General features: G+C 33.2%; 1 protein-coding gene across 1 annotated transcript; it reads right to left on the bottom strand.

Annotated features, from left to right (window-relative positions):
• Window positions 1-28,950: 28,950 nt before the first annotated feature.
• On the bottom strand, window positions 28,951-225,630 carry Ptp69D (Protein tyrosine phosphatase 69D). Its single transcript, XM_075362423.1, has 27 exons — window positions 225,359-225,630; window positions 178,919-179,066; window positions 178,095-178,252; window positions 175,040-175,181; window positions 173,592-173,746; window positions 170,581-170,690; window positions 144,251-144,434; window positions 141,407-141,624; window positions 139,742-139,817; window positions 137,138-137,262; window positions 135,719-135,858; window positions 131,439-131,636; window positions 115,505-115,639; window positions 91,637-92,061; window positions 85,781-85,899; window positions 77,699-77,820; window positions 68,233-68,377; window positions 63,897-64,101; window positions 59,148-59,339; window positions 56,431-56,623; window positions 54,036-54,171; window positions 53,594-53,743; window positions 52,093-52,263; window positions 44,968-45,084; window positions 39,981-40,118; window positions 36,505-36,825; window positions 28,951-29,358 (listed from the first exon to the last, which is right to left on the bottom strand). The coding sequence occupies exons 1-27, from the start codon at window positions 225,441-225,443 to the stop codon at window positions 29,281-29,283; spliced, it is 4,386 nt and encodes a 1,461-aa protein (XP_075218538.1). The 5' UTR covers window positions 225,444-225,630; the 3' UTR covers window positions 28,951-29,280.
• Between the last annotated feature and the right edge of the window lie 23,582 nt (window positions 225,631-249,212).

Genomic DNA, 249,212 nt, shown 5'->3' with positions numbered 1-249,212 from the left:
ATCTCCATTTGGTCTTTGATATACTGCGTTTACTCCCTGGAACGAGCTGGGTAGAAACTTAAGCCAATCAGTGATCGTTAGTGGTCTATAGCAATTCTTAGTTTCATGTTTACCATTGTCGTCGATTTCTATTATCCATAATTGGTTCTTGTAAATAACGTAGAGTTTTCCATTGACTAGTAAGTAATGAATTTTATAATTCTCTTCTTTTATTGAACATACGTCAATGACGGTTGGAGTAGCAGAAGGTATAATTGATCTTGGAGTAGCAGAAGGCGTAAATGATCTTTGAGTTGGTCTGGTGGTGGTAGTCGTTTTACCAACACCGTAAAGCGACTGTACGGCTAGTATATCATCATCGCTTAAATTTGTACGTTTATTTAGGTAAGGATACATGAGCCCATCCTTATTGTAAGAGTGACGAATACCCAAGGCATGACCAATTTCATGCATCAACGTGGTTAACAGACTGATCTTATTTTTTTCCGCTTTACCTTCGGAATCAAAACTCCAATCCTCCTCTTCATCTAAGTGGATTTCTATGAGCGTGTTAGCAGCATTGGGGAAAACGCATGTCCTAAGATTCCTCCAGGTCCGTCGAATTTGTTTGAGCATTGAACTCTATCGTTTTTTGCACATGTATGGATACCGTATTTGTCAGATATAAGAATATCATATCCATAGTAATCATGTGTAAAATTTAGGGATGTGTGTTTTTCCCACTCAGTAAACGCTGCCCTCCATCTTCTCAGCCGTTGCCCGCTGGTAGTGCCATTTCAGTTCTGGTTTTCTCCATGCATTTCTTGAAATAGTGTACGGGAATATGTCTGGTACGCCGCATCGAGGCTCGCGCATGAAGGCTATAGTTTCACTGTCGAACTCCCCATTAACCGGAAGATGAAAAGATCTTTACTGCATCTTTTATTGCTTTTTCGTCCACCAAACTTGCATTATCTCCTTTGAGATACCCATAGTCTAGTAGAAATTTATTGGAATCAAATTCCTTTGCATTTAAAGAAACTGCCACAACAAAGAAAGTTGTAAAGTGTTCGATCTTCATCTTAATGTATGTAATAGAAGAATGATCGTCTTAAATAGAATACGTTATTTAAATACGCTTCAAAACCTAAGAGAGATGAATTAGTCTAGAAATGAAAACAAAATTTATTTTATCACTTTATTTTTTCTTTGAAACTAAAATTAATTACATATTTGTCTTACGCTAAATATAAATACAGTAATTTTAAGATATATTTAGTAAATAAAAGAAAAATGTTTAATCTTCACTCCAATCTTTTCCTTCTTCAAGAAACGAAGGTTGAATCTGGATTTCAGGATCTTGTTGCAAGTAGACAGGTAGATCTTCATATACTTTTGCGGGGATGAATCGGCCGTAATTATCAATGATGAATTTCTTAGGAAGGTAGCGAAGAATCTCTCGTCCGGGACTGTTTAAATAGCTTTCCCCACTTTTTCTAACATGTTGTAGAAACTCCTATGTTCCTTCCACCAAAGGTATAACCACATAGCTTTTTTCATAGCGCAATCATGATTTTCGCCAAAAGGACAAAATTTTTCCGTTTTACAGGTGAACATATTTATTGCAGGACAATCGAATCCATCAAGGTCTATCACTTTGTAACAATTTTCATTTAGAATATGTTTTAAAAAAGTCTTCCTGTCTTCACCTTTTACGTATATTGTGATATTAAGTCCTAAACTTTTGAGGATGTATGGTAACCTCGAATATGAAATGAATCCTGAATTCCAACTATGACCTATTTCTTTTTGCAAATGCTGTATTTTAGATTTAGTAGCTTGAGGTAATATGTCGTAGTAGTCGAAAGGCGGCTTAAACAGATAATGTTCAAGTGGATAGTTATCCAAAGAAATAATGGCTAATTCTTTGAGGTATACGTCATTATCGGAAATGCGAAAGCAAGTAAAGTCAACTACGAAAGAACCCATGTTGAGGCTGACAGATACGGTACTGAATTGATTAGGAAACGTTTCTTACTGTCCCTGTTAAAGGCGTGTATTGCTTAACACATTCGCTTATCATTAAACAATATGCAGTCGTGTTGGAGGGGATGGCAGTAGCGGTTTCTATCTCAATTTCTATATCTACCGCACCGCTTTTCAAATTGTCGTTCTGTTTTGAACAGTCTATAAAGATCAGCGGTATAGAAGGATATTTACTCGGAACGATTAATGCTCCCTCATACTTCTTGTTATATTAAGTTCGGTAAAAACTCTTAAACATTTCATAAATTACTATGTTTTTCCCTTGAATGTTTTCGTATGGATAGTATACCGAATTCAAATACAAGCGAATGTTTTGAATTGAAACGGAATCGAAATTGGAAGCGCTTTTTGTTGCTTCTACTTTTCTCGAGGTTTGAAATCCTACAATAATATAACGCGGTTTTTCCGCTTGCGTTGTTGTTTTTACCGTCCATATGGTATCTTTTCCATTAGGTAAAGATGGATACTCGTACAGGTTCCATCTGCGGAAAGCCATAGAAATAGGCTCGTCTCTGCCAACAAGTCTAAGAAGCGATAACCTCCTTTCATCTGATAAATTCACGTACAGTATTTTCGATATAATTTTTAAGATCCTCAAAACGAATGTTTTTCCGTCTGGTACGACTACCGCATTATTATCAGTTTATGCTCGAAGCAGAATGAGTTCCTGTTTTACATTCAGCAGTATTCTGTTATAGTCTTCGAAGAATCCTAAGAGCATCTTTAGGGGTAGTATGACGCTAAATTTGCCACATTCCCCAGAGATATAACCGCCACCGGATGGAGCGATATCGTCTACTCCGGTCGATGACCAGCCCGCCGAAAAAATATTATCTTTTTCCGAACTCCTGAGAGAAAGAGCATTTTCATAGTAGAAGTTATGCCAACGTTTCTCACTCTATCCACTTCTTGTCCTACAATTTCATATCGGATTTCGTCGAAAAGAAATCCACCAAAATTATTGCATAATTTTAACGTTTGGTCCGCCGCTCCGTTGGTACCGCCATACGTTCCGTAGGTGTGCAAATAACTTTCGCACGGAAGCGTATACACGTCTTGTTGCTGAACAGGAATTCTTATCTCATCGCTGTTATTGAAAGTTGTAGCCGCGTAAGGATAATGGGTATGATACTCTTTACTTGTAATAGTTTCATCAAATACCGCATTCGACGTGTCTACATTTATTATCTGCCCGCTCATCGTTGTAAAACTGTAAACCCTAAAGATTCCGTAACACGTACGTTCTCCCGTGTTAACCGTTTAAGCTTCGTTGACTGACTGTTCTGCGGTGTGGTTGCAAAAGGGGATTTATATTCTGAATTATCTATGAAAATCAACCCCATCGTTTCTTCGTCTTAAATGTAGCTTTACGGTTACTTCTTCGTCTCCGAAATTTAACAGTTCCAATTTTTGGTTACACACACACACGGTAATATTCCGTATAGACTTGGTGTTGACTGGAAGGTAAATGACACTTTGCGGTACTTCGAGTATCTTATATCCGCGTCCAACTTTAGGAAAGAATTCATGAATTATATGACCTTCTTCTCCACCCACGTACGAACCCCGGACAATGTTACAGGTTATGCGTATTGCATTTACCGATGAAATACTGACCGGCCTGCGAGATATGTGCCACATATTAGCCGGCAAGACCACCTTATCAAATCCTAAAAGAGTACGAATAGAATGGGGTTTAGTAAAATCTATTTGTTCGGAAAAAAAAAGCTGCGAATGCATCGTCGTAGGATCAATTACTATTTTTAATACACATTTTGGATGAGCAAGTTTACTAAACCTATGATTACTACGTATTCGCTGATTTTGTTTATTAACGGGCTCTAACTCGTCGTTTTCCTTCTCTTTGTTCTAATCATTCTCGCAATCTCCTATCGCATGTTTCAGTTTTAACATCAAGTCCTCGACTTCATACATCCCTGGGGTTAATTTTATTACTTTATCATTACCATAATAAAACATGTTATTTTTCCTTTTTTTCTACGTTTGGAATGTTGTTGTAAGTCATAAAATCGATGAGACCGATTTCCCACGCGGTGTCGCCGAGTTCTATCGGTGGAAAAAAATCTGCAGTCAGCATGGTTGATTTTCCCTTCAAGCAGAACATATTAAAAATTTCAAACACAGGTGTCCGCAAATGACTGAATTAAATTCCTGCCTACGGTCTAAATTATACCTAGTGTTAACTTTCTCCCCACCAGATCTAAGATATCGGATCAGTTCTTAAGGTGGGCGTAAATTTCCGTAACTGTCAAATAAACGACATTCACGCCTCGTTTTTTATAACAAACCCAATGCGTACCCGAATTGTTGACACTATCCAGATTCATTATTCCCGATTCCAATTTGTTTATTCTCAGTGGCAAAGGGTCACGCATGAAAACGCCCCTGAAGTATGGTATACTCACTTTGTGCGCAAACTGTAACAGCTCTACATTTGATAGGGGCGATCAGGAAGCTTGCGCAATAATTCTAGCGCTTTCTTGCACTTTGATAACGGCGACGACTGCGGCGATATTTTCGTTTGCGACCTGTGGACCGGCGTTTTTTTATGCCGCATCCAGTCTTCGAACGAAATGGTTCGAGGTAAACGCCTTTTCCTTTTTTCTTTATAGTTCTTTTTTGCGTGCCTCTTTTCTTCAGTCTTCCACCGAATTTGCTTTTCACTTTCATTGCGTTTGTTACGGCCCACGCAGCTGCCTTCTCTGTGTAGCTAGAATCGGGTGCGGTCACTCCCTATCAGCCTGTGCTCTTCGCTGAGAGTCGCTGTACGCAATATTGTGAGCTTTACAAGCGGGTTTATCCCCGGATCACCTCTTTGCAATCTTTTTTTAAGTTTGGTTCCGGGGCCACAGTACTGGTAGTCCGGTATATGAGCCTCGAAAGGAAGCAAGTCTACAGCCCGGTTAAGTACAGTACCTGCAACGTCACCTGCGATGCTTAATGCTTTGCCCGGAAGACTCGTAATCGAACCTAACAAGCCACGTCCTTCTTTCACACTAGGAAGACGTCTATTCGAATTCGTCATTTTATACTCAACTAAAATTCTTCAAATGAAGCATCTGTTTTTATATTTAAATCCTTTTCAATCGGGGTTTTCAAGTGATTTTCGCTCTCACTTTTCAATCGGTTATCAGTTTTGAATAACCGTTGGCGAACAGAAAGATCTTCAGCATCGTTACTTGAAGAAAGTGATTCTCCCTTATTCATAATCATACTTTCCACCCTAGCGATGACTTCGTCAAATTTCTGTTGAACAAGAAACCGTACAAAACTCATCGTTACCAGATCGTTTTCATCTTACGGAAGAGCCGCATTTTTAGCGCGAGTGTGTCATATTTATGAAAATGGGGAAGTTCCGTCAGACTTCAATAAGAGTGTTATAGTCATGATACCAAAGAAAACAGGAGCAGATAAATGTGAAGAATACAAAACAATTAGCTTAACTACTCATGCATCAAAATCTTAACTAGAATTCTGTACAGAAGAATTGAGAGGAGAGTGAAAGAAGTATTAGTATAAGACCAATTTGGTTTCAGGAAAAGTATAGGACAGGGGAAGCAATTTTAGCGCTCAGATTAGTAGTAGAAGGAAGATTAAAGAAAAACAAACCAATATGGCATTTATAGACCTAGAAAAGGCATTCGATAATGTAGACTGGAATAAAATGTTCAGCATTTTAAAAGGTTTAGGGTTCAAATACAGAGATAGAAGAACAACTGCTAACATGTACAGGAACCAAACAGCAACAGTAACAATTAAAGAACATAAGAAAGAAGCCGTAATAAGAAAGGGAGTCCGACAAGGATGTTCCCTATCTCCGTTACTTTTTAATCTTTACACGGAACTAGCAGTTAATGATGTTAAAGAACAATTTGGATCTGGAGTAAGAGTGCATGGTGAAAAGATGAAGCTACGATTTGCTGATGATATAATTCTAGCCAAGAGCAAAAAATATTTAGAAGAAACAATGAATGGCATGGATGAAGTCCTTCGCAAGAACTTCCACATGAGAATAAACAAGAAAAAAACGAAAGTAATGAAATGTAGTAGAAATAAAGATGGATCACTGAATACAAAAATAGGACGAGAAAAGACTATGGAGGTAGAAGAATTTTGTTATTTGGGAAGTAGAATTACTAAAGATGGACGAAGCAGGGGTGATATAAAATGCACAGGCAAAACGAGCTTTCAGTCAGAAATATAATTTTCTTCCATCAAAAATTAATTTAAACATCAGGAAAAGATTTTCACATTTTTGAAAGTATATGTTTGGAGCGTAGCTTTATATGGAAGTGAAACTTGGACAATCGGAGTATCTGAGAAGAAAAGATTTGAAGATTTTGAAATGTGGTGCTACAGGAGAATGTTAAAAATCAAATGGGTGGATAAAGTGACAAATGAAGAAGTGTTGCAGTGATTGATGATGATAGAAGCATTTGGAAAAATATAGTTAAAAGAAGAGACAGACTTATAACCGGTTGCACAAGCAACCAGTTTCACTGAATTGTTTATACCATGCACGAATTGAATTGTCACTTGGTGGCTCCTTATGAAATTTCAATTGAAACGGACGTTGCACAGAAATTACTGACTTTGACAAGTGAAATTCTAACACACAAAACGACTTCTCGCTTCCCCTGGCAACCATTTTCTCTACTGTCGACGCCTAGCGAGTAAATGCTTTACTAACTGCCTAGTATATGTGGAAAAAACTATTTGAAGTACTCTTTCGTACCGTACTTGTTTTATTCTTATGAGTGAAATAGTTTTTTGTTAATGAATTTTCGAAACTCCAAAGAACATTATGAAACGCCCTGTGTATATGTATATATATATATATATATATATATATATATATATATATATATATATATATATATATATATATATATGTTTATCGACAACAATATATTTTTTACTTCTCATGATTTTGTCTGAATCATCGATGTTTATACATTTAAAATAAAAAATATTTCCTAAATTTTTATTGATAAAATTCTTTATCTATCTGAAGCATCTTAACAAATCTAGTTATATTTTAATGTTACTCATCGATACTGCCTTCTGGCCATCATCCTATAGCTAGGTTATATTAAAAAACAATACATCCTGGCTTGATCCAGATACATAACAAACTACTGGTATTCTCTCTACACAAAGAAGAATGTCCTGAAGGTGCTTGCCTTCAGGGCAATGATTTACAACAAAATTGCACAAGATAACTGGAGATTTACAGAATATTTTAATCAATGAAGCCTTAAGATGAACACAAAACATTGTAACTGAAAACTTTTATTCAGCAACCTAATATGTCAAAAAATAACGTTGAAAGACTCAACATTAATAACTCAAAATCAACATTGAAAGAACTTTGAAATATTACATCAAAATATACAATTATCAGTTTTACTAAATTTTTAAAAATGCTCCAATTCACAGATCTAAATATGAACAAAAAGAAATGTGTCTGGTAACAAATTCTACTAATATTGAAAGTAATTCTCACCTTTATAAAAAATACACAGAATTCTAAAATGTTAATAATATTCTTAACTATAAAAACATGTTGGTGTGAGATAATACCAATACAAAATGTTTATAAATCTTAAAATGTTAAAATATTTATCAAGGGATATACATCATTATTTAAATAAATTTCATTAGTTGGTATAAATGTGTTATATAATATTATTTTTAGTAACTAATTTATCAGCTAATTCATTGATCGAGCCTTGGTGGCTAACAAATAATAAATTTATAACTGGTTTACATATATTCTCCAAATTGTATTTAAATAATTTATAAACTATTTTGAAGCTGGTAATAGTAGTATAGTAAATCTTTATTCAACTTAATCTGGCTGATATATAAAAATAAAACTTTTGATTTTGGGGGTTCCCTTACTCCAGGGGGAGTAATTAGGTAAAATGTTTAAAAAAAGTAGCAGCAAAGTGGTAATAATAAATTTTAAAAAATATTGAATATGTAAAATATAGAATGATAATTTTAACTAAATTCAAATGTGTTTTAGGAAGGGAGTAAAGATTTTTTTTAATAAATGAAATAAACATTTGGGGATAATGAAAATAAACACTTTAATATTTTAAATGTAATGGGTAATATACATTGAGTTTTAAACTTCAAAAAATTATTTTTTGGTGCCACACACTATAGGAATGGAATGTGGAAAAATTTTTATGGTCATTTAAAGGCCTGTCAATGTAGAAAGTATTCATGTAAAAATTCCCTATTAACTCCTTTTCTAAAGAATTAGCTAAGAAAGAAAAAATATAGTCATTTTTTAAGGGTGGGGAAGAATATAAAAAAAAGTTTGGGCAATTTGTTATCCTGATAAAAAGGGCTTCAACTTCTGTAAGAAAAACGTTAAAATTTTATTTTGGCTAACATAACCCCACCCCTTTTTTAAATTAAAAAAAATAATAATGTAATAAATCCCCCTGAAGACTATCTTCCTAAGAAAATTAGTTTATGGAGTTCAGAGTAAAGTTTCAAACAAGCCAATATACATACATATGTACATAAAAATTCACTTATAAGATGGTTATTTTAGGCTTAAGAGAAATTACAAATTTTTTTGCAATTGTAATATAAAAAAATAGGATCTTTTTTTATAATTTTTGAAATCGATTACTACACTTCCCTCTAGTAGCTATATTAAAATGTGTAAACACAACTAAAAAAACATATTGAAAAAGTAAAAAAAAAAAAACAACAAAATAAAATAAAGAAATAATCTTATTTTAAATTAAGTATTCATTTATTGTATTTATTATTTATATGATTACTTAAACTATTATTCATGTGAAATTTTTAATTGAATTAATGTTTAATTTTAATATTATAAAGGTTATTCAAGTATATAATTATATTATAATAAATTCTTCAACACTTTATATTATATTAATAAATATAAGTTAGTTAGAAATGTTCTTTTTCAATTTGTTTATACATTGTTTTTTTTTGTGTTTGATAACATGACTACCAGTGCAAGCTATTGTATATACTTTTTCTTCTCGCTCTGTATGATGCATAATTTTAAGAATTCCAATTAAAAGATGTGGTTATTCTTTCAGCGATAGAAAATACTTTTTAATAACGTAAAAAATTAAATGAAGAAACACTGTCAACTTGTTGTAGATGATTGGAGGCTGCTGCCAACCTGGAATTTTTTTGGCAATTCATAAAGTAAAGGAGACAAAAACTGGTTCAGTATAATATTTAATTGAACACTTCTACTTTTATCTTATGGTAGCAAAAAAAATTTACCTAGCTTAACTTAAATAATTTAATTTTAATAAAAAATAAACAAAAAATCTTTCCTTAAGAATTAAAATAACAAAGTAACCTACAGTTGCTTTAAAATTAAGAATAAAATAACTTTATGCTGCATAATTACATTTACAAATAATAAATATGCATAAGATAAAGAAATGAATTAGATATACATAAATACATATATATATATCAATTTTTTTACATAAACACAAAATTATATAGAGTAGACGAGACAAAATTCAGGGTAACTAATAAAACAATTCATGAAAAAGACTGACATAGCATTATTTTTTTACAAAATTATACGAAAAATTATATATTAAAAAAAAAGAAAGATTGTGATACAAAAAAATAAATAATCTTTAAGTTAAACAATTGCTTTATTATTAGATTAATGAATTCATAAAATAAAGTGATACATTATTACTTTGATAAAGCAGTTTGAAAAGATGGAAGATTAATACCTGAAACAGAAAACAGCTATGAAAATAAAATCTACATAAGCTGAGCAGTTACAAGTAGATGATTAAGGCAAGTGATGCACCAAACCTTATTTAAACAGATATATTGAAATACAATATTATTAAAAGTGTTCTAAAAGAGAATGAATAGATTAGTATTGGGGGAAGGAAAATATATTGTACAAGGTTCATAGATGACTATGCGTTTTTAGGAGATGAAACACAGAATATTCAACAAATGATACATAATTAGAAGGCATTATGAAAGAATAAGTTACAAAAATGAACGCTAAGAAAACAAAAATAATGAAAAGCAGATGACAATAAGTAAATCAATCAATGTCTATGTAAAAGAAATAAGAATCAAACAGGTAAAATAGTACAATACTTATAAGGCATACTAACAGAAGACTGCAGAAGTGAAAAGGAAATAAAAACCAGAATACCAATAGCTATAGAAGCATTTAATAGAAATTTATTATGCATTAAGATGGAGTTAAGAATTGGAAAAGGTGTCTTGTGAATAGTTATGTGAATTGTGGGCACAAAGAAAAAAAAGAAAGATTGAAAAAATTATGGAAAGAGTGAATCAGAATAGAAAAGCTAACTAGAAGGAACATATCATGAGAGAGAAGGGTTGTTTAAAACAGGACTAGAAGGGTCAGTAAAAAGTTCATAAAAGAGGAACAGAAAAAAGTAAAAATGATAAACAATGTGAAAGGGAATAGGTGTTTATCAGGAAGTTTACTGTTTAACTTGTTTTAGTTATGCTTGTTTTTAAAAAAGGTAATCCGCGTTTCGTTTAATCTACTTCATAAATAAATTACTTGGTTATTATTATTGTTACTCCCTATGGGAGTCACAGGTTTAACATCAGCAACTCCCAACACAGTTGGCTCATCAGATATGGTGGGCATCCAGGAAATAAAATACTTTTGTTGGAAGAAAACCAACAGCTGCTGCTTCGTGATTACAGCTGCCTATTCAAGGCTAAGGGAGAAAACCGAGTGATCTCTGGTCAACCTGACTTGTAGTTAATGTACAGCTAACAACTCTATCCTGTTGAACAATTATTGTAAATGCTACAAAATCACCTGAGACAGAACAAATTTTATAGAATGAAACCAGAGGTGGACTTTCAACATGGATCACGGATTATCTTAAAAAGAAGGTGGAGATGGAGCTTTAAAGAATGTTATGAGGATTGTAAAACTTTTCTTCAGGAAGTGGGTATAGTTCTACATAGATTGAAGTGATGTATGATAATGTATATATATATCACATGGACCTTAAATGAACAACTTTAGTATTTTAATTAATAGGATTCTGAGGGTTATCTATCGAAAGTTTAAGTCTGAAACCAAATTTTGTTGAAACCTTATCCTGGTTGGGTGAATGAATATCAATCAATTTTGAAAAAAACAAAATTCAAAACTTTAATTTTTAGCAAAAAAAATCAGATAATTTGGGTCTATTGATCTGGAACTATCAGCAAGGGTTACTCACTAATGGAGTTGCTTCATGACAATGATGACGATCATTACACCATAAACATTTATGGAAGGGTTTGGTTAGGAAAATCTTTATCATACCTTTACAGATATCTTATCGAAATATAGATATTATTTTTGTCAGCCTGTGAGTACTGGTATTCTTTATCTAGTAATAATTTTTTTTTGAAGTAAAGAAAAAAATTATTAATGAAAAGTAACTTAACTAGCAGAGAAAGCTGGAATGTATTATTTATAAAAAAAGCTTAATTACAGTTTTATAAAGCTTTACCTTAAAACAAGTCTTAAATATAAACCTTTATTATAAAATCAAATTAAAGCAAACAGTGGAAAATAAATAAATAAAGGAACGTAGAAAGTAGGTTAAAGCAATAAGATAATAGTTGTATTACCTTATTCAATTTATATTTTAACTACATTTATAGAACTTACTAAATAAATAATAAAGCAAAATAATATAGTATCAAAGTCAATAGTGCTTATGTTAAAATAAAGCTACAGTTCTGTTAATCTAATATAAAAATACATTCCTTCTAAAAAAAAATAATTTTTTTATTCAGCTATCAAACATTTACAGTTCTGTGGGCATGAAATTTCTACAACATACCTCATGAGTTTTTTAAGAGTAGTTATTTACTTCTTTATTCATAAATTAATTGCACTGTTTTATAAAATAGAAAACGCCAAGAAAAATGGCAAATAAAATTTATAGATACACTATAATTAAGTCATGAACACTTACGAGCAGGATGCTATTGTTATAGTCTAACTGTTAGTATCATCACTGGAATCATTTGTGATCTGACATATTCAAAAATGGCATGGATGTTGAAGATCTACAAGCATCACATGGCAGATATATATATATATGAGAAAAGTGAGAAACAAAATGGTTTCCTATGTTCTTATTCACTGATTTAAACATACACCAGTCGGCATACCTAGGTGACAGGTGACATTCATGTAGAACTGAACATCATCTACATCTCGTAGTTCACCAATTTCACTGAATAAAGATATTGTACATAAATCATACCTTTATTCTTTTCATGGCAGGGTTGACTATTTACTGAACAACACTTTACTTTTATAAAGCAACTCTGACTGGAGTCTGGAATCACAAACACTAAGAACAAATTTTTAGTATGAACAGTTCATTGCAGTACTTTGATGATCTTGCTAGTAACTGTAAAAAAACTAGATGAGAGCCTCTTTATCACTTTCCATACAGCAATAACTAAAGAAGTAATGGTTAATGTAATATGATATACTTTCTCCATTTATATCACTTAGGAGGCTGTTAGAATAACTGATCCTGGGGAAACTTGTCTCAAATGGTGGATTTAATGGGTGGCAAAGGCGGCATTTGCTGCCTAGGCTGTTTTGAAAAAGAAGGAAATCAGGCCGTCAGAGACCAGCTCCACAGGGGAAAAAATAAAATGGACTCAATAAAATTTTCAAACTATAACTGTGAGTGGTGTTTTTCAACCAAGTATTATATTGTGCAGTATACATCACTTTCATAGGTACAGTTTTACATGTACACAGGTATCTATGTAGTCATACACACTGCTGTGCATGTTCAGATGTGTGATGTTGCAGTAATAATAAATGAACATATAGTACAATAGCATAATACATTGGGAGGTTTCTTGATGACAGGAAACAAATCAATCTCTCATTGTGTCGTTCCTTGAATCCTTGCAGTCTTACACAATGCACAACATGTCATCATCTCCACTTTCATTCATTTGATAGTTTTTTTTGTTTTTGCCCCCAAAAAACGTGTCCAAATTTCACTCGGTAAGTCATTCTCGTTTCATATAGTGATATAGCTCTCTTACACTTGAACATGAATGCAAGTAAATAATGTAACCACAATGGATGTTTAATTGCTTATCCAATGTTTATGTGTTCTACATAGAACAAGTAAAATTTGTAGTGACTTGTGATTAGGAGGCTTGGAATATCCCTGCAAAAGTATCAGGTATGTAATGTTTCATAATATTTGTAAAAATCTGGCCAGAGGTGTGTTGCACACATGTAGGAAAATGGTAAGAAGAACATGAAGGTGTAAATGTGACAATAACTGAGTAAAAACCTTTGTTTAATATTGCATGTCTCATCATCACTGAAAGCAGGAAATTTGTTTTTACTTAGCAGTGATGATGGCTGGAAAGAAAGTGAAAGGTGGACAAGAGAAAAAGCGAATAGCAGATAAACAAAAGCTAGAAGAGGCAGGAAATGATCCCGGTCAGAAAAAATGAACAAATACATTCAAACAAAATCTACCTCCTGTATCAGTACATCTCTAGAAGTCAAACTCGAAAGTCAAAATGAATCTGCCTCATCAAGTTCAAATGAGTTGCCAGTAGAGGTATCAGTTTATGTTAGTGAATTTGCTACTTCTGACGAAACTGATGATACATCTAATCCTTATCTTTCTGAAAAATTGCTGCCAGTGTTTACTCAATCTCGTCAATTTGAAGACGAGAAAGGGATTCTTGAGTGTTATTCTTTCTTGAATAAAGATAAAATCAGAACTCTTGCACTGTAAGGTCCTTGTTAGCCAAAGAATCTGATATGCCCAAAGGAATATTTTCAATAATTAATAAACGTTGTTTCAAGTCTGTGTTTTATTACACGAACAACTCTCTTTCGACTGAAAGCATCAGTCCTCGAGTGTTCTATTCATCGACAAAACATTTCATGCATTTTCACTTTTGTTAGGTATTTGCAGCTGCAAATTGAATATTCATTCCAAGATTCAGTCAAGTACAATCGTGTACTTGAGGCACACTCTAAGTAAAGTCAACCTCCATAATGCACTTGATGTTGTACATTGTCTTCGAGATGAAGATATTCTTTATAAATTGGACAAATAATGTACAGAAGAAGCTAAGAAGTAGCATACTATTTTAAACATTCTTTTTGATAGTGTGAAAGCATTGTCACATTGCTTGGGCTTTGTGTTTGGGGCCACAGAGAAAATGTGATAATTACCCAGGCATATACTTCAGCACAATCAAGTTAATTTCCCATCATAATCCTACTTTATGAATTCACATCCAAACTGTAGGAAAAATTAAATACCCGAATAAAATAACCATGTACGAATATTGGATACATTATCTACTTATATCGGGAAATCTATTCTTGATGAGTAAGATGTACAATTTTTTACATTATTCGCTGATTTGACCACTGATGTTGCACATTTTGATCAGATGGCCATTTCATTATGATATGTTGTCATCAGCTCTCCTGAAGCTGAAGTGAAAATCAAACAGTATTATGACCTTTATTCAAATGAGTCAAGAAGATGCTGAATTTATCTGTGAGGATGTAACCAATTTATTATTTGAAGAATTTGTGCAGTCAAATATATGATGATGCAAATGAAATGTCAGGAGATAATGGTAGGTGACATGTCAAGATAAAAGAATATATCAATAAAAATAGGTTTGCCCCTTACACTCATTGTCACGCCAAATGGCTTTAGTTCTAGAGCATGCAGCTAAAAAAATCCGAGTCCTTTGTATTCTTCTCAGTCATTCAAGCAACTTTCAATAATGTTTCAAGATCTCACAGGTGGTGGGACGCTCTTTTAGAATCCAGTAAGAACCCATTATGAACCAAAGATTCTGAATCTAAAAAGTTTGGAGTTAAAATTCTGAAAGAATTGAAGCAAACAATCTTGACGTCCAATCACAGAGAGGATGATGAATTTAACATACGAATACTCCACATTAAAGGTTTAAGTGAAACATGTTGGTCTACTCACATAAAAGCTGTGGAAACAATCATTCAAAATTCTGACTGTATTATTGATTGCCTTGAGAATGAGAAAGAAAGAGAAGTGCCACAGGGGAAGATGTTTTAAATGACCAGTCATTGTCGTCATTGAATTGGTTGTTTTACTTAAATTTACTTTGGTGGCATTCTGTACAAGAAATAATTCATACTGTGGAAATACAGTTACAAAAAAAAAAAAAAATAAGACTTACTAGTTGCCCAAAACACCAAGTTAATTGCCTTGAAGTATATGAAACTTTCAAGTGAAAGTACCTGTAAAAATTATCATAAAAGCAAAAACTAACTGGAAAAAATGGGCTTGGAAAATGCTGAATTTCCATTTCAGAGAATATATCAAATCAAAAGAATGCTGGGTGAAGCTGCTGCAGAATGTCCTTTGGAATCATCAGATAAACGTCAAATTGGTTTTTATAAAGCAGTGGATGAAATTTGCAATGAATTAGAAGCACGTGTCTCTGGATTTTAAGAAATTAATGAAGTTTTTGGATTCTTAGCCCTGTAAATATGATATATGCAATTAAGTAATTTTGAAAGTTGCTTAACACTTTAATAAAAAAATATAGGAAACTGCTTATGACTGATCTGAATATGAACTCAAGAGCTTTGCTGAATTATACTTCTTTGTTGAAACCGTATTAACTGTAACGCAATTCAATATTTAAAATATACAACTGAAAATAACCTGATGGACAGTTTTCCAGAATATTCTATTTTGCTCCATTTATTTTTCACCCTCCTGGTCAGCACAGCCACTGCCGAACGCAAGGTGAGCTCTCTCAAGTTAATTAAGAATTATCAGAAAGCAAATTTAGAAGAAGAAAATTTGAACAATTACACAGGTTTGTATGTCGAAGGAGAAGTAGCCAGCGAGATAAGTTTGGAGGCGACAATAAAAATCTTCAAGGAACAGAAAGCAAGAAGAGGCATAAGATTACCTGATTAGAATAAGTCTTTATCTCAAAGGTTTTTTCAAATCTGATGTATTGCATTTGTATTCATAAAGATATTATGGACCTAAACATATACACAATAAAACAAGATTAGCTTATTAGCTTCAGCATAAGCGAAGCAAACTCTGTCTTTTTGCAATTGTGATTTTGGGCTGTTTTAGATTTTGCCAACTGGGCTGATTTCCTTTAGATCTGCTGCTGCCTGTCCCTTTTGATTTTTCAAGAACATGTTGATCTACAATAGTCACAAATATTTTGACTAAATATTATGTTATAATTATTAATATCATTATAATTTTGTTTATTTTTTTCTGCAGTGTTAACATTTGTAGTAACTTTACAAAACATGCAAAAATTATATCCATTTTTAAGTCTGTATCTCTTCATTATAAAGTAATACCTGACTAACAACTAATGAAATTTCTATTCTTCTAAAATAAAGTTTAATTAAAAAAATTACATAAGAGAGCTGACAGCTGGTCAAAATGTGTTGAAAATTATGGCACAGGGAATAATTATTTATGCAGTAGATAAAGTCACAAGGAAATATTAAACAAAGCATATAAATATAATAAATTACAGCTTACTGTAATTTTGTTACAGTAATTATCTGATAACCAAGCACATATTAATTACAATATCTTAAAAATTAAGCTATAAAAACAGGATATTTACTTAAGAATAGATTATAGATTTACAACAGTTTAGAAGGAATTGATTTTCATTAACAAATATTATACTGATATGCCGATACATAATTAAACAGATCTAAAACAAAAAACTAGCTCATGCAACAAAAATTACTTTTTTGTTAATTAAACTAAAAAAAATAACTACAAAATTTAAACAAATCATACATAAATAATATCAATAACTTACATTATAGTTTTCAATACATTTCATACATTTATCTGCCACTAAAATTATATAATAAAGATAATTTTACAAGAGATTTACATTTTTCAATGGAATGATGAAAAAAAAAAATTTTTTTTTTTAAAACTGTAATCAAGTAGTTCAAAATAACAAATTAAAAAAAGCTAGAAAATGAATTATCAAGAGTAAAGTGTTGAATTTTTTTTAAACATTTCAACTTAGAACCTCACCAACTCCAGAAATATTAATCTTTGTGTGTTATGTAATAAATATATAGTGGACTAAAATACAAGCTATTATTGTCTGTTGACAATAACATTTTAAAAAAGTTTAAATTAACACAACTTATAAGATAATCAAGCTATATGAATTAAATTAAGACCAAAGAGCATAAAACATAATGTTTTAACAATAAAACATAAACATATTATTTATTAACTTTCTTTCCTTCTTCAAATAAGACCTGAATCCCATTTTCCTTACCTTCAAAAAAAAAAAAAAAACATTAGTGGCTTCAACTTTTATACTTTTTTCTCATTTGATGAGACTTGTTTTTATTACTGATGACAAATATAACTAACTGCATAGTTTTCATCATAATTAATAGTTTGTGACATATTTCAGTTTTGAAATATTCTTATTAGTTAACTTTATGTATTTAAAAAATAAATAAGTAAATATTAGTCTACAAAGTAATGATTGAATATATTTTAACATATTCAAATAACAAAAATACATATTTGTACATATAAAATGTTTATTTATTTATATATTAACAAGTATTAATGTTATTAATTTGAAACACAGTTTTTGTGGCATCAAACTCCTAATAAGGACAAGTACTCTTTAGTAATAATTACTGAAATACCAAAAAAAATTTATTTTCAAATGAATAGCTTTTTCTTTTCCAACACCCATTGAAAAGATTAGGTACTCTTATATAGTGTTTACACAATAAAATTTAATACTTTCTATAATTATAATTACTTTATTTTCTATAGTTTTTTTAACACTACTGCTGCTAACTGTACATTTTTCAGATCGTCACAATAATACTACCCACAAATAAACTCATTTTACATAAAATATTTCAAGTATTCACACTTAGCCCCAACAAAATACTTGAATATTGTTGTAGCTCTTTTATGATAAATGACAACACACCAAATATTAATACCGATCTGATGGAGTTAAGCAGTTTGATGTGGATTCGATTCAAACATGCTGTCAAACACATTTTTGAAATGATGATGTTAAATGTACCCTTTTTGGAAATTACAGAATGAAGAGTATTGCTTTATACTTAAGAACTGAATAAGAAGAAAAGGCTGGCAAAATAGAATTTTTTCAGAAAAATATAACTGGTAAAAAACTAATTCCATTTTGAAAGTTTGAAAAGTCAAACAGGCCTCACAATTTTTCCTTTATACATTTTTTTCTTAATAAATTCAGCAATATTAATTCTTTGTAAAATCAGTAAAAAAAAGCAATCACAAATATCAATGTTTGGCGAAAACAAATTTATGGTGATGTCAATTTACAATTTAGTTTCACCATGCACTTATTCCCCTCCAGTGTTATTAATTAAAGTTATCCTCTAATCTTCTAAAATTTACATCGCTTTGTAAACTTCATGTAAATGAGTGGTCCTAACATCTCTTTATCCTAATCTAAAAAATTTCCTTAAAAAGCTCAAATAAGTTATTTGACAATAAAATTTATAATTCTTTATTTCTGTTATTTTATTCAGAGGTGGTCTTCTATTGTATTTATTAATTATAATATAAATATATACATTAACCTTAAGAGTGAAAACTGTTGATCAATAAATAGTACAAGAAGAAATTGTGACTAATCATCCAAAATTTTAGTTAAGCTGTAGCCGATTTGTGTATATTGATAACATGATAAATTCAAATCATGAGCATAATAAAAGTGTAAATTAATATAACAATCATGCAAAGATGTAAACAAATACTTTTCATAACTGAAAACCAAAATGAACTATCTACATACACTTTACATTTGATGCACAATTTAAAAGGTAAAGAGGAAAATAAACTGAATCAGTAGACGAATGGAATAATTTTGTTAGAGAAGTATGTACTGGGTATGTGGTGAAGTAAATAGTAGAGAAAAAGAGCAATGTTTTTATGGTAGATGTTAATGAATATCTTTTTCAAAATTATTTCAAAGCGGTCAAGTTTACTTCAAGCAGTAAGTCTTTTGCAGTGCTCGGCCAAATAAATAGATGCTTACTTACATAAGTACTTGACAGATATTTCCCTACTCTGATGCAAGCAACTGAAGAACAAGAAAGACTCGATTATTTATTCAGATTTTTGGAATCCTGATATTGATGCGACATTCATAATTTCAAGGTCATATCGTGTTATACACCTGATAATGAGCACTAGCATGTGACTAAATAGTTGTAGGATTAATGAAATAACAGAACAAAAAACATATGAAACATCACAACCTTTACTGCAGTCACCTTTTAGTGAATTCTGTGTCAGCTTATGCATAACCAGAACCTGTTGGAAGGAATTTCAAAGCTATAAAAATAGACTGGCCATTTAAAATCAATAAGCATCTACCAAATAGCAAATACAACAATTTAAAAATATTGATAATACTATTATTTCAGTCGGTTTCTAGAGATTAAAAGACAAAAAAATTTGTCTGATGTCAGACTTCTAGATAAATAGCCAATCATTTTATACAAATATCAGTATGATTGCTCTTTGATCTTATCAATTCATTTATAAAGCCTGTAAAGCATATTAATAGATCAAAAGTAATTTTTGATAAAATCATAATGTATAATTAATTCACAATAAGGCCTTGGTTTTTAAATCAATTACATTTTCTGTAAATGAGGAGATTCAATTTTATATTATTTAAAAGACATAAAAATGACTACTTTCATTATAGCATAATGTACTTTATTTCTCATTCATCTTATCTACTTTTAACGATTATTAAAGCTTATTTGTGATGATAAATTTACTATTTAAAAAAATTGTAACAAAATCCAGTCCTAAATAACAATGAAACTTAAAGATAATCTCTATTGCTTACACTTGCTTTACAATAACTGTTCAAAGATCTTCAGACTATAATTATAATATTTAGTAGTCTACTTTAAAATCACCATTTACTTTTTCTAAAATCTGATAAGTTTATAATATATGGCTTTTATTGGTTAATTAAAAACAAAACTACTCAATTCATAAAAAAAAGTTATCACATATTCTTGGAATGTTATATACAGAAAGCCATTAAAATAATAATTATGTTTTTTTTTCATATACCATCACGAGTGAATTTACCCCAGAGCATTCAATGAGTTAATATTTACATGAATGTTTTATTATGTGAGTAGCAACATCTAATAAATTTAAGATCCCCTTTAATTTAACGTATCAGAATTGTATCAACATTTTTACTGCCATCTACATATTCTAACATCAACCTCCTGCATCAAAACAAAAACAACTTTTAAACAAGTTTACAACAAATTTAAATGGGAGGACAGAAAGTCAGTATTTAGTAAATACAAAACATCCAGGAAAACTTCATCACAAGCATAATCTTGAGGCACAAGTTGTGTATGTCACAAAAAGTAAAAAAAAATTCTTTTTGATAAACTTCCATTTCCAACATGTTACAGTTTTCAAATAAACAACACTATTGAGCTATTACATGGTAATTTTTTCATTAAGACTGGGTATGTTCATGATCAATGTCCTTCACTTTCTTTAGTCACTTATATGTTCAATTTACATGTAGAAAGAGAATTTATTGAGAACTCATCTGTAAGAATAATTATTCTTTTTACTTAAACTTACATATTTGTAAGTTTGTAATTATTTTCCCTGTTGTACTACAAGTTTTTAAGTAATTTTTAAATTTCAAAATGATATTATTGAAAACATTATGATATTCCTGATGCTTACTTTTGATTTTTGAAGGCATACCTTGGTTATCCAAATCTTTGAATTGTTAATAAAAAATCAATATTATTGATGCACTTCATTTATGTATATTAGTTCTATAAAACATAAACTAGGATGTCAAAAGAAATAAAAACTTATGCTATTTAGTTATTTAGAAAGGATTACCGGATTTATATCATTAAATGCTATTGCATTTATAAGTCTGCAAATACAATAATCTGATAAAAACATGGTGCAGTTACACACCAATGGTATGGCTTATAGGTATAACTTATCCTGTCAAACGATAATGACAGTAAATGTGTTAATATACAATACTTTACATAAAACAAAAATTACATTAACTTTATCTTTATTGTCTTACTATGAACTTAATAAATCACATGGGCATTATTATAATTTTAAGAATAGATTTATCATAAAAACTATATTAAAAAATTATAATTAATCATATTTGGTTCAGAATTTTATACAACAATCATCATAATCAATTACTGTTAATTTCTGTCATGGAATGTAGAGCACATGACTGATAAAAATTTAAACGATATATTAATTAACATAATTAACTAATTAATAGCATTTTAAAACTTAGATGTTTAATAACTTTTTATACAAAACTTTAAGATAATATAACTACTAAAAAAATGAACTTCAAGTATTGATTACATTAAAAATAAACATAATAAAACATAAAAACTACATTGTGAAAAAATCTGCACGTACTCAGTTCTACATAATGGGCTTATTTTGATTCAAATTAAATAATTTAACCATCCAAATAAAAATGTACACATATCTTTAAAAGTCAACCTATAAATTTCATTCTTATATGAATGCTATCAGGAACTCCTTTTTCGAATATTAACAAAAAAAAAAATAGAATATAAGATGACTAATAATTACATTTTTTTAAAAAAAATTGCTCCCATTTACTACTTGCAAATATCACTGTATTTCAGATAGTATATCATCTAATGAAAATTTAGGTTATATTGTGATAATATAGGCTATAAAACCAATCATTTCTATAAATATGAGATTTTATGCTCAAGTTAAGGAAAAAATTCCCTGAAAACATATTTTGATTTTAAACTGGAAGTTATCACCAAAGGAATCCATCAAAAAATGTTTGATAAAGCAAAATAGAGACTTATATCAGATTATACAATTGCTTGCCTTGTACTGTCACCTAAAATAATTTCCATACATAATAAAAGCTTTATTATTTTACTGAAATTAATTTTTTTAGATTTACATTAAATTCTATTAAATAAACCACCTATTACAAAATATTGTGAAAGACATTTCTTACCTTAATTTTTCATGAAAGTACTTTCATGGGATCCTGCATCCTCAGTGATGATTGAAATAATCCCGCTGTTGCATAATAAAAATGTAGAAGTAAAAATATTAAAATAATGAAAATTGTGTATTAATTAATAAGAGTGCTGTTATCTGTTGCAATTTTTATAAGACTGTCTCCCTTAAATACTATCTGATGGTTTATCAAATTGAAATTTTGCTTATATTTATTGAAGTAATATTTTTGTAATATACTTAATTTTATTGTTTATTGGATGGTCTTAAAATAAAAAAAAAAAAACAAAAAAAAACAACAAGTAATTACAATGCAAAATTTTTACATTGATAGAATATCTATTAATATTGAATATATCTATCAATTATCTAATATGGCACACCATTAATAAACAATAAACATTCTATTTCTGATGTTAACACAAATTTATAAATATTAGAAATGAATAGACATAAAATTAAGTACATTAGAAAAATATTATATACATAAATACAAAGAGAATTTCAATTTGATAAACCATCAGACAGTGTCTGAAGGAGACAGTCTTATAAAAACTCCCAACAGAAACAGCACTCATATAAATTAAAACAACATTTTCATTAGTTTAGTATTTTTATTTTTACATTTTTATTTGCAACAATGGAATTATCTGAATCATGACTGAGGATGTGTAATCCCATACACGAACTTTCATGAAAAATTAAAATAAGATATGTCTTATCTCAATACTCTGTGCTAGGTGGATGATTTAATAAAATTTAAATAAAAGAGCTTTAATATATGCTCTCTTAAAAAATTAAAAATAGAATTAATTTTAGCGTTAACCAAGGTTTCTAACATCAATTCCACAAAAAAATGTTTCCATCAGTAACAACTTATAAATTTAATTTTTTAAACAGTAATCTTATTTTAAAACCAGATGATATAGGTAATCAATGTTTTATTGATTTTTTATTTAGGAACTCTTGTTCCTAAATACAGGTAAGTCTTTTCTACAATTTAATTGTATATTTCTTAATAAAAACATAACTTTTTCACAAGGTAGATTTTTAACTCATACAAAATGGATGAATGAGAAACTAAAAAATTTTAATTCTACAATGAAAAATGTCTTAAAACACCTGTTTTTTTTTTTGGTTATTTCTGTTCAATTTTTTACTTTATAATAAACAAGATGAATTGTGAGAGATGAATTAATACGAATGCAAGCTAAAAATAAACCCCAGGTCCTTCAGTATATCAATCAGTCATTTGATTTCTTTGTTCTTATAGATTGATTGATGGGATGAAACCCCTGAATATGAAACACTATATGCTACATGAAACACTAGCTAATAAATAATCTTCACAAAAAACAATCTAGGTCAATATAAATAAAAAAATTTTATAAAAGATGGGTTGTTAATTACTCGTAATTCTATCATAACTCTACTGAGCCAAAGTTTTAAAGGCTAATTCAAATCTAAATATTTCATATGCACATAATCCATTAGCACTAACCTGTAACAGAATTAAACTTACCTTTATATAGATCTCGTGGTTCAACCATAACCTACATGGTACAAGATTTATAGATTCAAGAAACATTGTTGGGAATAAAGTTTTCTTCCTCAATTTAAATTTGTTACATTACTGCATTTACAGATTTTATTACTACAATGACTTTTATACTATTTTAACTGTAAGGAACTTTGTGTAATAACTTAAGTCTAATAATATCTATCAGTTTATAAACTACGATGAAAAGTTTTGTTCTACTTACACTAAAATTTTATAAATTTATAGTACATTTGATCTCCTGCATTATTCAATAAAACGCTTGTAAAAAAACTTGTAATAAATAGATAATTAACAATATTTTCAAATAATATATTACTTATTAGGTTAATTACTTCTAGCTTTTTTTAAATGTCTTTGATTAATTGTAGATGATCTGTTTGTACAGAATTTTTAAAATTGAATAAATAAAAAAAAAATATTAAAATTTTATGATCATATAAGAAAGATACAAGAAATCCTTTCTGAATAAATGTTAACACTGATGGCTGATTCTGTGATGCTATAAGTGATCATTTGACATTTTTTAATGTCAAATGACATAGTGCACAAATGCATCAAGTATCCCTGTGACATACTATATAGTATGTAACTATTGGTTTTTTAATAACAAACTGAACCAAATTTAATAAATAAAAAAGTTTTCACATTTACTCATAATGTTTTTAGTAACTTTTATAGCCACCTTCAGCAACTGTTGTTGCTACCCTCCCCTTGTCATCAACTGATGTCATTGCTGGCAGCCTTTCTTTTGTTAGGAAGACATTTAAAATGTGAAAAAAATAAATCAACCAGACTTTTGTACATTCTGAATACTTGTCTTTCTAACAGAAAAAAAACCTGAAGCAAAAATACAAGGTCGAGAATAGTAGCGCTAGTCTCAAAGATGGCTGTAAAAGCAAGTTAAGTATTATGACGCAAATTTTATAAATATCCTATTTATTAAATGTGCTATCAAAAAAAGTAATATTTTTTCATAATTTCCATCACAGCCTACCTTGGACAATACAAAATACAAAACAGAAATAAGAAATGACATGTTTTATAGTAAACAGTTTAACTATTTGGGAAAATAATTGCAAATTTTAAATATAACATGTACATTAAAGTGTAATGGATGTGAAAAAATTATAATAAAAAAAAATAAACAGAAATTACTGAGTTTCTCAGTTGAGGAATGTTATCGAATAAATCCAAAACTTTTACAGAGAAAATTCTTCATAGAGAAGAATTTAACAGGTACACGATTCTGATGTTTATCACAATAAAAACTACTTATTGGAAACTATCCACAGGAAAATAAATTGAATTTTTCCAAAGAAAACTTGCATAATAGAATAAAGGAAACGTATTTTTATAAGTAAATCAAATGGAACCGTTCGAATTCTATAAAAAAAATTATTTCTTATTAGTGCCATTAAAATTTGTTTCATTTATATTTATAAGAGTATTAACATTTTATTAATGTCAGTCTAATAAATTAATAAATAATCTATTTGTATAACACTAAACAGTGAAACAATCACTTGCATGACACTGTTGTAGGTAGTGTTTTCACACTACTATGTGCATCTTCTGCTACAAATAATAATTTTCATAAATTACATAATAAAATAATAATAGCTATTAGAGTTCTGTTCATAGATTTAAAATAAAGTTTGTATAGAAAATATTTTAGAAAAAACAAAAATTCTATTTCCTTTTATTATCTCCACTTTCAAACAGTTCGTGATGTCAAATACAGGTTGATGGTTCATGAGATTGACATTGATTTTAAAAGCATATCTATTTCTTTCTAATTTTATCATGTCCTTTTTACTATTAATATATTCTAAACTGTCATATTGTCTCCTTTAAAATATATTATAGATTTAATTTCATTTTATCTTAAATAGTAGATTCTATTTGTAATACAAACCGGCATACTGATGGGATACCCTTTCAGCAATAATGTCATAGATAAACCTACAAAACTTTGAGGTTATAACAGTATAATTATATGCAAAAATATTATTACTGAAACATTATATAGGTAGTATAATGATCAACAAGATCGGTAATGAAACCAGAACAACATTAAATAATAAATTAATATTTACAAGAAAGGAAGAACTGAACGTTAAATTTTTGGACATAAGCATACATATAAAGGACAATAAAAATGAACATCATATTTACAGAAAAACCATTGATAACAGTTCTACAAATGAATGGCAGTATCATGCTCACAATTGATTCTAACCACCCTTGGTCATACAAAACAAGCAATTAAACTAATGGTCAATAAAAATGACATGTAAATAAATAAAGACTTAATTAAGTAAAGATATTGTAATTAACAATGAATATAATCATAAAATAACCAATACTCTTAATAAAAAAAAAACTAAAAATAAACAGAACACAGAAAGTAGAATACTGAAAATGACAACTTTAACAAAGAATTATAATAAAAATAACAATTACCAATAAATATAAGTACAAGATACTGTACAAACATATGACAAAATTTTACAACAAACACAAAATCAATAAATACAATATTAATAGAAAATATAAAATTAAATGTAATGATTATGATTATATATACATCGGTAGAACAAATGGAGTATATAAGTATAATTTAAAGAACATTTTAAAAATAAAGTGAGTTACCAAATGTAGCTGAATGTTTAATCAATATCAAACATGCAATAATTAATATGTAAAATATCAGTCTTATGAACTAACATACAGTATTTACCATTAACTATTTGAAACTGGAACCGCAGTGAAAGTGTATAAAATAGAATCGCTATCTATAATAGGAAGAATGTACTACGTTTTATATACACTTCATTTTAAAAGCAACCAGTTCTGTAAATTCTTCCTATTATATTATGTAATTTATAACATCTTAATTTTATTTGGCTAAAGATGGTGTAAAATTGAGAAGTGCTATCAACACTAGAATGCATGTTATTTTACTAATTTGGTGTTTGTACAAATAGATTATTTGTTAATATTAAAATCCCAAAATTATAATTTACGGTTATAAATACTAACAAAAGTAGAAGTGTAAATTTATGTGGTTTTACATAAAGAAATATTACAAGCATATGAAAATATGTTCAAAGCCCACCCACCGTTAATTAACTGTATTAGAATTGTTACCCGATATGGTACTTACAAGAATAACTACTTATTACAGAAATATGCTGTAAACATACGCTTCTGATGACATGGCTATTAGAGTACTAATGTAGTTAAAATAGCTTCCTACATAATTCAGTTTATTATTTTTCTTAAAATGCATCTTGGTAAGCTTATAATATTGTTTACAGCTTAAGAATGCTTATTTATGAATTAGACAGATTAATCAATGAATCTAAAAATAAAATAAATTAGTCACATGAAACTTGCCTTTACTTAACTGATTACAATGAAAGACTGAAGAGTGCAAGAGGATAGTAACAATTAGTTATTGTAACCAATTTTTTATAAATTTTACATTATCCCACATGCCTTGACCAGATCAGTATCTTTCAATTTCTAATTGAAGTGAAAAGCTAAAACTGCTCACTGCTATCATCAAGTAAATTAATCGATTTTGTGATACCATATTGTTATTAGCAGGCTTACAAAATTTGAGGGCTTTTGTCACAGTATACACATCATCAGATGAACATTCTGCATTTTACCTTCTTGGTATAGTAACTTGTGACATATCTTTTGTTAAAACTTTTGATAAAACATAGAAAATACTTTGTAAATATTATACGATATTAATATATTGTAATAGAGTAGAGTAATACTTTTTTCCTCTATACTGAGGAGTGTGATCAAAAAAATATTTGTTGATTTTCAATTAGTAGTTATTTTTCCTACATTTCTCTTGTAATTTATCTTTAACTGAGAATGATTTGGGTTTGGATATTTTCTAATTATATTTTTTCAGTAAATAATTCTTGGAGTACTGCAAGGAGATATATTTGATTTTTTTGGAGATAAATTTACAGATGGCACTATATCAATAAATTTCAATTTTTTCTTTGAAGTTTATTGCAGAAGTTCAGATTTTAGCCTTATTTATAAACTTCTGGAAGGAAGTGACAGAAACAAACATAGCTACTATTCCAACAGCCTGTTTACAACAGTCGGTAATGGCTTTTATTAGGCATACATCAAATTCTGATATCTTTAGAAAAACTTTTAAGTTTTATTTTACATTTTTCTTTTAATATAGAAATTATTACAAATGATAACAGATAACTCTTTTTACGGCATTCTATTTTCGGAAAATATTAAATAAAAATGTAAATTACAAATAGATCCCGACTCTGAATAAAAACTTTCACATTATTGAACGTGCTTTGACTGGAATTACACAGCAACAATAAAGACAATGTTTTACAAATGAGCTACTCCCAGATTAATATAAAATATTTAAATATTAATCATCTTACTCTAAATAATAAAAAAAGATACAATCTTTAATTATCACAATGTAAAAAAAATGAGGAAAGGTAGAAATATTTCATGCTAAGTTATTAAAATATTACCATTATTATTATTATTTTCATATCATCAGTAACAATATAAATAAATGCAACAATTTATAGCTATTTTCAGCAAAATAAGAATAAATGTATTTGTGTAAAAATCTTACTTTTATGACATACATTAATCCATAATGTAAATAAAAAAAAAAAAAACATTCACAAACACATCAATAATTCTTTCTCTCTTTATATATATATATATATATATATATATATCACTGAATATTAAAAAATGAATACATGGACAAAAATAATATTTTCAAATTTATATAAAAATATCTACAGAAATACAAATCAGACTAAATTTGTTGTTCCTCTACATAATTAAAAATGTACTACTTAATCAATATACCCACACTGTTCTCAACTATCAATTTAATTTTAGTTATCAAAATGTAAATCATTTACCCTTTAATACCTAATGTTAAAAAAAAATAATTTTATAGTATAAAAAAAAAGTTTACACATTTTCTTTTAATGTTATATACTTAGTACCAGGACATATACATTAATATATGTATATTATATATATATATATATATATATATATATATATATAAACATTGTGACTAATATAAATTTCAAGTCTGATAAAAAATAAAAAAGTAGACAATGTGTTAAAAATTGGTTATCACAATGGTACAATTAATTTACAGTACCTAACTTATATAATAGTTTTTTTTGTATATATTATTTATAAATATATATTTTTATAATATTTATATATTAAAATTTGTCTAATTAATCGATCATAATATAAAAATGCAGCTTTTAAAATTGGAAGAAACCACCACTGAAAAAGAGTATTTTAACAGAAAGAGGAAGCTGTTCAGATAGTTGTCATGTGTCATGTAGTGCAGAAGTGGCTTCAAGCTGTCATTAACTGTTTGGCAGTGGCAGTTATCTTGATGACAATGCTGTCATCTCAGCCTCCTTAATAAGACTAGGTAGTATCTTCATCACCTAAGTGATGTAAATCAGCATAATTCACAATGGCACGATGCAAGAATTCATACTGAGCCTGGAAAATAAAAAAAAACCATTATTTAATTAGTTCCTGATCTATTTTATTAATCAGTACCTATATGGTCTTATAACAATGGTAATACCCAGAATCAAAAGAAAATAACTAATCACATGATTCCCACTTTTACAATCAACCTAATTAGTTTGGAAACCATTAGACATTTATAAGCTGCCTTTCACTTACTATTGTTTTTTTTTTTAATAAAATGCTATTCGAGTGTAAAAAATGTAACAGCAACCATCTAAAAATATTACATATTAGACTTTACTATCTTTTCCTCTGCCCTTGCAGCTAAAATTCAAGACTTGCGGGTGTGGAAAGGTTGCACAAGGAGCGACCATCAGGCTCATTACGATGATTGACAATGGCAGACATCGTGTAATAGGGCAACCCCTGACTCGAGGATGGAGTGTGAAGGGAAAGGATCCCCAGTTATTCACGGAGGGCCTTGATTTGAGGAAGGTTAATGAGATTACAGTGGCAGAAGGAAAGGCTCAATTATCAGTGGATGAATTGATGAGGGCTTGTGATGGTCTCCTACCCTGAAGGTATTACAGGGCTGGTTGTCCACCTGTTTAATGGTGGAATGAGGAGATCTCAAGGAAACGCAGCCAATACCTAAGGGCCAGAAGGGAAATTCAGCTGACTTATTTCCACTCAGCTACGGAACATTGTAAGGTACTTTACAAACAGAGAAGGAGGGAGTTACAGAAGCTCATAAGGGAATCCAAGCAGGCTTGATGGCGCAAAATTATTGATCGAAAAGGATCCATGGGGGAGACCATACAAAATTACTGATAAGTATGCTGTGAGACCTAGAGAGGGTACCCACTGCTATGGATGTGGAAGCAGCCCAGCACATCACTGATAGATTATTTCCACATGGAGATGGGGTTCCAGCGACTATTTCAGGTGAGATAGTGGATCTACCAATGTTCACGAAGGAAGAATTGATCATGGTGATGGAGCGCATCCCTCGTGACAAGGCCCTTGTTCCTGATACGTTACCGAACCTTGTGATTAAGTTGGCAGTCTGAGCTAATATACATGTATTTCTCAACGTTCATAATACCTGTCTGGGAAAGGGGGTATTCCCCGAAGCGTGGAAGGCACAGCATCTTGTATTGTTGCTGAAACCTTGAAATGATCTGGCACTTCCATCATCTTATCGTCAACTGGCAATAGTTAATACATTGGAGAAAATCATGGAGTGTATGCTTCAGCAAAGGCTGGTTCGTGCAGTGGAGGATGCAGGAGGCTTCTTGGGAGAGACAATATGGTTTTCAAGCTGGCAGGTCTGCACTTGATGTGGTGGAGATGATAGGCACGGCTCAGACGTATCTTGCAGAGTGTAAAATGTGTGCATTGGTGGAGTTGGACATGAGAAATTCATTCAATTCCGTTTCTCACGTTGCCATTGCAAATGCTCTCCGGAATCTGCAGGTTCCTGCATATCTGTGAAAATTATTATTGTCATACTTAAGGGACAGGTGACTGACTTATACAGCAGAGAATGGCACAATTATAAGGACCATTGATTGGGGTGTGCCACAAGGTTCGGTCCTTAGACCAACCTTATGGAATACAGTATATGATGGAGTCCTTTGAATTTCACTTCCGGAAATTCATAGCAGACGTTGCTGTAGTCGGCTATGCAGATGACATAGTATTCGCAGTCGGGGTTACAACAAAGAGAGGGATTGTGGACAAAATTCAGGCTTTGTGTACTAGGATCAGCACTTGGATGGCTGGGGTTGGCCCCTGAAAAGACCGAGATAGTCCTTATCACCTCCAAGAAAAGATGTCAAACACTGTCATTAGAACTGGGAACCAGTCATTGAGCCATTTTCGTACATTTTCATAAAAAGTGAAGCGCTGTTCAGCAAGTGGGTGTCCCATCGATGCAAATAAATAGTAGTCAGACAGAGCCAAGTCTGGTGAGTAAGCCACATGTGAAAGTATTTCCCAACTGAACACCTCAATCTTTCCTTGATCGATTTTGCTGTGTGTGATGGTGCATTATCATGAAGCAAAATTATTTTATGTTGCCTTTTTTGATATTCTGGTTGTTTTTCACACAATGCTTGATTCAGATTGATTATTTGTTGTTGGTAGCATAGAGTATTAATGATTTCGCCAGGTTTTAGAGCTCATAATAGATCAAACCCTTCTGATCCCACCAAACACAGCATTGTCTTCTTTCCATAGCATTTGGCCTTGAAATCAATATCGATGGTTCACCTGGAGTTACCCATGATCTTTTACGCTTAGGATTCTCAAAATATATCTACTTTTCATCACCTGTCACAATTCGATGGAGAAATGACTTTCTTTTGTACCTGGCAAGTAGCATTCTGCAAGTGGTTTTTTGGTTTTCTTGCTGTCTTTCATTCAGTTCATGTGGAACCCATTTTCCTATCTTCTGGATCTTTCCCATGGCTTTCAAATGTATGAAGATGGCTTCTCATGTTACATTTAATTGATCTGCGAGTTGTTTTTTGTCTTTATCCAACAACGCTTGCAATTCGCTATCTTCAAACTTTTTTGGTGGTCTTCCACGTTCTTCATTTCTCACGTCACAATCACCGCTTTTGTATTTTTTTTTAAACCACTCAAAGCACTGTGATTTACCAACCAAGAGCATGCTCACCATAAGTTTCGACAAGCATTCAATGTGATTCTGAAGCAATCTTCTTTAAATGGTAACAGAAAATCAATGCTGTCCACAAATCATAGTTTGTAGGTATAAAACCTGACTTGTTCAATGCTAATTAAAACTATGCTGTTGTATGAAACTTGTGCCGTTGGAGTTGAAAATATTTATCAGCTGTCAAAGAAAGGAAATGGCGCCAATGATGCGGTTTGACAGTAACTACATTGATAGCTAGGGCCATCTATGGGCAAATTCCAGTTTCATATTTACACACCTGGTTGGTACCCATAGAAAAAACTATTAATATAATAAAAAAAAAATTAATACAAATCCTGAAGATCCTTATTTACTGAAAATATTATTACTATTATAAGAAATATAAATGAACAGGATTATTTTAAATTTGATGACAAATATTACACCCAGGAAAACATTCTGCCGATGGGTTTTCCTTTGTTATCCATTTGATCTGAGGATTATTTATAGGAATTTGAAAGTAAAGTTGTTTACAGGATAACTCATACGCATGATATTTTATTATGGATTAAATATGTTGATGATATTTTTGTGGTCTATAATCCAGTTATAAGTAATGAGCATTTAATAATTTTGAACAAATTAAACTCCTACTACAGTGGATTGAAATTTACCTTTGAAATTGATAACAAAAAAAAGAAAAAATATTTAGATGTTAATATTGAAATTAATAACAAAAATAATCAATCTATAACTTTAGTATAGAGGAAACTCACATCTAAGAAAACCACTATATATAAATGTTCAAATCACCCACGGTCACACAAAATCAGTACACACACATGATAAATAGAGCAATTAACTATACAAAGTACAATGAAAATAAAAATAAATTTAACAAAGAAATAGGTATTATAAAACAAATTGCCATATATAATGGTTATGATAATACTTTAGTAGATAATATATATAATAAACAAATGTCAAAAATTAAAAATAATACACATTTAATAACATTAAACAGCACACAAAAAGCTGACAATGTATACTTAAAATAGTTGAACATATTACAAAGGTTTATGATAATAATAATAAATTTAAACCCTTGTATCAGACAAATAATCACATAATAAAATACCTAATAAGTAATAAACATAATGATTCATCTGATTTATATTTTTTGAATGGTATTTATAAAATTGAATGTAATGATTGTGACCATAAATATACAGGAAATACCACTACATTCTTTAAGGCTAGATTCTTGGAACATTTTAGAAATTATAAAAAAAGGTAAACTGGGTTTCTCTAAAGTATCTGATCATTTGATCAAGATAAACATACAATATCTGATATTAGGATAAATTTAAAAATATTGAAAATTAAAAAATATAATACGAATACAAATAGTAAGGGAATAGACATTTTAGAAAGATACTTTATATATAAACATAAAAATAAATTTAATATGATCAACCTTCAGACAGAATATTAGGATAACAGTACTTTGAAAGCTGCAGTAGATGGCACCACCAGATGGTGGTGCATCTACATTTTGATAGTGATGTATAATTTAATATATTTCAATCAGTGTAGCAAAGTAAGTTCAGTTAAATAGACAACATACACAATTGCTTTAGTTAAATTATTTTAATCTGATTTTATGCCTGGACTTCATATATGTAAACATTTTTACAATTTAATTTTTAATGTTAATTTTAATTAATTTTTCAACATTTTAAATGTTTTAACTTTTAAATAAAATAAATAAATGTATGATAAGTTATTATACTTTATGAAGTTTGTAATGTAATTTGATATGAACATAATATGAATATGTAATGCAGCTGATGATGTGAGTAAATTGTGGAAGTGCTTCTGCATATATAGTGGAATAAGTAAGTCATCCTACTACTTTATTTATTCTGTACTTTGGTTGATCAAATAAAATAAAATATTTGTATATACTACATAGTATGATTCTTAAAAGAATTGATTTAAAAAAAATAAATATATATATATATTTTTTAACAAAAATAATAACAGCTGATCCAATACGGTAAGCATTAAAGTACAATGTACAAAAATTAAACTTTTTTATAAAAATATTTCATCATTTGATAAATTATTGGAACAAAAATTTGGAAGATAAATATTTTAGTAATGATTTTCTAAGCTTTACGATGAATTAAATGATCATCTAAACAAAACAAACATGGGATTATTCACGATAGAAAAGGGTTAAAACACAGAATGTTCACTAAAATTAACTCCAAAACTAGCAATTTTATTTAAGCATTTCATTGGGTCAATGAATAGTAACAGCCAAGACATACTTTATTTTAAACCAGCAAAAGCTGGTTTAAAATAAAAAAAACTCGTTTATAACAAAGGACAGTGTTTGGTAAGCTTTGTCTTTAACTGTAATAGTATAAAACCTATGATGTAATTTTCAATAACCACAATTTTAAAAGCTTATTTTTTATATTTTACTCCCATTTTTTGTGTTTTGCTGCCATAAAGTGCTACATTTAATAAAAATACTGTGAAGTTTACAGATTCAAAGACAATCAAAAAATTCAAAAATTGAAATGATTGGGCTTTAACATATGAAAAATCATAATCTAATTTGCAGTAATTTAGGAATATTAATTATTTATATGCTAAAATAGCTAGATAGGCAAGTAAAATAACATTCTAGTACTATGCAGAATACATTCAAGGTACTTAAGAAATAAATAATTAATAAAAAGTATACTGATACATCAGTCCATTCACAGATACATGCATCACTGACAAAAAAAATAAACCTGTAATGATCGAATGAAATCAAAATAAGCGAAGTCTGATATGTTCAAGAATATGATGTGTAGCTGGAATCCTTTGCATCTGATTCTTTAGTATATCATAAAAACTTTAAGTTACAAAGGCAAATTTACCTAACTGATGTACAATCTAGACAGTTGTAGTAAAACAGAATTAACACTTTCTTGTATCTCCCAGTATAACAAAAATAGCTCTTTGTATGTGAACAAAAAACATGTCAGATATTCAAATTTTGTTCATATTTGTGAATAAGCTTAATGACTAATTCCAAATAAGTAACAATCATATAAAATACAAAAAAAAAATCCTTAGAGATATCCCTTCACTGAAATGTTGTTCTACAATATTTTATGCAGGTTATTTTTACAATATTAAAAAAAAATATACTAAATTACAGGAAGATCTTTACGTAATTTTAAAGAGATCAAAAAGAAACATCAAATTAATAAAAGAAAAACCTAATTACTGAAGTTTGATTTATCTATTTCTGATTCTTAAATGTATCAGCATAACTTTCTTTCACAAAAAAAAATCACCTAGTTTGTATGTGTAATTTTTATGATTTCCTTAATTCACCCATCTTTTATCATTTTACAATCCAAATAACAAAATTCTATACCTTCTGGTACATTATGTCTGCGTACCTTAATGTAGATGAAGGGTCCTGAATACGACAATAAACTGCATTTTTGTGCAACTTAATGATTCTACAAAAACCTGTAACATCTCAGGAGGTAACATGTTAGAAATAAGAGAGCATTAAGTAATAATAAAACAGCTGAAGCCACTTAAAAAGAAAAAGTTATTTATACATTATGGACTACACAAATGTGCTGCTGTAACTGAAAGCACTATTTACACATGGTTTCAACATCTTTATTAAGGTTTTGAATAGACGAACCAAAAATATTATTTACCAACGAACTTCGACTGCAGAAGAATACTTTTCAAAGAGCAAACAAAATTATTTACACAAAGATACATATAGATAGATAAGATAAGATAGATATGTTAACAATTTGTGATACGGCTAATAATAAAATTTACATGGAGGCTATGATTGAGGAATTATATTGAATCAATCTGTCGGCCAATAACTAAAGAAGTAACTTATGAAATCTTAACTAATAATTTGAACATAACAAGCGAGTAAGAATAGTTTTCTCTGCATTTACAGAACAAAACACCTGTAAAAAGAGTTACTGATTTGGACAGAAATTCAAGTTTATAAAATGTTTATCACTCAGATTAGTCGATGCACGTATCTTCCTATCAGAGTCCCAGCTTTACTTGTTAGGCACTTCAGCCATATGCTTACTGTGCAGCCACTGAACAGGAAAAAACATCCTTAAGTCAGTTTACAGGCAGCTACCTGATGAGATACCAAGGACGCACTGGATGTGTTCAGGTCCTGACATCTTTGCCATACAGAACCTACCAGGGTTCTATATGCAAAGAACTTGTAATTTGTTTTAAGAGATCACATATAAAGAAAAGGAATTAAAAGAAAAGGATGATTTACCCATCAAGGTAGTCTACCGTCTTGTCCAGGATCTTAATTAACAACTTAGTAATGTATTATTACATCACTAATTAATCTAAAAACACAATGTTATGAAATGTAGCATTACAATCACAAACAATACTTAAATACCTACAGTACTTAATCTATTTAAAATACTAACATATGTCTGTATCATCCCTTGACGCTGTGATCTTAACTTTCGAACTGCAGTACATATATCGACTCTTCTTTCTATGCGTAACTGCTGAACGAGTATGCTGAGGGCAACAAACATGGATGAGCGATCAGAACCACAGTGACAATGAACAAGAACTGGAGCTGAACTAATATCACCAATCGGCTCATTCATACCATTCGAATTAGAATGACCCTGAGTTTGATCGACCAGCTCTAATAACCCACGTGTCACCTCGGGCACCTCACCTTCAACTGTCGGCCACCCATTGTACTGGTATTGAGTCACCACCATTTTATCTTCAGTCTGAAAAAAATCATGCAAAAAAGTTAATAAATCAACTTATGAGATCGCTAAAAATTAAATAACAAAATTTATAAAAATGTATCTAAGTGTTTAGATACAAATCATAAATTTACTACTTTTCTAATTTTTCTGTAGTTATATAAGGAAATTGTTGCTATTGATAAAAAATATAACCTATCCCTACATTTTTTTTCATTTCATATTTTTTCTTCATTGAAACCAAAACTATAGATACTGCTCACAAAATTCTGTATGCATGTAAGCATGTGTATATAAAAACATATACAGTTCAAAAATTATATGAGACAGATTTTATATTGACCAAGACCAAATGCCATTTAGTGGAACAAAATCTATAGGTCTATTTCTTAATTTACTATCTAGGTTCATGCTAAGCATCCAGGAAAGATGACACCATGTCACTTAGGTAGTGCGAAACTGTTATCGCATTTGCACTATGGGAAATGAGCAAATACAAAATTCTACAGATTTCTTTAAGTGTGCAAATTTCTTGGGAAAACTGCATGTAAGAACAAGTGTGTAGAGATATTCAGATAGTTCACATAGCTTGAAAGTGTGTGAAGACTAAAAAGTATGATTATCTCTGATAATGAAGACAGACTTGGAAGTCCAATTTTTGCTTGCAAAGTGGATTTCATTGTCAAAGCATGAGGAAAAATTCAAGATCACTGATAAGAATGACTGCAGATAGTTTTGGTGTTAACTGTTAGTTTGTTTAATCTTAATTAAAGGTCAATTCCATATTTGTGCTATTGTGAAATGACCACAGACGTAACCATATGCAATGTGCAAGAGATATATTTCTTGTGTGCTCATGAGAAGAATGCACCTCAAATAAGCCATTTGTAGAAATAAAAACTTATTGAATTTAGTTGTGGTATAAGATGAAACTAGACTTTTTTATAACCAAATATCAAAAGACTGATAGAAGTCATCAAAATCACCAAATAGAGCTCTGTGTAACTATCTTTCATAACGCAGTTTAGATTTTTTCTGAACTGTTCACAAGAAAATTCATCTTAAATACTTAAAAAAGTATAAAGCGGTGCTTCTACAACAGCAAAGGTGCTATTCACCCTGATTTTATCTGTGGAAACAAATTTAGCATTACACTGTGAAACACTTACGCAGGAGAACTCACCATATTCAGGGTGAATGTTGGAACCAAGCAATTACTTCCTTTTACAAGACAATACACTGGCTCACCATGGTGAAGTTACCCAAGAATGTCTACTCAAAAACAAGTGTGCGTCCTCATTTATCCACCTGATTCTCCAAATTTATTTCCCTGCAATTATTTCCTCTCTCCATAATTAAACTTACCATTGAAAGGGTCTTCTTTTAGAATCAGAAGACATAAAACAAAATAACATAATCTCATTGCCACACAAAACAAAGACTTTTTTTGAGGCCACTATAAAAACAAGACTTTTTCAAGTGGTTTTTCCACTTTGCTAGATTTTGTAACTTGTAGTTACAAAAAGGATGGACTTTGAATAAAATACTGGTAATATGCATCTACATTAATTCCATTATTTATTCACTGGAATGTGCATGTCCTACAACAGCCATATACTAAAAGCTGTGATAATTTTAATATTGTGTAACATGTCAAGAATAGTTTAGCTTATTAGCAAGAAGTTTACTATAATAGCTGATGTTGTATTAAGGGAGACAAACTGAATTAATAACACTTTTAAAAAATTGGATAAGGGATGTGATTTAATTAAAATGCTATTCATCTGTATAATTTTTTAATGAGATACAACTGGAAATTACATAAATGAAAAAATAAATAAATAAGCACTCCTAAAAATAAAATTTATATATATACATACATATATAGTTACTTTTTATGATTTTTTTTCTAAATGAAATATTACTAGGATGGAAATCTTTTAGTGTCAAGAAATAACTAGTTTTAAAGAGAGGATATCAATTTTTTTTTTTAATTTGTTTATTTTCAATTAACTGAGAATTTGAAAATTATGTTGGCAATGAAATGTGTTTTTTAAGCATTTTAATAAGAAATTATCACAGCTTTCTGTGAAGGACATCAAAAAAAAAAAAATCTAAAAAAATAAAAATGAAATCAGCTTGTATGGTTTAGTGTGTAGAATATTCAAAGAAACACTAATAAAAATATATTAAAAAAAAAAAAAAACTGCTTTCGAGATATACAATGTATATACAATTCAGTTAAAAAAAGTTATGAGATTTATGCTTTTTATGATGATGCATGCAGTACCATGTAGTTTTATTTACAATAATGGTAATATAATATATATGTAAACAATACTCTTTTACTGACCTATACTATAAACAATATATTATATACCATTTAAAATATATACTCAAACATTCATTATTACATATATTTATAAAGAGAAACTTACACCAGGTGTAATTACTGCACAGTGTACTTGAACAAAAAATTTTATACACTGGAGGCAGGATTGCACCAGACATAGGCGAGCAAAATTTTTTTCTCAACAATACATATTTGATTTTTTTTTCTACAAAGGAAGAGAATTTTAATGTGCATTAAAATTTATCAGAACTATAAAACAAATAAAAATTCAGTGCAAGATGGCATATGCTAACTAGTAATAGTGACAGTGTTCATTAAGATAAAATCAATAAACATTACAAAACTGTAATTAAAAAAAAATGAAGAAATTTAAAACAGAAATACATAAATTTATCTTAAATAGCATCTGTAAAATTTACAGGAAAACAATATTAAGAAAACTTATAACAACTTTTTATAGGACAAATATGAAAATTTATCGAAGTACTTTCAACAAATGCTACCATCAGGGACAATCAAAATGTCACTTAAAAATTAATTAGTTTATACTTAGCATAAACTAAAAATTAAATAGCAGGAATAGCAAATGTCATATATGCTTAGTTAAAAATTATGATCTGATTTTTTAACAGTTAGTTTTTTCTTGGTTTTTATTATTTCTAACTTCTTAATACTTTTTACATGAGTCTTACTTTTCTTTTTTAACTATAGTTATAAAATATTTCATTCTAAAAAAAAATAGAAATAGAATATTATTTTAAGTTTTCAAGTATGATGATAAATGTTTTAAATAGGTATAAGTAAGTACATAATGACGTCAAACCTTAATATTTGTTACACTCAGCTCTCTCCTGGTATAATAAGGGCAACTTTCACTCTGTATATATTTCACTCTAACATGATCATGCAACACTTCATCATCAGGCCAATACCGAGGACACTTCTTAACCCCTTCACCGAGCTGGAAAAATAAACATGTAATTCAATTAATTATAACAGACTAGTTATCATAATCTATTTCTAAGCAATACTTTCAGTGAAAAAGACAATATTACAAGCTACTTCTGTACCCAATTTTTCATATCATCAAATAGAAATTTTAATAAAGTTGAATAATGAATAACAAAAGTTTGGGAAACAGTATTCCAAATTTAAATAAATTTTTGAATGAAACCTAGGAACCATAAAATTTCTTATTTATTCTGACCAGACACAATGGTAAACTAATATGAAAAATAAACTGATGGGCAGTCCTTACTTTACATAAGCAAGAAGAGGGTGAGGGTTTACAAAACCTTTATGTGTGAGGTTGAAGGGTTTAAGTTTAAGCTAAGGGAAAGAAAAAAAAAATCAAGTTTTTTTCAAATTAATATTCACGAAGAAATTAATTACCCCTATAATTTTTATTTAAATGTACTTTACTGTTTACCAAAAGCATTTTAATAATTAATGAAGATAAAGTTGCATATAAGTATTACAGCTCAGAAGTCTCATGTAATTTGTTTATTAAAAGGAAAAGATTATCTGATGCACAATATAAAATAGCAATTTATGATTAGCCTAAGTGCCCTGTATTTCAAAGTGTGCATTGTGTGCTGGTAGCTAACTTGAAACTAAATGTTTTAGATTTGTTTTTTGCTCATTATTTACTTATTTAAAAGTCAAGTTGCCCCTCTCCAACAGATATACAGATACACACACACACAAACAACAAAGATGCCATCAGTTAACTGACTGAAACCAATATAAGGGATTTGCGTAACGGTGTTACAGTGTAATTACTGTTTGAAATCACACTGTCTGATTTAATGGATGTGTTTTAAAATCTTAAATGCATATTTTTCATAAAGATAAAAATATGTTCCTATAAAATGTATTTATTTTACCCTATAAGAACGACTTACAGTAGTGCCAAACTATCTGCGTGCATGGCCAGGCTGGCTGAGTGATGGACTGGCAGGAGAGAGGAGTCTCTCTTCCAAAAACATCATGTTGACTATCTGTCAGTAAGATACTTTCATAGTGTCTCATTCGAATTATATAAGCAATGACTCACCACAGTTAACGTATTATTATATCTATCATATTATTATTATTACATCATCGTATTTAGACTAATATTTATCTAAGGATTTGTGATGCGATGACTAATGTCAACACATAGTAGGGATGACCAAATACTGTTTGGTGACTAATGTTATAATTAATTTTTAAATAACCCTCCCCCAAATATCTCCTTATAAAACCACAAACAGATTGCATAAATTAACAGTCTTCAACCAAGCATTGCAAAGTTGTATACGATCATAAGATTTTTATAATCTTTCTGTAATAAATGAAATAAAATGTTGTTATGATAGTGACTTTACGTTCACAAAAAATTTTATGGTAGTTTCGTTGGTAGTAATTTAATACTTAAAAAGTTTGTTTGTACAAATTTAAAAAATGGACGACGGCGTTCAATCGAAATCGAAAGGACACATCATTCATAGTCAAGGCAGAGAAATTATTTCTAATATTAATGAAGGAAGAAGCAGATAACAAGGCTGTGACATTTCCTTTATCAAAAGCTCAAGGAAGAACTGCTGCAGCATGTGGTGTGTCGGACTGTGTGGTGACAACAATTAATAGTGAACTGAAAAAAATAACAGATAGTGGTGACAACAAAACAAAACATCTTTCAATGCCGAAAACATGACTGACCTTTAAAAGGCATTCTTACAGGACTGGATGACTTCAATAAATGTACGATAAGACAAACAGTTTATAATTTTCACCTGCATAAATATTGCCTTCCTATAGTGAAAATTCTATTACAAGAGCTATGAGAGAGTATTAACATTTAAGGGCAGAAAAGAAGTTTGAAATGCATTCTGAAGGATCTTTGCTTAAAATGGGGAAGGACCCAAAATAACAGAAAACCATTAATCCAGAAATGCCAGAAGTTCGAGAACAAAGAATTTTTATCTGAGGGCAATAAAGTGTTTCAGAAATCAAGTATGACCCATAATTTATCTTGATGAATCGTACATACTTAGCAGTCACCTTAAAAATCAATTGGGGTCAGACAATTCCAACAATGGTGTCCAACGTCCAATCTCTCAAGGGTACAATAACACTGATAAACAAAAAAAGATTTTTTTAATGTTTCTCTAAGTGTGATACCATTTCTTGAATTGCTTTTTTGCGTAAATTACAACTCTGTAAATATAATTTTTCTATCACCCTTAGTTTTAAATAAATTATGTTTTAAAAAAATTAAGGGAAAATATAGTTAAAATCTGTAAAATTTATAATTTTGCATATTTGAAAATGATTTCACTGATGCTTTTCTTTCATAAATAGCGTCAGGAACATCCCGAATTAATGTCCAAGAATAATCAGCTAGCATATTAGTATTCCATTCCCATTTATAGCAGCTTTCCATCACTGAAATTTCTTGGTAGAAACGCTCATCGTTTTCGTCACTTACGTCTCTGAGGTTGTTCGGGAAAAAATCCAGATGTGAGTGGAGGAAATGTATTTTCAAAGACATATTACATCCTACAGCTCTGTATGAAGTAAGAAGTTGATTAACAGTATCCTGGTAATTGCTGAATTTTTGTTTGCAGAGAAAAGTTTTGCAAACTTTTTTAAATGAAGCCCAAGCTGCACTTTCTACATTATTTAACATCAAATAAATCATCTCTGACCAACTCTCTTATTTGAGGACTAACAAATATTTCTTCTTTAATTTTTCCTTCACTTACATTCGGAAATCTCTGCCTGATGTACAAAAATCCAGGACTATCCTTTTTCATTGCTTTTACAAAATTTTTCATTAGTCCTAGCTTAATATGAGGGGGTAAAAGTATTTTTTTGGGTTCAATTAAGGGCTCATGAATAATATTTTTCCCATTTGGAGTTGTTTAGTTTCATCCACTCTTTGGTAACATAAGGTTTATCCCTGGCTCAGCTGTCCCATTCGCAAAGAAAACACATGTACATAGCCTAACTGCATGCCTACCAAAATAGCTATGACTTTCAAATCACCACACATGTTCTAACTATGTTTTTTATAATTTATTTTTTCAAGAACGTCTTTCATCACATTGTATGTCTCTTTCAAATTAATACCACAAAAGATTGGTATTGAAGGATATTTCTTACTGTTGTGTAGTAGAACCACTTTTAAACTATACTTGGACGAATCTATGAAAAGGCGCCAGTCCTCAGGATTATGAACTTGTCCTAAGTGCAACATAAGCTCATCAATATTTATGCAAGACACCAAATTATTTTCATCAAGTACTGAGAAAGTTCTTTTTGTCGGCTACAAAAGCCTGAAATTTTTGTATTTTTTTGAAGTAAATTCCAACTTTGCATTCTTATTCCTAACAGTTTAGCTTGACTTTTTTTATAAATTTAAATCCCTAACCAAGTCATTTAATTCACCTTGTGATATAAGATGTGGCATATTGGAAGATAATTCAAAATCAAAATCATTTTTGTCTTCTTTAGTACTGCCTGATTCTTCATCACTGCTTTTGAAACATACATTTACAGGTGGCTCAGGAACTGGAATAATTTCACTGTGAAGTACAAGCCTGATTGCAGATTGCAATGAGGGATATTTCACAGTATGTTTAAACTTTTTAGAAATTCCAGACACACTTGTTAAACAAAAGTAAAAATCAGTTACATGATCCTTTAGTTCATGTTAAACCATAGGTACACCAAATGGCAAAGCCTTCTGTGTACCTTTCAGCCATCCTCTTAAATATACAGAACAATTAGTGCACAGTATATGAGGAGCCCACATCTTATCCTGATCACCAATGTTTACACTGAAAGTACAAATGATATGCTTTTTTAATTAAAGGTGTAATTTTTTTCTGTTTGGTTCTATTATATACAAATTTGATTTTAAGCTATACTAACTGGTAAAATTGCACAAACTTAGATTTTACCACTATATCCTTGATGAAGTAGTTCAAGAGAAGAGTCATGATATCTTAAGACTGCTGCCATATCATTCAGACCTCAATCATCAGTCAGTATGCATCAAAAGCATATATAGTACACTGAATACCGTACAACAGTAATGTTTTAGTGATTTCAAAATGTATCAAATGATTGTTAAAAACAACCAATTGAATTCAATGATTGCAGACAGTTTGTTGCTCTGTTTATTAAAGTGTTTAAATTAGAAGCATTAAATTAATTTTTTCATGGATTCAATGATCTCTTTTTACAAATATCAATTACTTGCTCAATTACATTTCAGTAACAGTTTTAAATTCGTTTTCAAATAATATTTTTAATAAAATACTAAAACACCTTTTTATTGTTAAGGTTCACATTTAAAAAAATATATAATGTTTTCATTCATTTATATGTTTAATGATATTATACATCATAACCTTTTTTACTAAAGTGTAGGCATAACAGTAATAATAAAAGCTGGCTAGATAAGAAAATTACAAAATCTCATCAGAACACTGGTGACATATGTCAAGCAAAAATCATTCATTCATTCTTTAACTGAATATTAGTTTTATTATCACTTGCACATGTTTTCAGTAAGAAATTCACCCTGCTGTCTAAAATTAAATTCCACCAAATCAACAAGTTTAACTTTTAGTGCTACATAATCCATACGCTGATTAAATTATTCTTACTATAATGTTTACTATATTATACTATGTTTACTATATTTCTTACTATAATGTTTTAGGTTGTATAAAATAAAGCCATTAAAGAATTAAAATACCAATAAACGCAAGCATTTTTGCCTTTTTGTAAAAACTGATTTTTGCATTAAAACTTACATCAGAAAGCATGACAAGAATGACAATACTTTGTTCAGAGACCATTCTCCAAAAATCAGCGAAAGTATTTTCCATTGGATCTTGTGTAATTATGAATGACTCAGAGTTATCATATCCCTAGAACAAGTTAAAACATAGCATTATCATCAAAGTCATTTATTATAGTCATTTAAGAAGAAAATTAATGAACAAAGATTCTATCATGTATTCGTTTAATACACTGAAAATCTAATTTCAAATGATCCAAATCTTTGTTATAGATAAGAACTCAGTACATATATGTTGTAATGTATGCATGATAGATGTACTTTGCAACAATGTTCTCTCATAATCGGCAAGTACTGTTAAAAAGTAGACAACAAACAGTTTTAATTGTACGAACAATCATCTCATTTCTATTCATTCTAGGCAAAGAACCACATAGCAAAAATTAGGTTAAAACAACAGTAGTAATTGTTAGTACAGGGTGTCCTATATAAAATGCAACCCATCTATTTCAGTAGGTATATTTAAATAAAAAAGGCATTTGTAAGTTATTAGATTAAATATTTTATTTCCAAACTTTCCAATACCTTAGCTTCTAGAGTAAATGCTGGAAGTGGCCGCCATCTTCATGTATACAAGCTTTCACCCTTTTCACTGTGTTTCTTGCAACTGTTTTCAGAATTTTCAGGTTGATATTTAAAACAGCTTGTTGATGTTGACCTTCAGTTATTCAAGTGTTTGTGGTTTGTTGCTGTAGGCTTTTTCTTTGAGGTAACCCCAATATGGATCTCAAGTATAAAGGTGAGACCCATTCATTAATTTATTAGTTACAGTGAATAAACTTCTTTTAGAGATTTGATTAATATACTTACAAAGTGTATCAAACTTGTTTAACAACTGATACTAATAGGACAAACACAGCTATAAACAAAAGTAAAATGCCACTAAATGTGAACAGACTGTCAATCCAGTCTACATAGTCAAAAGGTTTAGTTAATCAGGTCAGTTTAGACCAGAATATACTTTTTTAAACAGATTTTGAAGAAAAAATAATAAACAAAAATATAAAATTTAACTCCTTTACAAGCAATATGTAGAAAATCAAATTATTATAAAAGTCCAGTGTTTCAGTATGTTGTAAAACCCATTAGCAAGTGAAGTTTTTAAAAATTACATATTTACTTCGATGTAAATATTTCACTGTTATAAAAGAAACCAGTTAAACAGTTATTTAATTAATTGTCAATAAATATATTCACTTATATTTATTTAGATAACTTCACAAATTTTTTTTTTTGTAATCAAAAATTAAGTATGAAATAGTAAAACCTAAAAATCACTTTAATCCATAGTTGATCGAATGGCTAAATTTCTCAGTAAAACTATGTGGTAGCTGTTCTGTAGCTACCGCATAGCTGTGAATCATACTTAATTTGGGTATAACGAAACATTTTTTAAACTTGAATTTAAAGTTTTTTTATTTATGAATTCCAACAGAAAAAAAGCTTTACCAATATCAGTGTAGGAAATCAGAAATATTTATAAAATATGTTAACAGTGTCTTTAAATATGTTATTCAGAAAAAAAAAACTAGGATTTTGGCAATATAGGGAAAAATGTGGCAGCTTCCCTGACTGACACACAGTCCCCTGTGGCCTTTACCTGATATTAATAATGCTATGATGGTCACTGGTAACAAACAGTATCAATCAAATCAGTTTTTTATAACCTTCTATAGGCACCATTGGTCAGTACTTAATTGTTTATTAATGGTAAGAAACAGGCATGGTTACCGCTCATATTTTACAATCCTTAAAAACACGTTTTCTCCTTTCACTAAGGGATATTGGACCTAAAAGTTAATTTATCATCTTTTTTTTTTTTTATTCAGTCTTACAAAATTATTATTTACAAGGAACAATATTTAAAAATGATTTTGTTAGCTACAACACACTTGCATGTCTATTACAATTACAACTACAACTATTTTTCCCTCATTCCTTGTCGATATAAAAAACTTCCATTCTGACTAGAAAAACTTACCTTACAGATAAACTATACTGATAATCAACAATGAAGTATGATAAAATACTCTATTTTACAGCCAATAATGAGCCGGAAACCAGTGACTGATATAGTTCATTTTTATTTATCTTTTATTAAAAAAATAATTAAAAAAAAGTCAGTTTTATTTAATTTGCAATGTATGTTTAATGACATAGGAAAAAAAAATTTTTCATGATGGATAACATTTTATATGGATAGTAGTATCTCTTCCACGTTTAACGATTCAAAAAAAGTTTTATGTTTCTGATTTTACGAAATTTGATACAGTTTATCCTACATACAAAATATTCAGTAAGTTGATCAATGTGCATACATCATGTATAAATGAATAAATTATTTTATACGAGTGAAAATTTTAATTAAATAGAATCCATTTAACAAAGAAACTAATAATGAAATATAATAGACATTTATTATAGTATAATAATAAATCCATTTTCCTTCTTTTTCCTTTTTTGTACATTAAGTACAGAGGTTGAGATAGCAGATGTGCATCACGGCAAATAAAAATTACTTATATTTGCATACAATATTGATATCCCAAAAGCATTTTTCAATTAATATACGGTACAGCAATAAAACTGGGTTTGTTGATATTTAAACTGACAACTGAAGATTAATTAAATCCACACAACACTTACGATATAAAAATTTTGGTTATGTACACGTTATTTAACAAGCACTCTCCTCATGCTATACTTCAACTTTTAAATGAAGGTATTATGTTAGTTATTCAACTTTTGTAAAAAGATAGTTATTATTTAGTATAATATTGATATTACAGAATATAGGTTGTTTGATTTTAAATTTATTATTCTTTAAAAAGCTTAATTAGTACTGGAGGCACTATTTTGAGGTTAACTGCTGTATTTATCTGCTGTGTTATTACTGTGTGAACAATATGTGATTTTCATTATAACTTATTATTGGAACAGTATAAATTGTTTAATAGTGGGCTGATTAATTTTTCACAGTAATTTTCAGAATTAAATTATTAAAAAAACCCTGCCAACATAGCTAACACATGTAGTGTAAGCAAAATTTCTACCAAGAAAACTTACACAACAGAATGTGTTAAATGTGAAGTATGGTTTCGTGTGAAGAACGCAAGAACTTAAATCATTTTGCAACTGAACTGAAGAAAGATGGTCATGTGAATACTGTGAAGATGAGGTTATTATAGAAGTTCCAATACCTGAAAATCAAAGCAAATTACTCTGAAAGACATTATGATCAAGCTTTTACAAATGCGTAAAGGTATGAGGAATTATTGCAGTCTATGGAAATCCAGTAAAAAATGAATACTCTCTTTAAAAAGTGAGGTTGAGAGTCTTCAAGAAACTGTGGAGAATCAAACTACAGTTAAAGATAAGCTACTTAATATTGTGGAAGGTTTCCAACAAAGAGAACAAAGAAAAACAAATCTCATCATCCTACGAAAAAAGGAAGAGGCTGATAATAGGATCGATGAAACAGAAGTTAGGAAAATCGTGATTGCAGTAGCTTCTCCTGAAATGACTCAAGAAACAAAACAGATTTATTGAATTGGAAGGCAAAATAAGACCTATTAAAATCATAATGTCAGATCCTACCTTTGCTAAACAAGTATTAAAAGGAAATAAAAAACAGAAGAAAAATGCCAACTTCAGAGGAATATGCATAAATTCAGACAAAACTCCAATTCAACTACAAGAATTTCATAGGATACAGGATGAACTGAAGGTTAGAATGGAAAAGGGTGAGTCCAGTCTTGCTATCAAATATTATAACAACATTCCTAAAATTATCAAAAAACATGTAGATATGAACCCTTTATTGCATGTGCTATATGTTAATATTAGAAGCCTCCAGAATAAAGTAGATGATTTGAAAACAGTAATATTCAACAAATCCCTTGATACAATTATTTTAACAGACACCTGGTTATACTTACATGAAGCGGATACTTACTGTCTTTTACACTACAATGGTTTTCTTTCATGCAGGGATCACACTCATAGTGGAAATGTATCTGTTTATGTGAGGGATTCAATTTTGGTCGAGCCTGTGCGTAACGAATCTTTAGCTAATAACAACTACCTTGCGATCAGACTGATGAGTGAGGATTTTTTTGTATACGGATTATATAGACAACCAAGCTCTTGTATGAACTCATTTTTTCTCAAAGCACATCTGCTTAATAAATATAAGTACAGTCTATTTATCGAGGATATTAACATTGATATGTGCAAAGATAACAGCTTAACATTGGACTATTGTGAGACACTTGGTAGTAATAGTTTCAGGATTTTGAATACTAATGATAAAACTGTCTGACCAAAATCAACCCCCAGAATATCAACCAGATCAGTCATGATCATGTTTTTTTCAGATATAATCAAGAGATTGTGATATTACACTTGACGATAATCAAATATCAGATCGCAAAATAATGTTTCTTAAATTATTGTGAGTGGCTGTAAGGTCTACTAAATGTAAACAAGAATACTGTAAAAGAAAAACCCATTTCATACTGTTTCACACTAAATTCATAGTTCTACAAAAAAAAAAATTAAAACAAAATAAGAATGAGCAAACAGCATCATATTCAGGTGCAATTTGATAACAGTGATGGATCAATCCACAAGCAATGAAGAATTACAAACAAAATAGTCATCCCGTCAAAAGAAAATATGCATATAATAAAAAATATCTATACAGATAGCAATAAGAAATTAACTGATAATAGGGATGTTGAAGTATACTTTAACTAGTGGCTTTATTAATAATTCAAAAAACTAAAATGAGTTCAAACTAATTTGAGCTCCACTCTTATAAAGTGCTGCTCAACACCTTTGTATCTGCTGAAAACAACACCCTGTGAAATTAATAAAACTATAAATAAATTAAAAAACAATAGTTCCCCTGGTGATGACGGAATTAAACTAAAAGTTACAAAGAAAATTAAAGACCTAGTTGTACCTATTACTTTAAATTTAATAAATAAATATTTCAAGGAAGGCACATTTCCAAATTGTTTAAGGAATGTCAAAGTCTTTGTCATTTACAAATCTTCATCAACCTTTCAAGCCAGTAACTATAGACCAATTTCAGTTCTATCAGTAATGTCTACGATATTCAAAACAGTTAAAGTCAAGATTACTTAGTTATTTGAGGGATACTCAGTTCAGCTCTCTTTAACATAAGACATAAGGTTTCTTTGACATAACATAAGGTTTCTTGAACAGGAGAAATACACAAACTGCAGTTGCTTCTCTTATGGAATTTATCTACACAGAGGTTGTGACAATAGAAACTTGGTTACTACCTGTTTTTTGGATCTTCAGAAAGCTTTCAATGTTGTTGATCATGGAATATTGGTTGAAAGACTGAGTGGTATTGGTAATGCTGGTATACCGCTAGATCTTTTTAAAGATTACCAAAATTGCAAAACTTAATCTGTGGCAGTAAATAAAACTACAAGTGGAACTGGAGTGACAATAATAATAATCAGTGGCATCCCACAGGGTAGTGTTCTGCGCCCTATTTTATTTTTAATATATATTAACAAACTAACAACAATGAGATTAATTGGAAATCTGACCCTTTTTGCTGATGACACTGCTTCTTTTATTCTGGATCTATTGATACTATCTACACAGATGCTCAACAAGATCTGTATATTATAGATGATTGGACTAAAGTTAGCAACATTACGCTCAAAGAAGATAAATGTAATTACATGATGATTTTTAACAAAAGTTCAACACAGCTCAAAGTTTGCATATTATCAACATTGCTATTAAAAAAGTCAATAATGCTAAATACATGGGACTAACACTGGATAGAGGCTTGCAATATGATAAACACATAGAAGCCATACACGCAGCAAAATTAACAAATTTATTCATCCCTTATATCATGCTTCACATCTACTGAACCAAATTCAAGATGTAGTATGCTTATATTCACTCCATGTTGAATTATCTTGCAGCTTTTTGGGGGCAAAGTTCTAAGAAGAACATTAATAATATGAAAGTGACACAGAAAATAATGCTAAAGGTGTTATGTTGTAAACTTTATGGGACTCGTGAATTTTACAGAGCTTAGATTACTACTGATCTGTGATATTGTTAAACTGGACAGTGTAAAGTTAATTCACTTATTGTGAATAATCTAATATATATTGATAATGCTTTGAAACAAAACTGTGACATCTGTGACATTCAAAATTACTATACAAGGACACATTCAAAACTTTTATATTTTGCCTAGTGCAAAGAACATGAACAGGAAAATAATTACTGTTGAATGGCTGTACAACGGTACAATGAACTCCCTGAAAACTTTAAATCATTAAATATTTATAATTTCAAAAAGTCTGTGACAAAACTCCTGTTGAAAAATGTAAAGTTGATTTGTTTCTACCATTTTGTGCACACACACACACACATTTTTTTCTTTTGTAACCTGTTGTAAACAAAATGTTTTTTTTTTTGGGTTTATTAAATAAGTAAAAAACTAATAAAGCTAAATTTTATGTGGTCTGCAAACTCAATGAACTTAGATAGTAAAAGTTACAAAGGATTGACTGAATAAGTCTGAAGACATCAAAATTTAAAAGGGCTTTTATTTGGAAAAGAAATCTACTTATTTGGAAAGTTTTATTTAGAAAACGAAAATAAATTCTTATAGAGTGTAGTATTTGTATCAGGTAAATATGGACTATACAAAAATCGGAAAGACATGAAATGAAATATTTAAAAAATGTGGTATAAGAAAACTTTGAAAGTTAGATGGGGTAATACAATACAAATATTCAATAAAAATTAGGGACAGTCTAATTTATACATGGTCGTGGTATCTGTAAATAACATAGTCAATCAGCCATGAATAATATGTTCAGGAAGGGCTAGTCGCTTTGACTCTAAGTGATTATATAAGGTAGAATGTAACCAAACTGATATCAGAATGAATAAAACAAATAACTCGGGGAAGTAGAAAGAACGTAGAAAATAAAAGAAAGGTTAGCAGAGAAAAGTAAAGAATGGAGAACAGAATCAATCTAATTAAAAAAAAAACCATTTATAGTACCTCAATGAAGGAAGCATTAATGTATGTGGAGTGATCTCTTGTTAACACTGGTGTGAGAATTACTCTGTTTCTATCGTAAGGAATAATTTGATCGCTTCTGTTTTTCTGGCAATTCTCCTCACCAATTCCAACATTTGTTGACTTTCTTTCTTCTATCACCTGATTCATTCTCTGTAATAAACAATTTATGATTTTAAGAGATTACAGTTATACCAAAACTCTCATACAAATTTGTATACCAAAAACAAAAGTAAAGTACAGTATGCATACTTTGGCTTACCCTAAGAGATCTTTTATTATCCTCTAGCTAGGCTAATGCAATATAGTACAATTAAATTCCACTTGGGTACAATAATAGAATTATGATTTCAATGCCTCAGTTAAATCATCTAATACACACATAAATCACATAGAAGAGACCTGCTGGTACACTAATTTTACTGTTAAGAATATGAATGTGTATTTTTATTTCTACAATACATATTATTAATTAAAAAATAAAACAGGGGACAAAAATTGTGATCCTTTTATTGCCTGGCATTCACTAATGGAAAATGTCAACTGGGAACAGGTTTCTCCTACCTTATATATTTGTGGATTACATCAGGTTGTAGTATTAACAAGAGGTTCAGTTTTATGCATTAGGAATCTCAGCTTCTACTCAGGATAGGAAACAGAGCCTGGAAACAAGCCCACAGAGAGAATCATGAAGAAAGCATCTGCTCCATCTTTGTAGGACTGCACAACCAATAGGTGGTCAAACCGATTTCCATGGTAATTCACCTACAGAGAAATAATCAAAGACAAGGAATGTTTAAGAAATATATTGTGTTTTAGTATTCAGAATAGTCCAAAACTATGTGCACATAGTATGAGCAGAGACATATATCTTGGGTAATATAAGTGGATTTATGATTAGAGTAACCCATAGATTACAATAATCACAACAAATTCACAAGAAATGTGTTTTTTAAATGTTGATGCGGTCATACCAGAATTTTTTTCCAGATATTTCAATTTTACAGACTTCTGTAGCAAAACTAAAGAAAATAATTCATAAACATTGAAAATGTCTGAGCCTAAATGTGTATGAAATAAAATACAACAAATATACCTAAGGCAAAAGGAAAAATGAAATTTGAATAAAAACCACCTAACGGTATACAAGGCTAATTTCAACCTTCTTTATTGTATTGTCTCTTTCTGTCTTTTATTTCCATAATTGTAATAATTTTAGGTGAACTAATACAAGAATGTACCTAATGTGACCTAATACAAGAACAGCATCATGAATGCTGTACAAAGCAAGCTGAATTCCTTTAAGTAAGAACCATGCATTAAGACATGGACAGAGGAAAATTCCTCCCATAATAGCTATTTTTGTATTAACAATGCTATTTTAAATGATTTTTAATATAATTTTTTAACTTTATAAAGATATCAGTTAAAAACAAATCTCTTTTTCAACCAAATTTATCTCAACATATTAAAATATAATTACCTCAAATTCTTCTTCTAATTTTGATTTTTCTCGTCCATTTTCAAGCTGTTTTAATTTTTCTACAGCTGACTTTAATTTTGATGCTTTCAGTTCTGTGTCACCAAACTGGGCGACTTCTAAAAGAGCTCGATAAACAAAAATATATTGCTTCTGGAAAGAAAAAAAAAAAATCATTCAAAATACTACATCAGACATTTTTCTAGTCCCTAATATTCTTAATATTTATTTGAATATTTCAATGTAAAATACTACTATTTTTATGGTTTTTTTTTTAATGACATGGATTGATATTGCATTCTGTAACAGATAAAAACATCTAACAATTTCCACAAATTTGAAATATTTTTTTTAGAATTCATAACAAAAATTTTAACTCAAAAACATAAACTATACTGCTTTGTAAGAAATAAAATTTTTATAGAAAAATTATAACATTAATTACCAAGGACTGGACTAGGAAATTTCGTTGATGTCTTAGATCACAGACGGTGTTGAAAATAGCTACTTGGCCTTCAGCTGCGAGTTGCTGAAGAAGAGAATCTAAAGCAACCAATGTTCCAGTACGACCAACACCAGCACTGCAAACAAATGTAAAATTCAGAACTATAATACATTATCCATAAAACACAAGTAGGTTTTTTATGGACGATTGGATAATTATATTCACTGAATGAGCAGACACAAATCTCACTACTTTTAACCGATAGTGTTTTTGAGGTGGGAGCAGGATTAAGCATTTACATCTGAATAATTTAATATTAATAAATATTCTGCAATAAATATAGTACATCCAGATAACAATACTAATGAAATCTGTTTATTCAATACATTTTCAAGTAGAGAATACACATTAAAATTCTACTTAATATATAAAAATATTGGTATAGGGTAGCTGTATGAACACAAATCAGAATTTTACAAATATCTAAAGATGCCTTAGTAAGAAAGCCAGCTGCAAATTAGTAAAAAATTTTGTTCCTCATTTTTTTCCGTCAATCCTAAATATAAAATAAATTTCAGGTTGATAACTTTTTCTGCAGATATCAAAAATATAATAAAAATGTTTATTGGAAAAAATGAATAGTAGAAATATTTAACTTTGAAAATTATCTAATGATCAAAATAGATACCTTTCAATCTATGAGTCTGTTCACATACAATATCAGGTGATTTATCTATTATTCTTAATATGACATTCATACAGTATAATGCAGTAGATTCTATATGTTTAAATTATTTAAAAAATAGAGTTCGGTTGAAGAATAGTAGAACTAAACTTTTTATGGTAATAGTACTACTATTACTGATATGTCCATTATCCACTTAACTAAAGTGTAACTAAGTACAAAAAACTTTCCATGAAAACTGAAACAAGAGTATTAGTGTAGTTAGTTGATATCAAGGAAGAACAATTTTCTCAATTCATATATTTTGCTATTTATAAAAGATCAGACTAGATAGGAAGGAAGAACAACTGTTCACAATAAAATTCTGTAGTTTGTTAGCTGGGAATGGTGGAAGTGGTAAAATAACCTTGTTTATTGCTCAAATATGTGTCAGTGGCACAAATGTTTTTGACAGGGAAGAAAATTGGTGAAAGACAACAAATGCAGTGGTCATTCAGATCAATAAGTGTTGTTTTAAATGACAAAAAAATATAATACCTACTGAAAACAGTAGCGTTACACATTTCTACAGAGATCTGAACAAATGAAAACTATCTGCATAGGTTCTGAAATCCATTTTGACAAGCAAAAGATGAGCTAGTCAGTATCATAAAGGATATAAACAAAAAAGAATAAGCTTCTTGACAAGATCATTACTGGCAATAAGAGTTAGTGAACATTATTTATGACCATAAAATTTGCATTTACAGAAATCAAGCGTTAAAGATGATGCTAAAAATGTATTTTCAATAGAAAAAGAGTTATGCATAAAAAGTTTTTTTTATAGTTAATGCACAATATTAGTGTGTTTTGGTCTGCCAATTTCATGCATTTGACATGTTTATCCTGCCCTGTTTTGCATTAGAGATTTTTTTACTACCAAATAACATCCCAGCTCATTTAGTAGCAATCAGTTCAGTTTTTGGCACAAAAAACAAGTCATTATTGAACTTCCCTTTATTCACTGAATTTACCATCTCCAGATTATCAATCCTTTTTTTTGGAAAAATGGAAATCTTGTTTCTAAAATGTAATTGCTACTGAAGAAGCCCTTGATGACATCCATGAAGCTGTAACTGAGTGTTTGAAGGAAATCCCTTTAAAGGGATTACGCAGAAATTATAAACTTTTGCCGAGTAGTGCAATGAGGTTAGAAAAATTATATTTTGAGTATATAAATTAAGATAAATTAATTCAACTTTTTTTTTTGAAAGTTAAAAGTACTTAATTTACTCCTGTACTTTATTTTTTTAAGTGTATGTTCTTAACATTTTTCCAATATTAACACCCTGGATCTTCATACTATTAGATTTAAATGACAATTTCTGAATTTCTATGTAAATATAAAATTTATAATTTTCAAAACATTACTGTTTACATGAAAACATTAGTAAACAGTACAACACAAATTTACAAACTTTATGCAATAGTTTTAACCGTAAATAAAAACAGAGTAAAAACCTTTGGCCAAAATTTAAAAAAAAGAAAGAAAACTTATTTTACCTTTTATCATTCTAAAAGGGTTAAAATTAATATAATCATGGTCCTATACTGCAAGTAATTAACGAGTTAATTTGTTGGATTTTTTATTTTGTAACATCTAAAAATTCTGTATAAATTACACAACAAAAGATTTAAGATTTACAAAATTAAAAAATTAATATGGCGTACCTGCAGTGCACCAAAATGGGGCCTTTTTCTAATGAATAAACTTCATTCATTCTCTTTATAAACTTAAGAATACCGGCTGGATGTTCCGGGGCCTGAAAATCTTTCCATACAAGGAAATGGTACTGTATAATACTTCTTTCCTCTCTAGACCCTCCAATAGTTCTGATCATTTTAAGTTCACGAATAATATAATCTGAAAAAAAAAACTATTTCTTGAACATGTAGCCAAAAAGAAACTAAATACATTTAATAATTTAATATAATTGTTTTACTCTATCAAACTATTACACTTGTTATTCCACAGGAAGTGACATCATCTCCTCCTTCATATGATAAAAGGAAGAATGAAATCAGTCTTGAACACAAATATAATTCAGATGAATAAAGTTAATTATAATTAAGTTTACTGTTTACAAGTCCGCAAAAGCAGAGTGCAGTGCAAATAAAAATTAAAAGTCTATAAAGTGTACTTAAAAACAGACAGCAGAAGAAACTTTACAATAATAAGAAACCAGACAAACTCATTTTTACTAATAACAGATATAATTTTACATTATTTTTTTTTTTTGCTATTATTTACACTTTGTATGTAAATAACAAATTTTATTTTTATTAACAAATATCATAAAAGCTAATCTCAAAAACTTACTTATCATAAATAAAATTTAAAAAATCATATTATTATTATTATTACTGAAATTTAATTTTTTACCTAAATGTAATCAAAAGGAGGAAATAATTAAAAATTCACAGGAAAATTCATCCCACAGAAAGAAATCTTCCAAAATAATATTATATTTAAGAATGAATAAATACATAGGAGGGGAAATCAAATATAAACAATAATTTTTTTTTTATAAATTTATAGATTAGTACTATACACAAGTCATACCTTTTTCATTTCTCTATATAGTCTCCTACACGATCTACACACTTTTACCAACAATTTGGAAGCTTGAATATTCCTTGTTCATAAAAAGTTTGAGGATGAGTCGTCAATCAACTGCACATGCACTCCTCAATGTCTTCATTGTTTTCGAATCGTTCCCCCTCCAAACGATTCTTTGAAGGGTGCAAATAAAAAACAGTCACAGAGGGACAAATCTGAATTACAGGGAGGGTGGTTGAGGATTTCCCAGTGCAATTTTTCCAATTTATCCCTGGTCAAAATTGCAGTGTGCAGCCTGGAGTTTTCATGGAGAAGGATGGCAGCTCTGATGGGCATACTCCGTATTTTATTTCAGTAGGTGGCTTTTTTTGACCGTAGCCACTGGCAATAGTAAGCCGCATTCACCGTTCATTGATTGTGGAGAAAATCATTGAGTAAAACTACCCTTGAGTCAAAAAAATCATTACAGGATTTTTTCTGGCTGACAGACAGGTTTTGGCCTTCAGTGGGCAGCCCTCATCCTTCATTCGCCACACCTTACTCGCCATTTGTGACTCCGGAGTGTAATGATGGACCCATGTCTCATCACATGTGATAATGCACCCCAAAAAATCATCCCCTTCTTGCTGAAATTGATTCAAAAGTCTCTCCCAAATCTCCAACCTGACCTGTTTCTGATTTTCAGTCAACAACCTTGGAACCCATCGAGCAGTAATTTTTCTAAAGCCAAGATGATCAGTGATAGTGGATTGAGCACTCCCATAGCTGATACCCACTTCTGATGCAACTTCTTCAATAGATCACCTTCGATAAGTTCTTGAACAGCAAGGATGTTGTCAGCTGTGAGGCTTGACCTTGGATGTCGATCTTAATTTTAGTTTTCTACACTTTCTTGCCTGCCCTTAAATTGTTTGACCCATGTATACACTTGGTTCTGGGACAGTGTAGCAACCCCAAACTGTACCTTTAAACGAGTTAAAATCTCTGCGGGTTTATCGCCTTCATTGGCTAAAAACTTCATGATTCTACGTTGTGCAATGGACGAAAAAACCTCTTGCTCATTCATGGCTGTACTGACAACAGCACACAGTGGAGGAGCTAACCAAGCTGGTTTCCCCTCTCATTCTCACCAAACATTAAACCCCCATCCGCCATTCAGGTCAGAACTGCTTGCTGCATAGAATAGCAAAATTACTGTTTAAATTTTATTCACCTTCATATATACACACATTAGTGTTCTATTGAAAAAATTAAATAAAATATAAATTTTAACTTGCGAACAATTTTAAATAATTGAGGAAACAACTCAAACAATACAAATATAGCAACTAAAACTTATAAATTATAGAAAAATGTATTAAAAAAATAAACAAAAACAAAAATAAACTGCATTAGTATATTTCAATAGATTCTGAGCACTATATTCTAACAACAAAGCCATCATAACTTGTTGGCTTCTACTACATTTAATGGGAACAAACCCACCTTAGACTGCATTGCTGTGATGCAGTTAATACATATTGAATGTCTTTGCAAGAATCACAAGTACACACTATTTTCTAATATGTTAAAATCTAATCTGGATTTTACTAGTATGAGGCATTAAATACCGTGTTTTAATTTCTAGAAGCGATCAAAATGTACAGGTACAAACAACTATTCAGTGAATAATAAGAAATTCAATAACTACAACAGAAAATGGCAGTCTTGAACACAGTATTAAATATTTCTAATCTTCAAATAATAATAATAATAATTTGAAATTGAGCTTTATAAATTAACAAAAAAAACTACCACAAAATGTACAGATATGTGAAGCTATGCAAACCTGAATAATGTTTTTCATTGACATGATGTATTGATATATCACCAAATATCTTTTCACCCTCTGACTTATCAGCCCAATACTTAGCGCATTTTGTCTTACTATATTCTTCTAAATTTGTTAACATTAATATAAGCTCCAAATGTTGTTCCCATATCATTCTCCAGAAATCACATACAGTATTATCCATCGGGCCTGAAAAGCCAAATAATTTATGAAAGAGAAAAGAACTGAAACTTTATTTTTTATGTATTATCATTTTAAATATAAAATCTCACTACAAAATGTATTTTCACTTGTAATGTTTTATGAAAATTTATATTTTAATCATTTCTGCAAGTTTTTACCACTTTCATAATGTTACAAATACATTACTCAATAGAAATTAAGTAGTTGTAGTTTTCTATCTAAGTTATGCTTTTGTTATCTGTAGCATATTAAACCGACACACTGCCAACATGATTAACAAATTGTGTAATTATAAACTGATCTGAATCAAATATTATTTTATAAACAGTGCATTACCAATTACTAAGTTTATTAGTAAACTATGATAAAAAATGAGGCATAAAGTACAAATAAAATTACATAATAAAATTGTCCTCTTAAAAATATTTTGCATTAACAAAACAAACATTTTTTTACCTTAATTTTTTTTTACATAAATTCCAAGACAAAACAGAATAAATATTAATTTTACTAAGAAATTTATCTAGTCTTAAATAATTGATTCTGTATAATTTTGTAGACTAACCAAACACATGTAGCATGTTAAAAAATATTTAATTTAATTACAGTGTTTAATCATATGCATATATTAAAAATAACTTAATTCTTTTATGACAATTCACTTTTATGGAGAAACACCCAAGTGAATACATCTTTATCAAAATTATCAGTAGCCGTAATAATACATAATGAACTTAATTGATAGTCAAATGTTCAAAATCTAACAATATTTTCCACAGACTTTAACATTAGAACAATCTGCCACAATATTGTTTTAAATAGCAATGAAAAAAATATTTTTAATAAATCTAGCCAAAATAATTATAAACCAGGTTTAAGAGTTATTTCAAACAATTTCTTCAGGATTTTAATTGAACATATACATCAACATAACACACTGAATATTTGATGAACTGAATAAACATAAATTTATTAGCTAACACTGCATAAATGCTATGAACAGTGTTGGACCGGTTGAGAATGTCTTGTCAATCACACAATGAAATAAAAATTTTCAGAATATAAACTTCTCATCTTGCATGATAGCACTGGTTTTATTTAATTTTTTTTAATCATTATTTTATAATACTTTGCATACTGTGTCAACTTTTGGAAATTTAAACCAGTTCTTAGCAACAACAAAATCTAAACTAAAAGGCAACACAGAATCATACAATGAAAAAAGAAACCTAGGTTGTTTTTCTATACATGTACTATAATTCAATTCTCCTCACAATCTCACTAATTGTGATGCAAATAATCTTCTTTTTTTATTTGAAATCAGTTAAAGTTTTACAAAAATATTTTAAAATATGAGAATTATAATAAAAATGTTTACATTGAAGTGTTAATAATACAGATTACCTTAAAAAGTGTCTAATTCCATACAACCTTGAATATGCTTTCATATATAGTTTATAGATACTATATTTCTTTAGTTTCACATCGACATCCATAGAAACTACAGAGGAATTATAATAACAAACAGAAATGTAATTTATATCCTGTCAATAGTATGCCATTTTCATATTTTTAAATTGTTCAAACTCAGGTGTAATCCACATCATTTAAGTAAATATAATATTTCTCCCTCTATGAATCATGAGACCTTGGTGGTGAGGGGGAGTCCGTTTCGTAATGAACAAGAAGATAGAGAAGAGAATAGAGTATATAAAAATGCATAGCAATAGAATCATTGAAATATGGATAAAATCAAAACCTAAACCAACGATAGTTAATGTCTATTTGCCTACAAGTGCACACGTTAATGATGAGGTAGTGTGTATATAAAGAAATTGATAAAGCAATTAAATAAATAAGAGGAATGAAAATTTAATAATAGTTGGAGATTGGAATGCAAGCATTGGAACAGGCAAGGAAGGAAATATTGTGGGTGAATATGGGCTGGGCAAAAGGAATGAAAGAGGGGACCGACTTACTGGGTTTTGCATGAAGTATAATTTAGTAATTACCAACACCCAGTTTAAAAATCATAGTAGAAGAATATACACATGGAAAGAGCCGGGTAATACTGCAAGGTATCAGATAGATTATATCATGGTTATGCAAAGATTTAGAAATCAACTTGTAGACTGAAAAGCATATACAGAAGCAGATATCAATAGCGACCACAATTTAGTGCTAATGAAATGTATATTGGGGTTTAAAAACCTAAAGAAAAGGTGTCAGATGAATGAGTGATTTACAGAAACTTGAGGAAAAGGAGGCAAAAAAGATTTTTGAGGAGGACAATGCAAGATATCTGAGTAAAAAAAGATACGGTAGGAAATATAGAAGAATGAGAGAATGTTAAAAAGGAAATTCTTAAATCAGCAGAAGCAATGTTAGGTGTAACAAAGAGAAATGGCAGAAAACCCTGGATATCAGAGGATATATTGCAGTTAATGAATAAACGTAGAAAGTATAAGAATGCTACTGATGAAGAAAGTAAAAGGAACAATCGACAATTAAGAAATACTATAAACAGGAAGTGCAAATAAGCGAATGAAGAGTGGATTAAAGAAAAGTGCTCATAAGCGGAAAGAAAAATGATCATTGGTAAAATAGACGGAGCATACAGGAAAGTTAAGAAGAATTTTGTGATACATAAGTTAAAATCTAATGATGTGTTAAATAAAGATGGTACCCTGATGTATAATATGAAAGAAAATGTTGATAGCTGGGTGGAATATATTGAAGAGTTATGCGGAGGAAATGAATTAGAAAATTGGTGTTATAGAGGAAGAAGAAGAAGTGGAAGAGGATGAAACAGGAGATCTGAATTTAATAAAGCATTAAAAGATTTGAATGGGAGAAAGGCTACTGGGATAGATGGGATACCTGCAGAATTAGTGCGCAGTGCTGGTGAGGAAGCGATAGATAGATTATACAAACTGGTGTGTAATATTTACGAAAAAGGGGAAGTTCCATCCAGACTTCAAAAAGAGTGTTATTGTCATTATACCAAAGAAAGAAGGAGCAGAAAAATGTGAAGAATACAGAAAAATTAGCTTAACTACTCATGCATCAGAAATCATACTAAAATTCTGTACAGAAAAATTGAGAAGGATGGAAGAAGTGTTAGGAGAAGACCAATTTGGTTTTAGGAAAAGTATAGGACAAGGGATACAATTTTAACACTCACATTCATAGTAGAAGGAAGATTAAAGAAAAACAAACCAATATACTTGGCATTTATAGACCTAGAGAAGGCATTCAATAACGTAGACTGGAATAAAATGTTCAGCATTTAAAAAAAATAAGGGTTCAAATACAGATAGAAAAACAATTGCTAACATTTACAGGAACCAAACAGCAATAGTAATGATTGAAGAACATAAGAAAGAAGCCGTAATAAAAAATGGAGTCTGACAAGGATGTTCTCTATCCCCGTTACTTTTTAATCTTTATATAGAACTACCGGTTAATGATGGTAAAGAACAATTTAGATCTGGAGTAACAGTACAAGATAAAAATATAAAGATGCTATGATTTGCTGATGATACAGTAATTCTAGCTGAGAGTAAAAAGATCTAAGAAAAAACAATAATGGCATGGATGAAGTCCTATGCAAGAACTACCTCATGAAAATAAACAAGAACAAAACTATAATAATGAAATGTAGTAGAAATAAAGGAGATGGACCACTGAATATAAAAATAGGACGAGAAAAGACTATGGAGGTAGAAGAATTTTTTTATTTGGAAAGTAGATTACTTAAGATGAATGAAGTAGGAACGATATAAAATGTTGAATAGCACAGGCGAAATGAGCTTTCAGTCAGAAATATAATAATTTTTGCTTACATCAAAAATTAATTTAAACATCAGGAAAGGATTTTTGGAAGTAAATGTTTGGAGCATAGCTTTATATGGTAATGAAACTTGGTCGATCAAAGTAACTGAGAAGAAAAGATTAGAAGTTTTTGAAATGTGGTGCTATAGGAGAATGTTAAAAATCAGGTGGGTGAATTGATGAAGAAAGAAGCATTTGGAAAAATATAGCTAAAAGAAGAGACAAGACTTATAGGCCACGTGTTAAGGCATCTGGAATGATATTGCGGACAGGTAGATGGGAAAAATTGTGCAGGCAGGCAACGTTTGGAATATGTAAAACAAATTGTTAGGGATATAGGATGTAGGCAGTATACTGAAATGAAATGACTGGCACTAGATAAGGAATCTTGGATAGCTGCATTAAACCAGTCAAATGACTGAAGACAAAAAAATATCTTTCAAATAATCAAAATAAATAAAAAAATTATACTTCTTATGCTCAACCTTAGCAGTGATAATCGTTGAATACATTAAAAATATTCAAGTGAACCAAAAGAAAGAAGAAAATGATTTAAAAAAAGCAGGTACAATATATATCTAAAATTCTTAATTAAACATAGTTCTAAAAATTAGACATTCAAAACAATTTTCAGTTGTTTAAATTCATTTTCTGTTTGTAAATAGTACATTGGCCATTTCCATTTCTCATGTTACTATATCAAAAGTAAAAAAATATATATATATTTACCTTGGGCACAGATGAATTTTTTGCGTTCTTTATAACCCATAACAAAATTAGCATTAATATAATCTGAACCCGCAATACTATCTATCTGAGATAATTTTACTCTTGTCTGATCATAGGCTTTAATATCAGGATATCGATTCTTATAAGCGCTTTCTCTAGCTTCAGATGCTCTAGTTGTTCTATCTGGAAATCCATCTGGCAGAAGCTATAAAACATAAATATCTCATCAATTATAGAATGTAATAAAATATTATAGCTATAATCCATTTAAAAAAAAAAGTTACAAATTCACCCGTAATACTTTACAAAAGCAAACAGAAAACCACGATTCACCAGTATTGAAATAGAAAATAAATAATAGACAGCAAAAGATAGCTTCAACTTCATCAAGTTTGAAAGGATTTTTGTTATCTTCACTAGCAAACATTGCATTTTATTGAAATTCTAAAAAACACTTTTAATTGTCTTATAAATTACCAATCAATTAAAAAAAAAAAGATTTTAAATCTTCATCAAGTTTTGTTTGTATAAAGAGGTAAGAGCAAAAAATATAAAATGAAAACACACAAACATAGTACGTTTACCATATGACCATAATGAACTTTGAAAACAAATACATTCCTGACAAGACAAATATAAAAGAGATGATGGATTTTGTTTCATCTGCTTCATATTTTTATTTACTTTGTTTATTTGGATGTTTTTATAATATATTATTTTGTTTAACGATTCCTGTAGCATAATTTTAATCTTCCAAAAAAGTGAATGTATCTCTATCAAATTTTTCTAATAAAGCTAATTTGAATTTTAAACAGGGCCGTTATAACAAGAGTTCACATGGTAAAAATTTATTGTTACAGAGAACTGTTATTACTAAACAAGTATAACTTATCTATTGCTTTAAAATACAGGGATCCCTTGATTTACGCGGTTAATTCATCCCTGAAAATTGTTGCATAAATTAAAACCACGTAAATTAAAACTGTTTCTCAAAAAAGGTACAGTACTGTACTACTGTGCAGTATAGTATCTGTATATGTACGTATTTGGTAGGCTAAATTCATAATTCGTTTTACAGGTATAAAATACAGAATTTTTAAAGAGTTTGGCTAAACATACTTTACTTAATGGAATATAAATCGAATCCAGTACAGTAAATATGATTACATACAGTACAGTGTTATAGAAACAAAGTAAAAAATATAAGAATAATAAAGTACAAAAGAAAAATCATAATATAGTACAGTATTATTAAAAAAATAGTTAACTTAAAATAAATCTATATAGGTCTAAATTCAAAAAAAAAACTTGTGATTTAGTTCAGCTTTGGTTTCTTAAAATAACTGTCCAGTTTACCTTGTTTTACTGATGGTGGCAACTAATTTAGCACCATCTTGTGGCATTTCGTATCACCTAACAGTCCATTTACAACTTTTGTACTTTGTTCTCAATCAGGATCATTTTTAGTTAGATAATCACAAAATCCTTTGATGCCTCCTGTAATCCTTTTACTATTAATTGTGGCTGAGAAATGGAGAATGAGTTTGAAGGTTCACCACTGTTGATTTTTGATAACTCTGATTTAAATGATGTGTTGCTGCTACTTGAATTCTCATCTAGCTGCTCATTTGGCGACTCGGCTAGGGCTAACAAGTCATCATTTTCTAAAAGTTGTTTATCTCCTTCCACAAGTTCATTTACATCGTCAGCATCAATTTCAAGCCCAACACTGCTGGCAAGTTGCACAACTTCATTTTTAATAGTACCTGTAATTTCTTGTCCATTACCATCAAATGCAGTCTGATCTTGATCATCATCTTGATATAGCTTGCACCATACTCCACATAGCATACTCTCTTTGATTTCTTTCCATGCTTCTCCAACATTGTATACAACATGAAGGATGTTATATTTTTTCCAGAACATTTGCAAATCACAGATCTCATTGCTTGAACGTGGCTATCAATCTTTGACCACATGACTGTATAAGTGATGTCATATTTGCAGGCATACAAATGACTTTTACATGTAAATTAACTGCTTCCAATTCCTCGGAACTTGGATTTCCAGGAGCGTTATCAAGCAGTAGAACAGCTTTGTGTGCAATATTTTCTTGTGCAAAACCTTTTGAGTTGCAGGCTAAAACAATTCTTAAACCAGTCAGAAAAAATGCACCTTGTTACCCATGCTTTTTGGTTGGATGTCCAATAATACATGGGAAGAGATTGTTTGTTAATTCCTTTAAAAGCATGGGGATCTTATGAGTTATATACCAGCAACGGTTTTAGTTTACAGTTCCCCTTTACATTTTCTCCAAGTAAAAGTGTGAATTGATCTTTAGATACTTTAAAACCAGGCATATGGCATTCTTCTTTTGTGATAAAAGTATGTTTAGGCATATTTTTCCAAAAAAAAAATCACTATTTTGTGAACATTAAATAGTTGCTATGACGAGTATCTCATGATAATTTGTCGATTTTTAAAAATTTTTCAGCTTCTTCATTTGCAATGGCTGCTTCACTTTGAATCAAAATGTTATGCAGGTTTGAACATTTCTTAAAATTTTCAAACCATCCTCTGCTTGCATTGAATAGGTTGATATCTTCAGCATGGTACTTAGGTCTTAATAGTTCATGCAAACTTAGCTCTTTCACGAATAATAATAAGATAACTGTGTAGCCTGTAGAGGAACAGCAATTTTTCCAGCAATCATAATTATATTCTTATTTTTAATTATCGAACGAACTGTTGATTCAACAAGGCCAAGACGATTTTAAAAATCAATGTTACTTAAACCATCATCATGATTTTTATCACATCCAACTTTGTCTCAAGAGTGATAGTTTTCCTTTTCTTTACCATATGCTTAAGATAAGACATAGTTAAAAACACAAAAATATAAAATAAAAACGTAATACGTAAATAATTCACAATAAAATCTTAAAATATCTCACACAATAAATTACAAATACTATATGTACTGCAGCCTTTGTATCACACCTTGAACACGACCTGATCAGAATTATTTAATGCACAGTAATATAACATAAGACAAAATAACAGAACACAATATATTCTCAGAACAGCTAATGTCTGGTTGACTGTGATCATTAAAATGTTTATAAACCAAAAACTTCAGTATTACCAACCTAACACACTTCAGTATGCCATTATTAAAAGGGAAAACCTCTTTCATTGTTTACTGCATTACATGTAGATATAAGTCCATGTGTATTGTTTACTGAAACAATAAGAATAGTAACAATATTTTTTAAGAATTCTTTCACGAATATTATTTTATACCTTATATAAAGTAATTCTGTCTGCGTTAATTCGAAACCAGACTCGCGTTAAGTCAAGGGACAGTGTTATAAAATCAACCGTACAAATTCAAAATACTGTATATCAAATCGCATTAAACCAAGGGATTACTGTAATACATATTGAAATGTAACAAAGTATTTCCTGAAGCTAGAACATCCTAATACTATTATGCTCACAATATGAAAGTATATAAAGATATGCAAATTTACGCGAGTATATCAGAGTACACTCTATGTACTAGGCTGTTGGTAATATAAAAGGAACTCCATAATAAAATAAACACAACTAGAGAACTTATTTCTACCAAATTGTACATGGCAAACTTAGCAATGGGAGGAGAGCATGATTAACATTTCACTTTGTAATTGGATAAAAAAACCCAAAAAAAATTCAAAACAATTTACATGTATGGTATATTTTAATATAAGAAATAAAAAACTATACACCAAATATAATTAATATATTTTACTTTTATTTTTTTCATATACAATTAATATATTTTACTTTTATTTTTTTCATATACAATTAATATATTTTACTTTTATTTTTCATCATAAGTTAGAAAAAATGTACTGGCCAAAACTATCAATGAACAATAGGACAAAGTTAAATGCAAAATAACCCATGCAAAAAAGGCAGAATATGTGGATCAATATCTATACATTTGCTTGACATTATCACAGGTAGTTCTACTACAGTCTACAAACGGACAATGTTTATTACATCACATGCACAGGAAAGACCAAGTTGTCTTATAAAGTCACACTGACATATCTTCTCTTCCCTAAATATTAATAATAACAATAACTGAAAAACAGTACTTTTTACATCACTTGTGAAACAATTACAAGAAGGCTTCCTTTTTTTAACAATTAAGTAATTATAGCAAGTATAGTTATCTAATTACTCTAGTAACACTTGAAAATCATCTCATTTAAAATTGTTATACACAAAACAGTTGTGATTATAAAGTAATGTTAATTAACAAAAAATAAAGCAAGCTGTATCCTACCTCAAACTCATGTTGGAATCCATAATCAGAATTCTTATGTCTCTCTTGAAATGCAGTAGGCAGGTCAGCAGCAAGGATGGGTGACATATCCGGTGGATGAGAAGAAACAGGCAAATGACTCCCACGCAGAGATCTGCACAAGTGCCTATCCACATCCATTTTATTCATACAAAACTTGATTAAATTTTCTAAGGTAAAATAATTTATCGAACTGGGTTTTTTTCATTTGTCACTCTTACATTTGAACTGTACCCATAACAAAAAGCTTCCACCTTATGAAGAGATCTAGAAGTGAGGAAAATATAGCAACCTCATTTCACAGACAACTAATTGAAAGCGAAGTAAGCTTTTGTACTTGACTACACTGAATTTTTCTGATCAGTCATGACAAGTGACTGAAAAGTTAGTGGAATAGCAAATTACAGTTTGATTTTATAATAAGATTATTTTGTTTAATTCAATACAAAATTAGGATCATGTATACTGTTAATTAAATTTACTATTGTAAGTGGATTTATAAAGGTAGTTTTTTAAATCTATGGGATTTTAGCTTTTCGTTATAAACTTTTAAAATTGAAAAGGTATGTAAATTATTAAGTATATAAATATATATAATAGGTATATAAATTTATTCGACACATCCCTCCTTTATTATAAATATTACTATCAATGGATTTACTTTTTTAAATAATTTTATATAATTATATATAATTCAAATATAATTTTTTTTCTTTAAACATTGTAATGTGTAATGTTTGTTTTTGAAAAGTTATACTAATGCTTATTCTGTTTTTGTATTAAATTTATCTTAAATTTATTATTTAACATTCCTTATGTTACAACTATTACTTATTGCTATGTACTACATATCTAGTCCTTTAGTTAAATTGTTTTTACTTTCTATGTAATTCAGTTTTTGTTGCACATTGTTACAAGTTTTTGTTTTTTTTTTCTTTATAGTAACAACAAATTTCTTTATAATTCACTATTATAATTGTATACAGTGAAACTTCTCTGAACGACACTTCCCAATAACCAACTAACCTTAATACCAGACACTTCGATATTCCCTGGCAGTTTTATAGTGGTATTAATGAATAAAATATGTCTCAATAATGGATGTGGGCATTGAATTTACCTATAAAAACTGTTCAATCAGTTCTGAAAAACAGACAGCAGGAATAAAAACTGTAATTTTCCTTGTTCTGTTTTATACTCAGTATAACTAATTTATTTGTTGTGAATTGTATCACTTCCCACTTAGACATTGATGTTATGATTTCAATCAATTCATTATCTAGCATGTTCATCATCAGTTGCTGAGCAAGTGTATATTGTATATGAACACTTGCAATATTTTTGTTATGATATAGTACTGTATTTTTTCTTGTAGTAAGTTTTCAATATGTACGTTCAAATTTTATGTATTTTATAAAAATTGAACTATTGTTACTGCAACTTAAAATATCTCAAAATTGGAAATACCTGACATTAAAAGAAAAAGTAGCAGTATTAAATGTCTACAAAAAAGAAAAACTCAGTGTGTGATATTGCAAAACGTTTTGATGCCAGAAAAACTCAGATAAGCAATAACTTAAAAAGTAAACTTGATATCCTAAAGTCTTGGACTGAAAATGACAATCAGTTAAGCAAAACTACATTTCCTGAAATGCCAATCCTAGCGGTTAACAATTTGATTGACGAGTGGTTTTGCAGGGCTCATGCTAATAATATTCTAGTCTCTTGAACTTTGATATGTGAGAAAGCCTTAGAAACTGCTAAAGAATTTGGTTACGATGAGTTTAAAGCATCAGGGAGTTGGTTAGATAAATACCAAATTAGATATAACATTTCATATAAAAATATCTGTGGTGATGCTGGTGCTGTAAATGAGAATTTGTTGTCTGAGCGGAAGGAAAAGTTAAATGAAATATGCACAAGTTATAATGAAAGAAAATTTTTAATTGTGATGAGACTGGTCTTTTTTTCCAGGCTTTGTCCAGTGAAACAATGTGTTTGGAAGATGAAAAATGTACAGGGGGAAGAAATAAAAAGAAAGATTGACTGTTATGTTCAATGTGAATATGTCAGGTGAATTTGAAAAACCACTAATAACTGACAAAGCTGCAAAGCCAAAATGTTTTAACAGCATGAACATAAATTCATTAGTGTACTTGTTAGTTATTGCACCATCACTTTTTTCGATGCAACTTCTTCAGATTTCATGAGAAAATGAATAATAATTTTATATTTTAGGTGCAAAAAGTACATTTTTTAATGAAAAAAAGAAATTACAAAACACTTTATGTTGACTCCATGTACTGACTGATGAATTGTATGAATATCAACATAACCAACCAAACATAACCTACACTTGCTTCACTTGCTAACCTTGTTTAATTAAATATACATATTATATGCTATTTAACGTTAATTAGATGAGATTAATCGGTGAAGAGAGTGTAGGTTATGTTTGGTTGGTTATGTTGATATACATACAATCTGACAGTATCTACACAAACAACCTACGCTCACTTCGCTTGCTAAAAGACATTTTCTGTTTAATATGTTGTTTTTTGACAAAATGCTGCCTCAAAAAAAAAAAATATGAAAAAAGTGGTGATGCGATAATAGAGAAGTATCATTAGAAATTGAATGGTATTCAAATAAAAAATTTTTTGGATGATTAGAGACATAATGATGACTGATATTTAAGTTCTGATTGTAGAATGCGGAAGGTAAAGTAGGATAGTCATACTATTCTTCTACAATGCAAAATCCCACCCTAACATTATCTTAGAAAATGTAAAATTTATATTTCTTCTTCCATCATTCAGAACTTTAAAATCCAGTACAGAAAATGGTGTTGCAGTACTTATTGTCAGCAATGAAAGTTACAGATGCTGATGAGCATTCTAAAAGCATTTGTATGGTGGATGCAGTTTTATGGATTCTTATGGCTATAAAGCAGGTTACTACTACAACAATGAGAAACTGTTTCGTAAAAGCCGGTACTAATCCTCCAAAAACTAACTTCAATTCCAACATTGAAAATCTTATTTAACCAAATGAAAATTCTGTGAAACAGAGTGAATTACAAGAACTTATTGAACCATTTGGAAACTACAAAGAGTACCCGAATATTGACAATGGCTCAACACAGATGACAAATTGACTGATATCCGTGATCTTGTTACTGCCTCAGACTTGACTACTTTCAAAACAAATGACAATGAATGAAGCTTTACTATCACGAATAAGGAAGCAAGAGAAGAGATTAGAAAATTAAAATAATATTTCTTACAAAAAGGATTACCAGAAGGCATTGCATTATTGAAATATAAGAAATGCAGTCACTTATTGAAAAAATATGAACCAGGACTTAGTTCAAACTAAAATAGACAGCTATTTTAAACTATCTACATATAAATTAATTGTACATATTGTATTTGGTTTTTTATTTTTATTTTTACATATTCGTATTTGGTTTTTTATTTTTACACTATTTTTTTTTGTACAAATATTTTGATTAATATAATATTCTTGTACACTGTAGCTTCTCTGATTAACATTTTTGTAGTTTACGTTGTTTTTATTCCATTTTAGTATAGTACAGTTATTTTATTGGTCGATTACTATACTTTTTATTCAAATATGAACATACAGGTCAGTGTTTTACTGTCAGAAAAACAACATAAAAAAACTTAAATTTTAAAAAGTCATTTTAATTAGCAACTAATTTTTTGTTTTAATTTTAATTTACAAGAAATAAATACAAAATACTGTTCTATTCAAATTGTTTTTTTTCTCTGTAAAATAACCAAAAAATAATACTGTATTCACATTTTTATAAATAGCAGACGCCTGTAAATAATGGAGAAATTATTGTTCTCAAGCCGTATCTGATATAGGCAAGTTTTAGTGTATATTGTTTTTCTTTAAATTTACTATTATCTTCTTTTTTTTCTTAATCCAGGAACTTTATTATTTTATACTTCTTGTACATATTTTATTTTTATAAAAACTACAGAGTTTATTTTATGTTTTTCATGTTCTGAATTAATTTACTTATTGTAAATTAAAAAGATGCTGTCAATGTAACTAATCCAAAGTTTTATTTTATGGGTATTCATGATATTATGACTATTACCTCTTTTGTATTCTGAAAAAAACATTTTTTAAATCATACTGTTAATTGGAAAATTCATTGTTAAGCCTTTTGGACATTGTTAAACTTTTGGATATGTTATAATAACAGCCATTCAATGTAAATAACAAATTTCTCTGTTATAAAGAATTTGATGTGCTGTACTTTCAATTAATGGAGGCTTTTGGGGGTAACATCCTACTGGGTTGATGAAATATCGACTCTGTTACCTGTTTATGTAATATGTTACAATGCCATGTTAATGAGAACAAAAATATTGAATACATTTCACCAGATGTAACTTCATTAAAATAAACCCCATAATAAATAATGCCTAGAAATTTACACCAAACATTTTCTTTTAGTTTATTTTTTATTTTATAAATAATTATGTGATCCAAGCATCTGTATACATGAAATACTAACTTCATTCAATGCATGGTCAAAATTTTCTATTAAGGTCAGGAGAAACATTTTTTCATTGTAACAGCAAGCAAACAAGTAAGAATTATATAGTAATTGACTACTTGACTACACCAAGCTGTTCTACAATGTCAGTAACTTTTTCACTGTTTGTCATTTTTTGTCTGTTAATAATTATATACCTTCAAATTTTTTTTTTTTGTAATTATTTTCAAGGCATCTTCTCTTGAATTACTGAAGGAGTTTTTATTTATTCATTTAATTTTTTCATATTTTGATTATTTTAAATTTCTTTTAATATAACTGCTTTATAATACTTTTTCAAATTTTTTTGAACACAACAAGGGGCGACCAGTAACTGGCTAGAAGACGTTGCCTTGGTTGCACCTGTATGTTATGGTGTAGAAGCGCCCCCTTGTTTTTGGATTCTTTTTTGTCCACCCATTCCTTCCATTACCTTCTGGATCATAAGAGCATCCTAATTGTCCCTTCTGAAATGCCGAAATGCCCCTCCCCAGGAGGGCTGCCCTTCTCAATCCTAACCTACTCAGGGTCTGGGTATACTCCCCACACATACATCAATAATATTTAATTTAACATGATCAGAAATAACTTAAATCAAGAGAGTGGGAGGTTAGGGCTAGATACAGTACAAATTAGTGAAGTAAGGTTGAAAGATGGAAATACTGTTGATCAAGGAATTATAAGATAATGTAAAATAAAAAATGGAAATGCAGAAATTGAAGTAATAATGAAAAAAAAAAATAGAGTAAAGAATGTATTGTAAGTGAGATAATTATTTTAGTCAGGATAAATTTAGACCTAAACCTACAAAAATAATACAAGTTTGTACATTTTATCAGCATATGAGTAAGTAGAAAGGGTTTACAAGAAATACATAACACTAGTCTACATGATATCAGGCGACTAATAATTACTATGTGTTTTTAAACTAATTTTCATGCTGATTTCAGATATGTTACCAACTTTTGTGTCAATCACGCATAGTTTTTTTTTCACAATTAGACTATATTCTTTTCTAAGGCAATGGGAGATAAGGGAAATTGTTAGAGGGATATTTTTCTGTAAACAGGTATGTTGGCACCACTTTTTCTCTTCTTATCATTTGTATACCACTTACAATGCTTGATATGATTTCAAAGTGTGTGTATTTTTGGAGTTATTTTTCGATCAGCCTATTTTGAGTGCAATAACAGACAGGCTGTTCTTCATTTTCACTAGTGTCTTTTATATTTTAAGTAATGTCTACACGTAAGTGGAAAAACAACCCCAATGTTTTTTGTTACATTTGTGGAAATTATGTGGTTCTTAAACAAAGAACAGAGATAAAAGACTTTGTGATAAAAACTTATTATGCTTATTTCAAAGTGAAACTTGGAAACCAGGACAAACCATGAGTTAGCACCAAAAAAGGTTTGCGGTATCTTATAGAAAGATTGAGGTTGTGGACTACAGGTAAGAAATCATGTATGCCATTTGCCACTCCTATGGTTTGGAGACAGCCTAAAGACCACCTTCAGGATTGTTATATTTGATGTTAAGGGCTCCACTTCAAAAAATAAAAAAAACAAATTGTGTATCCAAGCATTCCTTCAGCTATTAGGCCAATTACACATGGACTTACCTTACCTTCTTCCTCCAGCCGATTCAGAGGACAAAGTTGAAGATTATGTTGATAGCAAAATATCCCAAACCAAATCTGATGAATACAAACCTGCTGAAGATATTACCCCAAAACTATTTTCTCAAGCTGAACTTAACGATCTGGTACAAGATTTGAATTTACCTAAGATATCCACAGAATTACTACGGTCCTAACTTAAAAATAAGAATTTTTTAGCACCAGGTACACATTTTTCATGGTACAAACACAGAGAAAAAGAACTAATTCCTTTTTTCTCACATAACAGTTCCTTGGTTTACTGCAGTGACATAAACAAGTTAATGCTGTTTTATGGAACTGAACATGATCCTAGTTAATGGAGGTTTTTTGTTGACTCATCAAAAAGAAGTCTTAAAGGTATATTACTTCATAATGTAAACATATACACATCATTCCCTGTGGCTCAATCAGTTACAATGAAAGAAACATTCCAAAATATATGAAGATATCGTTAGAAAATATTCAATATGAGAAACACAATCAGTTAATCTGTGGTGACTTCAAAGTAATAGGAATACTATTAGGTCAACAAGATGGATACACAAAGATCCCTTGCTTTTTATGTGAGTGGGATAGTCGGACAAAGGAAAAACATTGAAGTGTGGGAGTTTGGCCAGAGAGAAAGCAATTAGTGCCTGGTAGCAAGAATATTTTGCAAGAACCACTTGCAGACTGCAACAAAGTGTTACTTACACCATTACACATAGAATTGGGCTTAATGAAGCAGTTTGTAACAGCTTTACAAGATAGGGCCTGTTTTCAATACCTATCAATGAAATTTCCTTTTGTCACACAAGAGAAATTGAAAGCTGAAATTTTTGTTGCAACTCAAATCTGCAAATTGATGAAGGGCACAGATTTTCATAATACAATGAATGGGAGAGAAAGATGCCTGGATTTCCTTTAGCTCTGTTACTGAGAATTTTCTGGGGGAATAAAAAAGATCCCAATTATAAGAAAATTGTTGACATGATGTTGGAAAATTTCAAGAAGCTTGGTTGTAGGATGAGTGTTAAAATAGATTTTCTGCACCCACACATAGACTACTTTTCCAGAAAATCTCAGGCATTTTTGTGCAGAGCCAGGTAAACGGTATCACCAAGATATAAGGGAGATGTAAAAGTGTTTCCAAGGAGATTGGAATGAAACATAATGGCCAATTATTGCTGGATGGTACAATGGGGCAATACAGAAAAAGCAGAAGGAAATCGCTTAAGAGAAAATTTGTGAATTAATGATCCTTTCTTTGTTTTACTGTTCTCAAAATATTACAAAAATTTTTAATAACATTTATCAATAACTTTTAGAAATAATATTTGTAAGAAAAATATCTCTATAAATAATGATGTTTAAACGTACTAATTATTTGATCAATAATTAAAGCAATCACAAAAATAATCCTCTTGTTAAACAAAATCCTGACGTGATAAGTAAATATGAATATTATTTTTGGTATCAGCATTAAAAATAGATGTAAGAACACCTGTTTTTAAAAAAAATCATGTGATAAAAAATTTCAAAAAGCAGACTGGTGTAATCTAATCAAGGAGACAATTTGAGAGTAATGGGAGATAGAAGTACAAGAAGGGAAAATTGAAAAATATTTCAAAATTAAATTTTGTAATCAAAGTTTTTTAAAATACAACTTAGTTATGAAAAAAATTTAAGCTGGAACTGAAGAAATTAAAAAACAAAAATACAATATACAGAGACAGAATAATGTGAAGTTAAAGTTTAATAAATAATACACACAGTACTAAAAAATGTACAAGAGAACATTCAGTTGAAAATGAAATGTTAAAATGTAAATGGAAATAATTAAGGCAAGAGAGGAGATTTTGGATAAAAACATAACTGTCGATAGAAAACCACAGATAACAAAATATGTATTCGAACTAATAGACAAGTATATAAAGCACAATAATTCCAAGATGATAAAGGCAGGCTCTTCATCATCTTCTCTGATGAAGTAGAAGCACTTTAGAAATAAAATTAATAGTAGGTACAAAACAACAAAGGAAATCAGTCTATGAAGAGATACGGTGAAGTAAAGTATGATTATTGGAATGTTAAATTCAGCATATAGAAAAAAAAGAAAATGTTAGGGTAAATGAAGCCAAAATGTAATAACAGTACCGTATGTGCAGATAATAAACTAATTTGAGAAACAAGAAATAGCAAACAGCAGGCAGGAATATGAAGAGGGACTATAAAGAGGGAATTAATTATCAAAAAAGGTCTAGGAAGAGAAAAAATTGACAATTGAGGGTTTTGAAATGAGTTTGATAGAGCTCTAAAACGCTTAGAAATAAGACAGCAGCAATAGATGTCATACCATCTAATTACTGCCTAATTTTAAAAAAGCAGGGTTGAACAGAATGTAAACTGTAAAAATGTATGAAGTTTATGAAATTGGAGAAGTAATTAAAAAATAATGTACTGTTACTGTACCAAAGGAAACTAGAAGAGATAAGTAAGAAAACTACTGCATTTTCAGTCTAACAGTCTGTCAGTCTATTCTGGCTCTCAGATTAACATTAGATGGCAGACTTAGAAAATAAGGTCATCTACATTGATCAGTAGATCTGGAGAATCATTTGATAATGTGGAGTGGAACAAACCATTTAAAATTTTTAGAAAATTCAGACTTGAAATATAGGAAAAGAAAATAAAAAATAAATAATACAGCGACTGAGAGAAAAATTTAAGTTTATAACTATCCAAGAAGAAAAAGTTAAAATGTTAAGAACTACTGAAGATATTGTCCTTTTGGCAGAATGTAGAAATGTGTAAAAATCCTGAATGGCAAGGATTTATTGGTAGGACATAAATTCAGTTTAAAAATAAATAAGACTTCACACTTTATTTCAAAGATTATGAACTGAAAGGATGATAATGTGGAGTTAAAAATTCAGATAGCAAATGGATGGATGATTCATCCATTCATTCGCCATCTGAAGTAATAAGGTAGACATCAAAAGCAAACTGAAAAGCAGAATGAAATACCATAGAGAATTAAAATAGAGTGAATGGATTAATAGGCTTAACGTACATAAGAGAAAAATAGCAACAGCAGTAAGAGATTATAATGGAATGATACTTAGACACACCATTTGGAATTAAACATTTTATAAGTTAATCGATTTAATATTACATTCCTAAATTACATACTCAACTTACTGTTTAAGATACAGAATAATCATAACACCTACCTAAATGAACTGCGTAGTGACATTTCAACACCCTGAGCTTCAGCTACTTGTTTAGTGTAATGTTGCAGTAAACACAGAACAAACAGCAGTAGAATTATGAGGAAAACCAGTACACATAAGATCTGAGAATAAAAAAAGTGTAATGTAATAAACACAAAATTAGAAAAAAGAGAACTAAGAAATTTATCAACAGAGTGAATGATTCATAGAAAATTAAATTATAATAACATAATAAAAATATTCACAATACAAAACTCTTCAATAAAAAAAATTCACTTGATTTTTAGCCTTTTTTTATTTTTATGACTTGATTTTATTTTTTGACTCGACTTTTATGTCTTGATTTTTTTAGTTTTAATGACACTGGAGATCACTGAAAAAAAACTGACCCTTTGTATATGGGTTGCAGGCTTACAGCCAAAACTCATCATCAGTGATTATAATCTTCAGAATATCAAGATCAACACGATCATTATTTATACTCATCCTTAAGTATAAGGACCATTACTAAAGACATCAGTATGGTTCGTGAACATTTCATAACGTTAAGAATAAAATATAATTCACCTGATCAAGAAAAAATGATTAAACTAATTTTTCATACAGAAATGTATAATATAGCATCTACAATTTATCTAACAACTGGAGTTATGGCAGCCAAATTTTTCACAGTTTGGATAATAATGATAAAAGAAAAGCAATTATTGGTTTATGAAGAGAATGTATACTTGCAGTTATAGAACTAAAATAAGATAAATATTACAATCAAATTTTCTACAGATACATGGATCTCCAGATACTTTTTTTACAGTAAGCAATGTAACCTGCACGATTAACACTACAGCACTAATCCTGCCATTTGACAGGATGGGTCAACTACTGAAAAATGCAGATCACATCATTTGACGGACTTTGTATTTTCACGTTATTAAATGTATATCATGTCAAAAGATGGGATCCGTTAAGATTGCATTTTTGTAATATCAATTTTCTTTTTATAGTTTCATTTTGAGTCATAACTGAGATCGATGTTACCATGTTTGTTTATGTTTTGTAAATTAGTGAGTTACTGTGTTTGTTTACATTTTGAAATAAAAGTTACAAAGGCTAATAGTGCTCATGATAATACAACTGATGTTTTTTATGATCTTCAAAGTGATGATGAAGATATTCCTTTTGATGATGAATGTGGATTTTGTAAATGAAGGCGGCAGTAATAGTACAGATAAGACAATTTTCATAAATAGCCTAAATTAATATTGTTTATCAGGTTGTTGTTAGTAAATTTTTATTTTACATATTATTTCCTTTTAATCTGAATTATTCTGTTTCCATTACATTTTTGTAACCAACATGTAAAAGCTTAGGCCCACCTGTAGAAAAAAGCAAAACTATGTACATATAAAAGAATAACCTACATCTGTTTTATTTGTTTTTCTGCTTGTTTTTGTAACTTTTCTGTTTAGTAACATGCCATACTCAGTATGTAGTAGTAAATAACCTATATTTATAAATGAATAGCCTGCATTTATTTGCACTTGGCTACATCTTATTTACTTATATTTTTTCAAGTTATGTTTTTAGTAAAACAACTTATAATTAACAAACAAATTATTAGCCATTCATCTGAATTGTTTTATTTTCATTCATAAAAATATTATTGTCTTATTTTTATATATTATTGCCGAAAAATAATATAGCCCTCATTCATAAAGTATTATTGCATTATGTCTATTTTTTTATTTTTTTCAAAGATTCTGAAGAAAGTGAAGCTGATCAGAACAGGACACAAGTTGTTGGAAGTGATGATGGTTGGACAACGCTATAGATAAGATACGTGATATTGATCATTTTTTGTAGCGATTATGGAATCACTGATGTTCCTGAGTTGGACAGTGAGAGTTCTGTTTTGGAAATTTTTCATTATTATACTGATAATGATTTGCTTCATCTTTTGAAGCAACAAACTAACCTCTATGCTCAGCAGAAAGTAAGGCAATTAAAAGCTGCAGAAAAATTATCACCTAGCTGTAGGATGAATAAATGGAAGACAGCCACTATAGCTGAAATGTATAAAATTTTATCTATAATATTACACAGGTCCATTGATAGAAAGCCACAGATATCTGACCACCAGTCCAAAAATCCTGTGGTATCATGCAATTACTGTCCTAATCTTTTGAGTACGAACAGATTTTTATTGATTATGGGTAATTTTCACATTAATAATAATACTTTTGTGCCTAAAGGTGAGTTGAGCCATGAATCTTTACATAAAGCGTGTCCATAACTTGATGTCTTACCAAAAAACTTTCAAAAAGGTTACCTTCCCAGAGAAAATTTAACCACAGATGAAGGGATGTGTAAATTTAACAGTAGGCTGTACTTTAAACAGTACATGCCCAAAAAGACAGCAAATATGACATCAAACTGTTTATGTTATCAGCGTCTACTAGTGGTTATATTAGGAATTTCAATGTGTATAGTGGACAAAGTAGTACAATAGTTGATTTGACTAAAACATTGCTAGGCTCTTTATTAAATAATGGATCACTTTTATACATGGATAGATATTACACTAGCCCAGCAATAGCTGCATTGCTAGAAAAGCTAAAAATTAGCTTTTCTAGCAAAATTAGCTAAAAATTATTAGTGGGCACAACAATAAAAACCGAAAAGGCACACCACCTACTATGAAATAAAACACTAGGGTGCAGCATGGACAAGTGTTTTGTAGGAAAGACAATATTCTTTTATTATGCTGGAAAGATAAGCGTGATGTGTTCATGATTTCTACGAAACAAAAGGGTAATATGATTATATACAAAGACAGGTTTGGAAGAGAGGTCACCAAACCTGCTTATGTAATTGGTTATAATAAAAATAAATTTGGGGTTAATTTATCAGACCAGAGGATGTCAAATGGGGTTTATGAACAAAGGTCCATCAAGTGGTGGCAGAAACTGGCCTTCCATATCATTCTATGTCTTTAATCAATTCTTGTATTTTGTATAACCATGTAACTAAGAAAAAACTTAGTACATAAAAAATTTGTGCTAGGAACTTGGTGAGTCCGAACAAGTACCAAGTCGGCCAAGCACATCTGGAACTCAGCTGAGTAGACTTGCTACAGGAAAACAATTTTTAGAAAACATTCCTGTACGTCCAGGAAAAAAAATATGTCAAAGAATGTGCAAAGTTTGTTCTGAGGGGACAAAGGATTATGGGAAGGCAACCAGAAGAGACACATCATATCATTGCTGTGAATGTAAAGTGGCGTTATGCAAAGAGTTTTGTTTCAAACTCTTTCATTCAAAAAAGAATTATCTGTAATTGTATTTTTGTTTTCCAAACTAAGTTAGTATATTTTAGTGATAGTGTAGTTTTAAAATAAAGAAATAAACATTAGTGTTAATGACAGTAAAAGTGTAAAGAAGGAAAAAAATGCAAAAATTTTCACATGCCTAAAAATTCTTTGTTCATTATAAAAACATGCTTCGGAAAATACATTATAACTTATTATTCATGGTATTACATCTGCATCTTATATACAACATCTAAAGCAAGAAGTTGTAAGGATTCCAGTCATGTAACTACCAATTATATATCTTTTTTTAGATTTAATTTGACAAAATTTCAAATACTGACAAAAACAGCTAGCATTCTATTAACGAGCTGCTTTTTTTCCCTAGCACTCTAAGTGTTAAACATTAAGTGTGTAAAAAATAAATAAAAATAATAAATTCTGTTAAATCTGTAAGGAGCTTTATTTTATTTTAATATTTGTAAAAACCTTATGCACTCAACGTAATGGAAAAAACATTTCTCAGTTTAAGTATAACAGATAAGTTACTTGCTTTTTTTGCAACTAGATACCTCAGTCTATATAAAAAAAATTATTATATAACAACATTTTTCTGATATTTTCACAATGTGTCACGATGTACAGTTCAAGCAGTAGTATTACAAGTTTTCTTTTTCACTATTATCCAATTATATTCATTAAGTCACAAGCCAAATTATTTTGAAAACATAGAAAGAGAATTCCCAGAAGTGACTAAATCAACTCTTACAGATTATTCCATGAGTTGAGTTAGCTATTCCATGGTGGACACGACTAAATATAAGTCTCAGTTGAACATAACAAAGCCTAAGATTCACGTTAAATGAATTTTATGTTTTCTACTTTAGAAGACAGTTTTATTTTCCATTCAATAAATAAGATCTTAATTTTTTTATTTTTATTTTGACATATATTCTAATTCTAACAAAAAAAATAAAAGCGGTTATGCTAAAACTGATCAATGACTTTATTATTACTTCTATCTTGTAATTTGGATTACTACAGTATGAATTACAAAAAAAGCTGGTCATTAAGCAGTTACATACCATATATAAAAACTTGTATTAATTTTCTGAATTAATGTTATTACTTGGAGTTAAGCTAGAAGAAAACTGGTAAAGGGATTATGGAAAATTATGCATTAAGAATACAAAACTTTTCCCCAGTTTTTCCTGATATTTTGATTTCAATTTTCAATACAATATTTAAGAAATTGTAAAAAAAATTATTGCTCTAATTACAGAAAAAGTTTCATCTGTCATTTAAGCATTTAACAAAATTTTCTGATTGTTGGCTTGAGTATTTTAAAAAAATACTATTTTGGCTTAAGAAAAGTAACCTCATATACGTGTATAATTCAGTGATAATTACGGTTTGTCTATATAAATGTTTCACTATGAAATAGCTGTGTTCTATCCAAAGGGAAAAATTGAAATTTACAGCAGTTTTAAGTTATCTTTCTTTCTTCACAACCATTCTTTTAGTCTGTTTTCAATTGATATTATGAAACTATGTATGTACCATAACAATGTTGTTAATACATGATTTGGTACAAACAAATTCCTATTTTTGCTGAGAGACAAATTAGTAATTAAAAAAAAAAAAAAAACAATAACAAAGGGTTGCCATTCTGAAACTGGCCATCTTGAAACTTGTTTTTAAACACTAAAATGACAAACTCTTGTTCTTAAATATTCTTATACACTGATTTTTAGATAATCACTTAATAAAGTTATACAACATTGAAATCACACTACCACAAAGACATGTGAAAAACAAGGTGTATTAACACATAATTTTCTGTAATTGTTATAAATGTTTCTTCTAATAAACTATAAAGCGTAATAATAATAATGTAGAAAAGAATAAATTACATACGATAAAAATCTAAATTTTTTCTATTCAGTGGTTTGTACAGTATAACTCTTCAAACACAAGCTTTTTATGATGCATACAAGAATAATCTACTCTAAAATTAAAGTGAAAGTCAGAAATAAATACTATTCAGGAGATACTACGAGAGATATCTTTAACGTAAAGACCACTGGGAAATTTCTCTCCTTATTGGCAAACCTGTGTCGTTCTTGGCCACACTAGTAATGTACACACTGCGTTGTTGTCTATACGTTGTTGCATTGTAGTATCTTTGATTACGTGTGAGCTATTATGTTATAAAATGAATAGGAAAATCAATTTTGCCGCCGACTGTGAAATACGTGGAGTCATAGTTTCTTAAACTATCAAAACATTAAGCTGGCGAAAATTCATAGGCAGTTGGTTGCTGTGTGTGGTGATAATGTAATGAAAGAAACATCTGAAAGTGGTGTCATTCTTAATCACCAACCAGACCAACAAAGGTCAAGCCACAGCCATTTGGACGCAAACTGATGGCCACAGTCGTTTGGGATTTGTTTGGCATACTGCTGATTGATTACATGCCACGTGGAACAATTATAAATGCAGAAGCCTACTGCAAAGCTCTACATAAGTTACGGCATGCCATTCAAAATTGGCAACTTGGGTGGCTGACCGATGGCGTCATCCTGCTGCATGATAATGCACACCCATATATTGCAGGTCCAACACGTGATTTACTGAAAACATTTGGATGGGAAATTTACGATCACTTACCACATAGTTCGGATTTACCTCCTTCTGATTACCATTTGTTTGGGAAATTAAAAGAATTTTTGAGTGGTAAGCAATTCGTGGGTGACGATCAAATTAAAAATGCTGTTAATCAGTGGCTAAATGGACTGGCCGCAGAAGAATATGACAAGGGTATATTGAAGCTAGTGTATTGCTAAAATAAATGTCTTAAATTGTGTGGCGATTACATAGAGAAGTAGTATAAAGTATGTAGGTTAAGAGAAATAAAAAAATATTTATAAAGTTTTCAGAATAAATTTTTTTACAATGAAATGGTCTTTACTTTAGAGATAACCTCTCGTAAATTCTAGGCAGATTTTACACAGACACTGCCTTTTAATCCAATAAAGTAAAAGTGGATTAAATAAAGATGGTAAACTGATTTATAATACGAAAGAAAAGGTTGATAAGTGGGTGGAATACACTGCAGAGTTGTATGGAGGAAATGAATTAGAAACTGGTGTTACAGAGGAAGAAGAAGAGGATGAAAAGGGATACAATATTGAGATCTGAATTTAATAGAGTATTAAAAGATTTTAATGGCAGAAAGACGGGATACCTGCAGAATTACTGTACAGTGCAGGTGAGGAAGCAATACATAGATTATATAAACTGATGTATAATATTTACGAAAAAGGGGAAGTTCCATCAGACTTCAAAAAGAGTGTTACTGTCATGATACCAAAGAAATCAGGAGTAAATAAATGTGAAGAATACAGAACAGTTAGTTTAACTACTCATACATAAAAAATCAGAATTCTGTACAGAATAATTGAGAGGAGAGTGGAAGAAGTGTTAGGAGAAGACCAATTTGGTTTCAGGAAAAGTATAGGAACAAGGAGAGCAATTTTAGGCCTCAGATTAATAGTAGAAGGAAGATTAAAGAAAAACAAACTGACATACTTGGCGTTTATAGACCTAGAAAAGGCATTCGATAACGTAGACTGGAATAAAATGTTCACCATTTTAAAAAAATTAGGGTTCAAATTCAGAGATAGAAGAACAACTGCTAACATGTACAGGAACCAAACAGCAACAGTAACAATTGAAGAACATAAGAAAGAAGCCGTAATAAGAAAGGGAGTCCGACAAGGATGTTCCCTATCTCCGTTACTTTTTAATCTTTACATGGAACTAGCAGTTAATGATGTTAAAGAACAATTTAAATTCGGAGTAACAGTACAAGCTGAAAAGATAAAGATGCTACGATTTGCTGATGATATAGTAATTCTAGCCGAGAGTAAAAAGGATTTAGAAGATACAATGAACGGCATAGATGAAGTCCTACACAAGAACTATCGCATGAAAATAAACGAGAACAAAACAAAAGCAATGAAATGTAGTAGAAATAACAAAGATGGACCACTGAATGTGAAAATAGGAGGAGAAAAGATTATGGAGGTAGAAGAATTTTGTTATTTGAGAAGTAGAATTACTAAAGATGGACGAAGCAGGAGTGATATAAAATGCACAGGCAAAACGAGCTTTCAGTCAGAAATATAATTTGTTTACATCAAAAATTAATTTAAGCATCACGAACGGATTTTTGAGAGTATATGTTTGGAGCACAGCTTTGTATGGAAGTGAAACTTGGAGAGTTGGAGTACCTGAGAAAAAAAGATTAGAAGCTTTTACAATGTGATGTTATAGGAGAGTGTTAAAAATTAGGTGGGTGGATAAAGTGATAAATGAAGAGGTACTGTGGCAAATTGATAAAAAAGAAGCATTTGGAAAAATATAGCTAAAAGAAGAGAAATACTTATAGGCCACATCTTAAGGCATCCTGGAATAGTTGCTTTGATATTGAAGGGACAGGTAGATGGGAAAAATTGTGCAGGCAGGCAACGTTTGGAATATGTAAAACAATTGTTGGGAATGGAGGATGTAGGGGGTATAGCGAAATGATATGACTCGCACTAGATAAAGAATCTTGGATAGCCGCATCAAACCATTCGAATGAAAAAGGGAAAAAAAAGTAAAAGTTGAACGATTTTTTTCAGAGTAGATGCTCCAACACACATTAAATAACCAATAGTGAATATTGTAGTTACATGCCATATATTGCTTTTAGAAATTAACTGTCATACTACCTGGACAACGATCGTAAGCAAATGAGAAGACTGTGCTGCTTTAAGGACTTGCGGTCCAGGATTAAGAGCTTCAAAGTAAGTGCTATAAGCCGGTAATAATGCTTGCTTTCCGACATACACTGCAACAATGCATAATAAAAATATTTTATAATATCAATAAAATAAACCTTAAAAATTAATAAACTCATTAATTTATTAGTTAAAAAAATTAATGATAATGCTTTTATTTTTAAAATTAATAATAACAAAGCTAAAAAAAGATTCTTACATAAACTTCTCTCTTAATATGATCCGATAAGTAATTAACAGACTAAGACTTACAAATACCATATAAAGTAATAATTACCAAATTATTTTAACCGTTTTCTGATTTAATTTTATAACAAATAAATTATAATTATTAAAGTATAAGAGGGCAAATAATTTTCCTTCTGTAACTGATTTAGTGATGATGTACTTCATTTACAAATAAACATAAAATCATTTCAGAATATATAAAAATACATACAATACTTTTACAGACCTCAAGCTGTTTTTATTTTTTATTTTTTTTTCATCTGCTACAAAGCACTCAAAGAATGCTGCAAATTTGAAGATGTGCGATTCCTTTCTCAAGAAATGCAGTACAGATAATGGATAAATTCAATGATTACTTTGAGTAGTAATCAAGACAGTATAATTTTCCTTTTATAGCATTTGAACTGGCATAATTTGTGAACTAATAATTAAGAATATTCTAGAAAAGCAAAGCAAAACAAAAGTTAATAAGAAATTTAATTTTATTCTTTTTAAGTTCAACAATAAGAAAAGTGTACATTCCACTTCTTTATTTGTGAATAATGTTTTCAATTTATTTCATCAATTAATATAACTAATCCACTCATTTCTTTCCAAAAAATAGAACAGGACTAATAGAAATTAAAAAAATGACACAAACAATGAGCAGAAAATACTTTTTTGGTTATTTGAATCTCATTTCTTTTAACTCTTATTCTATATTCATTATTCATATTTTATATCAGTATAATAAATACACAAGGAATAATTCTGATAGCACTGATAGGCCACTGTATAGGCTATGAACTATTTTAGGTGATAATTAATATTGGCTGTGTAATATTTTTCTGGGCTATATTGTAGATGACTATGTCACTGAGCCAATTCTATTGTACTTTAGCACTCATAATAACACTAAGCTACACATCTATATGTGTATAGAAACGTGACATAATCTTACATACAGTATTACCTAATAGTATGTTACGAAAAAACTACATTGTGAACTAAAAAGGTAGTAAAAAATTCACATTTAAAATATATAATATTTTTTTGTTATTCACAGCTTTTAAATAGCAAAAGTACTGTTATCAGTTAAAAAATGTCTTATCACAGAATTTTGTATTTCTTGATGTTTCCAAGCATCTTACATACTAGTCTTGGTGAAAAATTATTACATAAATGGATGGATATATCAAAAAATTTAACGATACACTTTTCTTCATATCTCAGAATGTTTAATCTACAACTAAGAAATTTAGTCTACAGTTAAGAATTAGGTTTGATTATATTAAATTTTTTAAATATAGAATAAGAAGCTAAGGAAATATTAAATGGTATCTACATCTCAAAAGCATTTAAACTTATATACATTTAACTTATTTGTTTTTAGTTCGTTAAAAACTAATACAGTGAAACCTGTATTTATGAATGAATGCTTCCTATTAACAGGCAAATCTGAACAACGGGTAAAAAAAAATATCAATAAAGATAATTTGTGTGATTAATTTCTGCATGTTATACAAATACTCCATATTGCAGTCTGATTTAATGTTTTGTTTATTGTTGTGTTCTTATAATTATGAAGACTAAATATCCATTCTTTAACTACAGAAGGTGGAAAATTATATAACTTCTCACATGTATCGCAGTTAATTTAACCGCATACTTAACATATACATACATATGCATACCTAACCTGCATACTTACAAGTGTTATGTGCACAGAATAAATGAAAATCTTTACTCATTTAAAATTATAATGTTCTCATAAGGCAGGTTTTCTTAAAAGTAAGCATGATTCTCATATAAACATGATACGTGGTAACAACAGCAGCTAGACGACCGAGTGCAGGCGGCTTTGTCAACCACAGAGGGCTGGATGAACATCAAAATTTAAAGATTTCTGTGCCCAAGACGAAGTTTATGCTTCTCAAGGGTGCAGGCAAATAATCATACAGTCATAACCTCTGTATTAAGTATAAATCTGTGTAATCAGCCAAGTTCAAGTTCATAAGTAACTAGGTGTTTTGTTTGATGAGAAGTTGCTGTTTAAAACCACATTGGGCAAGTATTGGTAGACGCCGTCTCTCTGAAGTGCAAGCTTAGGAGGATTGCTCGAAAGGATTATGGGCTTTCAGGCCTTCATTTTGGGGTGTCCATGAGGTGTCTGAAAGTATGACCTCTTATGCGTCGTCCATTTGTACGCATAGGTTAGAAAGAAATTGAGTACTTGTTCAAAATTTAAGGAGTGCCCAATGCAGAGCCTTAATTGTATGCACTGGTATTTTTAAAACAACCTCTTACGAGGCTACTACTATATTGGGAAAGGCTCTCCCAGTTGATTTAGCGGTGAAAGTTCAGGCGGCCATGTGCAAATTGCAAAGAGGCTAAGATATTTGGGATGCAATTTCAAGCCTCATGATGGAAGCTTGGCAGCAAGAATGGCACGCCACAACTAAGGGAAGGTCCTTGTACAGATTTATACAGGATCTGGAGGGATGGTAAGTCTCTCCTTAGTTTTTAAGGTCAACAGGAGCCCAAGTGCTCTCCAACCATGTAAATTTAAACCAATATTTTTCAGTTCTGCCTGGCAGCTGATGAGCTGTGTGTCTGCAGGGAGGTCCAGTCAAATGAACACATGATGTTCGACTGCCCAGCCTTTGTAAGGGCCAGTCTGGCCACCTTAGAACTTAGAAGTAAAGGGGAAAATTGGCCACTCACAAGCAGCGAGTCAATGTGGCGAGGGCCGCATTGTCGGACCGTGTGGGAGTTCCTTGATGCGGTTGCTTTGTTCAACCGACATCAGTAGCTTACCTAAGGGAAAAGATTCCTATCACACTGCTGTAGGAAGCTAACTGAGAGATATGGCTGACTACCAGCCAGATTAAGACAACAAGTGCTTTAATGGTGGACAGGTACTTGCTGGCATTCAGCAGCCTAGGCATGGCAGAAAATTGCTGTCTTTGACGAGATAAATTTAATTATTGATAGTCGTATATTTTTTAGTAATTGACGGGGTGCGCCTACCCATTTTAGTGACATATGACAAGTGGGCAGTGGGACACGCGAGCGAGTGGTGTATAGTAACACACTTATTCTGCTCACACTTTTAGGTTAGCTCTAGGAGCTAGTTAGGACACTGGTCGCTAAACTGTTTCGAATCTCAGTAGCCGTTTTTGGCATAGACATTCGGTCTTATGACTTAGGGCAACCAAATGGGGTGGTGGTGGGAGAAATGCCAAGCAAACCAATATAAACATGATAAATGACAACATTTGTTAACATTGGCAGAAATCTATATAAGACAAAGTTTTAAATTTTATACTCAGCATTTCACAAAAATGAAAATACTAATGATGGATAAGTAGATCAGGCTACCAAAACAGAAATCCACCAATGATGATACTGTTTACTGAATTAATCTGTCATAATCGTAAAAAGTTACTTAATTCAAGAACTTTTAGCATAGAGATGGCAAAATGTTCAATTTTTTATTTAAAAAAAAATAATCTGGTCTGATAAGAACTGCAGAATGAAAATTTCTATTATGTAAAATAAGTTAAAAGTATTAATTTTCTATTAAATTAGTTATTTTTATTTTCATTAACATGTTGAACAATTATAATGCAATTGTTATTCTTGTTATTTTAGTTGTGTTAAAGTGAAACAAATGATTGACTGAATAACAAATACAGTAAACATGTACTTTTAGACAAAGTGTTCTGTTACCATTGTAAAGTAAGAAAGAACAATTGGAGCTGAAATCCATACTGAACATCTAGATCTATAAAATATATAGATACTGACATGTATTAACTGATTCATCGCATTCAATTAGCTGTAGAATGCAGTGTAATTTAAAACAAATAGAGATCAGTTTGTACTAATTATAATTAATAAAAGGTCAGACAAACAATTTATATGTTTGAAATAAAACATTAATAAATTATTTTTCTCAGTTCTCTTACCTATGAACACCTCAGTGGACATACTTCTAGCTCCAACAATAAATACTAATGCTGTTTGAAGAATTTGCTATACCACCAGAAATAACACAAAAAACTTTTTGAAAAAACTTTTGAATCAATCCTCTAAAAACTTTTATACATTTTTTTAACTTTTTACTATTTTAATTTACAAAATTGCTCAATAATTTTTTTTTCAGGCGGTGGGGAATTGATCAAAAGTGTAACATGTGCTTACATCTTTTATCACATGATCTCGCATTAATACCTTGCAACTAATGGTTTTTTATTTACAGATTGTTAATGTTTTATGTAAGTTCAGCTTTATTTTTAGAGATAACTTAATGTAATTTTTTAAGGACCAATTTTGGAAGACCATATCTTACTTCAAAACAAACTTTAGATACGAATATGAAATTGATGGAAAAAATGTAATTGAAAAAAGACAAGAGGATAATTCTGAAACAGAAGACTGGAGAAAAAGACCCAGAGAATCTTTTTTATACTGACAAGGATGAAATGATGAATTTGCAAAAGGTTATTGTTACACAAATTATAAAAGTTTCATAAAATGAAACTTTTTAATTTTTATTCTTGATATTTATGTTCTATGTTTTTGAACTGTATAACAGATTAAACATACAACAAAAAAAACCCCACCAATAATGTACAATGTACATTAATGGTAAAGTACAAATAAACTGAAATAGGCACACACATATGCGACTACCTATTAATTTAATGCTGTGACCAGTTAAAGGTTAAACACAACATCTGTTGCTGGCAATTATTTATTTATGAGGATGATTCTCCGAAGCCATTCCAAGTGTCATGGAACTATTGTGTCTGTGTCATACGATTACTATCTTACTCAGGATCTACTTTAATATCCTGGACTATAATTCAATTATAAAATTATTTTTAAAATTTTAAATGTAATTTTAGCTCATTTTAAAAGAATTACACTGATTTAGTAAGTACTATTATACTGATTTGTCCTACACACTTAAGAAGATCAGTTGTCAACTCTATTCATTTTTTGGCTAGAGAAAGAGAATTAAAAAATTAATTAGTAGAAAAGTCACACAAAGTACGCTGATTTTCAATATAACTTCTAGTTTTTCCACTCTACTTGCAATTGATGATTATAAACATGTTTAATCCAACTGAATCAAACATCCTTTTTTCTTTATTCACTATACCTATTTATACTCTCTTTTGTTAATTTATATCACACGAAATAATTTCCTTCAAATGCCAAATAAACACATTAATACATATTGTAGTAATATTTAAGTTATGACTTAAATATTTCAAAATAATAAACAAACTGGAGATTTTTATATTAAAAACTTTACTTGTGTGGCTTACTGTTATTTTTAAGGACATAGACAAAGAAAATATTCTAAATTAACCCATAAACAGGACTCAATATAATACTATGAAAAGTGAATAGTAAAAAGTGCACTCAATATAAAAAGTGCATCAGCCACACATTTTGCATTACTAACATGAACCAAGAAGAAAAATTATGTTTAAATTTCCTCTGAATGTAAGTTGTATTTCAATACAGTTTATTCAATAAAAGTAAAAAGTAAAATTATACACTGACCAATCACTTCCACAAATCCAGTGTAGTTACTGTTTGTATCTAACTGTCCATCAAAAACAATGAGTGGATAAGGAGTTGTAGACACAGAAGTGAGAGATCTCCTAGAACGTGGTAATGCTGAAGCTGTACTTAGTGATGGAATAAATGCTAGCGGCCAACTGGTATTATTTGGTAGATTTGTAATGACAGAAGTTATTATAGTTGTGTTTAGTGGTGATACAGCCGCAATAGTAGAGGTAGTAGTAGAAACAGCAGCAGCAGCAATAGTAGTAGTAGTAGTAGTAGTAGTTACTGATGTGGTTGTTGAGGGAGCAGGAGTAGGAGGATGGGGCCTTAAACCAATACACTGGTGACACTGTGATTTATCATCATTAGAAGTCATTGTTTTTTCATCACCAAGAAAGATGTCATTATTAAAAGAATTGCTGAAAAAAGAACATTATTATTAAAAATATAAATAAAAAGGACAATGTAGAGAATAAAATTAGATATTATTTGAGTAGATAATTGTACATCAGAGCATGAATAAATGGAACTATTAAAGGTGATATGAAGAAATACTGATCACCAAAAGACTTATTGAGTCGTATAGATATTAATAAATATCACTTGACTTTTTATGAACTGCCACACCTTAATGAATTTATAAACAGTATCCTTCAATATGAGAGTGCAAAAAAGTAAATATCAAAAAATACATATAGATTTTGATATTTCATAACTTTTCATGGCGAAGTTGAAGATACCAGCAGCTACAGGACGTTATACAACCTTATTTAGAATTTTAATTTTCCTTATTTTTACCTCTGATGCAACAACGCATTGTGACACTGCCACTTGAATAAGTTTGCTATAGGAAAATTGAAACTTTATTAAGTACATTATTTTTATACTTGAATTTTTGAGCATAAATAAAATTTTGTACAAACTGTTAACAAAGTTATTACTTTCAAATAAAATTAAAAATATTACTTTCTTATTAAGCAAGTTCATATATTTGGTATGAGTTGTGGTGGTCATTTAATAAATCATATCAAGCATATACAGATAAAATAATTTATATATATATATATATATATATATATATATAGATATACTCTATTTATATAGAATATAAATGTTATATATATTAAGACTTTGCAAGGCTTAACAGGAAAAGTTGCCCTTTTAAACACCCCATAAAAAAAAGTCACTAAGTTTTAATTTTGGGCACAAAGGTGGCCAAAAAACCTCCATTGTGACAGCCCAGATAGCAATTTAAAATTAAGCAATTACCAAAAACTGAATTTAAAAAACCCACACATTAGCAGTGCAAGGGGTTGCACCCCTTGCATAAACCATTTTATGGGTAACTCAGTCACAAGCAGTTTGGGTAAAAAATCATTCCTTAATATATCCAAATAGCACTGAGAATTAATTGTATCATTGAAAAACATTGGCCCTATCAATCCATGACTACATAGAGCTGCCCATACAGTTACTTTAAGCCCATGTTGTTGTTTTTCATACACAATTTGCAGTGCTGCTGTTGCCCAAAAGCACATTTTCTTTGTTAATAGTCCCATAAAAACGGAGATAGGCCTCATTTGAAAACCAAGTCTTGAACAGAACATAATCTTTCCCTTCCGACCACTGTGCAAACTACAATCTTTTTTACTTGATAGGTTGTGTTAACTTATGTAGGGCAGTAATTTGTTTGGAATCAGCTTGAGGTCACTGTGTATCATTTTTTGTACTGTACAATGAGATATTCCCATTTCTTGAGAAGCTTGCTATGTAGACTTTCTCAGAGAATGAATGGGACCTGCTTTAGGTTGTTTCTCTTCTTTTATGTGCTGCCTTCTAATTCAAATTTACAGTATAAACAGAAAATGCTGTTTCTTGGTGGAGTCCATCGAGTGTTAAAAAGAGCTTGAAATTGTCACCGAGTCATTGTAACACTTTTTGATTGCATAAAGATGCACAACTTTAGCGTGCTGTGAATTAGACAAACATTTGTGAACAGCAATAACTCCAGCAACTAATGTGTTGCGGAATCAGAAGCAAATACAAAACCAGGCGACATCTACCAGTATTTCCAAGAAATAGGGATTACACAAGCACAATATGAAACAACAGATAAAAAACATTTATTTATAATTGACTATAAATGTATACCAACTTATCACACCCCACCTGTATTAATAAACCACCTAGTACAGAATATTGAGATAAGACATATCTCACCTTAATTTTACCATGAGAGTACTTCTGCAGGATCCTACATCCTTAGTCACAATTGAAATATTTAAACTATATGTTCATTGTTCATTACCTGGAATCCCTACGTGGCTAGGGACCTGGCAGAAACTTACTTCTGTGTTGCGATTATTTAACTCAGCGATTGTGTTGTAAATTTCGATGACGATAGGATGTCTAGAGTAAAAGTTTTCTAAGGTTTGGAGAGCACTACACGAGTCACTGCAAATAAGGATTTTTCTATACTTGGGGTTAATGATATTTAGAGCCTTATTTATAGCGTATAGTTCAATGGTAGACACACCCGTAATACCAGGAAGACCACACATATAAGTTCTATCATTGACAACAAACGTACAACCAACAGATTGTTCTGTTTCGATCCATCAGTGTATACCACCAGGTCTGGATTCATCTTGGGAGAGAACACACTGAAACATTTGTTGGAAGACAAATTGTTGGATGGTCCTCATACCTTCCTAAATTAGGATTTCTACGGACCGAGTCAAAAGCTGGGTGATTTGGCTGTCCTTTGAGATGAGCAAATTAAGATAATAAAAGCTGGTCTCGTCTATACCAAAGTGATGGCTCACCACATTCTACAAGTAAGCTAGCAACAGGGATTGATCTAAATGCACCTGTGGCAAGCTGAAAGAAAGCATGTTGTACTGCATCCAGCATTTTAAGCATGGTATGATGAGCTGGTGACACAACCATAATCTAAATGGGAATGAACAAATGAATAATAAAAAAGGTATCATACATGAACGTCCTTAGTAACACCAATTGGCTTCCCAATTGGTGTTACTAAGGACTCGCATCATATCTAAAAGTTTGGAATATTCTTTTTTTAATTATTTGATATGTTTGACCCAAGTAAGACGGCTACCAAAAAATAAACCTAAAAACTTGATGAAAGGAGAGATAACAATAAGCTCTTTGTTCAGAAAAACTTGCGGAATAGAAGGGTTTCATAGCCGAGAAAAGACTACACATTTTGTATTTTTGGATGAAAACGTGAAGCCAGTAACATTGGACCAAGCTTTAAGGTGATTTATAGTGTTCTGTAGAAGTCTCTCTGCTGTGGGTGATGAACGGCTCGCAATGTAAATAGCAAAATCGTCAGCAAATAGAGAACATGAGACAGGAGCCTGCAAACATTTGGTAATACTGTTTATGGTTACAGAAAATAAGGTAGCACTACACTACCATGAGGCATTCCTGAATAAAACCAATACCCAGAATAAAAGCAAGCATATTGCCCTTGATTCACCATTCTTTGAGGATTTTAAGAATACCACGTCGCCAGGCCGTATCGTACGCCTTTTTTATATCAAAGAAGATAGCGATGAGGTGCTGGCGGTTTAGGAAAGCGTTTTATATGGCTGTTTCCATTGACACTAAATGGTCAATGGAAGATCGTCCTTGTCGGAAACCACACTGTTCTGGGGATAGAAAGCCATGTCTCTCCAAGTACCATGTAAGCCTGCGGTTTACCATTCTCTCCATTACTTTGCACAAAACGTTCGTTAAAGAAATAGGGCGGTAGCTTGAGGGGTTGGATTTGTCTTTACAAGGTTTAAGTACTGGTATAATAAATGCTTCTGACCAGTCAGGTGGGTAGACTTGTTCAGAGAATAAACCATTGTAAATATTCAAAAGATGTGGTAATGCCGAATTAGGAGGGTGTGAAAGCATACTAAGGCGAATGTTGTCCGGCCCATGGGAAGTGTCTCATGAGTTTTTAAGTGCACGTGACAATTCCTTGAATACGAATGGGGCGTTTAATTCACCAATTGAATCACCAATGTTTAGCGATAATACCTCTATCTGTATTTTGTATCTTTGAAAATCGTTATTATATGACGAAGTGAGAGACACTGAGCGGAAAGATTTTACTAAAGTATTTGCCACAACTGAAAATGATGAAAGGAGTTCTCCTTCATCAATAAGACCGAGAATAGATTGTTTCGGTGATCCGAAAATTTCACAGATCTTTTTCCACACAGAAGCTGTGAGAGTAGTGCATGAAATAGTGTTCATATATTTCGTCCACGATTTCCTCTTAGCATCCAAGAACAATCGACGGCATACCGCTCTAGCCCTGCGGTATAAATTTAGATGTTCAGTTGTAGTGCCTGTCATCGATTACTAATAGCGTTTTGGCAATCATCATTCCACCATTGAACAGAAGGACGTCTAGGGTTACCCAATGTTTGTGGGATATATCTATTAGCATTCTCAAGTATCATGGACATAAAAGAGGAAAGTTGGTCAAGGATGTCTGCACCATCGTCATACTGTGATTGGAAGGCTTTATGGTATCCATTCCAATCCGCCTTTTCAACAATCCATCTCCGTGGCCTTCTTTTCACCTTGCGGTCAACACCTAAACCAATAATAATTGGTCTGTGATCACTGCTGTGAAAAACATCACAAACAGACCAATTAAGATAGGGAGTAAACTCAGTGAACATATGAAGAGATCGACATTAGATACACTACCAGATGATAAAGACATGAATATTTGTGATCCATCAATCAGTAGACAAAGGTCCAAGTATTGTCTCACTCTGTTTATCATATTTCCTCGAGTGGAACAGAACGTTGAGCCCCAGGAAATATGGTGGCCAATGAAGTCTCCTACTATTAACGATGGTGATGGTATTTGCATGAGGAGGTTTGAGATTTCTAGAGCATTGAACCTCACTAACTCCTACCACATCTACATTTAATCTATCCATTTCCTTCTTTAAATTTTCTAACATAGCAACCTTTTTTAGACTTGTAACACTCCACACTCTGACTCGAAAAATGCTATTTTTTAATTTTCTGGTAACTCCTTCCTTAGTAGTTCCCCACACGGAGATCCAAACGGAGGACTAGTTTACCTTCGGAATATTTTACCAAGGAAGGCGCCTCCATCTGTGTTATATGAAAATGCAGAGAGTTACATTTTCTTGGGGAAAAAAGCAGCTGTAGTTTTCCACTGCTTTCAGCTGCGCAGTTCTCAGAAGATTGAGTTATGATATGGCCGTTTAAGTCCTTCTGACCTACACCCTTAACACTACTGAAAGAGCTGCTGCCCCCTTTCAGGAATCATTCCTTTGGCTCTCAACAGGGACCTCTCCGATATCGTTGCACTTTCAGTCCAGTTACTCTGTATCACTGAGCACTCAAGTCCCCTCACCATCGGCAAGGTCTTATGATTCATAGAGGGAGATAAAAAATATAGCTTTAAAAAATGGCTACAATAAATCTTATATTGATAACATTTACAGGGGATATTTAAAGAAGAGATATAATAACAAAAACACTACCCTTATTCCAGTGAATGGTACTAAAACTTATGATAGAAAATATATTTTATACAATTATATAAACAAAAACACAAATAAAATAGTGAATGTTTATAACAAAGAAAAATATATAATTGCATAAAAACTGTAAATATTTTGAAAGGATTCTTTAATTATAAAACTAATTACATTTTTGACAAATTTAACTTAAGTAGCAGATATAAAATTAAATGCACAGACTGTGATGCAATATATACGAGGTGTGTGAGAAAAGTAATGAGATTGGTAACACTGCGAGCGATCTGGCAACACTGTGTCCTAGACCAGTTTGTTCATCCCTTCCACATGCTCAGTACGAGTTTCAACTCCGTTCAGCCAACACATTATTTTTGACAGCAGTATTATTTTTCCCATCAGTGAAGTTGTGTTTTTGTTGTGTGTTATGAAAATGAAGCATTGGAATTTAGAGCAAAGTTGTGCAATCAAGTTTTGTGTTAAACTTAGGGAATCCGCGAGTGTGACCATTGAAAAGTTGAAACAGGCCTATGGGGAACATGGCTTATCAAGAGCACATGTTTTCCACTGGCACAAATATTTTTTTGGGGGCCGAGAATATATTGAAGATCTACCTCGCTCAGGGAGACCTTCAACTTCAAAATCTGATGAAAACGTTGAACGTGTGAGGTTCTTGTGAGATCAGACCGTCATTTAACAATAAGGATGATGAGTGAACAGTTAAATTTAAACACTTTCACCGTACATCAAATTTTGACAGACAATTTGGACATGCAAAAGGTTTGTGCAAAATTGGTGCTGAAAACCTCATAATGGAACAGAAGGACAATTGAAGAAACGTGTACGTTGATCTTCTTGAGAGCATTGACAATGACCAAGAATTCTTCAATCGTGTGATCACAGGTGATGAATCCTGGATATTTGAATATGATCCTGAAACAAAGCGGCAAAGCGAAGAATGGCACACTCCATCATTTTCTCGACCGAAAAAATGTTGAATGAGCAAATCAAAGATCAAAACCATGCTGATTTGCTTTTTTGACAGTGAGGTATTGTGCATAAAGAATTTGTTCCTCCAGGACAAACTGTCAACCAAGTGTTTTACAAAGCTGCCCTTGAAAGGCTCAGGAAAAGTGATTCGCATGAGACCAGACACTGCAGACAAGTGGATGCTTCATCATGACAATGCCCCGTGTCACACGGTCATTTCCATCACAGAATTTTTGACCTCAAAACGCATTCCTACAGTTTCTCAACCACCCCCCCTATTCACCTGATTTGAGTCCTTCTGACTTTTTCCTTTTTCCAAAATTGAAACATGTCTTAAAAGGTCGTCATTTTAGAACTCTGGAGAACATTCAAAAGACTGTGACTGACCAGTTAAAAGGCCTACCAGTTGAAGTCTTCCCGCACTGCTACCAAGAGTGGGAACAACAACTCCGCTGGTGTATAGCTGCCCAAGGGAACTACTTTGAAAGGGATAATATTGTTGTTTGAAAAAAATAAAAACTTTGGTAAGTAAAAAGTCAGTCTCATTACTTTTCTCACACACCTTGTATATAGGTAAAACTGATAGGTCATATAAAGCTAGATTCTCAGAACATCTACGAGCTTTTAAAAATTAAAAATAATTTTTTTTTTTTTCAAATATGGCAGATCACTTGATTTCAAATGGACATAAAATTACACATTTAGTAATTAATCTTAAAATTAGGAATTTGTAATGTTAAAAACAAACTGGAGTATTTGGAGAAATATTATATTTATTAATATAAAAATTTCAATTTAATAAATCACCGGATAAGTTTTAAGCAGGATGATCTGTTTAAATTGGTAGGCCTGTATAACAGAATTTTAACTTCCGACTAATCATTTTAATCAGTCATAACTTAGTTAACGAAGTAGCTCAATGCTAATGATAGTTATAGTTTTTAATAATTGATGATGAATCTGTAGGATTTAAAATGGCCTTATTAGATTGAAAGTAAGATATCAATCTTGCTTTATATGTGTGTCTTGTGGTTTATAAATACTAGTTATAACCTCTTGCATATATATATATATATATATATACATATAATATTTTTCTACTACATTTAATTTTATGTCATCTTTATTAATTTCTAGTATTTCTAAGAAAAACAAATATAAAAACATTTCAATCTAAAACACTTATACAAATATGATTAATGGAGCAATCAAATACACACATAATAACAAAGAAAAGTTAAAAAAAAACATATAGCAGTTGAAAATGCATATAATATTACTTTAATTAAAAATATTTATAAAAAAAAAAAACTATCAAAACAGAATAATAACATATCTACCTTACAACAATACATAATAAGATAATAAAGAATGAAAAAATATACATAAAATATTTATTTATACACTAATAATATCATTACAAACATTACTAATACTTACAATAAAAAAATATTTAAATGAACATACGAACCTAATAAACCACATAATAAAATATTTAAAAAACAAAAATAATAATAATAATAATAAGATAAATAATCTGTATGGAATTTATAAAATTAAATATAATGATTTTGATGCTATTTATATAGTAAAAACAAATAGATCCCTTAAAACCAGATTTCTTGAACCTTATAGAAATTACAAGAATAATAAATTAGGTTATCTAATATGGCAACCATCTGTAATTTTGTTAAGCATAGCCTGTTGGTATAAGTATATAATTACAGTTAATATACGCAAAAAACCACTTACCAACAACTGAATTCAATGCGTTCAAGCGCTTTCGGAATTAAATTCCATCTTCAGGAACTCTCATATTCGTCCTATTTATAACATTAATTAAAACTTCACGTGTAAAATTATAAGAACATCGTGACATTTGCTTAAAACAAAACAGTTGGTCATCATATATTTTTAAATTATGGCAACGTAAACATCCTATCAATTTGGTAGTCTCAACTGTTGTGTTACAAGGGAGGTGGATCAGTTTGGCCAACATAAACTATTATTACTATTTAACATCTGCTTGTATAAAATGTCATCAAATTTTGTCTGTTTAATTTATTATTATTTAAATATATAAAGTATTTTTTTTTAAATATTAGTATTATATATGTTTTAGAGTAATCAAGTATGTTAATAAATTTGTCCAGGTTATAATTATGGTTATTATTTACAATATGTTTAGCAAAATTTGATTTATCTACATGACCTTTGTTTATATAATTTTGATGCTCTTTTATTCTTATTGTAAATGATTGATTGGTCATGCAGATGTATTTTGAATCCGCAATCTGAGCATTTCAAACTATATATTCTGTTTTTCTAAATTGACTTTGTTATTGTTTTTTATTGTTTTTGCAGGATAAACATTATTTATATATTTTGTTGAATTTTTATAACTTATGTTCGATTTTAGTGTAATTAATATCATTATTATTATTAGTTAATTTTATTTTATTTTTTATGTGTACTCATATTTTGTTTTATTTTATTATATAATTTATTTATTAATTTTTTATTATATCGTTGGTGGTGGTGATGTATTTAATATTTTATTCCTTCTTTAATTTTATATTATCGTTTTTTAAATATCTTAGTTCTCTATATATTAGAGCATTAAATTTAGCCATTTTTTGGTTCCAAGGATGAAACGAACTGCAATGGATTACTGTGTCTTGTTTGGTGGTTTTCCTAAAAATGTCAATATCTAACCTATTATTATCACAATCTATGTTAATTATTAAGTCCAAAAAATGTATGCTATTATTGTTTTCATGGGATAAAATAAATTTGATGTTGTTTATAGAATTCATTGCATTGAGTATATTGTTTTCCTCATCTTTGCATTGTTCATTATAAATAATCAATATGTCATCCACGTATCTTTTATACAATAATATATATGATGACCCTTAAAAATATTGTGTAAATTATTATTTTCTAAATCGTACATAAATATATTAGCTAATACTGCTGAAAGTGGTGAACCCATAGTAAGACTTTTCTTGTATAAATTTAGTAATTTTATTATTTCATTTATTATATTGCTAACTCTTTTTTATATTGTTAAAGTGTTTTTAATTATATCAATGGTTCTGTTGGTATTGATATTAGTGTACATATCTTTTATATCCAATGTTATGAGTTTTGTTGTGTTGTTTATGTTTATGTCATTAATTATATCTACTAATTCGTATCCATTTTTTAAATTATATTTATTATCGATTTCAATGTATATTCTTTAAGAGTATTGGCTTATAAATGTATTTAGTAAGTTGGTGAACTAATACAGTTTATTAAAGGTCTAATGGACATATCTGTTTTGTAAATTTTAGATAGTGGTTTTACAATAGGGGCCTTTGTATTAATTAATTTAAAATTTTGTTTAATATGTTCATGTTTAAAAATATATTTGCATTTTTTAATGTTGTAAATAATATCTTTTTAATTTTTTTTTTGTAGGATCCTTAATTTCTTAAAATTCATTTTTTTCTATAAAATTATTGGTTTTTTCGATATCAGGTAAGTAAATATGAAACTGGAATTTGCCAATAGATGGCCCTAGCTGTCAATGTAATACCGTCAAACCACATCATTGATGCCATTTTCTTTCTTTGACAGCTGACAAATATTTTCAGCTCATAACAATACAAGTTTCATACAACAGCATAGTTTTAATTGAACATGTCGAGTTTTGTACCTACAAACTATGATTTGCAGACAGCACTGAATTTCTGTTACCATTTAAAGAAAACTGCTGCAGAATCGCATCAAATGCTTGTCAAAGCTTACAGTGAGAATGTTGTTGGTAAATCACAGTGATTTGAGTGGTTTAAAAAAAAAAATACAAAAGTGGTGATTATGACGTGAGAAACGAAGAACGTGGAAGACCACCAAAACGTTTTGAAGACAGCGAATTGCAAGCATTGTTGGCTGAGGATGATGCTCAAACGCAACAACAACTTGTGGATCAATAAATGTAACACGAGAAGCCATCTCCATACTTTTGAAAGCCATGGGAAAGATCCAGAAGACGGGAAAATGGGTTCCTCATGAACTGAGTGAAAGACACTGAGAAAAGCAAAAAACCACTTGCAGAATGCTGCTCGCCAGGTAAAACAGAAAGTCATTTCTCCATCAAATTGCGACAGGTAATGAAAATGGAAATATTTCAAGAATCCTAAGGGTAAAAGATCATGGGTAACTCCAGGCAAACCATCGACATCAATTTCAAGGCCAAATCGCTATGGAAAGAAAACAATTCTCTGTGTTTAGTGGGATCAGAAGGATGTGATCTATTATGAGCGCTAAAACCTGATGAAATTATTAATACTGAACGCTACCGACAACAAATGATCGATTTGAATCAAGCATTGCATGAAAAACGACCAGAATATCAAAAAAGGCAATACAAAGTAATTTTGCTTCATGATAATGCACCATCACAGACAGCAAAACCAGTCAAGGAAACGATTGAGGCGTTCAGTTGGTAAATACTTCCGCATGCGACTAACTCACCAGACTTGGTTCCGTCTGACTACTATTTATTTACATCGATGGGATAAGCACTTGCTGAACAATGCTTCACTTCATTTACGAAAATGGCTCAATGACTGGTTTGCCTCAAAACAGCAACGGTTTTTTTGCGTGGCACTCATAAATTGTCACAGAGATGGGAAAAATGTATAGCTAGCGATGGACAATATTTTGAATAAAATATTTTTTATTATTTTAATACAATAAACGTGTATTTTCTATACAAAAGTTCTGGTTTCATATATACACACCTGGTATCTATATTTATATATATATACAGGGTGTCCCATATAAAACGCAACCCATCAATCACTCATCCATGAAATTTCAAAAGTCAAGTCAAAAAAAAAAAAACACCAACAACAATATACAACCCATTTTTATCTACTAATTTAAAACACATTAGCATATATAATACTTAAATCAGATATGTCCATTCTATTATTTATAGAATTTATATCCTTTTTAATGTGGATCTCCAATATATTTCTTTTACAAAATTAGGTTCCCTTTCTAAAATTTTTACTCTATCAAAATCAAATTTATGTTTTTTGGCTTTTTCATGCTTATTCAATGCAGTAATTACATTTTTCCTATATTTATGTAGCTCAATTCTTTTCTTAAATATCAGGATGTTTGTCCAATATAACATGCTGAACAACCACTACACGGTATATTGTACACAACATTAGACTGATTTTGCTTCCTTGTTGGCATCTTTAATTTTGGAAAAATGTTACCAATCGTACTGTACCTATGAGCCACCATCAGGCTATTTAAAAAAATTTTTTGAATATTTTCAGACAAATCAGGAACATATGGAAAAGTCAAATATTCTTTTTTATAAGACGTAAAACGTATTGTAACTTAATGTTATCATTGGAATGATGGTGGGTGGGAGTATCTATGAAATGATAACAATTTTAGTAGTGGGGTTTTGGTTTTTATTAGATTAGGTAATGGGGGGGGGGGGTTTATAAGTGTTTGCTGGTGTTGTTTTTTGTCATTTGTGGTTTGTCTTGATAAAGTCCTACATCTTGGACGAAATGTCGGGTTTTCTGCTTTTGTTTTTGTTTTTTTGGTTGTTGACCTAATGAATTGCATTAGAAAATTTTCTAACTTATTTAGTTTATATATATATAATATGTATAATATATATATATATATATATATATATATATATATATATATATAATATATGTATAATATATATAATATGATAATTATTATTTATTGTTTATATTGATAATCTATTTTGTTATTATTTTTAATATTATCAATAACATTTACAAACTGATATCTCAATTTATTTTGTTTATTTATGAAGTCAGTTTTTAATATATTATCTTCTACATCTATGATTATATTTTTGATAATTTTATTTTTATTTAAAGTTGGTAAATTAAACTTAAATGAGTGTTTAATTATATTTACTTCATTATCATTAAATACTAATTCATTAAATTAGTAGTCAACAACGTCTGCTCCAAATTTATGTCTCTGAACTATTGCATTATCATAAATTATATCATTATTCTGCCTTGTGTTATAGTCTATTAAATTATTGAGTTTCCTGTTCAAATTAATATATTTATTATTCATAATTCTATTAATTTTATAATTGAAAATGTCAAATATTTCATGAAAAATTATGTATCCCAATCCATAAATCAAATCTGAATGCATAATATATAACTGCGTATTCAAATTATTCTTTTTATTGTATAATATTTTTATTTAATTTTTTTAACCGTAATATTCCATATATCTTTTTAGTAATTTTAGTGGATTTGGTGTTATTTTTAATTTTTAATTTATGTATTTTGGTGTTATTTTATTAAGTAAACATTTTTTATTAAATTTTATATTAGCTATAGTTTTGTGAAAATTTAGTTTCAGGTTGAAAAATTTTAACACCATAGACTTTTGGTTATAATTTATAATAATTTTGTTAAGCATGGCCCGTTGGTATAAGTATATAATTATAGTTAATATATACAAAAAACCGCTTATCAACAATTGAATTTGATGCATTCAAGTGCAAAAATAGTTATAACTATATTTATAACAATAGTTTTGTTATAAATAGGACGAATATGAGAGTTCCTGAAGATGGAATTTAATTTTGAAAGCGCTTGAATGCATTGAATTCAATTGTTGGCAAGCGGTTTTTTGTGTATATTAACTATAATAATATTGTATTTCTGATATTAAACAATTTAATGATGTTAACAATGTTAACATCATGTAATGATGTTTTTCTGATGTTAACAATTTTAGAAGTATTAGAAATTAATAAAGATGACATACAATTAAATATATCAGAAAAATATTATATATAGAGATGTGGCTAAATAAAAAAAGGGACTAAACGATCTACAGACAAACAGCAGGCGCAAGAATGTCAAACGGCACATGGCTGAGTCACGTGACATCCCCTATCTTCATTCCTCTCACCAAGTCAACTGCAAACCCCTTAGTTGGGCTATTAAGTGTCTTACAAGTGCCACACGTTAATGTGAAATTTCTTGTAAAACTTGGAAAATCCACCACAGAAAATCATCCTTTGTTAAAAGAAGTATATGGTGGCTGATGAATGTTTATCACACATTCAGGTTTTTGAGTGGTTTAAACGGTTCACGGTAAGTGACAAGAAATTGAAGATGACCCGCGTCCAGGACAACCATGTTTTTCAACATCCATGGACTTGTCTATGCAAATTGGGTACCTGAAGATCAAACTGTGATTCAGCAATACTACCTTGAGGTCCATTACTCTCCATGAACGAATAAAAAGAAAGCAACCTGAGTTGTGAAAAAATAAGTCACAGATTCTTCATCAGTTCAACGCCCCGGCCCATACTGCATAATCTGTCAAGATGTTTTTGGCCAAGCATGGGATCCCTGTTTTGGAACATCCACCCTGTTTACCAAACCTTGCCCTGTGTGACTTTTTTTATTTCCCAAAGTGAAATCAGCACTGAAAGGAACAAGATTTGAGACAGTTGAAGCTGTGAAAGACAAAGTGACGGAGACCATGAACATGCTTTCTGAAAATTAGTTCCAACACTGCTTTGACCGATGGAAAATTCACATGGGAGCTGCTGTGTAGGGATTGTGGAGAGGAGTATATTGAAAGGAATAACGCTAAAATTGTGAAGATTAACAAATAAAGGTTTTTACAGCAATAATTTGTGGGTTTTTTTAGCCACACCTCATATAAATATAAACAGAATTTCAATTTGATAAACCATCAGCATTTGAAGGGCACAGTCATATAAAAACTGCAACAGATAGCAGCACTCATGAAAATTAATAGGCAATTCTCCTTATTTCTATTATACTGGGTGTGGAAGCATAATTTGTTGATTTGAATTAGGTGCCAGGAAGAAAGGTTTGGCCGTTAGAGGGTGCGCATGGTCTCATTCAAACAGGTGGGTCAGGAGGTTTTTTCTCCCTTCCACCTCAGTACCGAGAATGTGGTGGGCGAAAAGAACAGTGCACATTTGCTATAGAGGCTTACTTTTCTAATGGTTGCTCGATTGTCGCCATGTAGCGAGCATTCCGTACACACTTCAAGCTCGTGTTCCTAGTTGGCAATCGACTGTTATGTGGGTAAACACATTCAGAAGAACTGGCAATGTCGAAAAGAGAAGATCAAGGGAACGGTCCATGAGATCACCCCAAAATGAGGCGGTAAGGCAGTCTTTTTTGCGATCTCCTCAACACTCGGCACACAAGCATGCAGCTGCCCTTGGAATATCTGATCGTTCTGTGAGGAGAATTCTTCATGATGACCTCCACTTTCACTCTTACAAATTGGCTGTGGTGCAAGAACTCAATGAACGCGATTGTGCAGCTCATCAAAATGCACGTGAAGCATTCCTTCACGTGAATGTGCTTGCGCCTGACGATGTGCTTGTGTTCTTTAGTGACGAGGCTCATTTCCATCTTTCTGGATGCATAAACAAGCAGAACATGCATTACTGGAGTGAAAACAATCCCAGAGAACTTCATGAGGCCCTTCATTGTGAACGTCTAACTGTTTGGTGTGCACTGTCGAGAGTAGGGATTATTGGCCCTTACTTTTTTGAAGAGAATGACGTTGCAGTTAGAGTGAATTCTGATCGCTATGTGACAATGATCGAACATTTTTTTTGCCATGGCTTGATGAAATGGATGTTGTGGGATGTGTGGTTTCAGTAGGATGGAGTCATGGCACACACGGCATGAACGGCAATGTGTGTTTTGCAAGAAAACTTCCCTGGGCGCCTGATCTCTTTGAGAGGCAATCTTTAGTGGCCTGTGCACTCACTTGATTTAGCCTCTTGTAACTATTTTTTATGGGAGTATCTGAAATCCCTTGTGTACACCGATTGTCCAAAGACAAGGACCCTTGCTGAAGTGAAGGAGAATATTCACCAAGCAATAGCCAACATACCCCTTGTTATGCTGAAAAGAGTTGACCAACACTTCAGGATTTGGGTAAATCCGTGTATCGCCAATGGAGGGCACCATTTGCACGATACAATTTTCATAACAGGATAAAAGTAAATTTCCAGTGAAGTAGCATGTGGTGAAAACATAATTACAACGATATCTATAATCTTTGTTTTTATTGACCCTTCAATTCAGCATATTATGCTGCCACACTCTGTACAATAATGGAATTATTTCTATCATGACTGAGGATGAGGAATCCTCCAAAAGTACTTTCATCAAAAATTAATGTAAGATACATCTTCTCTCAATACTGTGTACTAGGCGATTTATTTAATAGAATTTAAATATAATTTAACAGTACAGGTGAATAATATGAATTTTAAAATAACATTTTAATAATAATTATATATATGTATGTATGTAAATATATATAAATTATGAAGAATGGACAAACACAAACTTAAAAAGCAGACTGGCACAAGCAAGTATGACTTTCATAAAAGAAAAGGATTGTTAGTACTAAACTTCATCTAATAATTAGAAATTCTACAAAATATTTGTTTAGAGCATAAAAATTTATGTTAATAAAACATAGATGTGAGGTAAAACAGAAAGGGAAAGAATAGGTCTCACTACAAAAGAATTTTGTATTCACAATACAAAATTGTGGAGTTATAGGAGGATGTTATAAATTAGGTGGGTTAATAAAATTCAAAATGATATATTAGTTAATTTAGTAGAATGATGTGAGAATTAAACCCTATAGAGGAAAAGATTCGAATAAATAAAACATTGAAATGATTGAGGATGAAGGATGTAGTGAGCTGAGTTTAAAAGATTAGAAAGAATAGAGAATATATAGATCAAAACAATATAAAGAACAGCAGCAAACCAGTCAACTGATGTCTCAAAAAAAAAGAAGTTAAATATACATTTAAGATAATGTAGCAATATAAATTTATACTTTTATCATAAATTCTACTGTGTTGTAAAATTATTTTCTGTATATCTTTTGTTTTCTATACAATTAATGTAGTTCTGTGAAACACGGTTTACTTAGCATCAATCAGTTATTTGTATAATTATGAAATTGATCCTACTTGTCCCTCCCCTCACGGAATGTAATAGTAATAATTTTTTGACTACTTTATGATCTAATTCTGTGCAATTCTGATCAGTTATAAAATATCCGTTACTCACAAAATATTTGAGCTACACTATTAAAAACTACTATAAATAATACTGTACTACCTGTGTAAAAAAACCATTATTTCTCAAAATTAAATAAATTGCAGTACTGATAATATTATTATTGTTGTTCTCTAAGTTGACCACTGCCTAATCTGATTGAGACCATCAAACATTCATTGAAGACGACCACTAATTAGTTGCTTCTTTTTGATATAAAACTAAGCATCGGTCAAAAATTTAACAGCAGATTAGGAGAAAATTTTAATTCTAGTACAAAAACATTTCAATCATTTACAAAAATAAATTTAATTAAAAAAAAAAAAGACAAGAAAATATAGATTTAAATCATGTACAGAAATACACTATTTATTCATTCATTTTTATAGTTACGTATGCCCAAAATGTTTATCATAGCCTACTTTATAGAACATTTCTAATGTTACATAGGCAAACAAAAACCATGTTATGTCAGCAGCAAACTTCAATTCTGATTTTGTCACTATTGCCTTCAATTGAGTTACACAATACATGTAACCGTACATCTCAGTTTAATGTTGGTGTTTTCATGCGATTTTTTAAAATAATTTTTGTCACTATAGGTTTTTTAAAATTTCATTAGTAAAATGTCAGGAAAAACAAAATCAAAATATTAAATTTAGAAATGCGATTTAAGTTATTGAAGATGCCGGCTGTGAACTGTCACAACGAAAATTAGCAGAAAAATACAATTGTGGTAAAACACAAACCCACAAAATGTTAAAAGAAAAAGAAAGTAAAATGGCCATCGTTAAAAGTAAAGTGGTTTTAAAATGCTGACAAAGTTAAAGAAAAGCAAACTTTTCAACCAAACAAAGAAGTGAATGATTTAACTTTGACTTGGTTTGAAGGCACCAGTGCACAAACACTGCCTATCAGCAGTAAACTTCTGCAAGAAAAAGTAGTAAGTTACACACAACAACTTCAAATTAAGACGTTTACAGGAAGCTGTGATCAACTGGAAAAATTCTGCCACTAAAACAATATTGTTTTAAAAGATGTGATGAAGTGAATCCATCAGTGAAAACATAGCAGCAGAATGGTTGTAACAGTCGCCATTATTAATAAAAGACATTTCAACGGCACTGACAAATGTCCATGATCTCAAGGATATTGACAAAACAGGACTTTTTAATTAAGCTTTATCAACTAAGTCATTATTGTTCAAAGGTACTAATGCGTACAGTACAAAAAAAAACTAAAAATTTTACTAAAAAAGTACATACTAAAACAAAACTAAAACAAGTATTGATATAGACAAGTATAAATATAAGACATTGTGTGTCAATGCTATAAGAGAAAAAGAACCTGCCATCAATCATATACAATTTGCTGCGACCAGGATATTTCAAAAATGTCAATATGTCCAAACTGAAAGCAAAACGTTATGCAAATCGTAATGCTTAAATGACGCGATAGATTTTCACAAACTGCATTGAAAAATTCAGACAAAATGAAAAAACAAGACAGAAAAGTACTGTTAATTTTGGACAATGCCCATGTCACCCATAATTGTCATTAAGTAACATTTATTTGTTTTTCTTGCTAACAAGTAAATCACAACCAATATAACTTGGAATAATTCAATCATTTAAACTTCATTATTACCATCGAATAATGACTTGTAACAGTTATCAACTTTGTTCAAAATGTAGATGACTTTATTCCAAAAATTTCTTTGATGGATATGATAGGGAATATGTACCGGAAATGTGGATTAGTGTGGATGAAAACACACTAAAAAAATGTTTTATGAAAGGTGGTATTGATTTTGGGTTACCTCAGGAAGAAAATATGAATAAAAAAAACTGTAAATGAATAGAACTAGGTCAGCAGATCAGATCGACTTTGATTTTAATGAAGTGAAAGAGAAAATGATTGGAAGAAAGAAATTCTCGAAAAAAATGCTAATGCTTCTACTTCAAAAGATGCGGAAAAGACTAGATGGAAAAAGATGATGAAATTTCAGTTGTTCCTTTAGATGATGCTTTAAATTGTGTCCACAAATTAAAATACTTAGGAAGTAATCTTGATAATAATCAAATTTTTGACTTTATGAAGTTAAAATAGTGGTAGAAAAGGAAGTACTTAAACAAAAGACAAAGTCAAGTACGCGGACTTTGCTGAATGAATAATTCAAATAGTAAGCGTTTTTAGAGGTTAATAAACAAAATTTGTGTAAATACTGTATTTGCTATTTACAGTATTTTTCAATGCACATTTCATTTGTTTAAATAAATTAATTACCCATTTGTTTACAGTATCTACTTTCATATTTAAAATTTATTTGTTTTACAAAAATTATTAACATGTTCTGAGAACCTGTTTCATTTTTTTATTAATGTTTTTATTTTCCTTTTCCATTATTGTGATCAACCAAATTATTCATGTTATTGCAGGAATATGTATGTCATTTGACTAAGTTAGTGTAATTTTAATGAAAGGAATTTATTCTGTACTTCCAATTACAGGTTTTTTTTATTAAAAACACTAATTCCTGTAAATCTTTAGCAAGAATTATTATGGCCACACCAGGAATAATGTTCTCTAAAGCGAGCACCTCTACAAAAGACCAAAGTTGTCTGGAATCAGGGGGACTGTACGTCTTAGGGAGATTTCACTGTATAACTAACTATAACAACTATAAATACAGATGCAAAATCTTAAATATATTTTTTAGTTTAATATTAACACTAAGATTAAATATAGAACACAATGAAACAAACTATTAATAAGTAAAAAATGTATTTTCATACTGTATCAATGTACTAATACAAACAATAAGGAAAATGAGTTGCATTAACAGACTATACGTATCAAGTATAACATTAGTGCTCTTTTTTTTTTTGTTTTGGGAGGGAGATGGAAATACATTTACGCATAAAGAGTTGCACTTATGCTGGTGGTCTAATCCAACCACCATCAAGAGACTACAGACTAAAACCAACCCCCTTTGGAGTAAACCTATGCACCTCTGGACCACCTGAAGGCATAACTTCTGGATGTGCCTGCCACCTTATGAACTCACTAGTTTTGGTTTGCTTGGCATTTCTCCTGCCACCACCCTAATCGGTCACCCTGAAGCATAAGACTGAATGTCTGTGCCTGAAACGACTACTGAGCTTCGAAACAGTTTAGCGACCAGTGTCCTAACTAGCTTCTAGAGCTAAAAAAAACGCATGAGCGGAATAAGCGTTGCACCATATACCACTCGCTTGTGTCCCACCAACCTCTTGTCATATATCACTAAAATGAGTAGGCACACCCCGTCAACTACTAAAACATATATGACTATCAATAATTAATTTTATCTCATCAAAAATAGGAATTCACTGCCACGCCAAGGCCGCTGAATGCCAGCAAGTACCTGTCTACCATTAAAGCGCTTGGAGCCTTAATCTGACTGGTAACCAGCCACATCTCTTGGTTAGCTTCCTACAGCAGTGTAGTAGGAGTCTTTTCCCTTCGGAATATTACTGATGTCGGTTGAACAAAGCAACCGCATCAAGGAACTTCCACACGGTCTAACAATGTGGCTCTCGCTACATTGACTCGCCGCTTGTGAGTGGCCAATTTTCCCCTTGACCTCTAAATTCCAGGTTGGCGTGAGTTCTGCCCCCCCCCCCACAACAACTGGACGGTTGAACATCATGTGTTCGTTTGACTGGACCTCCCCGCAGACGCACAGCTCATCAGCTACCAGGTGAAACCAAAACAAATACTGGTTTAAATTTACATGGTTGGAGAGCCCTCGGGCTCCTGTTTCCCTTAAAAACGAAGGAGAGGCATAAAGATTCTGTATAAATCTATACAATTACATTCCCTTAGTTGTGGCGTGCCATTCTTGCTACCCGAACTTTCACCACTAAATCGATTGGGAGAGCCTTTCCCAATACAGTGGTAGCCTCATAGGAGGTTGTTTTAAAAAATACCAGTGCATACAATTAAGGCTCTGCGCTGGGCACTCCTTAAATAATGAGTAAGTGCTCAATTTCTTTCCAACTTATGCGTCCAAATGGATGACGCATAAGAGATCATACTTTCAAAGACACGTCGATACACCATGTACAAATGAAGGCCTGACAGCCCGTAATCTTTTCGAGCAATCCTCCTAAGCTTGTACATCACAGAGACGGCATCCACCGCTACTTGGCTAATGTAGTTGCTAAACAACTTCTCATCAAGCAACACACCCAGGTACTTATGAACTCTGCTGATTACACACCCTTTATACTTAATACAGGGGTTACAACTGTATGATAATTTGTCTGTACCCTTGAGAAGCATAAACTTCATCTTGGGCACAGAAATCTTTAAATTTTGATGTCCATCCAGCCCTCTGTGGTTGAAAAAGCTGCCTGCACTCGGTCTTCTAGCTGCGGTCGTAAGTTACCACAAACTAACGGGACACAGTCATCGGCGAAAGCCTGGCCGTGACCCCTAATGGGAATGTCAGTCCCAAATATCTGTCGAATACTTGGTTCCACAGCAAGGGGCCGAGAACAGAGCCCTACGGGCTTCCCCTGGTGACGAACTTTTCCACACCTACATGTGCATCCTTAAACAGAACCATGTGATAAAGATAAGTGGTCACGTACTACGGCCTGCAGGGCTACGGGAACATTGCAGCGTTCCAACTCATAGAGGACAGAACTCCAATACAAGGAAGGTAATGCTGCCTCTATGTCTACAAAATCTGCCAAAACATATTTACAGTCAGCGCTTTCACACGCAATGTGCTCACTAGTACCAATAAAACATATAGAATGCTTAAGACCAACATAATACGGGCATAAACCTTTGCGAAACACAATGAAGGCAATAGACCAGCCAGCAAGGCATAAAACAATCTTACCATTAACCTAATCTTATTTAAAACACAGAACAAGGATAAAGCACGGAAATAAAAATGCAACACGAAAGGCGAGTAAGACATGAAAACATGCCAACAAGGCAAACACCATTCTTACAAGTTACACTTATTACCTCAAAGAAAGTAAAGCACGAGTCCTCACCCTTACAATATAAACCTAACACAAAAATGTATCTAATCTAACAATACTAATATACCTAGAAAGATAGGTCACATCCAATAACACAAAGCATTGATAAATTAACACAGAGCATGTAAGATCAAATGATCACAATATTAATCAAATAGAATCACTAACCTAACCTTTCATGTGTAATATAATAACACATGAAAGAATCGCAACTGAATAAGCTAATAATTTTATTTCTTTAAAAAAAATAAAACACTACCTGAAAACTCAAAAAACACAATGATTGTGCCAAGAGAAAAATGCCAACAAAGCAGTGACAATCTTAAATTAAGCTAATCCTATTTAATTTTCTAGGTCAACATTTAATAATCAGAAGTGAATTACAAAGATTGTATGGCAATTACACGATCGGTCTGCTCAATGGAAATTTACGATACAATAAGCAAAAATAAACAGTTCTGAGTTCCTTTGCTAACTTGTTTCAAATGTTCGTTACATGACTAAATTTGACAACAATCTACTTCAAAATTTTTAAGATCCTATCCCAGAAGATGGCTGTAAAGAAAATTTGATAAGGTATATAATACTGATCTAATAATATGAAAAATTGTATTAAAATTTTGAAGTATTCAAATTTATACTGGATTGTTCGGTAGACACCTAATAAATGGTCATTTCCACTCTGTATTGATTCATTTGCTTTCAAATTGTTAAGAAAAAGTTTAAAATGAACATAATGAGAGTAGCTATATGATTTTTTTTAAGTTAATTAATTAATTTTTTTACAAGTCTAATATACAGTAATTATTTTTACATATTGATATTACTTTACTAAATTATATATTTCATGATTATACAAATCAAATAATTAAAAGAATGTGCTATAAATTTAATAATCAGAAACAGCACTGAAAGTTAACAGATTCAAATAAGTAAAGAAATCGAACAGAAATTTCTGCATATCTCTGACCAGTAGTTAGTCATGTAGTTAATACTGTGGAAATAGTGCCAGTGATAATTAATTGAATTGTCAATATGATGTAAATAAATAAAATTCAACCTTTAAATAAAGTAACTCTGAGTTTAACTGATAGATGAGACAGCACAAGAAAATATGTAAAACTTTCGGTGAATGTAAAAATTTAAGATTACTCAAAATTACTACAACTTCAAATAATATAACTTTAATTAATCTGTATTTGATAATGCTAACAATACAAGTATACGATTTGTTGTTTGTAATTTTACAATCGGTAATGATAAACTTTTAAAAAAGTACAAAAATTAATGTTAGAAATTAAAAAAAAAATTATATTTTTGAATTTCTAATTGCATTTTAGCGATAAGCGTTATTAATATACATATAAAATAAAGTATGTTAATAATAAACCTTATCATATTAAACAACAAAAAACAACCTAATCAAAAAAAAAAAATAATTACTAAATAAATACCTTAATATATTCTTTTATGTGTATTAAAAAAAAAATCCTCAAATATAACACATCAGGAGTTTAAAAAATAATTTAAAGTTGCAGATCCTACACTATTAAACGAACTTAGGTGCCATTTCTGCACCTATTGTTGAATGCTGCATTTAGCTGGGAGGGATAATTAGGAAACACTTTACGAAATAACTCCTGTTTTTCCGTCAAACAACCAGTTTTTATGTACAACTTTACAATATTCACCCATTCTGGTATCGAATACATTACTAACACACACATAACACAATACACCCCACCTTCTTGATCCCACCAGACAACTGACAAACAGAGCATGGAAGGGAGTGGTGGGAGGGAAGATCATGTGACTCACGAAAGGGGAGTTCTTAGATAGGAATGTATGTCCCCTTCCTTTGGTTCAATTTTCCATGCCAATGTCCTGTGAGCAAATTTATAATGTTAATGTTCAATGCAATATTCTGTATTCTGATGGGGCTACTTTTTCGTGGTCCACTGCAGAATTAATGTTGCAAATTAATTCCCAACTTTTATTTGCAATATTTGCAGCATTACAATTCAACTGATTATCTACATACGTGATAAATATTTATGTAGGAACCACATGTTAAAAAGCCTATTTATTACCCATAGAAAGGTTGATAAACCATACCTATCAAACATATCAGCCAAATATGCGCCACCAGATTTTCCATGATGCACCTCTTGATAAGAAGTAACAGATGAATCTTGAGGTGGTGGTAAGTCAGCTATACTCTGTTGATCTTTTAGTTTCACCACAAATACTCTAAAATGACAAATAACACACAACATAACAAAAACCAATTGCCTAAAAACAAAACAAAACAATTTTTTTATGACAAAAATTAAATTATAAACATAATAATAATAATAATAATAATAATAATAATAATAATAATAATAATAAGCTGATCAAATTCAACCCCACATCCGCGCAGCATCTATACACACGTCCGGGGTGGGCAACGACATGGTACATCGGTACCTCTACTTATGCCGGCCAACGGGGAAATGGTCTTTCTCAGGAATTCTATTTAGAGTACAGGATTGGCTATCCGAGCTGGTTGCGGTTGTGCTTCTCAGTTCCACTGCTTGCAGCTGTGGTGGGAGGCATGACCGTGATCTGTTTGCCGACACTGAGCAGAGTGCGAATGGGGAGTGCCCATCCCTCTTCATGTTGTTGGGCCAGGTTGAGGGTGGGTTGCTGTGAACTTGCTCTACCAAAGTCCTGCGTTGTCCAGTGTGGGTCAGTCACTTCAGCCTTTGGCAAGGATTGTCCCATGGGTAAGGGTGTTGAAGCCCTTATTGCTACATGTGAGCCCTGGGATGTTGGTATTGTGGGTCAGGCAGTGCCTCACTTCCCAGCCCGGGTTAAATTTGTGGGAGGCGGCAGACTGGTTAAATTTGTCCAAGGCAGGATCATTGATTCAGGACACACCCAACAGTCACTCCGCTTGAACCTTGTGTCAATTTGACTGATGATACATGGGTTTATGGAAACAAGAGCTTCCACAACTTCTGTGGCAGAAAGTCCACGTAAAAACCCTCGTTCTGGAGATCCTCTTTCTTCGGCAGCAAAGAGGAATAGCGTTGAGTTTAGTGATAAGGAGGACCTTATTATACTAGAAAGGAAGGATCGAACCAAGCTTCAACCTAAGAGTGGAGGACCTATTCCTAGGTATCTAATAATATAGAAACAAAATGGTGATTTTTCTAAGATCAGCCCCTTTGTGATTGCTTGTGGCATCACTGAAGTAGCTAGAGGACTGGTGAGAGATACAAGAAAGACTGCGATGGGATTATTTGTCGAAATTATTAACGACTTACAGTCATTGTGATTATTAAAAACCAAAAAGACTGGACTTTTCGATGTTGAAGTATTACTACACAGTAAGCTAAATACCTCTAAGTTTTACCCTCCACGTAGCAGGTGTTAACATTTGTCAGACCTAAATGTCCGGAGAAAATAAAGGCAGGATTTCATAGGCTTGATGTGCGGCCATTCATCCCAACACCACTGCGGTGTTTCGGATGTCAAAAATTTGGACACACAGCTGCGAGATGCACGAGGAAGCAGATTTGCACGTGTGGTAATCCCTTGCACCCGGATGATCCATGCAGGGACCCACCGATCTGTGTAAATTATAATGGACAACATAGCGCATGATCAAGAAATTGTCCAAAATATAAGGAGGAAATTGCAATACAGGTAGTAAAGAACATACAAAAGGTCAGCTATTTCGAAGCTAAACAAATCGTGCATAGCAGAATGCCAAAGACCACGACCTATGCACAGGTTGCTGCTGCTCCTGCAGCCACAGTCAAACCTAACGACGTGGTAACAGAACTGGTGCCAGTCATAATAATGTTGCTAGAAAGAATCGTTAATCAGTAGTTAAGGAATCAAGCATTTACGGAAAACAGCACAAAGTCGTCTAAAACAAACACAGACCTGCCAAAGCAACAGTGTCTGACTTCTCCAAAAAATGAGCCTTCAACTAACTCAAAGGCAATGCAAAGTCCAAAGCAAATGAAGGAACCTGAAACCAAAGTTAGGTTGAACAATCCCAGCTCTGGGACCCACGAAAACGAACATATCTATCTTAGAGAAGGAAGATTTTAGGAAAGCTAAAATCGAGCCTCCGAAATCAATGAGGCCTTTAGCTGAGAGGCAATGAGACATTTGGCCGCCCCATGCACTCTCGCAGTGAGCACATCCAGTCTTGACAGATATCCTCTGTGTTTTCTACTGGAGGAACTGACGGATCGATGTCGGATGTATCAGATACAGCAGAATTCGGCATCGAGGCATTCACAAAAATGGAAAAGAGCAAGAAAAAAGGATGGCCTAAGGGAAAATCTAGGCGATAAAAGTTAACAGAGTAAGATCACACATCATAAATGAGATTTTGTAGAAATAAATATAATTTCAATTTAAAAAAAAAATTAAAATAGATATTTCAGATGGAATATAAGTGTTTTTTTGTGTGATATTAAATGACAAGGGCCCTTTACACCCTTGGCTTGTTTTCGTTCAACAGATTTTATTGATGTGTATTTCAATCTACATCACTGACAAGTTTTGTTTTTGAGAGTTATTGACTAAATTTCATAAGAAATAAATAGAAATATTTTAAAATGACAAGGGCCTTTACACCCTTATTATTTTGTATTTTTATTAACCATTGACAAGTCTTTTTTAAATGCTCTCTTTTATTTTGACAAGAATAGTCGATTACTATGTCACCAGTTTTTGTTTTTCGGGGGAGGAAAAGATATTTTGCATGTTGACTATGTCGCTAGAGTTTTTCGTATTGGGAGGGTAGAGAATATTTGTTTTCTATATTTTTTTTTTTTGTTGTGGAAAGGGCTAATGACCACAGTAGTCAATTCCCCTAAAACCACAAAAAAAATAATAAATAAATAATAATAATGCCCTGAGGTAGATGATCCCCACGTCCAGAACACAACATCTACGTTCCACGTCCAGGGTGGCAGCAGCTGTACATATGTACATTATGTATAGCTGGCTAGCGGGGCACCAAATATGTTTCTCGGAATGCGTTGTTTGACCTGTCTCTCACCTTCAGGTCACTGAGATGGATTGGAATTTTTGGCCACTTGCAGATCACGGATAAATAAATGATTTGGATATGGACTTATACTAGACTTGGAGCTGGCAATGTGGCGGGCAGTGTCGATATTACGATGTTGCAGGTGTTACAGAAACCCTTCCATTGTCCACATGCCCCCTGCAATAGCAAGCATGTAGCAAAGATGCCCATGTATGCCGGTGCATGGGAGCTCTGAAAGCTTCAGTGAGCAGGAGCCTGGAGTCGGTGTAGAGATTGTGCATCTGTTCTCTGCCAGGACATATGCCGATTTCACCGAAGTACCGAATTAGACCTCCAAGGTTGGTAGCCCTGGAGTGGGGGTGTACACCAGCAGCTAGCCTTACTACAGAAGGGATCAAAGTAAATGAAAACTCTTGAACAAACAAACATGGCAGAGGGTCACATAAACACCCGCAATTAGAAATATCTCATTCGCCAGAAACAAAGCGGAAATGAAACAAGGAAACCTACAAGATAAAGAAAGATACTGAACAAATTAGAAAAGATTTGCATAATGTTCTATTCAGCAACAGTGTACCCAAACCTAGGCATCTAGTGATAACGAGAGAGAATGGAAACTTCCAGAGTCACTCCATTCTTGATAGCCCAAGAAATCACAAATTGTGGTGGTGCTGTTAAGGAGATTTGCAAGACTTTTAATGGTTCGTATGACGCAACCGTAAATGATAGACAAAGCTTAAAGGTTCAAGCTATAAAGAAAATCGGTGAGTTCCCTGTGTCTGTCCAACCACACAGTACACTTAACTCGTCGAAAGGAGTCGTTGTTTGCAGTGACCATCTTAATTGCATGGAAGAAGAAATGGTGGAGGAGATGTCGACTCAGGGAGTGATTCATTGTCGCAGGTTAACCATAAGGAGAAATGATGAAGTTCTTTCTTCAGTGTCACAAGTGTTGACCTTCAATCGTCCTAATTTGCCTAAAAGAGTACGGGCTGGAATTCATCGTCTAGATATGTGTGCATTTATCCCGCAGCCTATGCAATGTTTCAAATGTCAGCATTTCAGACACACTGTAATCAGATGTACAGGACAATAAATCTGTGTGTGTGGAGTTGAAACTCATGAAGGCTATCCGTGCAAAGATCCTCCTATTTGCATTAACTGCAAAGGACATCATAACAGTCAGTCAAGAAGTTGCTGTGTATATAAATTGGAGACGGCAATACAGGAAGTCAAGATGCTGCAGAAAATAAGCTATCCTGAAGCATGGAAATTTGTTAGTAGTAGAGCTCCTTGTCCAACAACGACATACGCTGAAGCAGCTGCTTTCCACACTTGCACCAAGTCTTGCGACTGTGATAAAAACAAACATTGAAACAAAGATTGAATCTAGTTGGCAAAAAGAAATAATTTCTCCTGTGAAAACTTTGACACAGATGAATGTTATGATCGAATTCCCTCCACTGAAATAAGTAACAAAACCTGTGATCACGGGACCACCAACTGATGTGCATAAGGAAAGTGTAACATGTGAAAAGCAAAATTCATCACTCCTTTGACCAGCCATAGGGCGAGGGAGGGTGTGGCAAGGGCACAGAAAAAGCATGAAAGTAGTCTGATGGAAGTGCAAGTAACAATTGAGAAAGTACCAGACGTACAAGATATTGAACTGGCACCTACAGAACCTCCAAAAGCCCAGAGGGCATCAAAGGACAGTACTAGTGCTTAAGCTGAGCCAAGTATGTCACTAGAGATAGAGTCAAGTTTGGGGTAACATCCATGCTGGCCGCTCCGTCTAAATTGTCAACACCAGATGCCAGCCGTAGAACATCGTTGGTATCTGAAAGGGAAGATAATGCCATGTCCGATGCTTCAGACACATTATCATCTGAAGTAGAAGCTGTAAGGAGGATGGAGAAAAAACAAAAAAAAGGATGGCCGAAAGGAAAGCCTAGGAGATGAACTAGCTAACATCAATTAGTATTTTTTTAAATTAAGCTTTTTCATAATCATTTTCTTTATTTGTTAGTATAAACCAGAATTAAAGTAACAATGATAAGTTTTGTGCGGAATGTCTCATTTTAAGTTTTATTTTATTTTTTTTACGCCTTTATTTTTCTTTTTGATGTGGGAATGGGCTCATGAGCAAAGTATTCAATACCCTGGAAAATCTTAGGAAAAAAATAATGCCCTGGATAACTCCAACCCCACGACCGGGGCAGGCAATGACATGGTACTTCGGTACCTTTACTTATATCGACCAATGAGGAAATGGTCTTGCTCAGGAGCTCCTTTTGGAGTACATTATTGGCAGTCCCCAGCTATCTGAGATGGTTGCAGTTGTGCTTCTCAGTTCCGCTGCTTGCAGCAGTGGTGGGAGGCATGACCGTGATCTGTTTGGCGATGCTGGGAAGAGTGCAGACGGGGAGTGCTAATCCCTCCTCTCGGTTGTGGGGCCAGGTTGAGGGTGGGCTCCTGTGAGCTTGCTCTGCCAATGTCTTGTGCCGTCCAGTGTGAGCCAGTCACTTCAGTCTTTGGCAGGGATTGTCCAATGGGTAACAGTATCAGAGCCCTTCCTGCTATGTGCGAGCCCTGAGATGTCGGTAACATGGGTGAGGCAGTAACTGGTTTTTTGGCCCGGGTGAAATTTGTGAGAGGCAGCTGACTGGGGGAACCCAGACAGGATCAATGGTCCAGGGCATGCCCAACCCTCTCTCCACCCGCACTTTGTGACATAATGACTGACGTAATTTAGGTTTATGGAAAATTTATCATCCACACCTAATGTGGCAGAGGGTCCACGTAAAAGCCCTCATTCAGGAGAGCCTTTAGCTTCACAACTGAAGCGAAGGAAAAGTGTCGAATTCAGCAATAAGGAAGATATTATCGAATCAGAACAGGAAAAAGAGGGAAACGTATAAGTTTAGACCCAAGAATAATGGTTCAGTACCAAAATATTTGGTTATTAAGAAAAAAGACAGTGATTTTACGAAAACTAGTCCTTTTGTGATAGCTCGTGGCATCATGGAAGCTGCTGGAGGACTGGTGAAGGAAACGCGGAAAACTGCAGTGGGACTTTTCGTTGAAATGGTAAATTATGTTCAGTCATTACGACAATTAAAAGCAATGAAACTAGGAGTCATGGACATTGAGGTATCTCCTCATAGTACTTTGAACACCTCAGAAGGCGTTGTCGTGTGTAGAGATTTGTTGAACTGCACCGAAGAACAGATTGTAGATGAACTGAACAATCAAGGTGTTGCTGTGTGCCATCGCTTAAATATGCGTTGAAATGGGGAAGTTCAACCCTTCGCATCACACATGCTAACTTTCAATAAACCAAAGTGTCCTGAGAACATTAAGACTGGTTTTCACAAGCTGGATGTATGTCCATTTATTCCTACACCCCTGCGTTGCTTTGGGTGTCAGAGATTTGGGCAAACGGCCACACGTTGTATAAGAAAAGATATATGTGCGGTGAACCGTTACACCTGGATGACCAGTGCAGGGATCCCATTGTATGTGTCAACTGTCATGGACACCATTCTGCAAAGTCCAGGAACCGTCTTATATTCAAACAGGAAGTAGCTATCCAAGAAACTAAGATACCACAGAAAGTGAGCTACTTCGATGCAAGAAAAATTGTGCTTGCCAGGACACCTAAAGCAGCTACGTATACGCAAGTTGTGGCAGCTCTTGCGGCTTCTACTGCTTCTGTAAAATCAAAGGATATGCTTGCAGAACTGGCACCAGCCTTGGCTACAATGATCAAACGTATCATCGAGGACAAAATGATGTGTTGACCATCAAGAGGAATCAGTCCAAAGCCATTGCAGAAGAAAACAGAACGGATAAATCTGTCGAAAGCAGTAGCACCGTAAAAGTCAAAACTTGATCCAATAACCAAAACAGCAACTGTTAAGAACATTGAACTGATAAAAGGAAAAGTGCAGGAGGTAAAAATCCCCGCCGAGGGATCTGCAAAACCAGAAGTAATGATTCTGAAAAAGGAGGACTTTAAGAAGCCAAAAGTGGAATCTCTGAAAGTACAACAACCGTTAATGGAGAGGGAGACAATTGACCACCCCACAAACACCATCTGTAAGTGCATCCAGCATGGACTGCGATGTACTTTTATCTGCACAATCAGAGCCGGGGTCATCCGACGCTGGGTGCAGGAGATCCTCTGAGACTTTCGGCAGGGGAACAGACTCCTCCTTCTCGGAGGACTTGGACTTCATGGATTTCAACATCGAGGCCCTTCGCAGGATGGAGATAAAGTCTAGAAAAGGATTGCCAAAGGAAAAACGACAAGAGCCCTTTACACTCTTGTCATAATTTATATATAATTATATTTTGATGTTTATATATACTTCTGAATGATGATTATAAGGGAGCTTTTTACTAGATATAAAATTTGAACTGATTGACAACATTTTGAAAGAAATGGTTTCTTGTTTGTAAGTTGCAAGGACAATTTACACCCTTGAATTGTTGTATTCTTTTGGGTTTTATTTCTGAGTCGGTGTTTTAGATGATTTTTATTGACAAGTCTTTTGACTATGTCGCTTGTGTTTTGTTACTAGGAGGGAATAATACCTTTTTTTTTCTTTTTGTTGTGGATGGAGTTAATGACCCCACAGCAGTCGATGCCCCTAAAACTCCAAAAAAAAATTAATATTATTAAACCTCACCCCATGAGAGGTTTCCTGTCCTCCATCAAGCACATCCCCATTTGACAGATAGAGAATGCTCGGCCGATATGCCAGGTAAGGGCAAAATAAAATACTCCTGCGAACCAAAACAGAAACAAAATCCAGGCAGCATCTGTCTCAGAGTGAGCAGGTGTCTGGTCAGAGTCTGCAATCCACATCAGGATCAGCTGGTATCATTACCTGGCAGTAGGTAATGCAGTGCATAAAATGCACAGAAAACCCATGTAAATGGATAATAATAATGAAGCCTTGGATAATATGGATGAACAAGGATGTGGGCAGGCTGGTCCCCGTTCATTCTATATGCGACAGCCCCCCGTGGCCTCTGATGGAGTCAGTAGCATCGAGCCACATAGAGCAACTACTGCTGCATCACCTGAAGAAAACAGTGCCAAACATAATCATGCTGAGCCCACTGTTAGTGTTTCGCAGGCAATGCCTGTGACCACTGCTGCTGGAAAACCAAGACAGCGCTTAAAACTGACAGGCACATCATGCGCTGTTACTATATGATAACTAGATTGGAAAACGACATGACAGGGTAGTTCAGGGTACCCTTGCATTAACAGTTTATACATAAATTCCTGCAGTACTCAAACTGACAGAGCAACAAATTGCAGACCAAAAGAGGGCCATTGAGAAAAACAACCAGATCCCAATGCATACACTGGAGAAAATAAACAATGAAGTCAGAGAAATAGTGGACCAAAGAAGTGAGCAATATGAACCAAAAGTACAAGAACCGGGAATGCTAACACCAAATATTGTCGACAATAACACCAGCGATAATGAGAATGCAATAAGTAATCACGCCACAAATGCTAGTCAGGAGTCTCCACAGAATATAAGAAATATATATCAAAATGACTTGTTGGAAGAAGTAAGAGAAGAATTCCAAAGATCTCTAATAGAATACAGTGACCTGGCACCCCCTCAACAACCACGGTTGCCTAAATTGGTGTATCAAAAGAATACCTGAACACTAATACACATGGTAAATAAAGAAACTGAACATAAAATATCAGAAATAATAGAAGCAGCAGAAACTAATAGAATAGGTTTAGAAGAAATAAATGACAATCTACTGTGGGGCAGTAGCTGTTGTAAGAAACAACTTGCAAAAAATATTAACAACACCAAAGTTAGGGAACAAAAATGTTAACCAATCTTGGCAGCAAAGACTTGAAAATAAAACAGAAAAGGTACAGAAAGAAATCGGAAAATCAGAAACATACAGGCAAGGAACAGTCAGATTAAGGATAAAACAAGAGATGGAAAAAATTATTAGCAGGTACGAACTTAAAAGTGCGGATTATGCATTAGAAATGAAAAAGCAAAAGCTAGCTGCCCTCACAACACGATTGAGACGATATAAGAAGTCAAATAGAGGAAGAGAAGAAAATAAAAAGTTTGAACAAAATGAGAGATTATTTTACCGAAAATTGTCAGAGGAGAAAAACGGCAACTCTGAACTACCATCCCAAGAACAAGTGGAAGAATTTTGGAAGAACATCTAGTCGAGTAGCACGGAATATAATAAAAATGCCGCCTGAATAAAAGCAGAAGATCGAAAATGGAGAAACATCGAAACAATGAGTTACATTAAGATCACTCTCAATGATGTGAGGGAAGCAGTTAGGGACATTCAGAATTGGAAGTCGCCAGAATCGGATAAAGTGCATAACTTTTAGCTAAAAAAGTTTGATGTAGCGCACCCAATATTAGCAGAGGCAATGATATAATTGAACATCCAGAGAAAACACCTAAATGGTTAACAGAGGGGATAACATTCCTTTTGCCTAAAAGTAATAACACGACAGACCCAGCTCAATATAGATCCATAACATGCCTTCAGACAACATGAAAATTATTGACAGCAATTATTGCCAACACCTATTCTATATGGACGATTTAAAGATTTATGGAGGGACTGAACATCAGCTGCAGTAACTGCTCAAACTTATCGAAATGTTCAGTGAAGACATCAAAATGGAGCTAGGAATAAGTAAATGCAAGATAAATGCCATAGTGAAGGAAAAATTCCTCCAGGCGCAAAATTACGACCTGCAGACTCCAGGTAGCATAGAAGCAATGAAAGAAGAGGACATGTACAAGTACCTAGGATGTGATCAAATGTCAAATGATAAAATGCCAAAGCCATTAAGGAAAAACATAAGAAAGCATATGAAAAGAGATACAAATTAATTAAAAAATCGGAGCTTAATGGGGGAAATAAAGTGAAGGCAGTGCACATATGCAGTACCAGTACTCACATGTGCATTAGGTATAATAAAGTACAGTGAAACAGTTAGATGAGTTGAACAGTCTCACTAGAAAAATATTCTACCAAGAAAAGTCCCACCACATCCACTCATCAAAAGAAAGATTCACGCTCCCGAGAAAGGAAGATGAAAGAGGAGTACTCGATATTAAAAATCTATGTTACGGCCAGAATGAAAACTTAAGGGATTACTTCCATGCAAGCAACACCCCTTCTATCAAGCCATCGCGGCAGACCAAAACTATATGCGATTAAACCTTGCCAACAGGGCTTACAATGTAGAATACATGAAAGAGAGCGATACAGATAAAATTCTAGATTAGGGAAGGAAACAGCCGCATGGGAGATATAGGCACCGTCTAGACCAGGAAGGAGTCAACAAAGCAGCTTCATGTAATTGGTTTGTGCAAGGAAAGTTACATTCCAAGATGAAGGGGTTTATATGTAGCATACAGGATCAAGTAATAGCAACAAGAAATTTATTCTTAAAGAAAATATCAACAACAAATGTAGGCTATGTATGCAACACAATGAAACAATAGACCATATAATCACTGGCTGTACAATTCCAGTTCCGACGGAGTACACCAGGAGGCACAACGTAGCAAAAATTGTATACATTGAACTCTGCAATAGATACAAGTTAGAGTGTCAAAATAGGCCCTACTATACTTTTTGGAGAAGAACACAAAAATTTTCTGGAACCAAGTAATTGCAACAGCAAAATCCCTCAATTGTAATAAGCCAGATATAGCAGTACTTGACAAAATGGTAAAAGTAACATACATAATAGATGTAGCCATCACATCAAGTAACAAAATCAACACTAAACGCAATGAGAAGCTGCAGAAATATACAGATCTTGCTTTTGAAATTAAAGAAATGTAGAATCAAAAAAAGTTATATAATCCCAATAAGTTTGTATAATTAATAAGTTAATTATGGCAGATTAATAGTTTATAATAATCTTCAGAGGGAATAATACCATCTACTTTGCACAACAGTCTTGAAAAATTGAAGATCCAGTGGAAGACCCTCGCACTAATGCAAAGAAGCGTGATAATTGACCCCTGCCATGTTGCCCGGAAGGCACTTAGTCAACAATAGCAAGCCTAATCTCGTTAGTATAAATTACTCCAAGTTTAGGGAATGTGACCGGCAAAAGTAAAAGCTGTAAAAGTGTAGGATAATAATAATGATGCCTTGGATAAATCCAACCCCACGTCTGTGCAACAACATCTAGGGCGGGTAATGAAATGGTATTTTGATAACTTCACTTGTATCGGCCACCGGGGAAATGGGCTTGCTCAGAAACTCCTTTGGAGTATGGGAGTGGCGGTCCCGAGCTATCCAAGCTGGTTGGGGTTGTGCTTCTTGGGTTCACTGTTTGCAGCGGGGGTGGGAGCCATGACCGTGATCTGTTTGCCGACACTAGGCAGAGTGCAGACGGAGAGTGCCCATCCCTCCTCTCGGTTGTGGAGCCGGGTTGTGGGTGCGCTGCTGTGAGCTTGCTCTGTCCGGTGTGAGTCAGTCACTTTGGCCTTTAGCAGGGATTGTTCCATGGGTGAGGGTGTCGAAGCCCTTACTGCTACGTACAAGCCCTGGGATGTCGGTATCGGGGGGTCAGGCAGTACTCCTGTCTGTATCAACTGCCATGGACACCATTCTGCAAGATCTAGGAATTGTCCTACATACAAACAGGAAATAGCAATCCAAGAAATTAAGACAGCACAGAAAGTGAGCTACTTCGATGCAAGAAAAAGTGTGCTTGCCAGGGCACCAAAAACAGCTTCGTATGCGCAAGATGCGGCCGCTCCTGTGGCTCCTACAGCATCTATGAAATCACAGGATGTGCTTGCAGAATTGGCACCAGCCTCAGCTATGATGATCGAACTTATCATCAAAGACAAAATGAAGAGTCGTCCATCAAGAGAAAGGAGTCCGAAGCCTATGCAGAAGAAAGTTGATAAATTTGTCATTATTAGCACAGTAAAACCAAAATCTGTTTCTACAATTAAAGCAGTAAGTGAAAAGAAAACTGAGCCAACCAAAGTAAAGGTACAGGAAGTAAACCCCCCCCCCCCGTCCGGGGTCAGTGGAAATAGAAGTAACAATTTTGGAAAAGGAGGATTTTAAAAAACCGACAATTGAATCTCTGAAAACACACAGACCGTTAGCGGAAAGGGTGAGACAATCGACTGCCCCACAAACTGTGGCTATAAGTGCATCCAGTACGGACTGTGATGTAATTTTGTCTGCGTCAGTGGAGCCGGTGTCATCCAACACCAGGAGCAAGAGATCCTATGAGACTTATGGCGGGATAACTGATGACTCCATTTCAAAGGACTCTGACATAATAAATGTCAACATCAAGGTTCTTTGCAGGATGGAGAAAAGAACTAAAAATGGATGACTGAAAGGAAAACCGAGGGGATAAAATTAAAGGAAAATTTATGTTATATTCCTATTGATAATTTATAGATGTGTATTTTTTAAATAATTTGTAGATATGTCTATTTTAATGATATTATGTGACAAGAGCCCTTTAGACTCTTGTCATAGCTTATATATCGATGTTTTGGAATGATGATAATAATAGAGTTTTTTAACTAGATGTAAAGTTTGAATTAATTGACAATGTTTTGAAAGAAATGGTTTCTTGTTTTTAAGTGGCAATTTACACCCTTGCCGTTTTTGTGTTCTTTTGCGTTTTACCTCTGACGAGTCAGTGTTTTAGATGATTTTTTTGACAAGTCTTTTGACTCTGTCACTAGTGTTTTATTACTGGGAGGGAATAGCACTTTTTTTTTTCTTTTTTGTTGTGGAAGGGGCTAATGACCACAGTAGTCGATGCCCCTAAAACTTAAAAAAAAAAAAAAAATGTTTTCTTTCATGAGGAAAAGACTAAAACATTAAAAAAACTTTAAATGAAATTAATGGAATACAATAAACTGACATTTGTATATTTCAGCATCTGACAGAACTTACTATCAAACAGAAACCCCCAGAAGTAATAACTGGCCTGAAAGCAGGTAGAAAAAAATAACCTACAAAATTCACAATTGTTATCAAAGTTAGAAATTATGGAGTGTATTTAATTCTGGTTATACTCCATGTACAATCAGAATGATAGCAGAATCTACTCATATTTTCTTAAATTGAAGTGTTTCATAATAATCACAAAAATGTTGAACCCACTTACAGTAAAAGTGACTTTATATAATATGCTCCTGTATGTTACATTGCTACTGACAAAATAAAATTGGAAAAGTAGACTTAATAAATAGATTTTCATGTGGATTTTAAAACAGTAGAAAACATTTATCCAAACAAATCTTAATTCTCTAATCTATAAAATGCAATACACACCAGTACTGGAAATAAAAGGCAAAAACAATAAAAGTGTATCAAAGGTGATTTTATGATGAATATACTGCTTGAAATAAAACAAGAATTGTTGCCAGTTGTTTACAATCGTTGTCCTCAGTAGTGTAAGCTTACTTATCTGTATGTAATTGCTTGGACCATGGACTCCATCAAAATCACTTAACTTCATTTATTCAGCGCTGAGTACATTATTAGTTATACTACTGATTTTTATTTCTTTATAAACCCTGTTCATAAATTATTACGTATTACAAAATAATAATGAATTCAACAGAATATTTTATTTTATTACTTTATTTTTTAAAACTTTATGACCACTAGGAGACAATATCACATTTTTCATTTGTTCCTTGGTTAGACTTTTCTGTGTAATAAAAAAAAAAGTACAGAAAATGTAATATCATTAACATCAATATTCTGTGCTACATAAGATATATAAAATAACATTAGTTTTCATTACTAGCAGCATTCAGGCTGATAGGTTTATAGTCGGTTGAATATTTCAACAAAAAATTCTATGAATGGGTGAGGTAGTAATTATCAGTGGCGACTCACATATAGGCAGGCACTGTGGAACAGTAGCACCCCCTATTTCCACTTTATATTATCAATAAAATTTAATACAATGAATCCTTTTTTCTTTAATTCTTTCTTTATACCTGTACAATATTTAATCCTTAAGCTTAATGTCAGTAGCTGTCCCCCAGTTTATGAAAAAGATACAAATATCTTTGTATGGAACTGTGTGCTTCGCAGTTCTAGTAGTGTGGTGTTTGGCTGTTGTGTGCATGCACACATAGAAAGCTGCACGCAAGGCTGCAAGGGAGAGAGAGCACTCTCACTCCTGCAGTGCCGACCCTGGCATGCTGGTGGAAGGTATTTTTTTACTCTACATGTGTATGGAACATTCCTTGTTCATTCCTTTTTCTAGTTTAGTCAGTGAAAGGAAAATGAAAGTGGTTTAGTTGTTTTTTCAGTAGTGATCAGAAGATTTGGCTCTTTAATTGCCAAATTGTCTAAAAACACACTGGGAAGGGTGAAAGAAAAGGTAATTAGTAAAAACTAATTATATATTTGTTTCTGTGTACATAGAAATTTAAATTAAGCACTGTTGGACTACAGTGTTTTTAAGCGGACATTTTATTAAGTTATAATCTAATAATACTAAAAAATATTATCTGTATTGACATTTTATTATTTACTCGGTTAAACCGTGTACCATTCTTGAATGTAAAAAAGTGTAGAATTAGATTATCCTGCTTCCAACTATTTTATTTGATTCATTTTTTCCAGTTCTTTTATTTTACAGAAAACTTTAACCATGGCCTTGAAAAGGCACAGAAATAAATTTTCTGGGGCAGCACCTCCACTAAGTTTAGCTATGAGCTGCTACTGGTAATTATTGTAGAAGCTTTGTACCTATTCTCAGGTGATTCTTCAATTTATGCAGAAAAAATAATTTTTGTTACAGCATATTTTAAGTTGATAAGCAGAAAAAACTGTTGTACAGTAACGCACCTGGGGTCTTTAAAAGGATTATAAGCGAGTGCTGTCTAGGGAGGGCCTGAGCTATTCTCTGAGTATGATTGTTTGTCTTGTTCTGTGATTTTTCCATAGCTAGATCATCCTTTCTCCATTTGATACTTTCCCATATTGGCTTCTGTTTGTAGGTCAATAAGTCAAGTTGCTAAATTCCTTACTGGGAAAAGCAGGGCTTTCTTCTTTTCTTTTTTTACTATTTACAGGCATAGAAATGGAAACGTTTTTGAACAGGTTTTTAATAAACTCAAGATTAAATTATTACAAAATTTCAATATACAAAACTATGTTTTTAAAAAATTTGTTTACCTAATTCTTGTTTAAAATGCCTGAAATACCCAAACTGATGAACAATTTTTCAAACACAGTATATTTTTTTGGCAAGGAAACACATTTTGAGATGTGATAGCTTTCTTACTTAAGTTTGTTATCACTGGAATAACTGAACACAACATTACTTCCTACATTCATATATGTTTATTTGATTGTTTAATCAAATTGATAGCATATCATATTGATACCTTAAATCTTATTTTTGCATTTAATCAATCACCACATAAGAACATTGATTTTTATGGTACACATAGCAGATCTGAAACAACAATATACATATATTCTATCCACCAGCTATTTTGTAAAAAATTGAAATTTAGAGGCAGATAAAATAATAGTTATGCATAATCTAATTTATTTTTCTATTTTTTTTTTTTTTTAAATAAATAATATAAATTGTATTTAATAAAACTGGAATACATACTGGAACAGAGCTCAGCAATGTTCAAGTTCATAGCCGAGAACTTCTGCAAAGTCTATCATAAATCAGACTGTAAAAGACTGTAAATCAGACTGCCAAGGAAGCGCTCAACTTCATAATTAATATTTTACTTACAAATTCACCTTAAACAGTGGTATAATTATATTCTTTATGAAAAATAAAATTTTCTTCATGAGAAGAAAACTTAACTTCCAAGTTATACTGTGCACACTATAACACTACATAGCTATAAAGAACTGGCTATAATAAAAATGCATAAAAAGAAGCAATACTATATTTTAGATGAAAAATACCTGAAGCAACAAATGGGTCCATTTCTTTCTGAGACTCTAGGTTTTAAGAGCTTCAAAAGTGTTCGGCCTTTATCTTCCACTTTATCCCAGTTGAATCGTGTTAGTTTTTCTTTGTCTGGAACTGTTGGAGGCATACTGCATTGTGTAACAGCTTCTTTTCCTCCTCCCCTTGTTCGAGTGACTCCAGAAACTTTAACACTGAAATTAAATATAATTAACACAATTAACTACCATATTATGTATATACAACAAATGAAGGTTCAATCACATTAAAATTTTTGATCAAACAGAACCAAAAGTATTTATTTATTTCCAGGTTCAAAAAAAGATTAATTTATTGAATAAGATCGCACTACACAAAAGCCGGGATCCTACCATGATTAAATTTCCTATGCAGACCTACACACCACAAGGGTGCGAAGAAAACCAGCCACTGTAGATCACTCCTAACGAATCATCCAATTAATATGAAGATCCAAAAAGGAATGTATTCTCTCAAGTTCCCTAACAGCTCGTGAACGTTCGACCTCATATCAGGGACAGAGAGGACATGGTCTACTGTATTGTGTCCCACAATCTGGGAATTGACTCAAATCCACCAAACGAAACCTAGCCAAACTTGCCTGAAAGGCACCATGCCTGGAGAGAAACTGTGTGATATACCGATTGGGGGAAACCCATCTAATTACACCTAAATCAGACACTATCGGAAATGTACCATGCCTGTAGCGACCTGTGGGGGATTCGTACGTACCACTTCACCTGCCAAGACGCAAGGCCCCAATCTTCAATCTCCTGCTTTTGTTTTGACGTCAATAGATTATTTGGCTTGGAAATGTAGCATTCCTTACGCTCATTAGCAAAGATATCTATTGGTTTGACTCCGGCTATAACACAGACTGCCTCCTGTGAGACTGTTCTATAACTGCTTATAACAGCCAGCAAGAGGAGTCGCTGGGCCTGCAGCAAAATGTCTGCATAACACCTAAAAGCCAAGCGGTGAGCCCAGACAGGTGCAGCATATAGCATAATAGCCTCACCGACACCTTTGTAAAGAATATGCATGGTACAATAATTCAGCCCCGAATTGGGATGAATGACTCTACAGATTCCGTAAAAAGCATCAGTGGCCTTTTTTGGTACAAATTGTAGATGTTCCTTGAACCAAAAATTCTTTTCTAGGATGACACCCAGGTACTTTTGAGCCGTAACATACCGAATGGGAAGACCAGTCATCCGAACCCGGATTCGTCAGGAAGCAGTCAATCGCCCCTTAAGCAACATCATTGTGGTTTTCTCTGGGCTGAAAATCATTTTATGTTGGAGACTCCACAGCTGGAGTGTTTGATAAGCATGAGCAGCTCGGAACTCTACTTCATATGCGAATTCCCTTCAATCAGCAGCAGTGCGTCGTCAGCATAAGCGATGACAACCACGTGGAAACCTCAAACGCAACATGGAATCGAATTCTATAATCCAAAGGGGACTCAGAACACTGCCCTGAGAGCATCCTTTAGTTAGGGTCTTATGAACATCTGAGCCGCCATCACGCAGGGAAACAGTCTAGTGGCTAAAATAACTCGAGAGTATTTCTAATTCATTTCACGTACATTTATGCTTCTGCATCTGAAACAGGGCAGATGGCCACCATAAGTTATTAGATGCCCTGGATATGTCCAGAAAAATCCCTCATACACATTCACATGAACTAGAGGAAGCTATTTATCACCTTTAGCACGGCATCCTCAGTGCTCTTGCCTGGTCGGAAACCATACTAGTTGTCCATTAGCAAATGATCAGCAACCAATCTAACATTAATATGCAAATATAGGACCTTCTCAAAAACCTTACAAATCACAGGAAAGAGCATTAGTGGACAGAATGAACTAACAGTAGGATCTTTGTTGCCACCTTTGAACAACAATACCAAGTCTCCATGCTTCCAACACGTCAGAAAATGACCAGCAAAGAGCAACCTATTGTAAATTCTAGTTAGAAGACCAAGAAGTACTTGAAGCGCTCGGATGAGGAGCTCTACCATGATACAATCTTATTCAGAGGCCTTGTGTCTTGCCATACTGCAGATCACCTGACACACCTCTGCCTCAGTGATATCAAAAGATTGTAAGTCGGTCTCAAAAGCTATGACTTCCCGTCTGACACGCCGATGGTATGAAACCTCACCCACCACTGTGTTGTCCAGGAGTAAATCATTCAACAAAATATCAAGGACACGGTCCTTGTCAATTACCACACCTTTGTGGGTCGATAAAGCTGACAAGAGGACATCTTTCCTGCACTTATGCTTAAGGACCCTATACACAACACCCCAAGTATCTCTATTTCCTTGTTTCTGAACAAAGGAATACCAAGAATTACACTTGGAGGACCTAATACTACGGAAGTACCTAACCCTCCTTCTATGGTAATCCACGGTCAGGATCGCATGCCGATCAGGGTCACCCTCTCATGCAGCCCTTCTGAGTCGATTCACAGACTGCTGTCAGATTTCAAGACCACCAACCAGATATACGTTCCCGGCCAGTGCCTCTAGAAATGGCAGCTTCAGCCACAGCCACCACCGCAGAAGTAAAATTTTCTGCCAGGATATCTAATGGCAGGCCGTCAGGTCTCGAGAAAATAATATAAAGGCCATAAAATAATATAAGAATAATGATGCACTAGGCAATCAACTACCAACAACACTAAAGATTAATATGAGTATGTACACTTGGTCACAGCAACCAAGATAACATGAGTGAACAGCTGGCTGTGTTGTTTATTTTTCTTCTAAAGAAATAGAAGATCTAAAATTTGTATCCTTGCCACTTACTGATGATCTCAATGTATTTAACAAATCGTCAAATGATTTTATAGACATTCTTCTTAAAAAATTAATCTTCATATTGTCTTGCTTGAAATAAAATACTGTAAACATTTCCTTTTTTCGACATTCTTCCAATAAAGGATGCACCCAATACTTTCTTTTCTTTTTGCTTTTAATTTTCAAATATTTTTTAATAACTACAGGTACTTCCTTGACGTCCACTCTGCTTACTGGTTTATGCAATACTGACAAATTCTGAGTTGCCAATTTGGTCTCCTATTCTGGTCTCTCACTTCTGATCTCCTGTCAAATTGGTTGTTGGCAACTAATTGCCTAGTGCATTATAAGCCTAAGTGCACATCAATATTTAATTTTATTAACTGCAAAAAAATAAATAATAATAATAATAATTGGGTGTTATATTATTCTCTTCTTTAAGTTAGGTATAAATTTCATCATACTAGTAGTAAATGTAACTTATAATTAGATTAGTTCCTACATGCAAATCTTGAGTTTATAATAAATAAAAAAAATTTTGTAATAAATAGCTTGAAAAGGTGTACAGTATTCAATATAAAATAAAATAAAACAGTAGCTTTACAATATTACCAAAACTGTTATATTACAATAATACTATATTAGAGATAAAATATATATTCTATATACCAAAACAGTACATTCAGTACATATATTAAAATATTCTAGTAATCAAAGCCACTGAAGCACTAGTTCTTGTTAACTTCAAGTAAAGTAGCCGCCATATAACAGCAAGCTTGGATGATCAGCCTGTATGTCACTATTATACTATTGTTCTCTGAAACATTGGCAACCTTGATTAGTCATCTCTTAGTAGCATAAACATGATGCATGATACTTTGAGTAGTAATTGTCACCACTCCAAGCCCACTGTTACTTGGCAGCAACTGTAGTAATCTAAGATTAAAAAAATATATGAATAGTAAGCTCATTAGCAAACAAAATTAGCAAACAAAATATTAAACTGACTGCAATAAATTATCAAGATCAGAAGTAGTACCTCTGTGGTACTACCTCAATGAGGTAGTACCTCATTGTCCGGATCTCTTTCTTTTCCTTTATTCCTTTTCCTTGAATAAGTGCCATGGAGTCAGGTAAGTTGCCTTGATGCCCATCTGTAAAGTCATGCAGGAACCTTCTAGAAGTTGCCAGGACAACCAACTCTAATTAGATCATAGGTTGGATAGCAGTGACAAGTACAACAGTACTTATGTTTTATTAATTTTCTACCACTTTACATTCTGTTCATTTTCTACTATTCATATGCTGTGCATTTGGGTAACATAAATAAAAATATGTGCAAACTAAGCACAGAAAAATATCTTCAATAACTAAAGAGTAAATCCGTGCAAGATTTTCACAAGCAACTACTGGAAGAAAATATTAAAATTACTTTATGTTTAACAGAAAATACTACCTGTAATTTGTGTTTGGTGGAATGTTTTCAAAGCAAGCAATATGAGAACTTTCTTGTATGCTTTTAATTCTTGGCCCTAACGTTATATTTTCCCAATCTCCTTTCTCATTACGGTAGCTTGCTGAACCAGATAATACAACCTAAAAAAAACATTCATATAGTAAATTGAGTTCCCTTAAATTAAATAACAACATAATAAAAATAAAACAAACAAAAATCCAAATTACAAAACCTCATCATATATTACCAAATGAAAAAGAACATAATTTTTTTCCAAAAATAAAATTTCAATTACATCCACCACGTTTGTAACTGCAGTAAATAAAAATTAAGACTTCTTTAATATTTAGTTTCTATATTTCCAAGGTCAGAAAATTCACTTTCATAGCCAACTTAAATTCTTATTAAAAAAAATTCTTTTCCAGTGAATTCAGAAGTTCACAAAAATTGTCAAAGGAATATTAATTTTTTATCATAGTTGATTTAGCTTGATTATATTTATATACAAACTGAATAAATATAAAGCCAAGAAAATATATTTCCCTCATATATGACAAATTTGAATGACATGTCACATAATTTAAAAATTTTTTAAATGTTTTAAAAATAATATTAAAAAATATTAAAATTTTTAAAAAATTATTTTTCTATTTTAAATAATTAGATATAAAAACTAATTATCTTTGTACTTCTTATGTTCTAGGAGTTTTACTTATATTTTTTTAACATTATAAAATAAAATTATTATTTACAATTTTCAAAAAAAAATAAAAAATGCATTGTAACAAGAATGTGTAACAGTGATTCAAAAGACACAAATTACTTGTCACCGTTAAATTACTGAACTTAATTTTGATTACAGTAAACATAGTTAAGTAAGCATTTCCACGTACCTACAGGCTTTTAACAGACACAAACAACTTTTAAAGGGTTCCTATGACTTTATCTATTTTATATGTTGAAGGAATTAGTAAAGCAAAGCATTCTGCTAAAATGGTGTAATATCTTAAAGCAAAAAGTTTTCATTTGGAAAAGCAGATACTGGAAGCATTTAAAAATGGTCAGTCAAAACATAACTTTATGACAGTCAATAATTATGTGTTAACCAATTCTCCCAAATCAAATATATTCCTACTGAATATAATTAACCATAAATATTTTTGAACATTTACTCTCAATAAAGAGTAACCTGAGTGTTAACTCGTTTTCTCTATGATGGATTAAAAAAAAAGTTAAACTTGAGCAATTAAAACATCATCTGAAAATATATATATAAATAAAAACACGAAAGGCTAGAAATTTGTCAAAATATTTTAATTTGGATTAAAGAAAAGCTCAAAAGACAAATATATACAAGTAACTTTAACAGTAGTTTTCATACTGTTACAAATCATATTACAAGATAAATTAATAACTCACATTGTAATGAACAATTTTGCCATTAGGCTTCTCTGGCGGATCCCATGTAACTAAAACTGCTGCACTGTTCTTTTTAGCTTCATCAAACTTACAAGTTATATTTACATTCTGAGGAGGTCCTGATACTGAAATAAAATACATAAAATTTTGATAAATTAATTTAAAGCATACATTAAGCATTTCTGATTAGTAATAATTAAACAAAAGGAATTAAAATCAAGTGATTCCACTAAACGAGTATATTTTTCATCCACTCATATGTTACTGTAATGAGATTCATGCGACAGTTAATGGACAGCAATTTATTCCTAAATAAATAGTAAAATATAAACACAATAATTTGCATTTATTAGTACTGGTCAAACACAATTTTATCTTATTAGTATAACCAATCTCTAGGATCGATATAAAATTTAATCACTAACACATTAAAATACTTAATTCTTTTACTTTTAAATTTATTGTTACAATTATAATTTACTTTTGACTATCATAAATAGGTGTGTCTTACCTTCAGTTGCTTATTTATCTGTTACTGTTTGCAACCTATTGAAGTACATTTACATACTTGAGTATTGATAATTATACCAGACCAGTGGCTTCACAACTGTATATATGTAAGCATATACAGTAAATTTTTATTTCATATTACAGCAAGTAAATCGGTGAGCTTTAAATTTAAAGAGGTATGTTTTGTTTTGCTGTTAATACCTTGTCACACCTAGAAATATTTTTACGTTTTCTTTTTTCCTTCAGTGTAAATAAATGATCTAGCAAACACCCAACAACCTAGCAGCAGAATGGAATAATTTATAAAAATTAATTATTATTTACTTACTGCTTATTACAGATATTCTTTTTTTTATTAAAAGCTTATCACTGAATATGGTAAACATGCATACTCTGCATTTTAATTTTTTTAATATATTTTGATGAAGTACATATATTATCTCTGTTAAAGATCTTAACAAGGAGAATATTTATGCAATAACTAAATTATAATTAATTTTTACAAATAATCTTTTCCCTTCATCAGAGCTTGTGAAGAATCATTTTTTGATCTCTATACTTAATTTAACATTTATTTCAATAGTTCAAAATTTTATTCCTACTATAGCATTTATTTTCATATTTTTAAGTCGGTTTACAAAATTACTGATAAATAGTAAAATAAACCTGAATAACCCGAGATTTTGTAATTTGGATTTCTGTTTTTTTTATGTCACAAGACCTAATAAATTTTCCTTTGGATTGAGGGATTTTCTAACACAGTACATTTTTATACAAAAAATAAAAAATAAATAAAAGCATGTTCTAATAAAGCAATTTTGCAATAACACTTAACGTAGAATAAAGACAAAAATACCTTACTGCCTAACTAAAAAATAAAGCTTATCAAAAAATACTGCTATTTTTTTAATTGTACTATCCATATTTTTTAATTATATTACTAGATTCAATTTAATAATTATTTTCATAAGAAAAACTCTTTAAAAAGTTCTTACACACTATACTTTAATTATTCATTCTATACTTTATATCAGAAAAAAATTAAAATGAGATGTGAAAATTTTAAAATATTTTAATAAAAAATTTAGATATTTTTACTATGTATAATCTAGAAATGTAAATGATTTTAACATATATATACATATGTCAATGAAATTTGTATAAATCAATCTATAATTATAGAAAACAATTTGTTATTTCAATGTTCACTTCCTTCAGTAACACCAATTCTTTTCCTTCAATTATACCATTTTCAGCAAACACTATGGCATTAAAAACTATACAAAATAATCTGAATATTTTTTTTGCCAGAGAAAATTTTTCAAAATAATGTACAATGAATAATGGAGCATTAAAGGTTTTGATATTCACACAGTTAGTTTTTGTTGTAGCGCTAATTGTTGCCACGGTAACTGTTGTCATTCTCATTTTTATCTTAGTAATTTTGGTCAGAATCTCTTTCAGTCAAATGTAAAGTACATTTATACAGTCCATAATAATACTAAAAATTACTGCAGTTACTGTGATTGTAGTTGAAACAAGATAAATCATAAATGTTTTTTTGGCGATTGTCTTGTTGCTAATATCTGGTAATAAATAACAATGTATAAGTTAAAACCAGTCATTAAATAAATATATATAATGCAAAGGCAATTGAAATAAATTAATCAGTTTAAATTTGATGCTATTTCAGATAAATGGAACATTAAACAAACAAAACTTTTGCAGATATTTGATGTGCATTAAACGTAGATAATTTTTTGGATAATATTATTCACTTGATAAAAAACTGTGATGAAATGTTCCTTTCTGTTTCTTTGTTATCCTGGTCCCATTGTGTAACAGGAAAAATTAAAAATAATTTTTTAGTGAAATTTACATAACCAGGAAAATGTTGTTATAAATAGATAAAGCCACCTCTGCAATTTGCATTTTAGAAGTAATACTTTTTCCAAGCACACGTTCTTGGCTTTCTAGGTTTTCCTAATTACAAGCATTAGGATTACTCAGTGGATAAGCCTTAATGTTTTAACGAACTGCTCGCAATACAAAATTACAAAAGAAATAAAAAACATAGTTTGTTTGAGACATTACCTCCATCAAGAGTAGCACCGGATATTTCTTTTGACCAATTACCACACTGTTTAGTGTACTCATTGCAAGCTGCCACCTACAATCACCAAAAATTTACAGTCAGTTTTTAAATATATCAGTTTGTCAGAATATAAGACAACCGACCCACCTGTGTAACTAAAAAATTAAATTTATTAAAAAACTCTCTTATATTTTGAGTTGCACTGTACTTTTCATATTTTTTTTTAATGATGCTTTGACTATTAATTCAATCTGATTTATAACACGCTAAAAATTATTTTACTGATCCTTTACTATTCTTGAGTTGTACAAAAGCAATTATTACTTTTTGTTCCCAACCTTTGTCAGACATAATACAACTTTAACCTAATGTCATGAGTTTAATATACTTGTAGGATTTGAAGGTATCGTTTACCAATTCCAAGTCAGGAGCCACTGATCTCAACTATTTCAAACAGTAAAAAAATTTCAAAACTCCTCGTATCTGCATCAGCATTGTACAATATGCTTGTAGTTGCTAGAACTACAAAAAGATGTATTACTTTTGTGTTTTGTTACCGATCATTTTTTTATTTATAGCTTCTTTATTACATAATACATAATTATTTGTTTGAATTTTAAAAAAAAGTTTATTTATTTATTTTTAAATTGCATCAGTCATGGCAATAATCAAATTGTCAATATAGTTTAGATGATGTTGACTTAAATGGAAGCAATTGTTTTTTTGTTTATAATCCAAGGTATAATATAATTTTTCCCCTGATTTTGTTTTTATTATTTATTTATCTTTATCCCTTTATTATCTTACTTTACTGATGTTTTTAGTAATATATAAGAACTGCACACTGTGTGCTTGCAGTAACATTTGAACCAAATAAACAGGCAAAGGATTATAAGCCATTGCATCACCATATGTTACACTAAACTCCCTCTAAACAATTAATATTTATTTTATTTCATCTAAGAAATATATTATATAATTTAATGATTAAGATTAGAAAGAAAAAGATTGGAAAAAGTTTAATTTTTACTTATTCCACGTGTTAAATGGCAAGCACTACATAGTTATGTCTGGTTTAAAGCAATGATTATTTAAGCCATCATCTATCTGCGCCATTAGCTTTTTCCTGCATACATTTTCCCCATTTTACTCTCTATATAATAAAGATAGGGATAATATTTATCCTCATAGTCACATTTATGTATTGCTACATTTTTACTGAAGTATATTATATTTGTTTATTAACAATGGCAGTATTTCTAGTCCTGATTTGACTCAAGGCAGTAGTAATACATTAAAAAGTAGTAAAAAAATTTCTGAATGGGTATCTCTAAAATGAACTGAATAAATGATAATCAGGATGCACAAGTGTACTTTAAAATATAAAACATTACAGAATGAAATATTGAGTTTAGGTGGTCATAAACTTGAATTCCAAAAAGATTTTAAAATCTTAACTTTTTGTAAAAAGTGTAAATACTTTATGTGCTCACTAACGAGTATAACTATTAAAATTATCAATCTACAATTTTATAATGACAAAGAATATTATTTGTTAATATATTAGTCAAAACAAGAAATTAACTAAGTTACAAGTGTAAAAAAAAATTAAGGAAATGTACAGAATGGGTTAAATCAATTCAAACACTGCTATTCCTACTCACCTTGAAATAATAGGTAGTAGCAGATTCCAAATCTCCAAACATAAAAGTGTTAATGCTTTCAGCAGGATGAATAGCTTCTTTGGTGGTATAATTATTGTACAAAACCAGTTCATAATAATGAACATGATCTTTTACATCAAGAGGAGGTAATGACCAACCTATAGTGATCGCATTAGGAGTTGTTCCCTTTAATGAAATTTCAGGAACAAAATCTGGATCTGAAAAATACATTGCTATGATTAATAAAACAATAAATTTACAAGCAGTTTAGAATCAAATTATAAAATATCCAGAATCAGTAATTATCTGATAGGGTGATTTGGCTCTAGTCAAGTAGTAAATCAACCTTCCACATGTACTAATCATGACATACCTTAAAACTGGAAGACTGAGGCTTTTATCAAGTAATTAACAATGATGGCTAGACAACACAATTACATTCAGGAACTCTAGTGTACTTTGGCAATGCAACTGCAATGACAAAATTTCATCATTAATATAAGCCCGGTTTCCTTTGACCTTGTAGTATCAGGTTGATATGGTCTCAAAGCTTCCTCAGAACAGGATAATCAAACATCAAATTGATTAGATCACTCCAATCCACATGGAAGATTTATCAGATGATAGAGTAGAATTGTAAGTGTCTGATAGGGCAGTATGGTTCTTATATAAATCTTAGAAGTCCAAAAATTTGAAAAGTTTATGTATAAATCTTCCACTGCAAAATGTTCCAACTCATTTTGCCATGCTCAAAAGCAAAGACTTCTTTTCTTCAGAGCATAATAGGTTATGTTAATTTTAATTGGCTTTGGTATCAACAACACAGTTGCCACTGGTTCCTGACTGATCTCAAGTCATACATCTTCACAACCTCCACAAGGCACCTTCCACCTTCACCACTAAATTAATAGGGAAAGCCTTTCCCAGTACATTGAGTGTCTTGAATAAGCCATCTTTCCTGATTTAATCTGCAATTCTATAATATAGCCGAATAGGAAACCATTCTTTCAAAGATTACTTTATAGACTATCTTTAGGATTACAAAAGACAAGGATAAATCTCTGATGAGTTATTTGGCTCAATTTTTCTTTACCATGATCACTTCTGCCATTACTGGACTTTCATAGTTACAAACAGTAATTTATCATCAAGCACTTAACTACATGTGACAACTTTGTATTTGTTGTAGGGATTCCAATTAAAATTTAATTTCAATGGAACAAAAAACTTTTTAGAATATACTTCACTTTAAATAAGTATATATATTCACTTTTTTTTTTTTATAAGTATACATAAAAAAAAAAATATATATATATATATTTTTTTATATATTGGTTGTCATGCAGCCCTTCATGACAACCAATGTTTCCTATATTTTGCTAACTGTAATCATTACTTACTATGCACTTACAGAAGGCAGACAATTATGAAAGGTTGGTCAGTGACACCCTCTACAGTAATCTGTAAAGTACTGTAAATATTGCACGAGTGGGGAAAACTTTGAAATGAAGATAAATAGTATGAAGAAAGGAAGAAGGCAAGGTAAGTAAATAATTGGAAAGAATGATGCTATAGCAGAGGAGGTTATTTTATTAATGGGAACTCTGGCGAATAAATGGAAGAAGTAGGAAGACAATAACCATGTAAAAAGGAGACTGAAAAGGAAAATGAATTGTTGACACCCAGAAGGATTGCAACAGAATTAAAAGAGAGGTTTACCAAATTTTTTAAGCAATATGGTTCGTATACATCTGAAATATTCACAATAAAACAAGGAATACTTAGAGAGCTTTGACGCACAGTTGTGAGAAAGAAGGAGAAAGTGAAATGGATCAACAAAACAAGAAATAGAATTGCTGAAGAAGATGAAAAAAGAACCATAAGAAAATGACACATACAAAGAAACCTTATAATTTGAATCACATACTACTAGAATTATCCAGAGTGAAGGGTCATGAAAGTGAGAAAGGAAGAACAAAAGAATCAAAAAGGACGTTTGGAATGTAAATAATATCAAAGGAGGAATCTACAAACAAATGATGGAAAATACTCAGGAAAAAGAAAAGTGAAGAAGATCCAGTTGACATTTGTAATAAGAGATTCACACAGAAAGAATAATCAGTTCAGTTCCAAAATTTATCAGTAACCAACTCTTTCAAAGCAATATTCAACCCTAATCCATTATTGACATTGCAAATTCCTCCAGTAATAATATGTATTATTTCATTACAAATGAATCTTAGATTGTGCAGTCTTGTAATTTTTTGGAACTATTCACAGTAAATAGTGAAAAAGGGATGTTTTCTTAAAGGTGATTGCCTCTATCATTCGTCTGACAGCTGAAATTAGTAAATTAAAGTTTAATTTGAAAAAACACAGCTTGAAAATCAACAATTATTGGTTTTATGTGATTCTGAAAATATTTATGATCTAATGACTGCAAATTCAGATTCTGAATATAAATTAGATTTAAGCGAAAATAATGTAAGATTAGCTAACAGTATCATATAACTATAATGAACCACATATAGATTTATTTAAATTTTATGATTTATAAGGTCAATGAGTTTATTTTAAAAATATTTTTAAAAAATTAATAATTATTTTAAAATTATATTTTTAAAATTAAAATACATAGTATACAAAAATACATAACACTTTTGAAAAAAAAGAAAATTATTCCGTTTTTTAACCTATTTGAAAACAAGATATTTTTATTCCATTGCTGTACAGCACGAACAAACATAATATTTTTATCCAACAACCTATAACTGTGTGAATTTAAGTTCTTACAACTAATTAATTTTTAAATTAAAAATAAATAAAATACAATAATAAACCTACCTTTCTTTAGAGTCAGAACAAAATCAGTTGATGTATATGTATTTCCAGTGCCAACAGAATTTTCTGCAGTTAGTTTTAATTTATAAGCTTTATCTGGTTCTAAATTCTTAATAACATAGCTTGTATTACCACCTCCAATAGCCTCCTGAAGGTAAGTCCACTGTTGGCTACCATTTTTAAGAAACTGCAACAAAAGCAGAACAATACTCATCAATATTCAAAAACATGAGACAGATTGTTATAACCACGATACATGTTTACATTTTATACAAAAACAAAGTTCTTTATTTTATTAATTCCTATTATTCTGTTTAAGAGTTCTTAACATACATGCATGCATATATATATATATAAAACTTTCTGAAAATTCAAATAATTCAACATACTGACCAATGTGCCAATTAACCTCAAACAACAAATTAACCACCAAACACACTAACCAAAAACCTAAAAAACTAATACCAAAAGTCAACATTCACAGAACACAGAATCCCACATCATCAGTTGGTACATAATTCTACAATTACATCAAAAAATAAAAATAAAAATAAAAACTTAAAAATTAAAAAGCATAAACCAACACAAAACTTGAACACACAACTTGCTGCAAGTTTTTCTTTTTTGTTTTTGTTTTTTGAAGTAACTGTAAAATTATGTACCAACTGATGATGCAGGATCTCGTGAAACTTTTGGTATTAGTTTTTTAGGTTTTTCTGTAACTGTGTTTGGTGGTTAATTTGTTGTTTTTGATATAAATATTTATACACCTAATTTTTTGAAGAATATACAAATAATTCATTAACATATTGACCACTGTGTTAATAAAATTTAATATTATATTAAATATAAACCACCAAAATACAGAAGATATGTTAAACTTACCATATTAATTTTCAATAACTAGTTTTTATGGCATCCCACACCTTCAGTTGGTATTAAATTCTATATCTGTTACATTAAAACATATTCTTTTAATCGTTTGTCACTTTATTCAAAAGTCGTTTTATATATTTGAAACTGAATAATATTAAGAGTTTATACAAATAACAGATTGTAAAAACAACATAAGTGCCATTTTTGTAATTTTCAGGAAACTAAAAAAAACTGTTTTCTGAATAAATGTTCGGCAGTAGATAAAATTTGATTTGACTGCCCTATAGGAGTTCCAGAACTGGTTCCATTTTACTTATGTCAAAACTTTTTATACCCTACAACTTGAAATATAAACAGAAATGTGAGCTTCAACATATGGTGTTTTTACAATCAATACTTTATTTCTGAAATAAATCTGGGAATTATGTTTCAGTAAGTAAAGAAAAACTGATATAAATTAAAGAATTAGTTTTTTAATAAAGTTTAGATACAGAATGATTTTTAGTATTTCTGAACATTATTTTATAATTTAGTTAGTCACTTCTTTCCCATCTTCTACATTGGTTGTTGACCAAGCATAAATTTCATTATAAGATTCTCATCAGTTCCTTCATTGTTTGAATCTCTTGTTTGGTTTTGATTGTTATAACATTATCGTTTATCTCTCATCCCTGGTAAATAACTTTTTAACTTCACTAAATCTTCCATCTTCAAAACACGTATTGGGATTTTATTTTTGTATGATAAATTTTGAGGAAATGCAAATACTTTATAAAAGCTAGCTTTTGTTACTCAGATGCTAAACTTGAGAGTTTGTAGACCACCAATAAATTCCTTGCATTCCACTTTTCCTTTGAACAATTCATTATGCCTGAAGCAAGAGAAAGTTGAAATCTATTGAAATCTAAAGTGTAATCTTTCCTCTTTTGGGCACATTCCTCCCGTACGAGCAATCTGACAAGCAAGATTTTTTATAGAACTTTGGCCACCAGTTTTTATAATCTATAACATCTTGTTGAAAAACAGCTTGTACTGTAAACTTATCTGATGACTGAGATATGATTGCATTACATTCTTTTTCTGTGTATACTCAGTCAGTTTTATTCAACTTGCATTTAATAGTGCCAAACGCTCTATCGCATGGTAAAAATGTACAGCCACATATTGGTTAATACTGTAAGTACAATTTCTTTAGATTGTCCAAATTCTACTAGAGCATTACACACACGAACAATAGTATCTTTTTACATTGGCTGTAACAACTAACACTAAATGACAATCAATTCTGAAATTCAGGACAAATTTCATTCTTAACATATTTTAACATGAAAAAAGCAACTTCATCTGGGCCTTTATTTCCAATACCTTGGTGTTAAGACATAAAACTTTGATTTCTTACATGAAAGATTATAAATCCAAAATCACTGACCATTAGCTGCCGCATACAAAATAAATCTTGGACAGGTACACCTGAGATATGCTTATCATGTAGTCCAAACATAATCCTACTGTTTTACTATTTTTTCACAGGTTTCTGAAGCTTCCTTCAGTTTTTTGTAAAATGTTTTACTGCAGTTTTTGTGTACATGTAATTTTGTTTCTGTAACACTTCAAGCTGCATTATTAATGTGAGGATTTTTGAGCTTAATGTTTAAAACCTCACATGTAACACGGGTCAATTAATAGTCAACCAAATTTTAAGGCAAAATGCTCTTAAAAATTTTGTTACAGAACTTGAATTTCACACATTTTATATCAGGATATTTGGCTACAGAAAGATCAAACATGATTTTAACATTAAGGTTGGCACTTAAGATATTTTAATTCTTTTGATGCATAACATGAAATTTTGTAGGGGAATGAATTAATGTAATCAGTAGTTTTCAAAATTATTTCACCAGGTGTTGTATGCGCTGCAGGTGCTCTACCTTTTATCATCAAGCAGTTCCACCTTTTTCAAAAGCTTGCATAATCTACGTACTCTTTCTGGTGGTATAGAAAAATAGAGCAAAAAAACTTTTACATACCTCAATCCTGCTATTTTCTATATTAATATAATATTTAAAACTGAAATTACACTTGCTTACTTCACCAGTTTCTTTCTTACGACATTTCTGTACATCCGTATTTTTAATTAATTTTTGCATATAGATGGCTTGTTCATTTTTTGAGTGTAAATTATGAAATTTAAAAAAAAATATATTTTCTCACGTTCATTCACTCACAGAAAACATCTCCTTTTACATCTGAAAAAAGAAACAGAAAATAAATAGTATTGATCAATAATGTTCATAAAACAGCAAACAAATGGAATATTTTAGTATTACAATTTTACCCTTGATATGAAATTAAAATGATATAAAACCCTTAATCATCAAAAATACTTCTTAATATCTTTTTTCCTACCTAAGTGTAATGTTCAATTTGTAATTTCATATTATTTTAAAAAAAGGTAATCATAATATCCAGAATTATTAAAATAAGGTTTTGGTTACAATACAAACAAGGAGCTATTAGTTAAGTATATGCCTGCAAGACAATATACATACACCTTGAAACATGCAGCCTATACATAATTGTAAAGCACTTAAAGTGCATGTATGAAAATAGTAAAGTACTTACATGCAATCTGGACCAAACGTCTCAGCAGGTATTTCTTTATCACTGTGGGAAGTGTAGGCTAAACTTTTAACTCTCGATACTTTAATAATATTACGTTTATACTGATGGTCATTTCTTATTCCGTTTTTAACTTTCTTCTTAGGAAGAGCTTAAATTTCACTACTGTCTTCAGAAGATGACATTTAAACAAAAGTCAATGAACTCTAAACACAATTAACAGTTTAATACAGTCAACATAACCAAACATCAGTTTCCCACCAACAACAGGTGATTGTTAAAACACCTGCAGTTCAAGAACACACATTGTTTTTACAATAACCATATTTTTCAAACAGCTGTACCTTTGAATTAGGAGCAGATACATGTATTATTTTTACACTAAATTGTATATTTCAACCTGTAGAATTTGATATTTTAAAAACGTGAATTTTGAAAAAATGCATTTAGGTTGTTTTTACAATCTCCTATTCATATGTAAAGTTTGCTGTCCAGTACTGGAATGATGTAATCTTTAAAATGTAGTATTTTCCTTTGTTCTAATATTATCATTGCCAGCTGTTTGATTGTATTTTTATTGTTTTTTATTAAATCATCATCTTCAAATATGATCTGATGATTAATCATCATGATTAATCATTTTATATTAATGTTTATATTTATAAATGTAATATATTCATTTTTTTATCGTTATTACAACCTCTAAATTGTTTTTTCAATCTGTAATACTATGTTTGTATTTTAACAGATGCAAACACAGTATTTAACAGATTTTATCAGGTACATTAAAAATAGTTCTTTTTTGTTTTTGTATGCTGTGTAACGTTCTATAAATCTTTTTTTAAATGGTCTACTGGTTTTACCAATATAAAAATATTATTACACTCCTTGCATTTAATTTTATATATTCCTCTTAATTCCACTTATCTATTTTTATTACTGTTATTTTTTAAATACCATGTGATTCAAAAAGGACTTCACATTCTAAAAGCAAATAAAAATTTATTTAGATAACTTAAGATTTGATTGAGATTTCATTTCATAACAAAACACATCAAGTTTTGACTTGTGAAGTTCATTAGTACCGAATTTGACCACCAACACTGACACCAGTGTTGTTAAAAATGGATACATTTACTGGTGTGGAACATGCTCGCTGTGGTTTTGGTTTTATAATTTGCAGTTAGCAACTGCAGTTCAACATAATTTTCTTAGAGAATAAGCTTCCTACTAAGCGTACAATTTACTCTTGGCACTAAACCTTCGTCAAGACAGGTTGTTCTGTTAAACATACAAAATCACCACAGGACACCCACACATCCCTGAAGCTACTGTGGAGCAACTCAAAGAAAGCTCTGCACATAGTCTAAAGAAATCCACCGTACAGGCATCACATAAGACTGGCAATCTGCAGACTACTGTATGGTGCGTATTATATAACCTAGTAGTTCCCAAACTTTTCCGAGTCGTGGTGCCCTTTATCAATTAACATTTTTCCTTGGTGCCCTACCCTAAGTAAAAGTATGACTACTTGTAAGTAAGAGATAAAAATAAATAAAACTCGTGTATGTAATTTTTAGTGATGAGTCAATTTTTCACATCAGCAGCAAGATGAACATAACTGCCAAATACAGGATAGCGAAAACGTTCATGAAACTTTGCGGCACATTAGTGATAGTCCTAAGGTCAATGTTTTTTGTGCGCAAAGCAAACAAAGACTATATGGCCCATTCTTCTTCCAGGAGGCAACCATAAATGGTTTATATGCACACGCTTCAAAATTCTCTAATTCCTCAATTAGACAATGATGACCAAGATGGATACCATTACTATCAGCAAGACACAGCATTTCCTCACTACCTCCTTGAAGTCTGAGGCTTTCTTGATACTAGACTAGCCAGTCAGGCTCGCTTCGCTCGCCGGACCAATCTAACCAGGAAGCTCTGCCCCCTGGACTCTCGATGTGTTTGTATCCTCATGTTTGTAACAAATTAAGTATTTTAAGAAAAAGTACATAGAGAATATTTCTTTTTAACATTTTGGTGTTTTTATATTTAAAATAGGCTTAGAGTTAGTAGATAAAGAATTCAGTAGTTTTTAATAGAAATATATTTAATGCTACCCATATTGATAACAGGAAGTTAGCTTAGGAACCCACCTTGTTCGTTTAGTCATGTATGTTTATATGAGGTTGTGTTAGTGTCCAGCTAAAGTGATCCTGCACGGTTATAAAAAATTTAAAAAAAGTTGTTAAGTTTATTTAATATGATCATCATTCATTACTTATAGTTGGGTTGTATATAACTAAAATATCATATCTATATATCTTATCCACTAGAACATTTGGTGTGTATTTAATATGCCATGAACTATTTTATTTTCAAAATCTTATATAAATATCTGACATAATGGCAGATATAGGAGATCCCATTGGTAAGCCTTCTATTTTCAGATAACAATTATTCTCATATTCAAAGTAATTTTGAACACAAACATTTCTTTTAACTATGATTAATACATTGCAGTATTTTGGGGTTTCGTTTAATCCATTTTTTATTATACCATATATGTCTTGTGAATAGGTATATTAGGGTACATGTTACTGACATCATAACTTACTATTTTTGTTATAATTAACTTAAATAGAATTTAATTATTTATTACTTTGTACCAATTTTTTACATTACATTTATGGTTAGATTCATTTTTATTCTAAGTATTTTATCTATAATTTTAGTTATGAAATATGTAGGTGGCATTTTAAAATTTATTAATGGTTTTATAGGATTATTTATTTTATTTAATTCTCCTGGTAATCAAAGTAGTTTTGGAAGTAGATGGTAAATAGGGATATAATCTTGAATGGTAATTTAATTTATCATAATTAAATAAGGTTTATTATTAGATATTAAACCTTTTACAATTCTTAAACATTTTTTCTTGGGTCTTTTATTTTTTTCGAAAATTATTTCTTTCAATGTAATTAATCATAAGTTCTTTACATTTGTCTTTGGGCAAAAGAATTGGTATATTAGTTTTGTCTGATTTAAATAATATTAAATCATTATCATGAAATTTATTTTTTAGTTTAATAACCTCATATTTTGTAGTCATTTGTTTTTTATTACATTTTTGTTTTTTTATATTATGACTAACTATATTTCTTATTTGATTCTTACCCAAATTTTCCATTTCCTCAATATTACATTGAGCATCAATTATATGTTCTTGATTATATTATATTTACTACCATCATTTAAATTAAATTTGAGAGCATTTGTAGTTACTAATTTTTCTTTATTATAAAAAGATATATTAGTAAAATTTTAAAAATTGTTATTTGATTCTGTTTTTTTTTTTTTGAAAATTATAATTATTATAAATTCTTATGTTACCACCAGATCACATTCAAAGATGGTGATTTAATTAAAAACATAATAAAAATATAATCTAGCAATTGGCAATAATGACATTAGAACAAAGAAAATACTACTTTTTAAAGAATAAATCATTCCAGTACTGAACAGCAAAATTTAAATGTACACTAATAATATTACTCAAAATTATAAACATATTTTGAATAAAATGACAAACAATTAAAATATATTTTAATAATAGAATTCAATACAAACTGAAGATGCAGAAGACAGTGAAAACTAGTTATTAGAAATTAATGTGGTCTTGTCTAATTACTATGTTTAGATAGTTTATATTTCATATCTTATTAAATATACAGAGTAATAAAACTATAGGGCAATCTCTCGGGAGCTGATTGTATAGCTAAGAATAGGAAAAAATGTTTATACAAACATAGGGCAGAAAACGCTTTAGTGAGTTATGCTAGCAAAAAATTTCACCCAGATTTCAGTTTCCCCAGGAAAATTATGACTTCCTGTAGTGTTTACAAGCCTGTGTTTATATGAATCAATGTGTGTGTGTGTGTGCGCGCCAAAATGTTGTCCTTCTAGCCAGCGTTTCATGTGAGCAAAGAGGTGAAAATCGGATGGAGCCAAGTCCGGGCTGTATGGTGGGTGATCAAACACTTCCTAACAAAAACACTCCAGGAGCTTCTTTGTTACAGCTGCAATGTGTGGCCAAGCATTGTCATGGAGAAAGACAATACCTGATGACAACATTCCTCTCTGCTTATTCTGAATTGCCCTTCGTAGACATTGAAGAATCATGCAGTATGAGGCTGCAGTGATAGTCGTGCCACGTTTCATGAATTCCACCAAGAGAACACTATTCCGGTCCCAGAACACAGTAGCCATACACTTTCTGTTGAAGAAGGTTCGCTTGAACTTCTTTGGTTTACTGGAAGAATGAGAATGCATCCACTGTTTGGATTGTTCTTTTGTTTCTTCAGTTTCAAAATGGACCCACGTCTTGTCTCCTGTGACAATTTTGTTCAAAAAATCTTCTCCTTCATTGTGGTATCGCTGGAAAAACAGTAGGAAGGCGTACATTCTCATTGTTTTGTGATGGTCGGACAGCATCTAAGGAACTCATCTCGCACACAGTTTGTGGTACTGAAGTCTCTCTCACAATGGTGGAGAGAGCTGACCTTGAAATTTCAGGAAACGAATCACTCAATACAGAAATTGTGAACCGATGATTTTCTCGAACTGCCTCATCCACTTGCTCAATGAGATCATCAGTTGACACTCGCTTCCTTCCCTGACCGCCTACATCATGAACATCTGTACGTCCTGCTTTAAAGTTCCTGCTCCATTGTCACACTTTGCTGTCACTCATTGACGTTTCACCGTACACATTACTTATTCGTCGATGAATTTCAGCTGCATTACACCCCTCAGCCTGAAAAAATCTAATTACTACACGCACTTCATACTTGGCGGGAGATGCTATTGTTGTACACGTTTACGTGCTAGCTGCATGTTCTGAACTAAACAAAGTGAAGCGGTGTGATTGAAGGCCATACTAGAGATGCTGCGCAAAGGTTCATCCGATTTTTGCGCGGGTTTTTATTTCGCGACTGATTGGACCTTGAAAAAAAAAATAACCCTTGTATATATGAGTTTAAATGAAGTGCAGTCTTGTACAGTCTCAGCTTGACCATTCCTGAGATGTGTGGTTAATTAAAGCCCAACCTCCAAAGAACACAGGTATGCATGATCTAGTATTCTGTTCGGTCAACTACTATGTGCTAAGTGTCAAGTGGTAAAAACGAGGCTTACCTCATTTTCGCATAATGGTATAGTTAGTAACTGAAATAAACCTGATGAAATTGGTCTTATCATATCTGCTGAACTCGCTGATAAAAATGTATATTTATCGTATATTTCACATGAAAAATAAAATATTCAGAACATGTAATGTTTTGTGTTTGAAAATATCATACTATTATTTTATTATGTAAAAAATTCAAATCTATAAAATAATGATTTAAGAACTAAATCAATAAAACCAATATCAAACACTTTTTTAGTTAAAAAGTAAGAATGAAGTATGGTCATTATTTTTTTTTTTTTAACTGAGAAACTTATCTCTTTGTTACCCGTTTATCAACTTAATGTTAATTGTAAACTTTAATTTAAAAAAACAAAATGTAATGTAATTGAAACTGAAAGGACGTCATTGACTTCGCCAGATGATAATCGTTCTTTCATCGATTTTAATAACTTTGCGTACGAACGGCCTGCTGATTTTATGACCAGTGTTTTAGCATCTTGATTCACTTGTTTTACTACTTCTATGGTCCTTACCTCCTGGTACCGCCTTCTCCAATTTGGAGAAAAAAATTGTTATAGATTTTTCTTTGCCCCTCCCAAGCAGACGTCTTGCAGAATGACTATTTTATCTGTTGGCAGATGAAAATCTTCCTCCTACTATGAATCATGAGACCTTGCCATTGGTGAGGGGACTTGAGTGCTCAGTGATACAAAGTAGCTGGACCGAAGGTACAACCATATCGGAGAGGTATCTGTTGAGAGCCAAACTAAGGAATGGTTCCTAAAAGAGGGCAGCAGCTCTTTCAGTAGTTGTTAGGGGCGTGAGTTAGGAGCGTGAGGTTTAAAAAAGGTTGGTAGACTACATTTAAAAACATTTAAAAAGGGAAATGGATAGGATAAATGTGGATGTAGTAAGAATTAGTGAGGTTCGGTGGGAAGAGGAAGGCGACTTTTGGTCAGGTGATTTTAGAATAATTAACTCAGCTTCAAATAATGGGCAGGCAGGAGTAGGTTTCATAATGAACAAGAAGATAGGGAAGAGAGTAGAGTATTTCAAAACGCATAGCGATAGAATCATTGTAATAAGGATAAAATTAAAACCTAAACCGACAACGATTGTTAACGTCTATATGCCTACAAGCGCCCATGATGATGATGATGAGGTAGAGTGTGTATACGAAGAGATTGATGAAGCAATTAAACACGTAAAAGGAGATGAAAATTTAATAATAGTTGGAGATTGGAATGCAAGCATTGGAAAAGGCAAGGAAGGAAATATAGTGGGTGAATACGGGCTGGGCAAAAGGAATGAAAGAGGGGACAGAGTTTTGCACGAAGTATAATTTAGTAATTGCCAACACCCAATTTAAAAATCATAATAGAAGAATATACACATGGAAAAAGCCAGGTGATACTGCAAGGTATCACATAGATTATATCATGGTTAAGCAAAGATTTAGAAAGCAACTCATCAACTGCAAAGCTTACCCTGGAGCAGACATTGATAGTGACCATAATTTAGAGATAATGAAATGTAGATTGAGGTTTAAAATCCTGAAGAAAAGGTGTCAGATGAATCACTGGAATTTAGAGGAGGTAAAGAAGATTTTTGAGGACATCACAAGAGGTCTGAGTAAAAAAGATCAGGTAGAAAATGTAGAAGAATGGGAGAATGTTAAAAAGGAAATTCTGAAATCAGCAGAAGTAAACTTAGGTGGAACAAAGAGAACTAGTAGAAAACCTTGGATTTCATATTTGAGAAACCTTGGAGAACATATTGCAGCTGATGGATGAACGTAGAAAATATAAGAATGCTAGTGATGAAGAAAGTAAAAGGAGCTATCGACAATTAAGAAGTTGTATGAACAAAAAGTGCAAACTAGTGAAAGAAGAGTGGATTAAAAAAAAGTGTTAAGAAGTGGAAAGAGAAATGAACACTGATAAAATAGACGGAGCATACACAAAAATTAAGGAAAATTTTGGGTACATAAATTAAAATCTAATAATGTTTAAACGAAGATGGTACACCGATTTATAATATGAAAGGAAAGTCAATAGGTGGGTGGAATATATTGAAGAGTTACATGGAGGAAATGAATTATAAAATAGTGTTATAGAGGAGGAAGAGGAAGTCGAAGAGGATGAAAGGGGAGTAACAATACTGAGATCTGAATTTAAGAGAGCATTAAAAGATTTGAATGGCAGAAAGGCTCCTGGAATAGACGGAATACCTACAGAATTACTGTGTAGTGCAGGTGAGGAAGCGACTGATAGATTATACAAACTAATGTGTAATAATTATGAAAAAAGGGAAGTTCCATCAAACTTCAAAAAGAGTGTTATTGTCATGATACCAAAGAAAGCAGGAACAGAATATGTGATGAATACAGAACAATTAGCTTAACAAAATCATACATAAAAAATCTTAACTAGAATTATGTACAGAAGAATTGCGAGGAGAGTGGAAGAAGTGTTAGGAGAAGACCAATTTGGTTTCAGGAAAAGTATAGGGACGGAAGATTAAAGAAAACAAACCAACATACTTGGCGTTTATACACCTAGAAAAGGCATTCGATAACGTAGACGGGAATAAAATGTTCAGCATTTAAAAAAAAATTAGGGTTCAAATACAGAGATAGAAAGACAATTGCTAACAATTACAGGAACCGAACAGCAACAGTAATAATTGAATAACACTAGAAAGAAGCAGTAATAAAAATGAGAGCCTGACAAGGATGTTCCCTATTCCCGTTACTTTTTAATCTTTTCACAGAACTAACAGTTAATGATGTTAAAGAACAATTTAGATCCTATGCAAGAACTACCACATGAAAATAAAAAAGAATAAGACAAAAGTAATGAAATGTATTAGAAATAACAAAGATGGACCACTTCTACAAAGGTAGAAGGAGAAAATTATGCAGGCAGGCAACGTTTGGAATATGTAAAACAAACTGTAAGGGATGTAGGATGTGGGGGTATACCGAAATGTAACGACTAGCACTAGATAGGGAATCTTGGATAGCTACATCAATCCAGTCAAATGATTGAAGACAAAAAAAAACCATCTACAAATTTAATTATGTGTATGTTTATTATTGAGTTTTCCTAGACTCTCATTTTGCAGTTTACAGTCTCACTTTATTTAATTTTCAATTTATTTTCTTTTTTTTTCATTTTTAAGTACCTTCTTTTTGTTTTTCCTCCATTGTTTCTATTTTTACAGTTATTATTATTAGTCATTTTATTACTCTCAAGACAAAAATTCAGTTCAAGGGATGAATTAAAAGACTGTTGATTCTTTCTTAATTATTATTCTCTAGGTAATAAAACTCTGTGTATATAACTTTCTAATGGTTTTATATAACATATATAGCACCTTAGATAAAAGAGGCACTACTCATAACTATCCTCTGAAAGTAATAATGTTCACTACATTGCTAGTCTACATAGCTAGCTGTGCAGTGAAAGTGTCACTTGAAAAGCCAAACACAGCCAGAATTTCAGTGGGCTTGGCATGTTAATATATAAGGGTATATTTGGGTTAGTGTAATTAAACAACAGGAAACCACTTCACTTCTCATTTCCACTATTGCCTGGTTTGGAATTGTTCTTATTTTTTAAAATAGCAATTATTTACAGAAGTGACCAATGACTCAAGTAAGATCATCTAAAATTAACAGTTATGTTACTTAACATTCTTTCATACAGGATGATTCAAACTTGCATGACAATCTCTTGGGAGATGATTCTATATAAACCTTTAAAATACAAGATTTTTAATAAACTATGTTATGCATACATGTTAACAAAAAGAAACTTTACCTTACATGTTCATTGTAATGAAGTGAGTCTAAGACTAAAGAAAAATTACATAAAGAACAAAGGTTTAACATAATAACATAACCTAACATTTCATAAACAAACATAATAACATTTCCTAGAATTACGGCATTTCCAGGAATACATCCCAGTAATAGTGCTTACATATACTAAATAATATATTTTAACTTATACACAGAGTGAATCTAAATTGCACAGCAGTCTCTTGGGAAACGATTCTACAGCAAAAATAAGAGAAAAAGTTCATATCAACAGGTCAGAAATTGGTTTTTAGCGAATTTCGGTTTGCGAAACATTTAGCCCTGCTTTCTGCTCCATCAGTGAAATTAGACCATACTAAAATTCTTGGGGTACATATAGAAGGAAAAATTTTGTACTTTCTTATGGTTTTTGATCTAAGAAATTGAATAAAAGTGGTCTCAAACCTCTATCTCACTTGGGTTTTAAGAAAAATGGGATACATACATAAATGTTTTGTTGAAAAATACACTTTTTACGTTTGGAATAAAGTAAGTAACTTTGTTAACTTACTGATAAACAAATAAACGTTTCTAGTTAACTTTGTAGAGAATTTAATTCTGAGAAAATTGATTTAAATAACATCTAATAAAATTAAACATAAATTTGAGAAAACTTTAATTAGAAACAAAACACACAAAAGAAGCACCAAATTTACCCCTTGATTTGTACCCCAAGAAGTTTAGTAAATTTAATTTCACAGAGGGAACAGGACTAAATGTTTCATGAACTGAAACACGCTAAACTGTTTTCCGACCTATGTTTATATGAACTTTTTTTCTTATTTTTGCCTACAGAATCATCTCCCAAGAGATCGCCATGCAATTTGCAATCACTCTATTTATATTCCAATGATTTTTTTTTTAAATATATTTTTTTAATTTCTTTATCCATAGCTATTAAGAAATTTTCATAGAGGCTTGATAAATACTTCATTAATGATTCTATTAAATGTTCAGTTTCAAGGCATAATTATTTCTTTGATTTATTGTGTATATAGATGTATATATTTATATTTATTTCACTTATCATTCAATTTACAGTTACTCATCTGTTTAGTCATTTACTTATTTATTATGTGAGATACAGTATTTTATCTTTAGTTATTGCAGCATATTTTTTTTTTTGCTTATATTTTTTTTTATAACTACAACTATTGCATATGTAAGAATTAAACCCAGTTTCACATTCATTCTCCAGTATACAGTGAATCAGTTAGCATGCATCTAATAAACCAATGCATTTGTATCACATCTTCTTGCAATGGTAGTTCATATCTGAGATAAACATATACAATATTTATTTGATGAAAACTTATGTTTACACCAGGACATTATTTCTGAAACAGGCTATTTAGTCAAGTAAGTAGACATATGGAATGTTTTTGTTAGTAATGAGATGACACTGAGTTGAGAAGATTGATTGAAGATGGTTTATCATCATATTACAACTGACAAAGGTTCACTTTCGGTAAAGTAGGCCTATAAAATTAATTTTTTAGGAATTGAACATTTATATATTTTAGATTAATAATTGCTATTTATTTTGTTCAATATATTATAACATAATATTTTGGGAACAAAATAAAATGTTTTCTCTTAGCATGTACCAATCATCTGAAAGTGGTTGTTTTTTTAAATTCATTAAAAAAAAAAGATTTTTTTTAATATGAGGGCAGATTTTAATTTTACAAGCTAAGTTTTAATGATATTATAAAGCAAATAGTGTGTTTCAATATATTAAAAAAAAAAGCAAGATGTAATAAATTTGAGAAACATTTCAATTCTGAATGATAGAACTGATTTACTTTTTATTTACCAGGAATAAACCGGTATACAGTAAAAACTGATGTGTAAAACAATAATTTATTTATAAATTTTTTTTCTTTTAACAAAAAAATAATAATTTCAGGAAATCTAATTGTGTATATTAAAAAAATATACTAATTTATAAAACTTTATTGGAATCTAAGAACTTAGCTAACATTATTAAAATATGTATACATATAAGTAGGGTGTGGCCAAACTTAAGGAACCAATTCAGGACACCAAAATAAACAAAAACTTTCAAATGCCCTCCTCTCTTGCTTCATTTTCCCCTCTATCCACCAATTTATATTTTTTTCAATAAATGTTTATATCTTAAGAATGAACTGAGATATTTTAATGAAATTTGATGTAAATGTATCCAATAGCAATTTCTACAAAACAAATAAGTTTGAAAATTTTGCCTTTGAATTAATTTTATCAAATTATGTTATTAGATAAAATATTAAGCCTTTCAATGTATATGAAATGACATCTCATTTGTTAAAATAAACACCTTAGATATAACTGAATTTTTTAAAGTAGATTGCAAAAATTATGAAGTCTAAAAATGTTTAATTTCAAAGAAAGGAATATATGATTTTTATAAAATATTGGATATTTATTTTGATAACAAATACTACAATTTTTCACATACTTTAGGCATCTACAGCAAAAGAATTTCACAATACAATATCCAATTTCAGGTAAAATAACAGGAATTAATATAAATGTAGTGTCAAGATTTTTTCAAAAAAGAAAAATTATAATTATCAAAACTGGTTGAAAAGTATAGCGGAGCTGTTCTAGCAGGGGCACTTCTACTCTACTTAGAGTAACAGGCCAAAGCCATTTATGGAAGTAGGAGCCACTGATTGCTCAGTTTTCAGTCTGACATTATGGAGTTCAATTTGAAGTACAAATAAAAGTTAAAAACATTAGCCACAGTACAATGACTGTACATTCATAATGTGCAGTGCCACATTTAAAAAATTTTTTTGTGTAATTTTTTTATACTATAATAAACTTTTAAAATAAATTCATTCACTGGTCAGTTATCGAAAGTGTACAAATTGTTTTATTGCTTATATAAATTTTTTATAAGCATCAATTTGCATGCATTAATGTTTTTGTAAAAAAATTCATGGCTGTCTCACTGCCAGCTACGAACATTTGAAATTGTCTAAACATAGTAATTATCAGGCTTGGTCTTGCATCCTTCCAATAAATTGCTGATTTCTTAAAACTGAATGTCTTAAAACTGGAGTCATCCAGTTTAGTCATCACTTCACCAACAAAAACAAATATTTTAATTCAACAATAAAAACAAACATATTCTGTATAGTACTGAAAACACTAAACACAGTTGTTATTGTTTAATCGTCGTGTGCATTTATGTAAAAATTATTAAGAGAATAAGTTTTTACACAATCATCTTTATTTTATGACAGGAATATTGTTTATTGTTTTTATTTATTGATTTAAATTATGCATATCTATATAATACCAGACATTTTTCAGTGTTTTTATCATTAGCAGTTTTGCATTTGTAGTTATGGAATATCCAAAGATTAGTGGTCCTAAAGTTTTACACAATCATACTTGTGAAGTCATTTTCAATGTCTACTTTTTTATGAAAGAAGAAGGCGTGAAAAGTCCACGGTTAATAATAAAAGTTTAAGAAATGGTTGCTGAAGCAACAGGAGTTCATCATATTGTTCAGCGAATAATTGAGGAAAGTGAAAAAAAAATGCAGCATCAGGTAGTGGATTTTCTTCTCCAAACAAAAAATGTTCGTGAAATAAACTAAAAACAGAAATTCAAAACTTTGACAAGTGTGTTATTAGATGAACTATAAAAGAATTTAATGTATTATAAGGTCAACTATCTACTATAAAAAGTTCATTAAGAGTGATAAAGAACAAAACAGACTTTAAGGGTGGAAAATGCCCTTTGCAGGAGCTTATTAAACAATAAGGGTTTAGATGAAATAGGACACAAAATAATACAAAATTTTTGATAGAGAAAAACTATATTTGGGAAAAACAAATACTATAAATAATAGGACATTAGAAAAATACAGAGCTAAAGGATGGCTAGTCATTTATATGGATGAAACGTATGTGCATTCAACACATATAAGGCCATATTTTGTTGGAAGAACGATTCTGATGAAACATCTGAATTATTTGCTAAGATTTCAAAAGGTCAAAGAGCAATTATTGTTCGTGCCGGTGAGGAAAATATTTTTGTTAAAGATGCATTATTTATTTTCAAATCTGGACAAAAGTCTGGGGATTACCATGATACTATGAATTATAGAAATTATGAAAAATGAGTTACAAATCAACTTAAAAAATTTACCACAACATTCAGTGTCAGTCACTGATAACACACCATATAACAATCTGGATTTGAATGGTGCACCAAAATCTACCTACAAAAAAAGGGAAACGATTGAATGGCTTACTGAAAAAAATATACCATTCAATGAAATACTGTTAAAACCCGAGCTACATAAATTAATTTCAAGATTTAAATTAAATCAAGATTTAAAATGTAAAAAATAGATGCTTTACTTGCTGAAAAGGGTCATAGTGTATTACAGCTTCCACTGTATCACTTGGAACTCAATCTGATTGAGATATGGACTGATATAAAGAATTATATTGCTGATAAAAATGTGACTTAAATTGGATGATTGTATAAAATTAGTGCAAGATAAAACAAATATAATTAATAAAGATTGGATGTAAAAATGCCAGCATGCGCAACAATTAGAAAAAAATATTTATAGACTAAGCCCATGATTGACCAGGCATCGTAAATTATAGTGAACACAGCAAACGATTGTGAAAACTATACTGATAGTTGTAGTAACAGTGAATCCAGTGACGATGATGATTCAGATGGTGAAATTAGCAGTATTTAAGAGTTACATTAATAAGAGTAAGTAAATAATGTTAAGTTTAATGTTTTTTGCACAGATTAGTATACAGATTCCTGTTACGAATAAGTTTTTCCCCGCATTTGTTGTGTACCTCCCACAGCTGTACATCTACTCCACTCTGCATCTTGCTATAACTGCTCGGTTGCACAGCTGAGGTTCAGATCAACAGAAACTATTTTTCATTTCTTCAAAACTACTGTTTTAAGAAAGTTTCACCCTCAGAGATCCAAAATTATATAAGGCATTTCTCTTACCTGTGTTTATGATAATAACAGATGGCAAAAACTAAATAATGCAAAACAATAATAATAGTAACAATAATAACCAATAATTATAATAATAACAGCAATTAGCTAACTAATGAAATAAAATGTATTTTTGTCTGTAAATTTAGTATGGCTCTGTATATCACAGTTGTTTATAATTATTAGTTATTTCTACACTACCTTAACTATTAAAGTGTATTGTAGTGTATTTAACTGTGGTAGAGAGGGGGACAACAATTGTATATATTAAAGTTGGTTGGTATATTCAAATGGCTAACAAATGAAGGGACCAAACAGCTTCTGGGATAAGAAGCTCCATCCATACAAGTGCCAACGTCCTTTTTGGAGGGCAGATGAGCAGTAGGAGTTTGGGGCACTCTCTTGCACCCGGGATGATCGCCTCCCAAGGTGGAAGGAACTTCTATAGGAAATCAGCAGCATTAGGATACAGAAGACATTGGAATACTACTACATTACTTTTTCCTAGTAAGGCACTATGGTGAGTCTTCTTTTCTTAAATATTCCAGAGGTAAAATGACTTCCCATTCGGATCTCCAGGGGAAGGAGCAGAAGAGTCATAGAAAAGAGAAAGTAGTGAGAATAGGTACATGGGATGTGAGAATATTATTGTGTCATCAGGTAAGTTGGAAACCTTGAAGAGATAAAAATAAATAAAATGAATATAGTAGGCATAAGCGAGGTTAGACAGAGGGAAGAGATATTGAATTTATTTTATTTTAAATTGTTGTCTAAATTGAGTTTGCCAGAAGAAGCAACAAATGGAGTCTGAGTTTCCTTCTCAAAGTCAAAAGACAGCTAGGTCGCCCAGGTCGACGCCAGCGTTCAGTATGATGGATCTAACAGTAAACATTGACAATACAGTGGCAAGGGCCCCTAAGAGGAAGATGGAGGTCATTGAAACTAGTAGTGAAGGGGATCTCACACAAGGGACAGATATGGACAACCTTCTGGAGGCCATTACCAGATTGGCAGAACTTTGTCACCGGTGCACAAACACCAAAAGAGAAATTAAAGAGTGCGTGGATCTGGTCAGTGAGAGAGCAAGGGATGTGGAAATTGTAATGAAAGAGCTGTATGCCTTATCACATGCCAGTCTAATAGGGGTACACAGTAGTGGTGAACCGTTGAAAGATGCGGCCACACTAACCACGAGAGCCATCAACAGAAAGCTGTTGTCACAGATAGAGGAGGGTGTGCCAGACGAGGAAGTCTTGGACCTGGTTATCAGGAGGTAATCAGGGGGATGCTTTAAAAATTATGAGAAGGTAAAGGAGTCCATCTTTGAGGCCAGTGGTGATATTTTAGCCACATATGACTTAGTGGAGGATGACAGGACAAGCCATGGTAGGTAACTATTGGACAGTTTCGTCACCATGCATAGGCTGGGCTGGTGAGGCAGTCTAAGCTGAAGAGAGGTCAGCTGATAGTAGAACAAGGCCTAGCAGAAGTGTTGATAGGGGACATTGAAGAAAATATCCAGGGCAGGGTGTACACAGTGGTAGTGGACACTAGGGCTGGGGAGAGAGCAGTTGCAGAGAACTTATACAGAGCTGTACAGAAAATGCAGGAAATTAATGCCGAGGTTAGATATAGCTCAGTGGCGAACAAGGTAGGTGTACTTCTTAAGAAAATGCTAGAGTACCATGGTAGAAGTGGTGGTAATAGGGTTGTCTATCTGGACAAAGCGATAGCAGACAGGGCGGTGGGTAAACGACTGCAGCAGCAGTACACTTGTGATTAAGGCGGAGGGGGCTACATATGCAGACCTCCTCAAAAATGGTGTGACCAAGGAAGAGATTGGGGACATACATTCCATCAGGAGAGGTGGTGGGGAATCCTTGCAAATGAAAGTGAGGGCCAACAAAGAAGAAGCTGTAGAGGTTCAGAAGATGTCAAGTAAACTAGAGGATGTGAGTATCATAAGTGGGTCGCGTAGGAGAGGCCTCATTATCGTTGCGGATCTTGAGGAGGAAGTGACAGAAGTGGAGCTTCTAAACTCCATCAGTGAGGTCACTGGTGACAACAGAAAAATGGAGGATATGAGAGGAGAGGGTGACCTCCTTACGCTCAGCCTTTGGTGGCATGAAGACAGCCACAGTCGCGATGTCAGCAGTGTCGGCAACGGCATTAGCGGCCAGAAGAATTCGTGTGGGATATATCCACTGCAAGGTGTTCCTAAGTACGGAGGAGCCACAGTGCTACAGGTGCATCAAGGTGGGGCACATGGCGGCCAGATGTAGTGGCCCTAACAGGTCAGCCTTATATCATAACTGTGGTGAGGAAGGGCACCAGGCCAAAGGGTGCAAGGTCATGGCAAAATGTTTGAGGTGTGGTGGAACTGGGCATTGGATTGGTAGGGCCCTTTGTGGTAAGAGAAATAGTTTAGAGTTCTGCAGTTAAACATGAATAGGAGCACGACATCACATGATGTTCTCCTGGAAATGTGAAGGTGGAAGGGAGCAGACCTTCTATTAATGTCTGAGCCTAATTTGAGGAAGGTGGAGGACAATGACTGGACAGTGGATGGGCTGAGGAGTGCGGCAGTTTATGGGAGCAGTGTGCTGATCCTAACCACTGGTGAGAGAAATGGATACATATGGGTTGAACTTCCAGACATTGTGGTCTTTTCCGTTTATATTTCGCCGAATTCTGGTCTGGATGATTATATAAATGCTTGGAGGATCTGACAGGTGTGATTCACCCTCTTTGAAAGGATGTAGTCGTGGGTGGTGATCTTAACGCAAAGTACGTGACATGGGAAGGACATGTTACAGACCATAGAGGGCAGATTCTGAAGGAGTATATAGCCGAGTTGGATTTGGTGGTGCTCAATAATGGGGCAGCACCTACCCTGGTGAGGGTAAATGGTTGCTCATTTGTGGATGTCACGTCTGTCTTGCCAGGCAGAGGTGTCATGGAGGTGGGAGGTGCTCACTGAAAAGGAGTCGTTGAACAACCATTTCTTTGTTTGGTTTGAAATTGGGAACGGTGGGTCTTATACTGCGGTGGCTGACAACAGGAGATTATGTTCGAAAGAGGGCCTAGTTAGGCTTAAAAAGTTGGTGAAGAGCGCTTTGTACACCTAGTAAACGTCTCCCCCAGCTACCTGACAAACGTGGTATCAAAGGCAACAGAAGAGTCACTGGACCATAGAAGTTCGCAAAGAAAGAATGTATATTGGTGGACTGCTCAGGTGGTGGAAGCAAGTAGGTGCTGTATTAGAGCCAGGAGACAGCTACAGCAGGCCAGGAGAAGGAGGTATCATGAAAACATCCTCTCATGCAGAAAGGATCAGGCTGAAAAAAGGAGTGCTTACAGGAGTGAAATACTAGACAGTAAGAAGAAGAAGTGAGAGAGCTCCTGGACAGGTTGGAGGATGACATATGAGGTGATGCCTTCCAAATCGTAACTGGTAGATTTGGTATGGTGTTACCCATTCTTGCCGAGGAAGTTCTTCGAAACCAAATTGATATTTTGTTCCCTAGAGGTGACCGGCCCATCTATAGAGAGATAGCTGCAGTGGATATCCCTGTATTCACAATGGACAAGCTGCAACAGGCAGCAGGGAGACTAAAAGCTAAGAAGAGTCCCGGCCTAGACTGGGTTACTAACAAGGTTGTGGCTGCAATGGTGGAAGTTGCTACGGACCAAGTGCTGGTAACCTTCAACTGAATACTCCTGGATGGTTGTTTGCCACCACAATGGAAAGAGGCCAGGGTGGTTCTACTGAGGAAAGGTGGAGGAGAGGTAGGAGGGCCAGTCGAATATCAACCTGTTTGCCTGTTGAGTTGCCTAAGCAAACTCTTCGAGAGGCTGTTGGCGGAGCATCTCCGAGATGAAGTAGAATGGAAGGGAGGCCTTGAATGTCAATATGGATTCAGGAGGGGGCGAACAACAGAGGATGCCATAGCTAGGGTGATGAGGATTGTTGATGAGGCCGCAGCAGCTTGTTGGACAAGGTGCATCCCGGCGGTGGTGATGTTGGATGTCAAGAATGCATTCAACTCACTGCCATTCGGGTGCATCATGGATGAGTTGATTTGGAGAAATATCAGCCCATATCTTGTGCAAGTCCTTCAGGACTATTTTATTGGCAGGAGGATAGTTGGTCATGTAGAGAGTAAGGAGATTATAACCAGTATGGTGCGCAGTGTCCTGCAGGGTTTGGTAATTGGACCAATCCTGTGGATCCTAGCATATGATGGCGTCCTCAGGTTGCAATATCCTGAGGGAGTTACGGTTGCTGGTTTTACCGATGACATCTCCATAGTATTAGTCACCAGAACAGAAGAGGAGATAATCAGGAAAGGTGAACAGGCCATTCTATTGTTCAACAGATGGTTGGCGGGCCATGGCCATAGCATCGCTGAAGAGAAAACAAAGCTACTGGTGACTCTCCCCCATCAGGCTACAGATAAGAGGGATCTTATCAAGCCAGTCAGTAGAGCCAAATACCTGGGGGTTTGGCTTGACAGCCGGAGAGCCTTTCAAGATAATGTCAGGGAGGCAGCTGACAAGGCAGGTAGAACAGTGTCGGCTGTCTCAAGGCTCATGAGCAAGGTTGGCAGGCCAAGCTCATCAAAGAGGAGGATGCTGGTGGCAGTGGCTCGGTCCGTTATCTTGTATGCTGTACCAGTATGGAAGAGGGTGTTGTGCACGATAGTGGCCGTTTGGAGGCTTGCATGGCTGCAGTATCGTCTGGCAATCAGTGTTGCTAGGGGTTACCAAACAGTCTCTACAGAGGCAGTTCTGGTGATTGCCTTGTTCCCCCTATTGAGCTCTTGGCAGAAGAACGGGTCCGAAGAAGAGAAGGGAAGACAAAGAGCATGGCCAGGAAGGAAACGACAGAGCACTGGCAGGAGAGATGGTCTGGATCACAGGTGGGTCTCTGGACGAAGAAGTTAATACCAGATATCAGGCCTTGGCTCAGACATGAGCACAGAGAACTCACATTTGAGCTAACCCAATTTTTATCGGGGCATGGTAGCGTTAAAAAATAAATCTAAAAATAAAATAAATCTATGTGGCAGGAAGAGACGGTCGTATGAAAGCTGCCAGTATTGTGGAGAGCAGAACATACTGTCTTCTAGTGCCCAAGGTGGGAGGATGACAGGACAATGATGCGGATGCGGTTGGGAGAGGTTACTGCAGATAATATAGTGGAGGTAATGCTTCATGGTGAGCGAAACTGGTCTATAGTCAGTAAGGTAATAGGGAACATTATCCGAAAGTAGACCCTGGATGAAGTGGAAGTAGGGCAGGGAAGGCAGCCCTGTTCAGGAGGGGTGGGATGCTCTGTCCCTTCAATGATTGAACGGAGACTCCTGGGGTCCTTAGGTGGGGAAAAGAAAGACCAAGACCCAGTCTGGGGCCCCAGTAGGGGACCCCGGATTAGAGGCAGGCGCTTATTAAAAGACCGAGACCCACCAACTACAGGGTGCTGTCAGGAACACCACAGCTGGGTCTGGCATTGCCTCCCAGGGGAGTAGAGGTAACTGGCACCCTCAAGGCCATGTTATACGGGATTGTGGATCGGCCCTTGAGGGGAAGGGAGAAAAAACTGAGGGAAGAGGAGTGTTGAGTAGTGATGTTACCTTATATTACTCATGAATTGAAAGAGAAAAAAATGGAGTAAGAATAACTGTAAAAAATAGTGTAGCAAGAAGGGTACAAAAAGTAATTTATCTGGATGATAGAGTAATAGTTTTAAGGATTGGAATGCTGCCAAAAGATCTAGTAATAGTTCAGGTGTACATACCAATATCACAGTATAAGGATGAAGATATTGAAAAGATGTACAGTAACAATGATGAGTTATTGGAAAATGAACAAGACTGCTGTAAAATAATTATAGAGGACTGACTGGAACACAGGTGATGCAGAAGGCGAAGATGGAAAGACAGTGTGCAAGTTTGGATTGGGAACACGAAATGAAAGAGAAGACAGACTGGTTGAATTTTGCCAAGAAGAGAATTTGTTCATTAGGAATACATTTTTTAAGAATCATAAATGAAGAAATACTTGGACAAGACCAACAGATGGATCTCATTTTCAGATAATCATTTTTTGGTTGAAAATAAATACAGGAATGCTGTTAAGAAGGCAAATGGGTTTCCAGAAGAAGACATAGAAAGTGATCACATACTGTTAATGATGAAAATGAAAATAAGATTCAAACTGCAATGAAGGTGAAGAAATGGAATATAGAGGGGTTAGAGAGCATAGGGAGAGTAAAAGTGAAATGCTGACACGCAAGGTAAAAAGGAAAATGAACCAGCAGAGGAAATGTGGTCAATGTTAAAATCATCTGTGAAGGAAGCTGAGAAAGGAATTGGTTTCTATGAAGCATCCAGGCAAAGGAATCATGGGTAACACAAGAAATTATATGAAAAACAGATGAAAGAAGAAATTGTAAAAATAGAGGAGAGTACAACATGCAATTTATTGAAGATTAGATAAGGAGTTAAAGAGAGAAATAGATAGAGCTAGGGAAAGGTAGCTAAAAGAATGTAATGACATAGAATATTTAGGAAGGAAAAAGAAGTACGACATGTTGTATAAGAATGTAAAAAGTGTCACTTGGGACAGAAGAAATCCGACTAATAAAATGAGAGAGAAATTGAGAAGAAAAATGGTAAAAGCATTTATAAATAAGATAAAATAAAGAAATGATTAGAAGAGTATGTAGAGGACCTGTATGTAGGGAGAAGGAAACAGGAAACATGGGAAGCTGAGGTGGAAGAAGTTATGGAGAGGAGAAAGGCTCACATATTTTGAGATCTGAAATTATACAAGCTATTAAAGATATGAAGAACAAGAAAGCAACAGGTGTAGATGAACTTCCAGTAGAACTCTTTAAGTGTTTAGAAGATGAATGAATAGATGAAATAATCTCAATGTGTAATACAATTTATGATAGTAGAGTTTGGCCAGAAAATTTTGTTAAAACAATAATGATGCCAATATCTAAAAACGTTGAAACCAAAAAAATAAGAACATGGAACTATCAGGTTAATATCACATGCTGCAAAAATAATACTGAGTTATAAAGGTTGATTACAAAAATGGAGAAGAATGCTGGGGAAGAACAGTTTGGATTCAAAAAAGGAAAAGGAACAAGACAAGTTGTAGGACTGATCAGAATGATTGGAGAGAGATGTTTTGAAAGAGGAAAAGGATTGAGCTTGTTTTATAGATATGGAAAAGGCAATCGACAGAGTACAGTGGGAAAGTCATTTGAGATTTTGAAAGAAAAAAGAGTTGATTGTAAGTATAAACTGATCAGAGGATTGTACATGAAGCAAACAGCAGCTGTGAAAATAAATTAGAATCTCACAAATTGGCTAGAATTAGGCAAATGAGTAACACAGACTGCTGTTATCACCAACACTATTCACCCTTTATGTTGAGGAAAAGTAGAAAGAAATTTGGATAGCCAAAAAGGAGTAAGCATATGTGGAAGAAATATAAATTATGTCAGATTTGCTGATGATCTGCTGACTGTAGCTAAAAGCAATCAGACATTACAAGGAATGATAAAAACATTGGAAGTAGGGATGAAGGAATATGGGATGAAGATATATACAAGGAAATCAAAAGTTATGAAGGTGAATGAGATGGAAGATATGATTGTTGTAACAGCAGATGGAAAAATTGAACAAGTAAAAAGGTAAAGATATCTTGGGCCAGTACTAACTGAAGACTGGAGTAAAGAAGAGATTAAGACACGAATTGCAATGGCAAAGAAAACCTATTTTAGAAAGAAGAAACTACTCTGCAGCAACATGGATCTGAACCTGAGGAAGAAATTGGTAAAATGCTATGTTCGGAGTATACTTCTGTACGTTATGAAACATGGACACTGGGGAAAAAAGAAAAAGATAGGATCGAGGCTTTTGAGGTGTGGGGTCTGGAGGAGGATTGAGAAGATAAAATGGTTGGATAGAGTAAATAACGTACATGTATTAAGAAGAATAAATGAAGATAGAAAATATTGGCAACTATCAAAAGGAGGAAGGGAAACTGGATCGGGCATACAATTAGGGGAAAAGGGAATAATAAATAACAGTTCTCAAAGGCTCCATTGAAGGTGAAAAAAGAGGAAGGAAAAGGCTGAAGTTAATAAATTACACAAAGAGTAGTGAAGTTCATGATGAGATGAAAATAAGCAGGGGGAGAAACAGATGGAGACAACAGTGGTGCCAGGGACCTGCCAACAGGCAAAATACTGTATGATGATTATGAAAGTTATAACTTTACGATTATAAATAAATTCTATGTCATTTCCAAATTTTTTCTTAATGTTCTTATGTTTCTAAAATTACAAATCTATGTGGTCATAACCACAGATCTGAAATGTTCATATAGTAAGGTGATTATCAAACCAAACTTCATCAAATGAGCACTTCAAATCCTTTGGCTCTATATTAGGCTAAATGACCAACAAACAATGTAGACCACCCATGATTCAGGCACCCAAACTATTCTACATCATAAATAGTCAAAACCTATTACCATAATCTGTAAAACAAGGTACGTCTTGTTGGAGACAAGATAGGTTTTTTTTACACTTCAACTTTTTTACAATTTCAAGGAATAAATGCAAGTAATATACTGTAACAAAATAATTAATACAATCTAGAGTGCATTTATTCTTTTTATGTAATAAATTATTATAAAACCATGACATAAATTACTACATTTACTGTAACTTATTATAACAAGATACAATTTAAATACTAACCTGAATGAAGTACTTTTTAACAGGTGCATTCCCATTATTCACTGTCCAATTAAGAAAGATTCTATGAGCTCCAACAACTTTTACAACATCTATATTTACTTGTGGTACATCTATTAGCATAACAAAAGATTTCTCAAAAATCACAGAAATTATTTTAAAGAATAAAAATACAAGAGATGAACATTATTTTTTTAACATCATTAAAGCACAATTCAATATAATATTATCAGCAGAGTAAATCAATAGCACAATAAAAAGTCACTTAAGTAGTAAATATGATCAAAAAATTTAAATTACATGTATAGCTTACTGAAATGAAGCAACTACCCGCTTGTTACACATCTAACTATACCACCAATATACACAGCACATAATGTTATATTTAACACACTAACTGTAGTATATGAATTTTGAGCACTAAAAAATCCACTGGGCTAAAGAAAATAGGAATGAAAGAAAACAAAGCAAATGTAAGCGTAAAGAGTGTTGAGACTGTCTATCACAGGATGAAAGTAAGTATAGATTAAGAGTAAAAAGATCATTTTTCTCACGATATCACACCAGCTTTTTCTCATTTTCTACTCTATCCATCAGCAAGGGCACCAAATTCTTGTAAACACATTCACTACTACAACACAAACACAAATACTCACCTTTTAGTATGTTACTACTAAAACACACTGTGACTTGTACAGATTCCATAATATTTACCAGGGGACTTAATTACTCATATGTAACATATACAATATGCATAGACTACTATATGTACATATATTTTTTTTTACTCGAAATAGTATGAATTACATTAATTTTTGATGGTTTGAGAAAAATTCCATCCTGTACAGCACTTACCACCATGGCCTTGAATTATATATGATTATGTTTACTGGGAACTGTAGATGAATAAATACTAATCTTTTATAATGCAACTTTTTTCAATTTAGTAACCCCACAAATCCCTAACTTTAACTTTTTATAAAATTATTTATATTTTTTAAAATACGTACTTTCATTGATTTATATGTATTTTTCATACTATTAATCTATACAGAAAATAAAAATTATAAAGTTATTCATTTTTAAAAAAATAGTATATTATAAAATATTGATAGGAAAAGAAAATAATTTTTTAAAAAACCATTCGGAACCCATAGAAACAGTTAAATCATTATTTCTACTAATTTTAAAACTAAAAAATAAATAAATAAAAAAATAATAGGCAAACTTCATGAAACCATCTATGTAATTGTAAAAAAAAAAAAAAAAAAAACAGAGTATCAAAATATATATTATGAATAATTTGATTTTAGACATTTATGTAACTGCACAAATAAATCCATATTTACAAATATAAGTGCATTAAGGTGTGAGGAAGCCATTTTTTCTCTGATTAAAAAGAGGGAAAGTGGAGTATTTATTATAGCAGTACCTATTCTGATATGCATATTTACACACCTTTCTGGCAAGAGGTTCCCAAGAAATCTTATTTTCTCCTAAAGAGAAACCTATTTTCTTTTTACAACATGTACAGTTCATCAATCTCTTAATAAAATACCTACTGTAAACAGCCATATTCGGTTAGCCACTCTATAGTAAATAATAAATAAATACTGAAATTAATGTTTTGGATGCGTTTAACTTGTTATGAACAGTCTTAACCCTTGTGATGTTAACAACAATAAAAATTATTATTTCACTCATCTTGAATTCTCTTCTGGTTTAAAAGACTGAATGATCTGAATAAAACAAAAAATGAACCTAAACTTCTAAAATGTTTCATCATGAATGAATTGTAAAAATGTTTTAAATTTATAAAACAGAGCATTTGACTGTTGACAAGGACGTATACGTCCTAACGACGTATATGTTATACAGCTTCTGTATAACTGAAAGCAACAGCATGAACATGCTGTTACATGAAAAAGTACAACAAACAATATAGCACTGATGAAATAGATATTGAATACAATGATTATGGAAATTTATCAGTTAACACATAATTTGTATGCTCAAGAAGAGAAATGTTTTGCCACATTAATAATTTGGAACAAATTGTTGAAAACAGATTAGTGCATAGTACAGTTAATTTTTATATATCGGTTACACAGTGAAATTGTTTATCAGCAAAGTTTTACAATACACCTTCATTTCATTTTACTCTTTGCATGATTTCTCAGTTTTTATAACATCGCACTCATCAAAACAGTAAGCACTACTTACCAAATGCAGGCCCTACCGAGGATTTTAAAGAAAAATACATCATTTACGTTTTGCTGCAGGACAGCAGCATACATATATTATAGCAGCCTCTGAAGGAAAAATATTTCTCAAACATCAGCAAAACTGTTGCGGAATAGTTACTAGAGGGGGCAACCTATTTTCTACTATAATAATGAGAACAGCCTCAATCTGTGTTCCAAAAAGGTAGCAAGAATACTTATGAGTAAGAATAGTCATCACTGGCAAAATGAAATCTATCACATAAGTTACATAACATATAAATTTAAATGTCTTAAACACTATACAAAATACATGATTAAAATCACGCCCTACTTTCCCCCTTTACATTTATCATTTCCAATACTGTAACTGTTGATTTTTGTATACACTGTTATAAAATAAATATACATTATATTTACATTAGTGCAGAATAAACTTTTTGGCAAATATATTTTTAGATTACAGACACTGCCATGAAAACTGTTAATTTTTCAACAGTCTTCAATGCCCTTCGATGTTCTTTTCAACTAGAATTTATAAATTTTGCAATACGTTCAATTTTGTATTATTATTCTATTACTTGGCATAAGAAAGGGCATCTTGCTAAAAAAAAAAAATATACCCATTATAGCAACCCATACAGTTATGTTCTCCTCAATAAGGATTAAATGATGGTATGTGTTTATAATTGGTTAAAAACGAGTAAATGTAAATGTAAATAAAATGAAATCTAAAAATGAAACTCAATTTAAGTAAATAAAGAATAAGAAATTAAATAGTAATCCACTTACCGAGAACAAATAAATTTACAGGAGCAGTGATAAGATCATTTGATATTAATGCAGAACAGTAGTAAGTTCCATTATCTTTACGACTATTTAGGTCTTCTATTGTCAATTTTGTTTCTACATATGTATTGTTCACATACGTAGTGTCTGTTTTACTTCTGTAAGATTATAAAAATTAGACAAATTTCAATAACAGATATTAAAAGAATATAAAATATACAACTACAAGAAATTCATTGTTTGCCTAAGAAAAAAACAGCTGAGTCTGAGCTGCAATGTTATCTTTGAGTAGTTGTGTTTAAAAAAACAAACAGTAATAAATAGCAAATACTTTTAGAGAAATAAAGGAAAATATTTTTATATCAAAACTTTTTTAGTTTCCAAGCTCCATAGCTGTGATAAATAAATTCTATAAAATAACCGGTTAATCTTCACTGAAAGATGACGTCCCCATACTCACTGTTATAAAATAAATTTCATCAGTGAAAGAACTTAATGTAATGTACTGGGTGAGACAATAAACTACCCAGATGGGTAGATTATCCTTTTTCACTACCCACCCCTTTTTTTCCATTCTTAATTTCTTCTTCTGTAAGGTGAGGTCTGACTAACCGAGATCCTTCATGTTAAACCCACCGGGTTGGTCTAGTGGTGAACACATCTTCCCAAATCAGCTGATTTGGAAGTCAAGAGTTCCAGCATTCAAGTCCTAGTAAAGTCAGTTATTTTTACATGGATTTGAATATTAGATCGTGGATACCAGTATTCTTTGGTGATTAGGTTTCAATTAATCACATATCTCAGGAATGATTGAACTGAGATTGCACAAGACTACACGTCATTTACACTCATACATATCATCCTCTGAAGCATTATCTGAACGGTAATTACCGGAAACTAAACAAGAAAAAGAAAGATCATTCATGTTAAGATCCTAGGGCTTTATGACAGAGCCAGGGCATTGTGTAATGGAGTCAATACACACTAAGAAACAAAATTCACATATATAATTCAGCCTTAGAGGGATACCATTTTGCTCACCACAATCCAGCTAAATAATGAATATGGTTCCTACTGCTCAAAGAAAACAACTAACTTATTCCACTTATATCTCAAATGCTTTATATACATCACAGCCAAAAGAAAGATTGAGTCAGATTGTGCAGAGCAACAAATTAACAAACTTCTTTTTACTAAAACTAATGAATTATACGTGTGCTGTCGCCAATCAATACAGAAAATGTTTACATTAATGAAGCAATAAATAAATACAACATCCTACAGTATTAGGACTAAAATTGAAATAAAAAAATAGTAATTCTGAAGTAAAATATTTTTCAGGATTAAATAACAATTTTTTTTTAAATTTCAGAACATCTTATGACATGGTGGTATTTTACAGTGTAGAAAATAACATAATGAAAGTATGAATTTGTAAGATTTCTTTTTACCTAAGTTTTTCATTAGTAGATGTTTCATTCCCCTTCTGCCACAGTATATCCCGAATTGGGAAACCAGAAAATGCACACCATAGGGCTGTGTTGCCACCAAATTTTTCTCTACCATCACGCACTCCAACAACTTCTCCAGGCACTTAAAACACAAAGAATAGTAATATATTTTTGAGATAAAAATGTTAATAAAATGGTAATTATTGGTTATCAGCCCGCCACATACAATCGTTTAAATCAATGTTTTAATCAAACCAACCACTAGTCTACTAAAATTCATTGCAACTAACTTATTTAATGCAACTTAACTTTCTTGTCTTCATCTCGCTCTAGCGCTTACAAACAACAACATATTATGACCTTTTTGACAAAGGTGATGTTTCGGTAGAACCCCAGCCTCAATAAATAACTCCACAGCATTTTGTTCTGTATTTGGGAATTGCCAAATGTTCATTTTGTACAATGTAAATTAGAAGCACCAAACTCCAAAACAATCTAATTGAAGTGAAATACTAACTAGAATATAAACAAGAAGAATTCAAAAGATATCAGTTAAATGATAAGCACTGCTATCAATAGAATAACAATTTTCAAATTGTAAAAATTGTTTCACTAATTTAAAAATATAATGACATTTAAGTAAATAATGCATAGCTAACATGTAAACTGATTACTACTTACTGTTTGAACCCGCTGAAACAGAAAAATGTGTGGTAGGCAGATAACCAATAAGTATGTGGCGGGCAGATAACCGATAAAAACCAAATATTTTTTAAATAAACAATAACAACTCATATCCTTATAAACTGATGTTACTACATCAGCTGGAACATCATTAGTGTACAGTATCGTGGAAAATAATTTTGTCCCAAAAATGTCTCTATTTAGGTGGCAAAAGTACAACCACTGAACCTCTCTTTCACTTAACTATAAACAAAAATAAAAAAACAAATGGAAGTAAAAATTGAAAAACATTAAAGAAAGGACTGAAATGTAGAAAGTAAAGATAAAATATCTAAAACTGAAACCACATTAGTAAACTAATTTCCACAGACCACCAAAATTAAACTATATTTGGCACAGTGGCTAATGATATTTGTATTTAAATTACAATTTTAATTTAATTTTTTTTTTAGATTTCTTTACACTTAGCTAGTGATGACTATTAACATTACTTCCAATGTTAGATCCATAACTTTTTACAAACATTTATTAGCATTCTATGTTGGAACCTAAGTAATCATGATCCAAATACTAGCCAAATCAGAATTTTTACATAATTTTAGACTACTAAAAAACCCAATTTAACAATTTATTTTTACATTGTGCAAAATATCAGATCATGTTAAGATAGATCTGGAAAGAACTTCTTATAGTAAAAAAAACAAGAAGTTTTTCTTCATTTGGATGTATTTCCATCACATCTGAAATAAAAATAATTTTTTATAATAAATTAATTTTAATTTCACATTAACGGTTATATTGTTTTACTGTATTGATATTCAAAGGTAATTTAAGAAGCAAGATATATCTATTTTTATATTTCAAATTTAAACAGTTCCTGTGTACAATAATTTTTTTCATTACACTTTTGAAAAATCTTTTGAGTTTTAATCATTTAAAATAGACCATAATTTTAAATCATGCAGTCTTCCAAATAAAGCAGAAACATCACTATAAATTAACAAATTTATACCATTTTACACACGAGTCACATCCCACATTCTTCATATACATGAAACATACTTAAAAAAAGTACTTTTTTAGAATTCAGTACTTCATTATGACATATTTTCAGGAAATGTCCTTATTCACAACTATTAAATGAAAACCATGAAGACACTAAAATTACAAAATAATTGTTTAACTTATTTACAAAAAAAAACTTTATTTTAAAAGACTTCGCTAAAATAAGAAAATAAAAATGATGGCCTCTAAGTGGCCTTTACCAAAAATAAATAAATTTAAAGACTATTTAAAGATCATCTGTTTGGCCAGAGCCACAGGAGCACAAAGGTTCTACACAGATTTGTGCAGATCCCTTTTTTTTTGGGAAGTTCAATCAGTATAAATTTTTTTTTAAATGTTATTTCCCATCAATAATAACAATCTCTCATTGTTCAGATTCATGAAAAAATTATTTAGGTCAGTGGGTTAAACAAACAGAAAACTCACTACACTGAATGCATTATTGGATCATTAATCCCCCTACCCACAACTTTTTTTCAATATGACCTAATCCTTAAAAATCTTAAATTTCTGCTTATTAAACAACTCAATTATTACATCTTAATGTTTTCTTCTATTGTTAACTTTATAATTATCTTTATCATATTCTAAAGAGATTTTAGTTTTTAACTTTACTCAAAGTTTTGTAAATAATATTTGTTATCTTTTAAACATTTTCTGAATATAATTTTGGTGCTGGTATAAGAGTTAAAGACACTTTTTCTTTGCCCTCCATTCTCAGGCATTTTATTGCACAATCCATAATTAACATACTTCAATTCTACAGATAAAATGAAGGTTTTCGATTAGTATTTCTTTTTTCAGACGCTGTTCCTTGTATAACTTTTTTTTACTGTAATTTACCTAATATTGTTTTTATTAAAAACAAACCTACAGTTGATAGCCATAACAGATTATTGTTATCAAGACAGCTATCACATCGTCATCATTTAGTTCTCAGAAACATATGTTACAGTTATTATAAAAATAATGTAAACATACAAATATAACCTGACAAGCACACCAACTACTGAACTATCAGCTTCAATCACATAAAAAAAAATTCTCACAGATTTAACTAGTAGTTCTGCTCTCATTACATAATTAAAACGAATAACAAAATACACCAAGTTCTCATTTGAGTAACAAAGTTTAAAAATCTAAGCAGAGATACCTGTTACTAGACCACAAGAGAGTTTCATACAGGATTCTCCTTCATGAGTTGATTACTAAGGTTAATCATAAAAATAAAAACAAAAAACTACCAATTCTATTATTCTAATTATCAGTTAACATCTTACACCCACAAAAAAAAAGCTAAACTCACTGATGACATCAAGAAATGTGTTAATATCCACTTCTTCATCAGACCGATCGACCAAGAGAGCATGGCATGTGTAATTTCCGTTATCTTCAAGATTAACAGTGTTGATATGTAAACAACTAGTAATACTATCTAAATCTTGATTCACTTCAATAATATATCTGTTAAAAAAATAAATAAAAAAGTAAAAATATAACAGATGAAAAATACAAAGGTACAATATAAAAGGTAAAAAGAAAAAATTATCATTATTATTACATTCAAACATGTGCAAAAATACAGTTAATAGTTTTTATTAGACAGTGCATTAAAAAAATTCTTCTCACAGCAGTTACAATTTTATCAACTTATACTGGGATAAAAACTGATGCTTTACAATGCAACTTCATAACATGAAAAGCAGTACTGAGCACTATTATTTCAAAATTCATTCCCAAAAAATCTAATAAGAATAGTTCATTGCTTTATCCTTAAAATTTACAGATAATAAAATATTACATTAAATAAGTAGGTATCATTTCCTCTTTATAATAAAAATTAAAAGAGAAATATTTCCATTTGTAACAAGAAATACACTTTGAAAAATGTATTTCTTGAAGTCTGTAACAATATTTCAGACCTTTATTAAACTATTTCTTTAAAAAAAAAAAAAAAAAAAAAACATACATTGACAGTTTCTGATGTTTTTATCTGCTTACAAAAAGCTATTCCCAAATTAGTAAGCCGCAATTACTAAAATTTATTATATTATCTAAGAATATTAATTATTAATTTACAAAGGCAAAAACATAACTCCAAAAAATTAATAACATGCTTTCAATGCTTACCTGACTCCATCATCAGTAATATTGTTCTCACCAAAACTCCACCATAATTCAGCCTCTGATGGTCGAACTTTACAAATAAATGTTACATTACCTCCATACTGAGATAACACAGGAGGAATTATTTCCATGATTGCACCTTTGCTGATATCTAAAAAGAAGTAGGGAGTTTGTCACAAGCCATCAAAATTTAACAAATAATTAAACAAGAACATTTAAGCACACAATAAGTCAAGTGGATGAACTCACACAGTGTAGATGTGTATTTCATTTGCTCCGTGATTTTATCATTTTTGGTTGATTTTTTTCATTGAATTTTTTGGTACAGATAATTAGGATTGATGTGTAGAATTTAAACAGAAGCGTCTTGTGAATTTTTTTATTATCGACTAATGGACTTACTTAATATTCTGCCTTCTACGAGATCAGCTTTACTGCCTTTGGCAATAAAGGCTATTTTCACTGTTTTCGCTATTTTCATTGAGGACTGAAGGTTTTGTTATCTATCGATAACATTGTCTTTTTTTATTAGTGAATGGCCAATACTTAATAATACTATGTTATCTTATCCCGTGAGGTAATATTGAATAGAATATTATTTCTCAGTACTGATTATAATTTTATATTATTTGCTGGCATTATCAGTTTAAGTGATAACTTGACTCTCAAGCTATATTATTGATAATTAATTAGAATATTTCATTTTATTTCTGTTTATCTTACCAGCCCCTCCATAATAATGGAAGGGAAGCCAGCAGAAGAACTGGAAGTCACCCCTGAGCTTACGACGTTGAGACAGGAGGCAAAGACAGGAGGATAAAAATGTTAAAAGAAGTACAAAGGAAATTGATACGGAGTTCACCGCTGCTGCGAAAGACTTACGGAGTCTGGTTCGAAATTCACCCAGAGCTACTACGAAAAACCAAATGGTCGAGGTAACTACCCAGACATCAATGGTTATAGGATGTTGGATAGTAGATGAATTGGACAATAGTGTCAGGGTTATATGGCTAACTTTATTAAAAGGAGTTGGCCCAGAAGAAATCCTAGCATAACATGAACACAAAAATGCCAGACAGGAGTGATCCCTAAAGAACATAGTAGCAGTTAAGGACATCAAACAGATTACTGAAGGCAGACTGACGGACAGCTTGGTGATGAGGCATCCTCAGGCAGCATGGATGATGAGCACCCCGAGACTAGTAGCAGGCAATGTATTGTCGGAAGCCATGGAGGCAACGCTTATTGGGGAAGAGTCGGGAGAACAGGTACCGATCAGGAATGTTTTTCACATGGTCTTTGTTGATTCCAGTGGTGAGAATGATCTCGCCCAAACGCTGGTTGATGCGTTTCAGAAAGTTAGCAAAAACAATGGAGAAAATCTTGATGGTATTCAAGCTGAGATCTACAGAGAAAAGACTGCAGTATACGTAAGAAAAATAGTAGTGTGAAGGCAGAAGGGTGAGAGATAATTACTATGTCACAGTCCCGATTGTCAGAATTCCCTATGTCTGGCGGGGCGGAACAAATGCATAGGACGGAGACACTTATTCTAGAGTCTAATACATCATACGCGGACTTACTTAAAACCGTGAGATCGGATGTTGGCGTTACAAGAACAACAGAGATATTATCCATATGTAAATCTGGACAACATATGAAGATTAAGAGTTATGAAGAAGACTGTTTGGTTTCCTTGACATTTCTCCCGCTACCACCCCATTCGGTCGCCCTAAAGCATAAGAACGAATGTCTGTGCCACAAAAGGCAACTGAGCCTCGAACAGTTTAGTGGCCAGTATCCTAACATAGCTCCTAGAGTTTACCTAACAGCGTGAGCGGACTAAGCACCGTGCCATACACCACTGGCTTACGTGTCCCAACCGCTCACTTGTGATATATTTGCTACAATGGGTAGGCGCACACCGTCAACAACTAAAAATATATATGACATCCATAAATAAAATTTATTTCGTCTGGGCAGAATTCGTTGCCACGCCTAGGTCGCTGAATGCCAGTAAATACCTGTCCACAATTTTATAGCGCTTGAAGCTATAATAATCGGCAGGTGGTCAGCCGTACTCAGAATTAGCTTCCCACGGTAATGCGGTGAGAGTCTGTCCCTTAAGTAAACTAAGGATGCCGGTTGAACAAAGCAACCGCATCAAGGAACTCCCACATCGCCGCTTGTGGTGGCCAATTTTCCCCATGACCTCTAAGTTCCAGGGTGGCCCGGTCTCTAACCCTCAGAGAGCAGGGCAGTCAAACATCACGCGTTCATCTGATTGGAACTCCCCGCAGACGCACAGCTCACAAGCTGCAAGGCGGGACCGAAATAGATATTGGTTGAAGTTAACGTGTTTGGTGAGCACCTGGGCACCCGTGCTAATTGGTCCATCCCCGGTGCCTTTCTCAGTGTTATTTGAGAAAACACTCGGTCTGTACCTACGGGATCCACAGCCCAATGCCAAAGAATGATGTATCACCCGCCCCGACGCCGACTTCTGCTTCACCCTCCGGAGAATCTGGAAACAGAGTATCCAGGAACGCCTGGTAAGTCACGACAGACGTTAAAGTGTGGTCACGACCACCACACGAACATCAAACACTGGACAGCACATGCAATGGCTTTGGCCGGTAACATGACTTAGCGAGGTGCCAGGGGCTGCGTTGCAACTCGCGCATAGTCTTGCCAAAATTGAGTTGGCTTCCTTAACAGCATGAACGTAGTCATTACAAGCGCGCCGATATATCCGCAGACCCTCAGCGCGCACGTCAACAACGAAAATCCTCGTTAGGTGGCGACTCTGGTATCTTCTCCTAGTGGATCTAGCTCTTGCGTGCAGCATGCTAAGGTCAGAGGACCACCACTTTTTCCCGAATTTCATCTACTTCGTAGTCCTCACTCTCTGAACACTAGGGGAACGATGAAATTTCCGCTCTCCTCTTCCGCCTAGGCCTCACTACCAGCTGGTTCTCTAGCATGGCCAGAGATACCCTAGCCTCACTACCATGGGGTCGAGACATGCTCGCTGTCTTCCTACAAAGAAACTCTGGGCAAACCCACGAATGTGACGACTGTCCGCAGCGAGCCACGGACAGCCAGGGACCTTCTTTATTCCCGTGTCACTCTTTGTACCTCTTGGCTGCTACTGGATCGATTGGGTGAAATACGTAAACGTACGGCAGGAAACCACAGATTACGGCCTCCGCTCTGAAAAGAGCTCAATCAGGACTAGGGAAAATCCCTTGCATGTAATAGGGTCTTACGACCAGGAGTCTTTGCCACCTTTCAGCCGCGATGAGGCGGGTACGCGTCGTATAAATTCAGCCCTCTTACCTCCGTGAAAGTAAGAAATAATGAGCCCAAAATGAATAAGCACAAACTGTGTCAACAGTCTGATAATCATCGAAGCCTTGATACTACTGGAAGGTACTCACACGACCAGCAGCCAAAAAATAACTGAGAATTGATCAAAACACAGGAAATCTGGACGCACTTAAGGAGACCAGAGTTGTACACAACCAGACACAGCCTCGCTCTCCCTGCACGGTTTCAACTACCGTTTTCCCCGCACAGCTCGACGCAGAGGTTTCGGCGGGATTTTTAGTGCAATCCGCCGGTTCACAAAAACGCTCCACTACCCTCGTAGAGACCTCCAAGACCTCCTTTGCAGAGGACCGGGGTCTCGGCGGAGAACTGCCGATTGACCTTTGAGGAAGGGGTCACCGGCTACAAGGTTCTTGGTCAAAACCGACCAAGTCGTCCAAGCAACCTCCTCCGGATTGCTCCATAGCACCGACTGAAACGCCAGGCACTACGTTTTCAGCCTGAATGAAACTATCACCCATCTCAAGACCTGGTGAACGTTCACAATTTCTTTCCCAAGCAAGGCCGTCCGTTCTCACACAACCCGCTAGAGAAGTCAAAAAAGCTAAAAGCTCCTAAGTCAGACATCCGGTGAGGTCGGAACGAATCTCTTCCCGAACCTGTCAAATGATCTAAAAAAATCACGACACTATGAAATGGGGACACGATGCAACAAAGGAAACGTCCTTACTTACCCGAAAATAGCACTACTGCAACACACTACGCGGCTGTGTAACCAAGACTCCACAGCAGCGCAGGTTGACCAACAACCACTGATCGTTGTCAACGTAGGCACGCTGTACGTGTAGAAAGCAATTTATCGCTACCGGTAGCAGTAAACACAAGTTTTACAGCACGGGGCCAGAGGCCGAGAAGCGATAATGCATACTCTTATGATATTGCATACCATATACCAATATTTGCGGCCTCCGCTAGGTCAGCAACTGAGCCTTCAACCCGTTCTTCTGCAGAACGTCGGCTCCAGAGGCTGCTTCGCCTGCCGCTCACTAACGACTTCCAAATAAGAGCTAGTCCCATGTTTTCGTGACCCGGGCTACTTGGATCCTTTCTCTCCTAGGGTCGAGAAACTTTTTAAGGGTTAGCTCCGTCGCTATCAACTAAGCCCCCAGATCAGATTTAAGCGAGACCGCCTTAATAGTAGCCCGCTTAATTTTCGCCGCCAACGTCTGCACCGGCGGTGGTGGAACACCCGCTTAGGCGCAGGCGCGGCAGCAACTGAAGCGAAAGAAACAGGCTTCCTAACCTTTTCTTCCACCAGTTGACTAGATTTCTGGAGTTCGCCAAGAGCCTCATCAGTCACCGGTTTGAAACCTTGAACTCCCTCCACAACCTAGTCGACCTTCCCTGATAGTCGCGAAACGACTGAATCCAGGGCAAGGTTGACGCCTGGCCCTGGTCCCTCTCATTCTAGTACCAGACCCGAAACCATCAAGCTACATTCACTTAAAAAGGAGTTGACCATCTGCCGAAACTCCAGTTCAACACGCCAAGGAAAAGGAACGCTGGGTCGTTTAAACAAGCAGTGACGACTGCCATCAAGGATGACACCGTACAGTTAAGAACCAGAACTGTTGCTTTCTACATACGCGATCTAGAAAGCGATATGCAGGCGAAGGATGCAGTAAAGGGATTGGGAAGTGGCCGGCGCTGAACTACCTGATGATTTACGGATTTACGAAAAACGAGGATTGCAATCTGCGAAGTGCCGGCCTCCTTGGCTGCGCACATAGTACAGAAGAGTCGCGTAAGGATCGGCATGGTGTCATACAGGGTTGAAACCATGGAGCAGCCCCTGCTGTGTTTCAAGTGCTTCGAGGCGGGCCATATGGCCAGAAAATGCCGAGGGGATGACAGATCGGGATCTTGCTTCAAATGCGGAGCTGAGGGTCATAGAGCCATGGATTGAAATGCGGCAGCGAGGTGCTTGGCCTGCGGAACCCAGGGGCACATAACGAGCGCTTCCTTCTGCCCTAGAGGACCAGGAAAGGAAACAGTTGAGGAAAGTCGAGGAGGACCGGCTGCACAGCCGCACGAAAATGAAGGTCATTCAGATCAATCTGAATCACGCTAGGCTGGCAAATGACCTGCTGGTCGGATTCTCATCGCAGATGAGCGCGGATGCTGTGCTCATCTCCAAGCCGTATGACACCCATCCTCAACCCGGATGGCTGCTATCCGGGGACAGTGGGTCGGCTTTGTGGTAGCGTATCTGTACGTGATGTGCACCTCGATAAAACCTTATTTCAGGCGAGTCGGTGGCATCTTCTTATACTCGTATTATATGTAGCCGATTATTACGATCGACAGATTTGAGGAGGCACTGAATGCTTTGGCCAGAGATATTCTTACCCACCATCCTGCTCCCCTAGCGAGAGACTATAACTCCTGGTCTACGGGATGGGGCTCTGCCAGGACACACATCAGGGGAAGGATCCTCGCGGATACAGCTACTTTGGATTTGGTTTAGTTGAACGTGGGCGGTATCCATACCTTCAGGAGTGGGACAACCGGATCTGTGATCGACCTTACGTTTGTAAGTTCTGAGCTGGCGAGGCCAGCTCAGAAGTGAGCGGAGAAGTGAGTGGAGTGTTTGGGAAGGCCTGTCTGGAAGTGACCATCAGCCTATTGTCACTGGTCTCAGAGGAGGGAAACAGCGGGGATGGTCTTCCCAAATTTGTTGGGTGGAGTATTCGGGACCTATAGCCGACTGCCTTAGTAGAGGCGCTTGACTTACGTGAAGTCTGCGCCCCGGGCTCGGTCTCTTTTCACGAACAGAGTATATGCGTTGTATAGTCTTTTTCAGTGCCATTTTTGAGCTGTTGGTTGAGTGTGTACTTTCCCCAGTTTCACAATCTTGCTGTCTAATAACTGCTACAACAGTTTTGCGCCTTTATTGTAAAGACGATTCATCTCCGTGAAACGGAGATTCAGTATTTTGACGTACGTTTAGTTTAAGCACCCGCCTCATCGCGACGAAAACAGCGGCAACGACCAGGATTTACGACCAAGGAAGTCGTAAGTCCCTCTTACGAGCAAAGTGGCCTTTACCCTTAACCTGCTCGCGCTCTTTTGGAGCAAGGACCGTAATCCGTAATCCGCAATTGTGTGTTTATCTTTGATTTCACGCATTAAATCCAGTAGCGGCGAAGAGGTGTAAAGAGTGACAGGAGAATACAAAAGTCTCCACAGCTACCCGTCGCTCGCTGCGGGTAGTCGTCACACTTGTGGGCTTGCGTCCAATACTTTTTGGATAGAAGAAATACAGTAGGCATTTCTGTTCGTATACTGTTATGTCGACGGGTAGTCGTCATGCTTGTAAGCTTCAGGGAATCTCCAACCATGATCAAATTTAGAGAGGTAGGCAAACGGCCTGGCCGGAGGAGAGGCCGGAACTTTTGCCTTCGACCTCCTCAAATGATGGTTCGGAAATGGATGTAAGGATGACCCAACCGGAAAGATGTAAACCAATTCGTTGAAGAGTTTTCACAAGGCGGGGGCAGGCCTGGCAGCTCTGCCCCATTGGCCCATGTTTTGGCAGAACTAGATGGCTTTTTCTCCTATTTAGCAAACCCCAAGAGTAACAGTACAGTTACAAAGGCGAGATTATTGCCTCGTCTGGAATTCTTCCGGGCAGCTTTCACAGCTCTCGTTGAGGGTTTCGAAAATCTTGCTTCAAGACCTAAAGAAATAACTGTAGCTCAAAAACCAACCCCGGTCCCGATGCAACCGCGTAGGTAGGTTGGAGGTGGTCAAGGGCGACGTGAAACCAGCCAGTCCTCTAAGAAACCTGTGGTTGCGTTTGTTAACAGGGCGGAGGACTCGACTGTGTCCAGCTGTCAACTGAAGAAGGACATCCAGGTTGCCCTTCGGGGTGACCGGAAAGGTCTTAAAATCCGAAATATTAGAGATCAATAAGATGTTAGTTGTAGTAGTGGACGATAAAGAGACCATTCAGGCAATTAGAGATTCCACTGCGGTTAAGCAATTGAATGTAAAAGTAGACCCAAAGAGAATGCATAGGCCCCGCATTGTAGTCTATGACATAGGCCGTAACCTTACCGATGAGGATGTCTTGTCCCTCATTAGAGGAGAGTGAAGCCGCCATCGGGCGGGACTGAAGACTGGTCTTTAAAACAGAGGCAGGCGTGATACTCAGAAATATCACGGAACTTTTTGAGGTGGGTTCTGGTCTCTCAAAAATTTAAGTCCGCGGGCAGACTGTTTATTGATTTTTGGTCCTGCCGCGTAAAAGATTACGTGGATGTCCAAGGGTGTTTTAGGTGCTCCAGATAGGGTCACAGGGCCAAATTTTGTAAGTTTGCCTTGATGTGTGCGCATTGTGATGAGGAAGGCCACAAGCCTTCCTCCTCATCACGATTGTTCGCATAGGTCCGAGGCTCCGGCCCGTGCTAACTGTAAAAGACTGGATAGGAATCATGAACACCCATAAGGACTGTGGTTGCTACGTAAGGGCCATTGAGCTGTACCTTTACTCCTTAGATTGTTAGAATCGGTCAACTTAATGCCCAGGGTGCTTATGTAGTACAGGTTGAGTTAGGTGAGGTTGTAGAGACGGAGCCTGGATGTTGTCCTGCAGCAACCATATGTAATTAGGGGTGATCTGCCAGGCTTTCGCAGCTGGAAAAGGTTTTATATAGGAAAAGGATCCTTCGTATTTTGGGTAATGGTCCAATCCTTATTGGTGCCGATGTTAATGCGAAGTCGCATTTGCAGAACAATTGACTACTTACGTCAGTATAGTTGACGGACGAAGGGCCTCCTTAGGTACAAATATTGACATACCATTGATAGGAACATCCCTGGAAAAATCCTTAACTGATCCGTGGTCGACAACTGCTCTAGCGACAATCGGTTGATACTTTTTCAGATAGCGAATGAACTACGCGATGGCCATGAGGGACACTTTCATGTTTACCGGGAGCGCTTCCTGCATAGGAAGGCGAACTGGCCGAAATTCTCCTCTTGTTGGAGTCCGGACTGGAGGTTTTTTCTCAAGATCTTGACGGCCTGCCATTAGACGTCCTGACAGAATATTTGGTGGCGGCAGCTGAAGCCGCCATTCCGAGAGGCACTGGCCGGAAACGTATATCTGGTCGGTGGTCTCGGAATCTGGCAGCAATGAAGCAGCCTGTGAATCGACTCAGAAGAGCTGCGCAACAAGAGGGTGACCCCGATAGTCGTGCGGTCCTGACTGCGGATTACCGCAGAAGGAGGGCGCCGTACTTCCATAGTATTAGGTCCTCCAAGCGTAATTCTTGGCGTTCCTTCGTTCAGAAACAAGGAAATAGAGATCCTTAAGATGTTGTATATAGGGTACACGCATGGTATATTTCCTATAGTATGTGATTTAGGTGTGATAAGATGGGTTTCCTCCAATCGGTATATCACACAGTTTCTCTCCAGGCATGGTGCGTTTCTCTCTAGGCATGGTGCGTTTCGGGCGTGTTTGACTAGGTTTCGTTTGGTGGATTCGAGTCAATGCCCGGATTATCGGACTGATGATGTAGTGGACCATGTCCTCTATGTCTGTCCCCGACATGGGGTCGAACGTTCACGAGCTGTTAGGGAACTTGAGCGAATATATTCCTTTCTGGATCTCCGTATTAATTGGATGATCCGCGAGAAGTGGTCTATAGTGGCTGGTTTTCTTCGCGCCCTTGCGGTGTGTAGGTCTGCAGAGGGAGCTTAATCGAAATATTTGATCGTGGTAGGATCCCGGGTGGCTAGGGTTCCGGCCTAGGCATTGGATTGGTTGGAGGTAGGCGCATTGGCATTGTGCTACGGTTATATTGGTATTGTTTGTGATTGATTTGGGGCTCCCGCTAGCGAGGCTGGCCGCGCTGCCGGGGTATGGTAGCCCGTGCGACCGAGGGCGTGGCTTCGTTCTGCTCGTGGCGGTCCCTGATTGGGTCTTGGTAATGCCGCGCGAGACTCCATGATGGGACCGGGTGGGAGTGTGGGGTTTGTCCTCGGTTCCTGCGCGGACCGGAATGTTACGTTCCCCTTGTTAGGTGACCTAATTTGGTCGACTTATTTGGGTGTAGGTCTGAATTTCTATGTTGCGTAAAACATAATTTTGATTGGTATGAGTGTAGCATTGATCTGACTTACAACTCATTCGTTTTCTGAGGCATTCAGTCACGAACGGTGCTGTCAAATTTAGACTAGGCGCAGGGTCCGCGCTTCCGCGGTCTCGGTTAATTAGTTTGAGGGAATCATGTACGGTTGGATGTGAAGATGTTGGTTTGAGGCCTTCGTGAAAGAAAAATTTGATTTGTATTTTACAGATGTAAATGTCTGCCAAAGCATTTACATCGGTGGCATCCCGACCGAGACCTGGCTGATGACTGTGAGATGTAATCAGTTAAGACATAATACGACCTCTGGTAAAGCCCCTCAGGGCTCGGAACGGAGGGAGTGGCGTGGCGACCGGTAACGTCACAAAACAGGTGTCTTCCCCTACGGGATTAGGATGCCGACAAGAAACGGGTGTGTAGCGGCCAAAAAGAAAATCACTACGGCTCATTTCCCTGCCCAGAGGGATATGTATGGCCCAATACAAGAAGGACCTTGCATTATGCATTTGAGAGGCGAAACGGAAAGCATGGAATGAGCTAATTGCGATGGAAGAGACAAACCCTTGGGGAAGGCCATACACTATATTGGTGAAAAGGAGGATGAGACCCAGAGTCGCTGCTATGCAAGACTCTCAAGAAGTACGGGGCATAATCAATGGCGTTCTTCCAGAAGAGGTAACGACTGACGATGGAAACGATGGAGATTCCACCCCTTTTACACAAGAGGAGTTATTGGATGCAACGTTACGCATGCTCCCGAGGAAGGCGCCAGGCTCGGACCGGTTGCCGAATTTGGTGATAAGGGTGGCGGTCCAGGCCGCTCCGGATGTATTTCTTGAGCCTTGTAGAGGAGGTATTTCCCCAAAGGTGGAGATGCCAGCGGCTGGTGTTAGTTCTCAAGCCGGGCAGGGACTCGGCGTTACTCTCTTCGTACCGGCCGCTGGCCATGATAGACGCCCTAGCGAAAGTGCTGGAGCGTATGCTCCAACGTAGAATATCCTAGGTGGTGGAGAGGGTGGGCGGACTCTCCGCCAGCCAATACGGCTTCCGGAAGGGGAGATCCGCCATTGATGCGGTGGGCGCTGTGTGACAGATTAAGGAGAGCTGCGAGGAGGAGCCGAAGGGCGATGTGCGTGCTCGTCATCCTTGACGTAAGAAATGCATTCACCTACATTTCTCACTTCGCAATAATGAGGTCGCTAGGAGTGCAAAAATTCGCTGTACCTACGACAGATAATCAAGTCATATCTAACGGGGCGTAGGCTTGTTTGCCGCCTGGAAGATGGAACAACAATTGAGAGTGATCTATACAGAGGAGTACCCCAGGGGTCGGTTCTCGGACCGAATCTGGGTGTTGGTCTTAATAGGGTCTTCCCCGTCCCCCTTTCGCCGGGGATGACCCTGGTGGATTACGCGGATGACCTCGCTTTAGCGGTGAAGCCCTCACGCTTGCCCCTGATGAAAGAGATGTTGGCAATTTCTTTCGCCAAGAGACGCCCAAAGCTGAGACTCACCTCGGAGGGAAGATGAATTGAAGCCAGACCTGCGATTAAATACCTTGGGTTCTGGGTCGACACGAGGCTCCGATTTGGAACACAGGCCATCGAGGCGGCTGCCAAATCGGAGAAGAAGATGAGGTTGGTTGCCTATCTCCTACCCAACTGCGGTGGCCCGACCCAGTTGCGGAGACTCCTGGCTCGAGTTGCATACGCCACGATGTTGTACGGGACAGAATTGTGAGGAAGCGTCACTAAGTACACGAAATATTTAGTACGACACAAGGCTTCACACAGGAGATGCTGTTCACGGATAACCTGCGCTTATCGCACAGTTTCTAAGGAAGCGGCCGAGGTCTTGGCTGGCCTTCTACCTATAAACCTGCTGAACAAAGGAAGAGACTACGAGCATTGGGACCTCTATCTCCTGTTGATAAGAGAATTTCTGCTGTTATAGAAGAGGAATTGTTAGCAATCTGGCAAAGCAGATGGGACGAGGGGACTAAAGGGTGGTGAACGCAACGCATTGTTGAAGATATTACAAGCTGGTACCGAAGGACTCATGGCTCGCTGAGTTACACTTTAAGGCAGTTTCTGGCGGGCCATGGAGGCTATAGAGCTTACTTGTACAGATTCTGTTTGGACCACTCGGACCTTTGTCCCACGTGCGCTGAGGAGGAAACCCCTCTAAATGTTTGTTTTAGTTGTACACGATTTTAGAAATAAACGCCAAGAGATGCAGGAAGCCTTGAGCGTGGAGGTCACTTTAATCCAGAAGACATTCAAGAGAATTATGATGAGAAAACCCCTTGAATGGAAGGCTATGGAGGAATACGTAAGGAAAGTGAATGACAGATTACATGTCTCGGAGGAAGCTCGACAGAGAATTCGACGTCGGAGGGTGCCTGCCCGCGGCTGAGCGCTTAAAAGGGCCCCCGACCGTGTGGGGGTTGTCTTCGAGCAGTGAGTCGCGGGCACTCCGCATACCGGCAACTGATAGCTGTAACTTCCCCTGGTAGGTTGTACGTTGACTTAACTTCCTGTAGGGTCAAAGAGTACGTTGATGTGCAAAGGTGCTTCAAGTGCTGTCGTTTTGGTCACACGGCCAAATTCTGTAAGTATGCGTCGGTCTCCGCGCATTGTGGCGAGGAAGGTCACAAGCGCGACGACTGTCCGCAGAAAGCCGAAGCTCCATCGTGCGTCAACTGTAAAAGGTTAAGCAAAAGGTGCAAGCATTCGGCCAACAGTAAGGACTGCGGTAGAATTATACTTCAATTTCTTAGATAGTTAGTATCCTTCTTTGAAGCTTGGTGTTTGCACACAGAGTTAGGAGAGTTGTTGTGGGTCTCGGGGTTGTTTTTCAACACCGCCCATCGTCAGTTGGGTGATCTGCCAGGTCGTGTAATTGTTCTGTGTTAATATGATCTATATCATTTCTGATGCGGAAGGCTGTATGTTTTGTTTCTGCGATGCCAGAATCGCTTCTTTGGCAATTTATTTCTCGACCACGGGTTTCTGGTGGTAAGGCTCTGCTTGCAGAGTCGATTCCGCATCGGACATGAGTGGATCCGGCCTTTAGGTTCTTAGCCCCAGTCTTGGACTGGGTTGCCGCATTTCTTGATAGTGTCGGCCTGGCCGAGATTAGGTATCCTAGCGGTTTGTGCCGCTGTATCCATAATTGACTAGCCTGTGCTTCTCTAACCTGTGTTGGCGTTTGCGGGGCCTTGTCCTGTAGATTTCTCGGGTGGCTAGGGCACCGCCCAGGCAGTTTAACTGGCCAAAGGTAGGCGCTTTGGCACCAGCCTCGGTTAGATTTTGAATCAGTTTCAATGGTGGCTGTGCCCGGGGAGTTTACTCCCCGAGTACGATTTACTAACTTTAGCATGGCAATTGGTCGAATTGGAGTGCACACTTATTAAGGGGGTAATAAGTAAATGTTGGTTGCGATCAACCTAGTGCTATTCCAAGCGGTCCTCAAAAGTGGAGCTGTAGTGGGAGACTAGAGGTAATACTCAGCTCCCGACGGACCAGACCTGAGGTCCTTTGGGACTTAGTTTATGCTGGCTCCACTCCAATCGCTTAAATTAACGATATTCTTTTGCGGGTGACTGATTTTTCGCAGAGTGATATGCTGTCGTGGTATACTTGATGCATCTACGCACTTGGGTGTAGTTTAGGGCTTAATGGTGACAGGCGCGGGGTCTTCCATCTTCCGTGAGTAGGCATTTAGCTTAGTTCCTGAGGGCAACGTGGTAGCTTTAGGTGTCAGATGTCTTCTTCGGAAGACATAAACTCAATACTATCTCTCGGGGTGAATTTACTGATGTAGGTGTCCCTCGGGGCATCTGCATCGGTGGCATCTCACGTGGCCGGGCTGAACACTGTAGAATGTGATCAGTTTGAGGGCAAGAAGATGTCCTCAGTTAAAGCCATTGCTGGCAAGGAACGGAGGGGGTGGTGTAGCGACCTGACACGCTACAAGGCGGGATCTTCTCCCCTCGGGGGGGGGGGGGGGAGGATTTGAGATGTAACTTTCCCTGTCAGAGGTAATGCTCTAAGAGCAGTTCCAGAAACAGGGAAAAAGTATGCACACAGTGAATTTCGTTTACCCGCACAGACTACAGAAAGCTTGTGTTCATATACAAGGATGAATTAAAAGCATATAGCATTAATATCTATCTTTGGACTAATATTCATATGAAATACGTGTATTCACCATGCAATAAGTATTACTGCAATCATTGGCAAAGTATTTTAAATTACATTATCAAATTATTTTCTATAAAATAAAAAAACGCAAAATAATTTATTATCCATTAACATCATTATGCGACTCGATGGTAATGGATATCAAGTGGTATTTCACCATATATAATTACATGTCTAGGGATGATAGACACGTACCCGCCTTGGTTGTGTTGTCACAATAGATAGGCGTTCTCTTAAAGGAATGGCACTGGCTTTACTCAGGGAAGGCAAAGCAAAAAATGGTCAGGTTATAAGAGACAAAATCGAAGCTTCCATAATACTTGTAGAGGAGATGGAAATGCCTGGGGCAGTAAGTTACACTGTATTCTACAACTCAAAGGATGAACAAGTACTGACTGATCTGTTGAAAGCATATAAGCTTATATTCAGAGATGTTGACAACCCGGTTTTTCATCTGCCTTTTTTTTCAGTCATTTAACTGGTTTGATGCAGCTCTCCAAGATTCCCTATCTAGTGCTAGTCGTTTCATTTCAGTATACCATCTACATCCTACATCGCTAACAATTTGTTTTACATATTCCAAACGTGGCCTGCCTACACAATTTTTTCCTTCTACCTGTCCTTCCAATATTAAAGCGACTATTCCAGGATGCCTTAGTATGTGGCCTATAAGTCTGTCTCTTCTTTCAACTATATTTTTCCAAATGCTTCTTTCTTCATATATTTGCCGCAATACCTCTTCATTTGTCACTTTATCCACCCATCTGATTTTTAACATTCTCCTATAGCACCACATTTCAAAAGCTTCTAATCTTTTCTTCTCAGATACTCCGATTGTCCAAGATTCACTTCCATATAAAGCGACACTCCAAACATATACTTTCAAATATATTTTCCTGACATTTAAATTAATTTTTGATGTAAACAAATTATATTTCTGACTGAAGGCTCGTTTCGCTTGTGCTATTCGACATTTTATATCGCTCCTGCTTCGTCCGTCTTTAGTAATTCTACCTCCGAAATAACAAAATTCTTCTGCCTCCATAATCTTTTCTTCTGCTATTTTCACATTCAGTGGTCCATCTTTGTTATTTCTAATACATTTCATTACTTTTGTTCTGTTCTTGTTTATTTTCATGCGATAGTTCTTGCGTAGGTCTTCATCTATGCCGTTCATTGTTCCTTCTAAATCCTTTTTTACTCTCGGCTAGAATTACTACATCGTCAGCAAAGCGTAGCATCTTTATCTTCTCACCTTGTACTGTTACTCCGAATCTAAACTGTTCTTTAACATCATCAACTGCTAGTTCCATGTAAAGATTAAAAAGTAACGGAGATAGGGAACAACCTTGTCGGACTCCCTTTCTTATTACGGCTTCTTTCTTATGTTCTTCAATTATTACTGTTGCTGTTTGGTTCCTATACATGTTAACAATTGTTCTTCTATCTCTGTATTTGAACCCTAATTTTTTTTAAATGCTGAACATTTTATTCCCGTCTACGTTATCGAATGCCTTTTCTAGGTGTATAAACGCCAAGTATGTTGGTTTGTTTTCTTTAATCTTCCGTCCCTATACTTTTCCTGAAACCAAATTGGTCTTCTCCTAACACTTCTTCCACTCTCCTCTCAATTCTTCTGTATAGAATTCTAGTTAAGATTTTTGATGCATGACTAGTTAAACTAATTGTTCTGTATTCTTCACATTTATCTGCCCCTGCTTTCTTTGGTATCATGACTATAACACTTTTTTTGAAGTCTGATGGAAATTCCCCTTTTTCATAAATATTACACACCAGTTTGTATAATCTATAAATCGCTTCCTCACCTGCACTGCGCAGTAATTCTACAGGTATTCCTTCTATTCCAGGAACCTTTTTGCCATTTAAATCTTTTAATGCTCTCTTAAATTCAGATCTCAGTATTCTTTCTCCCATCTCATCCTCCTCAACTTCCTCTTCTTCCTCTATAACACCATTTTCTAATTCATTTCCTCAGTATAACTCTTCAATATATTCCACCCATCTATCGACTTTACCTTTCGTATTATATATTGGTGTACCATCTTTGTTTAACACATTATTAGATTTTAATTTATGTACCCCAAAATTTTCCTTAACTTTCTTGTATGCTCCGTCTATTTTACCAATGTTCATTTCTCTTTCCACTTCTGAACACTTTTCTTTAATCCACTCTTCTTTCGCCAGTTTGCACTTCCTGTTTGTAGCATTTCTTAATCGCCGATAGTTCCTTTTACTTTCTTCATCACTAGCATTCTTATATTTTCTACGTTCATCCATCAGCTGCAATATATCGTCTGAAACCCAAGGTTTTCTGCCAGTTCTCTTTATTCCGCCTAAGTTTGCTTCTGCTGATTTAAGAATTTCCTTTTTAACATTCTCCCATTCTTCTTCTACATTTTCTACCTTATCTTTTTTACTCAGACCTCTTGCGATGTCCTCCTCAAAAATCTTCTTTACCTCCTCTTCCTCAAGCTTCTCTAAATTCTACCGATTCATCTGACACCTTTTCTTAAGGTTTTTAAACCCCAATCTACATTTCATTATCCCCAAATTATGGTCGCTATCAATGTGTGCTGCAGGGTAAGTTTTGCAGTCAACGAGTTGATTTCTAAATCTTTGCTTAACCATGATATAATCTATCTGATACCTTGCAGTATCGCCTGGCTTTTTCCATGTGTATATTCTTCTATTATGATTTTTAAATTGGGTGTTGGCAATTACTAAATTATACTTCGTGCAAAACTCTGTCCCCTCTTTCATTCCTTTTGCCCACCCCGTATTCACCCACTATATTTATCTCCTTGCCTTTTCCAATGCTTGCATTCCAATCTCCAACTATTATTAAATTTTCATCTCCTTTTACGTGTTTAATTGCTTCATCAATCTCTTCGTATACACACTCTACCTCATCATCATCATCATGGGCGCTTGTAGGCATATAGACGTTAACAATCGTTGTCGGTTTAGGTTTTAATTTTATCCTTATTACAACGATTCTATCGCTATGCGTTTTGAAATACTCTACTCTCATCCCTATCTTCTTGTTCATTATGAAACCTACTCCTGCCTGCCCATTATTTGAAGCTGAGTTAATTATTCTAAAATCACCTGACCAAAAGTCGCCTTCCTCTTCCCACCGAACCTCACTAATTCTTACTACATCCATTTATCCTATCCATTTCCCTTTTTAAATGTTTTTAAATGTAGTCTACCAACCTTTTTTAAACCTCACGCTCCTAACTCACGCCCCTAACAACTACTGAAAGAGCTGCTGCCCTCTTTTAGGAACCATTCCTTAGTTTGGCTCTCAACAGATACCTCTCCGATATGGTTGTACCTTCGGTCCAGCTACTCTGCATCACTGAGCACTCAAGTCCCCTCACCAACGGCAAGGTCTCATGATTCATAGTAGGAGGAAGATTTTCATCTGCCAACAGATAAAATAGTCATTCTGCAAGACGTCTGCTTGGGAGGGGCAAAGAAAAATCTATAACAATTTTTTTCTCCAAATTGGAGAAGGCGGTACCAGGAGGTAAGGACCATAGAAGTAGTAAAACAAGTGAATCAAGATGCTAAAACACTGGTCATAAAATCAGCAGGCCGTTCGTACGCAAAGTTATTAAAATCGATGAAAGAACGATTATCAACTGGCGAAGTCAATGACGTCCTTTCAGTTAAAAAAGGAATCCAGGAAGAAATGTACATTAGGGTAAAAAATATGAAAGCGGCAATCAGTTAAGGAGGTTCTATACGCAAAGACTGAAGACTTACGAGTTTCTATACGATCCAGGGCAGATCGTCGGACAATAGTGCACGTATGCGACATTGACGATGGTACGGATGAATTAACAATTAGAAGGGCGGTGGCTAATGTTATAAGTCACGAGGAAGAATTCAGGATGTCATCACTTCGTCCTACCTACGGTTCGACGCTGAGAGCCACCCTGATTATGACATACAGGGCAGCTAAAAAACTTACAGAACAGAGGGTCAAGATTGGGTGGATTTCATTTCGTGCATATATAAGAATAAAAGAAGACCGTTGCTATAGGTGTTGGGCCTCTGGCCACATTTCAGCCAATTGTATGGGCATAGACAGAACTACATTATATTTTCGTTGCGGCAGGGAAGGACATAGGCACAGGCAGTGTGAATTCCCCAGAGTATGTGCTATATGTGGTTCGGAGAGCCACAAAACTGTGGAATGTAATAAAAAATAATGAAGATACTACAATTAAATACTAACCGGTGTAAACAGTTTGTTGATTTGACATGGGAGTGGCTCTCAGAAATAATGTAGAGAAAACCTGTTTTCCGAATCACATCGAGGGGCTGTGACTGGACCCACATGGCTCGTGAACAGAAGTATGGATGCCGCTATTGGTTTTCCGGTGGTTGGAAATAGTAACGGCTCTGGTTTTGTTTGGGCGGATTTAGTGGATGTAGAAATGATTTCTTGCTACCACTCCCCAAATACTACAACTGAAGATTTTGTTGGTTTTCTGGACGCTTTAGAAGAAGTGGTTCGCCAGCATAGAGGCAGAAAAATTCTTATGGCTGGTGATTTTAACACAAAGTCACTGGAATTCGGGGATGATGTGCATAATATACGTGGTAATTTACTGGCAGAAAGAATTAACTATTAGGGCCTGGCGTGTTTGAACGAAGAAGCAGTCACCTTCCATAGGACTCTATCAACTTCGGTAATCGATTTAACTTTTGTGTCCTATAATCATTTAGGAGATTATCGGGATTGGAGAGTTATGCAGAAAGACAGCTTATCAGACTATTTTATGGTAACTTACTAACTAAATAAAGTGAAGAATAGAAGGCATCCGCAAAGAAAGTACAACGATTTCTGGATGCAAAAGGTTCGCTGAAGCAATAGGCCGAAAACCTTGGGGAGAAGCCTCTCCGGAAGAATTTTATACAGTAATTAAAGGTGAATGTGACAGAGCTAAAGTGGTTTTTCCATGCTTTACTAATAGACACGCGTATTGGTGGACTACATTCCGACAAAGCGCGTGGTCGGCTCGACGCCGATATCAGCGAGTTGCGAGACGAGGTATGGAAGAAGAAAGTTGTACACCGAGATTATACTGCAGTCAGAAATTTATATTGCTTACAAGATTAAAGAGGCAAAGAAAAAGCTTGGGAAGAATTGGAAGCTGAAGTTGAAACAGATCCCTGGGGAAGAGGGTACGAACTTGTGTGGCTGCCCTCTTTCCGGCGGCTCCTGAACCACAGAGGGATTTTATAGCGGTCGAAGACAGCCTTTCCAGATAGAACTATTTACCGCTGGACGCAAAATGAAATTAAAAGAGTTCAGGACCAATGGCCACCCTGTTGAAGTGATCAAGATTATCATAAAGGTAATTACCGGTGGTCGATCTTGAAGTAATGAACATATTAATAAGTGGATATTAATAAGACTGCTATGAAATAGCTTCAGATAATGCCGATGCAGATCCAAACTTTAATCCTGCGCAATCTCTAGAGGATGAACTTTCGCTTCAAGATGATCCAACTATTTCACCAATAAATATTGACGTCTACGAATATCAACAAGAAAAGGAAAAGATCAAACAAAAACAAAGACGGACATCAGCTTCTATGGGAGATACCAATCCAGTCTTGGATTTAAAAGAAAAATATTATCGAAAAGATGGGTATGAATAGGCAAAAAATCCTATTTATGACGCAACCGGGGAAAAAATAAGCAAAAAGAATAGTATATATTCCACCCGGACCAGCTGGAAGAGCTACTCAACTTTTTGAGCCACTACAAATTCTGTCTTTATTTTTCCCTGATAATATCATAAATATAATTGAAACCCACTCGAATGAAGAAATTCGCCAGCAGAAACTTAACTACCGTGATCAAGGAAATTCTACATAAAATGAAATATGTAAAGAAGAATTTTATTGGTTACCTGGGATTTTAATTTTGGCTGGAGTTCTATAAAAAAAAACACTTATCAACAAATATAATTTTTGATACCACATTATGTGAAACAAATTTATTCGAACAATGCCGAAGAATAGGTTTAATTAATTAACTGCTTGATATCTGATGATAGGGACACAAGAAATGAAAGGTTGAAAAACACCAAACTTGCTCCTATTTCAGAATTAAAAATTGTCAAAAGCATTACAGTCCGAATTCATATTTGACTACTGATGAACAATTACTAGCTAGTCGTGGTCGATGTCGCTTTAGGATATACATTCCATCGAAACCATAGAAATACGTAATTAAAATAATAATGATGTGCGACTATTTACGAAATACGTCAAAAATGCAATCCCCCTACGTTAGCAAAGGCAAGCAAATATCCCTACCGCCGTCTATTTCGAGGAAGAGTTAGTGAAATGTGTAAGGGGATCTCACAGGAACATAACCACTGATAATTGGTTTACGAGTTTGTAACCCGTGAAACGTCTTCTGAATGATTACGGACTCATCATGATTGGGACAACAAAAAGAAATTGCCTTGAAAACTTATAGATATAAAATACAAAAACCGAAAAGCAGGATCCAGCATGTTTCTACCTGATAAAAACATAACTGCTTATAAACCAAAAGAGAACAAACTTGTAACATTAGTTTCTTCAATGCACGAAGATGCAACGACTGATAATATTTCGGGGAAACCTGAAATAATCAAAACTTATAATCAGACGAAAGGGCCCGCCGACATATTCGAACAAATGTGCCAAAATACGAACTGTGAACGAAAAACAAAAAGGGGGCCTTTATGTTTTTTTATATGCTCAACATCGGCGTAATGCAAGAATCCCGTATGTCGTGAACACCAAAAAAAAATTAGTTTGCTCAAAATGTATGTTCCATTAGTAGAGACCGGATTATATGCAACATAAAAAGCCTGAAATATGCATGAAAAGTGTCAAAATATGCAACTTTGAATAATAAAAAAAAATAGTAATTTTTAGTTATTTTATTTCAATATCAGCATACTATTAGTAAGTATAACATATCGATAAATTCGATAATTAACAATTACTTAACATTTTGTTACTTATGTAATCGTAAATAATCAGGTACTGTTTCAAATGTTCGGTAGTAAGATTGTGTCTTCGAACACTCAAAATATTTTTACAAGTGGAAAGGATCGTTTCATAATCACTGAGGTAACCGGGCAGTATTTGAATTTGGGTGTTGTGTTAGCACCCAAATTGTTTCTGGCAAAAGTTGATAATCCAATTAATAAAACTATCGATTTGACTCAAAGCCTGTGTTACTGTTCAAAATGTTTCTTTCTTAAAGTTTACAGGGGAATACCTCTGGCAATCGTAGAATGATTTGCCTTTTCAAGGTCTTTGCAGGCGATAGGAAGAAGAAGACTCTAGTTTTAGTGCACCGACAATTAAATTCGCATGTAACGACCACAACTATCGCTAGTTTCCTCAGCTGAAATCCAACTAATGCTATCCTTGAGTTCATTGTGTATTTCTTCTAGAACATGTAGGTAAATTGTCGGTATGTGATTTTTATGCAATGTTGATTCATCTGATATATTTTGATTCAAGCAATTTTTTTTTTGCAGAAAATATTTGAAGGTAGGATTTGTAAGTTTGTGAAGAGGAATATTACTTGTAAGCAATGCTTCAGATAAATCCACGCTCAAATGGTTTTTTTATTTACCTTTGGAAGTAAAATCACTACTACTTGCCGCCGTTATAAGTTGTTGTCGTGGGCCTTTCTTTTGCAATCCTGCGATATGAAAACTTGTCTTGACATGCTGGTCTATTTGAAACTTTTTTGTTTACGAAATATTTTTCTCGCAAACTCGACAATATAAAACATTTCCGTCGTAAGTAAATGTTCCAGAATAGTCAGCTATCCACGAAGACATTTTTTTTCTGTAGGCATGGTACACATTAAACTTTGCACAAATAAATGAAAAACTAAACTGATGCAATGAGCGCGTCAACAATAATATGCGTAATTTAACTGCCTAGTGGCAGGAGTGCTACAGTAGACGTGCGCGACGCAGAACGGTATCGTCCGTCCTTGTCTAGCGTAAGTCTGTGTTTTACTTAGCCTCATAATAATATTATCCTACCAAAACAATAAATGCGCAGCGGTTAAGTGCGCTCTAAGAGCCGTGCGACTAATAGGTTTGGCCGGCTACAACGTAAGATTTCATTTATTAACTAGGTATTCTACCGAAAAATACTGTAAATATACCGAAAATATGCATCATCACTGGATTTAAAAAAAAATGCAATAACCGGTTGGAATGGACTTAATATGCAAATGCATATAATCCGATTTCTATCCTTTAGTAATTATATTCGTTATTATTAGTTAGTTAATATTATACCTTAAATTAAGAACAAGAAGTTCCTAAAATTCCTCAAGTTATATTACAGTTCAATTTAAATGTTTTAATCATTAATACGTAACGCTTGTAATGATGAACGTCTTAGACTGTAATTAAGTTTAAAATATACTTTTTTATATTAGTTATATTTATCATTTTAATCAATCTTCATAGTAGTTAGAGATTTTTAAAAAAATTATATAAATAAATGTACGTAATTTTTACGTATAATGAATAATGAAGAAGTAAGGATCAGATGAATGTTCTAGGGTTAAATAACTCAATTTGTGACAAGTTAACCACCACTAGACCAGCTCAGTGGGCTACTTATAAAAAACTAATTTTTTTATGATACTACTGCAACAGCTACTTTGTAGCTACCAAATAAACAAACAAAACAGCAGCTAAACACTAACTGCAGTTTTCAGCGCTACTAAAAAATTCCAATCGTATACTAATCGCTTCGGTGTCGTTCAAGAACTGAAAGAAGTAGACCACTGAAAACGTTTACAATATTGTCGTTGGTTTCGTTCTCTTGTTGAGGTCAATGGTATTAAAATTGTGGATCGAGTTTATTTCAGCGATGAGGCGCGGTTTCACTTGGATGGCTACATTAACAGCCAAAACTGTCGAATATGGAGTGCTCACGCGTTTCATGAACGACCATTACACGCACGTAAAATTGGTGTTTGGTGTGCGATCTCCTGGCATATTTTCATAGGGCCTTTATTTTTGAAGCCCTATTTATATCAGGTTACCTAAATTATGTCTGGTTTCCAAGTTTTTTGGCCAAAAACTGGATTTTAATGTTACATAATACATAAATTAATGTTACCCCATGAAAAAATTCAATATTAAAATTTTGTACGAGCATATTTTTCTTTCTTGAAGAGAATTATGCGTTAATTAGATGTTAAGTTTAATGAATTTAATTGAAAAATAAATTATTTTGGTTTCCTTTAGCCTTGTGAAGGAATGATCAGTAACAGTTATTTGAGCATGCCAATAAAATTAAAACTACAGATTTTAAATAACGATTAAAAAATCGATATTTAGGGAGGGTTTCTAACCCTGAATGGTATTTTAAGAATATCTATTAAAACTCATTTAGAATGTAATTATTTATTAGTAACTTGTCTACATATTGACATTAAAAATTAGATGGAATAAAGTTTTAACAAAATAATTCTCTACGCTATTTTATTTCATTTTGTATTGTCATTTTTAAATTAGATGTTTTACATGTAAGAAATTTATAGCAATACTGTTGTTACACACTGTAATCGGTTGCTGTAGCGGGCAGAAGAAAACTGAGGGAATTGGCGGTGACGGTGGACGGCAACAGAATATCAGAATTCAGAAGTGCAAAAGTATCTGGAAATGTGGATAGAATGGTCTGGACTCTTCTCTACCCACGTGAAAGAAGTGTCGGAGCGTGCAGAGAGAATGACAACTGACCTTAATAAGTAATTCTCATGTAGAAGGGGGTCCACGTGCTAGCCAGAGGTGATTGTTTGTATCTGTTGCTACATCAATAATGTGGTATGCGATCCCTGTGTGGTCCTCGCCGTTAGAGAAAAAGAGGAATGCAAATCGCCTAACCTCGCTGCAACGAAAGTAATAACTGCCGTATATCGAACTATATCTGAACCTGTAGTTCAGGTCCAGATTATTATAATTATACTTTGGAAGCCCATAAAAGATTTGCATCTTGTAGTATTCGCTCAAACAAATCGTTTCCCCGATGACGTTGTTTCTACCCACATAAACTCACACAGATAAGAATCTAACAGTTTACTATTAGTGTTGCACTCTTTTCTGTTCCATCATTTGGTGGAAGATCACATCGATACCACTCGCTGGACATGAGCCCCTGTCAGTGGATTTACAAAATTCTCGGTGCACGGTTAACTGCATGGTGCTGAAAATTCATCTTTGGAATACCTTGATAAGAAGCACACATATCCAGTGGCGATTCGAGTATAGGCACTGTGAAAATGCAGCACCCCCTATTTTCACTTGATATTATCGATAACAGCCCTTTTTTCTTTAATTCTTTCTTTATACTTGTACAATATATAATCCTTAAGCTTAATTCCAGTAGCCATCCCCCAGTTTATAAAGAAAGATACAAAACTGGAACTGTGCGCTTCACAGTTCCAGCGTCATGGTGTTTTGCTGATATGTGCATGCACACATAGGAAGATGCACGTGAAGAAGAGACAGAACTTTCACTCCTGCAGTGCCGACCCTGGCATATTGTTAATAGTAAATAGTGACTGAATGTGTTATGTAAATCCTATAAAATTGGAAACAGGCCCGTAGAGCTTGCCAGTACTGCGATATGGTGAAGTGCGCTTACTTTGTGTGCCCCAGAGGGAGGTAAGAGGTACCGCGTGGCAACTGAATTCGCCGGAGGGGGAATCATGCGGTTGATGCTCTCTCCTGGTGAGGGTGGACTGCGTGCGCCTGGTATTTTATAAGGCTCTTACATTAGACACTAATGGAGGAGGACAACGAGAGGACGGTTATGGGCGCCACCCTTCAGAAGCGGGTGGTAAGGGTACCTACTCATTGTCGTCACCAATGGCTCCTGCAGGATGTGTTCCGGTCTGAGACCGGCATAGCTATATTGTAAATTCTGAGCTGTGTATATTATTAACTGTAAAAATACTGAGTGTAAATAGTATCTAAATGTGTTATTTAAATATTGATGTGAATGAGAAGTGTGCCTGTGACGCGGGTGGTGCTGATGCACCACCTTTGACATCCATCAATTTCAACACCACCCTGCATGAGAGAGTGCATCTTTAGTGGGTTCCACCGCATAGAACCTCACATACCCAGTATGTGCGGGCTGCTGGGTATTTGGTTCCGACAAATTTTCCTTTCCTATGGAAAACAAATAAAAAATATAATGAAAGTGCCGACCCTGGCGTCTGGTACGGAACGTGCCTTGTTCGTTCCCTTTTCTAGTTTATTTGGTGAAAGCAATACGAAAGTTGTTTTTTCAGTAGCGATAAAAAAAATGGCGGAAAGCCAGTGCTCTTTGTTCGCCAAATCTGCCCGAAAACATGCTGGAAGGGCGAAAGAGAAGGTAATTAGTAAATACTAATTATGTATTTGTTTCTGTGTACATAGAAATTTAAGTACCGTTGGACTATAATGTTTTTAAGCGGAATCTTTATCTAATACTAAAAAATATTACAGCTAGATGCTGTCAAAAAGAATATCTAGGCAGCGCAGCGAGCAAAAACCACAATCACCTTTCGTGCCGTGTGATCCTCTTGGTTACGTTGGACGTGAAAAATGCCTTCAACACTGCACGGTGGAGCGATATGCTTCGGGCCCTGAAGCATTCGTTCCACGTGCCTCGATACCTACTCAGAGTGGCGATGCGTCCACTAGAGAAACCGTGGTTCATCTACAAAACCGCGGCAGGCTGGTGTAGTACCGCGATCACGTTGGGGGCAGATCAGGGATCGATCCTGCGTATGGAACGCCGCTTACGACTGCTTGGTGAGGCTGGAGAGGCCAGAAGAGTCGATCATGGTTGAGTACGCTGACGACCTTGGGCTACTTGTTGCAGGCCACGACGAGGAGCGCGCCCAACTGAGACTCAACGAAGCTATGCACAGGGTCAGCGCCTGGCTGGACCGCCAGCAACAGAGAGATCATGGTACTAACGAAGAAGCGTATTGACACCCTTCTTCCCTTGCATCGGGGATGAGGTTGTCGATACCAAATCGGCGGCGAAGTACGTCGGTATGATGATTGGCCGGAAACAGCTTTGCTGAGCAGCTACGGAGAGCCGCCAACAAAGCCTCGAGGACCATAACCGCTCTCAGCCGGCCCATGGCAAATATAAGCGGACCAAAGACCAGCAGACGGCGACTCCCGATGTCCATGGTGCACTCCGCCATGTTTTGCGGGACAGAAGTGTAGGCCCGGGTGTTAAGATTTGAGAAAACCCGGGCGCAGCTCACGCAAGTGCAACGCACCGCTGCCTTGCGAGTCGCTTCCCTGTATCGGACGGTTTGCGAGCCTGCCGTTCTGGTGGACGCCGGCGTCATACCCATTGCTCTTTTGGCAAGGGAGCGCCAGGTGGCCTATAGGAGGCGGCAGACAGGTGAAGATCGGAAGACAATCGCCGAGGAGGAACGGTTGCACGTTCCTCGCCTGGGAAAGGACCTGAGACTACGAAACCAGAGAACGATGGACCGCAAGGCTTATCCTTCTGTTCAGATCGTGGACAGAAGGGCGGCATGGAGAGGTCGGGTACTACCTGACGCATTTTTAAACGGGTAATGGATACTTCCGCGCTTATCTCCATGCCATAGGGAAAGCGCGTTAATTGAACAAAAAACCCACATTTTAAGTTGATAATTTTGAAATAGTAACAAGTAAATATTGTTTTTCCCGTGGTAAGGTATACAACCCCCTAACAACTGATGCGATTTGAAAACTGTTCATATCATTTCATTTAGAGAAAAATCATTTTAGAAATTCTAAGTCAGTAGGGTGGCACTGCAAGAAGTTTAAAAAACTACTTATGGAAGTTATTTTTATGGATGAGGAATACATTACCACCAACCCTCTGGTAAGGGTCGATACTCTGACAATTCCTGAATTAGGAAAAATTAATTAAAAACGTTTTTGAAACCTAAGCTAACAACTGACCAGATTTTTTTTTAATTGAGGATTACTTACAGTAGTATCTGTGATATTAGTTCTTTATGTGCTATATAAACAAATAATAATAATAATAATAAATTAAAATCTCTAAAAACTAACGACAGTAAAATTAAGGTAGTTGAAAAATTTAAATATCTCGGAAAAATAATGCACTATAATGCCCTGGAAAGATCCAAATCAGATATGAAGGCAAACAAAATGGAAGTAGAATATCAAAAAGTAACAAAAAATATGTACAATAAAAAATACCTTTCTTTTAACATAATTAAATACTACAACCATTAAACCAGAATGTTTATATGCGGCATAAACGATGATGGCAGTCAAAGAATCACGACCTAAATCTAAAAGTAATCAAAATATCTAATGAAGAAGAAATTTACCAGATTTGAAAAAATAACGGATTATATAATAAAAAGAAGATTAGGCTTTTAGGGACGCTTAAAAATAATGAAGGACAACACATTAACAAAAGATTATTTAATTGTATAAATTAAATTTTCAGTTATCAATTTAAAAAGTGAAAATCCTAGACTTCCGGAGCTATTACTCCATCTTCAGAGATTTTCTAAAAGATGTTAATTTAAATTCAAATCAATAATCGTTTTTAAATTAAACAATGTTCATAATAGTCGCAAACACCTTACAAACATGACATTACTATCTTATTGACTGTCGCCGAATGGCTTCGACGGCACCTGGAACTTACTAACCTTATGATAGCCCTGAGGAAGGGCTGTTGTCGAATGGCTTCGACGGATCGTAATTCATAACCTTGTGGTAGCCCTGAAAAGGGCCGTTTTCTGCATTAGTTCTGAGAAGAGCTGCTGGGTCCGGAAGCTGATCTCCGGCGAAGTCAGGGAGTTGCGGCTCGGCCATTGAAGTCAAACCGCGCTTTCCCTCAGCGGCAGTTGGGTCCTCACTACAGCGTGACAATGGTGGCCCCCAGAGTCTCGCAATGTCGGGTCGGCGACGGTCATCCTTCGCCGGCGCGGCTGAGGCGGTTCTCACCGAGTGATCCCACGCTGAGCCGGCTACTGCTGCAGAGTCCGCCGGCCAGGGCGATTGAAGCCAGGCGAGCTGGAGCGGGAAGGTAGCGTCCTCGACCAGCGGCTCCCTCGACGGGCCGGCCAGGCCGCCGCTCCAGCGGGGATGTTTGCATTCGCCGGGAGGTCCCACGTTGAGGCGGCCAAGGAATTTCTTCTGTCTTCTTCAATCTTCTTCTTGGTCTTCTCCAGATGGTGGTCGATGATGATTTAAAATTCACTCTCGTGCACGCTCTTTTATTGGAGCCTGAGAGTGGTGGGAGCCACTCTCCCACCAGGAGGAGAGGAGTGGGAGCAGCGCCGCTATGGTGGGAGAACTGCGCGGCGGTAATGATGCTTGTATCAGCGCGTACGTATACTGTGCGCTACTTCACATCTGAGTTGCTACCGTGTTCGTCCGCCGATATTAAAGTAGGCATATATGTGGTAACATGACGAACGAATGAATCTTATTCTTGACAAACGCTGTTATGAATATAACAATTTAATTTAAAAACGATTATTGATTTGAATTTAAATTTACATCCTTTACAAAATCCCTGAAAGATGGAGTAACAGCTCCGAAAGCACTACGATTTACGCTTTTTAAATTGTTGGTAAATGGAAATTTAATTTATACAATTGTATTAATACCAACGGCGCCAAATGCTAGTAAATTAGATTATTAAATTATCTTTCTAAATTAAAGCTAAAAATAACTGGTTTTGAGAAATTGAAAGCCTTAAAGAAATTAAATAAATAAAGAAAGAAGAAATTTTAGACCGAAATACTTTAAGAAAAAAAATAGTAAATTTAAACAGTTTTCAGGAAGAACCAACACGATAAAACAAGAATAAAATTTTCCCAAAAAGAGAGAGGAGCGATGAAGTTCGTCAAAGAATGAAAGCGTACTGGCAGAAAAGTAGTCATTTTTAATCTGATTTATAGATTGTCCAAACAAAATTTTTAAAAAAATTGAAGCAAATAAAGATACTAATATGTATTATACAAACAGAATTTTGTAACAAAAATTCTAATATTTTTAGACTCAAGAACTTCAAAATGTTGAGAAATTCAAAATCAAAAGAGGAATTGTCAGTAATTTATATTCAATAATAGCAGTTACTGTGAGTAAATTAAATTTCTGTATATTGTGCCCACATGCAAAAATAATGATTAACAGATTCTACACTCTACTGTTAAAGCAGTGGTGTATACAAATATGAATAAATGAAGTAATTAATAGTATAAATACATCCACTGTCTAGCTAATCAAGTAATAAAATATTATTGATTTATTACTCCGTTGCAAAGTTAATTTTTTTCATCCATTCGTAGGATACACATCAGACTGAATGAAACTAGAAATAAATTATAATAAAGCTAGTATTGATAAGATAATGATAATGGAATATGTAATAATCACATGTAGTTCAATAAATATATTTCCTAGAGAAAAAAAAAGGCAGTTCAAGGAAACATTAAATATGAAGTCCAAATCCTAAATGCAACTTAAAAAGAAATCTACTTAAGTTAATAAGATTAAAACAGCAGATCAGTTATGTTTTCATTTTAGACTTCAATCTGATAGATTTAATGCAAGAAAATTACACAATAAACTATCTAGTCTAAAAAAGCCATTTTTTCTTCAAAATCAATTTTTTTTTCATATGCAAGTTTTATCAAATTACTGGCTTTCTTAAGGATACCCAGTAAAGAAAAATATAAAATTTCAACCATTTCTTAAAAAAGTTAAAATTAACAGAAATTGATAGTACCTTAGTCCTCAAACTCTATAACAAAATTAAAAAATATAGCACTGTTTACATAATATAAAACTTCAACCTGTTGGTTCACAAGTTTAACTATGCAAAAAGCTACTGGATTACTGAAAATTTTAACTTATGGCGCTCTTAAAATCTTCAAGACAGTTTAGAATCAGAAAGAACATGAACTAAAAGAAGCCAAACTTAACTTTACAATTAATCTCTAAATACAGACTGAAGAAAAACATAGTTACCCAGATGAAAATCAATAATGCAAAGTAAAAATAAAATGACAGAAACTAAAACATGAAAGTGTACAATAAACTGCCAATGATACCTAAGCACATGAACCAAAACATTTCTATAACTAACATACAGGATGACATACATCAGTGTATCACATAGCAAACTGGTGTGGTGTGGCTCACTTCTAGAAAAGCATGTCAAAGCCTCGAAAGCTTTCTAATTATACCATTTCTTTATAGGATTTATAATTTATACAATTTATAATAAACCACATGTGGGAATTAAAATTTTTAATTTTGAAAATTACTTAACTACATAGTAGATATAAATATTAGTAAACTCATCAAAAACCTTTTAAAATAAAATTTAAAATACAAAATTTTAATGTTATTATCTTAGTTTAAGACTAATTTTAGTCTATAAACCATCAATTCGTACAAAAACATTTCATTACATGACTACAGATCTACATAAGTAAAACAGCATTAAATAATCATATGAAGTAATTCAATCACAGTCGCTAGTAAAGTAGAGAATCCATTTATTCATAATGGTTTAAAGGAAAAATACAAAAATACATTTGAACCTTGTAATATAAAAAACCAAACAAGAATGCATGTGAAACTGATGGCTGATAATAAATAATAAGCCTGATGTTATCGATAACATAAAAGAAACAAAAGTTTGAGAACCTTTGAAATCAACAAAAACAATAAAGTTCAACCAACGCTAATCACAATGAGATGCTGTCCCATTAAGTCTTTGTTTATATTTTCCCAGAATAACTAATAGCATATAGTAAAAAATCTTCAGCCTACCCCTGTTACAATATGACGCATCAATAAATTAACAAAAAAATAGAATAAAGAATAGAAGAAAAGAAATAGGGAAATAAGATCAAATCATTTATCTCTTTTTCAAGGATTTTTAAATTGAAAACAACATCAAATAAATTATCATAACTTGAACAAACACATTTTATAAAAGCAATTTTACTGGAAATAGATACAATAGTTTCACTTTCCTTAAAATAAAATTCCAAGATTATTACATTTTCATTTCTCAAATAGCGAATGACATCGTTCAAAGCCCAACTTAAAACAAAATAAGAAATTTTTTAATAGCTGTTTATTTTCAGTACAATTACAATAAACAGTACATTTCACAGGTTAAAAGGAGAAAAAATAAACAGTTTTACACCAATTTTACATTTTAATCCCTTGCCAAAGTATTATTATTGTATCAATAGATTTATTATCAATATAAAATCTGATAAAAAAAAAACAGATATATGAATAATAACAAATATAAAAGTCAGGCGGACTTATAAATATGCTATTTTAATCACTACAGTGAGAAATAATAATTTTACTAAGACTATCAAAACCCACGCTGACAAAACAGTGCTTTACATTTGTACACCAACCTCACTTAAAAGTATAATCGCTTAAAGTATATTTTATTCCAACTGACTACCACCATTAGGGTCCCAATAAAATTATACTACATTCCAGCCGATGAAAGAAAACACTTAGTTGGAGCTGTTTAATATTGTAATTAAAAAGTTATAGAAAAAAATATATATACACCACAGAATTACAGAAATGCAAAATGTTTTGCATTTTATTAACTCCTTTAAACAGCAAGAAATATTACTTATACGTATTTTTTAAAAATGCATGAAAACAACATTCAAAAAATTCAGTTGATTTTGGTTTATGTAATTTTTGAGCCCTACAGATTTGCCAAAAACAAATCTGTAAAATCCATACTCTACAAATAAAAGAAATATAGCCTTCTATTTTATCCTCACAAAATTTTTAGCTGTTTTAGTAAAATTCAGCAAGAATTACTCTTTAAGAAAAGGTTATCGCCAGTTATCGTAAAAAAAATTGCATAAGATTATTAACATAATATATTGGGAGAGGGGGGGCAAATCCATAGGCAGCCCAACCCAACACATACAAAATAAAGATTATACTTCTCCAGCCACGCTCAGCGTAGATCTGGCAGGATCAAGCCTAAACCCATAGAATATAAACGTAGGGGAAAAGGGATCAAGGATAAGGAAAAGGAATACATGTGAAGGATGACCTACCCTTCGAGAAACCACAGTTCTAGACAAACCCACTCAGAATAAGATTCAAAGTATAACAGAATAGTAGCTGGGAGATAGTATGCTACAGTTTAACTGGTTTAAGCAGTTATATTTATATTTATTTATGTTTTTTTTGTTATCAGAGTTTAAACAGTTTCTAATTTAAATGTATTAAGGGCCAACTCACTAATAGTATGCAGATTACTGGTGTAAGATTTTATTTGCCGATTGCGAAGTTGCCATCCACTTCCTTGGTAAACAGATACATAAGTACTTGGCAAATGGGTAACCAAACAGGTTTGTCTGAATTTTTGTGTTACTCCAAATACTAGAACTGTGCTCATAAAACTTCTACGAGAAAATCTGAAAAAAATGTACAAGGTATGTTCAAAAAGTTACAACAATTTTTGTTTTTTGGAAAGAATTTTATTTATTCGTCTACATTTATGTTATTCCATTCAAAATAATACCCATTAGATATTACACACTTATGCCAGCACTTTTTCCAATTCCCAAAACACTTCTGGAACTCTATCTTTAGAACAGTGTTTAGCTCTTTCAGCAATTCGCTTTTAATCTCATCTACCCTTGTAAAACGACAGCCCTTTAAGGTTCTCGTTATTTTTAGGAATATAAAAAAGTCACACGGGGCCATGTCTGGCGAATATGGCGGCTGGGGTATCATTACAGTGTTGTTTTTGGCTAAAAATTGACAAACAAGCAATGAAGTGTGAGTAGGCACATTATCACGGTGCAAAAGCCATGAATTATTTTGCCACAAATCCGGGCGTTTTTTTTTTTCAGATTGCTCCACGCAAATGACGTTAAACTTGTAGGTAATACTCCTTACTGATCGTTTGACCTTGTGGCAAGAACTCGTGATGCACTATGCCGTTAAAATCAAAGAACATGGTGAGCATAACCTTCACATTCAACCGTACTTGTCAAACTTTTTTCAGTCCTGGTAATCCAAAATGCCTCCACTGGAACGATTGAGCCTTAGTTTCAACATCATATCCGTAAACCCATGTTTCAATATCTGTTATGACACGTTTCAGTAGTTGTGCCTCATTGTTGACTTCATTTAGCGACTCCTGAGCAACTTTCGTTCGTCGCTGTTTTTGTCCGAAATTCAACAATTTTGGAACAAATTTTGCTGTCACATGTTTCTTAACCAAAACACCCGAAAAAATTTCATGGCATGAGCCAATTGATATCCCAACATCATCAGCAACTTCTCTGATTGTGATTTGACGATCATTCATAATAATTTCTTTCACCTTTTCCATGTTTTCATCGGTTGTTGATGTGCTGGGGCATCCGGGGCACTCATCATCTACAACATATTCATGACCTTCTTGGAAATGCTTATACCATTTGTAAACCCTTGCTTTACTCATAGCAGACTAACCAAAAGCAATATTTAACATTTTTAAAACTACCCTTTATTCCATTCTTATAGCAAAATTTAATATAAATTTTCTGATCCATTATTTATACACATAAAAAATCAAAACATGTGTTATCCTTTTGACAGTTGACAACAGACTAAACATCCAATATCACTAAAAATGTACAGATACTTTTCAGACATGTTTAACAACACAACGAAAAAATCCCAAGAATCAGACTAATACACCCATGAAAAAATTCTCGTTACTTTTAGAACACACCTCGTAATTGATACTGCCACCATCCTTATTAAATTTTGTACCTATAAATATAACTGGTGTAGAGTGAATTAACCAGCTTCAAAATTCATAATCACCTCATGACAGTGAGTCATATTCAGATGTGATTAATAATTCCCTTCCATCAAGTCCATATTAAATATCAATTCCCGACTTAACTTTTGATCTGACAGCTGTGATTTCCTTTTAGATCTACAAGTTTTACTCTTTTTGGGGTTCTCATTTTAACACTTACTACTAAATTTTCTAATACCATTTTAATACAACCCGTCTCCTCTTATGATATGTCCCGGTCGGTTCGTTTTACTTTTCAAAATTAAACAATTAATATTAATCTATGTATACCACCATGATAAAAGAATGGTACGTAATACACTTCTACTAGATGAATAAAGTAAATTTTTATTTTCATTCACATCAAAGCCCCTTTTCATTACACAATTCTAAGGTCATTTGTGAACAAAATCGATTAACTGAACACGTCTTGGAACACTCTTTACAATTTTACTAACTAAATTACAAAATTTATTAAACTGCAACTTACTATGTTTTCCTATCTTAACATTTAACTCTTGTCATTCTTTGTCACATTTTAATACTTTATTACCTTTCCTTCATTCTTGTTTATTTTGAAGCAGAATTTTTTCTCCCCTCCACCAATGAATCAAACCATTAATTACTTCTAACTTATTAAAACTAAAATAACCAATTTCAAGAAATCTACTAACATCTAAAATCTACCATCTTAGTTCAAAGAAGCAATGTTATCAACAATCACAATAATTCTGTATTCTGTTCCTCAAATGTTGCACAGCTTCAAAATTTTCTTTCTGAATAGTCTAAATCCCTGTCTCACGCCTTCCTGTGCTGCAGTTTACGTATGCTTGTTTTCAATTCCTATTATTATACAGCTACCTAATTCTTAACAAGTTGTTAACAACTCTCGATATTTCAACCCTGTTTTTCTTAAAAATTTGAACATCCTACTTCATTACGCAGAATTCTTCAGAAGGTAAAATTTCCTATTTCTTCTACATCAGAATTGCACCACTGCCTGATATCAACAAGTAAACAGTTTTTTAAAAATGTTACAATACAGACTACAGAAACCACCCAGCAATCATTAATATTGCAGCTATAACTATAAAAGAAGTAACAGTTAATGATATTTAAACAATAACAAACAGGAAGTTTTATTTTTGTTTATAAATAAAATTCATCATCATAAAATTTATCACAATTGCTTTTTCTTTTTTGTCTTCATCAAGTTCAAAGAGGTCTCTACTTCTTAAGAATGGTTTTGTTTAATATAATAAACCATAAAAAAAAACCAGAAGTTAATTGTTAAAATTGTAGAGACAGTTGTTTACTATCTCAGTCAATGAAATTAAAAGAACTACTCTGCTGCTATTACAACATACTGTTAAATAATGAAACTTATTCCGATAACATATGTTATTTAAAAATATTTTTAAAAGTAAATTATGAATAATTTAAATTAAAGTTAACATTTCCTTAAGCCAAACATCATGTTCAAATTATATTTGTTCATTAATTATAATCTCTCACTACTGATTTAATTGTGTCTTTTTCAGCACAATGGGTTAAATTTGTCACTATATTTCTAATTTTAACATTTCTCTAAATTAGAAAATGTTTGAATTTTTCTCTATGATCAGCATAATTAAATTCTGTTTATTATATTTAAATGCTTCCATTTGTTCCTGTTTGTGCTTTTTCAATCTTCTATTTATAATTCATCTAAAGAATTTATCATTTTGCTCTCCGCATTCTATTTCATATATATAAGCTTTATTATATATATATATATATATATTAGAAATAATCTATTTATATTAATTAATCTTTTTTTTTTTTTGGTTTTAGTTTTAAAAACAAAATTTATAGGAGTTAACATAAAAATACTTCTGTTTGTACAGTTTTAACTACTTCATAAATAACCAATTTGTAAATATTGTTTTTATTAAGTCTTTTATTTATTTTTTATTATGTTTATGGTTTCTTGTAATGAGATTTTAATGTTGATATCAATATTCTGGTTTTAATTTTTTGGCCAATACAGTGCTATTTCTAATAGCAGTTTTTTAGTTTTAAATCATTTTAAATAAGAGGGTAGATATTTTGTAATATTTAATCTGAACAATTTTTATCCATATGTTCCTTTTCGGGCTAAAAAGCAGCGTTTTATGATTTGATTTACTACAACTGATGCTTGTAAGGCTAACATGTGAATTCTTAAGAAAAAATAATTACATTCTATCTTAATCTAAACAGAAATAAACAACCCTCGTTGGTCCTTTTTTCTAGTCAAATTTATTTAATTACTGCACTGAAATTCCTAATATTTAATCACTGAAACTGGCAAATCAGACATGTTAAACCAGATATAGAAAGGTCCACATAACAACCAGAATACGCATCACACTGAACTACTGTAAACAAAGATATCTTACTTTCTATTACGGTTCATTATACTACATGCACCAAAGCTATGTTCCTGTTTATTCATTTTCAAAAAATTAAATAAAATGGATTCACACACACAAACACAATGTACAAATGGAGTATAAATGATTTTCTCTCTTTATATTTCACTTTAGTTATTGTCTTTTATTTTTTATATTTACTTTCTTTATTGGAAGCATAGCGCTTTGAAAAGAAATAATAGATAATCTAAAAATTATTGAGCCTTTTGCGCACAAGACAGTGTTAGCGTATTCTGGCAAAAGTCGAGAGTGACCAGCACATAAACAGTCATGACATTGCTGATGACCTAGACATCCGTCACCAAAAAATATTAACCCATTTGGAGAAAGCTGGCTACAAAAAGAAGGTTGACATTTGGGTGCCACATGAACATACACAGAAAAATTTACTCAATTTAATTTCTATCTGTGAATCTCTACTAAAGCTTAACAAAATCGAGCCATTTCTGAAGTGACTAATTACAAGTGATAAAAAGTGAATAACCTACAACAATGTGTGAAAAGATCTTAGTCAAATCGAAGAGAAGCTTCAGTCTGTGACAAAGCACACACTGACACCCAGAAAGGTTATGCTGTGCGTTTGGTGGGATCAGAAGGGCATCGTGCATCACGAGCTGCTGCCACCAGGCAAGATGATAAGACTCAAATCTGTACTGTTGACAATTAGTGCAATTGCACCTAGCGATTCTAAATAAGCAGCCTCAACTGGTGACCAGAAAGGGTGTTGTATACAACACTGAACACCAGACCACATACATCTTTAATAACCTACCACAATTTGAGAGAACTTGACCAGGAAGTTTTAATGCATCCAGTACATAACCCAGACCTGGCACCGTCAGACTTATCATTTGTTTCAGTTTCTGCAGAACTCCCTGAATGGTGTTGTTAGTTTTAAAAAATGCCTGTGAAATCCATATCACAATTTTTTGACCAGAAACCACAAAAGTTCTATAGCAGTGGGTCTATGGTATTGCCAGAAAAATGGCAGGTCATACAAAAAAATTGTGCATATGTGGTCTCGTAATTTTCAAATAACAATAAATGCATTCTCAATTTTGGCCTCCAGAGGCTCAATACGTTTTAGACCTTATAGAATATAATGATAATAAAATGAAATAGAAAATAATGTAATATTTTTAATTTATTCTAAACATAAATAAACATTTAGGGTATGTGGGGGCATACATTAAGCTATAATATCTAAAGTAAGAGCTAATCCTGACCTGAAACTTCAATTCTAAATTAACAGTCTCCAAATGAAGTCCTCATCTTAACACAATTATTCAAACTGAATTATTAACTGATTTTCTTTTCCAACAAAACAATCCGAAAAATGCAAACTGATACAATTTCTCTCTGTTCCACTTATGCCAAGATGTCATTAGTTTAAAAATATTACTTCTAAGCTCAGCTACATTGCTTGTAACATGTTACATTGGCTACAAAACATTTTTTCCATTCTGGTTCAGTTTTTTCATTCATGAAATTAAAAACATCATAGACTATTTCTTAAGACTGAAGATACAAGTATTTTAAATTTTACCATACTCAATAAGTGATATAATATAAAATTAAAATAAAAATCCTAAAGTAACAAAACAAAAAATCAATTATTCTTAAAAAAAAAAATTATATCCAAAAATCTACTAAAATTAAGAAATAGTTTATCAAATATATAATAGTTTAACATAAATAGTTTAACAGTCATATATTTATAATAATGTTTACATATTATAATAATGGGCAGATAGTGTAATAAATAGTTAATATAATTGGCAATATGGAATACTAAAAGCAATCACGTGACATTTTCATAAATCATTAATTGCATCACTATTCTTTCCTTCTCCCATTTTTCTAATGGTATTATTCTGATACTGGCAGTCAGGCAAACCAAGAAAATAGGTTCTCCTGACCACGCAGACACAAGCCTACAGTGTTACAAACTGCAGGCCATGTCGCTAGATATACCCAACAGTCCTTTTCAGGACTTGCCAACAAGAAGTCTTGGACCTTCGGTCCGAATTTGCCACATAAATATGGAAAGCATAAGTTATTCTAAGAGCCAGTATTTGTCGAAACTACTGAGGAACGACAATATTGATCTGGTTGCAATCCAGGAAACGCATTGTAATACTGAGGAACAATTGCGGAGAAGAGGCAAAATACCTGGATATGAATTACTTGGTGCCACATAACATGATGCATACGGCTACTTATGTTAGGTGCGATATAGAAAACGCCACTCTCATCTCCACCTCCACATCCACGGACAATGAAATTCATAATGTTGTAGTTAAAATCGGAAGTATAACAGTGTCTAATATCTATAAACCACCAGCTGTATCATGGTCAACGTCAGTAATCCAAATACAGCCTCATCCTGCGGTCTACTTGGGTGATTTTAATAGCCACCATGAGCAATGGAAATATAAGGATTGTGGGTACTTACGTATTAACGTCACCGCAGCTACAGCTTTATTTAAAAACAAAGTAGTCAATCGGATTTCGGTGGAAAATGGGCTGATATAGAGTTTAACATAAATAAATAAATATTTATTTTATAAATATAATTTAACCAAACTTAACCTACGCTCGCTAAGCTTGACTAATTAACACCATATTTTTTTGAGTATTTATTTAATAAATTCAGTAATTACTGCAATTTGATTATTTAAATAATAAATTTATTTATTAAATAAATACTCAAAAAATTACAGTTAATTAGTCAAGGTTAGCAAGCGAAGCGAGCATAGGTTAAGTTTGGTTAAATTATATTTTTTAAATAAATATTTATTTATTTATGTTAAACTCTATATCGGCCCTTTTTCTACCGAAATCCGATTGACTACTTTGTTTTTAAATAAAGCTGTAGCTGCGGTGGCGTTAATATGTAAGTACCGGATTGTGATGCGAACGATGAGTCTCTGGTGAGATGGGCTGAGGATGAGAATCTTAGTCTTGTCTTTGATGCTAAAGACCGATTTACTTTTAAATCAGTGGCTTGGAGGCGGGAGTATAACCTGGATCAATGTTTCACCTCAACTGACAGCTAAGGTCGGCCGCTGCTAGTCACCCGAAAAGTTCTCTGCGACTTTCCCCACAGCCAGCACCATCCAGTTATTATAGAAGCAGGTAGCCAAATTTCTCTCATGATCTCTGTACCCCGCCCTAGATGGAACTTCAAAAAGGCTAATTGGAAAACTTTTTCTAGGGATCTGGATAAATGCCTAGGCTGGATACCACCAATCAGCAAAAACTATAGCAGATTTATTGAAGCAGTAACAAGTACCGCTAAGAAGTGCATCCCTAGAGGGTTTCACAGAGAATATATCCCAGGGTGACCCCAAAATAGCGAAGTTCTCTACCGAAGCTTCCTCGAGACGGGCGAACAAGAGGTGGCAGACGAGCTTCTCCATAGCCTCGATGCTGCAAGACAACAGAAATGATTGGAAACGGTGGGAAGCCTGAACTTTCAGACCTCAAGTCATCATGCATGGACTCTGCTAAGAAAATGACGAAGCAGATCTCCTATTCAGAGACCAAAAGCAGGTATCTCCCCAAACGCCATGGCATACCAAATAGTGGAAACATCCAGAGCACCAAGAGACAGGACGTACACAACTGAGATAAAGGGCGAACTAAGGAAGTTGAGGAGGAAGGCAGGAGAGACTGAGTACGCTCACCCTTTTACACTTGAAGAGATTTAGTCGGCGCTCAAAGATGTTGCTCCAGGGTTCGATGGTACCAATCCGGAATTTGTATTAAACTGCGAAAAATATGGAAAACTTAGGCTGGCCATATTCTTCACTGACATAATGCAGACCGGTAGCGTGCCTAGAGAGTTCAAGCGGTTGAAGGTAGTAGCCATTCTGAAACCGGGGATACCAGCAAACTTACCTAAGAGCTACAGGCCTATAGCATTGTTATCAGTGACAAATAAATTACTAGAAAGGCTTATCTACTACAGAGTCTGTCAGAGGATATATGATGTTACACCAGTTGAACAAGCAGGCTTTAGACCAAAACGAAGTTGCACCAACCAGGTTCTCTCGCTCACGACGTACATTGAAACGGGGTTCCAAAGGAATCTTAAAACCGCTGCTGCATTCCTTGATTCATCAGCCGCTTACAACACTGTCTGGAGAGAGGGCATGATTTATAAGGTCCTCTGTGTAATCCCATGCAAACTAACAGCTCGCCTCCTTAATAACATGTTGAACAACAGAATGTTCCAAGTTATCATGGGATCCGATATAAGCTCACCAAGAAAACTCAAGAATGGCCTGCCACAAGGGTCAGTACTTGCGCCTCTCCTTTTTATCCTCTATGTTGCAGACATACCAGAGACAAGGTCTAAAAAGCATGGCTACGCCGATGACTGGGTGCTAACAATAAAATGTAGATCATTTGAAGAGTCGGAGGAGGTCCTGATGGCTGACCTGGAGAAACTGGAGAGGTACTTCTGAAGACGGCGCCTCCAACCGAATGCTAGTAAAACAGAGGTGTCATGCTTCTATTTGAGTAACAAGTTTGCTAATAGGGAGTTAAATTCTACTTGAGGATACATGGCTCTTTCACAATAAGACACCGAAATACCTAGGCGTGACACTTGATAGAACGCTTTCATTTAAGGAGCATGTAATGAAAACTGCAAGGAAATTGAAAGCGAGAAACAACACCATACATAAGCTCTGTGGAACAACATGGGGAGCATCGGCTTCCACTTTGCGCACATTGGCTCTGAGCCTGGTCTTCTTGGCTGCTGAATATTGTGCGCCAGTGTGGCTTAACAGCCCTTATGTTCATAGAGTTGACGCTCAACTTAATGACACTATGAGAATGATTGGCGGGGTTATCAGGTCTACTCCCGTGGAATGGCTCCTGGTATTGAGCCACATACCACCCCCGAACCTGCGCCGTATGAACACTCTTGTGAGAGAGTACAAAAAGATTATGGGCAATCAAAACCTGCCAATACATGAGGACATTGAGGATGCTAATCGTGGTTGCCTTCGATCTAGAAAGCCACCTATCAAAACAGCAATTGCTGCCACAGAGGACGAATTTGACCTAATTGACGCCTGGCGTCAAGAATGGACCACAAAGCAGAATAACCAAATCCCATGTATAACTCAAAGGCCACCAGGTTTTGACTTTCCACACAAGACATGGTCAACGCTAAATAGAATACGGACTCAGCATGGTAGGTGCACCTATTTCCTGTATAAATGGGGTAAAACACCGACGCCCCTTTGTGAGAGTGGTGAAAATCAAACTATCAGACAAATCACAGAAGTTTGCCCTAGGACAGCTTATGAAGGGAATCCTGAAGATTTCCTGATGGCGACTCCAGAATCGATAGCATATATTAGTTTGTTAAATCTTTGTTTATAATTTTGACTGTGATTGGTGTTATGTTTTAATGCCATATGCTAAATAAATCAGCAGGACAGTTACATATAATAGGCTTGGCAGTACAGAGTACACATTTAAAGTATTTCATTTTTTTTTACAGGATTCTGCTCATCTCATAAGTTAAAGCTGATGAATCGTCATGCAGTATCCAATTCTGCATGTATAATAATAGAACCGCACCTGCACGTCTTTGTCTACAACCAATTTGGAAAATACTTTCAAGTTAGAAACTATGTGGAAATTCATTACCTTTGAATCCCATAGCAAGATAGGAATGTGAAAGTCTACAAAAAAAAAAAAATAATAATAAAGAAAATTGGAACCTACAGCTCAACATGTAAAAACGTACACAGAGCATCAACAGCAATCTTAGCAATTTATTACCTCTATTATTAATAATAATTTTGCACTAAAATCAGTTACACAAAAGTTAAGTTAATATTTACACTTTTTCTTCATATAAGTACGATGCAGTTCACGGTTTAGAATCCTTTTGTGTCCTATCATTAATTTTTTTCTCGTAATTATTGGTTTAACTGTACTGAATTTAGTCATTTTTAAATCCTTAAGTAAATAAATACTAAGCAATCCCTTTAATAAGGTATATAAAACACATTACATACACTTCTTTGAAATGTAATCATATAATCATATTAAAAGTTGTCTTTTTTTAAGACATTTCTCAAACATTCCATCATAAAAAGTCAATACCTTCATTCCGAACAGTTTACTATTTGATGAATCATTCATAAAATAACATAACTGATAAAACTGACTCATTAAAAAAAGAAACTATAAGCAGTAAATTAACCAGCAATTACTTCATTATTGATAATTCACTCATTTTCATTACAACTCTGTGATTATTACCTGACTGTAAAATATGATTGATTAATTTTCATCAGTCTTATTAGAGTGAACATACTTTCTGATCATACAATTTTATTTTCACATTTTTTAATACATGTACATAAATGTTACAATAATATTTGCAATTACTTTGAATTTATGATATTTTTAAGTAGTGTAATTTGATATGCGAAATCTGGGTAACAATGACATAAATGAAAATAAAACATATTTCCTTTTAATAGTTACAACCCTAAAAATTAGTTCTGAATATATACTTAAGTTTTACAAATAACATGGAAATTTAGACACACATAAAAATATATAAATAAACACAAAGATGACTCCACAACACTGGGTAAATTAGAACAATGGAAAATAATGAAAACAATCACACACTACAAATACATAAATATAACACTAAAGATACATAAAGGTGTAACCATATATTTTGACATGAACTGCTACCTGTTGAGTATAGAAATAAATTAGGTTATAATGTAATAAAAAAGTACAAGTACAGAGATTTGCTGCAATCGCACATGACATATAATCTGTAAATAAATACAGTTGAAAATTATCTTTATCCTTACCTAAGTTTACTCATTTCATATTGTCTTAGTTACGAAAATAGAATAAAAATTATTTGAGACTGATCTGCTACTAAACAGTTACAATAATTGGCACAAATTCAATCTTGAGCTAAGATTCATTAGTTAAGAAATTATAAGACTTTAAATACAAATTAAATAATATTTGGGACTATCCGAATAATTTTTTTTTTAATTCAACCTAATCAAGGTTGCAACTTTTTCCCAGACTAATGTGTAATTTATATAAAAATAACAATTCAAATCAGAAGGTTTTAAAAATCCCAATTTTAATCGGCAAGTGTAGTTTTTAAAATTTTTCCATGCATTATAAATAAAAACTACAATAAAATTTTCATAAATCCTACCCACATTAGATACGATAACCAAATCAAATTTTTTCCAAATTTAATTTAATCATTCCCCAAATAATCATGTTACTACACAAAATTACATGATTACAGGTAAAAATATTCCTGAGACATACAGAAAATAATATTACAAAATACACACATCAATTCTTCAATTCTCATAGAATATTTTCTAAAACATCAATATTTCTTTGTTTTGAACTGAAGGACCAGAAAAATCAAGAAATACAAAAATATAACAGGGTATTTTTTGTTTTATTGATAGTAGTACTTTATGTTAATCTACAAAAAATAACAATTAGAAAATAAAAAATTAAAATAATACAATTTTTATTTGAATAACCAGATTACTAAGAAAAATATAATTTTAAAAATTATACAAATTTTAAAAATAAAACTTTTAATATTAATAAGATCATTTAAAAAAATTTGTAGCAACCCAAGGACCCTCACAACTCATTGTTATAATTTAGGGATGAATAGGAGAGAATATAAAAAATTCTTCATATCTTATTTGCTATAAACAGGAAGTGCAAACTGGCGAAAGAAGAGTGGATTAAAGAAACGTGTTCAGAAGTGGAAAGAGAAATGAACATTGGTAAAATAGACGGAGCATACAGGAAAGTTGGGAAAATTTTGGGGTACATAAATTAAAATCTAATAATGTGTTAAACAAAGATGTTACACCAATATATAATACTAAAGGTAAAATCGATAGATGGGTGGAATATATTGAAGAGTTATACGGAGGAAATGCATCAGAAAATGGTTGAAAATGGATGAAATGGGAGAAACAATACTGAGATCTGAATTTAAGAGAGCATTAAAAGATTTAAATGGCAGAAAGGCTCCTGGAATAGATGGAATACCTGTAGAATTACTGCGCAGTGCAGGTAAGCGATTGATAGATTATACAAACTGGTATGTAATATTTATGAAAAGGGGGAATTTCCGTCAGACTTCAAAAAAAGTGTTATAGTCATGATACCAAAGAAAGCAGGGGCAGGTAAATGTGAAGAATACAGAACAATTAGTTTAACTGGTCATGCATCAAAAATCTTAACTAGAATTCTACACAGAAGAATTGAGAGGAGAGTAAAAGAAGTGTTAGGAGAAGACCAATTTGGTTTCAGGAAAAGTATAGGGACAAGGGAAGCAATTTTAGGCCTCAGATTAATAGTAGAAGGAAGATTAAAGAAAAATAAACCGACATACTTGGCGTTTATAGACCTAGAAAAGGCATTCGATAACGTAGACTGGAATAAAATGTTCAGCATTTTAAAAAAATTAGGGTTCAAATACAGAGATAGAAGAACAATTGCTAACATGTACAGGAACCAAACAGCAACAGTAATAATTGAAGAACATAAGAAAGAAGCCGTAATAAGAAAGGGAGTCCGACAAGGATGTTCCCTATCTCCGTTACTTTTTAATCTTTACACAGAACTGGCAGTTGATGATGTTAAGGAACAATTTAGATTCGGAGTAACAGTACAAGGTGAAAAGATAAAGATGCTACGATTTGCTGATGATATAGTAATTCTAGCCGAGAGAAAGGATTTAGAAGAAACAATGAACGGCATAGATGAAGTCCTACGCAAGAACCACCACATGAAAATAAACAAGAACAAAACAAAAGTAATGAAATGTATTAGAAATAACAAAGATGGACCACTGAATGTGAAAATAGCAGAAGAAAAGATTATGGAGGTAGAGGAATTTTGTTATTTGGGAGGTAGAATTACTAAAGACGGATGAAGCAGGAGCGATATAAAATGTCGAATAGCGCAAGCGAAACGAGCCTTCAGTCAGAAATATAATTTGTTTACATCAAAAATTAATTTAAATGTCAGGAAAAAATATTTGAAAGTATATGTTTGGAGTGTCGTTTTATATGGAAGTGAATCTTGGACAATCGGAGTATCTGAGAAGAAACGATTAGAAGCTTTTGAAATGTGGTGCTATAGGAGAATGTTAAAAATCAGATGGGTGGATAAAGTGACAAATGAAGAGGTATTGCGGCAAATAGATGAAGAAAGAAGCATTTGGAAAAATATAGTTGAAAGAAGAGACAGACTTACAGGCCACATACTAAGGCATCCTGGAATAGTCGCTTTAATATTGGAAGGGCAGGTAGAAGGAAAATATTGTATAGGCAGGCCACGTTTGGAATATGTAAAACAAGTTGTTAGGGATGTAGGATGTAAAGGGTATACTGAAATGAAACGACTAAAAAAATCTTATTTGTTGGAGCAAACAAAATAGCAATATTAAAAGTAGTAACCGATTGCCTGTTACTGCTGAGGAAAATAGTATACACATAAAAATGTATTTTTTATTGTTTGCAAACATTAATCCTATTTTCCAGAAAAAAAGGAAAACTTTTTAACAGTAACATACTAGTTTAAAAAATAAAACTGTTATTGTTATATATATGGGGAATAAATGTTTTACTAGAAAAAAATAATTTTAACATCTAAGAAAATATACATAAAAAAATACAGCTAACCTATTTGGAATCAAATTTTTAAATATTTAATTTGTATTCATTAAATTCATTCTTAAATCAAGATTTTTAACTTATACTAATAGTTAATAGAAGATGTACATGATGCCAAAAGGCTCAAGAAAACAAAGTGATATTTATTTTCAAATTACCAGTGTTAATAGTCTACTACTCCAATAAATTTATAAGGGTATAAAGTATTTCTCTGCAATTCACTGCCTCAAGACAAGAACAATTTAATGCACTATGTGCTAGTGTTGACATGATCTAAAGATTTATTTCATGAGTTATCCCAGAAATGTTTCAAATTAAAATCAAAATACAGAACGAGCTGCACAAAACGTACATAAGATCTAGCGTTTACGCTGTATGTAAAATAAAAAAAAAACATTCCCAACTAATAAATTATTACAAACATTCATGGTAAAAATAATTGATTAAAAGTGTTTAAATATGAAAGAAAAGCCATGAGACAAAAAATAAGTACTTTGCTATAGAAGTAAGGAATTTCTTAATTTACAACCTAGGCTAACCTAACTTGACAGAAATCGTTAAGTCTACTGACAACTTTAACGTCTTATTACTAACACAAACATAAATAAATAACTTATCTTACCATTTACTTCAACGGATAAATCAACAAATCCGCAGAGAAGTGAACAAAGAAATAACATTGAAACAACAGATCCCCTCATGAACATGGCGGTAAACCGGCAAAATAATTGTCAAACAACAAATACAACGTCGAACTTGTCTAGCTACATTACATTTATTTACAATGAACACGCGCCCCAGCCAGCAACCATCGTATCTATCTCTTTATCACGACGATCATTTTCAAACAGCGAACGACTAACATTACAGTCAAGTTCATTCATTACTCGACCAATGCTTACTTGAGTTTGATGTTTGACAGCACAGAATCAAACATCACAACAATAAGTTTTATACTTACGCTCGTGTACTGTGCGCACATATACGTACTCACATTCATGTAAATATATATATATATTATCTACATTATATTCCGTAAAAAAATTAAATATTAAAAAATAAACATGTATGTTAATGCAAACTTTATTTATTTGGTATATATTTGTGTTACGTATTTATACATATATTAAATTGCCGGATAATTCAGTTAATAAAACAATACCCACCCGTCTTTAATTTACTCGTTGTTTGTAATTACTTTATATTATCAGAAATAGTTTTTGTTTTATCTCTTCATAGATATCATAAAATGAGGAAAATGTTAGAATTTCGTAAAACGTTTCCTCGAAAAGTTGATTATTTTTGCTTGCTTTAATTTTGCTGCGAAAACATTTTTTAAAAATCATTCTCTGCGGTTAAATAACAGAAAAACATTACATCTTAGAGGGTTGAAGCCCTCGTGTGAAAAAAAATGTTCACTTCGAATGTACGGTTTAACATTTTTATTTTTATACTTGAAAGTTTTCACTATATTGCAACCTCAAAGTAAATCATAAAAATCAGTTTTCTTCATACAGGTGTGAAGACCTTCAAAATGTTAAAGAATCCCATCTAAGAAATTCATTTCATATTAAATTTTATCAAATTTTTGTTCATTGAAATGATTTTTTAATGCAATCTATGTGTCACAAAAAAGGAATTTTGTACACAAAATAATTATGGAGCCAGTGTTAGAAATTTTCAGAAGTTTGTACTACAGAAGTATTAAATTTTTTTTTGTCAATAAACATTCTCTATAACCCATATTCAGTTAGTAAATTGCTAAAAAAGATCCTGCAAAATAGAGGTTGAAGCTTCTTCAGAGTTATTAGCTTAGAATTTTTTATTTATTTATAAAAATAAATAAATAACTTGCTCAGTTTTGTAAAGAAATGCCAAGGTATAAAAAATTATCTTGGCATTCTATTAAAAGATATGAAACATTTTTTTAAACTTAATAATGTGTCTCATAACCACTGTCCATATTTAATTCATGAGTTTCAGTTAGATGGAATTACTTAGGCCTCCCATATAGGTTTCTTTTCACAGAATTTTTATAAATGGTATACAACTGTATAGTGGAGTTGTACATAACTTTTTTCTTTGAAATTATGATATATTCTTTACATGTTAATATGAGATGTTGAAAGGAGTTTAACTATTTCACTGAGAATCATATTTTAATTACAAACTGCTAACATGTCACATATTACTAAAGCTTTGCTCTTTAACTGTATAAGATGAATAAAATGATATTAATATTTGTAAAGAATTGTTTCTGTGTTTTCAATTTGCATAAAATTAATGTCATTTTTCTAATTGTATTATATAAAATTTCAACTTATATGATAACTGCATAAAAATTTGTATTGTAATAAATGTTTTTTCTGCAAACATTCATACTATGTGTGTACCTCACATGAACTTTAATTGGTGAACAATTCCAGGTACATAACAAAATAAATAAGTAGCATTAAGGGGGGTTAATGAGGAAGTGATGACATCAAAAAGTGGATGTTACTTGTTATGATGCAGTAATAAGTTGGTGGTGGTATGGTTAGATCTTACTGTGCATACTGTACTATATGAATCAATTTAATACGTTATAACATGCAAAAGAAAATGATCTTTTAAAGATCAAAATTTATGGTATTAATGTGTTCAGTGATCTACCTCTGTAGCAAGTTAGTTAGTTCTTAGGTGGCGCCACTGAAACACTATTTTAATAAGAAAGTAAATATAAAAAAGAATGAATAAATGGACTAATTTAAGAATAAATTAACCTTGCTCATGTTATAAATATATTTATAATTTCGATATTAATTAAATAAAAATAATTCCATTTATTCTGAAATTAGTTCATTTATTCATTCTTTTTTGTATTTATTTTCTTATTTCATTATAGCATTTCAGTAGCGCCATCTAAGAACTAACTACAGAGGAAGATCATCTACCACATTAATACTAAATTTATTTTTAAAGCTGCAATTTTTGTTGTATTGTATTACAAAAATGATTACTATAATTTTCTGGGCTTATGAGTTTAGGAGGAAGGACTTCCATCTTGTTGGTCTGCTATAATCATTTAATGCAAAATTGTCTATACTTACTGCTGGCTCTGTGTCTAATTATAGTTACTTTCATTTACAAAGGACACTATAATAGAGTTTTCTTTTCATAAAATTTATTGTCCACACATCAACAAAAAATATATTCCATGATAATTACTTTACAAGACAAACTATTAGAGTATCATCACATAAAGTAACTACATGTGACTGTATTAAAATAAGAGAATGGAAGTAAATACCAGTTGTTAATTTTTTTAATTTTATTAAAAAAACATGTATTATATTAAATATTACAATATTATTTTAATAATTCAGTAAATAATGTAAAATAGTTATATTAAAATAAAAGATTAAAAAAGTTAGTGTAGAACCTTTTACAAAGCATCATATAAAATAATTAAATTATAATGATGTGCATATATTTCAGTTATTATTTTAAATTACACTTTCTAAAAAGGTAAAAACCTACACCACAGTTGATTTATTTACATCACTGTTAAGTTCACATCAGGTGTGTATCCAGCACATAACGAAAAGGGGACAGCTTTCTGAATTTAACTTCTTTCATTATTGAAGGGTAGACCATGAGGGGGTGCTATGCAATAATACAAAAAAAAAAATAAGGAATAAAATATTTATTTAAAAAAAAACTAATTTTGTAACAATAGTTTGTGAGGATTAGATGCAAATTGTCTAACTACAACTTCTACTAATTGTTCCTTGTTAGTGAAAAACAATTGTCAGTGACAGGGGCATACGCAACTGGAGTTTACTGGATTTGAACCCCCTCTTGAAGATTTAAGTACTTTTTAATATTAGGCCTACATAAAACAAACATACTATAAATTTAGACAAATTTGAGTATCTTTTTAAAAATCCATTGTATTATCCCCTCTAATTTCTTACTGTCAGAGTAACAAAATTTATCGACATAAGATCCAGTCCACCGCCCTTCCTTCTTCAATAATTTAATCCCCATGCTAGGAGCTGCAGCACGTACAGTACATCCCCCCACCACACCAACCCCTCCTCATCTACTGAAAATGAGGAAAGACCATCAAAGCCGTGCCACTTATTAGGAAGGTATGATAATAATATCGACCTTGTAATAAAATAAGGCCGACACTATATAAACTTACTTTTTGTGAAACATATTGTCGTAACAGCTCTGCAGTGGCAGCAGTGCATATATGAAAATCGTACATTGTCGAGCGGTATTCACTCATTGGTTTGAGTTCAAATATTGTTGTGGAACATTGGTTTAATATTTTGTGCATTTCACAGTTCACATTTTTAAATGGAAACTTCACATGATCATTCTGTGTTCGTTAACATGTCTAAGCAACCTCAAAGTTCAATTTTATAGTTTTTTAGCAAAAAGTTGTGTGACGATAATGATTTCTGTAACGTTAGTGAAAATTTCACTGTGAAATATTTCTTTGCTGCCGAAACATGACAATGCTGTCGCAAACGTTCTTCCTGAAACTAGTTTCACACCCTTCTGTGAAAACTCGACTGGAATTCAGTGTACATCGACATCAGTCAATAATGTTGATGTGTCCACTGAATCATTTAGAAGTGATAAGTATATTGTTCTGGTTCCAAAAGCTTCAAGTTCCAGTGAACCACACGCTTATGATACTGGTGCTTACATAGGAAAAACTTGTCCAATGAAAAAAAAAACTGGATGTCTTGGACAATATCTGGGAACCAAATCCAGATTTTTTTTTTTTAATAAAAGGAAAGAGAAATCTGCGATTTAATTTTAAATGGTTTTACTGCTGGAAGTGGCTTGCATATTCTCAATTTAAGGAAGGGAGTTTTTGTAAATTTTGTGCACTTTTTGCTCCAAGACATGGTATAGGATCTGGCAAGCAACCCTTAGGTCAACTTTGTAGTGAGAAATTTGACAACTGGAAGGATGCCGTCAAGTAATTTTCAGAATATGAGGAGTGTCCTTTATATGTTTGGACTTGAATAGTCCTCATATTGTCCGGTTTATGAGAATGTGAATGAGACAGCACACCATGTTTTTTTCAGCTGTCCCAGATTCGAGGATCATAGGTGTGAAGCATTGCATGGAATAGGCAGAAGGGATATGTTTTCACCTGATGAAGTACAATGAATCATGCTCAAGCATGATTCATTACTTACACTCATTTCACTTCATTACTTACACTGTCCAATTACTTGCACTCTCAAGAGTGCAAGTAATTGGACAGGCGTAGCAATGTTGGCCAGAAAGGTAATGCAGGAACTGTACACGTGGTAGAAGTCCTGCAACGGGAAGCAAAGAAGGGGTCACTGGAGGGCATTTGGGAGGACAGGATCTTGGCTGAACACCTAAGAAGTCCCCCGTATGTGTGAGGGTCACCTGGGCATGATGAGGTCAGAGGCACTCCTCTTATGCATCCGATGGTGACCCATGGTATGTGGTAAATGGTAAGTATATTGTATGTCAGTGACTGTTTATGAATGTGTATGTTGTTGAGGAATGTGTCTATGATGCGATTGTGTGTGTGTGTGTGCGATTGATGTGTTGCTGTAGTAAGTTTTGACAAATGTGGTTGTTGTTAGGGGATGGATGTGACTTGTGAATGTGTGTAGTTTGTGGTTGCTGTTATGTTATGTTGTGTTGCATGTGTGTGTGTGGTGTGCTTTTGCCTTATGTGATCTTGTTTGTGTGTGATGTTCTGTGTGGTGTTTTGGTGTTTGATTATGTGTGTGGGCGTATTACCCCCTTCCTAATGAAATGCACACCAGCTGTACCAGGAAGGGGGTAGCCAAGAGTGAAGGTTTAGTTGTTGTGCGCAGGAATGCATACATACATACACCCTAATATCATCTTGCAGACCTTTTCAGAGAGTCCGACACTACTTTGGCGCCCGTAAATGGGGTTCCTCCACCTCTTTAACAAAAAGTATCTATCACAAAGAAAGTTTGGAGGTAGCCAGTACTTTGACTAAAATTTCATGTGGGAAGAAAAAGTCGATAAATGTGCTATAGATACTGCAACAACTTAAAAGAAACTGGAGAACAGGAAAAAATTTATTCTTATTATTGAGAGTATTTTGTTTTGTGGAAAACAATGTATCACTCTGCGAGGCCACAGGGATTCGGGACGAATAGAAGTCGAGGTCGACCAAGAACGAAAAGAAAATGATGGAAATTTCAGGGCACTTCTTCGCTTTTGAAGTATATTAATAATATGTTGACGTGTAGTGTTGGAAATGTGCAGTATACCAGTCCTAGAATACAGAATGAAATAACTGAAGTGTGCAATGACCTGATTGTTCGAAATCTCGTGAAAGAACTTAATGCCTCCAGTTGCTTCTCTATTCTCGCCAATGAATCCTCAGACATATCAGGCTTGGAACAAGTATCACTGTGTGTTCGTTATGTTAATAGAGAAAGTTTCACTGTGAAGGAAAACTTTCTACAATTCGTACCATTATATGATGTGATCGGAAAAGGAATCGCACGACGATATTGGACAAGTTGCGTTCATTAAATATAAACATAAATAAGATTCGTGGTCAAGGGTATGACAGAGCTATGCCCATGTCAGGAAAAGTAAATGGAATCCAGGCACATGTAAAGGAAATAATTCCGCCAGCTTTGTATGTCCACTGCTTAGCAGATAGCCTCAACTTAGCTGTATCCAGTTCTTGTGAAGTAATTGCCATTAGAAACTGTGTGGGTACAATATTGAGTCTGTACAAATTTCTTAATACCCCTACAAGGCAACATGTTTAAAATCAGGGGCAAGTGAAATGGTAACTACAACTTCATGTCGTGAAAAACTCATTCAACTTTGCGCAACACATTGATTGGAAAGGAATAATTCTGTGGCCGCGGTGATGGAATTGTATGACCCTATTATTGCAACTCTTCAAAGCATATCAGAACGGAATGACAAAACTCATCCTCATAATAAAATTCACTTTTATGTGTTTTGAATGACTGTCAATTTGTTATATCGCTGTTTTGTATTCAGAGACTGTTTTTTTTAAGTCTCCCATTGTGTAAATTCTTGGAGAATTCAACTATTGATCTCGTGGAAACAGTAAACCTTGCTGAAAACACTAACAGTGAAATGAAACGTATATGCAAAAATGTTGAAGAATTTTCTAAAATTTTCATTTGTGCTTCTAAAGTCTTGAATAGGTTGGGGTCTGCCATTCAAATCCCTCGCATGGCAGCACGAGCAAAAACCATATAAACTTGGACTTATTATCAGTGATGCTAGAACTTTACTTCTGTGTCTCTACTTTTATTCCATTTCTGGATACCTTCATATCCCAATTAGATTTGTGTTTCTTGAAACATAAGGAAATATTGAAAGGCTTTCAGTGCCTTTTACCTACGAACCCAGGCCTTCTGCCCCTGCTGTCTCAAGTTTCTGCTTTCACTTCACTCACACAATTCTACGCCAGTGTCATAATAAGCAGTTGCCAGGAAGACCTGAATAATGAATTAAAATTATGGTACAGAAAAATTGCACATCTTGAGATGGGAGACCAACCAAAAACAGCCGTAGATGGGTTAACTATGTGCAATCCCAACATAATGCCAAATATATTCACTTTGTTAGAAATACTAGCTGCACTCCCAGTGTCCAGATGTAAATATGAATGATATTCCTCAACATTACACTGTCTAAAACCATATTTGTGTAATTCTACTGGAAATACACATTTGAATGGATCAGCACTCCTCAATACACATAGAAACACTCCAATTTCCGAAGATGTGTTAAATGAACTAATGAAAAAGAAACATCGTTTGGAATTGTGAATGCTGAAATTTCTGAATGTAGTAACATAATATATCGTAGGCTATGTACATTGTAAATACTATATTAATTTAACTACCAGTACTCTTTTTAAACAATGAATTCTTCAAAACAATAATACACTATACTAGAGTACTCATTTGAACGTTTGAGACAACTGCATTCAATTCTTTATTCAAATTCCTTCACAGAATGTTGATTCATCAGTGCCAGTTTCATTCTTAAACTGTGGTGAGTTCCATATTGACATGCGTTTAATTAAATTTACTTCATTATATTTGATTGCTTCCATGGATTTTATATGTTATATAAATGTCTTGCCTATCGTATACAAATAACCGTTAACTAAAATATATTATTATTGTGTAGCCTATGTGTAATAATGGCATGTGGCACTGGCACCAGTATTTTTATTATACAAAATGAAATAGATGTTAAAAAAATTGTAGCCTAAGGCTGTGGAAAAACTACGTTGTAGAAGATTTTATTAGGGTATTTATGAATTTGTTATATTCGAACATTGTAAAATAATATATCGTAACATGATATAATAATAATGATGATAACAAATAATAAAGTAATAGACAAAATTTTAAATACCGATGTCAATTGTAAACAATTTTAATAATGACCCTATCTTATAGTCAGGAAAAACAATTTGCTCTTTCTTAAAACCTCAATTATGCTGGCACTTCCTATAACTCAATCCCAATTTTGAACTACAATTCCCTTTCTCCTTCAATGCCTTCTAAATTGTAGAAAGTTGCACAAGATGAGGTACTTTCACTCCATCTCTCCAATGAAATACCTTTCATGTTACTCAGATGGAAATAATTATGTCATCAATGAAAATTCAGGAGATTTATCTGCAGAAAATCTGACTTCTAAATATGATACGATGGAACCCAAGTACAGAATTATTAGCTACCCTCTCCAAAATTTGGATAGAGTTTTGGTTGGATGATTGCTTCTATGGCTCAACTGGCCAGCAATGGGAGTGGCAGTTATATCAACATTCAAATCCATTCCAATGACACCTGCTTCTTTTAAAACGGCAGCCATGATGTTTTCCGCATCTTCCTGATGAACTTGAAGCATGTCAAGAATAGTTTGAATGTGCTGGTTAGCTTTGACTATGTCAAGTGCCTTCAATTTGCAAAGTGCATTTGCTAAGGGTTCCAGTATAGCAGAATACTTATCAATTAATGTTTCTGACACAATAAATGAAGATCTGCACGGATTTGATAAGCATTTTTTCTTATTACTGCATTTCGATCTTCAGCTAAAGTCTCTAATGCATTAACAATATCATTAAAGTAATCCTTAAAACACAGATGCTCTTGTATTTCTCTGAGCACCTAGTCTCACACAATTTAGGAATGCTAGCAATAAGCTTGCATTGTAAAACGGACTCATGAAAAAATATGATTACTTCCTTGATAGTTCCAGCGCAGTTTCTAATTTTTGGGATAACATTTAAGTTGTTCACGACAAAATTAAACTTGTGGGAAGAGCAATGGAAATAGAATGCTTTTTTGTAGTTTTGTCTCAAGGTCGTCTGCACCCCTCCTTTTTTCCCAGACATGGTAAAACATTTGTCCAAACCTATCCCCACACACTTATCAGAGCCTAGGTTTAAGTTTGTCACAAAATTTTCAATGGCTTTGGCAATATTCACGGCATTAAGTCCTTCAAGCTCTACAAAACCAAAAATTCTTTGATTTCATTGGCTTTTTCATCAAAGAAAAGTAATCCAATAGACAGCTGTTCTTTGCCAGAAATATCTGAGGTTTTGTCAGCCAAACTACTGTAAACCCAAACTTTTTTAACCATTGTGACGATGTGTTCCCAAATTGTAGTGCCATACAGATCAATTATTTCATTTTGGATGATAGGTGATCGGTATACACATTTTTCAGTTAATGCTCAAAATGATCTTTTAGTTGTGAATCACCTGATTCTATACGTAAATTGCATAAATCAATAAGTACGCCTTCATCCAAATTTTTGCCTTGAGTTGTAAATCATGTGCCAAAAAAAATGACGCAGGAAACAATTGAGGACTGTACTTTTTTGTTTATTTTTTATTAATTTTCATAAAGACTGGTGAAGTTGGATGTCCACTAAAACGTCCTTCATGAATAATTGTGCACATCCTTGTACTTAGTGAAACATCTGATGGAAATAGAACCCCAACCACCACTCATTGTTCTAGCTGAAACAACACAATATTTACAGAAAGCACCTATGAGTCGCCTCGAGTAAGCTAGCCATGGTGAATATGCGTTCAGCCCTGGGGATTGAATTTCCTCTAGAGGGGTTTAGCATCTGCCAGAAAATCATAGTTCTTCGAAAGTAACCATACATTTCCCAAGTGATGTTTTTTCTTATCAACTGGTATAGTGTCTGCCAGGCCGATGAATTTTCCAATAACATCTTCAATTTCACTTTTATTGTGTTACAAATTAGTTTGAACCAAGAAGATGGCTCTGTAGTTGCAGTGTTTGAACCAAAGGCTGATTGTCCTTCCTTTTCTCATCCTCATTGTTGCTGCTGGTATTTTTTTCGTTTTAAATTCACTGCAAAAAAAAATAAATTTAATGTGATGAATGTGGACACAGACTTGGCATCTTGCTGCATTGGTTTGACAAGGAAGGTTCTAACTGAAATTTTTGTCAAAATTGAGTTTTATACTGTATATGATTATACTAGTTGAGCCTAATTCAAAAATATGACTCTTATCATTTTAACATTAAAAATTTCAAAAAGGAAAAATCATCAATAGAAAGTTTATCAGACATACAGACAGTTTTTAAAAACCACTTTTTTTGACTCATGAACCCCAAAATGGATATTTCCACATCATAATCATAAATTTGTCACAAGGTAATTAAATGTTTTCCTACTGATGAATTCATGGTAAACTAGAAACAAGCTGATATAAAAACCAAGCAATTGCCAAAAGCAGTATTGGTACTGTTTACCTTTCTTAGCTTCATTCTTTTATCACTTGACACATTTCGGAACCACTCCATTGTCAAAACTTATTGTATTATAAGTTTTGACAATGGAGTGGTTCTGAAACGCATCAACAATAAATAAAAGAATGAAGCTAAGAAAAGTAAGCTGAACTCAATATAGAAACTATAGTGATTTTAGCAGAAAAGATAATAGTAATTATTATCTAAATAACAATTTCAATATTGGTAAGTAGGCCTTGTATTATTTTTAATTGTTTATCAAAAGCATTTATTATTTAGAAAAACTTATACAAAACTCTATTTTATGTTGAAAGATCCAAAAGAATCCCTAGTGGCACAACACTTGCAAGCATAGCAAGATAACCAAAAAATGAAGAATAACAAATTTTAAGTTTCATGCTTTTAAAGCAAGAACCACTCTTATGTAAATGTATAGTACATACACTGCAAGTTAAATAAAGGCGTGGAATAAACATCACAGTAAGCTGCTTTCCAAAAGATGTTTTAATATCTATTCGTTATAATAAAGTGGATGGCAGGTGACCAGCATGAAAAAATAAACTTTAGTAAAAAATTTGTGTACACTACTTACACACTTGTGTGAAAGTAACAACTGCACTGACTAACCAAAAATGCATGTGCTGTTATTTACTTGGTAAATAGATTCTGGAATTTTGTGTCATGAAATGAGACAGGACTATTCTAAAACTCTTTGTTAATGGTGGCGTGTAACAGTCTTAAATCTTCTCACAGATGGTGTGTGTCTATTTTGCAATTAGTTTCTTTCAAAAATTTGTTATTTAAGGATAAGCTCATGGTTCACATTGAGAAATCTCTTAAGATTTTTAAAGTAGTTCTTATGAAATGCTATAATTTTTTTTGTTTAAAAGAAATACAGCTTTCAAAATAATTTTTGTTTTAGCTTCTGAATAAGTCAAAAGAATTTATTGTTTTGTGATTCCAGCAAATAGTTGTGTAGTAAAGAAATTACAAATGGCAACACATAATAAAATTACTATCAACAAATACTGTTAAGTTAAAAACATTTCAAAACAAAAATTGAATTAATATTTTTTTTATATTTATTCAATTATAATGTCCCACCAATAAAAGTTTTGGAAGCTTTTCTTTAGAGATTACCATATAATGCAGATATTTCTCCTGTGTAAATAATCTCATTTTTAAGTTTTTTTTAATACATAACACAGTTAAATTTATCAATGTCTTATACGAGTTAATAAAACTTAAATAAGTTTAGCATGTTAAGGGCACAGAGTTAGCCAACACACAAAATATGAATATTGCTTGTACAGGGCAGAGCTCAATATGAATATGCTGAGAAAATTTCTCAGTTAGTCAACACTCAGATCTTAGCAATGAATAATAGTATTAGAAGAAAGTGGAATTTAATGTATAGTTAAGGAATCATGTTTTATGTGGTAATCTATTGTTTTCAGTGATATCACGGAACTTTTCATCTAACTATCCAACTGGTCTTATTTTGTGATGGTAGGAAGTAAATTCCTTCTTTGACTATTAAAAACCACTATATTATTACTGTCAGACCATCTTATTCCTTCAGTCTTCCTCAGCACCCATACCTCAAAACTTTTAAAATATTTATTTTTTTTATTTTTCAAAGTTTATTTTCAGAACAGTATAGTAACATACTTTATATGAAACATTTTTTAATCTTTTTCTTAATTCCATATTGATTTTATTGTTTGTTACTCAATTGCTTACTTTCAGGAATGCCAATCTAGTACCAATTATTAATACTGCAACTCTAGTAGCAAAAAAATATACTTTACTTGCCACAATAAGGCATTTTATGTTTACATCATACACATTTTACTTTACATCATACACATATACTACACCAAGAACACTACATAAATTACAACATACACACTTACACAACAACATCCTACACTGATATTTCTTACATTAACACTCGGTGGTGTTGCGACATCTTACGAAACGCAACCGTAACCCAAGGTGGGAACAAATCCAAGATGGGTGAATGGCTCTACGTAGTGAGTCTCGAACGATGTCCTGTGGGCACCAGGGCGAACCCAGTTGTACTTAGCTCTAGCTCCATTACGCGTGCGCTCTGAAGGAGTGGTCCATTTTTCGCCGGTACTCGTGGGACCAAAATTTCTGTTCCTATATCAAATTCCAAGATGGTCGGTGGTCCATCTGAAAAAACCACCAAATTAAGTCTTGTGAAGAGACCTCGATCAGCTTTGTCTGACGAGGATAAAAGTCCTATCGAAGAGAACTGCAAATCTTTAGACTTGAACTCTAAAAACATTCGATTCGTTGTTTTACGAAATAGAATAGTCAGGAAGGTGGCTCCCTCCAAAAGGTTTCACCTTTCCTAATAAACAAAACTGTAACAGGTGCAAGTGGCTCCCCGAAGAACATCAGGAAATTACGCGACGGATCGATTCTGATCGAAACATTCAACGACGAACAGAGTCGATCTATCTTACGTCTCCGTAATATGGGTGGTATAAATATAAGTGCAGAAAGCCACAAAACTTTAAATACGAGCTGGGGTGTAATTTTTTGTCGAGACCTTTTAGATATAGATATCACTGAAATAGTTGACGAGCTTTGCCACCAAGATGTTGTTGAAGTGAAACGTATTATGAAACAGCAGAACGGAACAGAAGAACCGACACCGTCTCTTATACTAACTTTCAATCTCCCTGTTCCACCAGAAAAGATTAAAGTGGGTTACCTCTCGGTTCGGGTACGACCATTCATACCCAACCCACGGCGATGTTTCAGATGCCAAGGTTTTGGTCACACTACAACATCTTGTACAAAAACTGAGATCTGTGCTCGATGTGCTAAAGAAGGTCACAATGACACTAACTGCGAAGAAAGTGAAAAATGCGCAAACTGCAGTGGTCCACATACAGCCCGCTCCCGAGATTGCCCAATCTTTAAAGAAGAAAAGGCAATTCTCAAAATCTGTACGGAGCAAAAGCTATCTTTCCCGGCCGCACGAAGAGAATACAAAAAGTTAAATAATTCAAGGAACCTGGTTAAACCAGATGTATCTTTTGCTACCGCTAGATCGAAACAAACTCTTACAAACGTTAATAATCAGCATTGCGGATCCTGCAATGAACTTAAAAAACTTGTTCAGATGCTTTCTGATCAAGTAGCTTCACTTACAGCCACTATCTCAGAGCTGACAAAGATGAATAAAACGTCTTTCGTCGCAGTTAGTGAATCCAACAGTGTGATACACACGAAAGTTCCTGCTCCCAAAGTCGTACCGGCACGAGTAGCGACTATCACAGCTGGCAGTAAGCCACCTAATAAGCTCCCCGTAAAGGGAACCCACATAACCACCACCTCTGGGATGTTAACTGTAGCATCCCATTCAAATAAATCTCCTTCACCATCACCTCATTTACTGGAGGATGTGGTTGAAGAACCACCCGACCCTAGGGCATCGGAGTTCTTTAAAATAAAAATACAAAAAAGAAAAACCGAATCACGTACAACTAATTTTTATATAATTTCCGAAATATAATTTTTTTATTTATTTTTTTACACTTATGAACATTACTCAGTGGAATGTTAGAGGTATTCGGTCCCGCATTGAAGATATTAGAGGACTAGCACACGCACAAGATCCACTAATCATGTGTTTCCAAGAAACTCACCTTCTACAACATGACCCAATTACACTCAGAGGATACTTCTGTGAGAGATACGACTGCCTAGTAGACAGAAGGGAGAGTGGTGGAGTAGCGATTTTCATGAAGAATGCGGTGTCAGCTACAAGAATTCAACTAACCACTGTCATTCCTGCTATTGCAGTAAAGGTCTCTATTCCCTTCAAATTGCATATTTGCAATCTATATCTCTCACCGAACACTGAGTTCAGTGCTCTAGATGTCTCAAATCTCCTCACGCAAATACCATCTCCATCGTTAATAGTAGGAGACTTCAATGCCCATCATATTTCCTGGGGCTCAACCTTCTGCTCCACTCGAGGAAATATGATAAACAGATTGAGACAAGACTTTGACCTTTCCCTACTGAATAATAGATCACACACATTCATGTCCTTATCAACTGGTACTGCATCTAACCTTGATCTCTCCATATGCTCACCGAATGTGCTCCCTCAATTTAATTGGTCTGTTTGTGATGACTTTCACGGCAGTGATCATAGACCAATTATTATTGGTTTCGGTGTAGAATGCGAGATTAAAAGAAGGCCACGGAGATGGATTGTTGAAAAGGCAGAATGGAACGGATACCATAAAGCATTCCAATCTCAGTATGACGATGGAGCGAACATCCTCGACCAATATTCTTCTTTTACGTCCATGATACTTGAGAATGCCAACAGATATATCCAACAAACATCGGGTAATCCTAGACGTCCTTTCGTTCCATGGTGGAACGATAATTGCAAATATGCTATTATGAATCGACGGCAGGCACTACGAAAATTTAATCGTAGGCCTACAACAGAACATCTAAATTTATACCGCAGGGCTAGAGCGGTGTGCCGTCGAGTATTCTTGGACGCTAAGAGGAATTCATGGACGAAATACGTGAGCACTATCTCACGCACTACTCCCACACAACAATCTATTCTCGGTCTTATTGATGAAGGAGAACTCCTTTCATCATCCTCGGAAGTGGCAAATAGTCTAGCAAAATCTTTCCGCTCGGTGTCTCTCACCTCATCATATAATAACGATTTTCAACGTTACAAGATACAAATAGAAGTATTATCGTTAAACATTGGTGATTCGGTTGGTGAATTAAACACTCCATTCGTATTTAAAGAATTGTTACATGCACTTAAATACTCACAGGATACTTCCCCTGGACCGGACAACATTCGCCTTTCCATGCTTTCACACCTTCCTAATTCGGCACTACAACAACTTTTGAATATTTTCAACGGTTTATTCTCCGAACAAGTCTTCCCACCCGGCTGGTCAGAAGCATTTATTATACCAGTACTAAAACCTGGTAAAGACCAAACCAACCCCTCAAGCTACCGCCCTATTTCATTAACAAGCGTTTTGTGTAAAATAATGGAGAGAATGGTAAACCGCAGGCTTACATGGTACTTGGAGAAACATGGCTTTCTATCGCCAGAACAGTGTGGTTTCCGACAAGGACGATCTTCTATTGACCATTTAGTGTCACTAGAAACAGCCATACAAAACGCTTTCCTAAATCGGCAGCACCTCGTCGCTATCTTCTTCGATATAAAAAAAGGCGTATGACACAGCCTGGCGACGTGGTATTCTTAAGACTCTCAAAGAATCGGGAATCAAGGGCAATATGCTTGCTTTTATCCGGGGATTCTTAAATCACCGAACGGCTCGTGTTCGTGTGGATGATTCGCTCTCAGATAGTGTCATCTTGGAGAATGGAGTGCCCCAAGGTAGTGTATTAAGTGCCACCTTATTTTCTGCAGCCATAAACGATATTACCAAATGTGTGCAGGCTCCTGTCTCATGTTCTCTATTTGCTGACGACTTTGCTATCTACATTGCAAGCCGTTCAACACCTACAGCAGAGAGACTACTGCAGAACACTATATCTCACCTTGAAACTTGGTCCAGGATTACTGGTTTCACATTTTCATCCGAAAAACAAAATGTGTAGTTTTTTCTCGGCTACGAAACCCTTTTATTCCGCAAATTTTTCTGAACGGAGAGACTATTACTATCTCTACTTACGTCAAGTTTTTAGGTTTATTTTTTTATAGCCGTCTTACTTGGGTCAAACATTTAAAAGAATTGAAAACAAAATGTTCCAAACTTCTAGATATGATGCGAGTCCTTACTAACACCAACTGGGGAGCCGATAGATCATGTATGATTCGTTTTTACTATTCCTTTGTTCGCTCCCGTTTAGATTATGGTTGTGTCGCCTACTCTTCAGCTCGTCAATTCGTTCTTAAAATGCTGGATAGTGTACATCATGCTTTCCTTCGGCTTGCCACAGGCGCGTTTAGATCAAGTCCTGTCACAAGCTTACTTGTAGACTGTGGTGAACCATCACTTTGGGATAGACGAGACCAGCTTTTATTAACTTATTTTGCTCGTCTCAGAGGACAGCCAAATCACCCGGCTCTTGACTCGGTCTTTAGAAATCCTAATCTAGGAAAGTATGAGGACCATCCACGTCGTACTGCACCTGTAGGTGTCCGTACCTGGCGTCTGCTGCAGCATATAAATGTTGACACACCGTCATTCTTTCCTATGTATCCTTGCTCATATCCTCCATGGAGAATAAACCTTATAAATTTTAATTTTGACCTGACTACATACAATAAACAATCAACGCCATCTATTGTCTTTCAGCAAATGTTTCAGTGTGTTCTCTCCAAGATGAAACCAGACGCGGTTATATACACTGATGAATCGAAACAAAACGATACAGTTGGGTGTGCATTTGTTGTCAATGAAAGAACTTATATGTTTGGTCTACCCGGTATTACGAGTGTGTTTACCGCTGAACTATACGCTATAAATACGGCTCTAAACATCATTAACCCTAAATATAGAAAAATTCTTATTTGCAGTGACTCGTGTAGTGCTCTCCCCCTTAAAAAACTTTTATTCCAAACATCCTATCGTCATTGAAATTTACAACGCAATCGCTGAGTTGAATAATCGCAAGACAGAATTAAGTTTTTGCTGGGTCCCTAGTCACGTAGGGATTCCAGGTAATGAACATGCAGATTCCGCTGCCAAAGAAGCATGTAACCAGCCTCCTTTCACCACCCGAGTTGCTACTTCTGATTTCATTAACTATGTAAAACAATTATTAAGAGCAAGGTGGCAAGGTGATTGGACGGCTACCGTTGATAATAAACTCCGTCAGATTAAAGATTCTGTGTTATGGGACTCCTCATACAGAAAACCCCGGCGTGAGGAAGTACTTCTCTGTCGATTGCGGATAGGACACACGAGTACCTGTTTACAAGAGGACAACCACCTCTATGCGCACGATGCAACTCCCGCGTGACTGTGCGCCACATACTCGTGGACTGCATATGTTATTAGGTCGTAAATTTAAACTACCCAGAAACATCCGTGGTATCTTGTGTAATGATAAAGAGGTTTTAAACCGGATGTTCCTGTTTTTGCGTAGTATAGGGTTAATAAAAAAAATTTAATTACTCTAGTCCTATGTATTGTTTTTGTTATCTGAGTAGCGAGCCTTTTGCACTCCCTATCGGAATTTCTTTTTATATATATATATTCATTTTTTTTTTTTTTTTTTATGTTTTTTAAATTCGTCTGTGATATTAGTTGTAAGTTTTATCTCTTTTTTTAGTTTTAAGTTTTATTTATTTTTAATATGATAGTTTTTAACGTAGTTTTAAGTTACATGTTAGTGTTTTTGTTATCCGAGAATGGGCCTTTTACACCCATTCCGGATTTTGCTTCCTGTGATAGTAGTTTTAAGTTTTAATTACTTTTATTTATTTATTTATTTTCCGGGCGATGATAACGACCAATCGTTTTTCGCCCTAAAAAAAAAAAAAAAATAAAATTTTATGTTTACAGATTCATCTTCAGTAACGTCAATTTTCTTATACTTGTAGACTTACATGACAAAATGTAAAAATTTGTGTAAACATTAATTTTTTTAAAATTACTTTTTAGATACACTGAAATAAGAACAAAGAAACTTTGTCCTTATTTAACTCTACTATCATAATTTTAAAAGGCTCTTTAAGAAGCATACTACCATATACAGAGTCATTCACGGGAACCGGATGTTTTTGAAGTGGGTTGTACTCGGGCGTTCGTGGTGGGAGGGGCACCTGGCTGGTGTCTGACGTTTCCTTTGTTCATAGCATTTACATTTTAGTCGTTGAGATGGAGCCGTGGACGCTAGACCAACGCCTGTACGCGTATGACAGTTTTGTGCGAAATGACGAATTCGTAACTGCTGTTCAGCAAGATTTCCGCCGTCAGTTTAATATCCATCGTAATGCAAGTGTCCCTTGTCGTAACACAATATTGCGATAGGTAAACAACCTTCGAACAAGCGGTACAATATTGAAGAAAAAACCACCGAGTCCCCGACGAACTGCTAACACTCCGGAGAACATCGAACGAGTAAGGGAAGCCATTGTCAGAAGCCCACGCCGCTCTATTCAGAGGCGCTTCAAATGAGCACAAGCACGGTAAGACGAATTCTGCATACAGACCTGCATTTCCATCCTTACAAGATAGCCGTCGTGCAGCAGTTAAACGTGCAAGATTTCATGCAGCGATTACAATTTTGTCGACAAATGCTTACAATTTTTGAAGAAAATGAAAATTTGTTATTGTTAATGAGTGACGAAGCCCATTTTCATCTGAATGGCTTCGTTAACAAACAGAATTGCCAGTATTGGGCAGAAAGAAACCCACATCAGCTTCACGAGAGACCACTTCATAGCCCAAAGGTGACTCTGGTGTGCAATAGGAAAGGTCGGTGTTATTGGACCATATTTTTTTGAAGAAAATGACGCTGCCGTAACTGTAACAGCTGATCGTTACATTGCGATGTTGAATACGTTTTTCATCCCGGAGTTACGAAACCGGGGAATCGATTTTCAAAATGTGTTATTCCAGCAGGATGGAGCTACAGCGAGGGCAACGATGGCTGTTCTCCGTAACTGGTTTCCGGGACAGATCGTTTCCAGATTTGGCGACATTCCTTGGCCCCCTCGGTCGCCTGGCTTGAGTAGTTGTGATTTTTTCTGTGGGGGTTTCTGAAATCGCGTGTGTAAGGGAATAAACCGCGTACATTGGAGGACCTAAAGATCGCAATTCGTCATCACGTCACCCAGATTGATGTAGACATGCTGCAAAGAATTGAGGCCAGTTACCGTGAAAGGCTACAACAATGTATTGCCCAAAATGGACATCACTTGCCGGACATAATTTTTCGTTCAGGAGTAAGTAACAAATGCTTTGATTTAACAAGTGTTTCAGTACCAATAAAACTTTTTTAAAGTAAATATTCAATTTTTTATGATTATTTTAAAAACATCCGGTTCCCGTGAATGACCCTGTATTAAGAAAGCAAGTCATTTTGAAATTTCTTTTTGTATTAATAAAACTGGAAATTAGTAAATTATAAATGTTATTTACCATCTACCATGAGCAAGCTGAATCAATTTCCAAAATTAAACTGGAACTTTTGTAAAATGTTGCAGTTCTTTTACCACTGAAGCAATTTATCAGTGTTCCATATTATGGATGTTCCAACAGATTATTGTGAATACTATTTATACCAAAGATTATTACATTTGCTTATTTAAAATGAGATGGTCCGAGACAATCTACAATCTGTTAGTTACATACATACGTATACATATATATATATGTATATATACACATTAACTTAAAGTTTAAGATAGCAACCAATTTGGCTTTGTCAATGATTATAATTTCCTATCTCTTAAAATTACAAATAAGAGAACTGTTTAATCTTAAGTATCAAATTGCTCATAGCAATTTGCCGACATTAACAAATTAATTATTTCTAAAATCCCTTTGTTTTATTTATCAAAGAGAAAATCTATACTAATAAGGAACATTTTTGACAAATTGAAAAACTACAATTTTATCATCAACTTTTTATTCTGATTATTTTAGCTGATAAATGACACTGAAGAGTGCAAAAGTGCTATTATGAGATGAGTAACTGACGTACTACGCTAAGTGCATTTTGATTGCTTAAAAATTATATATGACATTTAAAAATTATTTAACCCTCACAGACCTGAGTTATTGTCGGCAAAAAGATAAGTCAGAACTAAACATGTGTTTTTTAAAAAAAATCATAAATTTTTGCATGTGGTTTTCAAATATATATTACAATATGAGTAGTATTTATAAAAACAAATTTTCCTGATTTTTCACTGGGATCCATGTATTCCAACAGTCACCCTCAGCGGGTTATGTTTGTCCCAATAGTCCTAAAGTCTATATCAGTAAGGAAAAGGACAAAGGTGAAGATGTATCAGACAAACAATAGTTTGAGAATTTAGTTGCCAGTTAGATGTTTATTCAAGATGAAATAAATATTCTAATACTGTACTAAATATTTAAAAATCAAGGAATATAACATTTTTGTGAGATGTTACGTCATTATGATAAACACTACATCTAAATAACTGTATACATAACTATGAATTGAAAATACACTTGCATATAGAAAACAAATTCTGTATAATAAAGCCTATGCCACCCATAAAAAATAAAATCAAAATTCATAAATATAAAAATCATTTATGGTGAGAAGTAAAACATGTTTTACATTGCAGAAAGCTGCAGACAACACAATTTTGGTTCTCTTCACTATTCTTTTCGTAGAACAGAATGCATATTTTGTCTTGAAATATCTTCTACTGGTAAATGATCAATGTTTATCATAATCCAAGCTCTTTTTGATACAGGATCAGATGAAGTATGCTTTTTAATTTTTGCTTTTGAACAGCCATCGGAAATTAATTCTTCAATCAGGGGCACTGTGAACTGGAGAAGCAAAGTCGAACAGCGGTTCAATTCTTCATACATTGTCCAAGAATTTACAACTGAAATCAGAAATAATTTATAAAAAAACCTTCTTCCGCCACATAGTGGACTTTCTATCCAGATTATATAATGAACTCAATCAATCAGACAATTCCACTAGTCCAATGTTTGTATTATAAAACTTAACAGCTTCTGAGTACGGTAATTCCATTTTTTGTTGTTCTGAATACTGTAGTTATGATATTCCCGCAGCAATCTTGCTGTTGTGTTCGGAGCATGTTTTCATCCTATCATTCAGATCCCTACTGCTGCAAATGGCAATGTGTTCATTATTCTAACTGAAGTAAAAAATCTATCAAATATAAGTGCATTTTTATTTTCATTAATTTCCAAATTAATCTTTCTCCAACTGTGTTGCCTCCTTTCTACGTCAACAATTGTAATCTAAACTTCGACATTGTACATATATCCAGAATGAGAATCACAGTGTTGGGAGAGTTTAATTCCACGTTTTACAGGTTTCATTGAAAGATTTTGTTTAAAAGATAATCTTCCTTTTAAATTTAGTCATACTCTCATTGATGCTTTGCGTTCCACCATCTGTTTGGCAATTTTGAAAAGTCATTTTGAAGCAAGCTAAAGTCCTCAACATAATATATTTTGCTGCAGTTATCTGGCTTTTCCAGAAGATTAAAATATAATTTTGAAAGGTGTTTGCACCAGTCTCTACCGATTGCAGATGAGATAGCAGCATTACCTAATAATGTATTTTTTGACCAGAAGCTTCTAAAATTAGGAAGCCAATTGTAGCACATAAAATCAAGATACAACCCAACAAAAGTAGAATTTCTCCGTAATCTGTCATTCACTTTTTTTGATAATTTGCTCAGTCTAATATTTGTACAATGAGCAATAAACATCTAGGTAGAATAATTTTTGAAAGCTTTGTACAGCTGTACTTCCTCGATTTACAGCAACAGTCACAACAGGCTGGTAGAAATTTTCTAGTGTCATTCGGGGTGTGAAGTCGTCCAAAGGTTCATTCCACATTATGTTGTCATCATACCTTTGCATATTCAAGCGATTCATTATTTTGTGGAAATTCTAATGGAACATTTTGAGGATTATTGTTCAGGACATTATTGTCTTCATTATTTTGTGGATATTTAATGGATTATTCTGTGAATTATTGTTGCCAATGTCCATATCATTAACTCTAGTAGACTCGGTCATCTTCATTACTGTTATCACTTTCATTGCTACTTCCAGAATCAATATCGCTATTGTCATCACTAGTTGTATAACTTCATCAAAAGCATATAAAATTTCTTCTTTGTCCATCTCAAATCCCATTTGAGTTACAAAAGGAGAATGCTTATAGTCTAACAGATCTCTAGAAAGTTTATTACAGAGAAAAAAGCAAAAAAAATAGTTTGTTTTTATCTTGGTTGAACAGTAATATTAGTATCCAAGACAAGGGTTAAATACAATATACACTGAATTTTATCGAGTGTGAATATTGATAAAATTAAAAAAATAGCCTAACAATTAAACAGCCACTTACAAAACTGAAAGTCTTTTGATTCCTAGTTTTCATTCTTGATTTTCAATTGTAACTTTTATTACCAGTGTAATATCTTTTTTATAAAAAGAAAAGATTTGTTCATCAACAAGCTCAGAAAAGCCTATTCCTTTTGTTACTGTTTATGTTATAAAAAATGATCTATTATGGTAAGTAAATAAGTAAAATATTTATTTATGCATTTTGTGATATTGCTCTTACAGTATTTTACTACAGCTTCCCTTGATTCATCTAGGCAAATGATTTTTTTTTCATCCAGAGTAGCACACATTTATTCTTAGCATGATCTATGTAATCGATCACGTCCATAACAATGCATTGTTATTATTGATAAAATTAAATTTCTATTTATTCTGATTTGGCTACTGTTTAATTTATTTCATTTGTTATTTAAAATGAATTCATTATTATATGAACATATTTATGTTCTGTTTATCATGTTGTAACATACATATGTAATGGTAGGTAGTTCCGTTCCTTTGTTTCATTAAGTCCTTTCAGTCTTACTTAAGACTCAATAAGATGTGTTTTGGTTTTAGTTCATTAAATAGTAGTGCAATGATGGGAATGTCACTTGTGGCATTCACATCGGTGGCATCCTGGCCAAGGCAGACAGGAATATGTCAAAAGCTGAAGTTTCGAAGATGACCTCCGATAAAGCCCATAGGGCTAGAAACAGAGGGGGTGGCGAGGGGTGTCAGGATATATATGTGTATGTATATATATATATATATATATATACATATGTAATGGTTTTAAGTCTAGGCTTTGTTTATTAGGGTTAATAGGTTTGTTTTTCTAGTGTAGTTTTATTATTAGTTGTTATATTTTGAGTTTTTGAGACATTAATTTCGTTTGGTATTTATTGTTGTTTATTCAGTTAATGTTTTGCATTATAGATAGTTTAGTTTTTATTTATATGTTCAGTTTATTTAGTTTGTTGCTTATTATTTTGTGGGTAAGTTGGAAGCCTGAGTTGTGTGCTGAACTTGTCCCTAACACTGCATAGGATAGTGATTGCATCAGCTTAGTCGAGTGGTCCTGTTTGGGACCTGATGAAATTATTTATAATTGTGCGTTCTGAGCTAGGGGCAGTACACCGATGTGAATGTCGCTTGTGGCATTTGCAGCAGCCAGATGAGATATGTGTTGAGGCCATGAAGATGACCTCTGGTAAAGCCCCTAAGGGCTAGGTACGGAGGGGTTGGCGTGATAGTTGAACCCACCACATGGTGGGTTTCTTCTCCCCGGGGTCAAGATATATATGTAATTTATGTTGACAAGGGGGGGTTTTGAACACTTGTAGGCAGTAGCAATATTGTACATTGGTTTTCTGAAAACGTAGTTATATTATTATTAATTTTCATTTTTATATCCAATAAAATGTACGTAAACATTTATGTATAGCTTAATTCTTTAACAGCTTTTTCCCCACAAAAATGCCAAATTGTATTTCCTATATGTTTGATATGTGAAGTATGAGTTCAATTAGTACTCAAATTATTGAGAATCAATTGTGACTGA

The sequence above is a fragment of the Lycorma delicatula genome, chromosome 4, assembly GCF_047948215.1.
Source record: "Lycorma delicatula isolate Av1 chromosome 4, ASM4794821v1, whole genome shotgun sequence".
NCBI classification, from domain to species: domain Eukaryota; kingdom Metazoa; phylum Arthropoda; class Insecta; order Hemiptera; family Fulgoridae; genus Lycorma; species Lycorma delicatula.
Note: the sequence above shows the minus strand (reverse complement) of the source record. Positions and strands in the feature narration are given on the sequence as shown.

Excerpts from the sequence above, each read along its gene's own strand:
- Ptp69D (XM_075362423.1), bottom strand. The coding sequence starts at position 225,443 with ATGTTCATGAGGGGATCTGTTGTTTCAATGTTATTTCTTTGTTCACTT. Across the intron at positions 144,435-170,580 it reads TTAAAAAGTACTTCATTCAG|TTTCTTAAAAATGGTAGCCA; the intron begins GTTAGTATTTAA and ends CTTTTGTTGCAG. Across the intron at positions 137,263-139,741 it reads CGGTGCTACTCTTGATGGAG|TATCAGGACCTCCTCAGAAT; the intron begins GTAATGTCTCAA and ends ATTTTATTTCAG.